This window comes from Pezoporus flaviventris, unplaced genomic scaffold (genome assembly GCF_033815535.1).
Source record: "Pezoporus flaviventris isolate CSIRO_AGI_PZ_B2104156 unplaced genomic scaffold, CSIRO_AGI_Pfla_v1 ptg000025l, whole genome shotgun sequence".
Lineage (NCBI taxonomy): Eukaryota > Metazoa > Chordata > Aves > Psittaciformes > Psittacidae > Pezoporus > Pezoporus flaviventris.
The window spans coordinates 17,320,353-17,576,624 of record NW_026892573.1 but is presented as its reverse complement, the minus strand read 5'-3'; the positions used below and the strand labels follow the sequence as shown (position 1 = coordinate 17,576,624).

The 256,272-nt window shown below is 40.1% G+C and overlaps 5 protein-coding genes and 3 long non-coding RNA genes across 13 annotated transcripts; 3 read left to right on the top strand and 5 right to left on the bottom strand.

Annotated features, from left to right (window-relative positions):
• Positions 1-16,501: 16,501 nt before the first annotated feature.
• LOC133271518 (uncharacterized) lies at positions 16,502-17,849 on the bottom strand. Of its 2 annotated transcripts, XR_009744174.1 has the most exons (3): positions 17,738-17,849; positions 17,498-17,573; positions 16,502-17,265 (listed from the first exon to the last, which is right to left on the bottom strand). It is a non-coding gene; the product is annotated as an uncharacterized LOC133271518 (long non-coding RNA). The 2 variants fall into 2 exon arrangements; XR_009744173.1 differs by having other exon boundaries at positions 16,502-17,573.
• An 8,008-nt stretch (positions 17,850-25,857) lies between these two features.
• Positions 25,858-29,130, top strand: SAP18 (Sin3A associated protein 18). Its single transcript, XM_061457692.1, has 4 exons — positions 25,858-26,008; positions 26,167-26,276; positions 27,812-27,934; positions 28,639-29,130. Exons 1-4 carry the CDS (start codon positions 25,937-25,939, stop codon positions 28,793-28,795), a joined length of 462 nt encoding a protein of 153 aa, XP_061313676.1. The 5' UTR covers positions 25,858-25,936; the 3' UTR covers positions 28,796-29,130.
• Positions 29,131-37,479: 8,349 nt separating this feature from the next.
• SKA3 (spindle and kinetochore associated complex subunit 3) lies at positions 37,480-49,471 on the bottom strand. The gene is made up of 10 exons (XM_061457645.1): positions 49,343-49,471; positions 48,956-49,020; positions 47,957-48,122; positions 45,901-46,330; positions 42,905-43,002; positions 41,806-42,008; positions 41,350-41,550; positions 41,048-41,163; positions 40,053-40,176; positions 37,480-37,585 (listed from the first exon to the last, which is right to left on the bottom strand). Exons 1-9 carry the CDS (start codon positions 49,443-49,445, stop codon positions 40,143-40,145), a joined length of 1,416 nt encoding a protein of 471 aa, XP_061313629.1. The 5' UTR covers positions 49,446-49,471; the 3' UTR covers positions 37,480-37,585; positions 40,053-40,142.
• Positions 38,291-39,637, top strand: LOC133271517 (uncharacterized). Its single transcript, XR_009744172.1, has 2 exons — positions 38,291-38,966; positions 38,999-39,637. It is a non-coding gene; the product is annotated as an uncharacterized LOC133271517 (long non-coding RNA).
• Positions 49,472-51,460: 1,989 nt separating the features above from the next.
• Positions 51,461-51,957, top strand: MRPL57 (mitochondrial ribosomal protein L57). The gene has a single exon (XM_061457689.1). The coding sequence runs from the start codon at positions 51,481-51,483 to the stop codon at positions 51,790-51,792; it is 312 nt and encodes a 103-aa protein (XP_061313673.1). The 5' UTR covers positions 51,461-51,480; the 3' UTR covers positions 51,793-51,957.
• A 7,182-nt stretch (positions 51,958-59,139) lies between these two features.
• On the bottom strand, positions 59,140-101,747 carry ZDHHC20 (zinc finger DHHC-type palmitoyltransferase 20). 4 transcript variants are annotated; one of them, XM_061457674.1, is made up of 13 exons: positions 101,465-101,746; positions 85,147-85,173; positions 80,501-80,595; positions 76,737-76,857; positions 75,292-75,361; positions 74,056-74,088; positions 73,102-73,222; positions 66,747-66,879; positions 64,626-64,752; positions 63,307-63,396; positions 62,165-62,280; positions 61,695-61,772; positions 59,140-59,546 (listed from the first exon to the last, which is right to left on the bottom strand). In XM_061457674.1, the coding sequence occupies exons 1-12, from the start codon at positions 101,574-101,576 to the stop codon at positions 61,735-61,737; spliced, it is 1,083 nt and encodes a 360-aa protein (XP_061313658.1). In that variant the 5' UTR covers positions 101,577-101,746; the 3' UTR covers positions 59,140-59,546; positions 61,695-61,734. The 4 variants fall into 4 exon arrangements, with proteins under 4 accessions (XP_061313658.1, XP_061313659.1, XP_061313660.1 ...); XM_061457675.1 differs by lacking the exon at positions 61,695-61,772 and having other exon boundaries at positions 101,465-101,747; XM_061457676.1 differs by lacking the exon at positions 62,165-62,280.
• Positions 101,748-108,804: 7,057 nt separating this feature from the next.
• On the bottom strand, positions 108,805-252,067 carry MICU2 (mitochondrial calcium uptake 2). Of its 2 annotated transcripts, none has more exons than XM_061457666.1 (12): positions 251,799-252,067; positions 171,706-171,853; positions 146,593-146,624; positions 146,405-146,480; positions 141,725-141,772; positions 137,526-137,608; positions 133,098-133,160; positions 124,448-124,545; positions 114,354-114,525; positions 113,962-114,070; positions 112,293-112,450; positions 108,805-112,013 (listed from the first exon to the last, which is right to left on the bottom strand). In XM_061457666.1, exons 1-12 carry the CDS (start codon positions 252,045-252,047, stop codon positions 111,909-111,911), a joined length of 1,341 nt encoding a protein of 446 aa, XP_061313650.1. In that variant the 5' UTR covers positions 252,048-252,067; the 3' UTR covers positions 108,805-111,908. The 2 variants fall into 2 exon arrangements, with proteins under 2 accessions (XP_061313650.1, XP_061313651.1); XM_061457667.1 differs by having other exon boundaries at positions 112,301-112,450.
• On the bottom strand, positions 188,232-191,741 carry LOC133271765 (uncharacterized). Its single transcript, XR_009744243.1, has 3 exons — positions 190,996-191,741; positions 190,410-190,541; positions 188,232-188,403 (listed from the first exon to the last, which is right to left on the bottom strand). It is a non-coding gene; the product is annotated as an uncharacterized LOC133271765 (long non-coding RNA).
• Positions 252,068-256,272: the final 4,205 nt, after the last annotated feature.

The window sequence follows — 256,272 nt, the reverse complement described above, 5'->3', positions numbered from 1 at the left end:
TTTCTCCTTTTATTTCATTTCATAGAACCAGTCTCTCATTAAAGGCCTAATTGAAGCTTTTAGTTTCTGTCTCAATATCTTACTGAAATGGTCCTTGCTTTTCTATCACCATGACTACAATTCTTCTCTATGCTCTGGCCACTACCTGCTTCAGCTACTGTAATCCACTGACAGCTGCTCTTCAGGCTCTTCTGCACACACTCTCTTTAGCCTGACCAAAGTGTTGTTAATCCACACTCCTCTGCCATGCTTGAGGGGACCATCTTGTTTCTTATTCTTGTCATTTTTCTTGCCTCCTCACTCTTCAGAGGTTTTATCTCATTTTTCCCTGTTCCCTTTCCTGTTTCCTTGTGTGCCTCCTGACACTCTGCTACCACAATAGCTCTCATCTCTTCCCAGCCTCTGTTCTGCAGCCTGCCTTTATTTTGGTACCTGCATGAGTTGAAGTAATACCAGTTTTACAGGGAGGAGAACTCGTGCACAGATTCCTTGATTCCTGAAGGTCATTTGTGAGGTCCATGGCAGATTGGGAAAGAAATTCCAATGTTTCCAGGCTTTCTGCAGTCATTCAGCCAGGAAATCCTCTCTCCAAATCTGTCCTTCAAACAACTTGCTCTGGTGATCCTTGCTCCCTGCAGGATCCATTTTTTCCCTCAAGCCAGTTGCCTCCTGTTTTTTCTCGACCATGTCTAACTCTGGATTCTTTGGGAATGAGACCAGTGGTTTTGTATTTGCAAAGCACCCAGTTCACCTGTTCACCTTTATAGAGATATATAAATGCTTACTCCATTATAATTATAGCAGCCAGTGGCTTAGACATGCTGTACTGTACTTGGGGAGGAAGCAAACAGATTTTTGTGCATCACACAGAAGAAAGTGACAGACTGTGTTTGCTCACTAATTAAAACTTCTCAGTGACTCCAGCTTGAGCAACATAAAACTGCCTTGGATAGCCTAAATGTGCCTCAATTAAGCTTTCAGATAGGATCTCCTGCCAGAACTGAGACGAAGCCCTGGTAACAATGACAGACAAGGCAAAATTGCTGGTTTGGAAGCATGGGAACAGAAAGCATGGCCCTACCTGTTACCTCACCTTCTGGAGCTCAAGGGACAAATATTCTCAGAAAACTCTTTGTGTCTTAAAGCGTGAAAAATCTCCATCATTTTTCTGGATTTACTGTTGTAACAGGTTCAGAAGCCCTTGGCCTTTCTTCCACTAAATGAGCACAGCATTAGCTGGGGTAATGGTCGCTTCTGTCCTGAACCAGGAGAATTCCCACAGAGCCACAGGGTCTTAATCCCGCATAGCACCCAACTGAATCTTTAACTTTGTCTAGTCTTTTTTTCATAATTGTGAAACTGGGTAAAGTATGGATCAGCCTTGGTCCACATCACAGAATCATAGAATAGCTAGGGTTGGAAAGGACCTTAAGATCATTTAGTTCCAATATGCCTGCCATGGGCAGGGACATCTCTAACTAAACCATGTCACCCAAGGCTCTGTCCAACCTGGCCTTGAACACTGCCAGGGATGGAGCATTCACAACCTCCCTGGGCAACCCATTCCAGTGCCTCACCACCCTCACAATAAAGAACTTCTTCCTTATATCCAATCTAAACTTCCCCTCTTTAAGTTTTAACCCGTTACCCCTTGTCCTGTCACTACAGTTCCTAATGAAGAGACCCTCCACAGCATCCCTATAGGCCCCCTTCAGATACTGGAAGGCTGCTATGAGGTCTCCACACAGCCTTCTCTTCTCCAGGCTGAACAGCCCCAACTTTCTCAACCTATCTTCATATGGGAGGTGCTCCAGTCCCTTGATCATCCTTGTGACCCTTTTCTGGACTTGTTCCAACAGTTCCATGTCCTTTTTATGTTGAGGACACCAGAACTGCACACAATACTCCAGGTGAGGTCTCAGAAGAGCAGAGTAAAGGGGCAGGATCACCTCCTTTGACCTGCTGGTCACACTCCTTTTGATACAGCCCAGGATACAGTTGGCTTTCTGGGCTGCAAGCGCACACTGCTGGCTCATGTTCATTTTCTCATCGACCAACACCCCCAAGTCCTTCTCCACATCATCATGCCCAGCCCACCAGAAACAGAGTCACTGAGTGAATATTAAGGACATTTATTCATAGAATCATGGACTCATAGTGGTTGGGTTGGAAGGGACCCTAAAGTCCATCTAGTTCCAACCCTCCTGCCATGTGCAAGGACACCTTCCACTAGAGCAGGTTTCTCAAAGCCCTGTCCAACCTGGCCTTGAACATTTCCAGGGATGAGGCAGCCACAGCTTCACTGGGCAACCTGTTCCTGTGTCTCACTAGCCTTATAGTGAAGAATTTCTTCCTAATGTCAAATCTAAATCTACCCTCTTTCAGTTTAAAGCCATCCTCCCCTGTCCTGTCATTACATGCGCTTGTAAAAAGTCCCTCTCCAGATTTCTTGCAGGTCCCCTTTAGGTACTGGAAGGCTGCTCTAAGGTCTCCCTGGAGCCTTCTCTTCTCCAAGCTGAATAAGCCCAACTCTCTCAGCCTGCCTTCACAGGAGAGACACTCCAGCCCTCTGATAATTTTTATAGCCCTTCTCTGGACTCACATGAGCAGGTCGATGTCCCTCTTATGTTGGCTGCCCAAAGCTGGATGCCATACTACAGGTGGGGTATTAAGTTTGTAAAAGTGCAAAAAAGAGTATTAAATAAATAAAAATAATAATAGTAAATAGTAAAAATAAAACAACTGTAATAAATAATAATAAATTAAATAGTAAGTAAAAATATAAGTATTTAATAATTTACCATGAAGGTTAAAAGTGCCAGAACTTTCTATTCTGATATTAGGTCTCTTTTGAAGGTTGCCCAGAAAAGCTGTGGAGTCTCCATCTCTGGAGACATGCAAAATCTGACTGGACATGGTCCTGAGCAACTTGCTTTGGCTGCCCCTGCTCAAGCAGGGGTTTGCACCAGATTATCATGAGGTCGCTTTCAATCTTGGGTTGTCTGTGATTCTGTGAGCTGGGTTCTACCAGGTTTGTATCACCTGCATCTGTATGTTCCTCCTAGGCAGCAAAGAGAGCTCTTACATAGGGTGCAAAGCCCTTTGTCTGAAATCAGAGCAGGGTGGGGGAGGAGGACCCCTATTCATCCTGTAATGAAAGTTCAGCTGCAGAATTGTTCTTTTCCTAACTTTAGTCTCCTATTCATGTTTTTGATGACTAACACAGGGTACAACAGGCTGAATTTATTCATAGTCGCAGCATTATGAAAGCACTCTCTGAGGCAGTTTCCTCTCACACTGCCTCACCACTGAAGGCAGCCCTGACCTTCGGGGACCACCCTCTTCAGGAATGGACGGTTATTCAGCCTGCATCCTGTTTGAGAACCACATGCCCCTCCTGAACCACCGACTCACTGCTGGAGCCGGGGCCTGACCATTTGTTTCAGAGTGTTTCCAGTGTGGACCTGAGCTCCTGAAGAGACCAGTTGTGATAGTGTGACCTGTTCTTCCTTGTGCTGGGTCAGAACTGAGCTCCCTCTGTGTGTATGCAGCTAAAGCAAGACCAGTCCCACAGACCTGCAGGCAGAGGTTTCAGCAACTTGGCTGGCATTAGAAGGAAAGCACACCCTTGGGGTATAGCTGTGCATATCATTCAATCTCATGAATACATGTCGGAAGCAATGATCTGGCTCCTTCCAATCCTTATTCAAGATAAGCCCTTTGAAGTCCATGTATGCTGCAGGCAGGGTCAGCTTGGCATTTTTGCCAAGTTGGTGAAACATTTTGACAGCAACTGCTTTCCTTTTCCCCAAAACAGCTGGCTCTTGTTCTGTTTAATCCTGAAAAACAGTCCTTCATCACATTTCAGTCTTGCTCTGCATTACTATGAGAGACCACCATGGCCACCACAATTTCTCTCATGCACGAATATACAAACTCATTGAACACATCTCCCTTTTCTCAGTGCTCTGCTCTGTTGGGTTGGGAGGAGTGTCCATCCTGTGTTAGTGCTGGTCCCAGCAAGAGATTGGATAGAGAGAGCAGGTTGCAGAGCAGAGAACAGACTGCATTTGCCATTCTTCATGCTGGGGAGTCAAACCAGTCCTTCCTTACAGGGAATCACAGGAATGTAAGGCTGGGAAGGAACTAGTTTAGGCTGTCCCTCTTGACTATTACATTTTTGTCTAGTCTTAAAAACCTCAGCGCAAAGATTCCACACATTTCCTCTTGGAAACTTGGTCCAATGTTTCGTGTCATGTCAGAAGCTCTGACTTGAGCCTACCCTGCATCCAGATTTTCTAGATGTTTTCTTTTTCTGCCCAGAAAACGTGCCTGCACAGATTTTTGAGGATTGTCTGTACCAGAGCTTGATTAGGAAGGCTACAGATGTGGAGAACCTGGACATATCCCTAGGACCTGTGCTGAGCTATTGTACAACCTGGGTGCAGGAAACCAGACGAAGAAGCACTGATCTTACTCAGTGATGGTTTGTGGTTCCTTTGTGAATACAGAGTAAATTCAGAGAGTCCCAAAAGTGTGGGATTTGCCACGTATAAGGAACATACTGCATGGGCACTGCAGAGCATGGCAGAAGCAGGCAACAAGCTGAAACTATGACCCTGAAGACACACAATAGCAATTGTGTGATGCCTGGGGTTTTAGGCACTGACACTGCTGCAGTATCTTGGGTCCTGCTTTGAGTTGCACTAATCCTCTGTGGCCTGGCTGAGCCCTCCTAGGCGTCTCCTTCTCATTCCTCCCTAGTTATTTTTATCCCCCCATATTAGGCTCACTAAGCGAGCGTATATTTTGGGTGACACCCTGGACAGAAGCACAGAGCCTTGTGCTGGTTGCAGAGTGTGACACACACTCATCTTAAGCACCCATCCCACAGGTGTGGGGTGGCAGAGCACTGGGGTGAAGGTTGGTGGGAAAACAAAAGGTACCACATGAGATACAGAGAAGAAACTCATAATTGTGGGGCGCAGTACTTCCCCTGCTCCTCACAGTCCTACAGAAGCACAACTGTTTGCATGACCACAGGGTGAGACAGAACCTGGCCTAGGAGAAGGGGAATTCCACATTAAGTAATGCTTCAGGTTTTGCTTGGGCTGTTTTTGCTTCAGCCAACAAACAGTTGTGCTGGTCTTACTGAAGCTGCCATTTGCCTGTCTCTGAGCAGAAGTGAGCAGCAGTGCCAAAGGTGCCTTAGCCTGGTGCTGTGCTGAAGATAACAGCCGAGGTGACACAACAGCAGTGACGCTTGTCCAGCTTTCATCCTTCTCCACCTACCATGTTCCCTTCTCCTTTTCTTCCTCTCCTCTGCTGCTTGGGTGTATTGCACAGTGTCATGGGTGGCTGTCTGCTGAACCAGCCCAGAGAACCAATCCAGCTGAAAAAAAATCCATTAGAATAAAACCAAAAGGGATGATTTTCAGTCCATCCCCTCCTCAGCAGAGTCCACTGCACAGCTGGAGAGCAGCAACCAGGGTATGCCTTGGTTCACCCCATGCTGCTGCCCCAGGACCCTCAGCCTTTGTCACATGAAACCACAGCCTGAACGTGGGCAGGTTCCTCATGCCTACGTTAGCTGTATTCTCCTATTTTGTTTCTCAACACTATCTTCCATTCTGAAGGAATGGGTGGTCATTTTTCTTGAAAATTCACATTGTTTTGTTAGCGAATAAACTCATGTTTGACACAACATCCGCCATGGCTGCCAGATCAGCAGTGATGTCTTTCTTTCTTCTGGCTCTTTTCCTCCTTAGGTGTTTTTTTTCCTTCCCCTCCAGTACTATCTTAATTTAGACTGGACCCTCCTGTAACAGCAAGTCAGTGTCTTGCTTTGGGCAAAACAATTTGTACACTAGATTATTGTCTTCCTGCTTCAATGTCCATCTTGTAATGCCTTCCGCATCCAAGCCCATCCAAGTTTCTTTCTCTCTTTTTTCCTTCTGTACTCTGAGCTTAGTGTTTTGAAGGAAGTTGATCAAACTGAGCATTCTTGTGAATTTGAGCTTGGTTGCCAAGAATGTAAGTGATTCATCTCCCTGTAAGGAAAAGTGCTTGCAATAAAACATTCCCCATTCCCTTTTTTTTTTACATGCAAAATACTGTTACTGCTAAAAACAAGCAAATCAGTTTACTCTGAACACAGTTAAGCTATTAACTGCACAACAACTAGAATTCTTAAAATACCTTTAAGCTCTATTCTTAGAAGAAGGAAATATTACCAGCAGAAGCCTTGAAAATGACGAGATGTAAATTACAAGCACTAGTAAAGCACAATGAAATGTTACCTTGCCTCATATCCTTCATATTGTTACCTTACCCTCAGCACAACCAAATTCCAGCAGTTTTTCCTTTGCACTTTGTGTCACAGATACTTTAAGAACTCTTCAGGGAAATGCAAAATAATTTCAGGGGAGAAATGTGCTATTTACTTGAATGGGGACAGTGCAAGAGCTGGGAGAGGGAGTTACCCTTCATGTTAGGGATAGGCTGGAGAGTATGGAACTCTGTCTGGGGACAGGTGAGCAGTTAACAAAGTTTGTGGGTCAGGGTTAAAGGGAATATAGCTATGGGCGACATTACTGTGGGGATCTGTTACAGACCACCTGATCAAGGAGAACCTGTGGATGAAGCACTCCATAGACAGATAGAAAAAGCCTCACGCTCACAGGCCCTTGTTCTCATGGGTGACTTCAACCACCCTGACATCTGTTGGAAGGACGGTACGGCCCAGCACAAACAATCCAGGAGGTTCCTCGATTGTGTGGAAGACAACTTCCTTCTGCAAGTAATAGAGGAGCCGACAAGGAGAGGTGCCATGCTTGACCTCATGCTCACCAACAGGAAAGGGCTCATTGGAAATGTGACGCTCCAGGGCAGCCTTGGATGCAGCGATCACGAGATGGTCAAATTTGAGATCCTCAGGACAGTGAGAAGAGAGTGCAGCAAGCTCAGTGCCCTGGACTTCAAAAGAGCAGACTTTGGCCTCTTCAGGAGCTTGCTTAGGAAGGTTCCATGGGATATAGCCCTAGAGGGCAGGGGGGGCCCAAGACTCTTGGTTGATATTCAAGGATCACCTGCTACAAGCTCAGGAGTGTTGCATCCCAACTAGAAGGAAATGCAGCAGGAGAGCCAGGAGACCTCCTTGGATGGATAAGGAACTACTGAGGAAAATTCAAATGAAAAAAGAGGCTGATAAAAAGTGGAAGCAAGGACAGGCGGCGTGGGAAGAGTACAGGGATGTTGACTGGGAAGCTAGGGACCAGGTTAGGAAAGCTAAGGCCCAGTTAGAATTAAACTTGGCTGGGGATGTTAAGGATAACAGGGAGGGATTCTATAGGTACGTAGTGAATACAAAACAGACTAGGGACAATGTAGGCCCCCTCCAGAAGCTATCGGGAGAAGTGGCTACCCTGGATTTGAAGAAGGCTGAGGTTCTGAATGACTTCTTTGCCTCTGTCTTCACTGTCAAAGGCTCTGACTGCACCACCCAAGTCTTGGAAGGCTGTCATGGTTTAAACCCAGTCAGGCAACTTGTTCACTCACTCCCAGTGAGTGGTGCCGGGCTGACAACAATCGAGGCGCAACCCCCCCCCCCCCCCCCCCGGGGCTCTCCCCTTCTCCGCTCCCAGAGGAACGGGGAGGAGAATCGAAAGAGTGCAACTGTGCAACTCCTACGGGTTGAGACAAGAACAGTCCAGCAACCAATGTACAACACAAATCACCACCGCTACTACCAACTACAACAATGATAAGGGAAAATAACAAGGGAAGAGAATACGATACCACCGGCCAAGAAAACGAGTCCCACCCAGAAGCCCGTGTCCTTCCGGGTAACTCCCAGTTACCCCCCACCCCGGGCATGACATGCTGTGGTATGGAATACCTCCCTGGCTAGCCCGGGTCAGGTGTCTCATCTCTGCTTCCTCACGGCTTCCCCTCCTCCCTGGCAGAGCATGAGCCTCACAAAGTCCTTGGTCAGGGTAAATATCACTTAGCAACAACCGAAAACATCGGCTTCACCAACACTGTTCCCAGGCTGGAAGTCAAAACACAGCACTGCACCAGCTACCACAAAGGAAAAACATGACTGCTACTGCTGAACCCAGGACATTATCCAGCCCTTATTCCATACCATTCACGTCGTGCTCAGATCCCACAGTTTCAATACACCATCGCTCTCCCACATATATACATCCATATACATACAGACCAAGAGGAAAAGATCATTTTCTTAGTGCATGGACCAATCCCTATAATGTTGCTGAATCCATTCGGTCCGTGATGTTCAAAGTTCATTCTCTGTTGGGATGATGGCTGGAGGGAAGTCAGGGCCAGTCGCTGGTGACCTGGAGACATCTAGTTGATGGGCTATAAAAGTATTACACAGCAGGCAACAGCATACAATTGAGTTCACTGGCTGTTTTCCCCTAAAATCAAATCCCCTTGAGATATACATCGGACTTCCCCATCTTCCCGCATTACCCACCAAGTATATCCAGGTCCCTGAGCAAAAGCAATCCCACGAGTGGGTTTGCCTTTACCTGAAGCAGGAATAACCCAGACTGTCTTCCCCAGCAAATTCTTCATATGCACCACGGGAACTTTGTCCCCCTCTACAATATGTAAAAGTTCTGACTGTGCTGGGCCAGCCCTGTTGGCAGATCCTCTGGTGTTGACCAACCAGCTGGCCTTTGGTAAGTGTGTATCCCAGTGCTTGAAAGTTCCCCCACCCATTGCTTTCAGTGTAGTTTTTAACAGCCCATTGTACCGTTCGATTTTCCCAGAGGCTGGTGCATGGTAGGGGATGCGATATACCCACTCAATGCCATGCTCTTTGGCCCAAATATCTATAAGGTTATTCCGGAAATGAGTCCCATTGTCTGACTCAATTCTCTCTGGGGTGCCGTGTCACCACAAAATCTGTTTCTCAAGGCCCAGGATGGTGTTCCGGGCAGTGGCATGGGGCACAGCGTATGTTTCCAGCCACCCGGTGGTTGCTTCCACCATGGTAAGCACATGGCGCTTGCCTTGGCAGGTTGTCGGCAGTGTGATATAGTCAATCTGCCAGGCCTCCTCATATTTGTACTTCAACCATCATCCTCCATACCAAAGAGGCTTTAACCGCTTGGCTTGTTTAATTGCAGCACATGTTTCACACTCATGAATAACCTGGGCAATAGTGTCCATTGTTAAGTCCACCCCTCGATCACGGGCCCATCTATATGTTGCATCTCTGCCCTGATGGCCTGAAGTGTCATGGGCCCACCGGGCCAAAAATAATTCACCTTTATGTTGCCAATCTAAGTCCATCTGAGCCACTTCAATCTTAGCCGCTTTTTCCACTTGTTGGTTGTTCTGGTGTTCCTCAGTGGCCTGACTCTTGGGTACATGGGCATCTACATGACGTACCTTCACCACCAGGTTCTGCACCCGGGCAGCAATATCTTTCCACAGTGCAGCAGCCCAGATGGGTTTACCTCTGCATTGCCAGTTGCTCTGCTTCCATTGCTTCAACCACCCCCACAGGGCATTTGCCACCATCCATGAGTCAGTACAGAGGTAAAGTACTGGCCACTTTTCTCATTCAGCAATGTCCAGGGCCAGCTGGATGGCTTTCACCTCAGCAAACTGACTCGATTCACCCTCTCCTTCAGCAGTTTCTGCAACTTGTCGTCCAGGACTCCATACAGCTGCCTTCCATCTCCGATGCTTTCCCACAATACGGCAAGAGCCATCAGTAAACAAGGCATACTGCTTTTCACTTTCTGACAGTTTATTATATGGTGGGGCCTCTTCAGCACGCACTGCCTCCTCCTTTGGTGACATTCCAAAATCTTTGCCCTCTGGCTAGTCCATGATGACTTCTAGAATGCCTGGACAACTGAGATTTCCTATTTGAGTTCGTTGTGTAATTAGTGCAGCCCATTTACTCCATGTAGCATCAGTTGCATGATGTGTAGAGGAGACCCTGCCTTTGAACATCCAGCCCAGCACAGGCAACCAGGGTGCCAGGAGGAGCTGTGCTTCAGTGCCAATCACTTCTGAAGCACCTCGAACCCCTTCATAGGCTGCCAGTATCTCTTTCTCAGTTGGGGTATAGCTGGCCTCAGATCCTTTATATCCCCGACTCCAAAAGCCGAGGGGTCGACCTCAAGTCTCCCCTGGAGCTTTCTGCCAAAGGCTCCAGGTAGGACCGTTCTCCCCAGCTGCAGTGTACAGTACATTTTTTTACATCTGGCCCGGTCCGGACTGGTCCAAGGGCTACTGCATGAACTATCTCGCGTTTAATTTGCTCAAAGGCTTGTTGCTGCTCAGGGCCCCATTTAAAATCATTCTTTTTCTGGGTCACATGATAGAGGGGGCTTACAATCGAACTGTAATTTGGGATGTGCATTCTCCAGAACCCCACTGCACCCAAGAAAGCTTGCGTTTCTTTCTTATTAGTTGGTGGAGACATTGCTGTTATCTTGTTGATCACATCTGTGGAGATCTGTCTATGTCCATCTTGCCATTTTGTTCCCAAAAATTGAATCTCCTGTGCAGGTCCCTTGACCTTACTCCATTTTATGGCAAAACCAGCTTTCAGCAGGATTTGGATTATTTTCCTCCCTTTCTCAAAGACTTCTTCTGCTGTATCGCCCCACACAATAATGTCATCAATGCATTGCAGGTGTTCTGGAACTTGCCCCTGTTCCAGTGCAGTCTGGATCAGTCCATGGCAAATGGTAGGGCTGTGTTTCCACCCCTAGGGCAGTCGGTTCCAAGTGAACTGGACACCCCTCCAAGTAAAAGCAAACTGTGGCCTGCACTTTGCTGCCAAAGGAATTGAGAAAAATGCATTGGCAATATCAATCATGGCATACCACTTGGCTGCGACTCTAGTTCATACTGAAGTTCTAGCATGTCCGGTATGGCAGCACTCAATGGTGGTGTGACTTCATTCAGGCCACGATAGTCTACTGTTAGTCTCCATTCTCCATTAGACTTTCGCACTGGCCATATGGGGCTATTAAAGGGTGAGCGGGTCCTGCTGGTCACCCCCTGACTCTCCAGTCTATGGATCAGCTGATGGATGGGAATCAGGGAGTCTCGGTTGGTGCGATATTGCCGCCGGTGCACTGTTGTGGTCGCGATTAGCACTTGTTGTTCTTCAACTTTCAGCAACCCCACAGCAGAGGGATCCTCTGAGAGACCAGGCAAGGTGGACAGCTGCTCAATTTCCTCAGTCTCCAAAGCAGCAATACCAAAAGCCCACCGGTACCCTTTTGGGTCTTTGAAGTACCCTCTCTTGAGGTAGTCTATGCCGAGGATGCATGGAGCCTCTGGACCAGTCACAATAGGGTGCTTTTGCCATTCCCTCCCAGTCAGGCTGATTTCAGCCTCCAGCACAGTCAACTATTGGGATCCTCCTGTTACTCCAGAAATATAGATGGGTTCCACCCCTTGACAGCTTGATGGCATCAGGGTACACTATGCACCGGTATCTACTAGAGCCTTATACTTCTGTGGGACTGATGTGCCAAGCCATCTGATCCACACAGTCCAGTAAATCCGATTGTCCCCTACCTCCACCTGGCTGGAGGCAGGGCCCCTCTAATGGTCATCACAGTATTGGACACTTAAGTCGTGGTAAAAGGGATTATTCTTCCTTATCACAGGAGCTGAAGTAAAATCAGCTCTTCCATTCCATCTGGGAAACTGCTCACCAGAGACTGAAGCCGTAGATCTCATGGGACGATCAGTCTTGGCCCTTGCTCCCCTCTTCAGTTCACTCACCCGTTCCTCCAAAGCTGAAGTAGGTTTTCCATCCCACTTTGTCATGTCTTCTCCGTGATCCAGCAGGTAAAACCATAGGCTACCACAAAGGAAAAACATGACTGCTACTGCTGAACCCAGGGCAAAGGCAGACACAGGGACTGTGAGAATGAAGACCTTGGGCCCACTGCAGGAGAGGATCTGGTTTGAGACCATCTTAAAAACCTGAACATGCACAAGTCCATGGGTCCGGATGAAATCCATCCACAGGAAGTTGCTAAGCCGCTGGCCACCATATTTGAAAAATCATGGCAGTCAGGTGAAGTTCCCGACGACTGGAAAAAGGGAAATATAACCCCCATTTTCAAGAAAGGGAAAATGGATGACCTGGGGAATTGCAGACCAGTCAGTCTCACCTCTGTGCCTGGCAAGATCTTGGAGCAGATTCTCCTGGAAGGCATGCTAAGGCACATGAAAAACAACAAGGTGCTTGGTGACAGCCAGCATGGCTTCACTAAGGGGAAATCCTGCCTGACCAATTTGGTGGCCTTCTATGATGGGGCTACAGAACTGATGGACAGGGGGAGAGCAGTTGATGCCATCTACCTGGACTTGTGCAAAGCGTCCAACACTGTCCCACATGACATCCTTGTCTCTAAATTGGAGAGACATCAATTTGATGGATGGATGACACAGTGGATAAAGAACTGGCTGGATGGCCACATGCGAAGAGTTGTGGTCAATGGCTCAGTCTCCAGCTGGAGACCAGTAACGAGTGGTGTCCATCAGGGATCTGTGCTGGGACCAGTCTTGCTCAACATCTTTGTCGGTGACATGGACAGTGGGATTGAGTGTGCCCTCAGCAAGTTTGCTGATGACACCAAGCTGTGTGGTTCGGTTGATACCCTGGAGGGAAGGAATGCCATCCAGAGGGACCTCGACACGCTTGTGAGGTGAGCTGATGTCAACCTCATGAAGTTTAACCATGCCAAGTGCAAGGTCCTACACCTGGGTCAGATCAATCCCAGGCACAGCTACAGGTTGAGCAAAGAAGAAATTCAGAGCAGCCCTGCAGAGAAGGACTTGGGGGTGTTAGTCGATGAGAAAATGAACATGAGCTGGCAGTGTGCGCTTGCAGCCCAGATAAGCCAACCGTATCCTGGGCTGCATCAAAAGGAGCGTGACCAGCAGGTCAAAGGAGGTGATCCTGCCCCTCTACTCTGCTCTTGTGAGACCTCACCTGGAGTATTGTGTGCAGTTCTGGTGTCCTCAACATAAAAAGGACATGGAACTGTTGGAACAAGTCCAGAGAAGGGTCACAAGGATGATCAGAGGACTGGAGTACCTCTCGTATGAAGACAGGCTGAGAAGGTAGGGCTGTTCAGCCTGGAGAAGAGAAGGCTGCATAGATACCTCATAGAAGCCTTCCAGTATCCGAAGGGGGCCTATAGGGATGCTGGGGAGGGACTCTTCATTAGGGACTGTAGTGACAGGACAAGGGGTAACGGGTTAAAACTTAAAGAGGGGAAGTTTAGATTGGATATAAGGAAGAAATTCTTTCCTGTTAGGGTGGTGAGGCACTGGAATGGGTTGCCCATGGAAGTTGTGAATGCTCCATCCCTGGCAGTGTTCAAGGCCAGGTTGGACGAGTCCTTAGGTGATATGGTTTAGTGGGAGGTGTCCCTGCCCATGGCAGGGCGGTTGGAACTAGATGATCTTAAGGTCCTTTCCAACCCTAACTATTCTATGATTCTATGATTCTGTCTATTCAGTGAGGGAAGTATAATGTCTCAGACTGTCACCTGTGGTGGTGCTGTTGTGGCAAGACAGGCACATGCCTCAGTGTCACTTAGCAGACTCCCTGGGGACCTACCATGGCCATGATTCCTGCGCACGGAATTCCTGTGCCCTGCTTTTCTCACCCTGTCTCTGCTACGGCACTCCAGAGAGCCAAGGTTTTTGCATGTCTATGAAGCAGAGAGCCTGGCATTCTGCACACTCCTCCCCAGGAAGTCAGAGGGCTTGTTTATAAAGGTAGTTTGGGGTTAAATATGCATAGTTATGGCCAGGAAAGCAGGATTCATCTTTTCTGGAAGTCATCTTTTTTTTTTTTTAAGCAATATTAGTAAAAGACTGCATTGCTGTTTGTTATAGTTTTGCTTTGCTCCTGGCTGGGCCAGGAAATAGTGTGCACAGAATGTAATTTCCCACATGTCAGCAGCATCCCTGCAGCCTTGCTCATACTCCACCAGTGATACACAAGTAGGACTAACAACACTTGAACCTGACATTTTTCAAACCTATCAAGGAGCGGCTGCTTTCAGATACCTCTTACCATCTATTACCTCTGACAGCTAGTCCCTGACAAAGGCACTCACACCCTGATCCTGATGGCTGGGATCATGCAATTGCTGTCCCAGCAAGAAGCCAGGACTCATTCAAGCAGCCTGAAGAAACCATGAAATGTCCCACAATTCAGCTGTCAGCATCCAGTGTATACAGAGCTAAGGGAGCTGTACAACTCACATTCCGGAGAGCAGGAGAAGATAAACTTCAGAGCCAAATCTTTGTGGTCTTTCACCACTGACACCACAAGAGATTAAGAAAAGATGTTCAAAGGATGTGGGATAAAAAAGTGTTCATCCAAATCCAGGCATCCCTGAGTGTAAATGGAGCAAGAACTTCTCCATGATAGAGCAAAAATTTTATTTGCCATTTAAACATAAAATAATGAAAAATGCATAATGCCTTCACCAAACCATTTGCATCCACTGGTCATAGTTCAAAGAAGAACCACAAGCTATGTTAATACAAATAAAAAAATCTCCCTTCATTTGCGGCCCAAGATGGATGAACATTCATGAATCATAGACTCATAGAATGGTTTGGGTTGGAATGGACCTTAAAGACCATCTAATTCCAGCCCCCTGCCATAGTCAGGTACACCTTCCATTAGACCAGGTTGCTCAAAGCCCTGTTCAGCCTGGCCTTGAACACTGCCAGGGACGGGGTGGCCACAAGTTCCCTGGGCAACCTGCTCCAGTGTCTCACATTCTGACTAGTCTTTATGGTTTCTTATCAGAAATCAATTAATAATTTGAAGGTGTAATTTCATCTTTTTTTTTGGCTAAAATCCTTTCTGAATCTCATCACATTACTGGTTGAAACATGTTTGAGCAGTAGCTCCATATTGTTTTGGGTGAAGACCTAGGCCTAGAGCAGGTGATTGGCAGCCAGACTGCTGTACTTTAATGTCATTTTAAGATATAGCACATACATTAGAATCTGTACATAAGTAACATAAGCAGTAACCGTGTGCCCTGTGTTCTTAGAATCCTCAAACCTTCATGCTTAGCTAATCATTCATCTCAAACAGGCAGGGAATCTACCTGATCCTCTAGTAAGAGATTTTCTGCAATTCTTGTATTTGAGAGTTTCACCTCCTTTCATATAATGGTGTCTCTTTTCCTAGTAGTTGTTTCATTGAAAATTCTGAGATCTCCTTTTTTAAGGTAACATAAAGTGATAATGGTTTAAAATTTAAAAATCTGAACACCTGCATAAATTGATGTATCAGCTGGTAGTTATTATGTCTTTGCATTCCTCAAGTACAAATAAAACAGTAGAGCATATTTTATCTTACTTCATATTGAACAAATCTATTCTAAGAGGTGCAGAAGAGCCATTTCTCCTGCTCTTCTATGCTATGAAGTTTTATAGAAATGAATCTAAATTATTCTTAGCTTTGTAACAGGGGTAAAAGATCATAAAGCTGACTGCAAAGTAGTGTCAGCCTAAGGTCTTTCTCCCCTTCCCCCCACTGCCTCAGTCCACTTCTTTTTAAATAGTGTCTTCCTTTTCTTCCTCTTTCTTCACTTGGAAGAATTTTCCCCCAGCAATTCTGGGAAACACTTACTTATCTTCTGGAGTGCTGCACTTTCTTAAATCGCTATTGAACACAAGGGGCACTGCTCACAGCAATCTGAAATGCAACAGTGTCATGCTATCACATAAAATGTCACCTTGCCCAGCTTGTCATGTATATGCACCACGTTTTGGACAGATATCATCTTGTGGCTCCAGCTGAAGCATTGCATGAGGATGCCCTCTATCTCCATCCCCTCTGGCCCACTCCTGTGCCAGCATGGCTACATGGGTGAACGCTTCCTCACCCACTCCAGGCAAGAGTAATGAGGTTATTGTCAACAATCTAAGCATGAATTCTTTGCTAACCTGTTCCATTATAGTAAGTCTGTGGAGAGCTCTTCATGACCAGCTCAGCCAAGAGAGCTGATGGGGAAGGAACAGCAAAGATAAGTGAAAGCAGTCTGTCTGCAGCATACACATCTGTTTGTGCCCTCATAGTTGCCTCCACTGCTCTGCAGCAAGACTCCATGGGTTTGCCACAAAATGTTCTTTAAATTTCCCCAGCATCTTTTGCTATGTGCAAAATGGAAAGGAATACAGCTGATAACGAGAGTCATCAGCACATACAAAAGTTGTTCTTTCTTGGTCAAAGGAATAGGCGTGCACAAATTTTCTATCAACTTTTCTTTCAAAGCTATTGTGACCTGGGGAGCTGAAGTGATTCTGCCTTACATTAGGCTTACAGCACATTCTGGTTTACTGGCACTATTCCCACCACTATCGTTAAGATTATGTCAGTGTTTCCACTAAGCACTGTGTCTCTGAGGAGCTTATGGTAACCAAGAATTAATTCTGGACTCAAACATCATATACTGTAAATTCCCAATGATGTACACTTAATTTCTTTAAAAAACATGGAGTTAATTGATATTGCAATACATACACATCAGGATTCAGAAAAGAATTTGGGCTTATACTGCACTATTCAAAATGTTGCAGGTAATATATAGCAGCCAGAATAGTTGGTCATAAGTTGCCACTCAGAAAACAAACAAACCAACCAACCAAAGAACAAAAAAGAAAAAGTTATGGAACTGTGTTTTCTGACCTGCATGTTGAGCCATGAAAGATATGTCAGTGACGTAACTGAGCTGCCTCGGAGTGCTGGCTTTGTGCTTGACAAGGCTCACCACCTGGAACTACTTATTTTGGAGAAAAGTTTCACTCAGTTCTTTATGATGATGCTTCTGGAGGCAGGACATGTAGCTTACACAACATCAACCTTTGTTATGAAGGATATGCACTGCTCTCCTAAACCCTCTCTGGGGCTCTATGATCCCCAGAACAATGCCAAACAAAACATGCCTCTTACTGCGGCTAACCAGAGAGGATTTATTTATCAACAGCTCTTGTCATTATTAAGAAATCAGTATGAAATGCCACAGACATGAGGAGATTCTTTGTGTTAAGATGCATCACTCCGGGGCAGAAAACAGAGAAGGAAATATCTGTTCTGGGTGTGCAGACTGCATCTTTATCCATCCATTGTTTTCAATAGGAACTGTGTATGCCACAGACTAGAAACTTTTAGAAGTGTATGGCAAGCTGAAGGGAAGCATAGCCAGGGAGCTGCGTATAAAGTACATGTAGTTTGGTATACTCAGTCAGATCTCTTGGAATTTTCTATTTCAGGAGAAAGACCTTGAGTCTTACAATATCATTCTTCTATGGGAAGGGAAAAGAACAGATATTTGGGGGAAGATATTAGAATAACCATCAACCTAATCTGTTAACACTTAGTCATGGAAATGTTCCCACAGAAGCATGAGAAGGACTGTGTCTTTCCAACAGAGACACTCACTCCTTTCAGAGAGTTTAGTGTTGTGTTCAAGAATGGGATCACATTAATCCAGGAAGCAGCCTGGGAAGGGATTTGTCTGCACAGGAAACATGGAAGACAATACTAAGGACATCTCTTCCAGACAATGATGCTGCGAGGGGACATGCTGGCTTTTCCACACAGGGTGTTTGGAGGATAGTGCTGTTGCCCTCAGGAGCTGGAGGTCAGGTAGCCTCCCTGTTCCCAGGGCACACTACTTACCTCAATAGGTGCCAGCAACACCTGCTGCCAGCAACACTGGGAAAAGCACCAGTGACGAAAGTAACCTTAATACTGGGTTTCCCACTGCTGTTTCCAGTAGTGAGCTGCCCCAGTGAAGGAAAACCAGGAACATAGATACAAGGACACAAAGACAGGGGCCCCTGCTGCTGACGTGACTGCAGTGAATCAGGCTGACCAACTTCTGATGTTGGTTGTCCTCTCCATAAAACACATCTCATACACAATTTTTAAGATTTCCACTTATTGAAATCATAACCCATTTATTCCTCCGTTACAGCACACAAACATTTCTGTACTGAGGTAATTTCATACAAACAGTAGGGGGGAAATCAAGAATCTATGGCAGAGTATTACCCAAGTTATAAAAGCAGTTTATTACTCTATTGTGTGTCTAAAATTTCTGGAATATTGTAGCAGATATATTTTACAGAGAAATGACCACACTTTTTAATGAAATCCAGGTTCAGATTCTGGCAACATTTCTTCCTTAATTTTATCTTTTGTAACTGAGTCTACTACCCCACCAGGAGAAATCAACAGAATATTTAGTACATCTCACCATCACACCTTCATGTGTATTTGCATAGAGAAGAAAATAACTCCACATGACAGACCAGGACTTACTTTTTCTTTACTTGAAACCAAATTCTGTTGTCTGCTGATGATTACATGTCCCAGTTTGTTCTTGTCTCTTCCAGGTGAAATTCAAGCAGTCATTACAATTTCTGCTGGACCTCTCTTGTGTAATGCATACTCCCTTGTTGATTTAGATTGGGAGCAGTGCTGCACTGGGTTCCTGCTCTCCAGCTGCCTCCTTACACTGCTTAGAGTCACATCCTGCACCCCTCACTGGTGCACACCACAAGGAACAGCACTCTAAGGAAAAAAAAAAAAAAAAGAGTCCCAGTTCCTGTGTCGAGGCCTGTTGCAGAGTACAGAAGCACTGTGGACATCTTTCTGAATCCCTTGCACACCCAGCTGCATCAGTTACAATTCAGCTGACCAGTATTAGTTTGCCTGTGCCAGCTATGGATAAATCACAGGTCTTTAAAAAGATTTTAGTTCAGTCAAATCTGTTTGCTTTATGAGACCCTTCTGACACAAAAGTAAGTATGTGGATGCTGCTGGTTTTCATACAAACCACTGTAGGTATTTAAAAGAAACAAAAAATAAGCCATTTGAGTGATTACGCTCATCTGCCGAATACATTACTCCTGGGAACATTTTTTCTGAAACTGAAAAAAAAGCATCCTAAGGATGCTCTTTCAGGAAACACCTGATGTGGAATTGTTCCATCTGAATGGCACAATTATAACACTTGGCAACATCACAAGTATCTTTAAACAAGGTCATACACTGGCAAGTATGAGGCAGCCTACTTACAAGGCACACCAGTGGCTCTGCCTTGCACACGCTGCCTGTGTCCCTGAAGCATGCCCAATGCTTCACAGACTGACCGGTGCTCCTGTCACATTAGCAGTTAAATAACTTTGCAGTACTGTATAACACTAAATCATCTTCAACGTGTTTTTATTAACTTGTTGTCCTTCTGGTGACTTTAAGAGAAGAAAGAATAAAACACAGAAGCAACCTATACACAAGTGTACATTACCTCCACGCATCTAAGTCTTGGTGTTCCTGAATTAGGGTGCTACTGTGGGGTCCCCACATGTTCTACACATACAGCAACAGAATCCTTCTGTACATCATAGATGAAGAGCCCTGCTAGTCTTTACCACACTGACTCATTTGCCTGCTGGTTCATGCAAGTTGAATAGGATCACAGAAGGCCAACGGTTACAATGCATTTTGTAAGCCCGAATCATCTGACTTCAAAACAGGACAGTGAACAAGAACTGCAGCTTCAATGAAAAGAGTGTAAGTTTCTGGCAGTGCTAAAGGCTTCTTGAAATCCACAGTAACATTGGTATGAAAAACAGGAAATTAAAACACTGTCATGAAATCTACTGCACAGACCAACCAGAACATGAAACATATCTGTGATGGGAGTATGACACAAAGTGTAGAAAATATCAGCAATTTTATTTGCAAAGAAAACATGACAGTGCTGTCCCATCACCAATTAAAGCCAGTTTGGAGTAGAAGCTCCATTGAATTTGAGACTTTGCTTACTCAGCTTTCACACATCTCACTGTAAAGATGTGTGAAAGATGATTGTGCTGTTGCCAGCACTGGGTAGTTTAATATTCCACAATCAAGATAAAGCCCAAATCCTCTCAAACAACATTTAGGGGATACATACACAAGCATGAAGAATTAAGGAGCAATATATAGCCCCCGTTAAGAAGAACTCACAAATGCACCTGATAAGCCAGAAGCTTTCTGGGCTGCAAGCGCACACTGCTGGCTCATGTTAAGTTTCTCATTGACCAACATCCCCAGGTCCTTCTCCACAGGGCTGCTCTGAATCCCTTCTCTGCCCAACCTGTAGCTGTGCCTGGGATTGCTCCTACCCACATGTAGGACCTTGCACTTGGCACGGTTAAACTTCATCAGGCTGGCATCAGCCCACCTCACAAGTGTGTCAAGGTCCCTCTGGATGGCATTCCTTCCCTCCAGCCTATCAACCGAATCACACAGCTTGGTGTCATCAGCAAACTTGCTGAGGGCGCACTCAATCCCACTGTCCATGTTACCAACAAAGATGTTGAACAAGATCGGTCCCAACACAGATCCCTGATGGACACCACTTGTTTCTGATCTCCAGCTGGACACTGAGCCACTGGCCACAACTCTTTTGTGTGCGGACATCCAGCCAGTTCTTTATCAACCAAGTGGTCCATCTATTAAATTTCTCTCTTTCCACTTTAGAGACAAGGATGTTGTGTGGGACAGCGTTGAATGCTTTGCACAAGTCAGGTCTTGTTTCACATCTTTGTTGGTGACATGGACAGTGGGATTGAGTGCGCCCTCAGCAAGTTTGCTGATGACACCAAGCTGTGTGGTTCGGTTGATACCCTGGAGGGAAGGAATGCCATCCAGAGGGACCTTGACACGCTTGTGAGGTGGGCTGATGCCAGCCTCGTGAAGTTTAACCATGCCAAGTGCAAGGTCCTACACCTGGGTCAGATCAATCCCAGGCGCAGCTACAGGTTGGGCAGAGAAGAGATTCAGAGCAGCCCTGTGGAGAAGGACTTGGGGATGTTGGTCAATGAGAAAATGAACATGAGCTGGCAGTGTGCGCTTGCAGCCCAGAAAGCCAACCGTATCCTGGGCTGCATCAAAAGGAGCATGACCAGGTCGAAGGAGGTGATCCTGCCCCTCTACTCTGCTCTTGTGAGACCTCACGTGGAGTATTGTGTGCAGTTCTGGTGTCCTCAACATAAAAAGGACATGGAACTGTTGGAACAAGTCCAGAGAAGGGCCACGAGGATAATCATAGGACTGGAGCACCTCCCGTATGAAGATAGGCTGAGAAAGTTGGGGCTGTTCAGCCTGGAGGAGAGAAGGCTGCATGGAGACTTCATAGCAGCCTTCCAGTATCTGAAGGGGGGCTATAGGGATGCTGGGGATGGACTCTTCATTAGGAACTGTAGTGATAGGACAAGGGGTAATGGGTTAAAACTTAAAGAGGGGAAGTTTAGCTTGGATATAAGGAAGAAGTTCTTTATTGTGAGGGTGGTGAGGCACTGGAATGGGCTGCCCATGGAAGTTGTGAATGCTCCATCCCTGTCAGTGTTCAAGGCCAGGTTGGACAGAGCCTTGGTTGACATGGTTTAGTGTGAGGTGTCCCTGCCCATGGCAGGGGTGGTTGAACTAGAAGATCTTAAGGTCTTTTCCAACCCTAACTATTCTATGATTCTATGACTTGGGCAGCGTGGTCAGAGCACTTGCCAGTGAAGACTGAGGCAAAGAAGTCATTCAGAACCTCAGCCTTCTTCAAATCCAGGGTAGCCAGTTCTCCCAATAGCTTCCAGAGAGGGCCCACATTATCCCTAGTCTGTCTTTTGCTAGTAACGTATCTACAGAAGCCCTCCTGTTATCTTTCACATCCCTTGCCAGATTCAATTCTAACTGGGCCTTAGCTTTCCTGACCTGGTCCCTAGCTTCCCGGACAACATCCCTGTATTCTTCCCAGGCCGCGTGTCCTCGTTTCCACTTTTTATAAGCTTCTTTGTTCCCTCTGTGTTTTCTCAGCAGCTCCTTATCCACCTATCAAGGCTTCCTGGCCCTCCTGCTGCATTTCCTTCTAGTCGGGATGCAACACTCCTGAGTCTGGAGCAGGTGATCCTTGAACATCAACCAGCAGTGTTGGGGCCCCCTTCCCTCCAGGGTTTTATCCCATGGAACCTTACTAAGCAGGTTCCTGAAGAGGCCAAAATCCGCTCTCATGACGTCCAGGGCAGTGAGCTTGCTGTGTGCCCTTCTCACTGTCCTAAGGATCTCAAACATCTCATGATTGCTACAGCCAAAGTTGCCCTGGAGCATCACATTTCCAACCAGCCCATCCGTTGGTGAGCACGAGGTCAAGCATGGCACCTCTCCTTGTCAGCTCCCCTATTACTTGCAAGAGGAAGTTGTCTTCCACACAATTGAGGAATCTCCTGGATTGCTTATGCAGGCTGTACCATCCCTCCAACAAATATCAGGATGGTTGATGTACCCCATGAGGGCAAGTGCCTGCGAGCATAAGGCTGCTCCTGCCCATACAGCACTTCATCCACAGAGTCCTCCTGATTGGGTGGCTTGTAACAGATCCCCACAGTAATGTCCCCCATCACTGTTCTCCCTTTGACCCTGACCCACCAATTCTGTTGACTCATCACCTGTCCCCAGACAGAGTTCCATACTCTCCAGCCTATCACTGACACAAATAGCTACTCTCCCTCCCTGTCTGCCTGGCTTGTATTTTCTAAAGAGCCTGTAACCTTCTATTCCAACACTCCAGTCATAGGAGCCATCCCACCATGTTTTTGTGATACCTATTACATCATAACCCTGTAGACGTGCACACATCTCTAATTCCTCTTGTTTATTCCCCATACTATGGGCATTTGTATAGAGGCATCTGAGCTGAGCTCCAAATGAAGCTGGCTCATTGGCTGGAGCAGCTGAAATAGCTCTGCATCACTCAAAGCATTTATTACAGGTGCTAGCAACTGACTGGGAGGGTTGGTATGGATCAATGCCTCCTCCCCACAACACATCTATTTTAAAGCTGCCTTGACCAGCCTGGCAAGCCTCCTACCAAAACAACAGCTTCACCACCTCCAGGAGACCTGGCCTCCCAAATTCAGTCCCATGTTGTAAATAACCAAACCTGACTATGGCACTACCGTTCTAACCATTTATTAACCTGGCAAAACTGCCTGGCCTTTTTCAAGTCTTCCCCTTTGCCCTGGAGGATCAATTAAAAAAACTATATGAGCCCCAGAGCCCTTAACCACCTTTCCCAGGTCTCTGTAGTTCTCCTTAACAATTCCCAAGCTACTGCTATCTGTATCACTAGCACCCACATAGACCACAAAAAGCAGGTAATAGCGGGACTTACTAGGCCAGGCAGCCTCTCAGCAACATCCCTGATCTGAGACCCTGATAGGCAACACACCTCCCTCAAGACTGGGTCAGGCTGACAGATAGGTGCCTCTGTGCCTTTCAAAGTAGGCCCTTACTACTATGACCAGCTGCTTCTTCCTGGAAGCACCCGTAGTGATCCCCTTTACTGGTGCATCAGCAGGATGTTCATTTGGTGCAGCATGCATCCTCGTTAGCCCCCTGCAGAACTCCGAAGAGGTTCTGAGTGGAGACGCCAGATTTTGGAGGAAACACCTTGCTTGTAACTGTCCTCTTCCTCCTTTTTTGTTTTGCTGTGTTTGTTACTAGCTCCCAGCTTCTTGGGTTAATGCCCTCCTTTTCTGTACATGCTATGGTGGACGCTTACGGCCCCTGCACAGTTTGGGCCTGGAGCAAGCATTCCTGCTTCCTCTCAGCTTCCCTGAAATCTCGCAGCCTATTGACAGCGTCCCGCAGCTCAGCCCCGGCTGCAGGAGGACCTCCACCAGAGAGCACCGAGTGCAGCCCTGCCCATTGCGCACCCTCCCCTCACCAGACCAGTGCAGGCACTCTCTGCACCCCGAGCTCTGCACTGCAGCCTCCCCTCTCATCGGCTCTGTCTGGTGCCGACGTTGCCACCGCCGGGGCAGCCAGAGCAGAGCGTCCGGACCGGGCCCTGGTCATGAGGCAAGGGCCCACCAGCCCGCTCGCGCTGCCGGCGCCAGCTGTCCCGCCACGCCCTAACTGACGTGACACGCCCCGTTTGCCCGCCCTGCTCGCCGCGATCCTGTTCCCTCGCTCCCTGGGGCGGGTTTTTACCCGCTCGGGGCGGGGCCGTCCCTCCTGGCACCGCCCCCTGCGAGTCCCCGCTCGCCTCAGCGGAGGTGCCGGCTCCTGGGCAAGGTCCAGCGAGAGCTTGAGGTTGCATCTGTGGCTCTCGCCGCTTTGAATTGAGGCTCCTGGATGCTGAGCTTCCCCCCGCTCCGGTCCGGCGTTGAAGGCGTCCTGAGCTATAAGGTGGGGATGCGGTGGGAGAGCTGAAAGCGTTCAGTTGTGAGAGACAGCCCAGGGGATTCTGTCAGTGTATCAACACCTGATGGGGGAGGAGTGGTGATCCCAAAGGAAGATTCTAACCACAGTGGTGCCCAGCGACGGAACCAAAGGCAATGTCAGGGCCAGACTAAAGGGGGCTTGGAACAACCTGGTGTAGTGGAAGGTGGTCCCTGCTTGTCGCAGGGGGTTGGAACTAGTTGAGCTTTAAGGTTCCTTCCAACCCAAACCATTCAAAGTCTGTGATCCTGTGAATGGGCACATACTGAGGTATGAGAAATTTAAAATATAATAAAAATAAACCTTTTTTTTTATTTTTTTTTTCTGTGATGGTGCCTGAGCAGGTGCAGCCTGGAGGTCTCAATCTTTGCACATACTCACAACCCACCCAGACCTGGCCCTGAGCAACCAGCACTTGCTAATCCTGCCATTAACAGGGGGTTGTGCTGGGCAGTTCTCTCCAGAGCTCCCTTTGCAATTCTGTGAGTCTCTGATATTTTGCTATTTTGCACCTGCAAACACATACATTTGTCTATTGTTGTACAGGGAAAAAAAAAAAATTCTTGAGAAATAAATTTACAGCATTTGAGGAAATAATACAAGTGTAAATTCTATGAAAACAAATTAACAACTCTCCTCCTCTTCTGAGTAACAGGCAACTCCCAACATTTAAAAGAAGTTGAAATACACATCCCCTTCCTACTTATTTTTTAAGACACAACTACCGGCTTGGATTTAACCTAATACAAAATTCTGTTACTGGAAAAACAAGACCATAAGTGGAAAGTATATACATTTGAATTTTCCTCAATGTAATATTAAAGGAAGCTAAATTCTAAATATGATTTACCCCTAATTTATTTTAATCTACTGCTAGTTATAGTGGTTGATTGCATTTACCTACATTAGGCATGTTTAATCTGCCTCCATACAGAAAGTGGTTTGTTTTTTTTTTTTCAAGAGGCAGCAATCAGTGGCTTATATTATTATTATAAATATAGTACTATAATATTACAGTATTATGACCCAGGGTGTAACACTGAGCAGAACGAGGAGAGAAGGCTCAGGCAGTACATCCTGACCCCTGCCAACTGCAGATGCAGAGTGCAAATCCCGCTCAGATAAGCGACTCTATCCCAGGTGTTCACAAGCTTCAGCAGCAGTACATGAAGCTGTGTCAGGCACCTGCTCCCCACTGTGCCGCGACAGCTGCAGACCCAGCACAGCCTCGGCTGGAACGGGGTCCCCGAGCCCGCCTGGGGCAGCCCGTGCCCGCACAGCACGGGCAGATCTTCCGTCTCACAGGCTGCGCTCAGTAGCGATGCGCTGCCTGCTGCAGGGCCGAGCACCAGTACCCTGAGAGCCACAACCGCTACGCGGCCAGGAAGGCGAGGGACACGCTGGACAGTTCCGACCACCTTCCCCTCAGACGCCGGGGAAGCCCACACAGCTACAACCCACAGCGCCGGCTCAAGTCCACGACCGTGCCCCGCTCCAGCCAAACCCTCACCAGCCACGCCCCTCGCGGCTCTCTCCGTCTTCCCTCTCGCGAGAGCTGAGGCGCGTAACAGGACAGCCGGGACCTTTCAGCGGGTGCTTGCGCGGCTGGGTAAGATGGCGGTGGAGTCTCGCGTCACGCAGGAGGAGATCAAGAAGGAGCCGGAGAAACCGATCGACCGGGAGAAGGTGTCGGGCGGCGGGTGCTGTGTGGCTTTGGGTCCGGGACGGGGCGCGGGGGACGGGGACCGGGAAGGGGGAAGGTGTGCGGCGGTGCTGTGATGCTTCGTGTGGGGAGCGGCGTTTGGTGCTGGCGAGCCGCTGCTCACCCGCGTCTCGCCCCGCAGACGTGCCCGCTGCTGCTTCGCGTCTTTACCACCAACAACGGGCGGCACCACCGCATGGACGAGTTCTCTCGCGGCAACGTGCCCTCTAGCGAGCTGCAGATCTACACCTGGTGAGTGTGCGGTGGGGCCTACTCCCGGCCTGGGAAGAGCGGAGCCCTGCTTGGGGGCGCGCTCCGGAGAGCTGCCCGGAGTGGGTGAGCACCTGGTCCGGCGCTCCGCTGCCGAGAGGTGATGAGTGGTGTTTGAAGCAGAAGGTGCGGGGGAGCTGTCGCAGGGGCCGTTGTACGAGGTGCTGGTTGCCCACACCGAAACTCGGTGCGGTAAGGTTGCCGGTTATCGAGGCATGTAACCAGAGGCTGATGCATGGTGTATCTTCTGTTATCACAAGGAATCTGTTCAATACCAGGGGTTCTCCTTTAGCTAATACTGACATTTTGTTCTAATAACGCCGTTTTTTCAGCAGTAGCTGTCCCAGGATGCTTGGCCTGTTGTGCAAATGGTGTGTAGGTTTAAGGCAGAGCCTCTTGAGAGTGGAAGAGTGTGGGGTTTTTTTGTGTGGTCAGGTAGGAGTGCTTTAACTGCTACCTGCTAAGAGAGCTGCTTTTTCTTATTTTCAGATTCAGTTTGGAGAGCTATTTTAGTCTGCGTTGCAAGCACATTAGTTTTTGTTTGTAGTAATATAAAAAAAGCTTTTGAAAGTGAATTATGCTACTTCTATCATCTTTTTCCTTCATGGTGTGTGCTAAAGTTATAGTTGTATATCTTATGGTTGAACAAATCCACTTTGGGGGCTAGCAAAGCATGCAGTTCTAGCTTTTTTGATGGGATTCGTGGACTGTTCAGGCTATTGATGATGTTTGAGCTGTTCACAGAAGTCAGAATGGGCATTGTCTGTCAACACAGTGTTCCTTGGTCACTTGAAGCTTGGCGTCAATGTACCGTCTGTATGATTAGTTGCAATGATTGAGCCCTTTTGTTCTTGGAAGTTTAGAAATGAGCTTCAGTCCTGCTCTGGTCGAAGGCTGGGGAAAGGAGTGCTGCCTCTTGGAGCAGAAATGGAAATCTTGATGAAATGGAAAACTTAATTTTTTTTTCCTTTCTTACATGTCCTTTAATATTTAAGAAAATATTTTAACATAGATGTCAGTTTAAGCGAGGAAACTTAGACTCTTCATTGTATAAATGCATTAAAAAAAATTGTAGGCCATTCACTGTTTGAATGGCAGCTCTTCTGAGAGACTTGGAAAAGCAGATGTTGAAATGTATATGAAGATTAAGAGATTTGTCTTGATCTTGTAGTAAATCGGAAGCTAATGAGAAGCTACATTTGCAGTGGACTGTGCTTCCAGTGCACAATAAGTGGTGAATTCTGCCAGGTGTTACAATCAATATCTAGAGCAGCTTCTTGGTACTTGTTGGTTAGATCACAAATGTGTTGTGTGCAGTGGAGCTGTGAAATCAACACCCCCCCGGTAGCCAGAATGTAAGATCTTGCTCACCTTTGTGTGCCAACAGAAAGTATGCAAAGAAATGTGTGGTTAAGTCATAGCCATATATTGATTCCATCCTGAATGGGTTTTGGGAATTTTTTTATTGCTCTTGCTTTTGAGAACATGAACCTCTTTCACTTGTTTGTTTAATGTAGGATGGATGCAACCCTCAAAGAGCTGACCAGCTTAGTGAAAGAAGTGTACCCAGAAGCACGGAAGAAGGGCACTCACTTCAATTTTGCAATTGTTTTTACGGATCTCAAGAGGCCTGGGTATAGGTAAATGGCATTTTTTTCTCGGGTTAATAGGAGACTTCAGGCACCAGAGCAGTATATTATTTTTCATTAACACAGATTTGAAAGTTCAGGGCCCACATATCAGATTTCTGAAGTTCCTGACAACAAACTGTGTGATGACTGCTGCTAACTCTGCATTTTAATTGGTGACCATTGTTGTTAATGTGCTCTCAAAGCAGTGTGTGCTTGAGGCTTTGTTTACTGTTGGCAACCACCAGAACACTGACCTCCACCTGGAGATGAAGCTGTTGCTGTTAATAGGAGACCTGGTGGGTCTGGCATCTGAGAATGCATTTCAGTTTCAGCAGTGATCTTGTTGCAGATACTGATCTTCCAAGATGGTATGAGCTAACCTTTGTCAGCTACCACTGGATAGATCCTGTTCTGTAATCTGTGGGGTCATCTTCTGTGTCTGGGTGGAAGGGGGTGTGGGGTTCTCTCTAGTATTTAACTTGGTAACAGTAGAAGGTACCCTCACCTCTCTGTTCCATCAAAAAGAGGACTTGGTGTAGCTCTTCCTGATCATCTTGGACTGGAGAGAAAAGCCCCAGCATTGAGTGTATGTCACTAAATACAGCGCAGAGAATGGCCTGGGGAGGTGATTGTGAGCCGATACAGTTCCTGTTTTGCATATCTGGAGAGATTTGCCTCTGCTCATTAACTTGCCTTTCCTCTCCTGCATGCAGGGTAAAGGAGATTGGCAGCACAATGTCGGGCAGGAAAGGCACAGATGATTCCATGACATTGCAGTCTCAGAAATTCCAGATAGGAGACTACCTGGATATAGCAATTACTCCTCCGAATCGTGCACCACCCCCATCAAGCCGCATGAGACCGTATTAAGCCACTGTTTCTCTGTATGGCCACATCTTCTGTCTATTCCTACTTGCTGTTCTAAAGCAGGCTTTTTTTTTTTTTCTGCTTTTGTTGCTAAGCAGGAACACCTGAAGACAAAGCAAAGCATCAGAAATGAAAGTTAACTTTTAAACCTTAACTTTTAGTTTGATCAGAAGAAACACTTCTCTTTAGCAGTGCCATCATCCTATCCCCAAGTGTTATAGTTTGAACATGAAGTTAGTGTGTCCAGTGTTTCAAGATTTCCATGAAATATGACCAGAAGAATTACAGGTGTTCTGTAGTTGTCTTTTTTTGAATAAAGATGGATGCTGTTGATCTTTGATGGTGTGGTGGTGTTTGGTTTTGTTTTTGTTAATGTGCAAGTCAGCTTTTAAGCAGAAGTTGAAAGGTGGGCTAGAGCCTTTATCTGGTAACTCCTGGGCTCGAGGAGTGGAGGGAGGTGGCCTAATGGGGATTCCGTGTAGAATATTTCTTAAACTACTTCTAGCTGGAGTTTGGAGGATGAGCATTTGAGCAGTGTGGTCAAAGGCAGTGCTGCTCTCCTTGCTGATGCAGCTATGCTGACAGAGGAAAGTCAGAGATGAGCTGTGTACAGCTTCGTGTCCTGCAGGAATGCAAGGGGAGCCAAGGCAGACCCCTGTGGCTTGCAGGGGTTGCTCCAGCTTGTGCCGAGATGATAGTCCATGGATCAGGAGTGATCTGGGTGACACCAGTGTATCCCAGGATGCTGAGGAGCTGGTGGCCTTAGCAGAGGAAGATATGGTTCAGCACACTTACTCATCAGCCTTGAGTACTGGGGAACTAGTGGTACCTTTAGAGCTGGAAAGTATAAAGGTGTTGTCCTGGGTTCAGCAGTAGCAGTCATGTTTTTCCTCCTTGGTAGCTGGTGCAGTGCAGTGTTTTGACTTTCGGCTCAGGAACAGAGCTGATAGAGATGTTTTGGTTTGGCCAAGGACTTTGTGAGCCTCATGCTCTGCCAGGGAGGAGGGGAAGCCGGGAGGAAGCAGAGACAGGACACCTGACCCAAACTGACCAAAGAGGTATTCCATACCACAGCACGTCATGCCCAGGATGTAACTGGGAGTTAGCCGGAAGGGCTGGGAGACGGCAGGGTTGGAGGAGGTATCGGTCAGAGCTTGGTCGGGCTTGGGGGGCGAGTTATTGGTCGGCTGGTGCTGAGGTGTTGTATTCTCTTCCCTTGTTATTTCCTTTATCATTATTATCATTGGTGGTAGCAGTAGTGATTTGTGTTATACCTTAGTTACTAAACTGTTCTTATCTCAACCCGTGGGAGTTGCATTCTTTTGATTCTCCTCTCCGTCCCTCCGAGAGCAGGGGGGAGGGCAAGAAAGGGGGGGGAAGTGAGCGAACGAATTACCTGACTGGGTTTAAACCACGACAGTTCTTTTTGGCGCCCAACGTGGGGCACGAAGGGTTGAGATAACGGCAGATCTGACCGGATTAATAGTCATTCATCACAATGCTGATTTATTGGGTATCAGAGTTGTTCTTGTTGATCTCACAGCTTCAGACCGTTGTAACTTACTTAGAGCCGGTATTTGCTGTGTTAGTGTTTATCAAGTGTGGGGCCTGGGCTAAGGTTCTTGTCTCACTGTGCTTTATGGCAATGGCTTGTAATACGGGTGGCCTCCAGCAGCAGGGAGGGACGGACGTGGCCGTGGACTTGTACCTGGCCGTCCGGCTGCTCTTCACCGTCCTGGCCCTCACCCTACTCTCCATCTTCGTGAGGCTGCGGGGAACTGAGGGGGAGCGGCCCCGGGAGCCGGCGGCTGCTGAAGCGGCCCGGGAGAGCGGCCCCGGGGACCAAGCGGCGGCGGGAGCGGGGCCGGAGGCCGCCAGGGGACGGCTGCCGGTGGAGGAGGCCGGGGCGGTCGAGGAGCAGAAGGAAGCGGCTGCCGAGCAGCAGGATAAGGCGGCGGAGGAGCCGAGCCCCGCGGCAGAGCCGAGCCCCGCGGCCGAGCCGAGCCCCGCGACGGCCGAGAGCATTCCCCGGCAGCCACCCGCCGAGCCCCAGGAGGATGCAGGAGACCACGCAGCATTTCCCAGCAAGGCAGAGGAGGAAGAGCTGGACTCAGGAAAAGAGAAGCCGGTGGTGGGAGAGCCGGCAAGCACAGCAGCTACACCAGCCCCAGTGACAAGCACAGCAGCGTCGTTTGAGAGTTCTGAAGGCTCTGAATGGCCTTTGGGTACCCTTGGGACCTGCCTGCTGATTGTGATGGGGATCAGCATGTTGGCACACACACAGGCTGTGTGCTACCCACCACCATTTTGTCTGATCTCAAAAGTTAAGCAGAGTCAGGTTTGGGTCTTGTCTGGGGTTAGACAACAATATAGGGGGACCAAGAGATTTTCCCCAAGGCTGGAGAGTCATGAGTGGCAGGGTGTGTGGGACAGTATGGGCAAGTATCTAGTCCACTGGGCCCCTCCAGTGCTTTGGAAGCATCGGAGATGGAAGGCAGCTGTATGGAGTCCCCAGCAACAAGCTGCAGAAACTGCTGAAGGGGACAGTGAATTATTTTAAGGCTGGTGGGCCCATGGCACTTCAGGCCATCAGAGCAGAGATGCAACACAGAGATGGACTCATGATCGAGGGGTGGACTTAACAATGGACACTATTGCCCTAGTTATTCACGAGTGTGAACACTGCACACAGTCTCTCCTGCTCTGGAAGACTGTTACAAGAGATGGAGCCTGCCATCATGGACCAGATGGACTCGGCAGCGTTATAGGGACTGGTCCATGCACTAAGATAAGAGTGATGGTATATTGAAAATGTGGGATCTGAGCATGACGTGAATGGTATGGAATAAGGGGTGGATAATGTCCTGGGTTCAGCAGTAGCAGTCATGTTTCTCCTCCTTGGTAGCTGGTGCAGTGCAGTGTTTTGACTTTCGGCTCAGGAACAGAGCTGATAGAGATGTTTTGGTTTGGCCAAGGACTTTGTGAGCCTCATGCTCTGCCAGGGAGGAGGGGAAGCCGGGAGGAAGCAGAGACAGGACACCTGACCCAAACTGACCAAAGAGGTATTCCATACCACAGCACGTCATGCCCAGGATGTAACTGGAAGTTAGCCGGAAGGGCTGGGAGACGGCAGGGTTGGAGGAGGTATCGGTCAGAGCTTGGTCGGGCTTGGGGGGCGAGTTATTGGTCGGCTGGTGCTGAGGTGTTGTATTCTCTTCCCTTGTTATTTCCTTTATCATTATTATCATTGGTGGTAGCAGCAGTGATTTGTGTTATACCTTAGTTACTAAACTGTTCTTATCTCAACCCGTGGGAGTTGCATTCTTTTGATTCTCCTCTCCGTCCCTCCGAGAGCAGGGGGGAGGGCAAGAAAGGGGGGGGAAGTGAGCGAACGAGTTACCTGACTGGGTTTAAACCACGACAGGTGTCTTTGAAGGTCTTGCTTTTCCTAGAATAGTGGTCTCCAAACTTTTTTTTTTTTTTAAATCACATACCCCTATTGGCATAAAATTTCTGAATGTGCACCCCCAAGCTTATTTATAAATTAATACTGTACTGATAAGTACATTAAAAACTACACCAAAATAGGCGTAGAAGGGTGAAATACTGCTTGTGTGTACCACTTCGTCTTGTCTTGCGCACCCCACTTTGGAGACATCTGTCTCAGAAGATGGGAATAGCTGCAGAGGCCTGGCCAGAAGATATCTGGTGATTTTGGGTGGAGGACTAAGGAACAGACAACTATTTCTTATTGAAGACACAGTGCCAAATGCTCTGCCCTGAGGTGCTCTTGCCTGCAGTTCAGATGAACTGTGAGGAGGTGAGGCAGGTCTGTGCTCTGGCAGTGCATGTAGGAGTTCTGACTTTGACCACCAGGTTGTTCCTTGCCAAGCAAACCCTTAGGGTGGAGGCAGCTGCTCGCATACCTGGATATCCTGGGCTGTTGACTACAAGCAGTATGTTGTCAGCATACACCAACCAAGAAAACAACACCCAGTTTTGACATCCAGAACTGCTTTCCAGCAAGTACTGTAGCCTTTTTCCGTTGGTTATCTTCTATGTATCTAATGAATACGTATAATTTTTAACCCTACACTGGCAGTCTGAGCTGGGTACATCTTGCTGCTTAGCCCTCAATGAGGTGGCTTTTCACAAACACTTTAAGCTTGTATTGAGCACCAGTTGCTCAATTTACGTAGGGACAAAGCCAAGGAGCTGTGAGGTGTCAAGGTTCAAGGCTGTTCTGTGATGAAAAGTACTGATGAAGCTGGATGGTGCTGGGAGAGTTCAGCAGCTTCTAGAATCTAAGACTGGACAAAGGGAAGGCCAAGGTGTCTTGCTTGTCCATGGGGAATCTGGAATGCCTGGTGCCTTCTTGAGGAGCAGGAGAAGGAAGGGATAACCCATCTCCCAGTAAATCAGTGCAACATGGGAAGGTAGGGCTGTGGCTTCCCATAGCTCGGTGCTTGTCAGTTTCTTCTGCTGCTGCAGGGGGACATCTTGGAGAGGTGCAGGTACCCCATGGTGCACAGCAGGCTTCAGCTGTACCTGGGTTGTGAGCCTAGTTGATCAATGGCATCTGGCCAGTCCAGAGAGAGCCAGGCACTTGGTTTCTGCAAGTTCTGCCCATGTGCTCAGGGAAAGGTGAGAGCAAGAGTAGAAGCCATAGCTGCTCCTTAGGGCTTTCACCTTCTTCACCTAAGGCCTTAGCAGAGCAGAGGCTGATTGAGGTTTCTTGTTTGCTGAGGACAAGGTATCTGTGCAGAGTAGCCTGAGGGATTTTAGGTTCAGTTCTGCCCGTGGTTCATCCTCTTCTGTCCCCCTTCTCTGGTTTCTCAGTTAATGAGTTGAGATTTCAGCCTTCATGAATGACCCTTAGTTGTAGAATTGCCTGCATCTGAGACACTTTCTCCCAAGATGGAAGAGGTTGAAAAATGCTCCCCACCCTTTCTGAAAGAGAGCTCAAGAAAAGACAATATAGATGCTGCTTTTTAAAGGACTGAGCAGTGGTGGAACTGGTCTAGTGTGGCCAGAAGTGGGATGGGTGGGATGTTTTGCCAGGGTTCAGGCAGACACCTCTGGTGTGAGGGGGCACTCTCCACAGCACTGCTGCTGTGAGGAGCCCACATGTTATATCAGCTCAGTGACTCCTGTGTCATCAGGAGCAGATGTGGTCAGGCCTGGGCCTCCTGCAACCTGCTGCATCATGACCGTTGGCTTCTGGCACCTTACAGACCTGGGCAGACACAATGAAGACCACTGCTGTGCGGCTTGGTCACCACAGGGTATCATCTGTGCTGCAAAATGAGGTGAGCCCTGCAGCAACCAGCACGTGATAACTGCACAGCCTCTCCCCAAAGGCAAGGAGGTACACAGGACTATGGGCATTTCCTCATTTTTGGGTCCTGGTTTTTGCTTTAATTGCATTTAAGGATAATTCTCAGAAATAAATGTAGTCAATACATAAAGCAACAGCAGCAAGGAAGCCTGTGTCTATGCTCAGCTGCTCTGAGAGGTGGCTTGGCTTTATTTTCTGCTGGATTGGGAGACATAGCCTAGTGAGGGCTTGTTCCTGCTCCAACTGGGCAGGTCTTTACACACTTCAGAGGAAAAGAGGAACAGCTACTGGTTTTGTATTCAGTAGCCCATGAAGGAAAATCACCAGGAAATGAACATGCAGAGCTGCTTTCAGTAGCAAATACTGGAGCCTGACTACTTACGTTTGGAACTCATGCTATGGAACCTCAGCTAACCTCTTCCGCAGCTGCTTTGGGATAAACATCTCTCAAAAAAAAAAGATTTGCCCTCAACCACATCTGTTAAATTTTCAATTTAATATCTTGAAAAAAAGGTGTATAAAAAAATGCCCTTTTTTTTCCTTTTTCTCACACAAAGAACACCTCCTAACCATTACCTTGTTACACCTTCCATAAATATTGCAGCTGCTCTTAATTGTTATCCAGGCTTTCATTTAACAGGAGGAAGGGGGTTAAGATTCCTCTTTGATATGCTCAGGCCTTAAACAAAGGACTCTGTTTTCACAGTCCTTACAGGAGCAGCCGCTCCATTGGCAGCAGGACCCTTTATGAGTTCTCCTGCAGTGCTTTTTAGAAGTGCTGCCTGTGTCTCTGCTGAAGGAACTGATACCCGCTTAATTCCCTCCCTAGTTCAGCATTGAGGACAACTGGGACACACATGTTGCAGCACAGGTTACTGACATCAGACACCCTCCTTGCTCAGGCACTGTGTTCACCGAGTGGAGCAGTTGCGAAGGGTTAAATTTTGCTTTACAGCGCTGGTCAAAAGCAGAAATGGGCATGATGCAAGATGCAACAGGAAAGCATTAGGTATTATCAGCAAGTTCTCACTCTTGCAGTGGAAAGTATGGAAAAATTAGAAGGTCTCTGAAACCCAGAGCAAACAGATGACAACAGCTATGGCCGTGGTCAAAGAACAGTGCTGTAAGTAATGCGACAGCTAAGATGATAGGACATGCTGAAACCAAAGCAATTACCTGCTGCTGCTGTCTCAGCCCTTGTGTCTAGACATTATTGCACATCAGCTGGGTTAAAAAAATAAAAGCAGCATCAGTTCCCCCAACACGACAGGACCCTGAGGAATGTGGAAGTGCTCAGGGAACAACAGTGTCAGGAAACCTTACCAAAGCAGCCCAACAGACAGGATACCATTCTCTGAGCAGCTTAAACTGCCAGTAAAGGAGATGTCCTTCCCTTCTCTTGCCTAAACACCCACCCCTGCCTTTGCAGGCAATCAGTGATTTAGGTCAGTACAGAGTCCCTGAACAATTTAACCTTGGAAGCCAGCCATTAGTTCCCAGCAGCTGGGCTACAGGAATGGCTTCTCCTGCAGCCAAAATTCTGTGATGCAACAGAGGGCAAGGCCTGGCAGCTGGGAAAGAGGAAAGGTGGGACTGTGCAGCAAGGCCTTAGACTGGTTCACAGCAATTGAATAAGCAAGCATTGGGCAGTGTAACCACAGGGCCTTAATTACAGGGCTGTAAGCCAGGAATACATTGTGTCAAAGATAAAGAAAGCTTTTGAAAACCACCTTGCTGGGTATTCTGCAAACTGCCCTTCACATGGCTTTTCCTCAGAAGTGCCTGGGTAGCACAGCCTCTTCTTCCATGGACCTACATGTGCACATTTGGGCTTTTTTAAAGCTCTTCAACTTGAATTAGACAAGATCAAAGAAATTCATGGACCTGGTCAGCTCCCTACCCTGATGCCAGCTGCCTCTTTGTGAAAGCAGGTATTAATGTAAGGACAGCACAGGAATCATGTTTAAATTGATAGATTACATAGCCAGCATTTACTGATGTTTTCCTGGAAGTTGCATCGTGTGGCCTAACCTGACATACGTGTGATTCCATAGTGTGACTACTGGATGTTGTCATTGCTCCTTATAAATGTTACAAGCTCTGTGTTATCATTGCATAGGAAAAAAAGGGACTCCCAGAATACAAGGCAGCTTCAACATCAGCTGCAGCTGTTGATGGAACACATGAAACCACCACACATACTGGATCATCTGATTAATGACAACAGGGAGCAAAGCAAATAGCACATCATACAGAAGATTTTAAGCATGCATGGAGCTTTAAATAACCAAGGAAGCCTTTTACTGTAAGGGTGGTGAGGCACCGGAATGGGTTGCCCAGGGAAGTTGTGAATGCTCCATCCCTGGCAGTGGTCAAGGCCAGGTTGGACAGAGCCTTAGGTGACATGGTTTGGTGTGAGATGTCCCTGCCCATGGATCTTAAGGTCCTTTCCACCCCTAACTATTCTATGATCCTATAAGCCTGGACTCCAGTTATTGCTCCAATGACTTATAAACACATCAATAAATGCACAATGGGAGGCACTAAAAGTGATGGTTGTCATTTATCCACTCAAAGACCATGAAGAAGTTTCATTTCACTGCGAGATCTTTATTTGTATTTAACCTCAGGCAAATATTTCCCAGAGAAGAAAGCACTGACAACCATTGTTCGACAGAACAACTGAGATGCTCCTTTGACGCCAAAGGGGATTGTGGAGAGAAGCTTCTGTTAGCTGACACACTTGATACACTTGAAAAAGTGAAAAAAAATAAATATTAAGAACTAGAGAAGGAGAACTAAAGGCATTCATTTTTTGGTTCCTTCCCAGATGTCCCTAAACACTGAAGTGCAATTTTGTGCTGGATTCAGTCTTTCCTGACTGCAGGTGATCTGTTCTCACCCTTCCCTTATATCTGGCAGAAGCCAAGTCTGAGACTACTGTTGGGGAGGACAAACTAGAAGAGAACACAAAATTAACTGTCCTCTCAGTGGCTCAGCAAATGGAAGGAATCCATCACAAAACTGCACAACCATCCTAGATTCTGTTCTGTTCAACAAACCAACCCCTAGATTCTGTGCAAGAGAACTGGTGAAACAGCCTCGAGTGGAAGCATCCAACAGTTAAACTAAATTAAGCACAACACAAAACCATACTCTGAGTCAATTTTGTCTGTTTTCAGGTGATAACTGTCCCTTACAGAACCACTGTGTTTGCTATTTATTTAGCTGGTTATCCAAACTGCACTGACAGGCCAGAGCTGTTATCAGACTCACCCCACAAGCCAATGTACAACTTCTAAGCTCTTTTGCATTATTTGCACTTTGATGTGTTATATTAGTGAGCAGTGCCTTTCCTCAGCGGTAGTGCTGGCTTAAGTGGAGTTTTATGCTCCTTCAGCCCCATAGCTACATCTTTAGTTGTTCCAGTATTTGAATTCACACCACACAGCCAGCTGTGGGAGAGAACTGATATGAGTAAGGAAAACAAAGACAAAGCAAAACACACAGCTTTCCCTCCCCAGCGTAGTTTGAACACAGATCAGTTTCCAACACTGCTTATGCTTTCACTTGTGCCAACTTTTCCCTCCCCCATCCCCAGTACTCAACCTACTGCTTAGGCCCTACTGAAATCTAAAAGATTTTCAAAGATAAAACCAGACAAACTAAAACTTATTTTTGTTTTGCTACTCTGATTATATCCACTTCAGAGCTGTGGCCCTGCTACAAAGAATAATACAAGTACAAACAGCAGTATTACATGTTTTAGGGTAATGCTGTAGGCAAGGAAAACAAAATTAACTAGTCAAACTTCTTATCTAATTCCAAAAAGTCTCATGCCAGCATCGTGGCATAATACCTTAAGTAAACCAGAAGATTAAGACTTCAATTGTCATCTTGAAGATAATTTGTATCTCAAAATATTAACTGAATCCCTTCCATATTAACAAAATAGCTATGAAATGTAGCAGAAAACATTGTGTAATAGGCAAGAAAAATTATGCCAGTGGTTTATGGTGAGAACTCCAGCACTGCTGGGTACAATTCCACAGCTCCCTAATGGAGAAAAGGAAAGTGAAGTCCAAAGCTGTTTAGGGAAGTTTAGGGGAAAAAAACCCCAAACAAACATTTAGAAGACCTTCTGGGAATTTCATTAGTTGAAAGTGGTGGGGGAGGGAAACACTGCAAGGTCCAGGACAGTAGTGCTGCTCATGTTCTGATTCATGCTAAATGGAGCCTTGTCAGATTATCTGCCTGGCTTCAGGGCAAGAAAGTAGCAATGAAGTACTTACCGGGAGAATGGAGGCTCTGAAACCCTCCTGCTTAGTACTGGTAAATCTGTCAGGCTCAAAGATTCTTGCTCAGTAGCAGAATGCTTTGTACAGTTTTCAGACCGTGAAATTCCATGACTAGCATCCAGCCCATTCAGTGGTTTTAGTCTGTGAAGATGCTGGAAGCAGGTCTGGCCTTCCCTCTCTTCAGGAGTTGGGTATAACAAGTAAGTGTTTTTATAGCAGCCATCAAATTTATTTAGTATTCAAAAATGTTGATCAAGCTCAAAGACTGACACATAATAATACATATTTTTTAAACAGAAGTTAGCACGGAAAAATGACAGTATGCTCAGGCCAGACCTAGTAGAAAATCATCTTCTCCAGTTGATTTTATATAGCAGGAAAAAGACACATTTGCTAGGTTTTAACCAGGATACCTCTAACCAACTGGAAAAAATAGTTTTGGGCATCTCTGGATGCCTGCATATCCCTAGGGCTTAAAAATGTGGAGCTGTATCCAGAAAGTTCAGAAAAGCATACTCTTCTCCTCATCTCCCTTATCGTGTTGCATGCCTGCCCTCATGCAAATGACAGCATTTTCACCATCAACAGGAAGACTACATACAGCTGATAAGAGCAGTCCTGGAGTCACTCAGAGGAATAGCTGACACTGGAAACAGCAAACCGGCTCCACAGAAGGATACATAGCTGGGATTTCTTGTGGACAAAAATAGAGATTTTTTTTCTACTAGAGATTTAAGTATTGACTACCAGATACCACAAAAGTGCCAACCAGCTCTGAGAACTTAAGCTTGGTCAGCTATTACAGGGACAGATGTAAGCAACACCACCACTTACAGAATGCATGTGGCAGCAGAAGATCACCTACATGCCTGCCAGCAAATAATCCCAGCAGTTGAAGATATATGCAACCAGTACAAATTGTGCGAGACATTTTCAAATCATTCATATTTGAACAAGAGTCACCTTGATCGAATATGAAGTCATGACCTTTTAGGGCTACAAAGGTTATACTGGCAAAAGGAAAACATGCATAGCACCTAATACAATACTGATGTAAGAAAGCTATATTAAGAAAGAAGCAGCAGCATAAGATAATGCCTGTCAAGTAACAGTAACTGATGCAGGAATATGTCTTAGTATTGCAGAAGTGACTAATAGCATAGAAGTACTTTAAACAATAAAGCAGGACTTAATTTTCCAATTAAAAAAGGCCTGTTTCTGTGGAAGATATCAAATACTGCTGAAGTATCACACACTTCAAACTCAGCCCTGAAGATGCTACTGGAGCAACCAGAGATATCCACTGTCTGGGACAATAAACTGGACTTTCCCTTTACTGGAACCTAATTATGCTTCTGTATACCCCACAGCAAGCAAATACACACAACAAACACAAGAATGAGGTGAGAAGAACTGAAACACTACCTCAAACATGACCCTAGTCCTCTTTGAAACATACTAAAGTACATATATGTAAAAACCTTCAATAAATTTTGCCAATAGTTTCAATAAAAAATGAAGCACAAGTTGTGAGCTCAAACAAGTGTATCCATATCATGGATAAAGATTTTCTCCATTAAAAAAAAAAAAAAATCTTTTCCTTTATATGGCTCTTTTCTCCCACCAGTATTTTCTTCCGCTTTTTGAGCTTGTTACAATCCAGTGATAAGATTCATCAATGTAAAATAGTCTCAGCATGGTCTTCAGCTTGATTTCAGATGTTTGGCTTGAGAAGTCCAGGATATCCTCTGCAAATATATCCAGAAAAGTTCATGAACTTCTCTCAATCATATTTTGAATTAGCCAAAAGACACAAACATTGAGAACTTCATTATCTTGATGAGGAAAAAAAAGAAGGGTCAAGCTTTCTTCTATTTGACTACTTGACTACTCCAAGCATATTAAGATACTTACTTTTATCTGTCTCATTGTGGGATGAGATTATTATTTGACACTATACATGTTCCCTGTACACCTTACCTAAATAATCTGTGCTGACCCCAAGTTTAACCAATAATCAACACGTGTAATATACATTATATTAAATCAGGAATAGCTACACTTGATCGAGTTGTCACAAATACTCAAATCAATAGAGTTATTTTAAAAGCTATTATTCCATTGTTCAAAGATTACTCATACTTATTGTAGACGAATTCATCTCGCATATTGTTCATAAGGCAGCTTTGTATTTCAAAGAACTTTGTCTTTGCCAAAATGACTATGAAATTGGTCATGTCACTTATAATAGTTTTCTCCTATTCCTCAGTTTTATTGCCTAAATTTACTCAGAAGAAAACATTCACTGGTGCTTTGATTGCCATGAAGCAAAATATGCCAAATGATGAAACAGTAAAACTCTACCTTAATTTTTTTGAGATGGGAGGATTCAAACACAATCAATTATAGTATTTGTCAATTACAACATTTGTTCTTTACAAAAAGGCAGTCAGATACCAGGCAAAGAATATTTAGTCATATCAGTAAGAGCTATTTTTGTAGCTGAAGAGCAAGCAGCTGCATGAATTTCTACATGCATTACAGCATCTTCATAGCTTCTCCAAATTAAGTTATACATAATTTAATATACATAAGCAAATTCATAAAATCTAATCATACCCGTTCTCTTTGTTGCAGTAACCTGTGACATCACTTTCATATTTTGTAGCATTTCCTGTCTTGGTCTCCATTTCTTTGGTGTTAGAGTCTACTTTACCACTATACTTGCACAGGATCTACAGGAAACATTAAAATGGAATAAAAATAATTATTTAAGAACTCAAAACAGGATTACAATTTATGAATTTTTAACATGTAGCAGAGAACTCTTTCTTTTTGAAGAACAAAATTTGATAAGTGCTTTAATTTTACTATTTTGATACTAAAGCTATTTAGGGGGAAAAAAAAGTACATCAGCTAACCTGTAGAACATCATCTGGTATCTTTGTTATTTCTGGAGGTGGAGGAGTATTGAGTAACTGGTCATAGTGTTTTATTTTGGGAGGAGATGGGTCTCTGAAATGTTTAAGATACTCATCAGAGTTCTCAGCAAAAGAAATGCTGTCTTCTTTGTGTTGTTTATCTGTTGCATCATTCTTTGTCACCGACTCAGTCTTCCCCCCCTGCTTCACCTCCTACAAAAGAGATATTAAATGCCTTCAGTTAATTTAATTAAATATAGTATTTATTAAGTGTTCTTACAAAGTTACCATTAGAAATATCTACAATGATGTAAGAAAAAGTAGTATTGGAAAGAAATCCTAACTGAAATTTGAAAAACCGTTTATGGTAAAGTGTGTGGTACACACTTTACATGTACAGAATTGTTACTTAAGAACTTACATGTACAGAATTGTTACTTAAGAACTTACATGTACAGAATTGTTATTTAAGAACTTAGCTTCTGCTTTTATCCATCTTGTTTCAAAATCTGGGCACTGTGGTGTTTCTGTATGACTGGGAAGAAGCTGTTCATTTGTCTCTGGTAACCCTGATAATACTGTACTGTGTGATCTGGAAGGGATTTTCACATCAGGAGTATAGAACACAGGCATCATAGGAGAAGCCATCCAGTTAGCTGCTGAAATTAAGGGGAGGATAATAAAAATAACATACACACAAATATATATAAACATTACCCGTTTCAGTTCCCCAAGTCTGCTAGCTTATCATATATTTGCATGTTCTAAAACACCCGAGTAATTTTAGTTAACTTTTAGTATGAGGAACCATCCAAGTTACAGAATTCCATAAAAGCTGAAAATGTAAAAAGCAGTACTAGATCTAGTGCCACTACAGCAGATAACTGAAAAAGCTCAACCTAAATCAACATTGCTTTAGCTTCTAGCATACTCAATTATTCCTGTTTGTCTGAAGTGTTCAAAGCCAGGCTGGACAGGGCTTTGAACAACCTGTCTAGTGGAAGGTGTCCCTGCCCACGGCTGGGGGTTGAAACTAGATGGTGTTTAAGGTCCCTTCCAACCCAAACCATTCCATGATTCTATTCTACGATTCTGTTTTCAAGAGAATATATTACATCTCCTCTCACAGAGGTTTTAGCACTACTCTTGAAAGATTTAAGTTACTGTCTTGTTAGCCTCTTTCCAAACAGTTTCTTTCCCATCTTTAAAGAGATCTAATAGGTATTCTAAAGGGGGGGGGGATAAGTTGGCAAACCAGTATTTTTATTTCAAACAAGGAAAAGTTGCAGTTACAAAATGATGGATCCCTCTTCATAATTCTAGATGAATGTGAGTAGAAGAATTAGGAAAGATTTATGCTGCAGTGAGACACTTTCCCATAGAAGCCAGCAACATTCCATTTTCTTGATTTTAGTGCTCATACAATGACTGCACCTGAACTAACTATAGTGAACAAAAACCAGTTTAAAAAGTCTACCATATGTTTACAATGCATTTACATATGCATTATATAAAAAATGCATATGTGTATTTATTTCACTTTTTTTTAACTTACCATTCTCAGTTGTCACTTTTGATTTTGACCCAGGAGTGACCATGATTTTCCTGGGTGTCATGTCTTGTACAGTCACTTCATTATCATCTTTAACCAACCTGAAAACCAAAACCCTTTATTAGCTCTCAAGTAATACAAAGAAATCACAAGTACAGCAATACTGCCAACCTGATACTTTTCTAGTATGTTTATCATCCTGCAAGTAAAAAATTTATTTCCTCAAAGATGATTTTTTCATAATTTTTCATCTGTGAGTCTACCAAACGATTTGTACCATGCAAATGTTTAGCCCAGTCACACATTTTCAAACACAGTAAGATTTCAATCCAAGGCAATAAAAACACCCCAAAATGAAATAATAAAAAAAACAAACCATCAAAAGGTGTCCAGTGTAGAACTAATTTTCTTTGATCCAGATAATCAATTCTGTGTTAGAGGTACAGTATTTTATATTAAATTCTCTGTTGCCTACAGAAGTCCAAACAACATGAGGAAATCTTTTTGGCTGTTAACCTAGCAACATTAGTGTGAACATTAGAAGGTTTTAAATTCAATTTTAAGTTGAAATAAGTTTACTTATGTTACTCACTAGCTGACTTGAGTGAAAGGCCAGTTAACAGTAATTCCACAAAAACTGGAAACTGAAATTTTTAAGGTTCTTTTTTCACAGCCAAGATATTCTAGTGGAAGAAGGGTGTACGCAATACCAGACAAAAAGGGAAGCTTACCTAAACTCTACATAAAAATGTGTCTATAAGAAAATGATTTAATGTGTAAAAAGTTATCTTAACTGCAAGAACTAGGTTTAGAGCTTCTCCACAAAAAGCCTAAGCTTAAAAACCTATAAAATATCCATTTGAGGCAGTATATTTTAGATTACCACATCTCAGATTTTGAGGGGAAAAAAAAAGTAGTAACTTTTCAAGTCAGTGTTGCGTTGGAATAATTTTGGGTACCTAAAATCATATGAGTTTTAATTTTTACAATGGAGAAAAACAAGTGTAACAATAAAACACTTTTGTTTGGGCACTTTCTGTTTTTCTTTCCTAACTACTTTGGGTTTCAGTTTTTTAGTGGGTGCATCAAAGTTCATTTTTCTTCTCACCCACTTCAAAACCAAAACCTGAAAAACAAAGTTGGAGGAGTTCACATCATCTAAATATTTTTTTGAGAACTTTGCTGCTGGACAGGTTTCAGCCAGGTACAACCCCTGCCTGCCACACCTTGGGTTTTGTGTTTATGTTTGCCGATTTAATATGCTAAGCCTTCTCACTGAGAGATGAGAGCTTTCTAAAGGTAACAAGTTGTTGAATTGTTTCAACCTCTATCAAACAGCAAGCTGACTAACATAATGTTGCAAAATAAACAAAACAAGCCAAAATACAGTTAAACAACATTTTAACTCTACTGACTTCATGTTATGACCTCTCAGGTAATTCTGAATACATCACAATCAGTGCATGTTCCGCTGTTTTGGTCTTAATGATAATGTGTTGAAGAGCCATCAAGCTATAACTAATTCGCTAGAGAATTTCAATATTATCATTAGGAGTATGGAAGGCTGCTAAGTGTGATTCTTTTTAAATTATACATAATCATTCTGGTGGATTAATTGTTTCACTAGAAGCTACAGAAATAGAATCTACATTTGTGGCTGTATGCATTTATAAATTACAGCCATGATTAAGGCTGATTATCACATTTAAAGCAGTTCTCATTAAATGGGGAAAGTGGTATAAAATTGCAAGAAGTTAGTTATCAAAAGAACTTCGTGTGATAAGCTGGACCTATTTTTTTAGGTATTATTTGAGAATTAAATTATTGAAAATCATTATATTATTTTTAATTCATATATTTTAGGATTCAGTAACAGTTTTCCTGCTATTCCAATTCAAATACTATAGAGCTTTATAGACATTATAGTATTTACACAGCAATTTAAAAGGATCCCCAAACTATTTTAAAAGGATCCCCAAACTATTTTAAAAGAGAATTTATCTTTTCACTTTCTCCTTCCCCCCAGTAATTTTAAATTAAAAAACCAAACAAAAAACCCAATCAACAAAAAAACAACCAAACAACAAAAAAAAAAACAAACAACCAAATCTCAAACCAACACAAAAACCCCAAATTCCCCCCCCAAAATGAAACCACTGCAGTAAACTGGATATTTGGCGGATAAAGTCACGTAAGTTGGCAAATACCAGGGATTAGAAAGTTGGATTAGTTCCACAATTTATTTTGAATATGGTTCTTATTGTTTGAACAGTTCCTCTAGATACAAAGGATTTAGCTACAGAACAATGAGTTTCTTCAAAATACTCCCAGCTTTTCTAGTTGAGCCTGTTGCCAGTACTAACTGTAAAAACACAATCTCACTACCTTTACAGTACCTCAGGAGTATAAAAAAATTCCTTTCACTGCTCAGGTGTTCTACACCTCACTGCTGCAAATTCTTTTTTTTTTAATTTTAATTAGAGAAGTGAAAATCTGGAGGTTGTCTTTTCATGTGCACACTGGAGCAAGGGGAATGTGGGACTGAATAACATAAGAGATAATACATCCTTTCCACAATAAGGAATTTCATTCAATGCTTTATATTTTTTTTCTGAGTCTATACTCCTAAAGCTTTTTAAAGCTTTAAATTGGCCATGTAATATCTACTGCAGACAAGACATCCTCAAATCCAAGGTTAAGGAAAGCAAAGATCACAGATATACTGTGCATTCCCTTTAGAAAGGGATTGTGTATGCAAGATTTTTATTATGGTGCAGTCAAGGGAAGGACTATATAGGAGTTGGGTTTTATCAGCATTTGGCACTTCAAACCAATAGACACATAGAGAGTTGAATAAAGACACAGGATTAACCAACTGGTAGACATATCACCTGCTTGAAGACAAAAAGAAGGGCAATAGCAGCAAGAAATTAATACAGCAAGAAGGCACTACAGAAAATTCAGTAGAGAAACAATCTGAAATAAAGCAGTTTACTTACTTCTTGCTTGTCTGAGCAGTTTTGTGCATAAGTGACATTGTATAATCTTCATTCATACACATGGTATGTTCACTAATGCCAAAGTGTTCCAGTTTCGGTGTTATACACTCATAATCATCCATCTTCAGCTTACATTTTGGTGTTTTGGGCAAAGTACAGGGCATCAGTGCTTTTAGTGGAGTCCTGTTTAAATTTGCTTGATGCACATTTGTTGTGTGTTGTCCTTCCACTGCACTCCAAGGCCTGTAGAAACTGTATTGTGAAAGACCAAAATCAGAAAGCCGGGGGTTACGCATCGGGTCTGCGGGCACCAGTGACTTCTCAGTACCAGCAGGCAGATCAGGTGCATCATCTGTTTTGTCTTCATCAGATTTATTCTGGACAGATGCTGTCAAATCACTTTTAACTTCTTCTTCCTCCTCTTCTTCTGCTTGGGAAAAGTAATTAAAAAATTATAATTATGTCAGAAGTTTGTCATAATAATTTATAAAATAAATTGGGACTCCCCTCCTTCCCCCAACCTCCCATATTAATTTTTTTTACTCACTATTGTAAAGAATGGATTCCTTCTTTCATTTTAAAGCAGTGAACCTGAAACTACAACAGATATCAAAAGCCCATATCAGGCTAAGCAATATTTATAATATAGGTCACACATTGACTTGATGTCACTCTATTGGTAAAATTATTTCTAAGAAAAATGGTAAGAATTTTACACAAGCATACTTTTAATAGAAATCCTCTCCCTGCATGGAGTGGGCAGCAAGTGCAAATCTTAAATATATTTATTTGGTTTTATTTCAGTGCAAGAGTGGAAATTAATAAAAATGTAGAACATAAATGACAATAACAAAATATGTCCAGAACTGAAAATGTTTTTATAGAACAAAGGCTGCACACAGTATTAGAATGCTCATTCTCCTGAAAAATCAAAACTGAAAAAGGGTTATGAAGCAGCAACTAAAAGCCTTATGAAAGACAGTAGCTTTTTAGATAACAGTGTCCACTGCAGATATAAGCAAAGTGTAATCTGTACATTTCTGTAGCTCACAAATAATAAACTGAAACATATTTGTGAACTTCTCGATGAAGCAGGAAGTGTGTGGGACAGAGGTATTTACCTTTTTATGTGTGTCAGTACTATGTATTCAGCTACACTTAGCTTAAAAATGCATCTTAAAAAGTAAATTATAGCTCTGTTTAGAGTCTTCTGTAAAGGCAGAGATAGGACAGGAAGGAAGGTGCTATAAAATCAGAGCATTCTGCCATATCTTTATAAAACACAGTTGAAGTTGCTTAGCTTAGAGGCGAATATGGTTCACAACCACAATTTTGTTCTGTGTATATGACTGGCCAACACTTGGGGGAAAGTTAGTTAAGGTGTGGCTTCTACAAGATTGATTGAGCCCTTGATACCAAAATGGGTAGCAGTGTGTAGTAAGGACAGCTCTAGTGTTTTAAACTCATCTAGCATATCTGGATTTTTCACAGAGATTCTGTGTACTGACTGGCTTAATGATCTCCCTCCCCTAAATGATCAAGCTACCACTGCTTGCCATGTGTCACCTGATCCTTCTATGTGCTTCTCTTGTCCCATTTGTGCTGTAGAGCACATTATTTCAAGATTTTCCCAATGATGACTTAGTTAACGGAATCATCACATATGAATATGAATTAGTTTAGATGCATCTACAACAGTTTCCCATGCATGAGAAGCTGAAGCAGCAGAATTCTTCAGTTTATAAAAACATGTTTGCTACCATGTTTTCTGAATATAACTACTACTGAAGGAAAAATACCCCAACAAAACAATAAAACCCAATCAAACCACAACACACACTAACTTAAAAGCATGCCAGGAGATCTAAATGTAAGTTTTTCTATTTGGTTTATTCCACTTGCATCAATCACAACAGAATCTTCCACTCTCTGGATATTATTATATAGCAAATAGCATAGATGCACTTGGATCTCTAATTAATAGAAATATACACAGAGCTAAAGAGAAATATTTCATACATTTGTCTTCATGTACTGTATTGCCAAGATACATTACCTGTAGAGCCTTTGACAGGTGTTTTATAGCCATTCATCTGGAACAGCTTTCTTATTTCTTCAAGATCTTCTTCATTTCTTTTCATCAATATTTCACTTGCCTTCATAAACTCATTAATTGCTTGTTTTCTAGAACAACTCTTATGAAGACTGGCATTAAAAGCTTCCTTTGGGGGCAAAACGAAACATAAAATATTGTTTTTTGAATAGCCACATGGTAGGTGTTTACACATGTTTTGGGAATAAGTATTCAACTTCAATTCAGATGAAGATAAGCAGCAAATTTAGACCTTATATATACCCAAAAATTAGGTTACAAAATATCAGGAATATATAGGGCATGAGTGTACAAAAACTTACAAAAGTTGAACTAAGATGTCAGTTCATAGTATGGTAACTATTTACTGGTAACCTTTCAAAAGAAAGTATATGCTTTTACTTCATAAAATATGAGATAACAGCAATTAGTTTGGACTCTTATTCCCCATATACAAAGAATTAGTGCATAGCACTCAAGTTTATGTCCTAGATTACTTCTACACTTGCTCATTTCTATAGCCCATCTTTCCTACTTTTATTAAAAAAATTCTTCACAAGTTTAACTGAATGGCTGAAAGTACTGAAACTTCTATTAAGACTTTCTTTATTCTAAGTGCTAGTCATTGAACACAGGCATACCTCTTCTGTAGCGAACTGCTGCTCCTAAATCCTTCTCCCCTATACACACGCCTTGGCACCCCATTATACCCTGTTACCTTTGTCCCCTGCTGATCCAAGTGACTGCAAACTAATAAACACTGCTAAATCTACTTTAAGTCATCCACAAATTCTTGGGCACTAACCTGACATCCACAGCCATTTTGAAAACTTAGAGGTAAATGTACAAAAATAAGGGTCAGAACTGCAGATTACAGAAATCTTAGGTCAATCAAAACACAACTGTAAGTTTACACAACACCACTCCCCAAGTTTTCGAGAAGGAAGCGAGTTAAGGTGTTACCTTCAGAGAACTCACTTCACAGCGGAGATCACCTAAGACTTTCATTGGAGGTACATCTTCGTATTCTTAGATATGTATGTTCACATAAAAGGGTTTAGAATGGAAAAAGGAATATTAGAATTTTAGCACGCAAGTACGTTCTACATCAGAATGTGACCGCCTATATTGAAGATGTTGGAGTTACGTGTTAGAGTGAGCCAAGATACCCATCAGCCCACCAAAGGTGAATCTTCACACGCTCAGAGGAGCACGGAGGTATAAGGACAGGGGGAACCCAAACCAAGGGCCCCCAAAGAACAACCCCGCACACTCAGGGCGATCCCGGCAGAACCATCACCCCTGCTCCCGTGTGTGCCACCGCGGAGAGAAGGCAAGGCCTGCGCTTACCCGTGTTCTCTCCATGTAGAGCCTGCTCCAATTGTTTCACCTCCTTCTCGAGCCTGACGGCCACGGTGCGCAGTTTACTGAAGAAGTTCCTTGACGAGTCCATCGTCTGCGGAAAAGAGGAGCGCTAAAGGGTCAGTGCCACAGCCTCCAACCGCGGGGACAGCCGCGAGCGGCTGCCGGAGAACTGCCCCTGGGACGCTCCTTCCTGAGGCGGGCGGTTACTGCCCGCCGCCAGGTTTAAATCGGCGGCGGTGGGCGTGCTCCATTGGCCCCGTCAGGCCACGAGCGAGCGAGTTCTCGCGAGATCAGCAGCCCGCCGTCTCCATCTTGCTTCCCGCCGCGGGGCTGGAGCCGTCCCCGCAGTGGGTGAGTGAAGCTGAAGGTGGAGGTGGAGGGGAGGCGAGAGGAGAGGAGAGAGACCTGTTAATCAGAGCGCCTCATTCGCCCCTGGCGCGGGGTGCTTCTTGGCGGGTTGGCTGTCATCTCTCTCAGCCTGGCCTGGCCCCGAACGGGCTCTGCCCCGGTGGGGAGTGTTTAGAGGATCCTTAGCTGCAGGCAGCCTTGCGCGCCGAGCCCCGCCTGGATCTAGTGGGTGCCCAGCTGCCCGGGCGGGCCCCGGCGGGCAGCCGTGCTGTGTCCTGTCGCGCTTCGGCCTGTGATCCCTGTAGAGGTTGTAGCGGCCGCAGGCCTGAGGGTGAGCAGCCGGCGCTGCTGTGGGGACGGGAAAGTCCACCCTGCGTTGCTGGGAGGGGGACTAGGGCCTGCGGCAGCAAAGTCCCCGTAAAGTTCCGCAGCTCCGCTGCTAAACCCGGGCAGAGAGCGGAACATCAGCGTGCGGTTGCATCATGGGAATGGGGTATGGCGGGGTGGCCGTTTCTGGCAGTAGTGCTGTTTTGTTCCGTGTTAAAGTGCTTGGCAAACTTACTAGTTGATAAAGATACTGTGTGATGAGGGACCCAGGAGTTAGGCATCGTCAGGACTAATAGGTTAATGAAGAGTGTGCGTGTGTCGCTGTTTAAACCCAGGCTGTAAGTCAGCCACGCAGCCCTCTCACTCCCCCTTCCCCCCCCCCCCCCCGTTCCCGGATGGACGGGGAGGAGAACCGGAAGAATGTAACTCCCACGGGTTGAGATAAGAACAGTCCAGTAACTAAGGTATAACACAGATCACTGCTGCTGCCACCAATAATAATAATGATAAGGGAAATAACAAGGGAAGAGAATACAGTATCCCTTGTCAATATGCAGCCTGACAGAGCAGTGAACTAGCCCGGGTAACTCCCAGTTTACATCTTGGGCCTGACATGCTGTGGTGTGGAATACCCCTTTGGCTAGTTTGGGTCAGGTGTCCTGTCTCTGCTTCCTCCCAGCTTCCCCTCCTCCCTGGCAGAGCATGAGACTCAGAAAGTCCTTGCTCAGACTAAACATTTGAGCAGCAACTAAAAACATCCGTGTTATCAGTGCTATTCCCAGGCTGAAAGTCAAAAACACAGCACTGCACCAGCTACTAAGGAGGAGAAGAAATGACTGCTACTGCTGAACCCAGGACAGTATGTCAAATCTGAATGTGTCTTAGCCTTTCCTCTTTGTTACATCTAGTTGGTCTAATAGAGTACTACTTAGTAGTAGTACTTTTTCTCTACAAACCCGAGTTCCCATAATTAAAATACAGGACTAGGTAATTGTTTACTAATAAGTTTATGGAGGGACTGTAGCTCAAAATTTAATGCTGAGGGAAGGACAGATCTGGATCTAGAAGATAGACTTGGAAATGCTCCCTATTTTGGCAGCACAGCTATTTGAAGAAAGAAGGAATGAAGTGAATCCTTTGTTTAATAGTATCTGGGACTGGGTTTTTCATAAATAATTTATAGAGGACAAGCTTTAATCTCTGTGATGTCAATGTAAGGATAACTGAGTGAACTCTTTAGCTAAATAAAAGATTTCCATTTCCCTTTTCTGGTCTTATGCAGTATGCATTTCCACCATTGTACTGCCTACATGGTTGTATCAGGTTCTGCACTTCACAACAGTTTAAAAGCAGTGGAGTGTGTGCAGGGTTTTAAATTTTTCTGGTTAAATTTTTAATGTTTGTCCCTAAGGTAGTATTTTATGGTTTTGTTTTTATTTTCAGGCATAATGTTTTTAACAATGGTCTTATTCCGAAAGAGAATTCCTGGAAAGCAATGGATTGGGAAGTACAGGCGACCAAGAGTGGTTACCCTTGCAATGAAGCAAGCAATGATCCAAAGGTTGGAAATTGAAGCAGAGAATGAATACTGGCTGAGTCGACCTTACCTGACGCAGGAACAGGAGTACAAACATAACACAGAAGAGAGACGTGCAAGATGGGAGGCTTTCAAAAGCCGGGTGAGAGCCAAGTTGCCTGAGCACAGATATATCAGCGATGACTTAAACCACTTAAATGTGACAAGAAAGTGGACAACTTGAATAATACAGCGTATTTGTGTTTGGCATGTACTATTTGCTACCGTGGCATCTGATGCTGTACCTATTATGGTAGCTTTGTAATTCAGTGTAATACGGGTGGCTGGCAAATGAGCCTCTGCTGCGGTGTACAAAATCTCAGATTAAAACAAGGCTTGTGGAACAGTGTATGTTTTCTTATTGCCTCTTCAGAAAAGACAGCTCTTCCCATGGCACTCTGCCATCTGCCTGCCTTCTGTTCTTCAGGGGCTTTGCATAAACCAGCATGAGTTACCAGGTGCAGTGAGCTAGATTTATAGCTTCATTAATTTCCTTTCGAAGGCTTGGAGAACGTACCTGCCCTGTTGAAAGGGATTATCTGCTGGTACTGACCAGGTCACTTACTGGTTGCTTCCCTTTCTGAAGGGGTACTTCTGTATACATCAATACATGTCTGAGGCAACTGATGATAGTTACATAGTGCTGCCTTCATCAGGCATGCAAGGACCAAGATGAACTAGAATTACAGAGGTGTATGAGGCTGGAGCTTCTGGAATACTGTAAAACATCTAGTTTTAAATTTTCTGGAAAGAATTGTTGAATTTAAATGCCAGTGTCATTGTCATGTCAGTGTCAATTTGGGTGTTAACTGCTCTCTTAAGAGATAATTTATGATCTAAAAGGAACACAGCTGATTTTTGTTTGAGTGGCAGTCTGACTTCTAGGTCATGTTTAGCATCCTGAAGGACATAGTAAGCCACAAGCCAGAGGTTTCTTAGTTCCCCTCTCAAGACCAAGTGACCTGAAGGAGTCAGGAGTGCGTAATCTTAGATTTGTTACAGCTGGAGTGTAAAAAACGGTATGGTTACAAAATGCTTCCACCAGGCAGGTTTTCTCACTGATCCAACACACACGTGCTACAGCTAAGCCATTTTCAGATTCTTTCACATACTTTTATTAAGTTGATGTTGCATTCACTGGTGAATTCAAGTGTCAAGTCCATTCAGTTTTATCACATTGGAAAAGAGGCCTAAAATGGTACAACTCTTTATTTCAACACAAACTGTAATTTGGAAAAATATGAACAGGTCTGAACACTGATGTACAAAATCTTGAATGCACTTTTAGTGGCTATAAATGGCTTAAGATGACATTTGTGGGAGAGTATACATATGGGGAAATTGCACAATATGATTAAAAAATAAAGGAACTTCCAGGCAAAGCAGTGTGATTTTGTATTTAATTAATTTATAAAAGCCCCTTTTAAAAAGTTATTTCAAGTAATAAATGGCAACATGTTTTCTCTGTGCATAGGACTAGTCCTATCTGTAACATATAAAAAAATAAAATGTGCTGTTATTACATAGATATTTTACACTTCACCTCAGATTTCAATACAGCTCATGACAAGTTTAGGCAGCACAATTAAAAACAAGCACATGGAAGTAGAACAGTTGGGACATTGTGAGTAGTGCAAATGTTAAAGACCCTTGTTGGCAAATACAACCATAACTGCAGAGAGAACCTAGTGACATTTCAGCTGTCCACGTTAAAGAGGGGGCAGGTGTCACAGCAGGGATGCTGCCTCTTTCCATGGTAGTTTGATGACTGTAAATTGATCAGAAAGGAACTTGCTAAGCACGAGAGTTGTCAGCTAAGCAACGTAAAGGGAAGGGAAATCTGCATATTGCTGTTAATGCTTTGGTGCCAACAAAGGTGATTCCAGCACTTCATTCCCCAACACATCTGCCTGACTGCTGAGCACATGCTGTTTCCTAGGACAGGGTATGGGAAACACCCAAACCAAAGAAAACAATCCTGTAAACAGTCAGACTTCACTACCTCATTTAAATAAGATTCAAGTAATTTCTGCAGAAAACAGCCAAACACTGGTTTGAATCTGCATTAAAAATGACTACAACTTGCAGCTTTGTTACATTTCATGAGTAATGGAATTAAGAAAAATACATACAAAAAGCTGTCTATATATACAAAATAAATTGATAGAAATTACTGTACTAAGCATGTTCAGTGTTAAATCACTTCATATGCAGCTGCCCTCTTTGGTGCCATTTAGGGCTAAAAGAGCCTCATGATGGTGGTCCACACCTAGCTATTTGGTTGGTACTGTGAAAGACTTTATCTGCACTGAGTGAAAGTAGCTGCTGCTTGGAGCCTCTGGAAATGCATACTTGGATCCCTCAGCTGTATACGGTGGCCTCATAGAACTTAATGAAGCTCAAAATTGTTTTTAATTTTTTTATTAAATATGGTCAGTCAGTGCTTCAGATCCAGGTGGGTCTGGTTAATCAGTGTCAGAATCTGTGACTTGGTAAATCTGCCAGACACTAATGCTGCTGTAAATGCTGGTCTTTAACTCTTCTTGGGGCTCTGGTAAGCTAGAAGTGGACCATACTTAGATCAATCAAGAACTTCTTTGAGTGCATACTGAATAGTACCGAACGTAACCAAAACCTCCAAATGCTGGAAGATTAGTTGCAGTAACAGAAGAGCCACAAGAGGTCAAATGAGGGAAGGAACAGTATATGAATAGTATAGCCATTTAGCACCCTGGAGAATAGGGATGGTTTCTAAGAACAGTACCAAAAGCAGTTTGGAACCCGCAAATTCCACATTCGAGTGACAGCTTTAACAAAGTTACTGTAATCTCAAATCACTAAAAATAGAAGTTCCCAAACTCTCTAAAATAACCCTCTGAATATTTAAAGTGGAAGTTTTTAATCAAAGGCTTGTGATGTACATAACCAGTGGGTGACACTGCAGGAAGCCTGTTACGACAGAAAACAACCCTTCTTCCTGCCCTGTCAAGTGCCTTTGGTAGAAGCAGCAATGGTGTGTGGTGTGCACTCTAAATAGATAATCCTAAGGGAAAAAAGTTTTAAGTATTTTCTATTAATGCATCTTCTGCCTCATGTTCACAGGTACAGGTTTATCATCACAAGACATTTCAGAAACCTAGAGGACAATTCACACTGAAATCTTGCCCTGCCTCAGGCTTCTTTTTTTTTACACCGGGAGTTCAGTAACATTCTGCATATGACTTGTGTGTGTATGGGGATTTTTTTAAAAGAAAAAAGCAGTGAGAATTACTAAAGCATAGTTTCTAATTGCAGCCAATGTCAGCTATCCTGCAGTAACTACTACTTATGGCTTGCAATAGTAATTTGATGGATCTAAAAGCTTAAGGGCTGTTACTTTTAGTGGCAATCTAGGTATTTTCAAGAATGCTGATGCACAGTATGTTAAAGCACAAACCCGGCATGTACAACATGACCTAGCACAATGAACAGTTGGTTTCTCAGGATCCATCTTCCCCCTGCTCTTCTTGCTGCATTCACTGCAAGTTTTCAGCGGATGGGGCAAAGGGCCCATTTCCTGGAGTACCCCTGATAGTCCCCAGCCACTGCCAGCAGCAGTACCAAAGTTTGCTTGAGCTCAATTGCCAAAGAGCTGCTTGCCCTCCCCAACTCAGCAGGTGGTGAGCAATTATACTGTGCAGCACTTGTGGTTCTTGGGCTTTATTCCTCTCTCCCTCCTTTTCATTAAAATTATTATTATGCTTTATTTTAATTATTAAATTGTTCTTAATCCAGGGCTTTTACCTTTGTCTGGTTCTCCTGATCCCACCAGGGATTGCTTTTTCCAAGCTCAAGATCGGAGCATCCCGACACGTAGGAAGTCAAGGAAGAGGGCCAGGAGACCTGCGTGGCTAAATAGGGAATTGCTGGGTATGCTCAAGTGGAAGAGGAGAGTTTACAGGTCATGGAAGGAGGGGCTGGCCACTTGGGAGAATATAAGGCTGCTGCTAGAGGATGTAGGAAGGCAGCTAGGATGACTAAGGCATCCTTAGAATTAAACCTCGCAAGAAGGGTCAAGGACAGCAAAAAGAGCTTTTTCAAATACATGGCAGATAAAACTAACACCAGAGGCAATGTAGGCCCACTGATGAATGGGATGGGTGCCCTGGTGACAGAAGATACAGAGATGGCAGAGTTACTGAATGCCTTGTCTCTGTCTACTCTGCTGCAGGCAGTCCTGAAGAGCCCTGTACCCCTGAGACCTTAGATGAAGTCAGGTCAATGGAGCGGTTTGCCTTAGTCGATGAGGAATGGGTTAGAGACCAGTTGAGCAATCTGGACATCCATAAATCCATGGGTCCAGATGGGATGCACACGCTGGTGCTGAGGGAACTGGCAGAAGTCATTGCTAGACCACTCTCCATCATCTTTACCAAGTCTTGGGAAACGGGAGAGGTGCCTGAGGACTGGAGGAAAGCAAATGTCACTCCAGTCTTCAAAAAGGGCAAGAAGGAGAACCTGGGTAACTATAGACCGGTCAGCCTCACCTCCATCCCTGGGAAAGTGATGGAACACCTTATCCTTGGTGCCATCTTAAGGCATATCAAGGATAAGAGGGTTATGAGGGGCAGTCAACATGGCTTCACCAAGGGGAAATCATGTTTGACCAATCTCTTAACCTTTTGAGGAAATAACATGGTGGATGGATAATGGCAGAGCAGTGGATGTGGTCTACCTTGACTTCAGCAAAGCATTTGACACAGTCTCTCACAGCATCCTCACAGCTAAATTGAGGAAGTGTGGTCTGGATGATCAGGTAGTGAGGTGGACTGCGAACTGGCTGAAGGAGAGAAGCCAGAGAGTTGTAGTCTATGGGGCGGAGTTTAGTTGGAGGCCTGTAACTAGTGGCGTGCCTCAAGGGTCAGTACTGGGACCGGTATTATTTAATATATTCATCAATGATTTAGATGAGGGAATTGAGTGTACTATCAGCAAGTTTGCTGATGACACTAAGCTGGGAGGAGTGGCTGACACACCAGAAGGCTGTGCTGCCATCCAGCGAGACCTGGACAGGCTGGAGAGTTGGGCAGGGAATAACTTGATGAAATGTAACAAGGGAAAGTGTAGAGTCCTGCATCTGGGCAGGAACAACCCCAGGTTCCAGTATAGGTTGGGGAACAACCTGTTAGAGAGCAGTGTAGGGGAGAGGGACCTGGGGGTCCTAGTGGACGACAGGATGACCATGAGCCAACACTGTGCCCTTGTGGCCAAGAAGGCCAATGGCATCCTGGGGTGTATTAGAAGGGGGGTGGTTAGTAGATCGAGAGAGGTCCTCCTTCCCCTCTACTCTGCCCTGGTGAGACCCCATCTGGAATATTGTGTCCAGTTCTGGGCCCCTCAGTTCAAGAAGGACAGGGAGCTGCTGGAGAGAGTCCAGCGCAGGGCAACGAAGATGATTAAGGGAATGGAGCATCTCCCTTATGAGGAAAGACTGAGGGAGCTGGGTCTCTAGAGGAGACTGAGGGGTGACCTTATTAGTGTATATAAATATATAAAGGGGGAGTGTCACGAGGATGGAGCCAGGCTCTACTCAGTGGCAAACAATGATAGGGCAAGGGGTAATGGGTACAAACTGGAACACAAGAGGTTCCACTTAAACTTGAGAAGAAACTTCTTCTCAGTGAGGGTGACGGAACACTGGAACAGGCTGCCCAGGGAGGTTGTGGAGTCTCCTTCCCTGGAGACATTCAAAACCCGCCTGGACACATTCCTGTGTAACATTATCTAGGTGTTCCTGCTCTGGCAGGGGGATTGGACTAGATGATCTTTCGAGGTCCCTTCCAATCTCTAGCATACTGTGATACTGTGACAAGGGAAGCAAACACGTGGCTGTGTGGTACCCAGGTGCTGTCCAGGGTTAAACAGTGACAGCATGTATGTATTACCTCAGCTGTAACACACTAATGTAGTAAAAGCCATATGATACCTTAGGTCCTCCATTAAAATTCCACCAGTGTTTGGGGCTGCAAATTTTGGTATTCAGAACAAGCCACTTAAACATGCAGCCTTCTATCTCTATCATCTCCTTCAAGAAATTTTGCTAGTGCATTACTGCTGCAAGCTGATGTTCAGATGAGCACTTCTCACTTGACACTTGAGAAAAAGCCAAACCTTCCAGCTTAATGTGTAGCAAATGTTTTTGTAAGTTTTAAAGTTAGCAAATGCAAAATTCCTTGTACAAAGTTTGAAAAAACATTCTGCAACTTTTATAAAACACGCAAGTTTGGACCATTACTTCTATCTCAAGAACATCCAACCGTGACCAAATCATGTTCATCAGTTCTCAAAGTGTTCTTGTTCTAGAAGATTAATATCCAAGAAAAAATTATTATTTCCAAAGAAAAAAAACCCAACTTGTTTTAAACCTTACAGTACTCGATACCTTATTAGATCCATCATAAACATATTACTGGACTACTACCTTCAGTTTGTATCAAAAGGGCTCACATCTGTTTATTATCAGCATCAGCTGAACATCAGAAAAGTTACACTCAGGGAAGTCGTACTTGTCATTTTTTCCAGGTGCAAAATTCTAACACCTTCCAAAGAGGAGACAGCAATCTTCTATAGAGGAGCAAGGGGAAAACCACCCCTGTTGTTTGCCGTTTGTCTTGAGCTTAGGATGGACTTTATTCCGCACACAGGAAATATTTTGCCTTTTGGAAACAGGTACATCTCTGCATGAAGCACTCAATCTTTAGCAATTTCAGCATCACAAACTGGACTTGAAGGTGGCAGACTAAAGGCTACAGATTTTCAGTGCGTTAATACTGATGTACAAGCAAACACTAATTTTCACATAAGTACTTGATGTGTGTTTATATGGTACTTTAGAGCAAATAAAAAATTGTGCCTTTATTAAAAAAGATAAAACAAATACATAACACAGTATTTCTAAACCATCAAGAGTCCCACAGAAAAAGCAGTACTCTTCCAGTTCCATTTTCTAACAACACACAACTGCAATAAAGTTTTCCTCAGGGGTACTTTACCATTTTGTTACTGCCTTATACAGAACGCTGCAAACATTATCAGAAAATGTAAGAACTCTTAATTCATTTTTGGATTGGCTTTTCTTTGTATGCTGATAGACAAGTGTTGGAAAATAATCATGTTTTTTCAACAAAAAACCAAGTTTGCTTCTTTAAGCTATGTTCTTGATATTGTTAAATAAATCAAGTTAAAATAAGGAGAGGTATCAATCCTATAGCAAGAAAGCAACACCCAAGTAAAAGGCTTTTACACTGTTGGCATTGCCTTGCTCCAAAGCATAGCCAGCAGAAGGAATCCTCAGTCCTGAAAGACTTGCAGAGCTATAATCATGGGGTAGACTGGTTAACAGAAGAGGGGAGAAGAAAGACTTCATCGAGTCCCTTCCCCATCCTCTGGTGTTTGAACTACAAATAGTCCCACTTCAGACTCACCGTCCATGCTCTATGTTGATTTTTTCTTTCCCTTTTTTTTTTTTCCTCCTTTTTTTTCTCCTTTGTCTTTTTTCTTTGTTGCTGAAGACCTGCTATGGACGTGACTTCTGCAGTGCCTAAGGTAAGAAGTTTGCCTGTGGGTGGGGTAGGAGTCTCTGCAATCAACCCCCACCACTGCAACGTAACAGAAATGCATAGTTCCCCACTCTGGACCTTGTGCATCCAAGCAGGGCACTTCAGGATTTGGCCCTTTGGTAGCAGTATATAATTCAGTGTTGCATAAATGCACATTAAGAATCTTAAGGCATCTGTCTTAACTTCCCTGCTCTGTAATAGTACTTACAAAAATCCACTGTACTGTGCAGAAACTTCCATTTCTTGTCTCTTCCCAAAATGTTTGTGTTCCATATTTTACAGATCAACTTCTTCCAAACAAAATTAAGTAATATTCAAGCACAAGATGCGTTGCAGAAACCTAGTGAAATAAAAAAGGTAATTAATTAAATTGTACCATTAGTTTTGAAAAACACATCAGTGTGTTACAAAAATGCAGGTAGGTAACTTCATTTACAGACTGCTCATGCAGGACAGCAGTGAAGGTAATATCAGCTTGAAATTGCTTTCTGGGAGGTGTAGAATTTTTTGCTTTGTTTTAGTCTTGTTTTAAACAGCTTGTATTTTAGAAAATTATCTGCACTGAGAACCTCAATCCATCACCACTGACCTGTGGCTGAAGTCTCTTGAATCTCTGATTGACAAGAATTGTGCATTCATTTTGAATCAAACTGACAGATACGGGGACACAAATGCCATTTGCCTTAGTGAGGCTGGGGGACTGGCCTTCCTTTGCCAATCACATTCTTTTTTCTAGAATAATCTGGGAATTTTATTTTTCAGCCATGACTCTGACTGCTTCTGGTGTGTTAAAAATTGAAAAATACAACTACTGTTCTGTTCCAGAGTATACAAAAGTGCATGGAACAGATGTTGGATCTCACTGCTATTGCACAGTTGCTTACGATTGCAAGAGGACAGGAATTAACCATTTTGGCCTTCAGAAACTGTGATCAAATCCAACTGAATTCAAAACAGCTGGATCACTGTGCTAACTGAGTTAATTGTTGTGTGAGGTAACACCAAAATGCTTTTGCTTTGGGTGAAATTATGCACATTTATTTATAGAACTTTTTAAAACTACAGCATTTTGGGCGAGAGTGACACAAAAAGTACTCAACCTTCCCTTATCAAACTTGGTCTGAGTTTAGGAAGAGAGGCAGGATAGGAAGGAAATTAATCCCAAACTATTATCAGTTAATTGTCTAGCTTAAGCCAGTCACACACCCTCTCTAGGTCAGTGGAAAGAAAGCTTAAGACTTTGCTCTAATTCTCTACCAAAGGCTGCTGGGGATGAACACTCTTAGAAGATACCTATCCCCTTCTGTGAAGAGTATAAAGCCTTAGGAACCTGTTTAAGATCAGATTAATTTTTATATAGCTAGAGGCTGAATGGAGTCCCTTGCTTGGGACATGCATTTGCACATTTATATCGTGTTTGTGAAGGGAAAACTCATCACTGGTGGGTTCTCATGGTTGAGTAGGTTTTTCAGAAGTACCACCCACTAATCTAATTTTGGCTTTGAATGAGTTTACACTGAGCAGGCTGACCAAGCATCACACCATCCCCCACAAAGACCTTTTAAGACAGATTTTTTTCTTGAAAACAAACCAAAACTGTTCCCAAAACAGTGATTCTAAGTCAGAAGTCTTATTAAAGAAAAAGCATGATCATAAAATTACTGAGTTCACAAAGCTCAAATACTGTGTTTTCTGTCCAAAGACAATGGCAGTTCTTTGCAAGTTCTGTCTCTCATCTGGAAAGGAGGGAAGGCAGGGGTGTGTGTGAACGACTCAGCCTTCAGCATCGACAGTTGCTAGTTATCCAAGTAAAATGTTTCTCCTCCAGAAAGGAAAATTTAAAGGGAGCTTATAAGCTCACCACAGTATGAACTCAATGTTTAGTCACTGGAAATACACCACAGAAGTTTTCATACATGCAGCAGCACTCACTGTATTTCCTAATTGCCAAGTGCCCACAGAGCTCTTACATAAAAGATCACTGTCAACTCCAAGTATGACGAAGCAGTCCCTACGCAGACACATTATTTATTTACCTATTGACCCACCTTCCTTGTGCGCACACAGCTTCTTAAAAGCGTAAGAGCAGAGCATACCTACCAATACATGATTAAAACCAGACAGTTCAGGAGCTGTTCCTTTAGAACAGTACTTCCCCAAGACACAGCTTCATCTTGAAACTGGCTATTTGTCAGATTAGATTCTTCTCCCTGGTCAGATAACAAATCCAGCACTATCCACTTAAATCTAAATTACAGGACTAGTACAACTCATCTCAGATCTAGCCAGGCCACGTTTCCTGCACCACAGCATTACTCCCATTCTTGCCTTCTTAACAGCCATTCTGAGTTTTATTTAGACCTTCCTATAACTCATCCAACTCAGAGGACTCCTCTGCGCTCAATGACTATTAACTTCTGACTTCAAGACGTCTATTTTAGTTTACTCATACACATACAGAAATGGCAAGCAATTATGTTGGTCTTACCTGTTTCTCACTGAGATGGTTGGTTAGTAATAAACTCAGATCAGCTTTCCAATGAAACTATAATATGCTTTTTTGCACCTAAAATGTGAGAGAATCTCAATTATGTGTTTTTGCAGAGTTGCACAACAAATAGCAAAGTCTTCAAACCAGAAAGCACATTTATCATGTTGTGCCTGTTTTAGAAAAGTATTTTCCTCCCCCTAATCCAATGGAAAATATCCAGTATTACAACACAAAGTGCAAAAGCAGGAATTACCTATCCATTACCTTAGCGTAATGACTCATTTTGGAGCAGACCATGGGACACAAGTTACCCTTAACTTCTAAACATGCTGATGCGATTCTATGGAACATATGTTCTTCTACTTGATTTCAACCAATTCCTAGGGACTACTTAGACCTAAAAAAAATTGAAAGACCCACCACAAGCAAAACCATAGAATCATCAGAAGTTTTACAGCACAAGCTACCTGATTTAACATTTTCCTCTTCAGGGCCACTTTCCACCCACTGACTGTCACTGGTTAGCAATCGATTTTGTGATTCACTGAGTGGTCGAGTAGGAAAGGACTGATTTGGTCCAGAGCTGAGAAGTAAGCAAAGTCAACAGGAATTCCATAATGGCAGGAACTGCTTATTTCAGACATTTCTAGTTACTCAGAGCAAGGCAAACAAAACCCTATACTGACAACTAAAAATGGCCTCCTGCTCCCAATCCTAATTCTCCTATATGCCTGCTCTGGTCATCAGTCGAAACCCTTACCTGACATAGGCTACTCACAGTTCTAATGGAGAAAACCACAGACTAATAGACAAGAAACGGCGTGAGAACAACAATGCTACTGCCACACAGTTGAAAAGAAAAACTAACTAGTACTATCTCAAAAGAACAACCTAATGCCATTTTATCCCACCAGCAAATGCTAGTGCCTTATGCTGAAAATCTTCCTAATGCAAAAGGACACTGCTGTTTGCACAAAGGTCCTGCTCTTGTGTAAATTCCACAGGTTATATTGCACTGGAAGCATATTCTTCACAGTATTGCCTTTGAACCCCTTAATGCTTGATAAATCAGGTGACTGCTGCTCACAACATCAGCTACTAACTCACAAAACTTACACAGAATGCTTCTAAAATGGCAAATGTGAACACCCCCAAGTAATGAGCTAAAACCCCTCCAGTGTTAAAAGCCAGCAAATAGCCACAATGATCAACCACTCTTGAAAACTGTGTCTCAACATCCCTTATTTAAACATGGTTTAAACCACGACAACATGCTAGAGGAGGTGAAATACAAATACCACCTAGCCTCTCATTCAAAAAAATATCTTAAGCATTTTTTTTTTCCCCAGGGACCATTTTTCAGCCTCCCCTAGGACTTTTTTGACTGTATTTTTCTGTATTAGTTTCCTCTGTTATAGGTCAAAATCAAGAAAACACTTTCTGCATCAAGCAATACTTCTTAGTCTTGATCCAGTCTGTCCTTCTCTGAAGACTTACAAAGTAACTCTGAAGATGACAAGAAGTATGAAACATTAAAAAATAAGTTTGAAACAAATTCTTCTCTAAGTATGGAGCAGTACAAAATCAGTATCTTAAATACAACAGTTACCTTTTGGCAGGTTCATTTTGGCTTGAGACAGCAAGTTGCTCTGGATCCATAATCACCAAACGAGTTGGGAAATTACACCCATCGCCCAAACTAAACCAGAAATAAAGATTCAAATTACTGTTTGTAGTTGACTTTAATGAACTGAACAAGTACCCATGCGATAAGCAAACACTACAGGCTTGAATCAATTACTTGAGTGCAGCACTGAACTCTGGACTTGAAAAAGGCAGTTCTAACCACTAAACTGGATGATCAGTTAATTAAATCTTGGAGCTCAAATGATTCCCACTCTACCATGCAGTATGGACTGCTGAGCACAGCACTAGCCTATCTATTTCAAAAACACTGTTTCTGTAGACTGTAGTCCTTGCCTTCCCATAAACCACCATACACATGTAGTCAGACTTACATAGTCATGTAGTATTTACAACCCCAGAAGCTGTAGCATAAATAATATTTTGGTGGCCGTGCTTTTCCCTCCGCCCATCATTCTGAGGTTAGCTAAGCCTTCTTTTAAAGCAAGTTTAATCAGGACAAACATGGTGGCAAAACAGCCTGATCCGTCTACAATATAGCCCAGTCAACTTAAGATCTTTTTATTACCTCTGCTGCTTGCAACCAGACCTCAGCTTCACAAATAGGTTCACCAACCTTTTAAACTGATATACAGTCCCCAAAAGCAATGTTGAAACACTGCTCCTACTTATTTCTGCTTTCAGGAGTGGTGGGAGTGGGCAGCAGGTCAGCCTTGTTTCAAGCTTCTGAGGCATGTTTGCAACTCCCTAACACCAGCTCAGCTGAAGTTTTAAACCAGCTTTACATAAGGGTTTTTTTTTCTTTTTTGCAGTGCTGCTTATTTACATGCACTTTTTCAGGCAGCTCTGATACTGAAACTGTCAGCTACAGCAAAAGGAAAGCTGTCAAATGTTCTTAGGGGTAAGAGGGGGTGTTTTTAAACTGATGTTGTTCCAGCTGAACAACATCAAGCAGTTGGAGTTCAAGCATTTGGATCTCGACTGAGTCGCTGATTTCTGCTTTACAATTAGACAGTAGTACTATAGCCAAAAGGTGTATAAATTTTGAAATACACTTCTCAAACCTTTCCAAATTTCTGTATCTAGAAGACCCTTGTCATTGAATGAAAACCCCACACAATTTGCTTAGTTTTCTCCTGCACATTTTCTCTACACCAATATTCATTGTGCAAGATTTACAACTTGGCATTTCAGCTGTCCCTTATTTTTTTTAGGAGAAGGGAAAGCAAGGTGAAAGCCATGGGATCAATTTATTCCCAATTCATTCCCATTCAGACTGAATACCTGGTAAAGATAGGGATTAGCCAATACTTCTTTTCATCTCCAAAAACTTCCCTCAGATTTTTGCTGCACCCAAGAGAAAAGCCATTTTTATCAGGGCCATTTCGAAATGTAGGTGCACGGAATGTTTCTGTAAAAGAAAAAACATGCAGGATCTCTAAAGTGATAAGGAGTCAGGGAAGATAAACAGACTCAGACTTATCTATTGTGAAAACAGTGCTGGGCAGGCTGAGACAATCTTGATGTATATTACGGGGGATGGGGGAAAGTAATCTCGAGTAATCAGAAAGCATTACAAAAACAATCACAGGGTTACTGACAAAAATAGAAAGGTAAGAAAGTCTCATAAGCAGAACAGTCATCTTTCTCTTTACTTTAATCCAAGGTCTGAGACAGAGCTAAGTACCATCAGCATGCCAAAGTGCCAAAGATACCACACCCCTTATCCATCAATGGCTAGTACTCTCTTTGGCCTGTGAAACCTTCTTTGAGCAGGTGGCTTCCTCTTTCAAAAGCAATTTACCATAAGCACCACTGGACCTGAACCCATACAGGACAGTATTTTGCCACTTCTGCCAAGGCCTGCAGTTGAATTAAGAGCATCCCATGGTATCAGGGAAAGATGATAGCTATTACATTAGAAACATAGACAACACATGCTGTAGTAAGCCACCACCAGTTTTCTAGTCAGTCCAGTTACACCCCTGGGAAGTACTGAGAGGACTCATTGCTCTCTCCATACCAACAGCTCTTCTTGAAAGTTGGGGCTGTTCAGCCTGAAGAAGAGAAGGCTGCGTGGAGATGTCATAGAAACCTTCCAGTATCTGAAGGGGGCCTATAGGGATGCTGGGGAGGGACTCTTCATTAGGGACTGTAGTGACAGGACAAGGGGTAATGGGTCAAAACTTAAACAGGGGAAGTTTAGACTGGATATAAGGAGGAAATTCTTTCCTGTTAGGGTGGTGAGGCACTGGAATAGGTTGCCCAGGGAGGTGGTGAATGCTCCATCCCTGGCAGTGTCCAAGACCAGGTTAAACGAGGCCTTGGGTGATATGGTTTAGTGTGAGGTGCCCCTGCCCATGGCAGGAGTGTTGGAACTAGATGATCTTAAGGTCCTTTCCAACCCTAACTATTCTATGATTCTATGATCCAGGCAGTAAATAAAAGTACTGGGTTACCAACTGTGACCAGTGACTTTTAGGCAAGGAATATGCTAAAATTTTGTTCAAAGCTGAAAAGGAGACTGAATATTCCCTAAATCTAGATATGTTAAAAGAGAAAGGACTCAAACAGCCTTCCTGTCAAGCAATCAAAACACTTCCTCCATCAAAAAATTCTAGCAAGCTGAAAATTATTTCAGCTTTTAACCAACCCACTTCCTTTTTGAGATTAGAAATTTGACTTCCATTGAAAGGTGTAAGATTTTGATTTAACTCAGTTGTGCAAATACCCACCAGTCCCTATCCCCTCTACCCCCCGAGAGAAACACTTAAAAATTGATTTAGCAAGAACTTTAGATATTTCAACTCATGCACATAACTTGCTTATGCTGGTCAAAGCCCTTAAAACATGTAGGCATAGAAAACATGTGAATCTTTCATTATTTAGGAAGTGTGCATCAGTGTTTCCATTTTTATAACACTGCTTTTACAAGCCACTTCCTAATAGGGTCCATTTTCTCTCACAGGATTAGAATACTCTTTTGGATCTAGTTTAAAACGTAGCATGCTAATATACAATAGAGCCTTTACCCTGGGTGGGGCCACCCAGCTACTCAAAGTATTAAAACAAGAGGGTTACTGACAAGTAACAATTAGGTAATACAGTTATTACTATAAAAAACGCACACACAAAAATGCACAGTGCCTCAGAGATCTCCAAAGTACAAACAGAAGAAATTAACATTCATCATGAATCTGAATGTTTGGCTCCAGCAGAGGACCCTTATACATGCTTCATTTCCCTGTATGTTTCTCCTTTAAATTACTTTTAGTGAATATGCTTTTTATTGCACAATACTTAACAAAACTGTTTATATGTGATGGCATATCCTGTAGACCTCACATTCCCACTGACTTGTTGGTTTTCTGGACAATGAATAGTTCCACATTCAAATTAACTGACCTATGGTTGATCTGTTTTTGCCAACTAGCCAGCAGTGGTAGCTGAAGAGTGACAGTATGCTGATGAAGAACATGGCTGCCACAAAGAAAAGGAAAAGGACGTGGAATTTTGCATGGGTAACTGGCAATTCATTCTGGGAAGAAAGAGAGAAAGAGATTAATACATTAACACTTCTTAGCAACTAATGCAGCATTGTCATTAAACATTTTTCTGCCATACCCATTCTTGTATAGGTCTTTCACCTCACTTTTCACAAAGTTAAAAAAGCACAAGCCCAGCTTGCATTTCATGTCATGCTAGGCTGGTATACAACAGCTTCAAAAGCTGATGGGTACCCCTCAACCTGAGTTTAGTAGCATGAGTACCTATGTTCATGTCTTAGTTTTTAAATGCATAGTAAGGAGCAAGGGGGAAAAAAAAAAATTCCTATACTAAAAAAAATGTTAACTGTCCACCCACAGCCAAAGAGACACAGAGAAAGCATGTCCAAAATCACTTTATTTGAAGGGAAGAAAATACAACAAAAATGTCCAAATCCTTTCCGAGCAAAGGACCTGCCTCTGAACTGCTGCAAGGAACGTAAAACGGGAAAGGCTGTCATACTGTCTTTCTAAGACTGAACAACTAGAGACAAGACATGGGACAGATCTTCAATTTTTTATGATCTCTGAGATTTCAACAATAACCAGCATGTGCCTACCAAAACCAATCTGCCATGTCTGACTAGGCAGAAATGAATCACCAGAAGATACATGTGAAAAACAATTTCAGTACAGCCACCAGATAAAAAAAAAAAAAATACAACCTCCCACCCATATCAGATAGTCAATTCCACCCCCTAGCCTAGGTATTTTTAGGCTTGCACTTTCAAGAGGCCAGTGGGATTTGTAACAATACTATTCTGCTTTTATATCCTCAAAATCACAGAACTTTTAAGTAGCTGACCTTTAACAGCACTATGAAAGCAGAGAGGCTATTTTAATTCAGCTGTTTAAATACCATTATTGCCATTACTTTTTCCACTAGCTCATTCAGTATACCCACTTATCTAATGCCGATTTTTTTCTTTTAGACTAAAAGACATTTCAATTAAGATCAAGTGCACATGGGCATTATCTTTATCCCTGTACACTGCCTATATTCACAGGAAACACATTACAAGTCTCCTTCTTTCTCTGATAGTGTAAATAACTACCATGGAAGACTGCATTAGAAAAATTACAGCAGGAACAGTATTTAAATAATTACAGCAATATTGAATTTTACCTTTGGACAATTCTCTGCAGCTTTCCTGTGGCAAAGCTTTGCGCAAACAAAGACAATTATTAAACACTAGTATTATGTTAAGACAAAGTGTTTGAAAACAGCACAGGCTATGCTAAGAACAAAATGGTTGGTGCTCTCAGCTGTGCCAATTTCTAACACCCAACAGCAGTCTGAGCCCTTGTTCTCCTAGAGAATGGAGGAGAAAGTACATAAGAGCACACTACTAACTTCCAAAGCATAAAATCTTGCTACTGAAATATAGTAGTACAGCTATTCTGGATCACTTCCAAGTGGTTCCTCATCTTGAGCAGCCTGACTACACCAGGTGCATTCTCTGAATCACAAGTAATGCTTATGTGAATATTCTGTATGACGAAACCATTCAGAAAGGTCTGAAAAGCTCAGAATACTCCAGAGGTATAAAGAATTGCTTATAAATTACAAAACCTTTCTAACTTCAGAACACATCTATTACCATTAGATGTAGTTTCAGTCAAAACCATAAAAAAAAAAATTGCCATTCTTTGCACAAAGAACCTATCAGTACATCAGTGCAGTTTTTCTTCTTTCCAAGTACTGAAATATCTTTGTGGGATGTATCTTCAGTGTAACATCTGAAATTGAACCAGTACATAAGAAAATAAACAGGAAAGCTTAAATTAGCTTTTAAATTCCAAGCTTTATACCTGAAGAGTAGTATTCATCATCTCAGCTCAGATGCTAGAGCTTAATGACTCTGTTGTAGGCAAGACGTATGGCTTTTAAGTTACACTAATCTGCACAGAATGTCTAGGGAAGAGCCCTGGGATTTACCGTGGAGTCAGGCAGATACACACAGCATTTATAAAATGCTGGCTAACATCAGATCATGCTACAGTAAGAAAATGATAACACAGTCCAGCTCTTTGAACTGCCAGCTAAATTCAGTTTCCTTATTTACTGCCTTTTCATTGATACAGTTTTGCTTTGACAGTCTGTGCAACAGTCCCTCTTCCCTCTGCTGTAGGGATGTGTTGTATTTCGTGATCCATTGAAATCAAAGCTATCAAAACACATATTCAAATTGCCACTTATTCCTAAGCTTCATGTTAAAGCTATGATAACTCCTCCTACCTCAGAGTACACTGCATTATTCCCCAGTTTCCCAATTCATTTTTGTAAGCTCTATTTCTGTGACTCTTTTGGAATTGCATATTTAAACAAAATGGTTCTCGATAAAGAATTCTCAGGCCAATTCTTCATTTTGAAACTCTAGTATCAGTACCAGCTTAGCCTTTGTGTTTCCTGTGGGCCAGAAAATACAGGTTTACTTCCAGCTGCATCTTCCTAAACAGTGGCTTTATAACCTGAGAGGGATTTTTTTTGATTACCCATTATTAATCTGCATGATCTCCAAGGAGCATTCACATCTTCTGACTACCCAGTTTCAGCCACTGGTTGTAAATTCTTGAATGACAGCTGCAGAACTGAAGCATCTTTCAAAAAAAGGCTAATTCCTTCCTGAAGAGAAGCATGCAGGCTTTGAGTGTATATAACAAGCTTATTCACTGTTGTGTTCTAGCAGCCATAGCACGTTAAAAAGAGAGTGAAACTTCAAACATTTGTTACATAAGAACATTATGCTCAGCAGTACAGAAGCAGAGTCTTGCAGGTGAGAGAGTTGTGGAGCTTAGAAAAGGAAGCAATTTGCACAACAAAATGTAGGCTACTTAGCAAACATAATAAACTGAAGCCAGTCACTATTATAAAGAGTCCCGTTACAAACTCCTTCAAAAGCATACAGTCATTTGAGCATGTATCAAGGTCACAAAAAACCTCAAACAAATTCCACAATAAAAAACATGCTGTCAAAGCATGACTGATTGCTCATTTTTTAGTCGCTAGATCTAACTTAGATCTCAAAAAATGTCAAAAGATCTGGTATTTGTCTTTATGGGTACATGCAAGAGGAATGAGCTCTCACTAAGGATCTGGAATCTCCTTTTTTGTTTGTTTTGTTAATACAACTGAAGTTTTGCAGAAGCATGCTCCATCTACCCAGAACACATTATCACATCCCTGAATTAGCTCTACTCAGGACTACCAAAATAATTTGGAGGACAATGAAAGACACTGAAAACAGCTGGAAAACATAGGGTTTTCAAGGGGGAGGGAATGCAGCAAGAATGAGAATAGACAGAAATATACACTGGGAAGTACCACTATGCAAACAAGGCATCAAGGACTGGGCATTCAGCCAGTGCTGGTGTTTATTTCAAATACATTTGGTTGAACTGAGGTTTTATCTGTTCATCTTTAACAACTTCCTAGGTAGAAATAAAAACATTATGTGTATAGGAAAAGTAGTTATCAGTGTGAAAAAAAGAGTAGTTCATATTCCCTTAATCTATAAAACAGATTTTAACATCCACATCAGTAAGCCTGTAGTAAACATTTACAGCCAGCGTAGTTGTTCCATCACTGTATGAACAGTATCAAGATCTTTCTTCAGCGCTTCTGTAGAGAGCATGAGTGTAGATGTCTTGCATGTATAAGTGGGAAACAAGAAGACTCTCTTCAACAGAAGAGTTGGGTAAGTGTGCATATCTCACAAGGTTTGCAAGTACCTGCATATGTGCTGTGTCTCCATGCAAGTATTATCCATAGCGCAAAAACTGGATTGCTAAAATGTGTTGTTAGCATGTACACCTTCACAACCTCACTATTACAAGGTCTGAAGCGCCCAAGGATACGCTCCCCCAAAAAAGCAATTCATCTTCCATCCCAACACTGGATATATACAGTAGTATATACGATGATTTGAGTAACATAAGTGAGGAAGCAAAAAAAAAAAAAAAGAAACACTGCCATTTGAAGCTGTTTGAACATTTGCCGTTTGAAGCCATACTGTAACATTTCTGTCAAGCTTTGAGGGGACAAAACCAACATCTAGAGAGCCTCAACAGAAAATGTCAAAACAGTAATCTGTCTGATGCTGTATCAGACAAAGCTGAGCATTTGCAATATGTTGAAGCAGTCTATAGACAGCACATGTCAGCAGTACTCCACTCCAGTCTGGATACAGATGTAGAGAGAAGCTTACAGGACTCTATTCTGCAGTCAAAAGAAATTGCCTAAAAGCTTACATATTAGAGACACAGTAAATTTTGCAAGCCTACACAATTATGGTGCTGCCACCTCTTTCTGGAAGTCTACTTCAATCAGGCTATTTTAAAAATCAGAGGAATATTAGCTTTGTGAATTAACTGATTTAATATGAGTACAGTGATTCAGAGATCTACTCTAATGGTAAGACCATGGCATCACCAAGTTCTGTCTGGGAAATACCCAAAAGCAAATGCAACAAGTGCAAGCACATGACTACATTGTTTATGGTCACATTTCAGAAGTAGCCCACTCTTGCAGGAATGCATTTTTAGCAACCAAATCATTACCAAAGAGAGAGAGAAAAAAAATCCCTCTTAAGTTTACACCCTCTGCTGAAGGGTCTACTTCAGTATTCAGTCTGATGGGCTTTGGAAAAGCCTTGCTACAAATGCCATTAAATGTTCATTGTGGTCAGATGTCCTGCAGACTTCTGTGGCACTAATACTTATGAAGTGAGATGAAAAAGTAAATTCCTTTTTTTTTTTTACCCTCAAGCACTGACCAGTAAATATGTAAGAGCACATCTACAGATTCATCAGACATTGCACACCATGTGCTGGAAAGCAGCCAGGCAGATTCGGGAATGGCACATTCACAAATTAAAAATTTATCTATTTACAGTCACATAAGACTGAACAGCAGAATCAGACCATTTCATTTGAAATATTTGTCAAGCCACAGCTAGGACTGATAAATACACTCATGGCTTTCATCTCACACAATACTGACAGCTCAATTACCAAATAGTTCCTTGCTGTCTAGTGACAGGCTGCTACACAGACTGACAGACTTAAAGAAACATAGTACTTTGGCAGGTAAGACCCATAGGCTTAGGTGAACATAAACATTCTTTTTGCACCATTTATCCTACCTGTCTAATGCAAACTGTCTCAAAATACAGCTATTCTGAGTACATGATCAAGCTTCTCTTACCCTGAACATGGCAACATCTTTTTGCTCCAATATTCCTTCTACAGCTATGGATAATGACTGCTTTTCCCAGTTACTGACAGGAACAACATCTAAGTGCTGTTATTTACTCATAAAGATGTGATGGAGAGCCTTTCACTTACAATGACTTTTCCCATGCTAGCTAGTGGAAACTGATTAAAGGAATTCCATCACCTGCTCTTCTGCCTAGAGACAGAAAGAATCACAAACTCTTGGAGATGAAAGAGACCACCACCAGAAGACACTCCATTTAGCCTGGAATGGGACTGGAACAAAATTGATAGGGGGAATACAACACAGACATACAAGAATGGTTGCTCTTCACACGGATGTTATTAAATCTGCTAAGATGTGTGTATGGTATCAATCATTTGACAACTGACTATAGCTGCAAGGGAGATGTATATCATTCACACTGTGTACGTATCTTACCATTCTACCCATATTAGACTGATAAAAACTACTAGTATGAAGTTCAGACATGCCTATACAGGGACTCCAAAACAGAGGTTGGTCAGTTCCCAAGAAATTAATCTGCCTTATCTGGTAGCAGATTATCCATAGACAAGTCTAGGAAGATACAAAACTTTTATTTATATTTCACATTTCTCACTATTTTTTATACACATGTGTGTGTATACAGAGACACACACGATTCTATATATTGTATTTAATGTAGCCAGTTCTTTCTATACCTACGTATCTGTATCTGATAGTCTCAAAATAACCTGAGCTGTGCTACTCGATTTTGATGGAGCAGAGAAATTGCAGTGTCCTCATCAGAACTTCTTCCTCCTATTACTCATCCTGGGCAGTGTAATACATTTAATTCATTAAGATTCAGAAGGTTCTCCTGCTTCTTTAAGTGATGCTGTTAACAGTAATGAACTATGGAACAGAGTAAATGGTGAGTGACAACATGCTGATACAGCTTCCAATAACACATCCAGAATTAAACAAATGAAGAACAAAAAAAAGCCTTAGAACTTACTGTCCAAAACTTTATGAAGTACTGCAAGACTGTAGCAGCAACAAACAGACAGTACAGTAAGGAATACATTAAAAACAGGAGGAAGAATTTGTAGTTAGAAAATCCCACACAATTATTCACCCTAGAAGGAGGGGAAAGAGAAAGAGGTTACTATGATATTAAAAAAAAACAACACCCAAAACAAAAAAAAAAACCCAAAACCCAATACATTCAGCTTTTAGAGAGCATAATGTGTATGACGTCAGTGGTATGTCCAAAACAGTCCGGCACTAGTGTTACAGAAGCATTTTAAGCCACCATTTTGAATAAAGTTCTTCCTCAGGCCAAATGATGTGGGCCCTTCACATAAATTTTGTCCCCCAAGAAGTTCTACAGGACATGACACGAGCTGGCAAAGCATATGATACATACAGTCTGTATAGGAAGCATCTCACACACTATGAACTAACTATAGCCAAAATGGAAGATGATATGAGCCTCTCCAATTTCAGTGGTTACAAAACCACCTAGAAGTCAACTACTGATAGAGTATTCTTACAGTGACAGCAAGTAATATTTTTACTGACTACCAAAGAATACAAACTGCAGAAGAGTAATTGTCTGAGTGGGTCTTATGTATCATCCAGAATTGAGAACTTATTTTCACAGAGTAGTGGGTGTCTCTTCTCCTGGTAACAATACCAAAGTAAACAAAAGGAAGAAATGCCACTTCTCTCAGGTCTCACTAACTAGGGTTTCTCTATATGAAGAGAAATTGCATGGTTTGGGGTACTGGGCCTGCAACAATATGTTTCAACAGATCAGGAGCAAGATTTATTTTCACATATTAAAGCCTCAAGAAGTTATGTGAAAAAAATCAAGTTTTACTTCAAAGTTGCATTTTTGAAGCAGCATCTAACTCATGCAGGATCTAATTCATTATTATTACTGATTTTTATTTTTTCTTAAACTTACCATGGACAGTGGTGGTCCATTTTTAGTACACATCTGAAAGAGAATTTCCAGCAAGTTAAAGCAAAAAATACATTTTCTTTCTAAGGCACATACTTCTTGCTTCTGCAGGCTGGGGGTTGAGGGGAGAGGAGTTGGGTTTCCTGTTTTCTTTTTCTTTTGTTTACTTGTTTGTTCTTTAAAGTACTCTGCCCCACTGTATCTTTTTCAAATCCTTCTCAATCATGCCAATTCTCTGTACTATAGCAGCCGTCCTTCCACACAAAAAGACCGAGTGAGATTCAGCGAAATTATGAACAGTCTCTTAAATTAACAGAGGAAGCATTGCTGAGCAACACTACATAATAATTCATTAAGCCACCCTAGTTTTATGTGTGCACTGAGACAAAACAAATCTGTAAGGACCCCTCAGTATTGTGTGGGTAAAGTATGTTAGCCTGGCATTCACTCCAACTAAGTCTACCTTAGGGTTATTTTTACTACCGTTTTTTGTTTTCTCCTTGCTTGTTTAAAGCTAATTGAGGAAAAGAGCAGCACAGTGGGTAATGTGAACAGTCACATGTCATTTCCATCCAGTTCTATTGTAAGGACAGACACTAGACATTTCAGACACACAGACACATTCACCGTATTTGCTAATAAATAAGATTTTAGCCAAAAGACATGTATTAGGTTCTTCAGTTAACTACGTTTCCTCAAGCTCAACCTACTGAAGTCTCACTCATAGCTTCCGTCTTCAGTGCCCTCAGACTTGTCTGATGATTCAGAATCAAGCTAGGGAATAGCAGGGATGTCTTTGAAATGGTTAAGGGATGCAATTCCACTGTCAATCTCTAAGATTTTTAGCATTATTAATAGCACACATCTGTTTCAACACTGAAAAAAATCAAGATATAATAGTTCTATAATAAGCATTTGCTGGTGCTGGTTATCTTGGACCTGCCTTTCCTCGTTTTCAATTGCTGATTTTTACTTTATTTATTTATTAATATAAGCACTATTTTACAAAGCCTCAAGCAGGTTTCCTAGAAAGTTCTGCCACTTTGGACAATGGGGCAGCAATAAGAATATTACACCAACAGGAGGAACTTTGCTCTTTCATGAAATCCAAGTAGTTAGGGTCTGAAAGAGGAACAATAGTAAAATCTGTTGTGCAGGGGCTGACACACCAAAGACATGAACACACTGAAACGATCACAGGAAAGACAAAACCCCATCATTTTAGATACAGTAACTTACATGTCACACGCGGAACAGTGGTGGCAGCGGTCAGGTTTGATTAGCTGGCATCGATCACAGTATCTGATTGCTGCATTTAAGTGGAAAGGGTCAAGTCATTAGAACTCATTTAATTTTACAAAGGTTTTCTCCCTTAACATGAACTGAATCTTAAAGAGCTCCCTGCCCTCCCCTACCACACCTGTTCTCACAGGCCTTCATGTGCCTACTCTCATATGTGTACTCCTGATTTTTTTTAAAGAAATGTAACATATGAAAGTATTTTAAACACTTCAATCTATTACTACTGTACTGAGTCCATTTCCATTTACTCTTTGGCTTCTCAGGCTTCCCATCCTTCATCCTCTGGCACTGATCCCCTATGGCTTGCTTGCTTTCACCTCTGGACAGGCTACTCCAACATCCTATTGTGACAACATGTTCTTTCAGCAAGCCAACTTTCTGCATTAGCTTTCTCTATCCTCTTCACCACAGAGTGATCTAGCAGACTGTTCAGTAAATCAGCTCTTCCTCATCTTTCCTGGGTATTTTTAAACAAGCCTTCAGGCTCTTCTCAATGGAAACAAGACACCAGCACAGGCAGTTTGAAAGGGGGAGGAAAGCCAACACCTACAACTACACAGAACTGCTAAGAGCTGGCAAGAGCTTTCCACACCACTTGAGGAACTTAGACTGGGATTCCCTTAAAGGGAGGCTTAAATTCAAAAAAGCCAGGTGTCCTTAGACTTTGGAAAGTCACAACTTTGGAACAGTTATTCTGAGGAGTTTATGTTTTTGGAAAACTATACAGGGTTCTTCGTTTCAAGAAAGCAAAACAGATTTATATACATAGATTAATTTTTTTTTAAAGAATATATATATGCATAAGACAGCAGTTTCACAGATCATTCATATACAAGTTGGAATCAAAATGCCTATACATATTAAAAGCAAATACAGAAATAGCCTATAACTAGCTTTGTACTGAATTACAGATGGAAATGGAATAACATTTATTCGTTCTTAAATTCTAGCCTTAGGTATGATGTTTCTCCTCTTGCTGAACTGCTGAACCACTCATAAAAAGAAGTTTAAAAGGGGGATATTAATGATTATAAAATTGAGTAAAAAGTTTAATTTTCTCTATTTCTAGCTGATTTAACTGTATTTCTTTGTTGTGTTTATTTTTATAGCTATAATTAGAGATAAATGTTATCATCTATCTGCTTGCTAGAAATGGATTTTTTTCAAACTTATAATTATTCTAAAGAGCAGCTCCATATTGAGATCCCCAGACAAAGGACTCCAGTTTCTCTTGGGGGAAAAAAAACCCAGTCCAAACAAATAACAAAACAAGGTCATGGCCTTTCAATATGTGCATAATAGATTGTTCATTCAGTGACATCAAATGAATTTCACTGAATTAAACTAGCAGCTTCAGGAGCACAGAATTATTTTAATCTCACCTTTCGATGCTGTTGTCGTGTAGATAGGCAAATCTTTAGCAGCTCTTCTCAAAATCTCCTGCTGGTATTCTGGTCTCTCTTCTTTTTCATATTGTTCTTTATCAGCTTTTGACAAGCAGAACTAGGAGGGAGGGAGAAAATGGATCAATGGGAAGAAATTATTTGTTACTTTGTCTTCCAGTCAAGCTCCAAGGAAAAGACCCTGTGTATCTTATTCCTAGGTCTTTGGACAACCCCCACCCACTGACCAAAAAACCCCACATACAAAAAAGAAGACTGCCACAGAAATTACAAGAGATCCTTAAAACTCCACAATAGCCCTGGGCAGATTTTAAAGAAAATAATCTTTATCTCTGTTCCATTATCTACAGCATTTTCCCTTCAACACAAACGAAGGTAGAGACTCATGGTGAGTTTCAAAAAGGCACAACCTTAATTCCTGATAAGCATAAATTAAGTGATCTGTGAACAAGAGAAAGATGCAATATTCCTTTGTTCCTACAGGGAACTAAAGTTCTCTTATCCCTCTTTCTCTTAGAGAGGGGTACAAGCCAGAGAGGGCAAGAACATGGTGGGGCAGAGGGCAGCCTCATGGCTTCAAGCACAGAAACTGAAAGTGTTTAACTGGGATTTTACTTGGGTGCTGTCAGCATTACAACTTCTACTTTTGTAGTCAGCAAAATCCAGGAGCTGTATTGAAAGCAACTTCTCCAAAGTCTGTACAGTTTGAAAAACTTCCAATTCTGAGTAAAGCATAGGAACATTCCTGTTAAAGCCTCACTGAAATGTAGAGCTTTATCAGAAGAAGCTGGAGAGCTTTTACTCACTTGTAAAACACTTTGGTATTCACTGAAATTGTGGGCTTTACCATTAAGCTCCACAAAACCCCATGCGCTGACAAGCCTCAGCAGAGTGGGGCCTGAACTCACTATCTCCTTTGTATTTTTCTCTTCTGAAGCACTTTTAAACTCTGAGCTTCCTGCATGGACTACAAGAACTCTTTTTATGAACACACAGACAAAGTATTCATGGAAGTGAGTGGAAAATCCTGTGTGTGCAGCTGGAACAAAGATTGTCTTAGTGTGATTTAATACAACTATATTTTCCTACCAAGAACATGTATATGGTTAGTTCACATGGATTTTCCTCTCATCTTGTACTTCTTCCTCTTCTGGATTACAGTCAGTTGGCAAGCAATAGCGAAGACTCCACTTACAGAAAGGAAGAAGCAGTAAGACATTGCTGAATTTCTCTATTATTTCATTACCCAGAATGCAAACAAGTTGCCTTATATTTTACAGAATCTCGTTAAGCCTCCTGTTCCATACAGCAGCATCCCAGTTATTGAGCCTTACCACCATTGAAAGGTGAAACATGAACCACAATCCCCTTATAAATGATCAGAAACTAGGACTGATCTACGTGAAGGGTGAAATTAAAATTTAACCAAGAGTCTGACCTAATTTTTTAACTGTAATATCCAAGACAGATGGTTACTCAAATATGAAAACTGAATATGCTTACATCAAAAGTTTAAGGCAGATATGAAGCAGCATGCCAGCAAACAGTGGTGCTATATTCCCTCCTCCCCACTCCCCTTGTGAGTCTGCTAGGTGACCCACTGCCTGTCTCCATGACCTGCAGTCAAGCCCAGGCTGTATTAAAGATGAAATACTGCTTCTAAACCACATTTCTATGGGAAACCTTTAAAGCACAGAAAAGGAATGAAATCACAATATTTAAAACTTTTTAATTTCTTCAAGTAACATCATAATCGTAATATTACTCCAAAAATCCTGGATAGGATTTTGGTTTTCTGAAGAACTATATTTCTGTTCTAATTTCAGAAATTCATAGGGCCATGAGACTACAGTCTCTTTGGACAATAGCAGGATATGTTCACAGACATCAAAAGCTGTCTGTTACCACAGACAGGATTTTCAATGAGGTTCCAGCAGCTCTTATTGAAAACAGAAAGAGTCCCTTTGTTTCCTTCCTCTTTCTACATCTTGTGAAATGTTGATTGTTCTTTATTATGACAAATGTACAGGGATTACACTAAAACAACAGCAGCTGCAGAATCTTTTTTTAGTTCAATAGTAAGATCACAGGATGCTGTTTGTTTTGCAAGAATGGCTAATTTGAATGACTAAAAATATATACATTTATGCTGTCATACAATAGGGAGATTCTGAAGTCAGGCTTTGTTTTTAAGTGTAACCAACATAAATTACTCACTGCTACAAGAACAGAAGGGTCTTGCCTCGAAAAAAGGGCCAGTAGTTTTTTTAGTTTGGTGTTTTTTTATGTTTTGTTTTTAATGTGTGTTTTTTTGCTTCTTGTTGTTTGGTTCCTCCTTCCTCACAGTTTTTTAAGCTAACTGTAGAAAATTGTATTCAATCTGATTTACCTCTACACTTGCTATAGGAAACATTCATTACATGCCACATGCCCAAACCATTCCTTTCACTCACTGAATACGAAAAGCATGCTACAACAATCATTGTAACTACAGAATAAGTACTATCAGAAGAAATCTTCTATTACTGAAGAATCCAAGCAGACAGTACAAGTTGCTAGGTATTAGCTTTATGATCAGTTCTAGTTCATACAGCTTTACAAAACCTAGAGTAACACAGTTCCAATCACATTTGGAACTCTCCCTGGTGCAATTTCAGAGCATTTCTTCTTGTCCTATTGCTTGTTTCTTGGGAGAACAGATGAACACCCACCTCACTACAACCTCCTTTCAGGTAGCTGTAAGAGAGTGATAAGGTTTCCCCTGAGCCTCCTTTTCTTTAAACAATCCCAGTTCCCTCAGCTGCTACTCATAGGACTTGTGTTCTAGATCCCTGACCAGGTTCATTCACTCTTTTTGCTTAGTTAAATAGCAGAACAGTCTTCAGGTCTTTTCACTTTGTATTCTGTAGCTTAAGAAGCAGATCTCTAAGCCATAATTAAACACTGTGGAGCAGTGTTTGCTTTTCCTTAGAAGCATGGTTTAAACTCTTTTCAAAAGCATTTAAGGTTGGCACTAGCACTGAAAGTCAGCCTTGCCAAAAATAGAATAAAAATTCAACCCCCATAGAGTAAACAAAGCCTCAAATAGTTTAGCCAATTTAAAAGCTTTGTAAGACCAAGGAAGGAAAAGGAAACATTGTAAATTTAGGGTGCCAATATTTAATCCTTACATACACACACCTCAGAGAAAACAGAAAACAAGGCAACCCATCTCAGGCTTATTGCAATTAACACTGTTTTTTCAAACCAAAACTTCTATGGTCTTCTGCCATTATATAAAGCTCCTTCATGTATTCACTTCTCAATTGTCCTTAAACCTTAACCCTTGACTTACTAAGTTGTTCAGTCCTCCAAGTTATGACTATACACTGCATACGTACTTTCTCTAATCAAAACAAAGGTCAAAACTGGCTAAAAGGGAAATATAAAAATGTTGTCATTTTATTTGGTTTTAAAAATTCCAAGTTTCAAGCAAACTACTTCAGAGCAAAGCACTGTACATGACTGTCAAACTTGTAATTAATTAAGTGCATGTTTTGTATGAGGAAATGTCATTACACAAAGTATATGGTATTTTAAGAGTCACTTGATCATTTTTATTCATGATACACCGTCATGCTGTTCTATTTCCGATAATGAGAAAGGAAAGGTGAATCATGCAGCACTGCAAACAAATTTCATCACTGAAAAGAGTTCAGCTATTTATAAAAAAGGCATTGACATTTTTCTGAGGTTATATTTACCTCTTTAGAGGGGGATGCAGGAGATGTGAAAATTGTCTTCCAGTAAGACCATACAAACATGAAAAATGACAGATGAAAAATCACAAGGTAGACAGCTGCAATAAAATACAAATAAAGAGTTTGGTAAGTAAAGCTGAAAAGAACAAGAACTAAAATCACTCATCTCTGATGAGGGCTAAACTATTACAGTATGAATCACCTGATAAAATTATATTAAACCCTTTCCCCTGAATAGATTTAGTGCTTTAGGAGTGCTCACTTAAAAAAACAAACAAAAAAAACCAAACAAACCCAAACGTGATGGCTGTTATTCCTCAAGGAAATAATATGTTCTTATGTATAATTCCAAAACAGACTTTGAAGGAAAAAAAGAACACCCCACCCCAAAAACAAAAAACTGAACACAGCTTCACTTGTGGCATGTGACTAACCTTCTTGGATAAAGAAGATGCTACAATTCTGTTCTAAATTATCTGATAACTGACCTATAGAATTCAATTTATTTTCTACTTCTAACAGAAACAGTGCAGCACTGTGCCATTTTAGAAGGCATTGATCATGACAATAAAAACCCCGAAGTACAGGTTTGGAGAGGACAGCACTCCAAGATGAGAGCTAGCTGTGAGTTAAAAACTGCCTGATTATCTTTCAAATCATCACAGGAATATAAGCTGGAAGAGTTCTGCTATTACAGTCATGTGGCAACAAAATGTAGGTAGCTCTAGTAGAGAGCTCAATCAATTTATGAATTGGTCTGTGTGATACGGTTGCCTTAAAGGCCAGAAGCAGACCTTAAGACCCAGGAAGTTTCTTCCAATCTTGTTTCCTCTAACAGTTTATTTTACCACTTGTAAAGAGGAAACAGATCAGTTGTGCCAGAACAGCAAGCCATAGAAAAGAAGTCATAGTAAATATTTACATTATCTTCACTTATATTATCTTCAGTTCCAGGAAGAAGGAAACTTGACCTACTTTCCTGTGCACATAAAAACACTCCTTTAAGCTGCATGATGTACTTCATGGATGGTAAAACAGGCTAGAATCTTTGAGAACTTCCAACAGCTCAGGAAATGTTTGTGCAGTCACAGAAGACATGGTCTTAACTTATCTTTCAGGGTTTTCATTGCTTGTTACACTGAAAACAAACTTAATTTCAGCTTTCTTCAGAGAATTATGCTTTTTACCTTTGCCTCCAACTCCTCCAACCTTACAGCCAGATCTGACAAATTTTCAACTTTGGAGCTGATCGAAAAAGCAAGAAGCAAAGCCTTTTTCAAAGGCTATCCTAAAACTGTCATCCTGATGGGAAAGAACTTGTGTATCACTATAGTAGGCACTGCATAATTAGAAACTGCCTTTTATTAAAAACATATGAACGTAATTTGCTCAAGCAATCAAAGAGTGAGAGAATGGTTTGGAAAGAGGAGAAAGACACAAAACTGGAGTGGCATCAGATGCACAGATAGGAGCTTTGGGGGATAAGAGGGTGAGAGGAGTTGAATAGAAGGAAAAAGGAAATGAGATGCAGGGCACAGCAAAACAAACTTGCAGAGTAAACAGTTCCATTCCATCCATAAAAATCACCCCACAATTCAGATTCTTTTGAAAGATTATTTTTAGAGCACACACAATCCTTCAAACTTCTTGGTGCAGGCTGTAAATGCCCCAACAATAGCATGAATAACAAGCACCAATGCTGGTTGCAAGCAAGGGTACAGAACTGTGCCAATGTTATCAATATTTACTAGAAAGAGGCAGCTGTTACAGTGCTTTTGCACTCTTGCAATAACTGAGAACTTGCTATCTGTCGCTGTCATTAAAAGCCACTAAAATGGCTCGTCCTCAGTAGCCAAACTGGAGCAACTTGAGGTGAGAATTTCATGGCTGTTTCAGTGATGGGCATCCCTCAGTCTGGAACAGAAGAGCCTGCAATTTGCAGTCCATACTGCCCCTCCACTGAATAAATTCTTGCTTTTTTTTCCCCACTCCTGTACTGCCATTCCTACTGTGATTACAAGTATCAGCACAGATACCTGATTACAGTGCTCCCCAAGAAAAGAGAGGGAGGGAAGACACCATTTTTGACAGCTTTAGTTTACTTTGGCAGTTCATCTACCCACCATTATGGGTAGCCCTATCTCCTCTGCAGCATCTCTGAAGCATCTTGGATCAATTTCCAGTACAAATATAAACCAGCCTCACTCCTATTCAGCTCATTTTCTTGTAAGTAGAAAGCTACACAGAAAACACGTCAAAACCCTCAAACCTCAGTACTGGCCAGTTTAGCCAGAGTCATGAGGAAATCCTGGCAAAGCTAAGGGGAATCCAGGATTCTTGGTGCCATTCTGTGACCAAATGAAGTCACTTCTCTTTAAAGCACTGATGCATATCAGACCATAATTTATGCCCTCAAGAGGACAATGTCTTAAGACATGCTCTTAGAATCCTCCTAAACTATGCTAACCCCTCCTAAGATATGCTATTAACATCCTTCTCTGAATCATTCTTAATACTACATCCAAGACAGTCAGATTGCAGAAAGATATGTAACAGAAGTATATTATATTGTTAAGAGAGATGCAGAGTTGCATTTATTCCTCTATCCTAATGAATGTAAACCTAGACAAGAATATGAAATTACAAACAAATAGCCTTAATGGTGTGAATAAATTGCCACTCATTTAATCAAAAGTTGCAATTAATTACTGGAAATAAAAGAATTTGAACACAGTACACTGAAATATGAAGCAAAATATATTTGCTAAGATGCACATTATTGATTTACACAGCAATGTTACTGGTAGCTTGGCCTTTTGACCCTTCTGATGTTATTTCCTGGCTATTATGATTTAGTTTATCAGAACTTCATAAAACTTACTACAGCTTTCATTTCAAATTAAAAAAAGGCTTTACAACTCATTTTAAGATCAACCTCAGTATTTCAATAAAGAAATTCATGCATACAGGATGCCTGTGACATGCTTTAGAATTGAAGGTGCAAGAAGCGTGCAGGTGACAGCTGTTAAAAGCCTCACAGTCAGGTTCCAGTGACCCTGTCAATCTCTTTAATTACTCAGGCATTTTTCTTCTCTGGTAGGTTTAAGAGCACCTGCTTCAGTCAGACATGCACCACAATGGTATTAAAGCCAGAGATCTGACTATGCAACACCAACATCACTGCTCTGTCACGTTTCCTTAACTGAGATTAACACAAGAGGTTCCACTTAAACTTGAGAAGAAACTTCTTCTCAGTGAGGGTGACAGAACACTGGAACAGGCTGCCCAGGGAGGTTGTGGAGTCTCCTTCTCTGGAGACATTCAAAACCCGCCTGGACACATTCCTGTGTAATATTATCTAGGTGTTCCTGTTCCGGCAGGGGGATTGGACTAGATGATCTTTCGAGGTCCCTTCCAATCTCTAACATACTGTGATACTGTGAGATGTGAAACTTGTCTTTCCAGAAGAAACTAGAAAGTAAAGCTTACTCATAATACAGGTCAACAGGAAAGCATAGCAGAATTTGCAGAATTTTTTAAGTAGGTAAAGCCCAGCTGTGTAATGGGATATAAAAATCCAGAGGAAGACACAGCTCCCATATTGAATAACTTGCAGTTTACTTTGGAGATTTTCCCTCTCATCTTCTAATGAAGAAGTAACAGGAACAGGACAGATTCCCACAAGGTTCCTTCCTTTCAGTGTTCTCCTGGATGTTCCCCACCAGGAAGAACACTGCTAGACTACCTTCAAATTCTGTGCTCTTCTGCTAAAACATTTAAGAGATGAGAGCCTCTTACAAGTCATCTGACACTCTGAAGACAACCCTCTGCAGACAGTTAAAATGCATATCTATGCCTAATTTACCACCCGTGTACCTCCCCCTCCCATAAGCTGAAATGAACTCCCAAACAAATACCTCATCAATAACTTGTATTTCTACAGGAAAATGAAAGTAAGTTTTATACAAAAAACAGACATATTTTGAACTTCTGGAATTGAATCACCCTTTATACTAGTTTTCAATTCACAGTTAAAAGAAGTGGCACAGAAAGAATGCTGGAATCTTTTTGGTCAGTTTGTATCCCTAAGTACTACACACTGTAGCACATACATGCCAAAGCCAATATGAAGACTTAAGTACAGTTTGTCAAAACAGGCCTTAACCATCAACAATTTAAAATTATAATGTGCAGCCACCTTTGAAATGGTTGTGTTCTGCACAGTTCCAACCAGTCCTAAAGAATGGGGCTCTTAGGAATCTGGTAAGCTGTTTGGAAAATAGCAAACTGCAGAACAACAATTCTTCCTCTTCCGTAAGTGTTTCAGGTCACAGGGTGTGTTCAGAAATAAACAGAAAATGGACTTGTGGATCTGCTGCAGTTCCTTCTCTCTTATCCTTTCTCTGTTCTTAGAAGGTACTCATTTAAAAGTATTTGCAAACCTAGATCACAGACTCACAGGGCTTGTCATTATCCCAAGCTTGTGGTACTAGAAGCTAACCAGACTCAACCTCAGAATATTTACCTTGATTCTTAGCAGTAACCTACTTGCTACAGAGCTTACATACAAAGGAGTATATTTAACTTCTATGTGCCTTAAGACTTGTGTGCAACAAAACTATTCACATCTTTAAAAATTAAAAATTTACCTTTTTCTGCAGTTGAAGGAATAGTAACTGGAAGAAAAAGAAAAAAGATACATGGTGAGTAAATGCATACTGAATCAAGTGTTTGGCTAGAAGCGAGATATGAGACAGCTGTTTTGTGCCAAAGTGTACTTCAGGTGTTAGTACAGCTTCCCTACCCCACACTGGGGGTAAAACAGGAATCAGTATTACTCTGGCCAGCCCTTGAAGCTTGATGAGTCAGTGGAAGAGCTGAGGGAATTCAGTTCCCTGCTTAACCAAGTGAGCACACTTCTTTTCACATTGATTAGATCCTAATTTATGCATGTTCCCCTTCATATATGCACCTAGCAAAGTTTTCCGACTCAACAACTAAGCCAACAGGGGTACCACTAGAAAGCAGAAAATGAAATAAAACAAGTTGCTACAGAAGTCCCCGTGGAATTGTGTTACATGTAACCTACTTCCCTCACAGTTTTTTGCCACCATATCCCTCTTCCCATCACATGCTACTTTTGACTTTTTTCCCTTGACCTGGATTCTTCAAGTATAGTTAAAATCTCTCCACTTCCTTATCTCCTACATCCTTATTTCCTTGTAACCCAACAGCAAATTCTGTTGCTCAAATCTACCTTGTATACTGCCTGACTAGTAGTACATCCTCCCGTCTTCAGGCTTCTCCAGAACCTTCACACTTCATTCATAAGTTCAGGCAAGATGCTGAACAGAGATCTGCTTTACTTATTGGGTTGCTTTATTCTTCCTTAGACATTGAATTCCTGAAATTCAACAAGGAAAGGATCTTTTCTTGACTCTTCATCTTATACAGCAAATTCTGGTCACCAGCACAAGCTAAAGGTTAACAGGGCATGTCTTGCCTACTGCAGTTCACATCACTCTATACTGTCTCTTCTCTCTCAGCTCTAACATTTCTACAGTCATTAGTCTGTGTGCCAGTTCAAGAGCTTTTTCCTGATGCACGCAAGAGTCTTCAATCTGCAGGGCTTGAGTGTGCATTGCAGAATTCCTTCTGAAGGGTTACTTTGGTCACAGAGGTGGCTTGTGTCTCACCTAACTGCAGATATCTATAGTAAAAGGGTCTGCAACTATGTCTCTTTTTCTAGTCAAAAAGAGACATAATGAGAAGACATTTCAATGCACAGATGACCCCTTTTTCTTCAGATGTGTGGGCGTGGTGTTGTGCGTTGTCTCCCATCTTATCCTTATCCTTTTGCCCCCTCCTTAAAACATCCACTTGGTACCCTCTATCTGCCCATGGAAGTCTCTGTGAAGTTAACGGAAAAGGTTCCGGTCCCTTCCACCCAAAGGAAGGAGAAATTACCATTTAGAATAGAACAAGGATAGCTTCAAGCTAAAGGAGGTCAATCCTAAAGAACATCTCAATTTCACATTAGGTATGCATACTTGCATATCCTCCTCCCCTGTCTCTGTCTGCAACAGGGACATGATCTACACAGGAAAACAGACCTGAAACACACAATTACCTACAAAGCATGCATGTAAATGTAAGACCAGGTCCTGTTGTGTCATGGTAGTCTCAGCAGTACTCCACTGCATGCTACAGAAGTCACATTATTTTTTAAAGCAAATCCCACGTTTGCTTGAAATTTTAATAATGTGTTATTTCTCCAGTTAACACATTTTTCAACTACACAAGGAGAAGATAAAATCATTAAAAAAGTGAAAATTAAAGTTGCTGAGGAGGGTTGTTTGCTTAGCTTCAAAAAAAGAAAAAAATCCTAAAAGTACTTCAAATGAAGCTTACTCTTTGGCTCCTCTTATATCTTAAGTAAACACCTTTGCACACAGCTGGACAAACACCTATATCCCTGGACAAGGAATATAAGAAAGTTCTTAATTATCCTCTAATGGGAGAACATCATTATCTATAAAATTACAGGAAATTTTTGTATGCAATTCTGATTAAAGCACTCCATAATCTGTAGCCTTACTTCTGCTCTCAGCACGAAACAAAATTGATCCAAATTTCATGTTTGAAGACTCAAAATAATAAACAGTCTTTACACACACAGGAAATAAAAAAAACCCTTAAGATGCTATCACCTGTGAGACTTCATCAAAAGGATCCCTAAATAAGCCTCATAAAAATTAATTAAAGATTCACAGCACCAGGAAGATGATTTTCTCTTTCCTACTTTGGTCCCATGTGTCAGAACACAGTTATTTGACTGTGCAGAACAATTTTAGTTTGGCAAACCCCTGTGTTTTGAGGTAAAAGCCAATACTGAAACACTTGTGATTTTCATGCCGTCTTATCATCCTCAAATGAAATAAAAATAAAAGATGACCAGTTCTACCGCCTCAGAAGTTCATGCGTTTCTCTATCCCTTTCACTGTTGTTATTCCCGTTGTCAGATAGATTAAATAAATAGGAATCCTACTACTTGAGTCCAAATTCACTCAGCAAATGGCAAACAAACAGTTTTACAGGATCTTCAGGCTACCAGGCAAAGCCTTCCATTAAGTGAGTTAATATTTAACCTTTACATAAAACAGGCCTTTATTTGCTAGGCTGGTAGCGTAACAAGCAGCTTTACACCATCAGGAAATCGATTCTAGCTTTTGAACTCTAGTACAGGAAAAAAAAGAGCCAAATGAAAACCAACAAATCAGAGCGAGCACATTGTCGCCCATCATCCCTGGCCTAGTAATTTAAGTTACCAGCTTAGCTCTCTATTGCTTGTAACTACTTGCCATCAACAACTGGTTACAAGCCATCAGCTTTCACAAAATTAGTACCACTTTCAGTTTAAACACTTCTAAAACACGGGTGGTGGTGGTATGCAGGGAAAAGGCAGCACTGCCTTTTTGCTTATTTTCTTTAAAAAAAAAATAAATAAAGCACTGCACATAATTTATATGTTAATCTAAGGATGCTACCCAGCAGCATCCCTGGCAAAGGTAATTTTCCTTCATAATCCCAGGTGTTCATTACACCTTTTTCTGGATACTCGTTTTTATACTGTTGTCTGTTATCTTTCATCTCACCTATGTCACAAGAATGAAAGAAGCAGAAGCCTACAGATTATCACAGGAAGCAATCCTGCAGCTATAGGGACATCATTAGTTTCATAACAAATGGGACTGGGGAGAAAACGGCATTTGTTGGAAGCATTCCTCTTGGAGTATAAACTGAGGGAGCTCCAAATTTCACAAAGCTTTGGAAATTTTTTAAGCTGCTTCAGGAAAACCTGCAAGAACATCTTGGAAGAACAAGTAAGTTTAGGGAGCTGGTTTGCCTTCAGTTTCAGGCTTATTTTCAGGATTGCTATGAAGTGTTCAGGCACCTTCCAAATCACTGCATAACAGGAAACCCCCCAGATCTCTCCAATCTGAGGTAAAGAGGTGCAATGATCTGCCAAGACCTTGCAAGAGGCATGCTGAAAAATGACACATTTGCCTTCAGCCTTCAACGGGAAGAACCCCACTGCTCTACAAAACCCACACATCACATCTCCTTACTCCCCTAAAAAGCATATTCCAATTAAAGTCAGATCTGCTCCTTGCAGAGCAAGAAATTCAATGGCAACTAATGCAGAAGAATATATAAGAACTGATCTCATTACTGATGTGCTGTGTTTATTTCTGCCTGTGCCCTCCCACAATGGCTCCTAGCAGGAGTCATACTCTGCGTGTTACAGCCTTTCCATGAATCTCAAGGGTAACATTCACATTTTGGCTGACATTCATCTCGGGTGGGAAGAGTGATAAATGTGCAATTGCATCCCTTCACCAGATGTACAGCCTTAACTTTTCTTAGTTTTTAAAGAAAAGGGTTAAAATACATTTATACATGCATAGACACACACTTCTAGAAGACTGGACAGAGCCTTGGGTGAGATGGTTTAGTGTGAGTTGTCCCTGCCCATGGCAAGGGGGGTCAGAACTAGATGATCTTAAGGTCCTTTCCAACCCTAACTATTCTATGATTCTAAGTCACCTGTACAGAAACACTACAGAAACTCCCCACAGGAGTTTTTGCAAAGCCAAGCACCATGGACATTATCCAAAGTATTTAATTTGTTCTGAGAATAGCATTTAGTTGAAAGTATAACAGATTTATGGTAACATAATTCCCATTTGCAAATGCAGATCTTAGTCACTCACAAGAATATGGTAGAAACATTACTTAGTGACACAAGTGGGGCAGACAATGAGTGAATTTCCTTGAACAAATACTAATTTGGCTTCTGTTACAGGACAGTGCCAGTACATGAAGACCTTAGCACCTCTCTACTGTTCTCTAGCAGCTGTAATTCTGTCACCTTTCCACACTGAGCAATTTCTTATTTCCTGACTGGCAGGCACCCACTGGGTGTTTTCCTCCCTGAGCAGCAGGGAGTTGTTTTTAGACAAATGAGTCAAGATGACAGAGTTGATAGCATCACGTAGCCAAAAGCCAATGCAGAAGGATGCTGCCAGATCCCTGCCAAAAGGCTATGGCGACTCAGGAATGGCACACATGATTTGCCACCAGCTGGAATCAATGTCCTCTGCAGAAATTTGAGCCATATGAACCTAGAATTGTTTTATCTTCGTATGGTGCTAGACTGCTGTATTTTTTTTACTCCAGATCTCCAAGAATATGATGCAGGCTTCCCACAGTGCACTGGTAGTTCAGAAAGTAATGCTGTATAGAACAGGGAGGCAGGAGAGGTGGCTCCTTCATAGAATCACAGAATCAACTAGGTTGAAAAAGACCTTTAAGATCATCAAGTCCAACCCCAGTACTGCCAAGACCACCACTAAACCATGTCACTAGGGGCCTCATTTGCATGCTTTTGAACACTTCCAGGGACGGTGATTCCACCAGTGCCGTGGGCAGCCTATTCCAGAGCCTGACCACCTTCTTGGTGAAGAAATTTTTCCTAACATCCAGTCTAACCCCTCTGGCACAACTTGAGGCCATTACCTCTTGTCCTATCACCTGTTACTTGGGAGAAGAGACCAGTCACCTTTTCACTCCATCCTTCTTTCACATAGCTGTTAAGGGTGTGGTAAAGTCCCCCCCGAGCCTTCTCTTCAGACTAAACTCCCCTGGTTCCCTCAGCCACTCCTGCTAAGACGTGTGCTCCAGACCCTTCACTGGCTACAAACATTTGGAAAAGGTGTCTTAGAGCAAGACACTACAAACTCTCCAGATGCTGTATGGCATGAAGAAACTCCCATTGCCACAGTGTGCTCCAGGGGTAGCAGTGCCTGGGGCTGCCGTGCAGCACGGGTACACCACTGCCCAGGTCTGACACAGTGCTTGTCTCAAAGGCACAACTGGTGGACAACTCTTGCTGCAGTGGTGCATGAAGATACACCTCCCACTCATGTGCCCACTCCCCTGTGGCAGACAAACACAGCAAAGCAAGCACTTGGCTTCCCAGACACTTCAGGTCAGGTTTCAGCTACCAATGAAGGCAAGTCTGTGTGACCACAAACAGCAGGGAATTACAGTGATGAAAGGTGAATGGCCTCTCGCTGTCCTGGGTTAGGGAAAAGAAACCCTGCTAGGGCTGTGGATGGCTTAAAGTAGTGCAGCTGTTTGCACAAGCGCACACATGCGGTGCACAGCAACATCACTGGTGAGCTACTTTGCGACTTCAAGGGATCACAAGATGATGCCTTCAAAGACACTGCAGGGAATGGTGGTGGGGAGAAATCTGGGTTGGAGGAAAAAGGAGGAAGAACATGCAGCTAGGGAAGAAAGACCTCACTGCACAGGGGATGCTCTATCGTTTATGGCCATCAGATTTTCTGTGTTCATGATTGCCACGCCCATTGCTACAAGGACCCAAAAAAGCATTATCACAGGGAAGGGCAAAATGAATTAATATTCCAAATAAGACAGTTCAAGCTGCACTGCAGACTTTTTTTTGTTATCAGCCATCATCACTATTTGTTGTACAGTTAAAACAAGTAATTTAGAGCGACCAGATGCTTTCTGCCCAAAAAACATGCTCTTATCACAATAATAAAGAATCTTTTCATTTAGCCAAGGTCTTTTCAACCTCAATGCAGACAGTACATAAATACAAACAGGGCTACAGCAGAAATTAGCATAATCAATGCAAGATACTCCTTGGGTACTGCATTACATCTAGCAATGAATTAAGCTATGACAATTTAAAAGATTTCTATCATATATTCTGGGAACAGTAAATTCTGTGCTACCACTTTCACAGTTCAAAACCGCAGCTATGAAGGCAACTGACTTCTGGAACCCACTAAATCCTACAGATGGCTCCTTACCACTGCATGTGCAAAATAATCTTGAAGGTTATACGAATGGTCTCCTAATGGTCTTCTCACTGAGGGTTACTGCAAGCTTTAAATGATTTCAAACCTGACAGTAACACTTGGATAGCATGCAGAAGGAAGTGTTGCTAGGTCTAAACTTCAATCTCACACTTGTGTTTGCACTAAGAACCCCAATGTATTAAGAGACGGATCAGCTCAAACAACTAAAGGCTTTTTCTACATGTGATGTTTGCTTTCTACTGCAGTAGTGTACCATGTTTGGTGCCCCTGAAAAGCCCTATTTATTCCCTGAGAAATACTATTCACTTTCAATTTACCATAATTGCTCAAAGAAACCTAATGTAACTTGATTTTCTTAAGCTACTTAAACACTATTGCCACTGCTCATCCTCTATTTGCATTTTGATGGATTTTAAACCCTAGCACTACTTCTACATGCTTTCCTTAGCTGCTTACTCAAATTATTGTACTTTCTTCATTCAGTTCTTTTCCCCCAAAATTCTACTTTATCATAACAGCTTTATCGCTCAGTAGTCTGGAAGTGCTGCACATAAATTGTTCCCAATATTGCCTTTAAGCTACGAGACACAGCAAAAAGAAAGCCTGGTTTCTTCTTGAAAGACAGAGCTCTTACTTGCATGAATCTGGCACACTGAGGAATAGGAAAAAACAGAAAGGGCAGAAAGGCATGGAAACTCTGAAGCATCTGAGTGGAGCTAGCTTATGTCCACATCAGTAATTAATTACATTTACATTTGAAGGAGGAGTATTTATACTCAGGCTGGCCAGATGAAGCTCATAGTAACACTCTATTCAAGTAGCTGGATATGTGAATGGATATGTGAAAAGTCTTTTTGTGTTAGGAGTAACTCCAGTGGTTCTGTAGTTGACACTGCTAGGACACTTGCAAGAGGTAGGAGAAACAAACAGGATAATCAGCTGGTGTTGACAGAGTGCTAGTGTCACATGTTGTATGAAATGTCTTATGCATACTGCACAAGATTAGGTGTTCTGCAGGTAATACTAGAAACCATGAATATATTTAAAATAAAACTAAAACAAACAACCCCCCCCAAACAAAAACCAACATACAACCATTCTCATAACAGATTTTCTCAGGTAATTTAGGACTTAGTATTTTTTTTTGAAAAAAACAAAACAAAACAAAACAAAAAAACAAAACAAAACAAAAAAGCCCAAACAAAAGAAAAACAAACCCCTCAAAAAAACACTCTTCACTAACATGCAGTTGTGACTACCAGCCAATACCTGCCTTGAATATTAAGGTCACTTAAAGGTGAGTGTCTTATGGCTCAGAATATTACTGGTAAATCCATTTACTTCTACTCCAGACAGATGACACTAGAGCAACAGTCCTTACTTGGCTATTCCACACAGCTCTGAGGTGTGATGGCAGGAGAGCAGAGGTGTCAGATCCTGGGGAACAGAAATTCCACATAGCTGCTGTGACCTGCAGACATGAACCATCCACAGTGGTGAGAACCATCAGCACAGGACCCAAAATGTTAACCAGACAGGAGGAAATTCTTTCCTGTTAGGGTGGTGAGGCACTGGAATAGGTTGCCCAGGGAGGCTGTGAATGCTCCATCCCTGGCAGTGTTCAAGACCAGGTTGGACAAAGCCTTGGGTGATATGATTTAGCGTAAGGTGTCCCTGCCCACTGCAGGGGGGTTGGAACTAGATGATCTTAAGGTCCTTTCCAACCCTAACGATTCTATGATTCTAAACATTTGTGATTACATGCAAGGTGACCCAAACCCTTAAACTTGCTGCCTCACAAGAAGCTACACAGAAACATAAACTGGGATGGAAACAGGAGCTGCAGCCACTTGCCTGAAGATTCCAGAGAAGGCATGCAGCAAGAGGAGAGCACTGTCTCACAGCTGGAAATGAGACTACCACATAACCAGGCAGCTGAGGCATGGCAGCACCTGATGCCCTGTGTGTAACCAACAGCCTTCCTAGACCATCATTTCTGCTCATAAACAGATCCTTGTCTCCAGTACTGATGGCTCCTTGGCAATAGTGTCTCCTAAGTGGCTCTTCAGGTGTGGGAAGCAATGAGAAACAGGATATTTACAAGTCTGAGAATGTTACACTGCACAAAATAGAAAATGTCTGAATCCGGTGCTCAATGGCCTTTAGGCTTTGCTTTGTCTAAATTCGTAATTTTTTTAAATTATAAAAAGTTGAACCCTAACCTTGGCACTAGTTGCTGCTTTAGCTTTATCTCAACAAGTATCTACCCTGCAACATAGCAAGTAATAACTCAGTATGTAATCATGAGGCTGAACTTAAGCTTTTAAAAAAATATAATTATTTTTTAAGACCAACAATATGAATCATAAGGAGCAGTAGATTAAACTGACAAAAATAAACACACACAAAACATCCCCACAAAAATCCTACGCACAATTTGCATCCTTGTCCGGATACTGTAAACAAAGACCTGCATGTTAGTGACACAGGAATTTTCAAAACACAACAGAAACCAAATTTTGCTCTGTTTTGAGCTCCTTTGCAATGGGCAGATAAATCTGCACGTCACAAACCCATAGACATGGAAACCTTCAGGTACCATTGATCCCAGCATTGCAAAAATACACTTCACCAGGGTTTTTTTAATCCAGGCATCACAAACCTAAAAGCAATGACTACTTGTCAAGAAGAATGGCACAATAACAGGTTTTCTGCTTTCACACTATGACAAGTCAATAGCTGAGGCACTTAACGTAAGTTTTAAGTCAATCACAAACAACTGCAAACCAATTTATAAAAACCTGTCTCTTGAAACAAATAATGCCTGTTCCTCATCAGGCTACTTAGATTTAGTGTAAGTTTTGTTTCATTCTCTCTGCAGACGTAGCTTGCTTAATTCCAGATGAATTATGACTTTCATCTCTCTTTTTTTTTTGGTCCCAAATAGGCTAAAAAAACCAAACCCCTACAAAACCAACTCCCCCCAACCCCACCCCCAAACACAGCTACCTCCCTGATCTCTTTGTAAGTCATATGATTAAAATGGTTCTGGTGCTTCACATTTAAGACAATGCTGCACCATATATAGCAGAGAGAGCCTCGCAGAAACTGCAAAAGCAAAACATGCTGCTCTTGTGATCTAGCTCTCTTTGACAGTCTTGTAAGACAGCGTTAATAGTCGACAGGGAACATGAATAAGGAACTGATGAGGCATTTGGTCTTTCAAAAAAAAGGAAAAGCAGAGGCTTGAAATGCTGCAGAGGAGGAACTTGATTTTTTGCACAAAGGTTATGTAGGAGGCACTCCAGTGAGGATGGTGGTGAGGAGCAGGAGGGAAAGTCTGGCATTTTTCTCTTGACCCAGGACAAGAGGGGTTAAGCATATCCCACCGAAAACAATTTAGTGACAGCAGGAGAGAATATTGAGGAAGTAGCTAAAAGAACAAATGCAATTGTTGCAGTCGAATTGCCCCTTTTATAACTGATTCACCTTGGTGGAGATTCAGTTTACACAGAAAAGTGGCCTGTGGTTACTTCTCAAATGTTTCTTAATTCTATTAAATTTCACCCATACTAATGACAGAAAAATGCATACTCCTGTCCTGTTACAGGAAGAACATGTACTGGGTGGGGAAGTGTTAACGACTGAGCTGAAAACTCCATAAAGGCTTTTTTCAGGAAACTCGGGCACCTATGATTTGCAACACTGGTAAGGGAAGTAAATGTTAAACCAGCATAAACTCTTACCAGTTGTAGGAAACTGTTGAACAAAAAGAGCAGTATAAAAACTGACATACTGAATGGGGGAAAAATGAACGCCATGAACCCTCAGCATTTACAGGCACAATTTTAGACGCACAACTACACAACTAGGATTTTTTCTACTCCTGTTTTTTTTTTTTTTCCCCCATCACAGGCAATCTCACATTCCAGAAGTAAAAACTTTTACAGTGCCATCCAAGGTGTTTCACAGGTGTATGAGAACTCAGCTCAGATACACATCTTTGCAACACCATGAAAACTTTGATTATGGAAAGCATGTCTACGTTAACTCATAGAAATATGAGCTGATGGACAACAAAGTTTAAATTTCAGTAGACAGCAGAACCTGAGGTTCACGGTATGCAGAGGGTCAAGGACCTCAAAGTAATGCCTACTGAAAACATACACTTGAAATTCTAGTCTCTTATCCATAGTGTCTTGAAGGAAAAACAGGAGATTAGTAAGTGGTGAACTTAAAAAAATCCCCGACTAAAAATGAAAGTCACTTTTTAGTTCTGTTCTAACTCTAGAGGCATACAGAGAGCTCCTACTGTTGTTAACAGAGAAGAAACTGAGATCAGTTATTTTTCATAACCTTAAATACTCATACTATCCAAGCCCTTTCAAACCAGGAACAAAAGCTTTACAGGCCACATCTAAAAGGTGATCAGAAAGTGCTGCAGCAACATGTGACCACAGCTACAACAGAAAAGAGTAATGCCACAAGGAGAGCTCCTGCTTCAGCTCAGATACTTGCTTAGCTCTGGGCTTCCCCTGAGCTCCTTCCCCTAACCCAAAGCCATCCTGCTCATGGACCAATTTCAGTCAAGTTTTGAAGCTTGGTGTAGATTTCACACTAAATACATATGAGTAAGTTTCACCAAAGCTGCTGGTTGGGTAGAAGAGACAAGCCCATACGCCCCGTTAGGAACGCTCTGAGCGCAGCACTAATTTTCTGCCTGGTCACCTGGCAAGCTGAGCAGCCCTACTGGCCACTGTACCACACTTCTTTTGACCAGATGGTAACTAGAGATTGAGGAAGGATACAACCACTGCAGAGCTGTCAGAAATGGTTTAGCAAATACAAGGGAAAACTGATGATGGAGGGCTAGGGCTGGGTGAGCACTCCATAGAGAGGGCTGGTAAGGAGAAGAGGGATGGATTCCTTCCACTGGCAGGAGAGCAGACACGAGACAACTCCCCGAGAAACCAGACTGACTAGTTCTGTGGCTCTTGGAACCATTCTTTCATTAGAGGGCTGCCAAGAGAGCAGATGTCATGCCATAGAAGGGGCACATGCCCACCCGTCCTTATAAATCAAGATGACCAATACAGCGCTGCAAGAGCATAGATAATCTTTCTACTCGAACCCAGCATCTGGCTTTCCAATACGTTTGTATTCAGTCTGAGCACTTTAACAGGAATTCTACTTATAATAACAGAAAGGTTCTTATTTAAGATGAGCTGAGACACTGCAGCAACAACTAAGCGCATCCAAAGCAGTTCCATTTCTTTATTTGGAAGTTCAGAAGAGGCATGTAGTTAACTGTTACTAACGATCTAACCTGTTTAATTTGCTCTTCCTTTTCTTGAAAGGTAACCTTTTCTTTTCCTATGGGAATGCTTTTAGCATGCTTAACATGCAAATGTTGTACTATAGTGCTGATACTTCAGCTTTTTCTGTAGTCTGAAATCAGAAGTTACTTGACACAGTGCTGTTAATATCACCTTGCCATTGCTTGATAGCTACTACATAAGAGTTTCCAGTAGAGATTTCCTAGGAAAGAAGCAGATGGAATTACCTTCTCTCTGTTTATGCAACACTCTTCAAATTGGAAGATTACAACAGATCACCATGTGCTTCTCATGTGGACTGTGCTTTGGGGAAATCACAGCTATCTCCCTACAGACAAGAGCTACTGCGGCCTCCTGGAACAGTAGTAACTCAGTCTGTACCAGTTAACATGAAGTTACATATTCTAAATGACATACTGCATCGTTTGCCAGGATTTTAGACACGTTAGACATGATTAAAAAAAGCAAACCTTTCTGCAAATAGATGCTATGAAAAGAACACAGAACTAGTTACTCCCTTAGCTTTCAAAACCATGTTTTTCCATACTTTGTGGAGTTTGGGACATGAAAACAGTCATACATTTACAAGACCAGCAAATCCATAAACCAAGTCATTCTTACAACTCTCGGCCCAGGATAAGAGCCATGATGGTGCTTTTCAGAACATACAGTTCTTCCTATAGAAGTAAAACCCTAACCTGAACTTTTTTTTTTTTTTAATAAAACCAGCCAATAGATCCTAGCTACAATCTGCAGACAACTCAGCCAAAATCAAATCTCTTTTTCTCAGTGCAGACTGCAGTACCAGTGTTTTAGTAAAAGGGTTGCCTGAAGGTAACAGGCTGGCTTTACCAGCCAACTCCTATCACTTGTGTCTGAACAGTGTCTTCTGACCAGCCTCTAGCCAGTCTGTATTACAGCCCATCACCTACAAGAATGTTTGGGATAAGCAACAAGACACAAGTCAGCCATAAGTGAAAACAAACCATGAGAGAAGAGCTCAACTCTTTCTGGGCTTCTGAGGGATGTGCTAAGCGGACACAATCAGTCCAATTCACTAACAGCATAATATAGCCATTGTTTACAAAGGCAATGTTAAAAGCAAAACATGTTTTGATAACAAGAAAGAACACATGAAATTGATTTAAACTAATGAAAAGCTATTTTATAACATCCTTCACGCATTTCTACGTGTGTTTTCTTGCAAACTGAGCTCTGGGCAAGTTATGTGTGAAAAGAAGAAAAAAAAACTAGGAAGAAGGTATTCATTCATGTTTTTCTACTTCAAAACATTTAAAATGAAATCTGAATGGGATGTTGCCTTCAGTCTTTTGCAGTTCCTTCAGTTAGACATGCTCAAAGATTTTTTCAACTCTGACATCCCCTCAACTTCCACACATTTGGTGACAAATGGTTGTTTTCACCTTTCCAATTAGCTTAATAGCCAATTTACCTGATAGATCAATTAGACAGCAACAGTGGCCTAAATAAGCCAGTGTTCACCAGCATACAACAGCTGGTTGTTGTGCTTCAGAGAGCTATAACCAAGCTGGCAGTTTCCATCGGAGGAAAACAATAGGCGAGTTTATGAATCTCCTTTCATCTTATCCACACCAGTCATCCCCTATGTTCACAGGCAGTATATAAGTAATATAATTTAGGGTTATAGAAGAAGCATAATCAAGTAAATACATACTAGTAGTGAGTGACAGAATAAGACAAAAAAAGTGAGACATTAAGCAACATGTAAACACTCCAGCAGAGGAGGGTGGGGCAAGCAGCAAAGAAGCAAAACTGAAAAAAAAGGGTGATGTGATGAAAGAATCAGCACAATTTTACTATCTTTTACTTTATTAGTAATATTTTATGATACTACATTGACTTGCTACTTGATTTACTAACTGAATATATATGTTTAACTTGTAACATATGAGTAGGGACTACAAGGAGAAAAAAAAAAAATCAGAAAAAATAGTTGAAAAAGCGGGCTTTTCTCTCTTCCTGTTTCCTTGTTAGCTTCATGCCTTAATAGTTACCTAATCTTTGAGAATAATCTTTGAAAAAAACCAAAAACACTGGTGTCTGGTCTGTGCAGTTTCAATTTCTCTTTTACTCTCAGTATTTACTCAAAATCTTCTATTGCGTCTGCTCTTTTCTAAAGCTTCGCTTCCTCTGTCTTTCCTTTACCCAGGCACACATCAGCTGCACACTGTGCCCTTTGCCAGAGCCACAGAAGCTCAACAGGCCGTAAGACTTGCTTTTGCACCCACTGTACGTGAACTTCTGCAGAGACAAGTGTCGCCACATTCATTAGCTGTGTGCTAAGGGCACATCCTTGCTCTTTGTCATAGTACATAGTGCACTAGTTCCCAAACAAAAATAAAACATAAGCCGCACTGGGAGATAGTAAATACACCTGTCAAGAACCAGAAAATGCTGCATTTTGCCATAAATCTTCTCCATACTGGTTTAAACTCAACAGCAGTGTAAAAGCACATAAAGTAAAAACACAAAAAAACCTAACCACCACCAAAAATACCCAACTACAAACCCGTTTCCTCTCTCGTGATGACCTTTTATGAGGTGTAAACAAAATTCAACAGGTTAAAAAACAAAAAACCCTACCCCAAAATCTTCAACAGAAAAAAATTCAAAGAAAAATAAAATCCTTGGTCATCAAGCATGATTTAGACAGGTAACAACAGTAAAATTCAGTGTCAGCAATAAAAGTCAGTGATTTTCTTACTGAACCACTTTTTTCCTTAATAGTCTGTATGTGCAGACATTAAGAAAGAAGCTGATTTGTGAGCAGAAAATTTCAGATGTCTAGAAACCTGATTTATAGATGTGAAAGTTCTTGCATAAACAGGAGCCAACCTGTGCAGTAATTTTCACACAAATGAAACCCTAATGAGCTCTGAAGGGTTCTTTGCAGCATCTCTATGCCTGGAAAGGAAAAATTATTAACCAGCATCCAGCCCTGACCCACTAGATGATCAAGAGACTCAGCTGGAACTTGGGAGGGCAAGGTTCTGTTCCCAATTCAGCCAGTGACCACCTGTGAGACTCTGGATGAGTCTCTTAATCTCCAAATTTTCATTCTTTTATTAAGAAATGCATAGTCTTAATCTGCCTTTGTCATACCAGTTAGCTTGTAATGGGTCCAGAAAACCTTCAGACATGTACAATGAGAGTCTATAACCTTACAAAGCCCCTCCCAGGACTACTCCAACCTCCCATGCCACAGACCTATTAAAACTCTGGTATCAGTATTAAAATATTGTCTAGAACTTGTTTTCAAATGTTTATAGTTGCAAGCATGATTTTCCCAGAAAACTGGTATTATTTACTTGCACAGACACCTAAACCACAATAATCTGCAAAGTTTTGGATACACTGACATATTTGCAACTCTCTCATTTCAACATTTTGCATAATACCTCAACAAGCGTTATTTTACAATTACATTTCTACTATTTTAAGTCCAAGTAACTGTGGTTTGAGTTCCAGTCTACATTAAGCTAACACAGAAGGCTGTGAAATATCATGGGCATTCTGAAAAGTTATCTAAAACCCCAAGTCCTGCATAAAAAAACCAAAAAAACCTAACTGATTATTTCTAATGGAAGGATATCTTTGCAAGGTTGCCCAGATAGAAAGCATATGCAAGCCTTTTACTTACAGCTAGGGCTATCAGAGCACATATTTTATACTAATAGCAAGAAGTATGAGGGCCTACAGACACTACATAGACATATGTAGCTCAAAATAGTTCTTTATACTTTCAAGGTTTTTTGTTCGTTTCAGCTTCCTTACTTAAACATGCCAAACAGTAACGGGTTCCTTGTTCAAACTTGAAAACAGTGTAGGAAAACTAAGTCTGACAAATAATGCGCATCGCTGTGCCACTCTGTTTACCCTGCCCGGAGAAAGCCAACATGCTCCTGAAGACAGAAAAGGGTAAATACCCTGACTGACACCTCCTGCAAGCCAGATTTACATAACGCTGAGCCCTCGTCCAGAAAGCCTTGACGCAGTCTCACAAAACCCCATAAGCCTTAAAGCCTTTCTCCTGCCCGCTGAAGTGGGATGGTTTCAGCCTCATTAAGCTTCAGTGACACTGGGCTTCTTAATTAGCAAGGGGGGGGGGGGATAAATACACTTACAAAGTCATCAGAGTTATTTGATACAACAGGAAGATGGAGTAATAACAAAAAAAAATAGGGGAAACTTCTCCCGGGGAGACATGAGGGGAAGAGACCCCACAGGGCTGAGGAGAGGACTGCCCGACCCTGCTGCGGTCCCTGCCCCTCACCACCTCCCTGAGCAGACTGTCTCCAAACTAAGCGACCAGGACTCCCTTCCTGAGCCTCCTCTTCCCCCGTCTCTCGCTTCTCCACAGGCGACCCCGGGCCGGGTCCCCGGCGCCATGAGGCGCCTGAAGGCGGGCTCCCAGCGCGCTCACCCGCGGCTCGGGGAGGGCGCCTGAGGAGAGTGGACAACAGGTAAACCCATCCCCGAAGGAAGCAGGCGCCTAAGGATGGGAAGGGGTGTCTTCTCTCGCCCGCCTGAGGGAAAGCCTGAAGCGGGCAAACAGAAAAAGAACCCGCCGGGTCGCAGGGAAGCGGCCCCGGCGCAGGCGAGTGGCGAGGTACCCTCCCCGCCCGGCTGGCAGCTCCCGGCGCCCGCGACCCTTGCCGTCCACTCACACACACACAGCTCCACCACGTAGGCGTAGTAGGACCAGGCCACGACCAGGGCGATGAAGGCCACGGGTACCCAGGCCAGCACTTTCTGGCAACACTTGAGGACGTGGGACGGCGCCATCTTCCCTGCCGGGCCACCGCAAGAGGCATCAGCGCCGGCGCTCCCACGGGCGTCGGCGGCTACAGCTACAGCCACTGCTGCAGAGCCGGCCCCGGGCGGGCGAGAAGGCCCTGGGCGGGCCGCAGTGGGCGGGAGAGGGGAGGCCCCAGCGTTCGCCACCGCCTCCTTACCGCGGGCGCCGAAAGGCCTCAGCGTGCAGTCCGTAGGGAGTGAGGAGAGCGGATACTGCGCTCGCAGAACGGGTCGGTCGTGGTGTTTGCACTGGCAGGGCTGTTTCTGGGCGGGATCCTCCTCGAGCCATAAAAACCCTGAGTGTCGCCCTTCTGCGGTTCCGTGTGAGTCGGTGTCTATCACGATGTGTTCGGGTGGGTGCAGGCACCCATACCTAGGGCCCTGCCAGGCTGTTACTTCTCCCTGCTCACTGAGCACTTACAGGGCTCAAACAGCTTGTTGGGTGGTGCAACGAGTATTTATTTATAAATAAATTGAGTGCTGTTTTCTGAACTTCAGTTAACGCCTGACAGCTGCGGGTAGCACCAACGACCATCCAGAAAGGCACCGCCGGGGCTCTGCTTTGCGGGGCTGGTCCCCTTGAAGGCGGACGTTCTTGAACGTTTTTAACGGTTGCTATTTTTAGCCTTACTACAGAATTGCTGTCGATAGGATCTCGGGGCTGGCACAGCCCGTGGCACGGCAAAAATTTCTCTCCAGAGCCGGAGGGGTCTGTGCTGGCGTTCTTGTCCCGGCGCCGGCTCGGCTTCCGCGGGGCTCCGGCGCCACCTGGTGGTAACAGGAGGGTCCAGCGGGGCCGCCCGAGGTGACGCGGATAGGCCTGGCGGGCCTGGAGCCCCTGGAAATACAAACCCCGCAGGGCGAAGGGTGAGGCTGAGCAGCACTGGAGAGCGGTGCCTCGGAAGGAGCGGGCCTGGAGAAACCAGCAAAGGAGGTGGCTGGTGTGGGTGGGCCGTTTCGGGATCGCATATTTGAGTGTGAAGAGGAGAAGGGGGTGGTAGGGTGAGAGCAGTGCCTTTGCAGGAGGCAGGGTCGATTGTTACGGCCTTGCCTTCTGATGAGATGATGGAAAAATACTGAGAGGAGTGATCAGGGGTTGAGAAGACTGTGAGCCTCTAACAGCTGATGGGAAAGGATGGCCCAGACAAATGCCCAAGTGTCAGCAGCTTGTGTGTGGTCAAGTGTGTGTGCGTTCATCTGGGTATTAGAGCCGGAAGAAGCAGTGACCACAGATTTTGACATATACAGAATAACTGTGGTGCATGGAGCTCTGCCCAGGGACCACAGAGGGATCACTTTGGGATCAGCTCCAAGTGTGTGCGGATGCTAGAATGTGGGAGCAGGATCGGGATGGTAAGGAATGGATTTGCAAAATCATATGTAGCAAGAACTGGTAAAGAAGGGGATTACAGGAAAGGGAGAGAACTGGTGGAACAGCTTGGCCTGGTCATTCTTGACAGAGACCTGGAGGAGCGACTGGTTACATGGACAGCATCTTGGTTATAAGGCCCAGTCACTCCAGAGAAGTATTGACAAGCACAAAGCCTTTTGGATTTAATGTGATCTAGGAAAATCTTGGGCTCATGTGCTGGTCAGCACATCAGGAATATTGTTAAAGTATTCCAGCTCCTCTGATCTTCATTCTATTTGTTAAAGCTGTAAAAACATGCAACAGCTGCTGGCATGTGCTTTCCCTCAAGATCTTGAGGGAATTTTAACATTCATCTTCAAGACAATGGGAACTGATTCAAATGCTTGGTGTCCAACTAATGAGTATGTGTTAACAGTACTTTTAAAAGTAACTGATTTTACTTTTAAAAGGGTGTGGAATAAGCAAAAAAGAAACAAGTACATTAGGGGTTTTGTATTTGAGCACAATATGGGGCAGGTTCAGAAGCTGCATGGATTCTGTGGGGTACCTTTGCAACCAAAGTAATTCTAGAGGGACACAATTACATCAGCCTGCATGTGCTGCAGGTTAGTTTGGGACACTGAGCATATTGATCCGGTAATGTATGGAATGAAATAGGGAATGTCAAAAATAGAGAATGCCAGAAATTAATTATTCTGGAAGACATTTGGACCGTGCTGCCTCTTCTGTACTGCCTGCCTGGCATACTGGCTGCTTGGCAAATGTCATGGAACAGTATAGAATCTATGGGCACCTTTGACATTTAACAATCTTAAATTATTTTGATACTGAAATCCTCTCAGCTAAACTCAGGAAGATGGGGATGGGGAATTGAATTTTGAAGCCTATAGAAAGTAATTTGGTAACAAGCTTGGGATGGTGGCACATGCCAAAAGGGGCTGCCAGACCAACAGAAAATACCTCTGAGGTGTTCAACTAAACAGTATGCCTGGCTATTTATTGTACCAAGCACAACTGCTGGCAACAGTGAAACAGTGGTTAGATGCCTGTAAGGAGTAAATTCCTTTCGCATGAGCAATACAGCAGAGTCCTGTGTCAGGAGGGCCATCCTCTGGACTCCTCATCAAAACTACTCCCTGCCCAAACTACCTGATGTGGGAGCATGGAGTGAGGAGGGGTAGGCTTGCACCCTGATCCTGGGCAGTGGGGAGATGACGAGGGATGACTGTAATGCAATATCATTGGGTGTAATCTGCAAGTTTTAAGAATTTTATTTAGCTTTGTAGTTGTGTTGTTGTTAATAATTGCTGTGTTAGTTTCTTAGTATTCAGTGACTGGACATTATACTCTCAAGCCTGCCTGCAACCTAAAGGAAAGGGAGCTGGACCTGGGAAGTAAAGCTAGAGTTTTTTACCAAGCGTGTGCTGTGTGGGGCTGGCTGTTACTGTGCACTGACCTCCTCTTGTCTCTGCTCCCACCAGCTTTCCTAACAAAATCCCATGACCCTTCGCAATAAGCACAATTCCTAACATGGAGATTAAGCAGCACAGCCATGAATAAAGATAGGCTTACCTATCAAGTGATTTACTGTGCTAGGGAAAATGTGAGGTGATCCAACATTACCCTCCTTATCCCAGTCTTAGAATAGAATCATAGGATCAACTAGGTTGAAAAAGACCTTTAAGATCATCAAGTCCAACCCCAGTACTGCCAAGACCACCACTAAACCATGTCACTAGGGGCCTCATTTGCATGCTTTTGAACACTTCCAGGGACGGTGATTCCACCGGTGCCGTGGGCAGCCTATTCCAGAGCCTGACCACCTTCTTTTCCTCACATCCAGTCTAACCCCTCCAGCACAACTTGAGGCCATTACCTCTTGTCCTATCACCTGTTACGTGGGAGAAGAGACCAGTCACCTCTTCACTCCATCCTTCTTTCACATAGCTGTTAAGGGTGTGGTAAGGTTCCCCCTGAGCCTTCTCCAGACTAAACTCCCCTGGTTCCCTCAGCCACTCCTGTTAAGACGTGTGCTCCAGACCCTTCACTGGCTACGAACATTTGGAAAAGGTGTTGTAGAGCAAGACACTACAAACTCTCCAGATTTTCTGTACTATTTAGATCTCATAATGTACAACAATTCAATCTCCACTTTGTTTCTGTATTTTTCTCCTCTCAGAGTAGCTCATCGTCAATTCCAGGAACATGCAATCCCCAGGCAGCAGCATAGAATCATAGAATAGTTAGGGTTGGAAAGGACTTTAAGATCATCTAGTTCCAACCCCCCTGCCATGGGCAGGGACACCTCACACTAAATCATGTCCCCTAAGACTCTGTCCAACCTGGCCTTGAACACCGCCAGGGATGGAGCATTCACAACTTCCCTGGGCAACCCATTCCAGTGCCTCACCACCCTCACAGTAAAGAACTTCTTCCTTACATCCAAGCTAAACTTCCCCTGTTTAAGTTTTAACCCGTTACCTCTTGTCCTGTCACTACAGTCCCTAATGAAGTGTCCCTCCCCAGCATCCTTACAGGCCTCCATCCCAACAGCCTCTTAAATGGAAACTGATCCAAAATGATAATTTGTCTCATTAGGAATCTTATTAATATCAGATCAGTTTTTTTGAGTTCTCATGTTTCTGATATACACATAAAACTAACTGCAATTGTGTAAGTATTTGCTCTTCACATTCCAGTACAGCTCATGTAATCTTGTACACACCGCCTGTGAGTGTTCAGTTGCCCTTGTTTGTGTTGGGTCAGATTTCTAAATCATGAAGACTCGCTACTGCTCAAACAGCATCTTGAAAAATTGAATTTGGATTTATTCCCTGCTTTCCTAGTGTCCTTTTGTTCAGCCACATTCATGTCTCCTCAATTATAATTTCTTCTAACAGCATTTTAAAGAGCTTTGTTTCTCTTTAGAACCTAGCATTTAGTCTTCTTTTCAAATCCCTTCTTTAGTGGCAAAGCATCTCATTTTGGTATCCTTCCTTTTCACCAGTGAATGTAATCCTCTGTCCTGTCACTCAGACACCATTGCTCTAGGATTTACCTTCTGTGCATTATTTAAGAGATGCACACCATGTTTTTAGTAAGGTTTGTTCATTTTAACTATCGGTTTTAAAGTAGATTAAAAAAAGTAAGGTGCCATATAATTACAAAAAAAATCTTTATCCTGAAAAAAGAGATTCTTGTATCAGTTTACTGACAAGTCTTAAAACGAACTGATTTTCTTGGGGGTGATTCAGAGCTACTAGTTTCTCTGTGGGACAATATTAAGACTGACATGTTTCCTCTAGAGCAGTGGACTTGAGGCATACACTGGTGCAGTACAACATCCCTGCAGTACTTCTTTTCTCCAGGAAATCGCTTGTTGAATGGTTGTCATTTCAGAACCTACTTCCTTCAAGTCAAAATTCATAAACTCTCATAAACTGAGAGTCTTAAGTAACAAAAAATGTCCAAATGCAAGTACCTGTACTCAGAGGCCATTAAAGACGATGAGGAAAGGTGGCATTCACAAAGTAAAAGTTTAGTCATCTTCCATGTGCTCTTTGCAGTTGATGGAAAAAGGCTAAGTCCTCCAAAGGATGTTTCAGAGCAGACAGCTGTTGCATGAAACCCCATGAGAACCCCTCCCTCCCACTTCTCTGCATTAACTCAGAATACCCCTCCTCCCAGCTTTTCAAATCTGTGTCTGAGCAGGGGTCAACATAAACCTCATGTTTTGCAGGGTGCAGGATCAGTGCTCCCACAGCTTGTTGCTGCCATGTTACTTCCAGACCTGGTCAGCATGAAAAGGCAGCCCGGGGCAGAAGAGGAAAAGACAATGTCGGGTACGCATGTGTAGAAAAACATGGCTTTTTGTTTTTCAGGGCATGAGGTGTTCTTTCCAAAGCCACATAGATGGGCGCGCTGTTAAGCAGCTTCCCTGTGGAGGCTGGCATGCAGGAGCAGCAGTGCCCGAGGATGGCGAACAGAACTCTGCACTGGGGCACTCTGGTTAATGAACTGAAAACATTATTAACTAAGCTAGTATCAGTCTAATGGGAAATCTGTCTCTGCATATGTTGCATAAGTTTTATATTATTGAACCAACCAGGAATTTAATCAACAAAGCAAACAGGAAACCTTCAAAGAGCAGGAGTGGAGAGACATGCACTTTTTTGCCCATTAACTTAGTGCATGCCCAAGCCTCTCAGGTTTCCTGTCCTGAACAGGGCTTTCCACTCACTGTGGAAGTTGACTGTGGTCAACCAGGGGCCAACAGTGTCTACATCCACCACTTTCATCTCTGTGTTCCCCTTGTGACCAGCTGCATTACAGGAGCTGTTGCTTGGTCAACCTGGATCTCACTAATAACCACAACATCATCTGGACAGGCATTTTCTATTCAGAGGAACTGAAGATTTTTTCGGCATTGGAGCAGTTTCATGACCCAGCTATGACGTTTTATCACAGAATGGTTTGGGCTTGAAGGAACCTTAAAGATCATCCAGTTCCAAATCCCCTGCCATGGGCAGGGACATCTTCCACTTGACCAGGTTGCTCAAAGCCCTGTCCAACCTGGCCATGAACACTGCCAGGGATGGGGCAGCCACAGCTTCTCTGGGCAACCTGTGCCAGTGCCTCAGCACCCTCACAGTAAACAACTCTTCCTAATATCTAAGTTCACCCTCTGTCACTTGAAAGCCATTCCCCCTTGTCCTGTCATTACATGCCCTTGTAAAAAGTCTCTCTCCAGATTTCTTGTAGGCCCCCTTTATATAGGAAAGATTAAATCTGAAGGCACAAGACATGTTTGCACTCTTCCATGAAAACTCCTGCGTGAGAAGAAAAGTACATTTTAAAATTCCAATATACATTTACTGATCCATTTCTATGCTTAACTATCAAGTACGGTCAGTATGCCTGACTTTAAATACCTGGGTTTTCTCCCTTTCTAGCCCTTTACTGGGCAGTGATCCTTTTTTATTATATGCATGGGACATGTGAAATGCCATGAAACTGCAATCCATGGCCTGGCTTGTTTATCTGTTTGACCTCTGCTCTCTAGTAACTCAAGTGTGATCTGTAAACTCTCTAGAGCCAAGACCTGACACCTATACCCAAATTTCCTTGAGCTCTGAGACACCCTGGAGCCTAGAGACAAAACATTTATAATTCCTAAAATTATAAAAATCTTATGTATTCCCCACTGAAAGCCTGAAATTAGGAATGAACGCATTGTTCGCACTTTTAATAATACCTGGTTCAGCAGCCAAGCCAGCACATCCTGGTGACATCTGAGTTCAGATCAGGTACTGGCATGTTTTGAGGCATCGTCAGAGGCAACCTGTCTGAACCCTGAGAGGAGATGATATACTGGAGGGAATGGGGGAAATCAGAGATTTGCTTTTGATGCAGCCATATAACACAGTGACAAAAATTTTCTTTTTCAGTTCTTCTATACAGAATATGTACTCCTCTTTTTGTTAAATAATGTTAAATATGACAAATGTCATATTTTGTTAAAACCTGCCAACACGGTTTCACTCCAGGAGGTTTTGCTTTTAGAAAGAGGCCTGCATAAATTGAGACACCAAAATCAGTCTCTAGAAACAACCAGTGAGTTTCATTTAGTTCTAGTATATCACACTGCATTTCTGCCTTTGCTTCTTTGAGAAATGAAAAATAGGTATTTGTAAACAATTACCTTGAACTAAACAAACTGAAAGAGTATGTCCAGTCTTGTTATGGGGGTACAACTAAAATTCTGTAAATGAGTTATATGTTGTAAGTGACTTGTACTTACCTTGTGTATCCTTTGAAAATGACAAATCAATTTTTGAGACTTGCGCAATGTGCACTGGATTCATCTTTATTCCACATAACATTCAGATGCAACATTGGAGATCAAAAAAAAGTATTTAGCTTTTCTATATATTTCTGTTCAGAGGAAGAGTTCCTAACAGTAAGAAAGTAATAATTGATGTTTAACTGATAGATTGGCAGCTGTATAAACCTTTAACTGAATTGTGCTGAATAATGCTGACAGACGTGTTGCAAATACCATACAGTTACTAAAAAGAACTAAACCATCAAACGCTAAAACTGTGATAGATTCCTCACAAGACAAGGTCCATCTGAACACATACATAAACAGCTCTTTAAATCTAAGTTACTAAATACGAGAAATTATTTTAAGACTGTTTTGTAAAGCCTTTGAGTTAAAACAAATAAAAATAGACTACAAATTCAACACAGGGTGTGATTCTTCAAGCCTGATGGACGAGTTCTCCCTGGCCTTCAAAGGAGCTCCTACCTGGCTGTACTTTCAGGATAACTTCTTCTGAAAATGATTTTTAACTATTCTAATTCCCAATCAATATTTTTTTTTTTTACTACCGACACAAAGTTCATTTAAGAATAAGCATATCTGCTTTATTTTCCCTCTGAACTTGACACCAAAGCTTTTGCTAAAAAATAAAATTTGCAAATCCCACTTCTAGTAACTTGCTGCTGAAAGCAGATACTGCTGATTGCACAAACCCAGATACAAATGAGCAATGAGGAATTAAACTTCTAGATACACAAAAGCTAAATGAATTGATTTTTCCAAAAGAAAACCAAAAAGCTTGTAGTAAGCAAGTAATTAGTAAACCAAATAAAGCACAAAAGCAATAAAGAATACCATAAACCTATTAACATTACATAGAATAAAATGTTAAAGAATAATCTCCATTCCAAAGTAAAAATTATTTGCCAAAACATCACTTATTATTTGGTGATGCAAAGCATCAATACTTTGATGCCAGTCCTGCTGCTCCACCCTTGCTCCCATCAGGTATCTCCCAGTCACAGCTCCCGTTACCAGAAGAAGCAAGCACCTTCCAAACACACAAAGTAAAACAGCTATTGAATTTCTTGTTGCTCACAGAGCATGAGTTAGTTCAGTTTGTGGGGGGAGGATGGGGTGTCTACTGCACTGTATTTAATTTGGATTGTTTCCTAGAGGGTGGTCAGTGGTGCCTGATCTTCTGGACAGTCTCAGGATGCCCACTAGGCATGCTCTCGTTCTGGTGGTTGACACTGACAGATGACAAGAATACAAGCATTTTTTTCTTTAACACAATTTAAATTAAAGCTCCAAGGGAAGGCTGTGAAGGGAAGAGCGGTTTTGCCAGCTTCTCACTCTATTTCCCTATGCGAGACCACCACACCAAAGTTTGGCAGTAGTACTCCTCCTTAGCACAAGCCTGCCTGCCAGTTACCAACATACCAAATACATTAAATGCATTCTCTGATCTCAGTACTCCTTAAATGGGATCTTTATGGCTTCCCTAACGCAGCTTCTCCTGTCCTTCCTCTGAGTGAGGGCTGCTCCCCTCTTCTCAAGACTTCCCCCACCAAAACACAAAGAAATTACAACAAAATACCTCCTGTTGAGCTTTGAGGATAACACAGCTAGTGTCATGCTTAAAAGGGATGGATACTTCTCACAGTGGTGAGATTTCCTGCTTGTTTTTCTTGAGACATTTCACTAGTCCATCTTTTGAGTCTGTTGTCACAAACCTGCCTTGAAAGGTTAAGCTTTCACCTCAGCCAAGACAAGTTAGACAGCTGAGAGAGGGAAAGAGAAAGAACCTTGACAGCTTTACATATACATCTATCTCCTGTATATAGTGGCCAGCTAGGAAGACTGATCTGGACTTGGGATTATTGGCTCCTAAGGTTGTAAGAAAGAAAAAAACATGTAACATGCATACCTGTGTATACATATATGCAACCAGCAATTGGAATAATCTCTCCAGGAAACGGTGGATTCCCCAACTTTGGACACTTTTAAAGTTCAATTGGACAGGGTGCTGACACATCCAGTCTAGGTCACGCTTTGCCAAGAAAGGTTGGACCAGAAGATTCCTGAAGTCTCTTCCAACCTGATATTCTATGATTCTATGCATAGAATGCATAGCTAAAAAAATGCTAATCTTTAATTACTACTACTAATTTTGATCTGTTCCTTGTTTTACTGTTTAAAATCCAATGTCTAACTTTGCATTTGGGAGTAATAAACGTTTGTATTTACTTTTTCATTGGACAACTTACTTCCCCAACACCTGCTTATTAGAACCTTGAACTCCTGAGATACTGCAGCATTCCCTGTCACAACCTTTAGTAAGATAAAGCAATTATTTGTTACACATTCACCCTCTGCAATACAATTACAGCAAAATAGTTATGACTCACATTGTAGCTGCTGCTGTTCATGGTAGAATGAGGATTTTTGCTTCTCATTTATGCTACTTCTTGAAGAGGTCTGAGAAACTCAATGCACATTCACAGATCAATGTACAACTTTTAAAGTCTGTATCAACAATCTTGTATTTCCAGTTTAATATTATCATCATGAAGGTAGACAAACCAGACAGGATCTGGTGGAATCATCTACTAGCACATGAGCAGTTCACAGTAATGAGGGCAGAAACCATGTGAATTTTATTTTTTGATTTAGGGTAATGTGATCTGCATGGATTGAGCAAGTGATTTTGCCCTCTGGACCTCTGTACTTGCCAGAGAAAGAGAACTGCTGTACTAGTTGCTAACTGAGCAACTAACTTCCAACAGGAAGAGTGCTGTGATGTTCCTGCCAGTGGCCACTGTTAAATCCTGCATATCCTGTATGCTACAGCGCAGGGTCAGACTCCACAGAAGAGTAAACAATGCTGTTTCCTAGAACAAGAGTGCTTCCGCATGGAGGTGAACAGTGATAAGAGTTCTGTAAACCAAACTGGTTGCACCAGAATGATATAAAATTACTGAATGATATTGCATTAGAATCTGGGCAAATTAAAGTTTAACTTTGGTAAATAAAAAAGAAAGTATTTTTGATTCAGCTGTTCTGTAAACAGGACAAACTCCTCTACATGACAACATTCATAGCAAAAGAACAACAGACTGCTTTAGAAAGGACTTTTCCCAGTTTGCTTCCACAATTCTTTGGCTCCTTTAATGCTTTCTCTTTTCACACACTTCCAGTAACCTTGAATGCCTTGCTGCTGTGGTACCTGTTAATAAATTTAAAGTATGTTTAGCATTTATACAGAAATGACTCTGATTCACAGACTCTGTAAATGTAATATGTCATGCGGTGCTGCTGCCTCCATAGTTCACATGCATAATAACAAATTCTTGGTGGCAGCACTCCTCCCAGAGTAAGCAGGAAGGAATATTCAGTTTAAAATATAAATTCCTTCTATTCACTATCTCTACTTGTGTTTCTACAAGCATTAAGATAGTTGTAGCAATCAGCTGTGGTATTTAAAACAGTGATGTCAGCTTGTTACCCTCAAACCTCGATGAATTCGGTTCCTCAGGACTCCAAGAAACTCGCTGTGGCTGAGGCAGTCATCTCCATCTAGATCAAAAATCTTGAAGATGGTATCCAACACATTATCTGAGAGCTCCTGTCCTGTTGCCACCTTCACTGCTCTCTTGAACTCAGCTAGTAAAGACATAATATTAAATCACAGGTGACTGTGAACTTGTAAAAGAATTGGAAAACACGTAAGTAGCAGAATTCTGCACAATTTACAATGTCTCATGGGTATCCTAACTGGAGAATTTGGGATGTGTGAACTAGTAAACTATTATGAGGCCTCAGTTCATGCATTCTTAAGCTTGCTTCATCTTTCAGAACACTTAATTATATGATAAACTTCTGAAATGCACTACTCAAGCAACAGAGTGATAATTTTTGCTAGAAAACTCAGCAAAAAAGCATTTGTGTGTCCATGAAACTTCAGTTGCATTGCTCCTGTATCTACTATATGGAAGGAAGCAACTTTCCTCCTCCAAATCTTTACTTTAAAACCCACTTTACTACTTCACTACACTGTTTGTTTTTCACAGCCATGATTGAATAACACTACATAAGCACACAGAGAAGGCAGTATGGAGAATTAAAAACAATACAGCAAGATGCTACAGACCCTGCAAAAGAAGAAAACTAGTGTCACTATGAGGAAAAAGCTTTGTTATCATGAACTGCTACTAAAGCACATATTGTCTCAATAAACCCTCCCTAATCTAGAATTTAGATTGGACTGAAGGCAGCTCTGTGGAGAATGACTTGGGAATACTGGTGGATGAAAAATTGGGTAAGAGCTGGCAGTGTGCATTTGCAGCCCAGAAAGTTGACTGTACCCTGGGCTGCCTCCAAAGGAGTGTGTGACCAACAGGTCAAGTGATTCTGCTCTCACGAGACTCTGTACTGCGTTCAGCTCTGGGGCCAACAACACAAAGAGGGACAAAGACCTGCTTGAGCGAGTTCAGAGGAGGCCACAAAGATAATCAGAGGGATGGAGCACCTCTCCTATGGAGACAGGCTGAGAGAGTTGGGCTTGTTCAGCCTGGAGAAGAGAAGGCTCTGGGGAGATCTTACAACAGCCTTTCAATGTATAAAGATTTATAACAAAGAGTCCTTTTTACCAATGACTGTAGTGACAGGACAAGGCAAAAGTGTTTTAAACTGAAAGAGAACAGATTTAAACTAGACATAAGGAAAGATGTTTTTTAATGAGGGTGGTGAGGCACTGGAATGGGTTGCCCAGGGAAGTTGTGGCTGCCCCATCCCTAGCAGTGTTCAAGGCCAGGCTGGACAGGGCTTTGAGCAACCTGGTCCAGTGGAAAGATGTCCCTGCCCATGGCAGAAGATCTGGAGTAGATAATCTTTAAAAGTCTCTTCCAACCCAAACCATTCTATGATTCTACGGTTTAGTCTGCTGAGAGGGGTCCAGCATATGATGGCACATTAGAACTTAAAAATCAAACCGTTTTGGGAACTTTATAATTTTATTCATTAAATAGAAATAATTCAGAATAAAGAGCAGCATAATAATTTTTGAATTCACCATGCTATTTTGGAATACTTTGGTATAACTTATTTATATTAATTCCACAATAAATATGCATTTTTCTTTTTAAGAAAACATACAAGAGGTGTGCAGCACTTACCCCGTTTAACAGGACGATTGGCTACAGTAAACATCTGCATAGCAATAGAAAAGTCTTCCAGGTTATTTGTAAACTTGCAAAAAGTCTTGAATTCTTCCAAACTGATATTCTAGAGTATCACAGAATTCAGATGACATATGATGAATAACACATTCAAAGCCCAGTAAATCTATTTCATTATATCTGTTGGGACCTAGTGTTTGGGTGTGATTACTCATTGTCAGGATTTGTATTTCTCAGTTGGCAAATTAACATTGTTGTTATCTACATAAAATTCAAGGGCTGCAGTAATTCTCTTTGAAACTAATTATACATTATTAGATACTCGTATTGAAATGAAAACCTGTACAAACAAAGGAGGAAGCAAAACACAGCATGCTTTATGTACCAACCTCTCCTGCCTCAATTCTTTCTTTCACATTCTGCCAGTAAATTTCATTGTTTTCTTCATCAGTGAAGTAGAGTAACCATTCTGCAAAGTCTTCTTTTCTCATGACGTTCAAACCCTTTGAAAACTGTATGAATTCCATTTCTTGAACTTCTGTTTGCAGATTTTCCATGAATCTAGGTGTAAACACATATTATTCAGCAGTTGACACTTGCACCACTACATCACTATTACTACCTTAGCTACTAAATGTGGTAGACACTAATTGTTAATCACAGATTCTATCAACATCATTGTTTAAAATGTCACTGGTTTAATTTTACCTGTGTAAGCAGATGTTTCCACGGGTGCATTTCTATAATGACACCAGTAGGGTGCTCTCTAAGTCTTGCATTGATGGCTGTTGCTAAAATAGTTTACAGATACACTTGGCATCTAGTTTTTACTAACGTTTAAAAATGTGCAGATAATGAGATAAAATAATTATTGTTTATAATAAATACATGAATAAAAAAGGACATGGTAACTAAAGACCTGACACATGATTTATGAAATTTCATATTAGTAAGAGCTGAATGACAAGGTTGGAAAGCGCCTAGAAAGATGAGGCCCTAATACAAAGGTGAAAGAAAACAGGAAACTCGAAATCATCACTGCAGGAAAAGATGACTAAAAGCCTCAAAGACTATGACTGCAAAGAGAGGTTTGGCAAATGAGTTCTGCGCTCACTAGAGGATGGATTAGAGAGGATTACAATTGACGTGCAAAGTTCAGAAGAGCACAGAAAATGATGTTGCAGGTGTTTGGAAAGGTAAGAAGAAAGCTGCCTGAAAAAGGAAGGGGTGAACATCAAGGTTTTTAGGAGACACCCATTCTTTTAGGAAGAAGGAAAAAAAAAGTAGCATGAACCAAGTAACAACCTGCAGGCACAACAAGAACTGTAAGAAAAGTTGTAGTTTTGAGTGTCCTCAGTTTAGTCTATGTGGTCTTCATCATTTTTTCTGAATAATATTAATTTTGAGAAAGTAAAAAACAATACTGTATGATCCATTTGGTAATTTCCACTTCAGAAATAAGGCAGTCCAAATATAAGTGATAATTTAGAACTATAAAGGCTAAAACTGCATTGATGCTTGCCAGAATTCCTTTAGCACTTTGAAAGAACCCTGCTTTATTGAGTTGCAAAAATTATTGACAGGAGAGAATGAAATACTCCTATACTGGGACAAAGCAATTAGTGGGGGAACAGTTAAGGGTCTTTGTAGCAAATATGCGCAGAGGCTCATTTGCTCAACAGTATTTGCACAGCCTCACTGGGTTTGAATTCTTTCCCCTGACATTACGGCAGTTTAGTCCACACAGCTATCTTTAGCTCTTTAATGAGATCACTTGGACAATTAATAGCTCAAAGCTCTGCAAAGTCTGTAAAGGGTTAGCTGAAGACTGCTGTTGCAGCATAACTTCTCTCTTGTGTATTTTCCTGTAATAATTAGAGCTGCACAAGCAAGTAAAGGGCCAACAAATGCTTTACACCTCAGGTCACCCAGGTAAGTGAAAGCCTGACAGTGGAGGTGATTTTAAGCTTCAGGCTACAGTTTTGTTAGGGCAATACTGAGGATGGTATGATATGCTCTCATGTATTATATGGGCATTCTTCCAGTGGTTACAAGGCTCCCACAGTTCAGTCAAACATTGAGGTATATTTCTCCACATGCTGCCTTAAGACCTGGCTCACTTTCGAGTCCCCCGACTTTCCCTCTCACATGGGATGAAACACGGAAGGACTTGTTTGTGCCACCAGTGTGAAGGGGAAGCCCCTCGTTTTACAGACCAGTGAGAGCTTGCTTATGCAGCTTGCAAACCGCGCTTCAGCTTTCAGACACAGCCTCTGTCCATGTAGCTCATGAGGTGACCACAGCCTCCAGCCAGCCCTGCAGTCAGCATGTGCTGGGGAGATGGGCCAGCATGGCCTGGCAGGAGCGATCCTGCCACACCACCCGCAAGAGTCTTCCTTGACCACAGAGTCACGGACTGGCTTGGGTTGGAGGGGACCTTAAAGCTCATCCAGTTCCAACCCCCTGCCATGGGCAGGGACACCTTTCACTAGACCAGATTGCTCAAGGTCCCATCCAACCTGGCCTTGAACAGTGCCAGGGATGGGGCAGCCATAGCTTCTCTGGGCAACCTGTGCCAGTGCCTCAGCACCCTCACAGGGAAGAACTTCCTAATACCTAATCTAAATCTACCCTCTTTAAAGCCATTTCCCCTTGTCCTATCACTACATGCCCTTGTAGAAATCTCTCTCCAGCTTTCTTGTAGACCTTCCTTAGGTACTGAAAGGTCTCTCTGGAGCCTTCTCTTCTCCAGGCTGAACAAGCCCAACTCTCTCAGCCTGTCTTCACAGAAGTTCTTCAGCCCTCTGATCATCCTGGCAAGGGAGGTTGAGCTGCAGGGGGAGAGTACAGCATGGATCATGCATGTGGACCAGGCATGGAGTCAGTAGAGCAGAGAGTGACTAGGGCCACTCGGCTGCATTTTGGGAGTGGCTGTTAAAGACAAGGAGTAGATGGTATCTGGGATGTGTGGCTTGTGCTTGGATGGAGGTCAGAGACCATGAAGAACAGTAACTGCATCTTTGACTGTTGTTTCCAACCCATGTAATGTCTGGTCTGGCAGAGAAGCTGATGACAATGAGGTCACTTACAGAAACATGCCGAACATGTGGATGTAGAGAAACGATACACCATGTGTTTTATTTTCTTGGCTTTTAATTTATGAAATGTGGACACTTAAGGTCTATTATTGAACGTATGAGTTAGCTATCCTGGGGAGCTTTAGTGGTCAGTAGCCACAGGTGATGCCAAAATACATATTTTTCCATCTTTTCTAAATATTGCATTTCCTTAAACAAAACCCCCTCAGTGACCTGCCCTCTAGCCATAGTCATTAAAGGCAAGACAGCTGAAAAACCAAGCATTTCTACATGCTGAGGAGGGGGCAGGTGGCCCACCTAAGTCACACACATCAGCCAGTGGCCAGGTGCAGCAAAGCCAAAGAGGAAAGTGAAGGGTTTGGCTGTGACATTTTTGATGTGTTCTTGCTTCTGCACCTTCTTCTACCTTGACAACGAATGAAGTCTTGTATTTCTCCAGCCCCACTGGGGGTTTTCCACTGCCTTTCCCCAGACTGGGCTCTTGACCTCTCCAGTTGCTCAGGGGCAATGATTCTGCACCGTTCCCGTGGCACAAGAGCATCTTGTAGCACTATACACATTAGGCAGGGGAGCAGAATTACTTGTTAGGTACCAAAAAATTAAGATATTTCACTTCAACTTGTAGGAAGTGGGAAGATTTCCTTCTGTACCAAATGCTATCTGGAGCAGCAGCTGAAATGTTCAATTTAAAACTTGTATGTGATTGTCTCCATATTACAAGAATTAAAAGAGTATGAATAATCACATCAGCATTCTAGGTCACTCTTATTCCCAGATCTGAGAGTTCAAAATCCTAATTAGTTCTTATTTTAAAGTTATTAAAAATAACTTTCTGGTTAGGAAGCAAAACTTGATACTTAAATGCCAAGACACCATTAGGAATCACAGAATCATAGAATAGTTCGGTTGGAAAGGACCTTAAGATCATCTAGTTCCAACTCCCCTGCCATGGGCAGGGACACCTCACACTAAACCATGTCACCCAAGGCTTCATCCAACCTGGCCCTGAACACCACCAGGGATGGAGCATTCATAACCTCCCTGGGCAACCCATTGCAGTGCCTCACCACCCTTACAGTAGAGAACTTCCTCCTTATATCCAAACTAAACTTCCCCTGCTTAAGTTTTAACCCGTTACCCCTTGTCCTGTCACTACAGTCCCTAATGAAGAGTCTCTCTCCAGCATCCCTATAGGCCCCCTTCAGATACTGGAAGGCTGCTATGAGGTGTGCACGCAGCCTTCTCTTCTCCAGGCTGAACAGCCCCAACTTCCTCAGCCTGTCTTCATACAGGAGGTGCTCCAGTCCCCCGATCATCCTCGTGGCCCTTCTCTGGACTTGTTCCAACAGTTCCATGTCCTTTTTTATGTTGAGGACACCAGAACTGCACACAATACTCCAGGTGAGGTCTCAGAAGAGCAGAGTAGAGGGGCAGGATCACCTCCTTTGGCCTGCTGGTCACACTCCTTTTGATGCAGCTCAGGATACTTGCTTTTGTACCTTCAGGATCATGGTGTGTTGAGTTTCAGATGGAAATTCCTTAAAAATTTATCCAGATATTAGGAAAAACCATACAGGAATGAAATTCCTGCTCTCTCAAAGTCAGTGGGAGCATGGCCGTGAACTTTTAAGGGAGCCAGAATTCTACTACAGGAACAGGATTCTGGTTGTAAATGTGCTCTGCAATTCAAAAATAATTATGCTGGGAATACTCTTATGCTATAGTAGCTTGAAAATAAAAGCAAGCCCTGAGTTTCCAAATAACAAAAAGGAAAGGTAAATCATAAATTTATAAGATGGGGAAGAGGCTGGGAACAGACAGTACTTTCTTCAAGATAGCTTATTTTATCCACACTCTTTAGAAAACACTCACTTTGAAGGCCAATGGCCAAATCTATTACCGTGTTTCAACAGCATCCAGAAACCTTATCAGGGTTTATCCCTCATTTTGTAATGTGCTCTACTATAGAAAGAGGGAGTCTCTCAAGATATTTTGGCAACTCAGCTTTAATAGAAGTGAAAATGCAGTAAAAGTGGGGACACCTCAGGAATGCAGCTATTCTCCCTCCAACCTTAGAAGTGCTAGCATTGTATTCCTTACAGCACAAGAAATACAGAATGAAACATAAAAGAAAAGGTTAGGGAAAGTTTTCCTTCTTATACCTCTTGACCTGAACTGAAAGTCTGTGCAGAGGTTTAACACTCTACTACACAACTGATCATTTCTTGTCGCACTGATTTATAGGAAGGAAATTTAACAACAAAGACAAGGGTGGATATACCACCCAGGCATTTGTACTCTGCTTTGTCTCCTCTTTGGACACTGAAGTCCTTTTAAAGACTTGATAACCTTCCCTGTATCAAAACGCTATTGCAAAACAGCTTCAAGGTTGCCTTTTTGCAATCTGACTTTCAAAACAGAATATAGACAATCTAATAAGGGCTTGACCATTAACCTTTAGAGAACATTTAGGTCTATGCTTGTAAATTCAGTTTTGCAAGCAGTAAGACAGTTAATCAATCTCACCATTTTCAGAATTACAGGCAACACCCTCTGATTCCCTATCTTCAATGTTTCCAAACCAAATCAAACAAAACTACTCGTTTTCATTTATAAGCACTCTGTAAAAAATAATCAAGGTAATTCTTTGCTAAGTATACTGGAAAGGAAGAAACAGATTCTTCTTAACAGCTTTACTAAATCTTTTGGGAAATATTCAGATTCATTTATGATAGGAATATACAGTCATGTATATTCCTACGTATACGTGGAATATACATGTATATACAGGATTTTATTCCCATCTCTGCTGCCTCACTGTCTGATCCTGGTTGCATGAGATGTAACCTCTAGGTGTATTAGGGCGTTCTCCCTATATATATACACACAGTTACAAATGTAGGTACAGAGACAAATAAGGAGGCAACCATACTTTATTTCTGCAAAGCACTTCCAAATACCTAGATGAAAATCACTGGAAATTTACAAGCTACCATCACAGCAAAACCACTGCTGGCTGACGATGTTATCTGAAAGAGTTCCTACAGTCTGCACTGGTGCAAACACAGAACAGCACCAGAAAAATGTCAGCACTATCACTGGGGTTCAGCTTGGATCATTCTGGTTTCTTAAATGAAAGGTTTCAAATGAAACATACCAAGCGATTCAAAATACTTAAGGAAAGAAGCAGGACAGGTAGGGAAAAGGCATGTTTTGTGTATGGTCATACAATCTGTGACCTTCACACTAAAGCAGAAAATAAAAATGAAACCACAATTAAAGAATATTTCTGGTGCAAAATTCTATTAACTAATGGGAAGTTTGGAAACAACAAATCAGGTAAGAAAATGCCATAAACTGGATTTGAAATGTTAATTTTCCTTACATAATTAAACAATGTCCATTGTTTAAGCATAGCAGGAAAGCCATCCCAGGAAAACAATGTAACAGTCAGAAAGGTTTTGAATATTCTTCACATATTCTCTGCACTTTATTTTTTTTTTTTCCCCTTCAAGGAGACTGTGAGAGATTTAAGCTTGCTTGGGGACAGATTACAGAAAAAAATCACAGCAGTTGTTAAACTGTTTAGTGAGTGAATTACTGTCTCCTCTTTTATTTGGGATTAGACACACTTAAACAAGATCAGTAAGGGACTTTTTTTCAGGGGGAAAAATACAGTGGCTGTCAAGAAGAAATATCTGCTATACCTAGAAAATGAAATAGTTTTCTACTCAGAATAAAATATAGTATATACAGTATAGCTGGAAATTAAAGCACAAGTAAAACACTTTTTGGAAGGAAAAGACCAAAAGTCATTTATGTCTCACAAAACAGGGGAAACCTATACAAAAGAATAAAAAGCCTGGAATCCCAGACAACTTCTGGCTTCATGTGTGAAATCTGACAAGATTTCTAAGATGGGTCCTGGTATTAAGATGACATTGGTGTTGAGGTGGTCATCTGAAACAGAAACTAGCTCAGATCTTCTGAGAATAAAATCTCACCTGGTTACAGCTTCTTCTATGAAATTTACACTTCTTTGTTACCTGATTTTATGCTTTCTGCATATTGTTTTATTTTTGCAAACTGTCACAGGAGAATAATGATTTCAGCTGCATTTGACTAGAAGGCAACATCTTTACTAGTGCAGTACATAAACATATCCCAGAATCATTTAGATTTAAATTTCCTAACTTCTGCCAGGAAAACAATCTGTCACTTTCAAAGTTGTGAATTATTATTAATAATTATCATTGTCCTTATGTTAAGGACAATACAACTGGCAAGAAATCATGTGGCAGTCTGACACTGAACATACGCTCTTTGAGTTCCACCTTAAGATCTCTGAAACTACCTTGTTACTATGGGAAAGACGTAAGGCATAGTTCTAAGTGGTTCCAGGAGAAGCTGCAGAACAAAGTGGGAGGGCCACCACTTCTGCTCAGCAGAGAATGAAAAGGAGCAGCTTTGGTTGCTGCTTTGACTATGTTGTAGAGAACAAAGACCTTGACTGGTGTCCCAAAATACTTACGCAAAAGTTACTTCTTTATTTGCATGTACTCAGCAGCCCAGGAATGGTTGAAAAGTGATCCGATACTCTGTTTTGCACTCTCATTCTTTGGTAAAAAACAGCTTGAGGATTGTCCTTGTGTGTATCGCCTCTCTATGCTTTCCCAAGAGCCATGCACCAGCTGGAGGCAGATGCCACACTGCATGCTTAACCATTTTCCGCCCCCTATAGCCATTGCGCCTCCTGTGTTCCGGGTAATAGGAAGGGAGGCACAAGAGCTGGCTTACACCAGCTCCACATTTCCTCAAGAGATGTAGACAGTTTCCATTTTTTTTTGTGCCATCTGAATGCAAAGAAAGGTAAATTAATTGCCCTAATGTATTGACTGTGGCTGACTGACATCTTTCAAATGTTTGGACTGTGGGCTAAAAGGGTTGGACATCACTGGTGTACATGCAGATACAGATGGTTGAACACTTCCAAAAGGAAATGTCAGCCAAACTGAAAAGGGGGAAGCACGAAGAAAACACATATAAGTAACGAGGTGAGAACACTAGTCTCAGCTTTCTGAATTCCCATGTAAGTACAGTGAAATGCCACAAAGAAAGCATTCCTTTTTCTTTTTTTCCAGTTTCGAGTTTGCTCCACAGCACAGGAGTATCTGTGTATTTAACTAATGTGACAAGTTTTAGTGTGTCCTAATCAAGCCTAATAACCCTTACTTTCTAGTAGGTACTACACTGATCAATGGAAAAGCTTTCTAGGCAAGAACTTGGAAAATGATAAAAGCATTTACCATCATTATTTTCTGCTTTTGACAATGATCTATGTCTGTACAGCTCATCAGTCATCTCTTGTAAAAACAGCATGGCACTTTGATCAAACAGCCAACAATAGCTTCCCACGTAAGGTAAAATGTTATGAGAGGCCATCAGATAGAAATCACATTTTCTCTGAACAATAGGAACCCAGAAAAGATGTGCTTGATTTACTTGCAAATAAAATCATGTGAAAGGTGATATCTTCACAGAGTTTAAAAAGACAGTGATCCTTTTATTCACCTTTCTGAATGTTAAACAAACTTCACTGTCATGTTGCAACTGAGATGGAGTGTCTATGCAGTGATAAAGAGGCACATTCCAGCTCCACGAAACCTAACTGCCAGTGTTGAAAAATTACCTGCATTAAACCTTACACTTACCCACAAATTTTAAGAGCAAGATGTGGGAGTTTGATTTTGATTACAGGCATCTATCTGTGTGGTAGGCAAAGGTCTTTAACCTATGTGTTCTGAACGTACTAGGTACATAGTTTCATCAATGTCATGCCTCATTGGGTCAATGTAGGATTTTATCTAAAACCCGAGGCTTTTCAGTTTACACTGTATATGCAAACACAACCTTTTACTGGTGCTCTCTGCCTTTTGTTTCATTGAGAGGATCTATGGTATTTATAGAAAAGGGAGCTGGAGACATCTTAAATTATTTTACTCAGATTCCTATTGAACCAAGGCCTTCAAAAGAGAAAGGTTGTTTATTTAAAGACTGGTGTGTGCCAGAGACAGTGGAGCCGAACACTTTTTAGTGTCAGAAAAATCGCTACTCTTCCTTTTCTACTCTAGCTTTCCCCAAACCTCTGCTTATTGCAACAACATTCTTTTTCAAGAGGGCTGACACAGATTTCTCTGCTTCTGAACATAAATTAAACCACATCATCCTAATTTATTTTTGCAGTCTGTAAATGCCTGATTATTTTTGTAGAAAAAGTTAATACTGATGTAGATAATATTCTCTTGATGTTGTGCTACAAGATGTGTGCCAAGACTCACACAGGTATTGAGGCACTTCCATTTATCTCAAAGAAAGACTGCATTTGGATTCTGGGCCCAAGTTCACATAGCAAGATGTATCTGTAGTTCATACTAAGAGGAGTAATTGATTTCCCAACAGAGAGTTTTTACTAGTTACGTTGTGATGCTGTGTAGATGGTGGTCATCATTACTGATAGAAATAAACATTGGAGGAAAGAATCTCATCTAATTAAAACACTAACACCTGATTATCTGGTTGGGTTTTCGAGTCAAAAGTAACCACAGCAGAACTTCATACTCTGATGTAGACAAGGAGTACAAGATCTTTCTGACGTGTATATGATATATAAACTGAATGACTCCCTACACCAGTCTTAGAATTTTCTATTAACTTCTGATTTTGAAAAGCTTACAGTGAAATAGAAAAACAGATCTACATTTCCAGGAGTGATGGCCAGTTGGTATTCCACTGCAGTTTCATTATAATGTGGTGTTTACCATCTGGCTCAGTTCTCAGTTCTGACATAAATGCCGTAAAGTGTCTGCATAGGCCCGCTGCAAAAGTATTTCAAAGGGTAAAGGAAAAAGCACAGATAAAGATTCAACATAAGCTGGAATCTGAAGCAAGCAGAGAAGTTGCCTGTAGCCTACCATGATATTTCTAATGAGGAGGGGGTATCTCACCTCAGAAAAGCTTTTTTAAATGATTAGTAGTCACTTTTTTGGTGATCCGATCAAGAAAAATACTCATGAATCATTTGTCTTTAAGGTATGTCATCACGCAGCTGCCAGGAATGGCAGTCTCAGCTCTCATGGCTTCCAGTCCTATTGCTGTTTTGGAGTTACTATGGTACTCAACTCCTGCAGACAGCAGATTCCAGGAGCCAAACTAGAAATTTAATAATGCAAAATCATGAATAATCTCCTGCTTCAACTTTCTAAATTACCTGCTTTAACTTTCTGAATCAGCTCAGTGTGAGGTCAGATTAATGCCAGTGTTGGTGCAAAGGAGACGGGGTAGGAACAGGACTGGTTGCTGTTAGGCTTGCCTAGCTAAAAAAATACCTGAAAAACTCAGAGTAGCGAAGTTTTTCCTTTCCTTCTTTTCCAAAGAAATGTACCAGCAACATGGTATTAACACCACAGCTTTCCACTTCTGCTCCCTATAAGACAAAAAAACTGTATGATTAATTATTATGTATTTTTAATATCTATTCATTAACAAATCTAGCAATATTTACTTGAACTAGAATTTCACAAGAGCTATTTGCAATTTAATTACTGTTCCCAAAGCTACCACACTGGATCTCAGAGCTGAATAATTCTTCCATATCAACTGGTAACCGTGTATTCTATGTTCTGCTTCAAAATGCTCTGTAGGAAAGATGAGTACAATTTACAGCCACCTTTGGTGAATTTTATCATTAGAACTGAGGAGGTTGCTAGCTAGATCTTTAAAAGCCTTTATGCTTAGGTGAATACAGGCTTGAAATAAAGTTAACATCTTTGTAAAAAAGTTTTTACTCAGATATTTCTAATTTGTTACACCCATTAAAAACATTCTAGGAAACACAACTAGAAAAATACATTCACAGTGCTCTGTTATGACATGGACTTAGAAGGCTTCTTGCACATTTTAAATGTTAGTGACTTTTTAATATATTTTTAAAATCTGATGAAGAGATTTCTGCAGAAACAGGATGCACATTATTTCAACTCAACAGCATCTTTAACAAGCCTAAACCCACACATAATGCTGGATTGCTGTTCTATTCTTCTTTCAGCACTAGCACTGGCATTTCTTTGAATGCAACAAAACACTAAGCAACATGAAGAGAGATTTTTTTTCCTCCTAAGTCCGGAGGGATTTCAACAAACTATTCTTATGACATCTAAATAGCTTCTGTGTCTTTTATCTGGTTGAAGAGCTAAGATGAAAGACAAGAGTCTATTCATAAGATTTAATACTAATGGTTATTTAGCTTTCAGCATCATCAACAACAAGTCCCATTAGCCCACTGTGTGTTTCATGCTTACTGCATATGTGACACAGTTATTTTATAGTTAAAGAGGTAACATGCCTCATTTCTACAGGAAGCTACAATTCACCAAATGCCAGTGATACGAGTTATGTATGAGTGGACATAGAAAAAAAAAACTTTTCAAGCCATATGCAAACTGTACTTATTGACCTTTTATCATTTAACTGCAGGCAAGGAATATTTAAATACCCACAAGATCCATCCTTCTAAAGTTTAAGCACTTCAGATTACCACGAAGAATGCTGCATAAACATCAGTATATGCTTTTTTGAAAGTCAAAAGTCAAACACTCATGTATGCTTATCTGAAACTCAAACCCAAACTATTTTTGTCAGAATGTAAAGTTTTCTAAGAAGAAACAGAGAAGAACCCATTTATTTCTCACTGCAGTGAGATTCTAATCTGCTTTCTGTGGTTTTTGCTTACACGTTTAAAGAAGACATGAAAAACGCAAGAAATTTATTTGCTGATGTAATGTTAAAAACTGAACTCATGATTATGCAATTTAATGCTTGTAATTTAATGACTCCATATTAAAATCAGTGTTGTACTGAAAACAAACTGCAAAATGAGTTTTAAAACAACCTCTTAAAAACTAAGTCTGTGACAGAAAAAGTTTTTTTCTTCTGTTCATGTTTCTTTAGTTATAGCTAGAAGAAGACATACAAACAATACCTATCTTATCTTATCTAAGATGACAAAGCCTATCCCTGGATTTATAACATATATGCACCTATTTGTTGGCTACCCTCTTCATCAGTTGAAATTCCAAAGTGGAATTGGCAGATGTCCAAACACCATGTTAGTGAGAGTTAAATGTACTTTAAAAATACAAAACAGTACATTTTTTTAAAATAGAATATGCAGTAGGAAATCACAGAGACTACAGCTTAAGGGTAAAATTTCGAAAAATTGCTTTTCCTAGAGTTAATGCTATTAAACTAAAGTACATGTTAGTACATAATTCCTTTTTGTCCACAGAATCATTAGGAGCTTTTGCTGCTGAACTGTATAAATTAGTACCGACATGACAAATCTTTGTTAGAAGATAATGAGAGCTCTATTAATATTTCCAACACCTCACCCTCCTGAGCTTAAGTAAAAGAATAACTTACATTTGGAATGTCTCTCTTGGCAATGAGAATGAAATGGTAAACTAATCCTGGAGCTGTAAAAAGCACCAGACTGGTAGCTCTGAGTTACAGAGCTACTAAGTAAATTCAGTGAAAGTCTGTATTCTGGTGTATCTGGTAGCTTCAACCCTGGGAAGGTACACTATAGCACCCTTCTGGGCTGAGTGCTTCACAAAAAGCTGAGGCACACAGAGAAGAAAGGATGGCGCTGTTGTAAATCTTACCTTGATACAAGCACAGGATGGGCAGGAAAGTGTAGCTCAACTGGGGAACACAGACATATACCAGGGTCCAGTGGTTCAGACAAAGAATCCCAAAGACCAAGCTCTGATGCCACACAAGTGGCCTGAACATGTGTGCACATATTACAAACACAGGCTTATTTTCCTACAGTAATGTTAACACGTCATACACTTTTCAAAAGCACCATGAACTATTCTATGATTCTATGAACTGCTGAATTATGCCATTATTCCCTTTTAAGCAATATCAGATAACACAACATTTATTTCCTTATTACATTACACAGACTGTTAACATAGGAGCCTGATGCCGCAAACACTGAGTCACAGGCACAGCTCTACCTAATCCTGTAGCTCCCCACTGAGCTTTTGACATCCAGGACCTGATACTGCAGCAAGTAGCAACACGTGCCACTAAGAAAAAACTTACCGTACAGTGAGACGGGATTTTTGGAATAATGTACCTAACTGATTTTTAAAACTCGTCTGAAATGTTAATAGACTTACTGTCTCTAGATTCTCACCATCCCTCCTTGCAGGATTTGCCTGCGGCATGACTGAAAACCATTCATCATGATTAAAATCTGTAATAAGTTCCTTGTTCTCTTACTTGCTTCCCGGGAGATGGTATTTGCTGTGCAATATCTTGTTTCAATAGAAATTGTAAAAATAATGCATTTTTTGGATTTTTTGTTGTTGTTAAGATAGAAGGGGAGTGAATAAATGAAGAACAGGGGCAGAAAACAGAGGAGGGTCAAGGAGACCAACACCTTAGTTTCTGTCTGCTAGTGATGTCCCAAATCTTTCCAAAGGTAAGACTAAATATTTGGAAATTTTTCTGAGTCCATTTCTCTGAAATGCACTTTGTTGTTTAGCTGCTAGGTCAGTCAGTGCATCATGCCAGGCTTCTATAATTGAAGGCAATACAGGCTTCAATCCAAGCAGTCTAGCCTCAAACAGTGAAAGAGCATCAAGCTTTCTGCCATTTTGAGAGCCTCCAAGATGTTGGGCTATTCCTACAGCGCATTTCTCGGATGAAGGTTTAAAAGATGTACCCATTATGACATTAATCCTACCAGGTATAGCCAGTCAAAAGAACTGTAAAAAGTCAAGCTAGTGGTATGAGGAGATCCAGATCTCAAAGGCAGTGTTTTTTGGCAAAGCCCAGACAGTCTTATGCAGGCCCCAGATCGAAACAATTTACCATTTTACAATGAATTGGCTTTAATCATGCAAGTGATTAAATTTGCACTAAAGTTTTTAATGTTTTGCAAGGCACTTTCTTACTAGGTAGGATTCAGGAATACATCAACTCTGATACAGAAGGGCTAATGTGCATAATATTTTTCTACAGAGGGTATAGCAGACACTATCCGAGAAGTCCCGTGGTGTATTTTCTAAACTAAACAGCCTATATTCAGCATTCAACAACATGCATAATTCCCATTACCAGGGATTAGTTGTTTTTTAATAACAACTAATGCCATGGAATTGCTATGCTGTTCCATTAGTGCCTTTAGCAATGAAGAAAATGTGACTTCCTGGACCTTCCCAGCTTTCAGTGCATCACCCACAGTTTTGCACCAATTCATAAGGAAGTACAGAATAACAAGTTTCCAGCCAAATGGGCTAAGGCTAATTTGGGAGCAGATGCTGCAGGAGATACTTTATGCCAAAAAGAGGAAGAGGCTGAAACTAGTCTTGTCGCCAGCAGGCTGACTGCATCATGCAGTCAGGGAATGGGCACTGTTGCACTGCGAAGCCTGAGACTGCCTGACCTATGCACCACTGGTGCTGGGTAAAGCAGCTTCCACACACAATTGGGGAGAGCTCCTCTCAAGAATTCAGGCCCTGCCTTCCTGTCATGTCATACTTTATAAATATTGATTTCCCCCCAAAATAGGGCATCTATAACAAGGACCCCCCTCAGGAGGTGCGTTCTTTGAAGGACACTCTTTTGGTTAAAGTGGACTTGGCCCCAAAGGCCACACACGCCCATCCTCAGCATGTGTAAACCTCCTTGCTCTGGGTACTAAAACTGACTTGTGGACTGTGACCAGTTCCCCCATGTGGCTGTCTGAACACAACTCCAGGCAGTCCACTTTCAGGCTGGCATCCCAAGTTTCAGTAATCCCAAAATGCCAAATGAGTAAGATTACATGCACCATTTCCAGTTTATTCCAATTCATTTTACAAGCCTTCAGAGATTAATGACCAGATTCTTTCTGTTTTGATTTAAAGAGTAAAGCTGTTAGTGCGAGGCCCAAATCACGTGTCTTCCCTGGCCTTTCAGGAGCCCACACTGTTATCTGGCTTCTCTATATGATTCAAAGTGCTTTAGACCAGGTTAAGTACCAGAGATTAAAGCAGTAGCCTTGCCGCACACATCTGTGCAACAGAAAGCAACTGTGACCAGAGTGGACTTCCAGATTAATTCCTTGTGGGAGAAACTTCTGATATCCAAGCCAAATTCAATGTACTTGCAGAATAGGTATCTAAAAAGATGTCAGAAAGCATGCTTGTCTCTCTTGAGGTTATAATATCATCAGATCACATAGAAAAATAATTTCCTTGTCTGTGAGGTAAACAGCGACCCTGCAGTTTTTTAATAGCCTAGTATTTTGATACCACAAGACTTGATTCTTTATGGGGTTCACATGGTTGGAGAACTTTGAGGCATGTAGGAATACTGCACTGCTCCTTGGTTTAACATAACTAGAAAGCTCTTCAATGAAATTCAATGTTAATCTGCTGATATGAAACACACATTTATGTCGTAGAAGACAGGTTAAGAAAAAAATGCGCATTCCATTTGAACTGAGAGGTGACAAGATTAATGACACACTCTTTTGGGGAGGGATATTAATTTTGGTCTTGGATCAGATTCTTGCAAAATCTGATGTGCTGCACCCTGACACAGAGCGCACTGGAAGAGTATAGCTCTCAACCACCATATTCCTCCATTCAGTTCAGGCAGTCTTTAGTTACTCTGAGCCCAGGGCTTTGCAGACTGTGAAGCTATAGGTAGAAAATTTTAAACTGTTTAGAAATTCTAGGGGTCAGTGGACAGCTTACAATGGCCTGCACAATCCCTGTGGCTGACAAGATGCATCACAATGCTGCACTGTCTGAAGGTCCAAGTGTAAAACCTTGTGCTGACCAGCTAAGTTGTGAGTCTAAAACTATACTGCTTATAGTCAGACAAAATCTGAGTTCAAAAGCTTTCAGTTTAAAAGAGATTAATAGCTGTGTCCCCAAGTACTAGTTAAATGATTAAAAAAACCCATGTAAATGAGATACTTCATATGAAAATGTGCTCATTCTGGAATCTAGAAGCATATGTTTACCCATTTGGAAATGAGACGATGCATGTATTATTTCCCAACATGAATTCCATTTCAAGAACAAATACAGAACATTTTGTATTGTCATTCCTTTCCTAACAATAGCTAAAATTAATTTCTAAAGTTTAGTCATTACACAAGGCATATTAAATTAGAGGTACTCACACTACTCGATAACTCATCACTCTAAATTTAAAGTCCCTGATCTGGACAGCTGGGCTGCGCAGTAGATACCTGCAACCATTACCATTATTTTCATTATCAGAATACTAATGCACTTAACATTATTAGAGTGCCCTTTCAAGGAACTCAGGTCAGTAACAAACGCAACTGGTGTTGTTCACTGGGCAACACCTTTTTCAGAATACACCCAACTTTTCTAGCTTGTTCACTTTCCTCTACACCACTTCCAGGCAAGGAATTTGCCTCTCCTCTTCCGAGAAGCATGGTCAAATGCTCAGCTGGGTGTCTCATATGAAGCAGAATAGTTCTGCTAGGAAGCCAGACGCTGCATTTACTTTGAGGAATGAGGAATGCATTTCCTTTCCTATGAGGAAAAGGGGTGAGGCGAGATAGTCATTGCATCTGTTGATTTCTGCACCATTTTCTCCAGTCTATCTAGAAAGAACCAAGTTGCCAGTCTTGCAATTCTGCCTGCATCTCTCCTTCACTGTCTGCATGCCTGTGCTATGAGTAAATCAGATTGCCTGCTCTGCAAAAGTCAGCAAGGAACTTTCCAAAAGACTGGGCCAGTTAAGGCAGGACAGATTTTTTCTGTTTTCTCTTCCAGCAACAATTATAATACTGGAAAAAGAAAATCCCTCAACTGAAATATACTTACTTGGATAACCAAGTCCACTGCAATCCAATGCAAGGGCCATTACTAGGTGGTGAAATTTTCAATTTTAGATGTGTCTCAGTAAAAGGGGCAGAAATACAAGCACCCTGGGAGCACATCTAACTGCTTTTTCTTTTCCTTGAGATATAATATCTCAATGAGTATTAAGTAAAAGAATGACTGGGACCTCCACCTACACACTGTACAGGGAACACACCTGGATATACCTGCCAGTTAAATGAAGTTGCAGACTACCATTTAAATCTTATTTTCATAAGTCAGTGACATTTCCCATCTGGTATCACAAACTGCGATCACTTTGAAAAACCAGCAAACTCATATGCACATTGTGAAAGTGCTGTGGAAATAAGGAGTTACCCCAAACATCAAACTTCTGTTGCTGTATCTCAGCTTTCAAAGAACATAGCCAATTTAAACCCTATGTTTTTATGCTTTATCTGCTTTGCTTGAAAGTAATACTATAGTTATTATAATGCCAAAATTACTAAAAATAACGGGTAAAACCATATGCACTGACTATATCCTATAGTCAGATTCACTGCTTATAATCGGCTTCTTTTGTGAGACACTGAGACAGTAAAGAAAATAAAATTTAGAAGAAAAGCAATAATTTGGATTTTGCAAAGTACAAATATGGAAACCCAAGAATTTCAAGACAGCTGTATTCCCTGAAGCTATTTAATTCTTCTTTTCAACATACTATAATTCCATTTATAATTTGCTAATAAATTGTATTTTATTTTTTTGCTTACAATAACTTCAGATTTTTCTCAATGGAGAATTCTGAAGGCAAAATTTAAAGCAAGGCAGAAAACAAAATAGAGACATTCTAACTCAGGTATTTAATTAGCTTCCGATAAGCTTATGTGTTTATAACTAAGTCTGTCAAACTGTATCAAAAGTTCCTCTGGAAATTTTATACTATAGCTGTGCATTCATGCAGAATAAAGATCCTTTTTCTTTCACTGTCATGGCAGTTAAGTCTCAATTGAAATAGGTTTTGAGGAGTAGACAACCCTATTAATCCTAGCGATTTTAATCTGGTGACTGATGAAAAGATTCAAGAAAGGGGATGGTTGTTAGTCAGTCAAACAATTTTTAACTGAACTCTGGACACATATTCAGGGAACAAAACCATTATGCATCAGGAGAAAGTTTTGTTAATGCCTAGTAAATATTAAAGGCATTAGAATAGTGCCACTTCCATTTTTTCTCCCCAGGCAGGTGAAAAAGCAAAGAACATGAACTGAACCAACTCTTCACAGACTGCTGATGCACCATAGGTTTATAAAGTAGAGTCCTATATAAATTCCTTACTGAACACTACCAACATGTGCAGTCACTGCCTCAATGCCTAATTTTTCAGAGTTCCTCATCTCTGTGCTGACTACAGACTGATGAAGAGATGGGAAATGGCAAAGACCCTATCTGTGAAGAAGGCAGGTTGCAGTGCCAGGATTCAGGGGAAAACAGCCAAAAGAGAGCAGGTAACCCTAACCCTGCCCCTTTCACTGATGAGATATATTTGCTATTGCTAATGGTCTTCAATTCAGTGAAACTTCTAACCTAGCTGGAAGATCATTCTCTAATATTGTTTCTTCTGGGCTGCATCTACAACATTTCCTTTCTGGAAGCAGACCTACCTAAAGTAATCCTTCCCTTTGTCACCTCAATGACATAATTACATTTCAGACCAACTCAGAATAAGCTGATATTACTGCAACAGCAGCACTTAGGTAAGTTTAAGGTATCAATTTCTATTTGGAAAATCATATTTTCTTATCTGGCAATACAGAGTTTTTTTCTCAGTTCTTCATAAACAGAAGAAAGCAGATACTTACAGAAACTAAATAATGGAGTGGAGGATTGCTACACAGTAATGAAATACATTAATTGCATACATTTCATCAGGAGATTCAGAAGTGACGAACGTTTTTTTTCCCAGTTAGAAAGCAGCTGACTAATCATGCACTTTCATTTAATTAAAGCACTAATCCTGATGCTTATATGCTTACCTAAAAACTGAAAAAAATAACAAAGTTCATGGGAAATACGACAATGCCTGTGTAAAGAAAAATGTATCTCTATTTCATACCTGAAATATTGTCTCATCTCCAGCTGTTTTCAAATCATCTTCCTTCCCAATGATTCTCTGTAGCTGTATTTGTTAAAACATGAAAAAAACCCAACCACAGGAAAATTACAAATTTGGTCTTATACATCTCTCCTTTATCAGAAATTTGCATTAATTTCACCTTTTCTTAATTACAAGGTCATTATGCAAGGTTCATGACAAAATATTTGCATAGTTAAGGATGTTTTCCTATTCAGACACACTTTCTCCTAGGTATGTCTGTGGTTAATAAAACCAAGCAGAGCATATGAACATAACTCTTGTAGCCCACCACTCACTCTTTTTAGAGGATACTTTCTTGCACTAAAAGCCCTTTGATCACTCCATAAGATTTTGAAACTCACGGGTGTAACATAAAGGGTCATTTCAGAAATAAAAATTATCCTGTGATTTTTATGCTGTCCTCCTAGACAGCTTTACATAGTCTTGCTACAGACATGATCTTCTGGACATGAAAAACATACCTGTTCAATTCAGGTACAACTAACAACAAAGAATAATTTAATTACATAAGAAATGTATTTTCAGAACTGTCATTATTCAGAATGTGGTTTGGGTTTTCCCTCCACCCCATAAATAAATGAATTTTGAATGCTGGCTAAGTACTGAAATGGCTCTGTCCCAAGTAGAGCTTAAAGGTAATATAAAAAGTGCATTAATTTGCAGAACCTCAAGTATAACCCAGCTGAAAGGCTTCTTCTAATGTATTTTAGCTTGAGAGGTCAACACTGCCCCAAGAATGAGTGATTCAAAACAGCACAAGGTACACCTACCTTTCACAGACCTTTTCATAAATCCTCAAAAGGACAGCAAAAATGAAAAAACAAGGGACTTACTACATTTCAGGTATAGATATGGACATATGACAATCACTCTGGATTTGGAGACTTTAGGAAAGATGCTTTTAAAGCTCAGGGTTTTCAAAGCTTCTGGTTTGCTTCTCAAACATTTCTGAGTGATTCCTCACTTTGCCAATTAAAACTGGGGAAAAATAATCCATGACCAAATTTGCATAGGCATCATTCTGTGGGGTTTTCAAATCTCTCCTTAGGGCCTCTTTTTTGTTTTAATGCTGTTTAGAGAAGCAAGATGGGCTTGTAAAGCAGTAAGCAGGACAAAACCCACCAACAGTTCATGTTGCTAAAGATCTTCCCTTGGCCTTCAAATTTTGACTACTTCACCTGTTCTGTTTTTTTCGTAAGCCTCAGATTTTGAGTTCCTCAGGACAGCTACTTTCTATTATTATTTTTGAATGTGCCTGGACCGTATTTATCAAATACTGTAAAAAAGACAAGTAAACAGTATTAGTTCTTCCAAGTTTCTCCAAATTTTTTTTATTTTTGATCACTCAGAGAAGAATGTACTAGTATATTAAAAGCATTATGATTTCCCTCACAGCAAAATATCAATATAGAACACTGGATAAAACCACAAGTGCTTTATAGAAATATTACATTTTTTCTTACCTGGAAAATCCATCTTTTACTCACACACAAGAAACGCAACTGCAAATACTTTCCCAACAAGAGAAAATATGCCTTTTTTTTTTTTTTCAGTTCTGGATTTTATTTTTAAAGGACTCTTAAAAAATCTGCAGAGACTACTAAAGAGCACAGACACATGGTATCATTCTTCTTCACAAGTGTTCTGGAAGATTTAGTTTATTGTTTTCTTACATAGTATATAAATCCTTATAGAACTTGATACTATTTCCAGTAGTTTGCAGGTTTTTGCCGGCACAGTGCAGCAACAGGGAGAATAATTCTGCCCTTGAGAAATGGACTTGTATACAACTGTTCTATGTAACATTTATCTGTATTTAATATTTATATCTGTTCATCACTCAAGATACTAATGGCTAATTTGGCTAATACAAAGATAATGAGACCTATTATGCATAACTGATGCCTCTTTGCTAATGACATATTAAGAAGCAATCTTTTCTGCAGAAGACAAGAGCTGTCAGAAAGGCTGTGTCATTCTTAAAAAAAAAAAAAAAGGTGATTTTACATCTTCCAGTTGTCTGAGGGGGATTAGTGCTTGCAAATGCTCTACGACCGCAAGAGCTATTCTGTACCAAACCACCACAGCTGCTGGCAGTGGCAGGTGCTGGTTCATTCAGCCCTAGATGAACCTCTGCAAGTTTTTTGTGGTAACTACTGCCCAGGACAAGTGTATAAAGAGTCTACAAAGTTTAAATCACACAGCTCTTATATGTGACAACAGCGTTACCCTAACTCCATACCCAATAGTTTTGAATATATATATATTTTATATATATATTAAAAAAATAGTTAAGATATATTTTCCTGAGATGCCAACTGGGATAAGATAAATGACAGATTATCCAAACAACCTATTAACTTGTTAGATATACAGCAGCATCCTATGATGCGTACATAACTAGCGTATAGAGAGGTTAACGCACATACATTTTTCCAAGTTAGAATCATAGAATAGTTAGAGCTGGAAAGGACCTTAAGATCATCTAGTCCCAACCCCCCTGCCATGGGCAGGGACACCACACAATAAACCATGTCACCCAAGTCTCCATTCAACCTGGCCGTTCTTATGTTCCAAAAATTCTGTTTTTAAACCTAACCTATAAAAATCAAGTTTTACTTTAAAATAGTCACTATTTATAAATGTTAAGTATACAGTCATGTAAGAAAACTCATCTTTTAACCAGCCTGCATCCTGTGGGACTTCTCTGATGATTCTTATAAGTTGACAAAGCAATTTATAAGTTTTTTTTACTGCCCTATATTAATCAATACAGCCCATAAAGGAAAAGCAAAGTAACAATCTATCTAACTAGAATAATCTTAATTTAATTTGATTGCCTCTATGGAAATGAAATTATTTTTAATGATTTGTATAATGTTTTCACCTCTAGCTTTGATGACTAAATGTTGTTCATACTGGCTTATTCAATTAGAGTTACATGAAATGGGTAATGTATATTAAATATATGACATACTGTACACCTCCCCAAGAGAGCTGTGCTGTATTTCTGCAAGAGTCTCCTTATTTACTTAACTGACACAGTACAGTTTAAAGGAAGTACTGCTAGCATGGCATTGTGGTGCAGAGGCACCACAGGCTGAATACATTCACTTGTGTTCATGAACTTACTTTCCCCGGTAATGTTTTGTATATGAACAATACATCCATAACAGTGATCAGGGCACAGCTACTCTGATAACAATTCACTAGGACTGTACCAGGTTTAGCAGGTTAAAAATAATGGCTTTGGCTAGAATTTGATTTCTTTCAATCATCAGAATAGTTAACATTTAAACAGAGAAAATTCTTCCAGCTGAAAAGATTTTGTGCAGCAACAAATGAGGGCAAGGTATCTGCAGGCTCAGTTAGCGGCTTCTGGGAACACTGTCTTGGGAAATAGTCTATTTTCAAGTAGTACTACTATGCCTGAAAGCATTTTTACAATATTTTAAAATATTGTAAAATCGATTGTAATCTTGCTAAAAGACAATTCACTAAAAAACGGCTAGCAGTGCAAAACATGCTAACAGCAACTGTATCATTTATTCACTGTTTAAGGTTATGAAAGTACACTTAAATTCTTGGTAATTTCTCTATCAGTTGGTGCATCTTTAGTTTAGATTCTATGGTTCTCCAGAGTTGTTGCATTAGTGATCATCTTTAACTTTATCCTAGTGAAAGAAAATAATTTGTTTTCTAGTAGCCATTTCAGCTTCTAATAAAATTGTCTCTCTAGTCACCCCCAACATGAATGGAGGATCTGAATTAAGCGGAGGGAGTCTATTAGAAATTACATTTGTTAATTTTGCATTTGACTTTTGACAAGAAGTATTTAATTAACGCTCTCCTGTTAAATACTTTAAAGTTGAATAAGCTATATCATTAACCCTATTCTTCTTTAACACATCAGAACAAGATTTTCATTTTTTTTTAAGCATCTGACTTTCTGCCCTATATTTTACACAAAATATGGTAAAAACTGCTGTTACTCTCCAAAGTATGAACGGGTAAAAAACCTGTTTAACAGCAAACAATAAGAACCAAGAGAGGATGGTAAATTAAAAAAAAAATATAAAATAATCAAAATAGTTAGAAAATAAAAGACTTTTCCAGTTGATTATTCATATTCCCATATTAATCATGGGATTAATTGGTGTACACCAACTGCTACTTCCCCAATAACAAAGTTTTAGATAAAAGTCAAAGGTAACATTTATAAAAGTGGATTCAAGTATGATAAGTACTTCAGCAATGCTTTAGCATGTGCTTCTATCCTATACAGTATTTTTGTAGGTATGTGATCATAGATTGAACTGAAAAATAGGCTTGAAGATTTCATTGAATCTTCATTTATAAAATTCATATGCATATGAACACACATACCTTAAAGAATTCTTTCTTTTCAACTTGTTCATTGCCATCTGTATCCAACATTTTAAAGGCAATCTGAAATCCAGTCTGGGGTTCTGCAATAAATTGCAAAAGAACTTTACTGTAAATACACACACACTCACTCTTACACTAGTACTTAAATATTTGATGCAAAAGGAATACGGCCTCCATTGCTTTGCATGTATATGAAATTTTTAGTAAACCGTATGTACCTCCTCTGAGATAACCAAACTTCTTTGAGCACCTTTTTGCTACCCTTTCAAGGGATAATTAATGCAATGGCAAAGCAAGAAATGCCAGCAGTGCCTAAGTGCAACCATAAATGTTCATCTGATCCCAACAACTGTAAAAATGTCGTATGTCCTATCCTGGTCTTAGATATCTCCTATAGATGTCTCCTTAATCCCACATCACTTCTGAAGTTGAGCTCTGCTTTGTTTATTGGAGCTCGTTTTCAGGTGAGAAGACTGGAAAGTGCTTTGAGAAACCAGTAATTATTCCCAAACTGCCTGAAAGAGCTAGTGTACCCCTCAGGTAGTTCTTGCATGCATTACTGTATGCCAGTATCTGCGGTCTTTCCTAGTCTTCCCCAGCAAACAGACCAATTCTGTAATCGTGGCCAGCTCTCTCAGCTCCTGCTCCTGCTGTGTTAGCCCCAGGCCTTTTTTTCCTTCCCTTCACCTTCCTCCCTAAATGTACTCAAATGTTACTGAGATGTAATAAACCACTCTTTCTGGCCTTTTTGGACAAAAGCATGTTTTGTATGACTCCCATCAAGCTGAATTTTTTCCAGGAATTTTATACAATTTTACCCTGCATTTCCTTCACCAAATGGATGTTTCTTTTCAACACAAAAATGCAATGAGTTTTGAGTCCTGAAGGCACTATAAAAACACAGTGTGTTTTGAGCTCCTTCCCACAATTTCCTGATCTTGCTTTGCTTACAGGAGGTGAACTCACTCATTAGCCAGCCCACACAGGAACAGCATGCTGCTGAAATATAGTTACAGTTCACTACAGTAGCAAGCACTTTAAACAGTAATTTCTGGTAGCAGGTGAATTAATTCCACAACCCAGTCAAGTCAAGCATTAATATGAAAGCCACAGACTTATTGTCGCTAGAATATATTCGTGTTTCCAAGAATAATGTTGGACTCATGAGGGCAGTGAAGCAGTATCTCTAAAAAGCTCTAATGCCTTTGCAGTTTTTCTTTTGGAAATATTTTCTTCCAGCTCCATCCTGTAAAGTTGTAAGTCTTGTTTTTTTTTTTTTTAAGGGAATCTTTCTGCAGAGGAAACAACTTAAAGAGATATCCCATTCCTTTTAAGTGATAACAAGTTGGTTAAAGTAAATAGTACTTTTTCATTTTAGATGTAACTACATCTTCATCAGACAACTAAAGCTCTCTGTGGAGCAACCCTGTGATGCAGGGATATTTTATAAATACCCTTGCAATCTGCAGAGCAGATCTCTTCCCTGACAACTGGGTTGTAATACTCAAAACTGGTTTCCTTTCCATGGAAATGCCACATGCTAAATTTGCATTACTAGTGCAAAAGCAAGACAAGCATATCCTATAGCATATTTAGAGAATAAAAGTAATTGATGTATTTAATAGTAATTCATACCATCTGTGTTGCAATTTTCAGATAAGAGAGCTGTTACTGAAAATACAGGACCTAAAGCTGCTTTTACTGTTCAGAGATGACATACTTATCTGACATGATGTAACCCCAAAGGTATGCACTTGAAAAATAAGTATAGTTTAAAGACCACCTCAGATATATTTGTATTTAATTAGAATCAGGCAAAATTCCAAAATCTGAACAGAAGAGCATCTTGACTGTGAGTGCAGGTTAGACTTGGGTGCTTCCCCTCCAACTATTCCTACATTGACCACTCTGTCAACTTGTGTGACCGGCTAATTGACATGAAGCTTTGAGTAAAAGAGACCAGTTCAGTTCCTGAGATCCTTCACCAGGCAGGTCTTTACCAGAAGCTCTATTAACTAATCACTGGAAATTAAATTCAGTACAGCACTGGAAGAAAAAATATAGCAGTAATACAAGGCACACAGAAAAAAGGGGATCACAGAGGGCAAAATATGACCTTTGCTGCAAAATTACATTTTCAAATTCAGAGTTACAGACAGTGCTTTTATATGACAGGCAGCACAGTCTGGAACCAGGACCCTGGAAACCTGGTGCCACTTCCCTTTTCCATATTGCTCTGTTGGTGACTTAGAAGTCACTTAAATATTAATGGCTGTTTAAAGAAATCTCAAATTAATTCTCACTAGTGAGAGAGACAGGTTGTGTAAATGGGGACTGACTGACATGGGATACTTGTTAGGCAAAGACAGAGGCACTAACACGTGTTGACATTTGCTTTCAAACTGATCTGGTATGATAACTCTCTGCATAACCAAAGCAGCAACACTGGCCACTGCATTTTTGTCCTGCATCAAAATGTGCCTTTGTTTTTGCAGTTCAATACATTCCTATGTAAATTCTGTGAAAAATAATGTTGCTTGATTGTCTGGAGAAGTGGAACAACTTGCTCTTATACTGCTTCAATTTTGTAATCGCTTCAGCCAGTAAATCAGCATGAATTTACTTTCAGCTGCCACTGATTTTTAAAGAAATAGAATCTTTGGCACCTATTACTGTAACTTTAATTAAGGTATTCTTCTGAAGTTACAATGTGGCTTCTGTGGTTGTCATTTAAAAAAAAAAAACACTTTTTTGAGTTGCAGCAAATATTTTAAAATTGACTTTCTAACTGGGCTAGGCCCAAATTATTTATGATTTAAAGAAACCACTTGAACACATGGTATAACTCATGTTTGCGTTGTGTGTAGGACTGGACAGTCACTACTGATGATAGAGTATATTTATATGTTAAATATGTTATCCTAATGCACATACCCTATTTAATATTGTGTACTGGTTGAAATACCCAAAGAAATCACCCTTCATGCCATGCAGTAGGAACTGATGCAGTTCTAAGAGATGACATAAATTGTAAAAGGGCTACCTAAACTGCACGAGAGGCGTGCACCAATGATCACCATCTGTGAAGGTTGGAAATAATCTCTCCACTCTCTGGCAACCTATGTTACTTGTTCATGTGAGAAGGTGGGTTAGTAGAATAAGGAAAATTTGTCCATTTGTGTAAGTTTTGGATCTCTCAGCCATGGAAGTGATGAGGCTCAAGCATCTACATTCTATTGCGGCAACAGCGACTTTTTCCTTCTCTCCTTTCCCCAGCCGCTGGATAGCATGAGTATGCCTGGCTTTGCCTCTTGCTTAAAATGTTCGACCTACGTAATTCAGTCAAAACAAGACTGCATGCGGACTATTACATGGACATGCATGAGAACTACTTCACTACTAGTCTATGGGTCTTACTGAGTAATGCTTATTGAACACATCTCAAACCTCAATATTTTCCAGTGTCACCTACATCTCATCAGAACAGCATTAGGAGGTGGCAAGACTGGCATAGAGTAAGTGTGGGTGAGGAAACCCAGATAATCCAAGATCACTTCTATGCACAATAAAAATGCCTGCTGTTTCTAGATAAAGCAAATACCAAACAAAAAAGTTTTTTAAAAAAGTGTCTGATAGAGAAAAAGGAAGGAGGCAAAGGAGGGGGAAGAAATACCTGCAAAATACTTGGAGAAATAGTCAAAAGGAGAAAATAAAAGGATTAAAAGCTAGAACAAAAAGACACTGCAGAATTCTGCTGTATGTATATTACCCAGTGCATTCTGAACACATGAATAGTATGCAAGAACCTTCCAGACACAATAGCTTTTTATACCACTGCATGAGCTATAATGTCCCACTGTCCAAAATGACTGAAACTACAGTGAAACAAATTATTTATCTTCCCCCACTGTTCTTCTTCCCCTTGTTATGTGGTTCTGTAACCAATGTCTCTCCTCTCTCAAAGTCACTTGGCAGACTTCCCTCATCCCATGGAGCAGGGATTAGCATGATTTTTGAAGTACTGCTAGGGACCAATGATGACACTATGCAATCAAAGTTATATCCACTTATATTAACACCTTATCATTCTACATATGATAGTTCTTTACATTTTCCTATAACACAGAAATTTAGAAAATATCAGAAAAAGTTACTGAAAAGCTGTTAGTAGCTGATAATTTACACGTAATACTTACTTGTAAGGATTGTCAGCAAAAATAGGTATTCTGCATAAGATATCAACCCTGAAATAAAAAGAGTTAAAAAATGACTTGCAAAGCCCCCAAAATACTTACAGCAAGACTTGAAAGATCATATCTTATAAAAAATATAGTTCAACATAATTTTAAATAGTTATTAAAGTAAGCCATGTTATTATTTAATAAAGTTTTTACTTGTTTTTAGTGCTCTGATGGTAAAATTCCCTATCCAGACATTCATCAATGTTCGTGTCTAACCAAGAAAGTAAGGTTTACTTGGTATTAATAAAAGGCCTACACTAAATCTTTGGATTCTCACTGAAAACATTCAATGTTATTATAAAAGGCGAATAAATTAAATGTGCTTTGTCACATTTAGTACCTGGGAGGAGAACTACTCTAACATTACCCTCAAGGATCAAAGTCCTCCATCCTTTGGCAGGCTCATGAAGGCGGAGAACAGCTTTCCTCTAATTCTCAAGGGGAACATGGCAACACGCAAAGCTGCCAAGCTGCTAGATTGTGCTGATAGTACTGCTGGGCCATGCGCCAAGAGGAGGCATCTTTTTTTTTTCCTTTTTTTCTTAAATAGGAACATGTCCTTTCTACAAAGTGAAAGTATTTTCCCCCCTTTTGAAGGAAAATTCCAGTGTTTTTGTTTGAAATACTGCCTTAAGTGAAAAGCCTGAACAAACACAAAGATGTGATAGCGTCAAAATAGAGCATACAAGCTAAAGATAGAGTGTGCATAATGAGGGTGGTTAAACAACAGAATCTGAACCATCTGCCCTGCAATAATGTTCAGAGAAAAAATGTAAAGGGCTTTTTTCTAAATCGTTTTTGAAAATAACTGAGCTACTTTTAACTTGTGAGCTAAACATTGTATAATGATGAAGCTGCTTAAAATAAGGAAGTTCAAACATGCCTATTTATGCAAAGATAAACTGTTTTTTATAATTTATATTTAGTTAATTTAAGATAAGGAATCCACTTAAGCTTCAGTGATAAACAATTTACTTCTGATGAATTACTATGCAGAACCAACAGCATTTATATTTGACCTCAGATAGTGACTTAATACTAAGTTTTAAGTACCAGAGTTTAGAAATATTAAATTACTGACTGCAAGAGTCTGAAAATCTGAGAACAACTTTTAGCTAAAGAGTAGTCTAATGCTGATCCTGTTGCCAACTCACTGTGGTTCCATATCTCAGCTTTCCTCTCCATTGAGATAGGGCTATTCAGCCTATCATCCAGCATGCATAATGTATAAATCAGCACAGTACTACAATCTTGTACAATCTTGTGGAAATAAAAAAGACTTTTTATCTCAAAGATTTAAGTTTTGCTTACAAGTTTTAGGGTTACTGCCATTGCAAGAATGTAAATCACTGTTCGCATTGCTGAAAAACTTGGAATCGTGTTCCTAGATGAAGTGTCCAGAATCTCTACAAAAAAGAAAGAACTTCTACAGTTTTGGTTGGGTGTGTTGTTTTTTTTTTTTCTGTGTGTGTGACACAGCAAAATAATGTTTAAAGGAATAATATAAATGAAGACAAGACAAGGCAGGAACTTTTCAAGTCTATATAGAAAACCTAACCCTAACCCAGTCGTGGACTGCAATAGTATCAGCACAAAGATCCCTGCCTGACACTTTTAAACAGCAAGTGCTGAAGGCCACCATCACTGTTCAAGGAGAAGTGGTAGTCTGCTTCTTGGCTGTCTTGAGATGCGCTGCACAGGGAGAGTCTAAGAAACACCTGGAAGGTGAAGACGAGCAGCTTATGTGAGATAAAACAGAACAAGGAGATCCCAGTGCTGGGATACAAAAGAAGAGATCATATACTCAAAGGAGTCATGTAAGAAAAACATATTTATCAAAGCATCTGAAAAGATATTAAGATATTAAGATGGCAGATCATGTTTGTTAAACTTGTAATAACTGAGACACAAAATGTCAGACACCTGGATAGTTTTAGCTATATGGGTACCCAAGAAACATTGTACCCTATAAATTTTGCAGAAAGACTGCAAAATTTATCTGGAGATGGTAGGATGCAAATAAAAGACCAATTTAAGGGCAACACTTACTGTCTCAAGTGAGAAGCATGATGGCTCTATTCACTCAAATTGCAGAGGGCTGGAAAGAACAGCCTTGCAAGAAATGGCTGGGTGAGTCACAGACTCTGTTTTCATCATCTTATTGTAAGCTGATTGAAAAGTTAATACAGTAAAATAGGTAAAAAAGGTAAACATAATAAAAATATGTAAAAAAAAAAAATCTTTATTGTCCTTTAAAACCCATTTCAGTGCCTTAAAGCAAATCCACAGCTTGCCTGACATTTTCTGGCAGACTGATTACACTAAAATACTTTGAGATAAGAATTTTTTAAACTTGTGTACTGATTCCCATTAAAAGTCTTATTTTGATTTTATTGTCCCTCTACTACCTGAGGTGAATAGCCAATTTACCTTATCTGTAAAGTAAATTAAATATTTTGGTAATTTTATTTTCATTCTACAGTAATCACTACAAAGTTACCCAAAAGATGCAATGCAACAAATTAAAAAACCCTCAAGTAACAAAACCAAACCGTGAAAATCATATTCATGTCCAAGTGAAATTTAAACAATTAAAGCTTCCCATACAATTGAATGACTCAGCATACTTGCAGCCAAGCATTTGCAGTTAGAATCGGCAAAATACTGTCATTTTCTAAAACTAAATGAACCCTCCCTATGCCTCCCTAGAAATCTCTACCCTCAAACTTGATAGCAAATGCTGATAGTACAATATTTTTATCACTGAATAAATCAAAAGCATACCCACAAAATATGACATGAATTTTAAAACTGCCCACTAGAAGGCAGAATTCCCTAGCATTACATTTTACGAACTGGACTGCTGAGAGTTTCCCTCTACTTGATATTTAAATAACAATTTAAAGGTAGTTAAAATAAACCCAGCTAAACAGCGGAACAAGTGTAGAGTCATTATTCTAGTACTTGTAAAAGCAGTATTAATACCTAAATAGTTACGTTTTAAAAATTTAATAATAATACATCTCAAAGTAAAAGCATCAAAGTCACTAAAGAGGCATCATGACCAAATGCTGTAAAAACTCCATGTGCTGTGGAGACATATGGATGACAGCAATGAATATTCCTGCATTGTCTCAAACTCATTCCTGACCTCTGAAGGACAGGGTATGCCAACCTAAGCAAGGGGAGATAAATGCCTTGTCCAGAATGCAAAAGACGTCAGTCTGAGCTTATCAGCAAGCCCACTTTTTGCCAAGCAGTCAGCTGGCAGAAGTACAATAAAAGGAAGCTGTGCTGATTTGCTATGTTTTCACTTTCTGTTGGCGGACTCCTGGTTTTCCCAGGCAGAATGCTTTGAGGATTTGCAGTGTCAGCCACAACAAAAAGAAAGACTCTACCAAATGAGGAATAGAGAAAAAAACACCTAAGAATTAATGACTGGGAATCCTTTATCAAAATCCTGGGAAAGCACATGATGGTTATTAATTTGAAAAGGCAGGAATAATTATTTAATATAAAATCCATCCTTCTCTAAGACAGGAAAAAAAGGTTCAACTTTGTGCAGATATGTTTCAGGGCTGCTGGGGTATGCTGGATCTTGCAAGGCACCTGGCTGAAGACCTGCCCACACTGGCAGAATGATGTAAGAAATTAACCATAAGGCCAAAGGGCAGGCAAAACACTGTAGGCTCAGTTCGAGGGCTGCTCTCTGGCACAAGATGCCAGCCATGGCCAGAGATCTGCTGTGCATGGAGAGAGCGTTGCTCATGTCTGCCAAGGAACTGCAGCAGTGCAAAGGCAGCTTTATTTTCCAGAACCATCCATGGGACAAGGGATTCAGGCTGAACTCTACCACAGAGTTTGTGAATAGACACTGTTGGTCTTTCTCATTAGTTTGGGGATTTCGGTCTTTGTTACGGTGAAATAGTTAATTACTCATTTATTTGGTTTCCTTGACCCTCGTTTGTTTTTTTTTCCCTGCAATTAATTTATGCTAATGAGGTGTTTATTTGGTGTTCTTTAGCTCCCTGTTGTTAAACAAACAACATCCCAGCTCTCAGAGTTTTCTCTTTATGTAGCCTGATATAAGGTGAAAAGGCTGGGTGAAAAGAAACAGAAGCACATCAGTGTTGTGAAGGGCAACAGAGCAGTTGAAGAATCACAGAATGGTTTGGGTGGAAAGGGACCTTAAAGATCACCTAGTTCTGACCCCCTGCCATGGGCAGGGACACCTTCCACTAGACCATGCTGCTTGAAATCAGGATACTACTTTACATAATTAGATACAAATTCCATTTTTAGTCTTAGTTTCCATGCATTTAAGTTACACAGCTAAACAGCAGCTTAGTAACACGTCTTCAAAGTCCATTTTATGCTGAAGTCATCCCTTTAGCTCTTTTCTCCAAGTGGGCTTTCTGATTTCTGTCACGACTTCCAGTATCTCAGAAGGCTTTCAATTCGCAGCCCTGTCTCTTTACTGTCTTGCATAACTGAGAGTTTTGCTAAGTAGGCAGCTACTGGCTAGATGGGAATGAAGTCTAAACCCTGAAAATGTCTTTAAAAATACATTCAATTCATACCATATAATGAGATAAAAAGCAAGATGTACTTTTCACTATGAAAAGTGCTCATTACCTTTATCACCAAGCTCTCTAAAAAAGGTCGGTCCTGGTTTAGCTTTGGTAACACATAGCAGTGCAGCATCCACCTCCTTTAAAGACACAAACAAGAAAATATAAAGCCAGTTTTCAAAGAGAAGTATTCAGCTGAGTAACAGAAAGAATGCAAGTTCTTTTGAAGAAGGAAAGGAACATTTTGCTTACCTTTTTTGTCAGTTTCTTGGCTGAGGCTTTACCTATAAAAAAAAATAATCATCATCATTCAATAACAAACTGACATTAAACTTTGATCAGGTTCTGTGGCATTTCTTCAGATTTTTATGGGAAAATGCTAAGTAATATGAAACAGAGTATTTTGCAACAGGCAGTTTGTTTCTAATTCCCACAATGATCAAGAAAGGACAACATTTAAAAACAATATGAGCAGTCTGTTTGAGTGTTCTTGCAACCTAGAAGAAACCACAGCCCACTAGTATCTATGACTGACTTTCTATTGGGATTTCACGTACTGTGATCTACAAATGTAGCACAGATTCCAAAGCAAGGTTATACTGTAGGAAACAACTGTAGCATTCAGAAAGGGACTTTCATGCTCACATAATAATCCTTCAAGTGTAGGCTGAGTATGCAAAAACTAAGAAATACTAAAAAAAGAGAAAAAAGAATGAAAATATTGATGTTTCTATTAAGCAGAAGTAAACTGAACAACTCCACCTCATGAAACAGCATGAGATGAAACCATGTAGACTCCTAAGTGCTTATCAGTAGGTTCAAGTTTACACACTCAAATAGGGGAGCCGCTGGCAGCAGGATTAAGTTATATTCCTCTCTAAATCACCCATTTGAGGAACTGCAATGTATTATCAGTGGAACGCTTCAGCTGGTTAGGAGGCCACCTCAGAAATCCTGCATTCATGGACTGGGAGGAGGCTCCATGCCTTTGCTGTTTGTCTACCCTATCATAGAATCACAGAATCATAGAATAGTTAGGGTTGGAAAGGACCTTAAGATCATCTAGTTCCAACCCCTCTGCCACGGGCAGGGACACCTCACACTAACCATGCCATGCAAGGCTCCGTCCAACCTGGCCTTGAACACCACCAGGGATGGAGCATTCACAACCTCCCTGAGCAACCCATTCCAGTGCCTCACCACCCTTAGAGTAAAGAACTTCCTCCTTATAGCGAATCTAAACTTCCCCTGTTTAAGTTTTAACCCATTACCCCTTGTCCTATCACTACAGTCCCTAATGAATAGTCCCTCTCCAGCATCCTTATAAGCCCCCTTCAGATACTGGAAGGCTGCTATGAGGTCTCCACACAGCCTTTTCTTCCTCCAGGCTGAACAGCCCCAACTTTCTCAGCCTATCTTCATATGGGAGGTGCTCCAATCCCCTGATCATCCTCGTGGCCCTCCTCTGGACTTGTTTCAACAGTTCCATGTCCTTTTTATGTTGAGGAAACCAGAACTGCACACACTGGTCTTTCTCCTCAGCACTTCCCCTCATACAGTTCTTAAAACCCTGTGTCCTTCACTCTCCCTTCCTTAATCACCAGTTCCTCTGGATTCCAGCCAACCATTCCCTTCTATTTAGTCACACTGTGCAAGCACAATCTGAGCTGCTTGCATTTGCTCTGAGGACTGGTGCCCTGCATGCAGCAGGCTCCTCTGCTCCACGCTCAGACTCCAAGGCTTACTCTGCCACATAATGGGCATCTTGCATCCGAAAGGTCACCGGTGCAGCACTGCTGTTTGGAAATAGACATGATGGAGCTGGTGGGCAGCTATCAACAAACTTTTACCAAGCATTTTCACAGGCCCGTAATTTAGCCAGCCAGAGGTGCTTTCTCAGTAAAACAGCGAATTTCCATAATGCTGGCAAAAGACAAGCCCAGCTGCAGGAGGTCTCCACTGGCAGTTTGGCTTCAGACGAGGGAAGCTGCTGAAACATCTCAACCAGCAATAGTTCCTTTTCCAGCACAGGCAAAACTGTGCCCTGGCTTCTGCTCCCCGAACTGGGAATAACAGTTTTGATGATAAATTCCTCTCCCCACCCCCAAATCAGCCTAAGGCAGACACCTGGCACATAACATTTCAATCCAAATGTTTGAGTTTGACAAAAGTTATAAGCAACTAAAATTAGGTTTTTAATACCGGAGTGTTGAGCGACCCCATCAACAGGTGTTACTAGCACCACCTGTTAACTGTGGATGAATACATTTTTGTGCAGTGCATGTATATGTATTTTCACCCATATATATATATATATATATATATATATATAAAGCTACATAGATAGATACCTTCTAGCTCAAAGGATGTATTAAATACTCTACTTTGTCTCAGTTGAGATAAAGGAAGTCAGACTAATAATGGTTTGGGAAAACAAGGAAAAATCATGACATCCAGTAAGGCTAAATCCTGAGCAGTGTGATGTAACACCAGTTTAACACTGCTCAGGACTGCAGAGCATTTTAATGAATGGCTATTTAGGTAATTAAGTGGTTCAGATCTCAGCTCTGAAATGTCGCTGTCTCTGTACAGGGTATTTCAATGTGGAATTAAGCTACAGCAGCTTTTTCAGCTCTGGGAGACCCACATAGCAGGAAGCCTTATAGGAGGAAATGAGTCAGGCTGTAAGCCTGATGAAAACATTATCTGAAATAAAAAAGGGAAAACCACTCTGTATTGAAGCCAGCCATACACTCGAATTCAGTTAACAGCAGCTCCAGTCATTCCACTCTCCTGTGGCCCCAAGAGCATCACATCTGGGACAGTACCCCCTACTGCAGCAGCATACCGGGCAGTAGCCTTTTGTCAGCATCCAGGAGGACAATGGAGACAAGCTGTACTTTGTGAGCTGGAACAGTAAAGGCATGCATAATGGATGTAAGGTAAGGAGAAAGCACTGGGAGCTACAGTTGAGACACTAGTTGGCCAAATTTGTGAGGCTCTACGGTTGAGTCCATATTTCTCTTCTTCATTTTATATTCAGCAAAGCAACTCTGAAAAACTTCAGGTACTCAGATGCAGACATATGGACTTTCTTTTCACAACTGCAACTGCCTAGAGCTCATACACAAGGTTGCGGAAGCCATCAGTATCTGCTCTCTCGCATTTAGCTGTGGCCATCCCTGAGATGACATTTAAGATATTGACATGCCAACTGACTTCTTTCAGAGCTGAAAAGACAGTAACAACAATACAGAGGTGCTCATGCTACCTTTGACTAGGGAATCTTGGCATGGGTGAAAAGACGAGTGGAGGAAAGGAAGCCTTTGCTGAGTGGCAGAAGAGGACAGTCACATCACCCCAGAATGTGGTGAGGGGCAGAACAAGGCGGGTGAGATCGGTCCCTGCTACAGCTGACTACATAAGGGGCTGCTACTACAATAAAAAAAGGAAAAAAGGCAGGAGGGAAAGAGACAAATTGAGAGATAAACAAAGGTACCTCTCTTTTCTAAGTAGTAAATACAGCAGAGTAATAAATATGGAGCCTTTTAATCATGTTCTTCTCAAATGGGCTTAAAAATCAAAATATTTTATAACCTAGTCAAATGAAAATGGCATACAGATGTCAGCATGTGCACCGGTAGACCAGGAATTTATTTTCAGAAGACTGACAACTGGAACACTAGTGTTATTTTTCATATTGCCATTTGTGTAAGGTATTGGAATAAAATCTTTTAATAATGTAATATTTCAAACTGGAGAATGAGTTGCCTCCAGTAATTATTTGACATTTTCTAAGAATTAAATCCAGTTATATTATACTGAAACTGTCAACATATAAAATCATCTGTGAAGACTTAAATCTCAGCTTTCACTTGGAAACATTAGCTACTTTTATTGTAGCACTTATGATATTCCCTGAATAATAATTTAGCTTTTGGTGCTTATTCTTTCCATTTCTTCCCAACTATTCACTTCCTAACAATGAGATCCCTTTAAACACCAACAAGGAAAGCCCTGCTAATATTGCATGCTACCACAGCAAATGTGCAGCCCTCTGAGGAACCAGGTCTTTCAAGGCCTTGTCTACAATAATTAGCAAAAGGAAGTTAACTCCTCTCACAGAAAATGTACTGCAAAGGTATGAGCAGTTTTCTTAGCCAGTTCAGACACTGAAAATGAAAAAAAGAAAAGCCTCTTCTTTCCTATCAATTAAATTTGATGCTGTCGCTACAAATATATCAGGATATAAGTCTCTCTTTGAGGAATACAGGCAATGCTTATAATTATTAGGAACTATTTCATCTAGTAAGTGAAAGATCTGTATGATGCACTTTTCTATAGTTTTATTCTTCTATCTTGATAGATTCTTACTAATAGGTAAAATTAATGTCATATTAGAGAACTCTGTAGTAGCAGCAGTCTTACTTTGGGATCAGAAAAGAAACTTGGAATTTTTATTGTTTTGAATTTGAATGAATGAGAAGAAAAACAACTTTTTTCTTTTCCTCCAGACCTGCCAAGACTGTGATGGAATTCTGGCTTGAAGGACAGTGAGTATTTTTAAGGGTCCCTATGTATTTTACAGATGCTGTCATCTAATTTTCACCACCTGTATCGGATCCATGAAACGACAATGAGGTACAGACACACCTTTCACGGACAAAAAGCCATCTTAGTTTTTTAAGTTGAATGAATACCAAGTCTACTTAGAAGTCCACAAATTCTGTGCTGTTAGCCAAGAAACTTAGCTGACAACTGTAATTATGAAAACACTGCCAAGAGCAGCTATGTTTGCCTTTATTTGCCTTTGACAAATCCAGGTATTTTGTCACATAAATTTCTTACAATAGAAGTGTTTCCATCATCTATCAGGTTTTTACATCAAGACGTAGAATGAACCTGACATCAATGTTAGGATTAACATTAGGAAGGCGCTGAATTAAACAAGTACCCACTTGCACTCAGTAACACCCATTTACATCTGTACAGCTAAGGAAAGGCTTAGATCTGACAAAGGATCTTAGAGCCAAAGAGTGAACAAAATCATTATGATCAACCATTACAAAACCAATGATCAAATACCAAAGCAAAAGTAGAGAAGTCACTACTATATGCAAGAAAACATAATTTTAAGTCTGCAAGTTGCTCTATTTTTGTAACATGAAAATTAAAATTAATTTCTGAATCAATCTTTTTCCGCAATCTTAACTTCTAATGAGAACAGTGTAAAATAGGTATCTTATCCTAGGAGGAGAACAAACCCCTAACCCTTTTATTAGCAAAGTCACTGAGATAGTTTGACCAGGACTTCTTTCTAGCTCCATTTCAGATAGACACAGTGATAAGTTAAGAAAAGAAAAAAAAAGGAAATTGTTTCCCATTTTTTTTAAAATTTTAGTGGCAATCATTGCTAACTTTGCTGTTTGAAGTCATAGTGAGGTATTAGGAAATCAATTTTTTTCATGAAAAATTAAGAATACCATTAAGTATGTCACAATTCAAACAAATTCTGATTCCACAAAATGATGAGTGAAATAAACCTTTCGTGCTGGATATGATCTCACCACACTCATAATCTGAGGATCAGGGCATTTTATAAACCCAAACCACTGTGTGCAGCTCACCCGTTCACAGCAGAGCCCGCCCTGCAGCTCTGCCTCCCATCGGAACAAGAATTTGCATTTCTCCATTTAGTTGGCTGCCAGCTTTTACACAAGCTGAACTCTCAGAATCCTGCCCTGAGTGCCAGCAAGCTGGGCTAGCTAAGAATCATGTATGGCGATATCCTTGGGGAGATCCTGTTAAAATTTTTGTTTAAATTAGCCTAAAACAGAAGATCATTGAAATTCAATAGCTTGTATTTCATTTCCATCTCTCTCTCAGATATTTTTAACCATACTGGACAAGTACCTTATCCGAACAAGGTGTCCTTTGTTTACCTGCCTTATTTACATTCTCAGCACTTTAAAGCTCTTCTATGCACTTATAAAGTACTTACTGCTAATGAAACCAATAATGTAAAGAGCAAAAATTCAAGCCAGTAACTAGTCCTTTAAGGACTCCTTTTAAAACATTGGTGATACTGGAGATAAATCAAGGATAGCAAAAAAAAAAAAAAAAAGAAAAAAAGAAAAAAAAAAAAGCATGACAAACCAGGTGGGGTCAGATTGCTATGATAGCTTCTGGCAAACTAAAATCTGAATAATAAATGAGGGTGCCATTTAAACGAATTAAAAATCCACTTCAGACAGAAAGCTTTTACTGAACTAATGCATTGCTCCACTGAAGGGTAATTGATAAAATTTCAATCACATGAATTAGTGAATTGAACCACCTGAATTAAAATCCAAGTATGCCCAGTGGAAAAGGCAGTTTGCAATAATAGGAGCTTCTGATATACTCTACAAAACAAGCTTTGCATCTGTCCTTCTTTATTTAGAACAACTGTTCATCTGAGGAAATGAGAAATATACACTTCTAGGCCGAGGCCAGCGCTGGCAGATCTCCATTTCAGAGGAGCAGTTGCACCAGAGCCAGTTAATACCAGAAGGTTTCTCTGTGAGTAAGGCAGCTCTAGGTAAAAAAGGTGGATGCTGAAGCAGGGAGAAAGCATCAAAGGATGACAGTCTTTTAGAAAACTGAAACAGACTGAAAAATAATGATAAGCTAGTTTCCAAAACTGTGTGAGACTGCAGCACCAAGTCACCAGTGCTGCCAGGAGTTCCAAAATAACCAAAGTCATCAACGTAAAAGCAGACATTGTGGTGCTCACTGCAGAGCACATGAGCAGCTCAGTCCTCACCAGGACTGGATTGTAGCTGGAGGCTGTGGGGGTGCAGGGATGGCAGGGGAACACCTTTTCCTTAAGTACCAACCAGGGAAGGTGACTTGCTCCCAGATTTGCTCTCTTTCTAATAACATACCAAAACTGCAGATAGCAAAAGCTGAGAATAAGTTCAAACTTACAAGCTTACCACATGAAATGCACTGCAATGACACATACCATACAGACAGTAATTTCTTTCAAAACATCACAAAAGTCTAACAGGCAGCAAGAAGCCAAGCAGAGTGCATTTGCAGATGAGCATCTCCGCAGCAGAAGAGGCTGCACAAACCCTGCATGGGTTCCGAGCTCAGGACTGGAGAGAGCATCCAGAGGAAAAATGTGTCATGTGAAATGCAAATCCTCAAACTTCCAAATAAGCAGCTCATGCTTGGTTCCTCTGGCTTCATTTAGACATCTAAAAATTAGATGCCTAAATCCAAGTTAGTGATCTCTACGGTGCATTGCTGTAACTATGATGGTGTAAGAACATACGCAGAAAAGGGTTTATAATTAACTTTGAAATCTGCTGCTCGTATTTCAGATCTGAAGAAGAGCTCATATGCCCAAAAGCTTGTCTAATTTTTTCCAACTTACAGCAGCTGGTCTAATAAAAGACATTAGCTCTGTTTACAAATCTCATCCTGACTAATGACCCCAGGCTCCCTTTATAATCAAGGGAGAGAAACAAACACAGCAAAAAAGCAATTTATTCCTGATTGAGATAGGTGTCTCATACAGGCCTTGGACTTACCTGTTTCTTTCCATTAACTATAAAGAGATGCTACAATCACTTGCCCTGACTTGACATTAATCTTTTATATATATAAATTAAGTACATGAATCCTTCTGCACACAGCCAGATAACTGACACCATGATAGCCTTTTCTATTTGTTATATCTGTAATCTTTTTTTTCCAACCTCCTATCTATCAGCCCAATGTTAGCAGAGCTGGGGGCATGTATTGCTGTTTTATCAAGAACTTTGTCAGATACACGGGCAAAGTGTACTACAGTTCAAGAGGCAGAGCGGCTACATAATTGGATCAATGAAGTATTATAAAGGATAATTAAGATTACCTGGAATAAGCTGTATCCATAATACATGTTCTGAGACCAGAAGGGTGGAGAATGACTCTTGCCAAGCTGGAGAGAACATTATGTAGTTCAGACTTTTGAGATGGATGGCATCTCCTGAATCTGTACAAAGGCGTGGACCTTCCATAGAGAGCAGGCAGGCAGAGTCCCAACTCAAGAAAAAAGTCTTAGTTTTAGACTTGAGATGGTAGTCAGTCTCAAAACTGACAGCGTGAGATAGACTAACCCTTCAAGAAGACTCAATTAATGAACTTTAATCCTACTCTGAAATGAAGAACAGATTATCTCCTTAGCATCGCTACGCTTTACGTTGTTACCTCCTGTTGCTAACACAGACTGATTTTTTAAATGCTATAGCGTTGGAGCACATGCTATGTTAAGGTACTAACAAAGAATGAAGATAAACTATTATGATAGCCTCGTAGCACTAAATGTTTAATTCTGTTCCTGTACTAGGCAGCATCAGAAGTCATGATCCCCATCCTAAGGGCTTGGTAATCTACTTTACAGCTAAAGAAGATAAGCATAAAAAAAAGTAGAACAACAAATAAAGTAGGATAAGAATAATAATGAAATGACACAGTTAAAATCTAACTTAATCCACAATTTGAGCAAATTGCATCTTAACTGTAGGCAAAGATTAATCTGGATTCAGAATGAACATGTGTGCAAATTAACTGTGCCACAATCAAAATGAAGGAAGAAAAGGTCAGCAGCATCTGAAATTGATTCTTACCTCACTGTGCAAGACTTTATTTAGGCTTATGTGCTCAATACAGCCACCATCACCACCGTAGCAACTATCCCTATAGCTTCATTTAGACACTTCCTTTATAATTTGTATTCTTCCACATATCTGAAATCTTCCCTACCATGACAAACTGTTACTTTTCACATGCATCTTAAAAAAAGAAAAATACTACTAACAGTTCAGTTAAAGACTAGGCACAAGAGTATTAAAGACTGTTAATTATTATAAATTGGATTCACTTGCTGACAAATAGCTGCGGTGCCAGGTGAAGAATTCATCCTTTTTGTGGGAATCTATCAGCATAAAGCTACCTTACTAACCCTGGAACACAGAAAGAGAGGGCATGTGTCAGAGAGGCTTGCCTTTTTCAACTTCTTGCTTTGATGCAATTTATCCCTTAAGCAGAAATTGCAAATCATATCAAACTGTGTCAAATTATATGAAGTAACTGTACAGTTTAGTTATTGAACTTAGATATGTAATGAACACTCTTAACATGCAAGAACTACGGATAACGAGGCCAGAAACGACCATGTGAGTCACCTACTTTGTCCTATTGCTCCCCACAGACTTTTGCTCATGCATCATCTCATCAGTTTATGTGCACACAAATACATGTTCACACGTTCAAAAAGATAGTATTAATACTTAACTGCAGTTTGGGAAATGGCCTTAAGTTGCACTAGGGGAGGCTTAGACTGGATATTAGGGTTATCAGCACTGGAACAAACTGCCCAGGAAAGTGGGCGAGTCACCATCCTTGGAGGTATTGAAAAGATGTATAGACATGGTGCTTAGGGATGTGGTTTAGTGGTGGACGTGGCAGCATTAGATTTATGGTTGAACTCGATGATCTTAAAAGGTCTTTTCCAACCTAAACAATTCTATGATTGAAGTTCAAAAGACAATAATGACATTAATTTATCTGCTTTGTTTACGGAATAGCTTGCTTTTTCTTAAACTTGCTCATCCACGTACAACCTTCAGGGTACTGTTATTGCTTATTCCTAGTGGAACTGGAAAAAATAAAATAACTTTTCAAAATTAAACCTGGAAATTAGTGAAGAAATTGAAGTTATTCATGGTATCAGCCTGAAAAATGCAGTCTGTTACCATAATTCTGTTCAGATGTAGGGCATTTATAGTGCTTGTGTCCAAGCAGTAAATAGCTGACTTATTAGCGAATCAAGCCAATTCAGTTTACTGCAGTGGGTAAGTAACTGGGAGCACTGACATTTCACATAAATTGAGTGGGTTCTCAAGACTCCTGTAAATATAAAAAGCTATTTAGTACCAGTTTATAGAGTAGCTCACTTTTTCTCTGTTTCATCCTATTACATACCAAATTTTTTTTACATCATCATTAATGCTTTCTCTTTTGCTAAAACAGTATTTTTCTTTAAAAGGTTCATTTACTTCACTACAGCAATGGGCAGTAAAAATTCATAGAAATATTGTAAAAAAAATCTTCCACGAGGTGACAGCTCATTGGAAATGTACAATGGAATTTTGCTAGAAATACCACTTCAGTAAACTTGAGTTCATCATATCCCAACAATCCCTAGTCAGACCTTTGGTAGGGAAAAAAAAGAAAAGAAAAAAACAAAATGGAGAGATTGATGCACTGAAGAAGGACATCTGTGAAATCTAGAAATTTCATCAGCAGGATGTCCAGTTTCTATTGGTGCACTGTTCTAATAATGGTGCTGACGTGACTGTCCTATTTCATTCTCTAGCCCTTCCATCAAATATGTAGGATTTGACTCCTTTAGGGTTGCCTTACATCCCCCAGAGACATCCTTTCCAACATCTTGTTCTTACTCATGTCCCGGTGGTAACAATTCTAGTGAATACTGCACAAACATCACCTTTTTAGTCACTGCGAGAGATGGTCTCATGATTTTCAGAGAAGCTTGTGGGAAGACCCATGAAGTGGGGCTCCCTGTGGTTATGGGGAATCACCTCATTCACAGAATAGCTGAAACTGGAAGGGAGCTCTGGAGATCATGGTGGTAATTCTCATGGTAACAACTGGAAAAAGTTCAAAGCAGTCTGGGAGGTCTCCCAAAATCATGACCAGTTGGGTGTTGAGTAATATGCTTGCAGACATTTGTTTCTAGAAGGACTGTGAATACAGAACATCTTTCTAATTTAATACAATCATCTGACCAACTTTGCAATGGGAAAATATCAGTTTAGGTGCTTTTGTAACTTATACTAAGACTAAATGTAAGGAAAAGTATTTTGGTAGGCTTTATGTGGAGTTTTGGATTTTCCCCCCTTGCTTATACCAGAGACAACTATGTTCTTATGCACTTGAAGACTATCCTGGCTTCAGTTCTCACTGACTACCTATGAAGGAAGATGTAATGTGTGGGGTTTGTCCATCAAGAAGTTTGGGGGGAGGGAGGTTCTCTGTGGCTGTCACGTTAAACAATACTCCTTTTGACTCTGTAACTGTTGTACTCTGTAAGTAATGGGGGGGAGGTCAGTTGTATTGTTGCACAGGATTGTGAGAGAGAAAAGAGGGCTGGGTGGCTCGAAGTGGTGTCTTGTTGCAACGCTTGAGGGGAGGGGAGGGGAGGGGGCTGCGACGGTGAGGAGGCTCCAGTGGATGCTTCTCGAAGCCTCTGGGAGCTTCTCGAAACTTCCCGAAACTTCTCGGTAATGAGACCCCTGCAACAAAGGGAACCAATGGGGAAGAGCCATGTCAACATCCGAGTGAGGAGGGGCGACAGGATTGGCTGGGACCTTGAACCGGAGAAGATAAAGGACCGCCTCCCAGGGACCACGTGTGCGCGTCTTGGGTGGAGCAGAGGACGCCCCAGCGCACCCAGCGCTGTTTTATCTGCTATCGCTTACTCTAGTTTAATAAAACTTATACTTTAAACCAAAATTGGCTACAATATTGATAATAGAAGACAAGACATTTTTGCCTTATTTGTCGAGACATGAGAGCACCAAGTGCTGATTTAAAAGCAAATTTTGAATTTGACTGAAAGGAAACAATTCTATGTTGGTAATTTCATTAATAAGAGCACTGTGTTCAAGGCCTGAGACATTTTGTCTTGCTGTCCAGAGCATGGTAAATGTCACAAAAATTCAGAACCTTATTACGCTTATTTCCAGAACATAAGCCCCAAACATCAATACGCAATTTACAGTGATTAGATGTCTGAGGGCATTGTTACTGAGTTTACAGAACAGTTAATTTGTAAATTATAACCAAGATAAATTCTGTCTAGGAATGAAAGGATGAACACCCAACAGATGATGTTCAGTTACTGCATGGGGTGTCTTGGGTGAGTTACAGCTGTAGCTCCTATTCACCTTTGCTTTGCAGCATTCTTTCTTTGAGGAAACAACAAATATATCTATGCAAGAGGACAAAAAGGGATTAAATCCCTCTCTTTACTAGAAATTTGGAAATGCTTTAGTAAATTAATTACCATCTGTGTTGAAGGTGGGTAAGTGGAACTTCTAAACCACATGATGAGTCTAAACAAAAGAAAGCACACAAGGTTGTTTCTGATTCACTTGCTAATATTCTACGATTTTAGTTAAGATCTTTGTATTTTTTGAAATTGGTGATATTATCCATCTATTCCTCATCCTTTCACACTCACCTGACATTATCCATTGAAAGAAAAGGGTAAATAAACACTCACCAAATAAACATAGCCATTTTGCAATTAGTTTTAGTAACAGGATGAACTGAATTACCAGGTGTCTACTCTAGCAGAACATAATGCATCACTTTTTTCCCCAGCAGAATTGTAATAATTGCAACTAATTGCCATTACTGATTAGTGAATCAGCATAAAAAAGAAAAAACATAATAAAAATGCTGGTTTAGGGGAAGAGACTTTTGGCACAGGTGCAGTACTGCAGCACTTAACTTCAAAGATTTCAGATTCCTGGAGATTACAGGATGACTAGTGATAAAGGGAACTGCTATTCAGAGCTGAATTAAGCTCATCCTGTCATGTCAGAATTTCTAGACGGAACCTTTTCCCTTTATAAGGCTCTGAAGTGCAATCTTACATGAAAATTTTAGGAAGGCCATTTTAATGCAGATGACCCCAGTGATGACATTACTTTTTCCAACTGCCACCCTGAGAAGATAAGCACATTCTAATGACCATGTTTGGGAATTTTCGTACAGAAGTCTGTCTATTGCTTTGGGCATTTACTGATCCTGCACAGCCCTACTTCATTATTTCCATAACTCTCCAGGTTCAAGCATTACTGCAATCTCTAGCTTTCCTTTCTTTCTTCCTTTCTTTCTTTCTTTCTCCTTCTCGCATTTAATCGAAGTTCCTTTCAGTGTCTGACTTGCTTTCCTTCAGCTGACAGCCCACGTCATTCTCGCTTTTACCTTTAAATTAGCCAGGAGTTTCTTTCTACTTCTAAGATTAGCTCATTCTGTTATTAGCACATACAGAAGCTCTGAGCAAACCAGTAACAGCCCCTGCTGAGTCTGACTTGTTTATACATCATTAACATCTGTCACATAGCAATTAACAGATGTTTGGGAAGCTTTCTTACAGCAGGGGCTTGTAGGGTATGTAAGTGATAACAGAATGCTCTTGTGTTTCAAGCTGAGAAAGTTTTATCCTATTTTTGCCACATGAAAAGATTAATGGAGAGTTCTAGCTTGGATTAGTTTCTCAGAATACCAGAATGTTACATAAAACTAATCTGAACCACTGTCTTTCTTCAAAGGATAAGGTGGTAATTGGAAGAGAAGTGGGATTGTGAAAAGTCTGAGAACTCCCCTAAAAGACTGGGAAGAACTAAAGTAATGAGGAATCACAGAACAGCTTAAAAACAGATGCGAATTGTACCTTTTAGCAGTAGCCAAAATGGTTTGGTTAATTTACAATTTAGAAAAAAAATAATGTTGCTAACAGCATGTTTAATAATAAATTACTGACAGGAGGTCCATCAGCCTTCCCTACTAGCAGAAAAGAAAGCTTCATGCACCACCTAGAAACCTTCTCCACTCTTAAGGGGTGAACTTTGGAGACCGAGTAACAGAAACAAAGATAAGTCATCCCTTGACCCTGTACTTCAAACTCTTCACAGAAAAAAAGTCTGGCAGAAAGAAAAAAAAAAAAAGACAAAAGATCAATAGTCTCTTTCAAAAAATTAAGTTATTCTTTTCTAGAATTGTCTTATTTCCTCAGGAATAAACCTTTCTCCTCCAAATTCAAATAATTTGATGAAACAAACCTCAGAAACACATTTGGCTTTCATTTTATATTCAGATTTTCAAAAGAATTCTGATCTTATTAAGCACCAGAGGAAACATCATAGTAAGTCTGTCAAAACAGAAATAGAAGAGATATTCTTTCAGTAAAGATAACGGAGGAGGCAAATCAAAATGCATAAATAGACTTTACATTAAAATTCCCACTAATATCTGATTTAACTTGCATCAGCCTTTACTGCATTGGGCTCCTGTGTCCACTGCCTCTAATTATCCTTGCACTGCCTCCTTCAGGCCATACTCAGCTTCTCTGAAAAAACTAATGGCTCCTCCAGAGGAATCTTGGACTGAAAAAATGAACAATTTTTCCCATTCTTGTTGAAGGTGTACATTAACTGGGGGCATCAAGCATGTGATTGTACATAACCTTCTAAAAGGATGTTCTTTAGCAGACTCTCCTTTCCTGTTTAATCACAATTCCATGATTACATTAAAAATTTCTCAACCTAAGAACACATGATAATTTACTCTACTCTACTACTATCAGCCTGGCAGACACATGGAGATACAAATGAGGACCAAAGCACCTATGGCGCTGGAAGCTGTTCCGCATGTAATGACTGCAAGTGAAGCACAGGCTAAAAGAGTTTGTTTGCTCTAGTGAGCATTGCTTTGTAGTATTTTTCTCCTTGAATGAAGCTGCAGTTTGACAATTCACATGTTTCAGCAACAGTATTAATTTAAGAAGTTCTTGACTTCAATCCTTGTTCCATCTCTTAGGCCATAGTGACGGCCAGTGGATTATGCTGTGAGCCAGGGAATGAAACTGACTTTACAGAAAGAAATCAGACTCACAGAAGCGTGGAACACAGCTACCTACATAAAGCTGTGGAATGGATGGCCTCACCCAGCCAGAGGAGATAGAAATAAACTTGGGTTTGCTTAACCTAAAAAGACTAGCACTGAGTGGTAATTTAATTATCTATAATGCATCATGGGGTTAAGGTTCAAAAGAAAAAAGAACCCCTATTTTAGGTAATGTGAAACATTGGCACAAGAGCAAGTACGTTTAAATAGATTAATTTTAGGCAGGGTATCAGAAGAGTTTTCAAGCAACAAAGGAGATACTGTGCCACCATTTTCCGATGTGAGCAGTGGTTAGAAATTATTTCAAACTGAGCAGGAAAAGTGTGTAACAGGTCTACATTTTAAGTCTGTATTTCCTGCTAAAATTGGAGCTTTTAGAACATATATGATCACACAGCCATGAAATGCTAAAGACAAGTGCTAAGCCATTAAGTATCACCTTAGTAGAGGATACATATCCTTAAAAATACATTACAAGACATTATTACACAAGACATTACAAACACACAAACTCGGGTGAGCTGTGGTAATAAATACAAGCATTTTTACAACAGTACAACTAAGCAGATACTCTTCTTCCTCCTTACAGCAGTACTGGATATAAAGTATAGGGACTGCCCTCCTGAAATGAACATTTATGTTAGCTGCAGAAAAAAGAGACTGAATTGAAATGTGAATCAAATTTTAAGTAGGCTTTTTACATTTCTCAAAGTTGGTGAAAATGAAAAGCAAACAATAGATGGCTTTCTTTTACAGAAAGAGTTAAGTCATTTATTGTGCCCATTGTTCTTTTAAATTGACCATACTGGTTTTAAAGCCCTTCTTACTTTTTCAGCAGCAGACTGCCTTTACCACCATACACACTGCAAAAAATGTTAGTCTTTTCTGCTTAACAGTTGCTCTCTTTTGCCAATTCCAACAAAGCCAGAGAAGCAGATGACATTTTTGAAGGTTAGGTTTTATATTTTTCCCGCCAGAAAGTGACAGTGAAACAGAAGTGAGCTCTTACATTCTCTACCACCAAAAAATCCACAGAGAAGAAATACCTATGTCAGGGTGTGGGTGACTGTTTAGTTGTCAGACACAGTAAATAAATACAGTCCCAATGGAAAAGTAGATGCCCATCCACATGAGACAAAATGACTAATTTTAGTATTCTCTATTATAAGAATCTGCTCTGTCAGGCTTGCAATGGTTTGGATCCAGTCCACAGTTAAGAACACACATATCTTGCTGTTCCCCAGGAAAAACAAAACCAAAAAAAACTTTGTAGAGGAACAAAAAAAAGACAAAAGTCATCTGTTTTCTGGAACTGACAGTTTCTCTGGTCGGATACGTGACTTACTAAGTGCTTGCCAATACCAATGCAGCAGCAAGACTCCATTGCCCAGTAGTTCCATAGGTACTGGCAGAAAGGACATACATTCAAGGCCTGAAAAGGTGGCTACCACCTGAGAAAAACAGCTGTATGATTCTGAAGACTTCAAACATCAGCTCTTCTGAAAGACAACTGAAATAGTTTGAACAAAGGCAAATGGCAGCTGTCTTGTCCATGTTTTATATTCAAATTCTATACAAGAAGCCCATTTTTTAATTTTTATTAAGCCAGGTAGGACTGCAGCTCTTGGTGAACAAAGTCCCAGGATACTCCAGTCAGAAATATACCTATATATATATATCTATAGATATATCTATAGATATATGTATATATACACTGATAACCAAGAACAGCCAATTAGGATGCATTTGGACCTAGTAATATTGTTGAACTACCTTACACATGGAAAGAAGCAAGGCAGGATTTGTTGGAAAACACTGTATCTTTTGTTATCGATGGCTGAAAAATCCTTATGCTTTCAGCCGCACAAGGCTTTTCCAGGTCTGAGAGGAAAGATATTTAACTAAAGATGTAGTCAGCAGAATGTCTAGGTGCTCACCAGCTTTATGGATGGTGGCGTGAGGACCAGAGCTCTCTGGTGGATGGGACAATGTTGGAAGATTGGTTTGATTATGGAGAGTTGGCTCTTGGCTATTCTCTGCAACAGTGATGCTGGTAAGCCCAAGAGAGGGCACTACCATGTAGGCAGGTGCCTCTAACAAGAGAAACTTGCATGTTTTCCACATGGAAAAGTCTTTGAGCTCAGGATTTACTTTTGTTTCATAGTAGACCAGCAAGGCTACTGAGTGTAATCTGTGCTATAACCCACTGCAGGTGCAGGGCTGAGGAGTGAAAAAAAGTGAGCATAAAATGGGTAATTTCTCCCTTAGGAAATCAATGCCAGTGTTTTCTAAACAGGGAGCAGCAGAACTTCTCGAAGATCTCCCCGGAGACCCCCAGCCATTTGCAAGTAAGGACAGCCCTTCTCATCTACCAATGCATGCACAGCTTGCCTGCTGCTACTGCCTAGAAGGAAAGTGATTGATCCTCAACAGTTCTACCTTAGATATTTTCTTAAAAAAAAACATAATGTAACATTTCTTAGAGAATATGCATGAGAAAAACAAAAAAAGCACAAAAAAGAATAAATTGTATGACTAACATAATAAAAATTCAGTGCTGGCCTAAGGCAAAGCACAGAACCATCAACTGAGTTACGAACAACAAAAAATGTGAGGCTAGAACACATATTAGATTTTGGCAGGAGCCTGACCTGCGCTCCTGGCACCTGCTGTCGTCCAGTGAGCGCCCGCCAGATCCCCATCAGTTCTAAATGTCTGAACATAACCCAAGGAATTTTGAAAACAGACTGTACTTCTTAGGTACAAACCAATACCTGCCTGTGGTTAAGGACATATGTTGCAAGAAATTAAAATACATTTAAGAGTGAAAAAAAATCAGAGTCTGATTTTCACGCTACATCTGTTAAGACTTAATTGTCAGTTAAGCAGGATGTTTCAGAACTGATTAAGCTCCACTGAATTTATTAAAAAAAATAATACTGAAGTAATCTGTCAAAAAAGTATTCAGAACCCATGGTGGAAAAAATCCCAGAGATGTTTTCTGTGGTACGCTGACAGTATGTTACAAATGTAGTTGAAATAGTGTGTGATGTTCTACAAAAAGAAAATATCTTTACAAATAGGAAAAATATTCGGAGAACAAGAATGATTGCACGAGTTCTTGAAATTTGATCATATGTATAAACGAAAGAAAAGTGACTTCTGTGTTAAGTATTTTAAATATCATGGTAGCCTGTCACAAAACTGGAATACTTGACTAAAGCAGAAACTGTTGCAAGACTTCTGAAATTCTAAGACAGCCGATGTTTATACAAGCAGACTCCCGCTATTAATAACCAGATCTTTCCATTACTTGTACTACAAATATTCTGTATGCGCACAATATATTTTCATTTGTTTCAAAGAATCTGTTTTCCATTCAGATGCCATTAAATAACCAATAACTTTCACACTTTAAGTAACTAAATCCTTCAAGATGTGTGTTGAGACCACTTGCCTCTTGCTCACCACTCTGCAGAAGCCTGACCAGCTTTATTAATGGTACTATTTTTGTGCTGAGTTTTAAAAATTTGCTTTCATTCATTGAGAAGCTGCGATATATCTTCTCATTAACAACTGTTTTTCAGAAAGCTAAATAGCTAGTATTGTATTTTCAAAACATAACATCATGTGAAAGTTTTTACCTAAACAGTAAGCACTGCAGTCAATCGAGATAAGAACTCTGATTCTGTGTCTCCAGTTAGTCAGCAACGCCACAAAGGGAAAAATAAGAATCACAACAAAGCCATAAGCTTATTACAACCTTAGTGTTGCCTCATGCAGACATAGCCACAAAAATATAAATGTAATGAATACAATGTCAGTATAATTTTAAGGATCAAAGGTATATTTTCCTGTTTGACCTTATAAGGAATATGTCCCAGGTACTTTCAGCAGTGGTTCAAGGCATGGAAATGAAACAGGAGTAAAAAAAGGACACCTTCTCCCTGTGCAATGATATGCTAAAACCTGCTTCTTCTTAAGTGACGGCTGTAAGCCAGCTCTTGCCTAACACATCTGCTCTAATTGCAGTACCTCATGCATCTACTTTTTGGACTCTCAAGTTTTTCTGAAAAATGAAAGCAAACAAGTGAGTCAGTGCAGTGGCCAGAGGTTAATGGACCAAAAAAGCAGCCTGGCCAACACACCAGATTTGATTGCTGCAGGGAGGAATACCCCATTTCCCCTAAAGAATCCCATCTCTGATTCTGTTATGTAGTACCTTGTGATGCAACCACTACAAAAATGTATTAGTCTTTGTTTTAATTTCACAACAAAGCTTATGCCCAAACATACATACACATTATCAAGATCACAGGAACTTAAGTATTTCTACTGTTTCTAGATAAAGAACTATTTTCCTTCAAATAAATTTTTAGATATACCAATCCCATGAAAATCGTTGGTGTTGCATTAGAGAGCCCATGTTAAGTTGTCAGTGTTAATGCATTATCGCAAAGGAGAAAAGAAGAAAAAAACCCACCCTTACTTATATTATTTACCAGCAATTGGCTGAGGTACAATATTTTATCCAAAATGATCTAGTATTTTACATAGAACACGAACTTTAATGTTGTATTTGAACACCTAAGGGAAAGTAAAAGGCAATATGTATACAATATATTACTTTGAAAACTTTCTCAGGGTTGTGGCAGGACTTCCTAATACTGCTCTGGTGACGAAGGACAGCTGAAGATGAAAATTTCACAGTATTGGCTAGTTACAGAAGCAGAAATTTTCAGCAATCTCCTTATCTTTGCTTATGCACAAATCTCTCATTACTTTCCTCCACCCACAACCCCACTTTAAGAAATGAGTAAACAACAATGACTAAGAAGCTTTGGCTAGAAATGGCTGATTTGTTTCATCTTTCTAGAACGCAGAAGAGATTTATATCATGACCTTAAATCACCACCTTGCTTCTTTGCCTTTGCTATACCTTCCATCTAGCCTTGGTCAAGGGTCACCTCTGTCCTGCATATCCCAGCTTGTGGAAATTACTGTGTCTGGAGGAGATGAGCAACACCACCGCATCAGTGTTAAAAAATACTAAATACAGAGATAAAGAGAAAATGATCTCTTTGTTAATGCATCAGAAATTCAGGAGAATTCAGCTCATGGCATTCAGTTCCCAGGTATGCCAATGGCTCTCCATACAGCATTTTAATCCTCACTTCCTGTATGGAGCTTCACCAGTTACACAAGCTTAAATCTTAGTTTTTGACTCTGAATCCTCATGCATGACTCCTATCAGTCTGATTAGTTATTGTATATGAAATTCAGGTCAAAATGAAGACACTGAATTTTAGGCATCTGAACTCCCACTAGAGGCAAAAACTCAAGATCCAGAAACAGAAAGACTGAACAGACTCAGCTTGTTCCGAAATGCTGATTTACTGGCTGGATCCTCTCAGCTCTCCAGACCCCACTGACTGCACCAGCACTTATCTTTACTAAGGATAATGGAGAACTCAATCTTCTAGCCACTGCAGCCTTGCACTCTATCCTTTCTGCAGATTCATTCAGTCATGATCACGCTGATACTACGACATGAAGCCACACATCATATCAAACCTGCAAACATACCACAAACTTGTTCCAACCATGTTTTCACAGAAAGCTTAACCAACTCAGTTTCTTCCCAGCAAACTTACAATACTCTAACTCTCACAGACAGGACTCTACTGTGGAAATACTGCCTCTGGCAGCTTAGTTCTATGGAACACGGGAAAATCTGTTTTACTGCAGATAAAGGAGTGGTTTGGGATGTGAAGGTGTTATGATACATTAAATCTGTACTGAGGATATACAGAAGGATCACGATCTTTATTTACCAGGTATTAACTGTTATCAGACAAGCTAACCTGAACATTTGTCTTCTACTTGAAACAGGAAGGTATTTCTGTAGTAGAATAATCTTTTCCGGTAGAATGAACATAAGCATACTCCAGATTTACTGTACTGCAAAATCTTCATTTTCTGACGGATTCCTGTAGTCCTTTTCAAAATTTAATGTAGGTTTTCTTATATGTTCTACAACAACAGCATACCAGCAACACTTCCATGGAGAAGCTCTAACACAGTATTAGTTACATAATCTGGAATATGAGCCTAAGCATGTGCAACTGTTTAAAACATAAGTTTTAAATGAAGCTGGAAGTGTCTTCTAAAAATACTCCTGCATTGAAATGAAAATTCAGTGTAAGTCAGCTGAGCTTTACCCTTACACCTATAATCACAGAATCATAGAATGGTTTAGGTTAGAAGGAACCTGAAAGATCATCTCGTTCCGACCCTTCACAGTATCACAGTATGCTAGAGATTGGAAGGGACCTCGAAAGATCATCTAGTCCAATCCCCCTGCCGGAGCAGGAACACCTAGATAATGTTACACAGGAATGTGTCCAGGGAAGGAGACTCCACAACCTCCCTGGGCAGCCTGTTCCAGTGTTCCGTCACCCTCACTGAGAAGAAGTTTCTTCTCAAGTTTAAGTGGAACCTCTTGTGTTCCAGTTTGTACCCATTACCCCTTGTCCTATCATTGTTTGCCACTGAGTACAGCCTGGCTCCATCCTCGTGACACTCCCCCTTTATATATTTATAGACACTTATAAGGTCACCCCTCAGTCTCCTCTTCTCCAAACTATAGAGACCCAGTTCCCTCAGTCTTTCCTCATAAGGGAGATGCTCCACTCCCTTAATCATCTTTGTTGCCCTGCGCTGGACTCTCTCCAGCAGCTCCCTGTCCTTCTTGAACTGAGGGGCCCAGAACTGGACACAATATTCCAGATGGGGTCTCACCAGGGCAGAGTAGAGGGGAAGGAGGACCTCTCTCGACCTACTAACCACCCCCCTTCTAATACACCCCAGGATGCCATTGGCCTTCTTAGCCACAAGGGCACAGTGTTGGCTCATGGTCATCCTGTCATCCACTAGGACCCCCAGGTCCCTCTCCCCTTCTGCCACGGGTAGGATGCTAGAACTTCCAATGCAACACAGCACGTTTGTATTATTCTTATTAGATATTACTAGACATTGTGAAGTTTTTACATCATGATAAGAACAGTAACAGAAAAGAGTTTTCCACTAACCTATTGTTGCATCAGACATGGCAGGGGGGTTGGAACTTGATGATCTTAAGGTCCTTTCCAACCCTAACTATTCTATGATTCTATGATGATTTACATGAATATCTCGCAGACTGTTTCAGGTGTTTCGTACAAGCACAAATCCTGTGCTATGCTACTACATCTCATTTATTGTCTGCCACTGTTTATAAAGAGGTGGTTACTTCCTTCCATGAAATAACTAACGGCAATAGAATTAGGCAAATACTTACAAAAGTAATCAAATGTGAAATACTGCATCTAAAAGCAAGCACTTTTTTTTTTTGATGGTGCTTTTCTGTCTTTATAAGAGCCCTTTGCTTTGTCAATATGCAGAACAAAGTAAGTCTGTCAGGAAACCCTGCATTTGTTATCAGCTCATTCTCCTTAGATGTCAGCACTGTAAATATTTTTCTTCATTATCATCCTGACAGTAAATAACTTTGCAGGTGTGATTTAATCAAGAGGAGTGCCAAGATTTCACAATTTTTGGCCTACCTTAAGTAAAAGGAGTAATAGAGAGACCCATGCACCAGGAAACAAATGAGCAAAACTAGTGAACTGAAGTCTATCAAGCAGGGTTCATGATCACTTGGGCTGGATGGCAGCTGATGTATTTGCACTACAGTTCAACTGTTTTCTTATCTGGGAAGTGTTCTATAATAAATCATAATTTATTACATGTTTTGCAACCTTGTCAAAGGGCACGCCTAAGATTTTTGCTTCTGTAATAAATTCCAACCAAGTGTGTACAGGAATTCACTTGACAATCTGGACATAGCTAAAATATTTTGGTATTTTCTAACGTCAGCATTTTTGATCCAGCACCAACAACTTATCTGGTTTACACAACACTGCATTTACTTTCTTCTACATTTAATTATGCTTAAGAACTAACAGGAGATTTCAAAGTAATTCTCCAATGACAAGCAATAGTAAGCAAAACAACCCCAAGGGGGCTGGACAAAGGCCTCAATTTCCAACCTGTAACTTCTTCTCAACCCCCCTTTTCACTTGGCTTTTTCCCCTTTGGAAGTGTTTATCTCTGAACAGGAACAAAGGAGCAGAATGTTGTGATCAACCTCAGCAATATTTCTTGGTGTACACAGCTAAATTGCTCCTGAGGCTGATCATATGTCCCTGCCTATTATCTGTAAAAAAAGCAGAAGCAAAACCTCAGAACAGCCCTAAGCCTTCCATATTATTATATACAACAACCACTGGCAAACTCCAAGCAAACAGCTATGAAGATGAATTATTATTGCCAAAGTGCTTCAAATTTTCCCAAGAGTTTTGCGTATTTTTTTTATTAGCGATTAATAAAAAATAGGTAGCAAATAACCAAATCATTGCAGATTTAACTTCAGCATTACAAGACTCACCATTTGTATGCAGTTACCACGTGTTAAAATTACATCTCAGTATGCCAGTATGCAAAGGGCTTTCTAGTATTAGTGTTGGCATGCCCGTTTTCATTTCTAAAACCACTGTTCAGGGTGAAAGGGAATTAATTTTACTATATAAGCAGGAAGTTTCCCAAAATAATTGATGCTTTGCTATGAAATTCACCACCTTCATCTACTCTAAATATACCTGGACAGACACTTGAGATAGGTCTGTTCATTTTCCTTGTATGAAACGCTTCTAAACAAAATGTTCAAACCACTGACTTTAAAATACCTAAACAATCTTATTCTCTGCTAACAAAAGCTTTGAGTGTTTGCAGTTACAAGAAAACCTAAAATCCCTAGAAATGTCACTTGAAGAGAATTGTTTACTGTTGGGTTTATGCTACTGCCTGAAGAATCCACATCAATGATGGTTAAGCAAATGTTTAGGAGCATTAGATTATATTTTTCTTATGAACTGTCTACGGTGCTATTGTTGTAAGCCTGATCTCAATTTGAAATTCTAAATAGGCATTAATGCAAAGATTTTTTTTTCTTCATGTGTTTTTTTTTTCATTTTTTTTTTATATTTAATGCTGTTTTCTGCTCATATTATCAAAGTACCTGAAATTAACTTGGCTGCATTACAAATAAACCTTACCTCCATACCACTTCATTAAAAATCTGCACTATTATATTTGGAGTAATCAATTAATATGTATGAACTGCTAAGACTGAAAAACACTTATTTCTCTAACCTTGCTTTCACAGACAACTGTCTGAAACCCACACCTTCAAAACTGAGAATTTCAGCATTCACTGTCTTTCACTGTTTCAGACTGGAAAACCTAAAAGAAAACCTCTTCTAGGTTTTTAACTTAATGACCTAAGATTTGAAGGAGAAATAACTCTTTTTGTTAGCCATATATTAAAAAAAAAAAGTTATTTTGAGAGTCTCCATGACTCTCAAGGTCATAAAGTCCTAAGGATTTACATTCAGCTTTGTATAATATTAGAAGTTGTGTGTCAGCAGTGAAGCCATGTATCCTTATCACCTACAGATTTTTGGCAGACACAAAAAAAACTTTTCTTGTTTCCTGTTCTTTGACCACTTGCAACTCAGTGAACTCTACTCTGCCCCAAGTTTCCCAGAGGCTTGAATCAAAGTGCATTAAGTCTCTTTCCTTCTCCCTGTCTCACTAGCCTTTCCACAGTACCTTGAATTCCTTTCTGTATTTCCTGTTCAGCACTCCCATATGACTTGGACATTTGCTGCTAGCTGGGCAGAACATCCCAGACTATGAATGGCTTTTGCTAGACAAAGTGCTGCCCTGGTCAGTATGTGCAGACTGCAGCATGTAATGATTAAAGTTGGGATTTATCCCTCTTTCCCACAGCAGAGGTACTAAGACATTATTTGTTCTCTGAACGACAACCCTCTTGGAAATCTGGAAAATTTAAATTTTGTAAAGCAAAAAATTCTTTGGAAAGCTATGAAAGCCAATTTTTTGGAGGAAAAGAGAACAACCACCTAGGGCACTTCTTATTTGTGTGCTGGTCTTCTCCTCATAAAGCATGCTTTTAGAAGTACTTTTTTAAGAACGTGCATACAATTTTGATTTGTTCTTAGTTAGGTTTTGCATAAACCAAAGGAAATTTGAAACCAGAAACCTAGAGCTGAGCTCAATGCTTCGTTACACTCATTCAAGTCACTGCCATCACTGCTTCTTCTAAGAAATAAGGTCACAGAGTATTTATTGGTGAAGTGGATAGACAGTTAATGGGGCCAGGAATGGTATGAACACTATTATATTACACTCCTACTATATTCTGTGGCATGTAAGTAATTGAGGAACTACATACTGATCAGACATGCAAATTATGCAGAGATGTAATTTCATTCATCAAGTCACCAGATTTCTAAATCATCAGCATAAATTCACTGGTGTAAAGGGTGGTGATGCCTGTAAGAATCCATACATACAACATTTATGAACTGGCTTCTGTTGATTTATGTCAAATAAAGGATCTTATCCCAGTGACTGGCAAATTACATCTTGAAGGGGACCTGCAAGTTTCTTTTCCTTCACAAACACAAAGATGAGAAAACCACTTACGTTCAACTTGATCAAACATTACCGACAACAAGAAATCTCTTGGTGTCATGTAATACTCTCCTTCATATTCCAATGATGCAAAACGCATGAAGCGATGCTTCCGAAGAGACAGTCTTTCATCCATTTCCACATGAATGGCATCTTCCTTCTGAAACAGAAAAAAACATCCATGCAGAAAGATGGCTGCATTTGTAGACCAACTCTGTAATTAGAAGGAATCCTATACCTGATCTTGATTAACTTCAGTATTTTGTGGGTAGCCACAAGAAGAGACTACCAAGAATTAAAGCTTTTACAGCACAATTTAATGAATGACGTTTAAATTTGGCTTCACTGAGAGCATGCCTTAACAACACAGCTGAGCTAAATTAACGGCTTGCTGTCACCAAAGGCTGCCCTTAGCTCTTATTCCCTCGCTCTTGGCCATATGGTCCTGCACCCTCTCCTTTGCCAGCTGTACTACTTGTCGCAGTCTAGCTAAATTCAATTAAAGCCAAATTCAGTTTGTTAACTCAACAGAAAACTGAACCGACCAAACAGCAAACAGTATTTTGCCAGATTAGCGACTGGTTCAGCAAAGGTTGAAAATGTGGTCTGCATGATAACTCCTGAAGTCATTTATCAAGATGTGGAGCAACTCCTAAGATGGGAGAATAACGAGTTTAAGTATAGGCCTACCTTCCAGAGAAGTCAGAAAAAACAGGAAAAGCAATGAAAACACCAACAAGTCACAGATTTCATCACCAAACCCAAAGTTGATTTCTCAAGCAAACAAAAATCTTCCAACTTCCATCCCCCCCTTTAAATATTGAGATTCATGATCAAAATTACACAAGTTGACAACATTCTGATGAGTAGTAACAGTTAGTGGCAGCAAGAGAGGACACAGACATGGTGAAATATTTTCTTAGGATTTCAGAGACGGTAAGTGAAAACAGGAAACCAAGACACTTTAAAATTCAGAACATCCTGTGCATATTTGAACAAGGAACAATTTTACCACCAGCAGCATCACTCAATTTTAGGACTGCTCAAAGATGTGAGAAAGTGAAGAAAAAGCAAGAAAATCCAAGACTATGAACCAAAATTCCAACTTGAACATACTTGAAACAAGTCAGTAAATACCAAGATGGATCTGTGGCTAGGTCAGTGCCTGTGACATTACTCGATGTGTGATGCAGGTGAGCAGGTATAGCCTAGGGCATGGCCTACTGAGGTGCTGCATCACATCTTCCAGCAAAAAATCACTGTTTATGCAATTTTCAGTTTCTGGATCATTCCTATGGACTGCCTGGCATTAGAGCAACCCAGCATAGTGCTGGTGTATGCTGCATTTTGCACACTGGCACACTCCTGAGACAGGCTCCTAGTTACACTCAGACCAGCTGCAGGCGCAGCTAGGGTCTCACTATGAGATGTTAAAACACAGGGCTTGCTGTGCTGTGTTTATGGGGTGAGTGGTGGTAGACAGACAGGCAGACAGTATATGGATGAACAAGGGGGGAGACCAGGGGGAACACCTCTCTTGGTTTTACTGCAGTCAGCACTGGTATAGCAACATGCAAGATAAGAGGCACCAGCTGCATGGGAGGTTGTTAGGAAAATTGGGGATGTGCACAGATACTTGTAAATATAGCAGGTAATGGTTTGTATGAACACATCCAGGAAGTGGGCAAGACAGAAGGGAATGAGACTGAACCGCTTAAAAGCTGTGACTGGATTTCTGACACCTGAGTTTTAAGTTGCTTTTCCTCCAGGATGGGGACTGCTAACTCTGCCTCCTCTGCTGAGTTTGAACAACTGCAAAATCAAGCATTAGCAGTTACATTTCCTCCACTCAGCCAACAACATGACAGGACTTTGGTATGAAGTGGCAAAGATAGAGGGGGAGCTAGCTGATACGATGAACATATAAGCTGTTTTGGGATGATAGCTTCTAGCTCTCAGACAGGGCTCTGAAGTTAAAATAGAAAACACCAGGTTTAGTGTCAGGCTGATGAGGCAGAGCAAAGGACTTGTACTGATATAGGCAGCCCCAGATAATGGCACCCGGTGTAGTCTAACAGTAACAACCAACTTTTTCAAAGTGAAGGACTCTTGGAACTTGAGAGTGGACCACAAGCTGCGCCCAATAACCAGTCCATTGAAGAAACAGGAAAAACAGTTCACCGGACAATGAGACATCAGAGAAGAGGATGAAGCATTTCAATTTTGTGTCATTAGGTTTCCTTTTTTTCTACTCACCGTGGTCCCTAACTGGATATGGGGACCATATGTTTGTACAGTTCGGGGATCTCAAGAAAAAGGGTACAACTGGAAGACCTACAGCCACAGCCTGGATACAATTATTACCATACTACTTTATACTATATTATACTTAATTATAGTTCTAAATAGAAGGCTGCAACTTGCCATTTAATCCTACACCTTGCACGTTTCTGCTAGCATCAGCCACTTACTAAAACAGTAATATTCTGATATGCAAGGAGAATAAGGGCTACTTACAAGCATCTGAAGCCAAGGTTTGCTTTGTTTTAGATATGACCACTTTGTATCAATAGCACTGCCTTAAGCTTCTTATACAGTATGGAGCTTCATCATGGCCTACACACAAGCTGCCCTGCTGCTGTTCTGTGATTCAGATCCGTATGTTCTGGAAAACACTGTTTAAAAATAAATGTAATGTAATGAGATCTTTAGCTTTATTCTTTTTAAAACTTTGGGGGACAAGTGATTCTGTAATTGCTTAGTTAACAAGATTCAACAAATGTTGCAGATATCATAGGAATAGTTCATAGTTGGTGGGTATTAACATGCAGTATTCTTATTAAAATCATCTCTTTCTCCTAACAACAGGAACAATTTTTGCCCTACAGTAAATTCAGAAGAAATGGAAAACTGCTTCACAGTTGTCCCTTAACTAAAATTAAGGAATGAAAAACAACCTTTCTGCACAAACACAAAATAAAATATTTAGACAAAAAGTAAAGAGCTAATCTTACAATGTCTTCAAACCAACTGGATTTTCAAGTTTCTTAAGTCTTGCAGAATTTGTCTGAATTCCGTCTAAAGCTAAACTTGTGACTGCGACTGATACCAAAGTACTGAATTCCAGCAATCCACAATTTTAACTGAAATAGATAGATACAAGTTCACATTTTAACTCTGAAGACTGCCCTGTGTTTGGAAAAGAATGTATTGCCACCAGAATTACAATAACGTGTGACTCATCAAGCTCCTTTCATTTCATGAAACTAGCATCCCTGATTTGCAGAACAGCCGCAGGAATATGGGTCACCTCTTACGAAAGGCAGCTTCAAATATTAGCACAAATGAGATAAGCAAACCTTATGGGATGAAATGCATCAGCTGTGCCATCTCCTACTTTGTTTTCAAAGCTTTTGCAAAATTTCCAATGTCCTGTCACTGTATATGAAAAAAGCTCAGTGTCCACTAAAAGCGCCCTGGTTCCTGCACACCAGCATGAGCTCAGCCAGGGCTGCGCTAGAGCTCAGCTGTTCACGAGTAACTGCTTACTACTTCTAAGCAATGTATGGCCTCAGACTGAAAATTCATGGCATTCCAATGGCTGTAAAACTACTTATACCAGCTACAAAACCATTTATACCAGCTACCTGCCATAAAGATGGCAGGTACCTTTATTTCTGTTTTCCCACCATGTTTTAGTGTGGTTACTGTGACAGTCTCTACAGCATACTCCAAGTATGTTAGTGATAAAGGAAAAAAATCAGAACCAAACAAAACCCACTGTGCAACAATCAGAAGTGCAGAAGTATAACACAAAAGCAATTACCCCATATCTCACATTTTACACTTTAATTTATGGAGGTCTGCATAAGGCAGACCCCAGTGAAGGACTGTGAAACATGTACAGGCAAAATAAAAAGCCTATCAAAATATTTTAAAAATGCTTAATAACTTTCACGCCTTGACAGTTATGAGAAAAAAGGCTGAAACTTCCCCAATTGGCTGTACATTCTGCCCAAAACCTATGACAAAAAATAACCTGAAAGTTTTCACAAAGATCCTTTCTACTAGAGAGCATCTGGAAGCTGAGCAAGCTGGGCTTTTGCAATCTGGAATAAAAAACCTTCACAGGGACCTAATAGCAACCCGCCAGTGCCTACGGGGAAGTTATGATAATGACTGAGCTGAGTTCTCCATTGGAGCTTCATACAGCTACCGAACAAGCACCTCCATTAAACACAGTTAATCCAGGCCCCCTTTGTAATGAGCGGTGAGAACAGCAGTTCAGGAATGTAATTACAGGGACTTTCTTTAGCTGTCTAGACAGACCATCCAGAAGATGCAGGGAGGGATAAAGCACCATGAAAAAAGGCTGATGTTCCTTCACACCAAAGACATCTGCACAATTCTATTGCATAAGAGAATGAAAATCTGGGCAAATATAACTGTAGAGTAGAAGGTGAAGGAAAAGAGGTGGTGGCAGAGGTATTATATGATTTGGCCAGACCAGAAAGTGTGTAAGGAATATGGAGATTCTACTGTCCAGAGTGGAGGCAGGTACCATCAGTGGTCACATACTCAAATAACACATCATGATGATGTCAGGCCTTTCAATTGACATATTTTTCACAACATTTTCCTAAACCAACAATAATACTGTTCAGTTTGGTTTAATATGAATTAAGGACTTCAACCTGCTACACTTGGCATCAGAGGCTAGAAGTTCACAATCAAGTTTATGACACCAAAAGTGATGACTTTTCAGGTGTAAGCCATATAATTCATAATTTGTCAAAAATATTCAATACAATTATTTGTGCGATTTTAATTAAATTGCATGTAGCTGGACATTTGGCCTTTAAATGCACTGATGATCTTATGCTTGCTTTTCATAATTTCTTCTTAAACATACTGCCAGCATTTAATAAAGCTCTGAGTGACATCTTTCTCATTTTCAGTCATCACACTTTCATTAGTCGCATTGCCAAATATGACCCTTATACAGCCTCTGTTCTTCTCTGTTTCACCTCACAAACCCACTCTCATAATCTAAATAAACAATATGAGCATAACACTTCGCTATGATTATTCTCCAATGCAAAAAATAATTTCAGAGGGTGTTCTGAAGCATAATTACCAGACTCTTTGCTTTCACTATATCACTTTTTTCCACCAAATTGTTTGTTGTTTCTAGACTGTTTGCCAGTGATCAAGTTATTCCTGAAACTATGGTTTAGAACAGTCCCTATTCCTGAGCAAAAGCAGATGTACTATCTCACAAAAGAGGACATGGGCATCCTGAAGCACGTATAGGCCACGTCATGTGGCTAAGTTTAAAATGTAGATGGGTCTACAACAGCAGCTTACGTGCTTGTTTAAAAGCTGTATCCCTTTCCTTCACTATTCTCTTCACTGATATGTATCTCTCCATGTCTTTAGCACTGAAAACAGCTGGTAAAGGATGGAAATATATAGGAAGACATAGAGAGCTATGAATTTCTGAAAGAAGATTAGAAACATAACTCTCATTTGTTCTGAGAAGGGATAAATGACTGAGTAACTATTCTAATCACATTCCAAATGCCTAACCAAAGACTGAATAAAAATTATGTTTTGAAGAAAAGGCTGATTCAATCACTTAAGATTGATCTTCTTTTAAAGTACAAACCTAAAGCATTCACTGGGGACCAAATTCTCTCCCAGCATTTCAGTATCATTCCCACTCAATTAAGTCCTGACTAATTTCCAAGTACTTTTTCCTGAGTCATCCAAGAAGTCCTTCAGATAAAAAAGATTTGACTTTCCTGATGTTTCTAAAAACACTGTCATAGCTCATTTTGCTCATAAAAACGCATGCACAGGACAAAAAGCAAAGTTTACCTCTTTTATTCTATTCCACAAAATGAGCATCAAGTAAAGACAGGTATACTGTAGGAAACAATTATGCACTTAAGGCTGGACTCCAGGTATTAAGGTATGTGTAATCTAACATCTCAGCAGTTTCCAACAGTGAAAACTCAAGCAGGATACAAAAATTCAAATTTACTGAGAGGTAACGTGTGAGAGGAATCTATTACTATGGCTTGCATGAGATTCTTAAAGCATAATTTCAAATTACTCTGAGATTCACTTGGGTTTATTGTTGTCTTTAACAGTGCCATGCAAGAAGAAATCAAACCACACAACAGAGCTATGCTGCATTAATGTTAAGGCTTGTGCTGAAATTCCATCCTTAACTTGTTGTATTGTGTGTGGGTACAGCTGGGGCTTCAAACGCTAGGTATTCCCACATGCTCCCCCACACAACCCGGTGAATTAAGAAGGAAGTTTCAGCATTAATTTGGAATTTAGTTGCCTTTGTAGTTTTATGTCAAGCCTCCAGTGCCAAATTGATAATATCCATGGTAAAGTTATCATAGTTGATGGCAAATTAGAATTGAATGACATGAAAACAGCTCTAGAAGGATGTTTTCCTCTGCAGTTGACATGGCAAGGGATCAGGGGATAAGCAACCGCTGGCGTCTCTAAGCATTACTGAAGACTATTGTTTCCTTTTTGGCTTCCTGCACTGAGAGATGCATAAGGGCAACAACATTATGTCTTACAATTAATTTTCAGCTTGATGTAATGAATCTGTTTATCAGTCTCGAAATTTAGGATGCTAATAACGAATTCATGGTGTTCAGTATTTGGCTTTGATCTTTTGGGCATGAAAAATAGCAAGCTAAAGCCAAGTAAAATCTTTATATTCAGTGTAACTCTTTTTTTTTTTTTTTAATTAATAAAAACTAAGGGTTGCATAAACAAAGTCTTGATAACCCTTACCTGAGATTTCTCTGACACTGCTGATCCCTGTGATCTGATCTTGGTGACACTGCTAAGCAAATTTTGCATCCAGTCAAAATGTAAGTACTTGTATACAAACTCAAATATTTGCAGTTAATTATGAATCAGAAATGACTTAAAATACACATACACACTTTACCATTCCGTTAAAATTTTGTCTTCCACTTTTGTTCATTTTACTTTTTATGCCTTTGCACAGAATCTGGTGTTTTGATCTTAATTTTTTTTCTGCTTATAGTCTACATTTTCCAGTTATTTTTTCCCCCGATATAATTTTTCTTTCTCCACTCTACTCCTTTCCAAATAATCTGCTTACTTTGCCTCTTTGTACCCGTTCATTGCCTTTCTTCCCTCCATCATTTATACACCTTCTTTCACTTTCCCTTGGGAAAAAAATTAAGCTATAAAACTTTTTCTTCCCCCTCCTCTGAAAAGAGGATCAATGCTCTTTTTTTCTTTTCTGATCTTGAAGAGTTAGCTTGCACCACTCATTTTACCTGCCATAAGGATAACTAAACCAATGCATGGGATGTAATTAAAATCCAGTTGGTGCCAGCAGGCTCTCTGGGAGCCTTAAGTCTGGATCCATTAATTTACACTAGATCTACAGATGGATTTAGCAACTCCATATCAAATTTCTGTAAGGCTGATGAAAACTTTGCAGTTAACTTGTGTCATTATTGTATCTCAATTTCAACTCAATCCAATTGGAAATGATCAAAATAACAGAAAATGTAACTTGACCTCAAACCCTGCTGCACATGTTAACCTACCCAGCACATACCCTGAATACACAGAGGATAATGCTTGGAACTCAAGGTCTGAAAGTTTCATATGATGCAGTAATTGACAGATGAAAAGGGTTTTGACAAGAAATCCATTTGACAGAAATACATGACTTACAGACAGCTCAAGATTGTAATATTTAAGAAAGCTTGTGTAAGTATGTGCAGAAGTAGTTTGTGCTTTCACAATAAAGAATGTGAGCTGTGTATTAATGCACCAGTTACCAAAACCAACATCAAGTTATAAGATCAGAAACAAAATGTTCTTATGTAGTGAATTGATGTGTATGACTTTTTTCAATGCTATATTTTCTGACCTTCCAGATCAAACTGCAAACCTGGACATTAAAGTAAGCTAGAAAAGAAGCAAACAAAAAAAAGCAGCACTGATTTCTGTTTGGAAATAAGTTCTAAGTATTTGAATGACTGTTTAGCAATGTGAAACTATATAAAAAAGCTGTAACAGCCCTAAAATCACCAACTACGAAATGGACAAAAGATTAAAATACCTTCTCAGGAGCTACTTCTGAGATGCAAAACAGACTGCTAAAAGAAGGACAAGAGAAGAATGAAAAAGCAATAGCCTTATATTTGGCTACTGTTAATGCTGCTGAATATAGGTACTCCAAAATTAGATGAAGCCCTTTTTATGTACTAACAGGTGCCCCTCCCCTTCTTTCTTTCAAATGGCTGGTCAGACAACTCTGCTGTGCTAGTACTAGTTTGTGATGGTTACGTCTGAAGCAGCAGCTGAACAGTTTATTTGCATCTAAACCCCTGACATTTTTGATTTTAATTTTTTTCTCCCACCCCTTGCATTTCACTGAGTTTGGACTAAACTGGTTTACACAGAGCACATCTTCCATTGTCACTAGAACCCATGCTGAAAGGAAAATTAACCCAGATGTAAGAATAATATAGAAAAGTCTTGGTTTAGAAGGTTGTTTTTTTTTTTAATTACACTATTCAATTCTACAAATTTCAGCCTTAGCAGAGCTTGCTTTTAAACATAAACTTAAAAAGAAGTCAGAAACTAACACATTTGCCCTAACAATGTAACAAAGGCAAATAAGGTGTCCAAGCTCTAACAAGCTAGAGAACCAGTTTAGTTAACAAACCATACATTTACACCTTAACTTGCAAGTTATCACACCGCCCTACTTACACATTCTCCTGCTGAGGCTGACACGCCACTTGAACACACTGGTGCAGAGGTACTAAATACATACGTAGCAGTGGGGGGACCGCACAGACAACTCAAACGCAACATTCCCAGGAAATGGGTTCATACAGCTCTCTAGGAAAGCTCATCACACTGTTATTGTATTTGACAGGCAACAGACTTAATTGAAAAATGCGTTGGACCTGCTTCTCACTGATCTTTTTCAGTCCATCACTAAGATGCGAAGACATGAACACATCTATCTTTAGAGTTAAAACCTAGATATTTTTGAAAGATGCTATGTGCAAGTATGTAAACAATACATGGTGCTTAATTAATTGCCTTTAAAATCATAGAATGGTTTATCTTAGAACAGTTTACCCTTTGTCCTATCACTACACTCCCTGACAGAGTTCTTCCCCATCTTTTCTGTAGGCTCCCTTTTTAGGTACTGAAAGGCTGCTCTAAGGTTTCCCCTGAGCCTTCTCTTCCCCAGACTGAATAAGCTCAACTCTCTCAGCCTGTCTTCATAGAAGTGTTGCTCCAGCCCTTTGATCATCTTTGTGGTCCTCCTCTGGACTTGCTCAAGCAGATCCATGTCCCTCTTGTGTTGGGGGCCTCAGAGCTGAACACAGTACTGCAGGGGGGATCCCATGAGAACTGAACAGATGGGGAGAATCACCTCCCTTGACCTGCTGGCCACACTCCTGAAATGCTGTATTATCTTTATTTTTCCTCCTGTTTTTCAATTCAAATGATGTACGGAGTGTCTGTCAGCACATCTTCTCAGGAGGAACTTGGAGAGGCTCTAGCCATCTGAACTTTTTGCTTACCCTGGACTTGCAGATCTTTTAGGCTTTTCAAGTTAATAGGAGTTTACCTCTCATGTGGGCTTGTGTTGTAGAAGGAAATTATATGCTCTTTTCAAATCGCTTCTTACTTTGTTTGGGTAACTTAGATAGTAGCTCTACTTGATCTGTTCTGAACTATCAAGAGATAATCCATTTATTACATGGCAGTTCAGTTTAACTGCATGCCTTTCAAAACAGGACTATGTATGTCAGAGTCTGAGAAGTGCAACTCCAAACCAGAATTTCTGCAGCCCAACTCATGCCGGCTGCATGGTGCTATATATTTACCTGATGATTTACAGCTCTGAAAGCTTTTACTGTCATAGTACTTGATCCTGTAACAATTGTAAAGGCAGGAGAAAAAGCATTTAATGGTTGCACACTTTGAGATATATCCATGTCCATATATAAATGCGACCAGAAAGAAGATGGCTACTATAATCTGTATAAGGCCTAAACAAGAGGCAGTAAATGCAGTGGAATGGGAATTAAGATAGTAGGGAGTTCAGTGATAATAGGAGGAGAAAACTTAAACAAAACACTAACTAATCAAGCAAAAAATCCAAACAAAAAAAATCTCCTCAGAATGTACCAGAATTGGTCTTACAAGCTTTTTAAAACCACTTCAAAGTGCCTCTGCCAATGGTTACACAGACTTCCAACAGGTCTGTATAACCTATGTTTGCAACAATGTGCCAAAAGCATTACTGAAAAAGCATTACATGGTATTTTACACACGGTATTTTACAATGTATACACTTCAAGGGAAACACTGAAAGAAACTGCTTCTCTGTCACCAGAGAAGACTGCCACTCGCATGTTTTTGAAACACATTTCAGAGTACCAATCTTGTTTAAGCACTATTGTTAACATGTTTGCGCATCCAAAATGTTTTAAACAGTGTCTGGAATGCAAGGTGCCTTCCACAGAAGTGAAGATAAAACAGCCTCAGATTTCCGTAGCACTCACAGAAACACACAGTGTGCCAAAAGATACATTAAAACGTGAATCCTGTTAATTTTTAACCTAGGTACTTTGGACTTGCCCTACCAGGGAATTTTCATCACAACACCGGGAGTCCGTTACAAAGAAAGAAACCCTGCACTGCAGCTGTTGAGCTGGCTAACACAGCACTGATCAAAACTAACCATGCAGCGGCAAAACCTATGAATCTATAACTACTTGTGTGCACCCCTAAAACAGAAATACCCTGTGATTTCATCTTCCTGGACTAAGAACTGTGTTACTGTACAGAAAAGTAAATACAACTCAAACCAAGCCAAACAGGATGCCTATGTAAGGCTTAGAAATGCTTATACTACATTATCAGAGAAAAGAAAAAAAAAAGATTACAATTTTAAATATGCAAGCATCATATATGCTAGCTGTCACCTGTCTCTCTAAATGTCTCTCTTTTACTTAGTCAGTCTGCAAATACTTTAAAAGAAACTTGTAGCTGTTACGAATTTATCCACATTTCAATAATCTCCTTTTCGAAGCCTTCGATATAAAGAAGCAGCTAAAAAATGCAGTGACTCTTTGAAGAATGTTCTGTTGGCTGGTACTCAGCTGAGACAGGAGCCCTGAATTTATTATTCCTTGGTCACTTGCTCTACAAAGTGGTGCTTTAAAGAACTTCTTTTAATCCACTCATGTATTTAACAGTATCAAAGGTCACTGTACATCATACCAGTGTACATACCAGTTGTACACTGGTAGCAGTGCTTTACACAGCAAAGTTACATAAAAACATTTACTGATAAAGGAATTAGGAATTTTAGAGTCTGCAGTAACACATCAAAGTAGAAGAGGGCATGCAACTACACAAGTACTTGCTATAACACTCAGAAAGTAAAAAAAAAAAACCAACAAAAAACAACAACAAAAACCCCAAAACCCCTGTTTAAAATAAAGGAGAGCCCAAATAGTAGGCAACAGTCAAAAAATATTATTCCCTTAAGAATGAATATATAAGAATCCTAGATGTGACAGACTGCTGGAAAGACAGGAAAAATGTGTTCAGAAAGAATCAGAATTCCCTTCTGTGATAATGTGAACAATGCAGAGCTAATCACATTACTGCTCCCCCAGAAGATTTAAATTTTCAGGGGTTGGTGATTGGAGGAGAAAGTTTTCTTTTCTCCAGCCTTTATAACAAAAATTTCCAAGTTAGACATGCATAAATGACATAAGCATGAAATACTTACCTGAATATGCCACAATATGTTCTGTACTGTACAAAAAGTCTATCAGATTTTAAACCTCATTATTACCTATGTTACAACAACACGTTTTCTCAGTTCTCAGAGAGCTTGGTACTTAAAAAGGTGCCATAAGTGATGGGGAGTGAACTGATTAGGTTGCCATAGAAAAGCCTACCACCACCAACCCTCCCAAAGATTCAACAGCATCTGGGAAGTGTGAAATTCTTCACTTTTAAATACAGTGAACTAACACTATGAGATAAAACTTCCACAGTGATAAATTAATCAGAGAATAACATGTAAAAGAAAGAAAACAGAATCTCTTTAAAGCCTTCATTTCTTTTTCTGGTTTTAAAATTTATTTATTAAAGGTTTAGTCACAAAGATGAAAAATGGCTAAAAAGTTTGGCTCTTTACAACAGCGGCCAGAGTTATGCTCAGAGGATTTAGCAGGTCCCAGGAGATACTGAAACAAACATCCATATGTCCTGTAAGATTAATACAACAATAACAACAAAGTATTTGCTACCACAAGAAATGTTTATACTGTAATTAAGTTGTAAAATTATATTTATTTCTCCATAAAGCTGCTGACTTTGTCTAAACACATGATTTGTTTTCTGTAGGAGTCACTGATCTTGTGACAATGTTATGTGTTTAAACCTGAATGTCCTAAACACACTATATTTATTTTCCAATGACCAGGCATATTTTTCAGACTTGCTTATTTTTTTAAACTTTCTACCTACACAGAATTTTTCTTCTAAAGCACTTTCATTTGACACAAAGATTACACATGGAAAGACTGGATAAAGAGAGTTAGTTCTGCCGTGCCACTTGTTCAGAAAAACATAAATCATACTGAAAGTTTAATCTAAATTCCGGTATTCCCATTGACTAATTAAACATTGCAATCAACATTTTTTTCCTAGAACATATTTATTATTAAAACCATATTTATTATTAAATATTGACATATTTGCTTTGAACTAAGCACCGTTATTTAATCAGATTTCCGTAATACTTTAAGTTCACAATATTGGCAAGATTGATCTTAAAAGTTCCAGCACATCGCTGTGTAGATTATAACTTCTAAGATCAGTTTCTGACAGCCTCTAACAGAAAAAAAAACCCCAGAAAACTAAACAGATGAGACAAAGTAAAGGACACCAGCAGAAAGTAACAGAAGCCAGAATTCATTAAATTAATTTATACACACACTTTCTTTGCAATGGGATAATGTCTTACTACCTCTAAAGTGGATGTCAAGAAGGTAACTGTCCAGGATATTAGATTTACTCCACAGAAGTTCAAAAGATCCCTTTTACATTCAGTAGTTTCAGTAACAGTTATGCTGAAAGTTGAAATTAATTCAGTATGAAATGCTGAATAAGGTAACACTGACATTTATTTTAATTGGAGCCATTACTGAGTGTAAAACCAGTGTATTCCTGATTACAGCAGAGTTGTAATGACCCTTCATTTTTTATTGTGTTTATAAATTCCATTCTCTAATTTTGAACTTTCCTTCTATAATGAAAGTTCAAGTATGTTTTCTCAATCCTCCCTTTGAAGCCCATCACTGCTGCACCTTCAGCACAACTGCAAGGTCACAATGCAGCACTAGATTTTCTTCTCTGCAGCATCTCAATCTAGCAGAAACCCGTACCTGGTAGGTCATCCATTTTTCTGTGCTACATTTCTCTGTGCTACATTCCTCTGTACCACAGATAAAGTTGTTTTCAGTAATCCTGGCTGCACCTTAAACAGCTTTTGTAGAGGTTGTACCATTTAAGCAGGTCATCAAGCATCTGGTGATTTTCTGTTTCAAGACCTCAGTGGTTATCAGTGTTGCTTCATTTATCAAAGCTGCCATATTCTTGGAAGCAGACTGTGCTATTAGCACAAAAATTACATTTCTTTGGGAGGTCCAGAACTCTATCTGATGCAATTCTCTCTTCTCCTCCTCTTCAAAGTTTTTAAGATTATCTTTATCTCAGACTTCTTTTGTGAAATAGTTTGACTACAGCATTTAATTCAAGACGGATGACATTGTGTAAAAACCAGACTGAGTCAAATTAATGCTGTATTTGTCCAACCTCTTTTCTCTTAATGAAATAAAAGTTCTCAGACATCCTAAGACCTCAAGCATGCCTACATTTTTCAAAGATAGTCTGCTGATTTGTAAATGTTTACAGTAGTACCTAAAATTACGCAAGTAAATTTTCCCCTATCTGCTGGAGAAGATTCATTAGCCACCACTATAATGTAACAACTTGAAAGCACAAACTGGTGAGTTGATGTTTAGCTAGCACTAACCATCATCCATAAAAACCAGATTCATTCTGGATTTGTAGCACTGAAGCCAGTAATGAGATGGGTAGATACTATTTACAGGGTTGTCCTCACTGTGCTTAGGAAACACCTTACTCATTTTGAAAGACAACGGAAGAGAAATGCACATTTCTTTGGTCTCCACTGCATCTAGGGCATGTGCTCAGCCAAGCTCAAACTCTCCTTGCCATTACCTCCACTTAGACAGGTGATCTCTGGGGAACATCTGCAGTGAAGAATGGGGTCCCAGGGTACCCCCTATTGCAAAGACGCCTACAGGGGTGCATAAACTCCATACTTACCTTGAATGTCATCATGTCTTAATATTTTTATTGCTCATGCAGAATAGACTTAAAAGAAGTCAGCCCACATAAGTGTCAGTTGGTAAACTCAGTAATATTTAGATTATTCTAAATAGAGAAATCTTTGGATTATATATATGACATTATATGATATTAAAGCTTATTATTATAAAATATTCATTTAAAGTAGTTATACCCTGCTTCTAACTGCAGAAAAAGTGCCAAGACATCCCTGTGTCCAAGGCTCTGTAGTGCTCCAAAGCTTTGACCTTCCACTTGGAATATTTCAATTCTGTGACCTCTTAGCAGATATACAGACTCCAAAAGCATTTCTATTCAGAAAAACAAAAATATGCACACATACACTGTAAGACTTACACATACACTGTAAGCTCACGCTCAGAGCGGAACCCACAGATATGTCTAGCCCTCCCTTGAAAGTATTTAGAAAACATTTAAGTATCTTCCCAAATTTGGTCAGAGATGGTCTCAGAAGAATGGATGAATGACTGCACTGGGTCAGACCAAAGGTCCACCTCATCCAATATCCCTTCTCCTTCATTATGGTTCTGTGGCTGCAACGTTAGAGCATCTGAATGAGTCAGACATTATACTAAAAGTGCAATAGCAGTGTGTCTGCATCAATTCAAGAACTGGCCATAAGCAAATGCTTAGGAAGGAATAAAAATATTCTCTCAGTATTACTCTATTTTGAGCTGAGGGACATCCTGAGCTGGATGTGGTTTCTATGTATTTGAGAATTCTTGGTTGTATCACTTTCTGGCACTTGCCCAGCATCTCCTTGAGTCCATGCAAACTTGTAGTGGCTTCAATGACTTTTGGCATGGAGCTTCACACATCTATTGCCTATTGTGAAGAACTGCACAATGGACAATAGACCCTGGGAATGTCAAGTTCATGTCAAATTATATGGTAGTTTTGTGACTGAGGCAAACTTAGATATAGTTGGTCATTTCTCTCTTTGGGATAAATGTTTTACAAGCTTAAGGTTTTCAGCCTTACAGTAGAGGTGAAAAAAAACTCTGTAAGTTTCCATACCACTTCACAAACTGTACTAAATAATAAGATGATATCACCACAATTTTCTTCATTAATGACCTATAAAGGACATAAAAGAAAGGGACATAAAACTTCTAGAAGAAAATGCTATTTCTTTATTCTACTAACCAGTCCTTTAAAAAACCTCTCTTACAGGCCACCTCTCAAATCCTTTCTTATCCATTTTAATAAACATTACTTAATAGCTCTGCACTCTGCCAAAATCCATTATCTTAAGCTGTAAATTGATAGCTGGAAAAAATGCTTTCACTTCAAGCTGAATAAAAGCATTGTGCTTTTTATATTTTGTTTTCTGCAAAACTGCAGCTGCACATTTCAAATTAAACTATACATGGGTTTACTCAAAACTGATCTACTTTCTCATGCTTCATTGATCTTGTGGATCCAGTTAGAGCAGTTTTATGATTGCCAAACAGTCTTTAAGGTAACATCTGAAGCTTTTCTGACCTGAGTCTAACAATTATGTATGCCACCCTTCTCTAATTCTTGGAAACAATCTGAAGTGACATTATCAAAAGTGGGTCAAAAGCAGTATGACTGAAGAACAGGTCTTCTTTTATTTAATTATCAAAGAATTATATCTTTGATTTGTTCCACAATTCAAACACAAATTGGGAGGGGTGTTAATAACAATAAATTTTTGGTATCAAACTGCAGAGAGAAGGAGAAGCTGAAGACTGCTCCCTCCCACTTATGCCAGAGTGACTTAAAGACCAACTTCCTCAGTTAGGTATCTAAAGGTATGGAAATCACAGAATTGTCTGGGTTGGAAGGGACCCCTGGAGATCATTGGGTACAACTCCTCTGCCAAGGCACCTAGAGCAGGTTACACAGGAACACATCCAGGCGGGTTTTGAATGTTTCCAGAGAAAGAGACTCCTGGGCAGCCTGTTCCAGGGCTCTGCCAGCCTTAACATAGAGAAGTTCTTCCTCACGTTGAGACAAAACTTCTTGTGTCTTCGGTTATGGCCACTGCTCCTCGTCTTGTCACTGGGCATCATTGGAAAAGAGTCTGGCACCATCCTCCTGGCACTCAGCTTTGAGATACTTGTATGTATTAATGAAATCCCCTCTCAGTCTTCTCTAAACAGGCCCAGCTCCCACAGTCTCTCCTCTAAAAGATGCTCCAGTCTCATGAGTATCAACCTAGAATCACAGTATCAAATACTGAGTGCTGGGCTCTGTTGTATGCCTCCACAGAAGACTTGAGAAATGGCCCCAGCGCACTGAACACAGACTACAGCAGAACTGTTCTCATTGCCATGGCCATGTGACAACAGAGAAACAGCTGGGACTAAACCACTTCAAAATTTTCAAAGTAGGGTATCAAAACTGAAAAGGTTCCCAGGAGAAGTTAACAAGTTACACTGAATTTGACAAGCTGCTTTCTCAGACATTAATCCCCTAACCTGCTGCATCTGGTTTAGATCCAAAGATGCAGATAGCTAAATTCAAATCTGCAGAGCAATTTTCTCCACTGAACTGAAGTGCATGGGGTTATCTATTATTCACATGCTCTCTTACTGCTCCTGCAACAGCTAGCTAGGAATTAAGGAAAAAAGAAAAAAAACAACAAACAAACCAACCACCCCACCCCCCCCCCCCCAAAAAAAAAAAGAGCTAAGCATCCCACCCAGCCAAGTGCTCAATCCATAAAAAACAAGTTTTATTACTTAAAATAGTTTAATTGCTTTAGCATATTTTCTCATCTTAACTATAATTTTACCACTTACATAAACTCTGAATGCCATATTCTTTAATATGCTTGGCTTTCTCTCCCCCAATTTTTTTTTAAATGGGAGAACTAAGTTTGATGACGCAGCAAACACTCTAAAACACTTTTCCAACCCTGTGGCATGCTGTGTAAGCGCATCATTATCCTGTAATGGCATTACAGAGACACTAGAAAGTCAGCCTTGTAATTGCAGGACTTTGAAATACAGAAAAGCACAGGCAGAATGAACATGTTATTCCTAATACACAGTGTGAACAATTTGGGTACTCCTCAATGTACTTAGAAGCATTCTTAGCAGACACAGAAGCATAATTCTTAGCTACAAACTGTGTGCCCCCCTCCCAGTTACAAGCTGTAGTAAATATGAAAACTATGGTCATCCTAGCTGCAAACCTCTAAGAGGGGAGGGAAGGGAAACAGCTTAGTGTGCCTGCCTTCAAATTTAAAACTCAATCACAGATTTAACATGGATTGTCATTCCCTTTAATTCTCGTCACGAAATCTACAGAATTTATGTATGCTATATATACCAAGAGACTTTCTGAAATAATTTATTCCAGATCCTTATCAGTCCTTCCATGCAGTTCTAAGTTGCCCGTTTCTATTTCTCCATTTCTACAATCACTCCTAATTTTTAATCTTGTACAAAGTAAAGGATATATGTGTCTGTTTTACTAGATCATCTTCCCACATCTTCACACATAAAATATTTACCTTTGTTACTGCTTTTGTGCTCTTTTCCAGACAATATCTTCCTTGTGCAGCATGGTGACCAATGCTACATACAGTATTCCAGATGGAGCCTAACACTCCTGTAACTCTATCGCCTCTGATTTTGTATTTTATCCTTCTGATACAACCTAGTAACTTACTTTCTTGCAGCTGTGCACAAACCTCACGGTTTCAATGATTTTTCCACAATAACCTTCAAATCCTTTTCCTCATCAGTGTGCTGAATGATTGTTCCATTGCAGCATACACTGTGTTTCCTTCAATTTCTTGCTCCCAGACTAATTATTTTACATTTTTCCACAGTGAACTGTGTTTGCCAGCTGTTGGCCCAGCCACCTAAACAGTTCTAAATCCTTTTATATCTGATTGTAGCGTTCCTACTTCACTGCTCTGAATTTTGCTACAAAAAAGGTGGTGTGGAGGATAAATCTCTGCACACAAATAAACGTTACTTATATTGAGGCCATATGCATGTGATCAGTATAACTTACAGTATGGTTTTGCAATCTGTCAGGCAGCTTTGCCCACCTCACTTGCATTTTTCCAATAATACGTATCTGCTGGGACTACTTTGAACACTTCACACTTCTGATCAGCTTCATGCAGCTGCCATGAAAAAAGCTGCCCCCCCCCCCCCCCCCCCCCCCATCCCAAATGTAATCCTGCCACTTCAAATCACACTTACCTGAAGTTCAGTACTCAGTCGTGAACAATCAGCGATATTCTGTCTGGGATCTGTGACAGGTTCATGACTTTTTCGTGTGAACCCATCGAGGTCAGGTGGGATCTAAGTTCACCAAACATCCACAAACTCTACCTATTTAAGCATACAGCAAACAGCTGTTTCCAGATTCTAGTTGCAAGAAAACTATCAGAATTTAAAATAACAACACTATCTGTTGTAAGACAATTTTTTTGGTTTTAAAAGACTTTAATTTTCCTTCCTAATTATAGTATTGATGTAACGTTACATCTCACTACAGCGACTCAGGACAATGACCATCTCAGTATGCATATATGAGGAGGGCAGATAAATCATAAAAACTGCTAGCACTTGTACAGCCTCGTTTTTCTGTACATTTGTTCCTCCTCTAAAGAAAGTTCTAAATTGTCACTTCCTCATGAATTTTAAAAGTCTGGAATCTTGATGTAGAACTCCGCACTGCATCGGTGCAACGAATACTTCTATTTCAAAACTCGTGGAGTTACACTCATAGTTTAAATGATGCTCTACCACCTTTTACTTCAATGAGCAAGTCTACTGAACTCACCTAGTAGCTGACAGCCTCCAGCACCACATATGATCACCCTTTTCTTCTAGCATGAAAGAATGAAGTTGAAGCATCTGCTGATTTTCAGGCTATCAAGTCAGAGACCGTTTTACCAGTGCCACAGCACCTGTTACTCTCCACGCTATCAGATCTGAGAAAGCTCTACCAGAACTTGCAGGTTTCCCTGATTTCTTCCACCCAATCCCCATTCCTGCCATTAATTCCTCTTTCAAAAAACAGTATTCCTGTTGTAGTTTTACACTTGAGACTATCAAAGACATGTTCTACAGAAACACAAAGACAGCAGTGCCATTCCTATGGCATTACAAGAAATGATTTTAAAAGAACAAATACTAGTTAAATCTAAAAACTGATATAAATATGTACTGATTTGCTGACAAAAAGAGTGTGGGATATGAATTAGCTTTGAAGACTGCATGCAGTGGAGCATACTGCAGAACAATAATCCTCAACTCCCAAATTAAATGTGCTCTGCTTTCTGCTTTTTTTATTTACAGACATTTGAAATAGCAGTCTGTGTTTAAACAGACTGGAAAAAAAAAATTACTTTAAGGTTTTTACTTTAATTATTACTCTTGGCTTCTGCCAGAAATCCATTAAGGCTACAGAATCTGAGCTGTCTGACTACAGGTTTGTCATTTGCGTGATATCTGATAAAGCCATTTTCTCCTGCCCTTTTCTTATTTTTTTAATTTCATTTCAAGCAGGTTTTGGTTAGGTTGGGGTAGGGGTTTAAGTACAGGCTCATTAGATACCAATAATTATAAGTTAGCTCCAAACAGAAGTTCAATCCCCCCCCCCTTTGAAATACAGGTCACCAATGAACAGAGAAGTTGACTGGCCAACTTCTTTTCATCCCCTCTCAGTTTGCAAACTGCAACAACCACTTCCTCTGGCAGAGGTTCTGAAGTATTATGTTAGCCACTTTTAAAATTACTTCTCATGTTAAAAAAAAAAAAAAAAAAGGTGCAAGGATTCCCAAAAAGGAGTGGAAAGCCATACTGAGGAAGAAGCCTCTCCAGAGATAGATGGATAGATGTGAATTCATTGTCTCAGAAAATGAAGTATAAGGAAAGGAGCTGGAACCATTATTTCTGGCCATTGCATCAAACAAGTTACTCTGAGATAAGATTAATTTTTTTTTTTCCTTGAATCAACAGTAGGTGTATCTGGGATGATAGACAGGTCATTATCAAAAAAGCTATTCACAGATCACTTTTTAGATGCTTGTGACAAATTCCCAGATCCAGCCTAAAAAGTGAGAACTTGGTTACCTTAGACTCCTCCTAGATTTGGTAAAGAAAGATGAGTGTCTCTCTCCTTGTAGTATTTGGACACCTAAAATTTCATTTATCTCTGATAAATCTATGTCTGACTTAACTCTTCCCTAACCAGGTGTAGTAAGAAATTGGATAGAGTGTGAAAGTTGGCAATAATATGCAGCCTACAGCTCACATGAATAACTCCAACTGCCTGAGAAAGGCAGGAAAAATTCATGAAGGAAAAATAAAACCCAAGTACTATCACTTACTTTCCATAACTCATGAAAAAGACTAGGCAACAGCCATTACCCAGGTCACAGCAATCACAGCAGTTGTAGCTCTGCAGGCAGGGAAGAAAATGGAAATGCCTATTCCAAACTGCTCCCGCATTAAAACTAGTTTTGTTTTTCTTTATGGAAGGATTAATTGAGGATACATGCTAGAAGCAAGCATAGATCAATTTGGTCAAAAACTAAAGGAATCGTATCAGGAATTAATGCTGTCCTTTATTCTCTAATCCCAAAGTTATAAAACCCATCAGAATATCCTGGCTTAATTTCTACACTCATTGTCCAGAAAAAAAAAACACACAGAGTTCTGATTTTTCTGAAATTGTGTTGTGTTGTTTTGATTGTTTTTGGTTTGTTTGTGTTTTTTTACTATTATATTTAAGATCATAGACATGCTGTATTTTCTAGAAGTCTAAAATAAATACATGAAAAATTATATGCTGACCACTATGATTATTTTGCTTAAAATGAAATAGTAGGCAATTTGCTCCTTTGTAATTCAGATATTTGATAGTAAATATACTCTATGGCTCTGACTAAAAAGCTGGCTTCATTCTTTTACACTGTTCATCTGGAACTCAGAGTAAATGCAACTCTGCCATGGCCATCAGCTGCAACTCCAAGCAATGTGCTAGACAACTATATGTTTAATTTTTGATTGCATAGCTGGAAGTGTGAACATGACCCATTGCATCACAATAAAAAACACATCTCAGCAGAATATGCAGATGATGATTGTCCTTCCAAACTTGAAGCTGTCAGTGGACTGACACAATTACAACTTGCCACAGCACACCAAATCACTGTACCCTGGTGAGCACTACCACCCCAGGAACCTGGGCAATGAAAAGAGACCCATGGGCAGGCATGCGGTACCACAGCTCACTATCCAACAGGATTTTTCCCTATGTTAGCTGTAGTAGAAACCATGAAAAACCACACATGCTAGGTTGCAGTTGCTTTCTCACACCCTGAGTTTGTAACTATGAACCAAGTAGATGTACAGATTTCAAGCTTCGCATATGACTGACTTAAGGGATTTTTCAGGTCCAGCTATTGAGCAAGTACACTCCAATAGTATTTGGAAATGCAGTGACAGCATTTTGGTGTTACATGTATGTAACTATCAAAATAGATGCACTTACAGCTCATCTGGTAAGGAATCAACTGCTTTAAATAGGATATTGTTAAAAACAACAACCTGGCTTTGAAACACTTTAGCAGGACACTGGCTTCTACAACACCTCTAAAAGTATATCCAACTTCATCAAAGCATACCTACTACAGAAATGTGCTTTCATTGGAGAATATGTGTTAGGATACACCATAATGATTATTATGAATAGCATACTTTGCTTGTTTTTTATCTCATCTTTGATAATGACAATACTTTTTCAGATTTTAAAATCTGACAAGCTGTGCATAGTACAGAAAGCATGCTTTCTTCCAGAGTCCCAGGGGACAAAGCTAAGACTGACATGCTCACTGTATCTAAATTTCTCTCTGTAGCCAATGTTCTATAATGGGTGCAAAACTGGAGAGGAGCACCTTCTTTGTTTAGCGTAATAGTCACAAACAAATCTTCTGTCTTAAAAGCAAAAAACCTACAAAGAACCAAAAGAGCACAGTTAGGTAAGACTGGGGTGTGTGTAACCTCCAGTCCCCCTTCTAAAGTGAAGAGAAAAAGGAGAAAAATTTCTCAGGGGAAAGAAACAGAAAAATGAGGAACATACAGGATTGGAAAAGACCTTTACAATCATGAAGTCTAGACCTTCACTTATCTTTTTAATGAACTACTAGGTGCATGTGAAGAAAAGGTAAAAATGGACAACACAGGGTTAGTTTACATGTGTTCAAAGCACAATTATCTTGTATGATTAAGTCCAAGGCTCCTGGGGACTTTATAACAAAAAATGATCTGAGTCATTACCGAACTTGCACTCTCTCTAGTTGCTTTGATCAGTAACCACATAGTTATCACCCACACTTACATTTTCAGCATTCATCACTTCATTTAAATGACTAAAGGAGACCAGCCATTTCTGCAGATTTATACTTTCGGAACAATCTAGAAAAAATGAAAGATAAGCAGAGCATTGCTTATGTTTGTATTTGGTGACTTTTTTCACAGTCATAGGAGAGAGAAATGAATGCTATAGAGTTTCTGCATTATCTGTGGAAAAGGTGCTTTGATTCCTCAGCTGAAAAGATAGAGATGGTGTTATATCACTTCTTTCTCAACAAATTGCTACTTAAAATGTAATAAACAGTTGAATACATTAACAGGCCATGACACTAGATTTCAAACTTAATTTCAAATAACTTTATCTGGAGGAGTAAACAATCCTTTACAAAATCCAGTGGTATTGGTAGTTGAAAATAAATCTCAGATGACCCTCACAACATATGATGGAAGAAGTGACTAGGGTAAAGAAACATGCTGAGGAGAAAAAAAAACCAAAACAGATCAGCTACCAGAAGTGGTATCAAGGGACATCTTCAGAAAGAGGTGTACTCCAATAAACCTCTCTGCATACACATACAACTTCTGGTAATCCTAGGGATATTCAGAATTCATTGGCATCAAGGCAGAATGTTTAAACATTGAATTAACTCAACATAGTACTGAAGGGCTCAATTTGACAGATACACAGCACAAGCAGTAGCAAGACCACTTGAAGTGCGCACCCAAAACTTTTTTCACACTGGCAGCTACCACCCATCAACAAATTGCGGTAAGCACAGGTGCGTGAGTTTGTAGTTCTGAATTTGAAGGGTAAGATGCTGATGAGATGGAGTATCAACTCCATGGATGCCCACAGAGCAGTACAAAGCCCAAAACTTTTCCTAAGGCCACTAGTACCTGAGTTTCCATTGGTAAGAATTTTGGAAAGCCTTCTTGTAGTGGAATATAATTTATACGAGTGGCAGGTCATTACTTGAGTATTTAAATGCAGCAAAAAGGAAAGCAAACATTTCTCATACATTGGAATAAATGAAAACTCACTCTGTGATACAAAAGGTAACAGCAGACCGTTTGTGACAGATACAACCTTGAGCATAAGTGCTGAGAATGTGAAAATCAATTTTGCTGAGTTTTGCATACAGTACACTGACAGCAGACATAAAATGTGTCAGACAGATATTTCAGCTCTTGTATACAGGAGAGATTCTGCTACATCATCAGTCATATATTATGTTTCTCTCAGTCATATGTTTCTCTAACAATGGTTTCTTCATAAAATTGTTGTGCAGCCAAAGCAGAAAACTATACATTTTATTTTAGCAAAGAGTTAGGTCTTCAATTACAAAACTGCCAACACAGTTATAATGCGTTGAAATAAGAAAGTCTGAAATCAGAAAGCACAATCTGGAAATGAATTTGAAGCTAATCCCTTCTCTAAACATTTGTTAGCTAGAACTGAGATCCTGCCTCAAAAGGTGGTCCACTCTGGAAAGACAAGAAGATCAAAGTCCCTTTTGTCCCAATTACATCTGATAGCTATCATGATGCTATACTGTGTGTGAGGAAGACTTCAAAGCAGTCCTAAGGACTCTTACTCTTTTTTTCCCTAATAAATTTAACAAAACTCATTGTGTTAACAGTTTTGATTACCTCTGGATTTCTCAGAGAATACAAATGAAACAGTTTCATGTTACACATTATCTGCACCATGCTTTACAATGCCCAGACCCCGCACTATGCTGATTTTTTTTCTCTATCCATCTTCCTGCTTAGGAACAAAGGGACCTATCCTGTCATCTGACTTCTCCAAGCACGTTTACTCTGTGGTCTTTTCTAAAGCTTTATCTTACTTTTTGTATTACAGTACACAGTATCCGTGTAATATTTTGAAATCTCAGAATTCAATAGCTGTGTTTTTAAACAGAGCATATATTGCGGAAGTGCCTCAATTTTCCTTTTTAGTTGCAAATGTTCAAACCAATAGAAACTCAATAGTTATTTCCTGGATTGCAAAGTACACAAGGTGAAATGCAAAGAATCGAATCTTAAATTACTTTTTTTTATAATAAGAAAGGAGACATCAATTTGATGGATGGACCACTCGGTGGATAAAGAACTGGCTGGATGGCCACACACAAAGAGTTGTGGTCAATGGCTCAATGCCCAGCTGGAGACCAGTAACGAGTGGTGTCCCTCAGGGATCGGTGTTGGGACCGGTCTTGTTCAACATCTTCATCGCTGACATGGACAGTGGGATTGAGTGCCCCCTCAGCAAGTTTGCCGATGACACCAAGCTGTGTGGTTCGGTTGATACACTGGAGGGAAGGAATGCCATCCAGAGGGACCTTGACACGCTTGTGAGGTGGGCTGATGCCAACCTCATGAAGTTTAATCATGACAACTGCAAGGTCCTACACTTGGGTCAGAGCAATCCCAGGCACAGCTACAGGTTGGGCAGAGAAGAGATTCAGAGCAGCCCTGCAGAGAAGGACTTGGGGGTGTTGGTTGATGAGAAAATGAATATGAGCCGGCAGTGTGTGTTTGCAACCCAGAAAGCCAACTGTATCCTGGGCTGCATCAAAAGGAGCGTGACCAGCAGGTCGAAGGAGGTGATCCTGCCCCTTTACTCTGCTCTTGTGAGACCTCACCTGGAGTATTGTGTGCAGTTCTGGTGTCCTCAAGATAAAAAGGACATGGAACTGTTGAAACAAGTCCAGAGAAGGGCCATGAGGATGATCAGGGGACTGGAGCACCTCCTGCATGAAGACAGGCTGAGAAAGTTGGGGCTGTTCAGCCTGGAGAAGAGAAGGCTGCATGCACAGCCTTCCAGTATCTGAAAGAGGCTTATAAGGATGCTGGAGAGGGACTATTCATTAGGGACTGTAGTGATAGGACAAGGGGTAACGGGTTAAAACTTAAACAAAGGAAGTTTAGATTGGCTATAAGGAGGAAGTTCTTTACTGTAAGGGTGGTGAGGCACTAGAATGGGTTGCCCAGGGAAGCTGTGAATGCTCCATCCCTGGTGGTGTTCAAGGCCAGGTTGGACAGAGCCTTGGGTGACATGGTTTAGTGTGAGGTGTCCCTGACCACGGCAGGGGGGTTGGAATTAGATGATCTTAAGGTCCTTTCCAACTCTATTCTATGATTCTATGTTTTACCAGCTTCTAAGTAACTCACCAACTCTGAATTACTCTCTAAATGACTGTATAGTTTGGCTAATTAAAATTTGAATCATAGAATAGTTTGGGTTGGAAGACACCTTAAAAATTATCTAGTTCCAACCTGTCCTGCCATTGGCAGAGACATCTTCCACTAAACCAGGTTGCTCCAAGCCTCATCCAACCTGTCCTTGAACACTCCCAATGATGGGGCAGCCACAACTTCCTTGGGCAGCCTGTTTTAGTGTCTCACTACCCTCATAGTGAAGTATCTGATCTAAATCTCCCCTCTGTCACCTTAAATCCATTTTCAGAATCCTATTAAAAGAGCATAATATCCCACCAGGAAGATAGATATTTTTAAAATTAAGAGTAAGAACTCCAAGTGATTCACATTCTTTCCTCCCTTCTCTGCAAATAATTTTGTACCTGGGAATTGTTAGGACTCTTTTCACACACTACTACTACTTACAAGCATAATACACTGGGCTCTAGCAGAATAAAAACTTACTAAACTAAAAAACAGGGCAATTAATCACACTGCATATGTGATGTATTCTTTTGTAAAACAGCAGAAAAACCATTCTGCTTGTCATCAACAGTAAAGTGAGTTCCGGCACTGATGAATCAGTTCCCACCTTCAATATTGAGAGTTGGCTTTCTGAATGTTTGACAGGAAGTATTTAATTTAAATATTCAGGTATCAACTTGACACTGTATTAGTCTGAAAAAGAAAGCGTGTCTACTCCAGTGATGAGGTACACTTCCAGAAATTCAAAATCTCTAAGAACTGGGACAAAATAAACCCTATGACAGCAGAAGGTATTTCATAATTTGACACGTCAGAATAACAGTTTATGAGAACTGGATGCAAACTTCCTATCAATGTAGCACCTCACTTAAAATGAACCAAGAAAAAGGACACTGTTTACAGTCAGTTTCTTAAGTAGATTTGTGATTTATTTCATCTTAGCAGGAGTTGTCTAAATACCAGAAGACAACTGCATAAGGCACACAACTGTCCCTCTAAAGACAAATTTCAGTACAGAAAAAAGCCATTGAGGTGACTATAATTTGTTCAAATTACTAATGGGATATTGTAGCTTCCATTATTTTCAGTACCCTACAGCAACACAGTTAATTTCAAAGGAAGTTTACTTAATTACTCTGAAGTTGCATGGCAAGTTAAAAACATACAAGATCCCTACACTAAGAGTTGGTTTTTTTTTTAAGATATCAAACCACATTTTCAAACATACACACTATTCTTGCACAGAGGGAAGAAGCTGCATATCACAGATCCTTTCCCTTCTCTCAGCAGTATTTTTCTCCAGCACAGACCTATCAACTGGTGAAGTGAAACATTTGCTTTAGGATAGTGGAAGTGTGTGAGATTTCTTTCTGTGGCTGAGACAAGGAGCACTGGTTTTGATCTACAATATGAAATATCCAAAATGCATGCTACAAAAGCATTCTACTCAGACTAACATTTATGTCTGTATCATGTTTTATTTTAAAATAAAATTGTCAGTGAGGTCCTTTGATCCTTCTGTTATTAAGAGTTAAACTGTTGAGCTGATGCCTTGCATAGATTCCAAGCCTGTTATGACTACTGTGTTGTTTAACTACACAGGGATTATATGGGAATTATTACAGGAAGTTTGATCTTTAAAGAGAAAGCAAAAACTCAATCACCTTTGTAGGACTGATTTGTAAAGTTCTGGTGGATTTCTTTTCTTTAGACAATTTTCAACATACTGATTTTGGCTTGGATTCATAGAAATGATTTAGCAAAACAAACTTTAACATAAGTTAGTCAAGATTGAGGTATGGTGAAAACTGCAGTGTAGTCTTTTGTACCAAACCAAACACTTATGAAACACAACTAAAGGGAATGTCAATGTACAAATCTGTAATATTAGTTATTTTACATTTGAGTTTATAATCACAATTACATTAGAAAATAAGCCTTTGTTTTGTTTTGGTTGTTTTTTGATGAAATATCAGATGCAATACATATTTTAGAAGTATGTATTTTAATTTTACAGCCTGTAGATGGTTCAGTTTACACTACCAGGTTGTAAAAATTAGTGGAAGGAACATGAATGCTATATAATATATTTCACCTTTAAGACGATGTTAGCCTCACTGTCATCTGTTAATATTAATAATAACAACTGCAATTAAATTCACCAATAACAAGGCTCCTCAAAATCTTCTTGTATACCACAGTCCCAAATTATGAGTGATTGGTTTATTGCAAGTTTTTTTTTGCAACCATTGGTCTGTTACTCCTTCCACTGCATTAACAGATTGTAAGAATAATGGGATTATGTAAAAAGAACCCTTGGCCCCAGCTAGAGATTAAGTAGTCATGTCACACTCTTTCTATTCTGCCATGTTGAAAACTGTTTCAAAGCCGTTCTAAATCCATGCTAGGGTTTGAGATGCAGAGTGCTTTCAAAAGCCATCTGCAAAAGAAAGCATGCTAGAAATAAGCCAGCTAGCTATTTTAACAATTTCTGTGATTATTAATCTTTAGACACTCACAAAAGGCTTCAGAAAGAACTCAACTCTAACAGCTATTTGTAAAATAATTAAAAAAAAATCAGTACTTAAACCAAAGCCATAAGCATGAATCCAATTTTATATCTGAAAAAAAGTAAAATATCAGCTAACAATGTTCACCTGTTCTGATCTTAACAGTTATCAGAATTTAAATATCTATTAGAGATTACTTTGTGCCTGAAACTACACAATAGCAGAATCAGTGCCTGTAATCTGGTTCAGTACTCATTAACTGGAAAGAAGTTCTGAAAGAGAAGCCTTGCAACTTAACCTAACCTTCTCTGAGTAGACAGGAAACAAAAGGTAGATCTTCAGAGTCAGCAAGAAAGGAATTATGCTAAAGACATTTCAAACACGAACAGAGTATGTGATCAATGGGAAATACATTGCATCTTCTGAATAATTTTTACTTTGTAATTTCAGATTTTAATGAAACGAACTGCTACACAGCTTATCTCCAGCAGGGCTCAGAAAATCAGTTACTTTATGGTTTCCACTGCACTGTACATGAGTGCAACCCATGGGTGTGAGGCACATAAAACTTACCACCTCTTCTATTACCACATCTGCAAAAGCCATTTGTCACACACTCTAAGGTGCAGAAATCAGTAGTCCAATCAAAGAGTAACAACTGTCCTTTTTTCCCCAAATCATAGACCCCAGAACAAACCTGCAATACGCCATTTCTCAAGAATATGCTACCTCGAGAATTACTTTCTAGGTAACCGAATTAGCAAAATTACACTATAACCGCAACGTACAGGATTACTTTCTCCAGCACCTGAATCAAACCCACAAACTTCCACGCTTCTACTGCAAAGATATTAAAATCCTCCCTTCACTAAATGACCCTCTCATACAGTCCTGCTCTAAGGTCAGCTTCCTAGGCACCACAACCAACATGCAATATACAACACCTTGTTTACAGCTGTAAAAGTTATTTTTCTTTCTAGTAGCTGGTGCAGTGCTGTGTTTTGACTTTACGCTGGAAATAATGTTGATAACACACAAATGTTTTAGTTGTTGCTCAGTAGCACTTACCCTGATTAAGGACTTTTCAGTCTTTCATGCTCTGCCAGTGAGGAGTGGCACAAGAAGCTGGGAGCAATCAGAGACAGGACACTTGACCCAAACTAGCCAAAGGAGTATTCTATACCACAGCATGTCATGCCCATATAGAAACTGGGGGGAGTCACTCAGAAGACCCAGATTGCTGCTCGGGTTGGGCTGGGTATCGGTCAGTGGGTGATGAGCAATTGTACTGTGCATCACTTGTGTTTTCTGAGCTTTCATTTCTTCTCTTGTGTTCCCCCCCCCCCCCCCCCCCCCCCCACTATTATCATTCTTGCTATGGTTGGTATTCTTTCTATTATCACTGTAATTTACTTTCTTTTAGTTATTAAGCTGTTCTTATCTCAAACAGTGAGGTTTATATTCTTTAGATTCTCCTCCCCATCCCTGCTGGGGGATGGGGAAGGAGCGGAGGGAGCGGTCCTGAGGGAGGGAGCAGGGCTGCGTGGTTTTGAGTTACTGGCTGGGTTTAAGCCATGACACTACCACAAGTAAAAAGCCCACAGCCAAACCCACTTGCCTACATAAAACCCGCAACTTTATCACTTCTGCTTTCAGCAGAGCCATGACAAGCCACAACCTAACCAGCCTAAGGATAATCTTTGCCCAACAAAAATACTCCCAGCAGGGAAATATACAAAGGATATATACAGTAACCTCCTGCAGAGCAAGATTTCTGTGTCATGTCCTTCTGGCAAACGTGCCCCTACCTGTCAAACTGCCCCCTGCTGGAAAGCATACAGGGCAAAAAGCATCAGAGAACAACCAATACATACTCAAAATAGAGTGTATAATGGAAGGTATGTTTTCCAAACCATGTTCTTATGACTTCTTCAGGACTTACCTAGCTCATTATTGGTAGCCAGTCTACAGTGGTTTATTGAATGGAACAAGATCTTGCAAGAATTAACCATCCTTGTCACAATCTTCTCAACAATTGCTACAAATACCACCCAATACAGACTCATAGTTCACATTTCCTAAATGAATACATACTAAATGCAAAAATGATTTCCTGGATACCATAAAATAAAACCATTAATCAACGCAGAGCAGAATAAAACCACACAAATGAAAACAGAAACAGCCAGTTACCAGCAAACCATTTCTCAGTACTGCTCTTATGACTATTACAGTCCACCACACACCCACAGTCATGTTAACCATAGGTATAACTCACTGCTTGCTTCTCTGTTCAAAGCTGGACAATAACACTTTCCCTGTCAACATGCCCCTCTGCCCTGCAGGTACCAACCACCCTTTTATCTTAATCTAACTGACATCTTAGCATTACATTCAGAGCAACTGCCTTTCAGTCATTCTTCATTCGCATCAGAGCTAAGGAACTCCATGTGTGATCAAGATGCCACATGAAAAAGTGGACAAAACACAGCTATATGATCAGCTAATGCACCTGTAAGTACCTACTATCACAATCAAAATAATATTTGGGAAGAAAAATGGTAAAATCCTCTCACCTTTCCATATTTGTCAACAGAAAAACTGATTGTCAATTGTGTTAATCATGTAAGATGTAAACACCACTGTAACGAAGAATCTATATATCCCTGGCACAGAATGTGCTCTTCTGCACATGAGATTAAAGTAATCCTAAAGACAATTAAATCAATCTACAATCAGGATGAAAAAGCAAGAAATGAGGCTCCCAAAAACTTTCTTTCAGTGTAGCAGGCCTAACCTACAACTTGTGCTTTAGGAACAAGGTGAATCAAGAATCTAATGGAGCTCGTTACAGGTCTTTAACTGGAAAGACAAAATGAAAGAGTAGGGACCAAACAGTTTAAAACAGAACAAAGGATGTGTAAGTACAGTATTTAAGAAGTGGAGTCCCTCTTCTCATTTGATTTGAACATTTAGATTCGATTACGCAAGGATCTGATCATAACCTGAAATTGTCTTTTGTATAAAACAGTGTACTAACACTTGAAAAACACAGGTTTGTAGCGTGATGCTTTAATAAAAAGCATTATGCTGACAAAACGAGAAACAGAATGTAATTATCATAACAAAGTATGCTTGAAAGAGAAATGTGGGTTTTAATAGACTGGATACTCTTTAGAGATATAAATCATATCCCAAAAGATAGCAAAGATTCATAATCAACTAAAAGGTATTCATAATATTCTCTTAATGTGAAGTGGCCTTTGTTTCTAAACATTGTATTTACCACACAATTATTTTCATATCAATGATGTATTAACATTTTTGACAAAGGTGTACAAGGTACAAAGTGATAAAAAGCTACATATTATAATGGCTGTTCTGTAAGTAAAGGTCAGGCTGGGGAGCCTGGAAAAGAATCAAAGAGTTTTAGACACCTTGGTCAGTACTATCTGCAATGTTAGTTAGCCTCAGTGAGCAGGCTGCTGCCTGCAGCCCACCTGGTGTGGTCTCTCCAATATAGGGAAGGTGGACACTTCTCTGTAACTATCGAATTACCATGTCCCACCACTTTTAGTTAAATGCTTGAGGTACTCTTTGTCTATTATGCCTTCACATACCATGGTATACTGATGATGCATGAATTACCTTTCTACCACTAACCCTAACTACTTCCATCCACAGCTCAGTCCCAATCTCTGATAGCCACCCTGGGATGCCTACCCATCTTCTCATCTGAGGCAAAATCACGCAGACTCAGTTCCTCTTTTTGTATGAATTCTACTCCTTACTTCATTCTTTGCACTGCTGCTTTCAGTCTCACAGTTCACATTTTCAGTCAAGGACTCATTCTCTAGATCTACCTTTCAATTAAGGTGTTACCTTATTTTTTTTCTTTCTACATAGCTACACTTTAGATTACTTTAACATTTAGAGCTGTTCAGCTTCCCTCCAGGAAATGACAGCTAATTGTGGTGAATCACGAATTGTGGTGAACATTTAGTTTAGCGTCATCTTCTCCTCAACTCTGCAGTGTTTTTGGTTTGTTTGTTTAGAGTTTTGTTTAATTGTTTTTAAAACACCACAACTGATTCAAGCTTTGCTCTCAAAAAATTTCTAGTGTCTTGACTACTTCACTTTTCTACTCACTACATTTTATACTGTAACTGTTTTTTATCCTTCCACTGGCATCCTTTTCAGTTTACTTTACTGAACATTAAAGCAACAAAATCAAAGACTCAGAACATATCCTTTCATCTTATGTATATAGTGTTATGACTCCAAAAGTACTTTCAATTGTTTCAGCAATTGAAACACACCCCCTCCCCACCTCCATGGTCTGTTATATATAGCACCATCTTTACAGCGTAACTACACTTCTCACTACAGCATGTGCCAACATGGTTTGAGCTGAGGGAGTAACTGGTAGATTCAACATGGTTTTGATTGACTGAGGGGAATAAAACCCCCACACATCCTACTTTAGAGACAGCAAAAGAATGTAACCAAAACCAGACTACCCAGGACTCAGAGTGGCAGAAACTGCCCTGCCCCAGTTACTGCCCCATCCCTGCTGCCCACTCCCTCAGTTGTTCAGTGTCTCCTTTGCTGATCCCTTCATCAACCCAGCAGCCACCACCTCAGTAGCTGGTTTTATTCGCCCATCTCCTCATCCAAGTCTGCCCTATTCCTACCTCCTGCACCTACGACACTTCCCAGAAAGTGCCTGTGCGTTCCATGTCACCTTCACAAAAATGATTCTGGAAAATTTAGCCTAAGGCTGACTCCTGGCACAGAGAATTTCAGAGCAAGCAGTTATGTTTTGACACATGTGAACCACTGAAAACAGGCTTGTAAAGAAAATGTTTGAGTAACCTTCTCTGTCGGCAAAACCACAGGAGCTACCTGGAAGCCGTAAAAACTGTGACTTCAGAAGCCCATTCAATTTTATGTTGCCCCATGGAAGTGTTGGGGAACAACTGTCGTCCCAGCTCCTAAAAGCATACATATATGTGTATATATGTAACTATGTGGATATAGACAAATTTTGTAAATAAAATTTCACACTTCATCTGTCCTCTGTCCAAAATAAATATTTATTGCAAAAAATACCAAGTATTTTACTACGCTGGATCAGAACACTAGGGTTTAACCCTGGAGGCACTAAAAGCATATCCCACTCCCATTTCTGTTGGGTGTGATATAAAGCAAAATCATTACATCACCAGTAGGTAGCTATCAGCAGATAAAGACATAACACTTCCACACAGTAACTTGCTTCAGCTAAACACGGTTTTGTGGGGTAATGCTTTTTTATAGTGGAGAGGTGCAAACATCATGGTGAATATTTCAAGATGTGATAAGAATTGTCTTCACAGACCCACCCTCTAGTGTCTGCCAAAACACGACCAAACTGGTGGCTGCAGCATCTTTCATGAATCCTCAAAGAGCACTGTAAGTATTATGGTTTAAAAGTCCATACAACACTATCTTTGCTACCTTGTTTGATTAGCTGATAATACAACTATTGCTAACAGATGCTTTACAAAATAATTTTAAAGGTTTATGACAAAACAAAACCACAGTTCAGTGAAGACTGCACCTCTCAGAAGTATTTGCTTGCCTTTGCTGTTTCCTGGGCACACAGTCAGAAAACTGTTTCAGAAACACCAGAGATAAAGAGGCAGCTTCAAAATAAGACAGGCGAAACACAATGTGTTGGCTTGGTCCTGCAAATAAGTTTATTTGTAAATGCAGGATGCTGAAAAGAAGCATGACTTCTACTCTTGCCTCTGAGGGAAGCATCTTTTTGGGAGGCCAAAAGTAGTCTGTAGACACTTTAGTTCTGAAAAGTGAAGGCTCTACCACAAAAGTGTGTCCAAAATGCAATTCTGCAGCAATACATAACATGCAATGGCTCACTATTGCCACAGGGTGTCATAAGCTTAATAACGTTTAACAGAATTCAGTCTGCTGCAAGTGAAGATGACAGGGAGAATCCAATTACAGCTTAACACAGGCTATTACCTTAGTTAACTCAACAGCAGCTGTGAAACTTGTTATAAATTTTAATGATCAACAGCAGCTACAAGCAGGACTGGGAGGCAGTGAAATTACCACATTTCACAATATGTATCAACTTTAATCAGTTACTTCTACTAAAATATATTAAAGGTCTTGCTCCTAACTGAGCTTTTGTTCCTTCTGATTCTGGGAAATGCTACCATTAAAAAGATGTGCTTCTACAGAATAAGCACCATTTCTTACTTCCAAAGGTCAAAAGCAAATAACTGATGCACTCCACAAATTACTAATATTTTTGACAGTTATGTGACTTCTGCAAAGCAGTCATCATTGGTTTCACACTTGCCCTTTCTTGGACTAGATACATTTCATTTGCTAATACTAAAGCATGACAACACTTGGGGTGGTGGCACGGAGGAGATGAAATGGACTCAGAAGGGTGAATTTTAATTATTCAAGAAAAAGTCCCACATATTCAGTTTAAGATTTTTGTGTATATGAGTGTACCTACACACACACACCCCTACATGTGTACTGTATTTTACATAAGTATATAATATAGAGGAAAACATTCAATAGAAGGTACTGATTTATCAGTTTAATGTTTGATAGAATAATATGATTCACCTTAGCACCAAATTATTACAGTTTTTCAAGTTTCTTGTGAATGTGCTCCCAACTTCATGCCAACCTTTCATCCCATTTCTCCAAGCAATTCAGTGGGACCTTCTGCCCACATCAGGCTTCACCAACAACTCTTCATCTGCATGCAATCATAGCTCCCTAAATTTTCTTCTGGAGAACAATTTAAGTGCCAAAGAGGCTGGAAACAGGTGGTAAGTTCTTCTATTTTCACTCAATAACTTGTTTTGTACTTAGCCCTATTTGCTCAAATACTGATGTTTGATTTTGATACTTTAGTTGAGAAGCGTTGAGGGCAGCAGTGTATAGGCATACCACACACTGCCAGGTTTCCATTTCTGTTTTTCAGTACTACAAAGGCAGCCCTACTGCTATAGTTTGTGAAGAGAACACAACATATTAAAGCCAAACATTTTTGACTCTACATCTTTAACCTAACAGACCATGTTTTTATTAGATTCAAGAATATAAGGAAGAGTACTCAGTAGATCATGGCAGATCAGAACATTTAAACACAAGCAAAGCTTGTTTAAATCTCTTTCTGTTTGACAAAACACTTAAATCTGTGCTCACCGTTATGGACATATTTATGCTTAGTTAATGTAACCAGAACTTAAGCAAACAGCAATTAAGTATAATTTGAAAACCTCTTTTTTCAGAAAAGTATTTCAGCCTGCTTTTTTAGCTAAGTTGTTTTACTACACTTGAAGTATAAAATGATGCACTGTATACACACACGGACTGGTCTCTCAAAATGACATACCCCAGAGAAATTCCTAGGCCATTTCTGCATTTTCCCCATATTCTGCATTCCAAAGTTAGGTCAGGGAGCATGATTTCCTGACTTGACTTTCAGCCTTTTTTATATTCGATCTTCAAAGTGACTGCAGGACATTTTCATTTTGCCCTATCTGCCTTCTCCTACTTTTTGCTAGCTACCCTTGCTCAATTCTTCTCTTTAAGTAAACCAAGTGAAGATAGTATGAATCAGAAAACTCAGATTAAGTCAGTGGATTTATCCTGATTACAGACCAGAGCATCTACTTAATTTTTATTAATATATAAAAAATTGCAAGCCTGACTGATTTTTAAACAGTACTGTGGGACTACTGAGCACCAGCCTTAGCTACAACACGGATATTTGGGCAAGCAGTGATGCTTTTATTTTAAATACACCCCCCCGGCCAGATACACACTATTAAGGGAAGAGTGAAAAATAACCCTATTAGTCTTTAGAAATGAACTCATGGCAAATTAATTGTAGATTTTTAAATAAATATTCTAAGCCACTGCTTGAATTAATAAGGGTTGTTTTGTTTTGTTTTCTTATGTATTCCACAATTACACTATTCAATGACCTCTGAATTATAAACCTGTTTCTTCATTAATGCCAAAAATACAAAAGTAAGAAATGGTAAGATTTCTCATAGCTGTCTGCCATGAGTTTTTGTGTCTCTATGAGAGCTTTCTGCTGATGTGCTGAGCTATCTCACTGTGAAGCTGCAACTAAATTCTCTTCCCTTGGTGCAGTTTTGAACAAGCCAGTGATGTCACCAGACTTCTGTCACTAAGCTTTTCTTATAAACGCATGAGAGTTACCCTTTCCTGTTTAAAGCAGACTTAGGACAATTATTGCACATTCATGGAACAAGAAAAATGCTTGTTACCATGCAGTAAGAAGCTCTTCTACCCTTCACCATTAGTACTAAGAAAAGTAACACAATGAGAAGCTCCCTGAAAGCTAAGCATACATACCAAAGCTATGTGAAACACACAAACTTCATGTCTCTAATGTCAGAGATGCTGGATCTCCATCTTTTTTGCTTTAGTTCTCCAGGGGAGGTTGGAAAATCATGACAGAAAAATGCTGTAACAAAACCTGTTTGCAGCATGGTCAGAAGAGAATAGATTCTCTCTTCCCTAATCCTCTCTTCCCCCAAATCATAACCCTAATCAAAATATTGGACTGACAGCTTTCACAAAGAAGGCAGAACAGATGCACAATAACGAATTTCAAATCTCCTAGGAAGCACAACACAAATGAAGGAGACCAAAAATAGAAAGTCAGGCCATAAAGGTATCAGGAGAGATGGCTATTGTTCACATTTATAGCAATATTTCCCCAGATTCTGTAAAGGAACTGAAGTTACTGGAACACAAGCAATGGCCTATTAAATTAAAATTAACTAAGCGAGAACAGGTTTAGTGATTTTCATGGCCAATATGAAAGCATAATTTTGGGAAACTTACTTTTCTCTCAAATTCAGACTTCCTGGACAGAGTTTATTTTCTTTAATGTTTTTAAATGTCTCTCAACTTTGAGACTTATTTTTTACACTCATCGAAAAGCTTCTATAATATGAACCACCTCCAGACAGATACAGGAAGGCATATACTGGCTTTTTATTTCTTCCTTCTCTGAGAACTGCCACTTTTCCACAAAGATGAAAATGCAATTACACCATTGTAATTTTCTAATTAACATTATGGCATCTAAAGCTTTTAATAACCAAGCTGACACAAGAATGCTCAGAGAAAGGGAATAATTGCAACCTCTACAGAGCATGATAAACAGTAATATGATCATAAGTTCTTACTTCAAATCAGCAGAAAAGCTTTGGCATTCGCTTAAAACCAAAGTATAATAAACTGAAAAACCGTCTCACTCCATTAGTTCATCTAAACAAAATATGTTAAATTAAGATTCTGCATTAACTGTTCTTCTGAATTCAACATTTATTTCTAACTGGAACAACATCCATGAACCAGCACAAATAATGCAATCATTGTTTACATGATATTTTAATACAGAAAGCCTAGGTATTAACAGCCTTTTGTGACTGTAAGGATTTAATGCAATTCCTTTTAAGAACTATTTTTTCTTCCAGTGTAACATAAGCATAAATAAGAAATCTCTCACGAATAAACCACTGAAGAGATTTCAGCTCCCCACCCCAAAGCATTCTTGCTCTCGAGTCTGACAGCATTTTACAGGGAAGATACAGAGCTTCTCTTTGAGTGAAAAGGAAAGAATGCCAATAATTAGCCACCCAGGAGGCATTTGTTTCACAATATTTTTGTTACTCCATGCCTTCCATTGTGATAGGATTTGTGAAGACTTACAAGCAGGCTTGGAATATAGCTTCTAATTCAACAATTCTGGCTTGCCATAAGTAACCCTCATTTGTTTGTCAGAAATCATCAAGGTTATGTTTTCCTCGTCACTTTCAATGGGCACAGGAAAGGTAGGATTTTATTTGTGGTGTACTCCAGAAATTTGAGCTAAAAACAACAGCCATTACATAATGCTGTTCTCACTTCCATTTAAAGGGACAAAATTTGTTTTGCTGGTTTTAAAAGCAGAATAGAATACTCCTGGCCTACTTAATACTGGCAGACACCAATAACTCAGTAAAACAGTAATTCTGAAAGTTGATTTTTAAAAGACCTAAATATCATAACCTCAGATGCAAAAATCTCTGGAAAATATAAATTACAGAACTACAGGAATACGTGAAATAACAGTGGTGAATAGAAGTGCTTTCTTTCTGGAACACTTAAAAAAATTCTCAGAACCAAAACAGATAAAAGGTTCTCTGCAAAGATTATTATCATGCTTTTACCATATTCAGGTCACAGTCTGGAAACAGAAAACACTGACATCAAGGCATGAAAAAGCCAAGCTATAGCCTACTAGAAAAAAAACATGGTACAATTTTCACACAAAAGTTTATGTTTCTAAACCAGGACAGGATTTTTACTTAAAGAAAACCTAGCCCTTTTGTTAACTTTCTCAACAGGAAAGGCAGAGATGGCGCAGGTAAGACAACACCAACCTATCCTGAATTAGGTAGGCGCTTCCTTCATTGCCACCATATTAATGTGACAATGCAAAAACGCCACAGGAAAGTTTCTTGCCGTTTTTCTTAGCAGCTTTTTGATGTGGAAGCATCAGCAGATATATACATAGACATTCATGTGTGTGTGTGCATATACATTTAAGTTTATTGATTTGGCTGAATTGCCTACATAGTACTACAAACATTTTAGTATATGAATACTCTGAAACAAACCCCTTCTTGGTTTTGTACAATTTGATTTGGAACAAGTGCTTTGAAGAACACAAATCTGTCTTCTATCATTATCAGATAGCGTCCCCATACTTTCTCAAATAAAGATGATACTACACTATAAACAAAGGCAAAGCTTTGACATCTATCAAATTAATGGCTTAAAAACCCAGACCACCAAAAAGAAACAAAGAATGCAGAACTGATATAGACTCCAGAGAACAAGTAGAAAAAATATTCCACCTATAAATCAAATGTAATTACACTTAAGTATTTGGAAAAGGATAATTTATCCATTATTTCAGTTTTAATTGACATATACTACTTCTAATCATTATCAAAAAATCTCTGCAACCACACATCTAAATTAACGTTTTTGTTTTGTTTTGTTTTTTTTTAAACCACACATTAACATAAGTCTGTATGCAATGCTACAACTACACACAGGAAGTCCAATCCTCTATTCACACTAAGGCATCTTTCCAGTTCTCAACAAGCAGCAGCACCTCATCAGAGTAAAAGGATAATGGAAAGATCATTTTTAATAAGAGTACATTGCTATCATACTGTGCATATACCAATTTAGGAGGAAACCACATGAAAATTTCACATCTGCCAAGCACCAACACTTCAGAGGTATACAATAGCATTTTTTTCCAAACAGTGGAAGATATACTGAAGTATGTCTAAATTCCTACTCCACACCCTCATGTTTGAAAGAAAACCATTCTTAATTAAAAATAATACATTAATTTGAAATGACTCCACTCAAGAACAAGCAAAAAAAGTCCTTTTTTATATACTGGAGTTAGAGAGAATTCTCACAAAATCATTCACCTCAAACAGACCAAAACGCAAAAAGAAAAAATGTTCAGACTTTTTTTCCTACCACATAATGAAGCTGGCCGATTGATAGGCAAATCAGATTCTCTAAAACAAGATTATCTGGAAGTCACAGACAATTTATTAGTCATTTCTTTGCAGTCACACAGACTTGCTGGATTTGACCTGAGGAGTTGTGGTCAATGGTGGCTGGCTAGGAAACTCCGTAATGATCAGAACACATTTAAAAGAGTGGTTTCACAGGTAAAGCAGAAAAATGTACATCTTTAGCACTTACTGACCATACACAGCATACAGGGTTTTCTGAATTTTTTCTTCAAATTTTAAGGCTGCAGAAGTACTATGGTGATGTGGAAAACTAGTTTAAAACCTCTCTACAGGCATCTACTTTTGTAACTACCAAATCACATGAGCATTACTGAACTTCTGTTCAACGTTCTGCTCTCGTCACATCCCACGGAGGTTTGGAGTTCTACTGAATCCCACACAATCTCAACAGAAGAGCTGAAGTTACTACAGAAGCATCCTATTCGTATACTATGACTATTCCCTTAAATCTTCTGAAGATATTTTAAAATACTGACAGCATGGGCAGAAGTTGAAATAACACTGTTTGAGGATTTGCTTTTTTAAATTTTATTTAAATAATATCCCACATAGGCTTTCAGAAATTTTAGCCCAACATTTCAGCTTACAGAAATGTGACCTCTGAAATGAAATACTTACATAACTGTTTTATAACAAGAAGATTATTTCTTTAACAGCAGAAGAAGCAATAGACTTGCCAAATCGTTTTCCCCAATATAGCCATAGGAGTTCTGGAATGAGGTACAACACCAGGAGCAAGAGAGACACGTAACAGTGTCGGGAATGACACTGTGGTAGGAGGAGGGAATCCCTCACCCTTGAACGAGCACAGATCCCCAGAAGGGAAAATGCAGCCTCCCTGGCCCAAACAGAAGGGAAACGTCTTAATCATCAGAGCACCCTTTTTCCCTACCAGGGAGATTGCCCTTCAAGATAGAATTCATGAAAACAGCTTCATGAACTGGAAAGACAACTAGAAACAAAGAGGTAGTTTTATGCACTGCAGGACAAGCAAACACCCTTCCAAGGAGGTACCAGAAGACAGGATATCCACAGGATGCAGGGGGGCCATCTCATGCCACCAGCAACACTGACATGCAATCACGCTGCAGCATTCATAGAAATAATTTGAAAACTTCTGAACATGTCAGACTTGAATTTCAAATGAAAAAGGAGACATTGAAAACAAATCAAAAAAATATATTTAGGTCAATATAAAAAGCAATCACACTAATTTTTCATGTGTAAGAGAAATATAAGCTTTGGCAAGTACCTTTGCATTACTGGAGCAGCCAATTCTTGTATTGCATATCATGCATTTACAGCCTTATAGGTGTGATGTAGCTAACCAAAAGATGCTGATAGGCTGAGAAAGTTGGGGCTGTTCAGCCTGGAGAAGAGAAGGCTGTGTGGAGACCTCATAGCAGCCTTTCAGCATCTGAAGGGGGCCTATAAGGTTGCTGGGGCAAGACTTTTCAATTAGGGACTGTAGTGATAGGACATGGGGTAACGGGTTAAAACTTAAACAGGGGAAGTTTAGATTGGATGTAAGGGGGGAGCTCTTTACTGTAAGGGTGGAGAGGCACTGGAATGGGTTGCCCAGGGAGGTTGGGAATGCTCCATCCCTGGCGGTGTTCAAGGCCAGGCTGGACAGAGCCTTGGGTGTCATGGTTTAGTGTGAGGTGTCCCTGCCCATGGCAGGGGGGTTGGAACTAGATGATCTTAAGGTCCATTCCAACCCTAACTATTCTATGATTCTATGCTCTCCACGGGTATTTCACATCCAATCAAACGAGAGCTGTGAACTTCACATAAGAGATTAAAACCACACTTTAGTACCAAGTCTTGTGGTAATTTCATAAAGACACAAAGAATTTAGTATGTCTAAAAATACAGTAATTATTCCTAAAGAGGAAAGTTTAAAAATGATACATTTACAGTTAAGTAGACATCAGTAAAATCTGAAGTTTTCCCATAATCAAAAAACTTTTTCAGTTTCTTTGCAACACAGAAAGTAAATATTTATTTTAAACTTTTACAGTGCATGGCAGTAATAGATGGTTGTAAAATAGGTTTCAGCATCGAAAATTTCATGTCTCATACAGAGGTACCATAAAGACAGGAATCAAATTATTTAATTAACAGCAATTTGTTCTACAACAGTTTAAAATATAGATGAGACAGACAATTATGCAGCTGCTAAACAGAACTCATTGAATAATTTAATTGGATTATTAATTCTCTATTTTTGATGTAATTTACTTGTATGACATAAGTTTGTGATTTATACTCAAGGTAGAAAAAAATGTGATTTGGTTGCATTTTTCTAAAATTAGTACTTTGCTTCTAGCTGGAAATGTTTTATAAACACTCAGTTTATGACTATTTTCAAGCACTAGGAAGGGCGAATCAACCATAGCACGTAAGTGGGGATTGATACTCATGCTGCTTTCAAACACTTCTTGGAAAAAACCTAGGGAGGTTTTAAGTGGGATGTGCCCATACTGCACTTCTATTATACAAGGACAAGAAAACATAAGACAACCTCTCATTCACGCAGGACAAATAGCTGTGCCAAAAGCACAAATTATGCCTAATTACAGGGTATAACTCTGTCATCTTTCTTTTTATAACCTAGCCATTTACACACTTTGATTTTTGACTTCCATTTGGGTTTATTAACATCAAAGCTTTGTCATCACTTATGTGTTTCTACAGACTTTTTTACCTGAGGCAATAAATAAAAACTTCTTTGCATTTCAGCTTTTCGGATGCAAGGAAGGTTTAGTCTACATTGTTCTTATGATGCTTCATGCTTATTAAAATTTTGTATGTCGTTGTAAAGTTTATTGCCCTTGGCATACTAATCTTAAGTGTACTATAATTAAACGTACTCTCATTGCATATAAATGCATTAGCACTATCCTATGATAAATTTTATTCTTACTGTTAAGGCTATTTTTCATGTAATTACACTGTCTTGCATAAAAAGTGTAATGGACAATTTAGTCTAATGCATTGTTTAGCTTTTTGTCAAACATAAATTGGCAATGAATTTTTAATTAAGCTATACAGGGCTTCTTCTATATACATATAGATTACAGCAAAAAAACCCACATAGATGACCATCCTTGAAGAAATGGAGAAAGTAGTGTTGAAGAGATCCCTCTCAAATTTAAATCAGATAAAAGTGAGGGAAAGACTTTTGCCTGAAAGCTATGATTACACAAACACAAATATATTGTCTAAAACTAATCTGAAGATATCAACTGCCAGAATTCAAATTTCTGTGAAAGCATTAAAAGGGTATTTAAAAATAAGATGTCTCTTGAGTCAAATAAATTATGGTTGAAACAAGAGACAAATTTCTTAGTTTGACTGGCCAATATGAGTAAGAATCCTCCTGAAAGAAAGACGATTTCTACAGTTTGGAGCAATTTTTTTTGAACCCCTCCCCCAGAGAAGAAAAGGTTTCCTTTCCTTCTCAAAGAAGGTGAATTCAAGCAGAGGGCTATGTAAATGCAACTGCTGGCGTTATCTTGCCCAAACTTGAATACATCTGTTCCAGGCAGCCATTCAGTCAGAAACATTTAGAAAAATACAGATTAAGGAAACAATTTCAAAAAAAAGGCATTTCCACCTTCCTCTCAAACATGACTTTAACAAGCTCTTCAAAGTCCGCCTTTGGAAGCAAGGACTCTTTCAAGGAGCAGTTTATTTGCCTCCATACCCCCAGTAAAACCACTGTTAAAATAGTGAATTAGTCTGAAGTCACCTAAACACAGTAAGTTTCTTGGGGTTTGTCATGTGTCTCACCTGCACCTATATTTTTAACGACCTTTTTTTCCACTTAAGCATCTTCTGAAAATCATAAAGTGCTGAGATAAACGCAACAGGATTGTAACCACCTGCACCATTTTTCCCACTGAAGTTCCAGCACTAGGAGCATACAGTCAAGCAGCAGGGGCATTCAGATACAGACAACTATGGTAGCAGCATATCGAGATCTGAACTTTGAAGGTGCTAACACATATAGAGCCCTTCTGCTTTTTCTATCACATCTTACTGTATTTTTCTAGCTAAAATTGAGACAAATTTTCACTTCAGTTTTAGCCACGTGTTTCAACATTATAAATATCTAACACCAGCATTTTCATCGTCTTTACACAGAAGGATACTTAAATACTTTAAATCCATAAAGCTTAATTCGCTTGAATTCTAGCATGGCTATCTCGTCTGACATTCTGCTTATCAAGCTCCTGTTCTAGACTTTTGTTTCTTAAGGTGCTTATATTTTCCCTTAAATTTGGAGTCCTTTCATGGAAGTTTCTCTTTCTTGTTTTGTATTAAAGTTCCAGTTATTATCTGTGCTTCCTCCATAACTGAGCTCCCATGCTCTTAAAGCACTGTTTTGTTTAAGTTCTCAAAGTTTGTGTTTTAATTTGAAACGAAACCAAACAAAAACTCTTATATATTTTTTTATTTTCCATTCAAACTTGGTTTTACATCTATATCCTACTAGTCAAGATTCTACAGTGTCCTCAGTGAACAAGATCTAGTCTACAATTAGCACGTTCCATTGCAGGCACACAGCTATGCTGTGAAAATACATGGCAGCTGTTAACAGCTAGGAACACCCAGGCTTTGCCATTATTATTAGCATTTGTTTGCCAGTTTATAATTGGAGAAAATGATTCTATTGCAATTTCTGTTAGTATCTCTTTCTCAAAGAGATATTTCCATTAAAATCCAAATCAAATTCTTAAGCTCCTTCTAACGCTGTCAGAGATGAGATGAGCTATTATGGTGATCAGGAGAACAAAGAATGTATTGAGAGAAAAATACAGTCAACTGTGACTTTCTTAGCCTAGCAAAATGAAAGCTAAAAGAGAAAAAAATATTCTATATAAAAATATGAAGTAGTGAAGGAAAGGTATAAATTATTTAGAAAAATTATAATAATTTTTTTAAAAAGATAATACGAGGACAAAAAGCTGACCTCAAATAAAGGTAGCTTAAAAAGAATAGTCCTGAACAACATGAAAATCTGGAACAGCCTTCCAATTAAAAGACTAAGAAAACAAAAGCTACAAGCCATAATGAGTTACAGTCAAGGCTGAGCAATATGTGACTCGAGTTACATAAGATATGCTTACCTACTAGTGAAGGGGTTTAGATTTGAGGTCCCAAAGGACCCTACCCAGCTTACAGGTTCCTAACGATCTACTGATCTTTCAAAATCATTTTGCTTTTTCTGCCATTCCCTTTCCCCAGTTTGTGCCCCATACACAAGACAGAAATTACCATGTACCATTAGCATCTCTTACTTTACCTGATGCAGGAATTCTATTTTCTTGAGTCTGCTTTGACCAATGGATATAGAAGGTCCCTCTTCTGAAATGGATACAATGCCCTTTCATTAAAATCACAGACATCCTCTCTGCAGACATTTTCTGCCAACAGGAATTAAACAAGAACAATCCTGACTAAGAGAATAGATATCCATGTAGCCTTCACACACGAGCTCATGAAACCACAAACACTTGAGTTTCATTTTGGAACTCATTAAAAAAAAAAACACCAAAAACAACCAAAACCAGATAAGTTTCAAAGATGAGCTACAAGAATGATTCAATCTTGTAAAACACATCTAGAGCTAAATCTGTTTCTCCCATCTAAAAAGATCAGAGAGCAATTTATTTTAGTGTTGTTTCCTACGTAGGAAAATATTAAAGCTTCTTTGTTTTTATATGTTCAATCTACAGGCATAACAAGACTAAACAAGAAGATGCAGGTTTCAGACTGGGGAGGGAGAATAAGCAACAACAGTAAACAGGTGAACCAATGATCATAGAATGGTTAGGGTTGGAAGGGATCTTAAAGATCATCTTATCTAAGAGCAACAAAGATGGCTTTCTCAGGTTCTACAACAAGCAAGTAAAACCCAAGGTGTTTACAATGGCAACATAGACCTTGCTTTGCTCTTTCATGCCTTGCAGAAAAAAAAAAAATAAGCCAGGTAACACTGGAAAAGATCACCACTGGAACTGGTTTAAGTGCTAAAATTCATGTAAATCTAGAAGGCTAAGGCATGCTAGCTGCCCAGGACCAAGAGCTTGAAACATCAGGCTCCATGCACATGAGCTGATTGCTGTACCCAACGCTGACGTTAGATGTATGGTGTCACAGAGAGCTGGAAGGCTGAACACAAAGCTGGAACTACACCAGCCAGCTGCCTTAAGCTGTAAACTACCTTAAGTGGGAGGATGCCCCTCTCCCTCTCACAAACAGTGCATGAGGCGTTTTTTTCTTTTTTGTGATAAAAATCACTGCTATCTTATTTGCAAGGACTTAAATACAGCCAGACACTCTACGTCCTTGTGTGTATGTACACACACAAACACAAGCATACTTACACAGACAGCTATATATAAACAGCTGTACACATAACTCTGATAACTGGAAAATAATGGCACTGGTATAAACAAGCAGCTTACAAACTACATAGTGTTAAGTACTGGTTTTGTGCATGTGGGGTTTTTTCTTCATATGATGGAAAATTAAAAACCCTAAAATATCTACCTGCCTTCTAATTACCCCTTGAGACAGAGCAGTAAAATTTTATTAGAAATAAAAATTGTAGAATAAAATACGGAATGAGAGAGGTTATATTGATACTGTTTCTTTATAACTGACATTTGGCAAAACATCACTTGAATTTTAAATGGACTGTATATTGCTCTGGCATACGCAGACAAGCAAACTGCATTCCCTTTTGTTCAAGGGAAACAGGAATTTTGTACTCCCAGACAATCTGTGTTTGAGCATATTTCAAGCTTAGAATCAACCACCAGCAAACACACAATCCCACATAAACCACTAACCTGGAGATGTCCCTGTATAGCTTCCTTGTATCATCTCTTCACTGTAGTACCAGGTAATTTATAATTTTAACTGCTACAAAACTGCCGTAACATAACATCCCAAACTGTAGACTTACATATCATTTTCTCCAAAGAAACATACACTAAAAATAACAAACAGGCGAGGCAATATATTTGAATTGTTACTTTTGTTGAGTCATCTGTTCACAACAGATGAGAGTCTGGAAAACAACCACAGTAACAATGACAGACAATATATTTAAGGACCATAAAATATTACATGATATTGCATAGAAAATACTAAACTGTAGTTTCTTTCTTTTGACTTACAACAATTGGAGTGCATCTGTTAATATTATTAATTCGAATTTGATTAAACCATTGCCATTGCTGAGAGGGAACACTTTTTTTTTGTTGTCACTGCAATAAAACACTGTATAGCACAAGAGGGGTAACAGAAAAAAAGAATCTGCAGGTGGCATTCATGGTTAAAGAATGTGACTAGAGATGTAAATGTCTGAAATTTCACGTTATAACCCTTCCAACAGCACTGTAAATTCAGTTAGGTTCATCCACACAGATAATTCTGGCAAAAAATAAGCTCCACGTTAGACTGCAATAAGGTCAACGGAGTTTAAGAGATATGAATTTTCTATTGCCTCTCCTTGCCCCCAAGCTAGGGCTAACTGTATACCAAGCAAAAAAAAAGATTTCTAAGAGCTGAAAACCAAAGTAAATAAGCTCAATGTAAATTAACCTTGGAGGATGGAAGGAAGTCATGCATAAAACCAGACAGCAGTAAAAAAGAGGAAAGAAGAGGAAATCTTAAGTGATCTGAAAGGACAAAGACAACGTTTGCTAGTGGCCACCAATAATACAAACTGCTAAACAATGCACCCAAGGACCAATTTTAACAACAAAAAAAACAAAAAAAGCAAAAAAAGCCCACAACAAAAAACCCACAAGTAGGAAATGCAATTCTTTTGTTTACTCCTTTATTTAAATGGAATAGACAAGTAATGCACTATGAAGGTTGTACACTGCCAACTAGCCAGGATCCACTGAGGTACGCTACTCTCAGCAGCACAGCTAAGGAGACCTCAAGAGCAGACTGCTTCACAGTGAGCTGTGTTTCCTTTCCCCACTACTGATCAAATGACCCCCTAGTTGAAACCAAATAGTTATTACAAGACATATTTGAAGAGCTTCAGGATTTATTCACCAATAAACTACAGCACAGCAGCAGCAGCTTCACAGCTTTGGCATTCAACAAAATGGTGCAAGCAACAGCCTGCCTTTAAATACCACTGACAAAAGAAAAGAAAAAAAATCCAGGCAAATTAAGAAGAAATTGTACAGTATCATGTGCAGTCCTAGAGAGGTAAGATTGAGTATTTCCTTTCTTTCCCAAGTTATGCCTTGGAAAGTGACTGATAATCATCAAATGCCAGACCAAGGAGTGCCACTGAAAGGCATAATGAGAGCAATGCAAAAACCATGCTTCAGGACACAGAAAAGACACTTTACAAGATAAAAAAAAGAGAATGTATGTGATAAAAAAAAGCCCCAAAATCTGCAAAAGTACTAAGACTACTGTGTACTGAAGTAATGCCAGGTAAGTCTACAGATGGGTCTACATACAATGATAAATTCTTTCAATAGAAAAGCTGTTTGAAGGCATTCATTTATATAATAATTTTCTAGCATATTGGTGGCTCTAATCCCTATGAGGCTGTGGGTTTGTTTTAAATATAGATGGTGACAAACTAGGGAAAAGACGAAATCTTAGCCACAGGATATCACTTTCAACATTATAGTAGTTTCCTAAGAAAATGAGAAAAATGCTCACAGAAATTTATGGAGGAAGACTATTCATTAGACATGAAACAATTGCTGACATGAACGTTATACTCTACAGAGAAAGCTCAAATTCTAAGACACCCGTAAGACTATATTACTTGAGGCCCAGCACAGCCTGACAAACTAAATCAGTACCCTCAGTGTAATATGCTCACTGCTATCCCTTTTCCTAGGAATCCCTTGGATGCAGGAAGGCAGGAGATCATGGGCCACATACATTTTCAAATAGGATTAGAATTTATAATATATCCTTGCTCACCTGACAACACAGAAATGATCATTTTTGCTTCCCTTACAAATGCTTGCATACTAGCAAGGCTACAGCTTAGCTGAGAAAGCTTTCTGCTTAGGTTGGATTAACATGACGTTAACAAAGGACAACGTGAACTATGGTGTACTACAGTTAACTGCAATACTTCTCGACTTTGAAATCTTTATCAAATTTAAGACTTATTTGAGCATTTCTGTTGAAATTACCACAGAAAGTAAGAATAATACTTATGCTCTTGGGAACTAGCAAAATCCTGGCAGTGTAGAGCCTAACTGATACCTATCACCTGCCTTTAAAGAGAACATGTTGTCTATTGTGCTTTCAAAATTCATGACTGGAGCCAAAATTGGCAACTGCTGCCTACAGCTTACAAATGAACAAAAGATCCTTTAACCCATATAAACAAAGAGAAAAGAGTTTTTCAGCACAGCATACAGTACTCCCCAACTACAATGCAGCTGTTTCTTAATTTGTTAAAAGCAATTAAAGGTAATTTAAACTTCCCCCGAGTGTATCTTTTGCTGAAGGTTCTCAGCAGGACTAAACAGTCATGCTGTGGTGATAAACATGCCACTGGTCCTGCGTCACCAGTGAGCCAGTTTAAACTTTGCTTCTGCATCTCTTGATTGGTTTGCAATTTTGGGATCACAACCACAAACTCAAGAAATCCATCATTTTCTCTACTTTATGTAGAGAACACAAGAAGTGACCCTGTCTTGCAATGACAATCTGCATTACTTCTTGATCTAAGAAAACTGCTGAAGACAGGATGAGATGACTAAGCATGTCATTATGTTCAACCAACCTGTATGGGACAAGTATATTCACAAACAGAAACGAATGCTGCATAAATATCTGCTGTTGCATATTTCTACAATCAGTTGTGCTAGATTTTTGAAAGATTTCTACCTTCACAACTCCATTAATTGTTACAAACAGGATTCATTATGAAAAATAACACTTCTGTTACAAAGCAGCTTTTTATTTAACTTTGTGCTTGTAATTATTCACTTCAGGTACTTTGCACTGTGTTCAACTGCAAATACAGAATTTGGATAAAACATTCAAGTATGTTTCTAGCTTCTATTTTGACTTGTACCTGAAGCATTTAAAAGAGATCTTAATAAATGTTTTGGATACCAAATGCTCAAAACCAATAGGAGATGGTTCATGACATAATCAGCTGCTAAATGCTGACACTTTATGCTGTAGAAACTAAACATTTTTGCATTCAGGTGAAATCTGGAGATGCTCACTGAAAAGGAAAAACAAACAAATAACCTTCATTAGGGACTGTACAGACTCTGCATTAAGGACTGTAGCGATAGGACAATAGGTAACAGGTTAAACAGGGGAAGTTTAGATTGGATATAAGGAGGAAGTTTTTTACTGTAAGGGTGGTGAGGCACTGGAATGGGTTGCCCAAGGAAGCTGTGAATGCTCCATCCCTGGTGGTGTTCAAGACCAGGTTGGACAGAGCTTTGCGCGACATGATTTTGTGTGAGGTGTCCCTGCCCATAGCAAGGAGGTTGGAACTAGATGATCTTAAGGTCCATTCCAACCCTAACTATTCTATGATTTTATGAACCGGAAACCCAGTAAATTCTGAGTTCAAGACAGCTTCTCCTCAGGCTGCCAAATCTCAAGTGGCCAGCATACTATAAAAAGTTACATAAATGCTGGCCCAATTTCTCAATTCTTCTTTGGCTGAACCTGTATCTGTTTCCATGAGAAAAGGATCACTTCTCAACTGTGAAATCAGAAAGGTGAGGGAGTTGAGGCAGCAGAGCACAAATCAGAAAAGCTTTGATACACTTTAGTCATATGAGTTACTTTCTTAGAATGATCAATAATCAAACTGTCTTACAGAGCATTTCAGGTGATCGAATTCTGTTAAGGCAAACAAAAACAGCAGTGAAACCCATCTTGCTTTTTAATTCCTAGTTCAAAAAAAAGAGGGCTACAATCTAGTGCAACTGTCATCAAAGGTTAAGGGAGCTTCCTCAGGAGGCTTTATCATACAGTACCAAATTCCAGTTGAAAAATATGTTTGAGGAAATAAAAGAAATAATACTGCCTCTACAAGTTAAGAACAGTTCAGACAACAGCAAGTTTTCACTAATAGTCTGGAAGTTTCTATATTAAAAGAAAGATTAAATATTACGTAATTTTCCACAACAAATAAAGGTAGGACTCCTGTGTATTTGATGTCTCCAAGTTACTTACTGAGATCTAATGATATTTTTTCATCTCTCCATTTATGCTTACACTTTTGCAAGTCTGGAAGTGCCTGAAATGAATTGTTTTTTACCAACATGTATTTTCTGTTAAGATTTTGTTTTCACATCTGTATTCACAGCGCTCTTTCTAAATCTGTTTTCTGAATAGCTGGAACATTAACACTGAAATAATGACTACCTATGGATTTCACAGTTCTACATGTTACTAATCTGCATCAAGATAGGTAAGTTGCAAAAAACCAAACCCCAAAACCACACAATCAGATACAGTCCAACAACACCATTAGACTCTACATCTTGAACAGCATTCCAACCCAAGTACCATGGAATGGGAACACCATGTAATTGCAACAGCAGCAGCTGAGAACATTCCTGTATTTTTCCAGTACCTGTTCCTTTTCTTTTAGTTAATACAATGTTAAAAGAATGTTAGAATTACCATATCAAACAGTTCAAAGTTAAAGGGGCCAAAAATGCAACAGTAATGCCAAGAGGCACAAAATCCCCCTGTGTACCTCCACTATACTCGTTAGTTTTTAAAAAATATCTGGCAAGATCCTCGCTATTTCAATTTATGCCCACTGTGTCTTGTCCTCTCCACTATTCACCATTGCCAAGAACCCAGTTCTATCTTAGAATCATAGAATCATTAGTGTTGGAAAGGACCTTAAGATCATCTAGTTCCAACCCCCCCTGCCATGGGCAGGGACACCTTATGCTAAATCATATCATCCAAGGCCTTGTCCAACCTGGTCTTGAACACTGCCAGGGACTGAGCATTCCCAACCTCCCTGGGCAACCCATTCCAGGGCCTCACCACCCTAACAGGAAAGAATTTCCTTCTTCTATCCAACCTAAACTTCCCCTGTTTAAGTTTTAACCCATTACCCCTTGTCCTGTCACTACAGTCTCAAATGAAGAGTCCCTCTCCAGCATCCCTATAGGCCCCCTTCAGATACTGGAAGGCTGCTAAGAGGTATCTACGCAGCCTTCTCTTCTCCAGGCTGAACAGCTCCAACTTCCTCAGCCTGTCTTCATATGGGAGGTGCTCCAGTCCCCTGATCATCCTCGTGGCCCTCCTCTGGACTTGTTCCAACAGTTCCATGTCCTTTTTATGTTGGGGACACCAGAACTGCACACAATACTTGAACTGAGGTCTCACAAGAGCAGAGTAGAGGGGCAGGATCACCTCCTTTGACCTGCTGGTCACGCTCCTTTTGATGCAGCCCAGGATACGGTTGGCTTTCTGGGCTGCAAACACACACTGAAACCAGTTCATGTTCATTTTCTCATCAACCAACACCCCAAGTCCTTTTCCGCAGGGCTGCTTTGAATCTCTTCCCTGCCCAACCTGTAGCTGTGCCTGGGATTGCTCCAACCCAAGTGTAGGACCTTGCACTTGGCATGGTTCATCTTCATGAGGTTGGCATCAGTCCACCTCACAAGTGTGTCAAGGTCCCTCTGGATGGCATTCCTTCCCTCCATCAACTGAACCACACAGCTTGGTGTCATCGGCAAACTTGCTGAGGGTGCACTCAATCTCACTGTCCATGTCAGCAACAAAGATGTTAAACAAGACCGGTCCCAACACCAATCCCTGAGGGACACCACTCGTTACTGGTCTCCAGCCGGACATTGAGCCATTGACCACAACTCTTTGCGTGTGGCCATCCAGCCAGTTCTTTATCCACCGAGTGGTCCATCCATCAAATTGATGTCGCTCCAATTTAGAGACAAGGATGTCATGCGGGACAGTGTCAAATGCTTTACACAAGTCCAGGTAGATGACATCAACTGCTCTACCCCTGTCCATCAGTTCTGTAGCCTCATCATAGAAGGCCACCAAATTGGTCAGGCAGGATTTCCCCTTAGTGAAGTCATGCTGGCTTTCACCAAGCACCTTGTTGATTTTCATGTACCTTAGCATGCCATCCAGGAGAATCTGCTCCAAGATTTTGCTAGGCACAGAGGTGAGACTGACTGGTCTGTAATTCCCCGGGTCATCTTCTTGATAACTTCCTCCGAGGCACCGGAAGGATGCTATTAGGCCGTCTTGAAAGTTCTTCTCCAGGTTTAACAAGCCCAGATACCTCAGTCTCTTTTCACACAGCAAGCATTCAAGCCCCCAGCCGTCTTGGTGGCTCTGTACTGAACTCACTCCAGCTCGTTGACACCTTTCTGTACTGGAGAGTTCAAAACTGGGAGTGGTATTCTAGACATGGTCTGAAGAATGCCAAGTTAAGGGAATACTGTTTATTCTTCCCTCAATCTACTGTTAATATAGCCCAGGATACTTCACCCTCTTTGCAGCTGGGGCACACTGATAACTTAGGTTCAGGCTGCTGCCCACCAAAACCCTAACCCTTTCCACAGACGGGCTCCTCAGACAGTACTGCTGCAAAGAATTCTTCCTTTGCAGGTGTAGAACTTTGCATCTGTTTTTAGAATTTCATGAGGTTCCTGCTGTCCCATTCCTACCTATTATTACCTATTACTATTATCTATAATATGAATTATTATATTTGATTATAATATTAATATTGCAATATTAATACTATATTTATTATATCTATAATAAATATACACACATAAAATACATATTATACAATATTATATTGAATATAGTATATGTAGTATATTTACTTATAAAATATTAAATTTAGTTATATCAATATAATTAATATAATATATATTGCTATATATCTGTTGTTATTCATTGTTGTTCATATCATTATCTATTATTATTCATTATGCTACATTATTATTCATATCTATCTATGCTGTCCTATTCCCATGTAGTCTCTCCAAATAGCAGCTCTGTGTATCAACTGGTTCCCTTCAATTTGGCGTTTTTCAGTTTCATTGGGCCTCAAGTATGACTCAATTAACCATTACCCTCTGAGGCTGATCATTCAACCATTTTTTCACCGATCTTTTCCACCCATCCAGACTGTAGTGTCTTACCTTGGAGACAGGAATATTATGAGAGACAGTGCTAAAGGCCTCACAAAAAAGGCCTCACAAAAATTTAAAGTAAATGGCTTCCATTGTTCTTCCCTTACCCCTTTCTGTGGGAAAGCCAACAGGTCTGTAAGCACAGCATCCACCAAGCATATAAAATATATCCACTCTTATAAAGTTAAATTTCACGGAAGTAAATGTAAAAAGTAAGAATTAGGAGGCTATTTAAAACAAGCACCTTGAAGCATAAATACCTGCACATGTAAATACTTGCACGTGACAGGGATTATCTGCAAAATGCTTAGAAGTTCACAGTAAACACACATCACTTATTAAAAACAAGCAAGCAAAGATAAAAAAGCCACAGAAAAGCCAGCTTGATTTAAAAACCACATTGGAGAAGGCTGTTTTAGGTAGAAGAATAATATTTTTAGAAGTGGATGTGGCTCCTAAACAGTGACGAAAAAAAAAAAATGTGGTAGAGAACTCCCCATAAACTTTTGCTATTTAACAAGAAAGCGTAAAAAAGCAGAGCAAAAATAAATTTTTAAAATCAAGTTTTTAATAACTCTCTCAATTCACAATTAAAACCTGTTCCAAGGACAAGCATGAAGATGAGAGAGAATGAGTAGGCTGAATATGTGATTGAGACATGAAGGAAGAGCTCAAACAAAAGTACCAGAAAAGCTACATTGATTTTTTCATTCCCCTGCTGCTCACCATAGAAGAGCTGATGGAAGTTGCTGGAGTTTTTCTCCAGATAGAGATAGAACAGAGAAAGCATTTTAAGCAATCATCATCAGAATATAATCTAGACAAGTCATCAGGATCAGACACTATTTACCCAAAATTCCCAAAGTAAAATATGAAAAAAATGACCTAACAACTGTGGTGTGAAATTTATTCATATAAGACAGCAATGACAGAATCAAATATTACATCATTTAAACAAAAAACTAGCTTTCTGCGAGCTGTCAGTGAATTTTGATAAGTCAGGACTGTATCAAAACAGTTTATAACAGAAAAAGCAAGACTAAGCATATGGATAAATACATGGGAAGAGTCAACAACTTTTGTAGAGGGAAGTCATCACTACTAGTAGTAGCTGAAGGACTGATAAGCAGCTGCATAAGTGTGCTTTTAATGACAGAGCAGATGTGAGTTTTCAGTAAGTTTGGACAAGCTAACTGACAAAAGGTAAGAAATCTCCTAAACAAACTGTGCTAATACAGGAGAAAAGGGAAAGTCCTTATGGAATTAAGTAACTCATTAAAACAAAACAAAGCAAGAGCAGAAATAAACAGTTTTTCGTATGAAAGATTTTGCCAGCAGAGTTACAAAAGGGTCACTGTGATCCAGCACATCTAAGATCTAGAAAGCTAGTTTGAAAAAAAGTCAAATGGCTTACTAATTATTTGGTGTAATCAAAAATAAAGCTGATCAAAAGGTATAAATGACTGAAGGATAAAATTCCATGTAAACATAAAAGAAAGGACATAGAAAAAGAAATTACACATGATGAATGATACGAGCTCTGTTACTAGTCTGGGAGAAAAAACTGAATCATCATACATTGTTCTCCAAATACATTAGCTAAAATCCCAAGAGTGATCAAAATGGAAAATCTAAGGCTAGGATCATCAGGAAATGACGAAAGAATAAAAAGAAGAAAATCACTGTGCCACTCATGTAACCACAGTTTTGAATGCTGTACAGAATTATCATCATTCTTCTGCAACATTTAAAGAAAGTGAATGCAGAGCCTGACAAGATACGGGGAAAACAAAGACTATTACAGGTATGGGTTAGCCTCCAGCTACTGAACAAATAAACCAAACAGAGCAACACAACAGAGACATATTAACTAGGTTTACTGTGCCTAGCTCTGAACCTACAATCCAAAGAATCAGTAAACTTTTAAATGCTGCATCCTCAAAATGAGAACTTCTCGTAATTAAGAAAACCAATTCAACTGGAAATGCCAAAAAAGAAGTCATTAGATTGGACATGTCTCCCAGTTCATTGATAAGCAAAACAGACTGGACTAATGTGCTCAGAAGAGAATGGAGCACAAAACCAAAGAAAACGACCCAGTTATCAACATACTCTCAAAGTATGTGTGTGGCAGAAGGCAAGAAAAGCACAGCTTTCTCATAATGGTTACATTACAACTTTCAGAAGTTTATAAACAAGTATTTTCATCTATTTAATGCCAACTCAATAGTTTTACTAATGCGTTTTACAAAATGGCATTGTCCAGTATCCAGTATTCTTCCTTCTATCTAACCTGAACTTCCCTGGTTTAAATCTAATCCCATTACCCCATGTCCTATCGCTATAATCCCTGATGAAGAGTGCCTCTCCAACATCCTTGTAGGCCATTACTAACAGGAGAGTTTAATACACAAATCTCAAACTCTAAAGACAGCTTGGGATTTGTTAGGCGGGACCATTTTTTTTTAAATACAGGTAACTTGAAAAAGTAATTTGAATATTGATATTTCATAAACAAAATAATGCACAATTCTAATGAAAACAGCATAATCAGGCAGCCATGCAACTAATATGAGAAGTTTTTATTTGCACACTTCTGCTTAAATTCTTTCCCGTTTTCTAATATTTACATATTAATACAGCTGAAAAATAATTCTTGCAGCTGATATGTTGATATCTTTATTCCTACACAGGAGGGTTCTAGTCTCTTGCAAAGGTAGATTTTTAGTAAATAGCTGTCAACAAGTCTATGCATGACTGAAGTCAAATTACAAATAATAAAGGAACAGCTTTTTGAACATAATGCCAGCAAAATATCATGTATCTAATCCATGAAAGAATTACAGACCTCTCAAGACTGCTATTATTTTACTATCCATACCATTTGCTTTTTGGTCTGCTCCACAGCTTTGTTTGAACTTAATTATCAATGGTACTTACCATTGGTACTTTACCAATAATAAGTCTCTACTTATATATGATAGCCAACATTTTTACTTTTAAATTATCTATTACCTCTGCAAAAAAGTATAAATATGTAGAAATATTACTAGCAAAGTTAAACATGCAAGCAACTTGGTTAAGTCCTTGAAAATCTCTGAAACTAATTTTTACAGCTGTTCATCAAGTGTAGGTCTTTTTTGTCCATGAGAAAAGATATGACTGGATCTGCTTCCTAAGAGTAGAACTAGGAGTAAAAGCCCCTGCATGGAAAAAAAAAAAAGAAAAAAATTAAAACATCCCCTCAAAAAAAAAAAACAAAAAACCCCAACCCATAACACTCCCCAACAAAACAACCAACCACACAGTAAAAGAAATCCAACCCACACATCACACAAACTCACTTCTCCCCCCACCAACTCCACAAGTATACAACCCCTATTTCATATTCTGTGCTCTGCATAAAAAAGATCCTGGTCACTCCAAAGCACACACAACATGAGAGCATCACGGTTTCTGCCTGTCCTATGGAATGACATGCAGCACCAATTTTGGTCGTCTTTCTTCCACACCAGTTTAAAGTGCTGCATTTTTAATCATAATTAAAATGAAACCACCCATGTATTAATCTTATTTAAATTACTTAAACTGCTAACAGCTTAAGAAAACAATTTATGCAATTATTTAGATACTTAAAAAAAACAGAATTTTCATAGAAGCACTATTACACAGAAAACAATTTACTGTCTTCTAGCACAGCAAGAGGTATTTGATCAAAGAACACCTGAGAATCACAGTATCATAGAATCACAGAATCTTAGAATGGTTTGGGTTGGAAAAGGACCTTAAGACCACCTAGTTCCAACCCCCTGCCATGGGCAGAGACACCTCACGGTAAACCATGTTGCCCAACGACCCATCCAACCTGGCCTTGGAGACTGCCAGGGATGGAGCATTCACAGCTTCTTTGGGCAACCTATTCCAGTGCCTTCACCACCCTAACAGTATCAATTGTATCAATGATACAATGCAGATATTGTTATAATATGTATTAATTCTTCCAAATTTAGCTATAGACAATTTTTTTTCCCCCATTCCTAGCGGTTTTCCATTAATGAGGAACAAGCTTAGAAAAATGACAAATCACAGATTCCAAGTAAATCCATTAACTGTTGTTACTAGGAAAGTGAAGCAGAAAAAGAGATCATAAAAACAACGCAGGTTTCTTTTGGTGTTTGTTTTTTTTTTAATACATAAAAACCTGATAACAATCACTGTACTTTCATAAGTAAGTTTCTAGGTGAAACCTGGAAAGCCTTTAATTATGTGTGACTACGTGAAAAGCTAGGAAATAGAATTTGACTGTCTGGACTGAAAGAAAAGAATCACATGATTAAGACAAAAACCCAGATCAAGTGGAACCAAGAGTGCTGCATTAATCTTCCCTGGGCACCTGTCGTGGTTTAAACTCAGTCAGCCATGCAGTCTCTCACTCCTCATCCTTCCTCCCCCGGAGGGATGGGGAGGAGAATCGAAAGAATGTAACTCCCACGGGTTGAGATAAGAACAGTCCAGTAACTAAAGTATAACACAGACCACTGCTGCTACCACCAATAATAATAATGATAAGGGAAATAACAAGGGAAGAGAACACAACCGCTCACCACCCACTGACCGATACCCAGACTTACCAAGCAGTGATCTTGCCCCTCTGGGTAACTGCCCCAGTTTATATAGTGGGCATGACATGCTGTGGTATGGAATACCTCTTTGGTTAGTTTGGGTCAGGTGTCCTGTCTCTGCTTCTTCCCGGCTTCCCCTCCTCCCTGGCACAGCATGAGACTCAAAGTCCTTGGTCAGACTAAACATTACTGAGCAGCAACTAAAAACATCGGTGTTATCAGCGTTGCTCCCAGGCTGAAAGTCAAAACCACAGCACTGCACCAGCTACTAAGAAGGAGAAAAATGACTGCTACTGCTGAACCCAGGACAGCATCACATTACTCAGAAATTTCATGTTTCGTATATTTAAATATAGACTCCAAGTAAGGAATGATCACAGGCAAAAGATTTGAAGGAAGTATGCCATGGAAGATTAATAATAATAATGAAGACTATGTGAATGGTCTGTAAATGGCCCAATAGAACATGGGATTAATGTGTCAGAGAACAGTATCTTCTCTCCCAACTGCTACATGCCATCACATCACATAACAATGGTAATAAAATGCTAGTAATCATCAAGCCTTATCCTTTTTAAGACACAGGACTCAAGTACAGACACATATTGTCAGGGTAATTCAAGAAAAGCAAGAACTTTTACTTTATCCCTGAAGTAAAAACATGACTGACATGGTAAAAACTCACCAATTTTATTTTATTTTTTTTTTTAATGACAACACTTAAAAGAGTGAAAAAAACCCGCAAAACAACAACAATAAAAAAAGCAACCCTGGTAATTTGCTTCATTTTTACATAGAAATTAATAGCATTCTACAAACAAAGCAACTTTAAATGGCTGATACATCACTAGGGATGGGAAAGAGATATCCCCAGCCCTGCCATACTCAGCACTATTCATGGGTGCTTTGGTTATAAGGCAGTTATGCCTCTTTGAGAGTATGTCCCTTCAGACAGGTAGCACAAAACTAACTTCGCTGGTGAAACACCAGTGAGTGTGACAGATCCTGCTACACAATGTTGGCCACTACACTAAGCTGTTTTTTTTTTTCCTCTTTGATTAGAAGTAAGTATAGAAAGGAAAGCAATTAGCTGCGCTTAGGAGTAGTCTGAGGAATTTACTGATAATTATAAAGTACCAATTCTTATAGTCTCTACCAGGGCTTTAGATAAAATAGTCACTTTGATTACAATCTGTATATGTAATAGCATCTGAAAGCATTATTTAAATAGAGTTTATCCCAGCTCTTTCACTGTAGTTTCGCTGTCTGGCATCTCTAACCCTACAGGTCACATGTCAATTAAGCAGCCACTTATTAAATCCATTTTTCTTGAAGTAATCTTCGATCAAGTTTTTCTAAGCTATTATTTTTTTCTACTTCAAAAGATTCAAGACCAGAGATCAAAAGCTTTGGGATGCCACTCCTACATCAGTTAGCGATGTCCATTTTTTATAATGAGTTGGAAGACCAGAAAGGAATTTCCTAAATACAATTATGAATTTAGAATACCAGACTACACGAAGTTAGATACAGTGTGCACACTTATAATACCCACTGTACTCCTCAAGTATGAATATTATAAACTTAGTTCAATTCAAACATTAATGGAGTGTGTCAACTGTGATGCAAGCACCTGGTGTCCCAGTTAAAGGGCTTTTTTCTAGCCTGGTGAGGAAGAACTCAAAACCTCATCTCTCAATCCTTCCCCTTCTTCCCATCAATGCACACTAAAAGGTGAAATACTTTCTCAAAAAAACAAGCAAATCCAATCACAAAATAAAATGAAATTTCAGAGGCTTCAAAATAAGCAATACCAACTGAGGAGTTTTGAACCTCTAGTGTATCTGCTTTGAGAAAAGAGTGAATTTTTAATCCAGGCTTGAATTCAGTGAGGTGTCAAGTCAAATGGAGCCTACAAAGAAATTACCCATATTTTTCTGTATTCTGTTCATGAAATAAAACCAATTTAGTGTGTTAATTAGCAAAAACCTTTCAAGAAAGCTTTAAAAGTTTATATTAGGCAATGTAAATTAGAGCTGTTACAATTTTATTCATTAATCATTTTAACCCTGTTAATTTCCCCTACAGTTAATGTTATATCTAAACATTAATTCCTTAAAATCACTTTGAGCTAGGCATTAAAACTTCTACTGAGGGAAGCCCAAGCTATCTTTAATATGGTAGCTAAAAAACCCTAACATGTTACAGAATGCAACTGAACAGACCATATATAATTACTTTCAATGTCAACACAAAATAACTCTTAAAAACCAGCATTCCTTTCCAATTAATACTTTGCACACAAGTGCTCATTATTCATTTTATCATAAAAGAAGTTTGAATATTATGATGCTGTATATCCTCTGCCCTGTAAATCACATAATGCTACACTGCTGTTGGTACAGCAATGTCTATACAACTTACCTGCAAATTCCATTGTCTCTAACTCCCTTGTCATAGTTATTTTTTAGTTTTATTCTTCCCCAAATAAATGTTTTAAAATCAAAATGCACAAAGACAAACTGGAAGTTCAAAGCCAGAAGGTGGCTGAGGACATTCTTTAGAGGTAAGACAAAGGCAACATAAAAGTGAACTAGAATAAAGAATTAGAAAATTCTTACCTAAGAAGAAAAACAGGTCAGAAGTTCCAGCGGGCCATTTTCCCATGCTACACTATGCTAGAGCACCAACATAAGATTCAGATATTTATTATCTTTATTTTGATAGGATTATGGAATGAATAGATAACAGCGTTGAGAAAGAGATGACAAGCTATTTCTCAGTGTTCCTTTTATTGTCTCTCAATGCAAACAAAACTGCCTTTGCTTGAGCTTCGTATTAATTTCTCTTTAGATACCCAACGCTCTAAATGCTTGGGAAAGCTCAGTAAAAGCTACCAGAAAAGTACAGTCAAACTACTGGCACTGAGTAGTTCAACTACAATAACAAAAATTGCCTTGTATCAGAACCAGAGGAACTTGCCAAAAATGAAGCACAACTCTCACATTTGAACAATAGACTACTTAGTATAAGGCATATTGCTGAATTACATCTATTTGTTCTTCAGAACTGTTTGTCTTCTCAAGTGCTTTTGGTTTCCCCATATTTAACAGAGATGAGCTTAATGCCAGCTCTCCTAAACATGAAACACGAACAGGGTTAGACAAGGGCTCTAACCACAAAACACAGTGTTCATCAAAATACTATATTTAAAAGAAGTCTCTCCAGTGTTAGGGTGAGGAGCTATAACCATCACCAGCGCATAAACTGGCAGCAGCTGTGAACAGCTATTTAGGTCCCACACGTAAATAGCTTTGTTCCAGAAGCATAGAGAATGTTAAATGACAGCATCAAATTAAACACAACTTTTTTGGACCTCGACTTCTTTTTGAGAAAGGCTGTGGGAATGGAGGACAGATGTCAGTGCACTACATTCCCAAAGGCACAGGAGGAAAATGCCATCTCTTCCTATATGCTTTCCAGTTATTCTAGTTCTTTGCATCCACAATTAGAAATATTACATAGCATTTAAAGTAGGAAGATTTTCTAAGAAGGCAGGAGAAATGAAAGGTAAACCAAACAGTTTAACAACCTTAGCTTGTAATAATACATCTTTGAATCAGGATTAATTGCTATCAGCATGTCAGAAAAACAAGCTACTTTAAAAATAGATTTTGACCATTAGGCTCTTTAACAGTGAGTATGGAAACTCATGCTAAAAATGCAGGTAATTCTATGTTTTCAAGGCACAGCATCTCAATGAAGTGCAGGTCACAGTTACCTTGGGCATATTAATATCTTTTGATTAATCTCATCCCAGTTTGACATTAAATATTTATCTGTAACTTCTTGTTACAAAAGAGCTTTTCAGTAACAATGAAAAGTAATTATAGCTGTTAGCATAAAAGTTTGTATTAAAAGCTATTATAAACATTTATATTTTATTAAATGCTCTCATATTTCTTTTTTCATAATTGGGTTGCGCACAATCAAACATGCAAAGCTAGAGCCTCTACGTTCAGGCTCACACTGGTCATTCTGCCCAAACAAGTGGCCAAATAATCCTTCTAAGGCAACCTTGGAAGAACTATTTTCACAAAATGGTGTATGCTTCTCATTGGGAGATCTGAGGTAACCCATCCCTCTGAGCATAGGAAGGAACAGGAGGCCAACCCTGCAAGCATTTCTGAAGGTCTTTAAAGTTTTTACTCTAGGAGACATAACAGAGTTGTATGCACAATTCATCTGGCTTTTAAATGGCCAAGAAAATGGGAAAAGATGGAAAATTAGGCTGATGGGGAAAATGGCAATGATGCTTCCCACAGGTTGTAGGATGTAAACTTTGATCTTGCATACCTTCAGGGAGTGAGGTTTACTGCAGCGCATGATTACTTGTTGAAATATACAGTGAAAGGCAACTTTCATTGATGAATAATAACTTTTTCCTTTCGTTCTTCCTCTTTCTGCTCACAAATTTTTTTTTTCCCCTCCAGTGTAGCTATAAGATAGCAAACAGCTGTAGTAGCAGATTAAGTTGATAACATGACAGAGGTTAAAACGAAATATCACCACTTAATTTTGCATGCCAACACCAACGGCGCTTATGCATTAAGGAAAAAAAAAGTAGGTTAAAAAGCCATCTTCTTAAGATGATTTGCTTACAACCAGAAATTTAGAACAGAAACAAGATTCTAATACCCTATTCAAAGAAACAGCAAGCTGCAAGATAGTGCCTGTACAGGAGATTCAAACAAAGCTACTCATGTCTGAGTGTTCAGAAGTCAAATACTGCCCTCGTTGAAAAACTACCTACTGAGAAGTTGCAGTGGTAATGAAACTACCCAAGCTGTATGCCCAGACCCTGGCAGAGTGTACTGCAAGGAAGATGAATTACGCAAAAGGCTCAGTAAGCTCAGGGAAGGGATTGCACTTAATGCCCCGGAATGTGCCTCGGCAGAATGCCCACGTCCGGCACCGCTGGCTGGAATCCAAGCAGATCCATTACCTTCCCTTTATACATCAGCTTACCACATGCCTCGCTGACACCACAGATATGCCTTTCCTCCTCCCCTTTATTTTTAACTTCAGTATCTTTAACACAACTGAGATACACACTTCAGGCTATACCATTAAGAAGGATTTTAAACCCAGTTTAACACTTGGTAAACTACCGCGTTATCTTTCCAACTCTAATCTAATACTGTTTTTAAAACAAGCCAATTAAACTAATGATACAGTTCACACACAAGTTACACTAAACCAACTGTACTTGAATACCAAGTTATCCATATGTGAACCTTTTAAACACTCCATAAAAACAGTTATTTTGACTCATAAAATCAACTATTTTGACTCCAAGTCTCAGGAAAAAAAAAAACAACAAAACCAAACTCAAAACATAGTCCTTTAGGAAGTTCTTTGTAAACTGAGAGAATAGAGAAAAACTGATGATACGTTTCCTTTCAAAAGTGATTTGGTTTTGCTTCAGTTGTAAGTACTTGCTATACCTAGTTATATCCCAATCAAGTTGAGGAACAGTATACCTTCTAAATTCTGTGCCTCTCTTTCGCTCTGGCCCTAAAAGGTTCATATTTTTATCACAGATAAACAATACCATAACAATTTAAATACTTTTACTAATTAAACACACTCTATTACTGACTTAAGCAGTAGAAATCTACATAATACTGTCAAAACAGACATATTCTTAACATTGCAGACTACAACCACCTTCTTTGTTTTCAGTGGGAAAAAAAAAAACACAACCTAATTGAAAAAAAACTTCTGCCAACTCTCCAGCAAATTTGCTACTACAGGAAAATCTGAGGCTTTCTGTACACAAATGCAGATGCCCAGGACTTCCTAGCATAGTTGTTATGCTCAAGTGTGGCCTTGTGACTTTTAACAGAAGGCTGCTAAAATTCCATACCAAACCTGGCACAATGAACACAGCTATTCCCATGCTGATAACGAGAAGCAAAAACTAAATTGCAACACTACCTGCCAACACACCCACAAAAAAAGGGGGAAGCTTTTACTCCCCCAGCAAAACCCAGTCCAGGCTTCATGGCTCACGTATCTGCTTGCTGCAGTGCATGAGACCCTGTCATTAACAACAATCTCAGCATACAAGGCGCTGTATAAGAAACAACTGACACAAAGATAATCCAAGTTTATAATAGCTAGGTAAATTATTTCCATGTAATGAAAACTTCCCTACCACTTTATCCCCCCTTTCTTCTTTAAATTTACAATTTTCTCTAGCTTTTAAAATGTGGGAAGTGATCCATTCCCCATTTCAGTCTGGAGAAATCTCAAAGGTCACTAGCCCTCAACTCCGCAAACCAAGAAAATAAGCTATACAGAGCAAACACACTGTAAGGAAAGAAGAAATTTAAATATGAATTCCACAAGATGAAATAAGTCATCAGGTTTTTACAGCCCTTTTTCTAATATTACAGGTTCGTTTTTCACTGTGGTAAGTAGTGCAACTTGGCATTTCAATAAAATTTCTTACCACGAGATTCATCATGAATCTTTACTGTAAGGGTGGTGAGGCACTGGAATGGGTTGCCCAGGGAGGTTGGGAATACTCCATCACTGGCAGTGTTCAAGGCCAGGTTGGACAGAGCCTTGGGTGACATGGTTTAGTGTGAGGTGTCCCCGCCCATGGCAGTGGGGGTTGGAACTAGATGATCTTAAGGTCCTTTCCAACCCTAACTATTCTATGATTCTATGAATATTAGCAAATCATTCAATATCATTAAAGTCACATTACTGCTCATAATACTGAGAAAGTATCTCAGCTTTCACTGAAAAACTTCTAGCACATTCAGTTCAGAAGTTTCTAACCCGGACATTCAAAACTGGTAAAAAGAATCCACATGATCTTAAACAAAATCCTTACATTTTCAGCCAGTTCAATTTTAAGGCTTGATTTATGATTTCTGAACACTTATGACCACTGCATCACTCTACTATGAAGTGCAACTTAGTCTCTTGTCAAAACATTGTTTTACCATTAACAGGTTGGTTATATATTTATAAGCTATTTACCTACAATATAAAACAGAAATTTAATGTCTTTGAATGTCAGACATTTCATGGACACTTATTTTATGAATAATGAGAAATTAATTATGCTATTGCATATATTACATAAACTAACATTTCTTGAGACAACTACAATAACACAGGGTGCTTTCCAAAGTGCCTTATGCATATAATCAGTTCCAAAAATACAGTAGAGCAAATTCTAAGGGGAGAGCAGATCCACTTCCTCTCCCCTCCTTACCCTACTATAAAAGTATTATATTAAGTAGAAATATTTCAGGACCAAAACTGAATTAAGGACATTTTTATTGCAAAAGCAGAAGAACTGCTTTTATGAACTGCCTATGGTATAAGTTTCTCATATTCAGCAAAATATCCCAGTATGAAAAATTATTCAGCTGATATACAGGCACAAGCTTTGCCAGCATGCTAACTTCAAATTCTGTTCTCTGCTTTTTTGCAAAGTATGGCCTCCAGGATACTATCCACATATACTGGATACTATCCACTACCCTATCCACAACCAAAAGCACATCACTGTTGTCTCATGGTTACCTCATCATAACCTGGTCATCATCAGTTGCTCATTAACTGTCTATTCAAAATGTACTGACAGAGAAGATACAGTCTACAGCATGGTGTAGTGACCGAAAGCTTATGCAATTTTCCCAGTTACAGCAGCTGGTCTAATAAAGACTATCGGCACTATCAACTTTGTTTTGCCAAACACATTCACAGGGACACTAAATGGGTTAGAAGCATCCCTCAGGCATGCAGTGATGGGAAACTTGACCATCTCTATGTCTGAAATAACAAAATAACAGTCAGATATGACCTCCAGGATGACAAGGAACACTGTATGCATGAAGTGCAACACACTTCAAAGAACTACTAGCAATTTCTAAATCCATTTGTGGTGCTCTAGTCAGATCAACTGGGTATTTCTGATGGTCAGAAGCAGATGTACATAACAGGAATTTATAGAGGTGATATGTGATCACACATGCTCTACTGAACCATATGGAAGGGTCTGATTCCATCATATTAACACCACATCCAGAATTTAATCTCTACAAAGCCTGGCCCAGAGCCACTCTGTCTACTTCCCATTAACTGCCAACTTCTAACTCTGTATTCAAAGCCAAGCCCAGTCCAGCCTTTCTGCTTCAGCAATGGAGGAAGCAGAAGCAAGCATTGCTTCCTGCTGGCAAGTGGCAGTGCAGAGCAGTCCCTCACATGGAGTCTGCTGGTCCTGGAAGTGATGAATAGAGAGTGATGTAACTTGCAGGTTATGCAAAAGAGAGAACACCCAGGACAGTCTGCACAACTTCATGCAGCAGTGTTTGCTGTAAGGAAGAGTTTCCGCAGTGAAGGCTCCCAGACCCGCCAAAGATCTAATTAACAAGTAGAGGATGAAGGAACAAGAAAGATGCCCTATTACTCCCACAACTACAGTCTCACAAATGCTTCCCTCAAAGGATTCATCCATGTGATGACTCTCGGGATAATCACTCCCTGTTTGCTGTCTGTATGAGTACTCTGCAATACTAGAAGTGGTACTTCCTGCCACTGCCACAGAGAATGAGTGTGCACTGCATAGAAAAAGCTATCTGCAGTGAGACATTATATACTGCTTTGAGAGTTTTACACCAAGGAATCTGACTATGAATTGCAATTTTTTTTTTTTCAATGCATCTTGATTACATTGCTGTCATTTCAGAAGCCATACTGTGGGGAAACCTCTTCAGTCCAAATTAGAAAATGAGGTACCCATGATAAACATACACTAAGCAGATGGCACATTAACAGTGAAAGTGCATTAGTTTTTACAGACGTGTTCACATAAAGAATCTGGTATTCATTCAAAGTCTGCTCAATTAACACATGCAGTACTTCTGGTGCACCTGAATCTTTCCATTTTTCTTTATATTTTTCACACTTGAGGCTGAAGAGAAGTAAGAAAATAAAACTGAAGAATAACAATCAAATACCATTTGGAAATATGACATTGTCAGTTTTCCAAATCTAACAGCAGCTGGGAAAAAAGTATGTCAGCAATTTCCTACAATGTTTTTCTGGGAGACTAAGTAAGAACATTCCATACAACGGGCATATTCAGAAAAAAAGAAACACTGTGTTCTAGGAAAAGTAATTTTATACACTTTATGCTGTTTATTGCCCATGATGGTTCTTCAGCTAAGTTGAAAATACAAAGTTTGAATAGATTTAAAAAATATCCAGAAACATAAGATTTTCATTAGCTTTTACTCATTTTGTTTTCCATGTTGAGTCCTTCCCAAGGTCACAGTCTAAATTCTGTTACTTATAATTTTTAGGTCTTCAGTATTCTTTGTCAAGAAAGTTGAGAGAGCTCAAGAAAGGCAAGCACAAATTTCTTTACGGAAGTGCTTAACCACAGCCCTATGTGAAAAAATGAACAACCATCCTTTCCTAGAAGGAGAAATACTGCACTAGTAACACACACACATGCAACAACCACCAAGCTATATAAAAAAAATATCCAGCTCTGATATAATACAGAAAATTACTTTGGTAAATTATAATACACATTTTAACTGTATATCACAAAATAAAGCATGGTTAGCTATTATAAATTAATCCCAACATATTTTAAGATTTTACTGAGAACTTTCCATATGGGAAGGTCTGGCTACACGCAAATGAAAAGAGTTCGCAGAGCTTAAAAAAACCACTTAAGTAAAGAATAAATAGCAGCATGCACTGCTAGATAATCTGCTCGAGGGTTAGAAGAAAATAATTTCAGACAAAATAAGTCACAGCACAAGAAAAGCATCTGCATATTGTAGAGCTCATCCAACTGGGCATCAATGGAATCTGCATATTGTTTAAGTAGCTCTATTTCCATCGCTCAGTTGTTCCTCATGTGCTGACAAACATCCCTCACCTAGCCACAGGATTTCTGTAGAATCAGAATATGAAAGGTTACATTTCTCTGACTGTAAATTTACTAGAACATGTGACCATGTCCACGTTTTCTATATGGCTACTCTACACCAAAACAAAGTAACTGTTACGCAGGATGGAGCCCTGCTTTCCAGGAGATTGAGGAACTGATAGGAAAGGAATGAATGAATTCCCTGTTTTGCTTTGCTTGTGTGTGGCTTTTTGCTTTGTCTATTAAACTGTTGTTATCTCAACCCACAAATCTTCTCACGTCTTGCTCACTTCTACACTCTTCCAATTCTCTCACAAGTCCCACTGGGTGGGAGTGAGCAAGCAGCTGTATGGTGCTTAGCTGCTGGCTTAGGTTAAACCATGACAGCTCACTGCAAAAAGCAGAAAAGCTACTCTTCAGTTGAGATGCATCTCACAAAGAACAGTTATGCATTAAGAACCAGAAGTCCATCTAATGTGAACAACTAAACCAAGTACCAGTTCTCCTCATTCATCTCCCTACTGGAAAGTACAAATTTCGTATTACTGCTTTACATTAGGTAAAAGCAATCTAAATTGCTCCGGGATACACTGGTTTCAAATTGATGCACGTTTTGTGGTGTTGTTTTTTGTCTTTTGGAGATTACAATGTTTATTCCTGCTATTTCACATCTTCAGCAGAAGCCTGTCATTTCTTATTATTATTCCCAATTACATCAGTGATACTGCTGTATTCCCTTATGCCTAGGACCATCAAGCATATTTTTCAGTACAAAAGGGTGCCAGATGTTTTATCAATCAACTTTACTGCATTCCTAAGAACCATATTCTAATGTGTTCCCCTCACAAAAATGAGCAAGGGAAAACATTTCATTTTGTGACAATTCCAGACTACTGAGACCACTAGATCACTTTGCATTCAGACTATTTAAGGTTACAAAGTAAAGGTAAAAAGCATTATATTAGTCTCCAAGCTAAGTATCATTTTGATTTTGCACTTCCTTAAAAACATCAAACTACCAAAGAAGTCCACAGTTGCTTCAAAAACAAACCTAGTGAGAACTAGTACAAAAGCTGTACTGTAGCCCCAAACTAATTCTTCTGTTAGTTATGGCATTAAGATCTGGTGCCTTATAATTTTCAAAGTTTTAGAAAAGGAGAAGCAGGTGGTCAAATAACATGGTCAATATGTAACCATGAAGACTTCTGCACTGAAAAACAAAGTTCACTTTGACAATTTTGAGAGAATATAATACAATTACCAAATCCATTTCACCACAGTGAGCAATATGACAGTACAGAACTTTCCACTTTTCTCTTTGGCAAGATTTCACACTGGCATGTGCACAAAGTCAAGTTCAGAGCCCAGCCTGACTTGGCAGCCCACAGCCCTCTGCCTCTCACAGGGCCACCAGAAGGAGCCTTTGATGGAACTTCAGGCAGAATTCATCCTTTAAATTCCTGGCACATCTGACAATTTAGATAGATTAGAGATGTTTAAAATAAATGCCATAACTTTATTATTAACACAGTATTTATTTTTTTTTTAACTGCATTCACACAGTCTGCATGTGTAGTTTATATATATGCATACTACTATATACTTACTAATATATAAAGTATAAATTCACATTATAGATATGTATATGTATGTAAAGCTATAACTTGACATGCAGTTCAATGTATTTTAATATTGCATTATAATTTAGTAATAGATTATCAATATAATGTGGCAGCATCTCAAGTAATACACCTTATAAAATAAAATGCTTACTTTAAAAAAAGAAAGGCAAGATTAAAGAAAAGGTATTTCTGTCAACACTGATTTCCTTCATTTCATATAAATTTTTTATATATGCTAGATTTAGTCTCTGCAGGTTTTGCAGGCAAAGGAGTTTCTCCACTCGTTTAGCAAAAGAGCAGGGAAGGTATCAGGGCTGATAAGATAATATTTACTAGCTACATCTGCTGTAACTGCTTTTTATAGACTCCAACAGCGCAGGACAGTCACTCTTGAAATTTCTCCTATCCTGAAAGGGACACAAACACCTTGAGGAACTACTTTAAATGATGTTTGGTGTTTAAAGCTGACAAGACTCCCCCCTCTTGTCTTTCAGTTCAGTCTAGTAAAAACCTTCAGGAGTAGCAGTAAGGAAATATAGCCTGCTACATGTATTCTGAATGAGCATTTCACAGTTTCATCTGTCATTTAGACAACATTACAATGTATCAAAATTTAGTGACCTAAAAGTACCCAATGCAGAAAACAGGAGACGGAATAAACAGACCTAGTGCTATTGTTACAGCTATCACCAGTGAAGTGGGTATTAAATTTTCTTCACAGCACAAATTAAAGTAGATTCGAAGTTATTTCTTTTTCTGGTTACCTTATATTTCCAAGATGCTGACCGGCTTGTTATGAATAGCCACATTCAGCCAGCCACAGTCTTTACACAAATGTCTGCAAGGACATGTAATACAGAGCAATTGTGCTAGTCCAGCAAACACATTTGAAAAACAGTACAAAACAGCAGCAATGGGAGAATAGATGTTACTGCTTGTACACAACATATTATTTCTCATTAAAAAAGACTAATTACTGTTCTGTTCAAAGTTTTTGTTTTGTTTGGTTGTTTTTGTTTTTTGTTTATAAAACAAAACAACCCAGAACTTCCATCTAAGCAACCAGATAAAAAAAGATACATTATGATATCTGTTTGAAACCACCTAGATTATTTACTGGAGAAAAAGTCTCATATCCCCAGTAAATAAATAACAGATCTTCTCTGGGATCTTTGTGGATCTTTTTCAAAAATCAGAATATTATTTTGGGCAATTATTTCTACTCAAAAGAGTATTCTTTTGATTTTCAGGCAAATTATTATCTGTCTATGTTTGTCCACTAACATAAACAGCCAAAGACTCTTAAACACCAACCATTTATTACACTGCAATTAAAACAATAACTAAAACCACAACAAAACCATGCAGCTTCACTCACCCCATCTGTCCACATGTATCAAAATGCCTACAAAGAATGTTAATTAGATTTTATTTAATCACTGAAGTCATATAAGAAGAGTGAATTCAAGCAAAAGGTGACAGGTCAGATGAAAGATAGGGGTCAAGGTTAAAATTTAACTAAGACTACATTTGACATCATGTTGGTTTAGTATCAATGAAGACACCTGCACGAAGAATCTCCATGCACATAGAGAAGGGAATAAACGTAAATATTTTCAAAGCCAAAAATTTCAGGATATAAATATCTCAATTCAAAAAGCTGACAGGGATAGTGTATATTTAAAGTTTAGAAACAAATGCACATCCATAAGTAATATTTAAGTCTATAATTAATTATAACATCATGGTCCTACAGATTCCATACTCTCAATACCACATTCTATTTTAGGCATATAACATGACAATGTCCGTATGTCACCAATGCTGAGAATGATGTTTGTGATATATTTAATATCTCAGTTATTGATTTAGACTGCTTGCTGGATACCTGATACATACAGTATTTCCATAACACAGTGAAATACAGAATTAAACAAGAGGTAGCTAAGGTTACCCTGGTTGGCTGCACAAGAGGAATAGTTTCAGAAATACTGAAGTATATTTAGGAAAAAGAAAAAAAAAAGATCAGGGTAGGTTGACCTGGCAATCTAATTCCAAAGGGCTCTTCTTGCAGGGGAGATTCATGTTTATTGATGCCTAAGAAGTGGACAAATGTTTAAAAACGCATTTTTGAATTTTCATAATATTTTGGGACTGTTAATTGAAACCCATTAATTTTAGATGAATCAGGAGGCAACAATATTATGAAGGCATTTAAATGCACAGAACCAAACCAATTATATTGTCATACTTCAATTTGCTTCTAAGAAGGATGGTAATGAAAAAACTTAACAGGAATGTATTCATATGATATACCAGAGTTAGAAGATATATGCATGAACTGTGTTTAACTGTCTCTTTTGTAGCCATAGACTATCAATATCTCAGTCATGTAATCAAAAATTGACTACCCATTTCCCGCTCAAAACCAGGCAGCATGTAATGCATCTACCTACAGAGCTGACTGCCTTGTCGTGACCTAAGATAACACTTTTTGTAATATTTATTGAGACAGTAAAAATAGCAGTGAAGAAACAGCAGGATGTAAACCATGGAGTTGGCCGAGGGATGCCACCACATGGCTACTGCTCACTGCACCTCAGTAAAAAAACATCATGGGTTCAAGGCACCTTGAATCAAACTGCATCCCCCAAAGGCTGCCAGTTTTGCAGATTCTTCAGTGGGAAGAAGATTTGAAGGCATCATCTGGCAGATGGTTCAAGGTCCCAACCTGAAGATGCAGTGAGGAATCTCTAACACCTTTCCATGTGTGTCTACAATCAGGACAGAAATCCAAGGCTGTGCAGGGGATCACTGCCTGGCTCCATGCACTGCACCCTGGTCTGCTCCATACAGCATAATGTGTTCTGCCACACAGACAGAACAACCGTCAGCAGCAAAACAAGATGCAAGAAAATTTAAAGACAACATTTTAAGGATGAGACAAGGTAAAGCAGGGGATAGGTTTAAAAAAAACCACCCAAAAATATAGCCCTTAAAGATTCTCCAACCTACAACAGCAAAGTAATTTTAATGATTTTTACATAGTCTTGTTTTAATACACAGATTTTAAGCATTAATGATGTGACCATGTGGGCAGGTTTGCACCAGCTGAACTCAAATATAAGGCTTCTCTGAGGTCTGCAAGCTATCACCGAGTCGCATGTTTGATGTGGATTAAAAACATTTGCATTAAGTTTCAAAAGCCTGTTAAAGCATTACGCTGTAGACTTTTATTTTATACATGCTTAATTTTACTTTGTGAGCATCCTAGTATCTGCTGCATGCGCTGCTACAGCTGCATTCTCAATTAATTTCTAATAGAATAAAGACTTAGACATAAACACTTTTAAATATTACTTAAGATACAAAATCTATTTTAGGATTTTTGATCCAACAAAAGTGGACAATTTTTTTTCTTTTTATGACAGAGTAAGAACAAGAATCTTCCTGTATATTTCTCAGATTAGACTGCATGTATTTTTTCTGGTTTTATTTTAGAACCATAGTCCTCCCTCAAGGCGATTCCATATATGATTACAAATCCTTATGCAATTTCACTCCAGGTTCTATATTTATCAAAACAATCTTAATAGCAATGTTCTTTCCTCAGCATGAACCAGGCTTTTAAAACAAGATTGCAAAGAGACCCCCACAAAAAGTCCTATTCTAACAAGATTTTCTAATGTCTTCACAACTTCAAATGCTTACACATAACTCATAGATTCAATAGTTCCTACAAAGACATACACTATTTTTTTTTATATTTGGTGACCAAACTCAAATTCCACATATATACTTTCTATCTGTCAAGACGAAAAATCTTTCACATGCAGTTATTATGCACAGCTTGCCTTCCTAAGTATTATCTATTACAAAATATATTCAGAAATATACAGAGTCAGAAAGTGTGGGCTAAAAGTAGTGCAAGCATAATCAAAGTCATTAAGTGGTCCCGCATACAGAAGATGTGTAAAAACCCACCAAAATCCCACAGCTACACACTTCTTCCTTCCACTGTTCTGAAGTTGCCGCTTCAAATGATCTAAACAAAATGTTGGTTTTGACATGCACTCATTACATCTGTTTTAGAAGCATATGTATTTTACATGTTTATGCCAGAAGCTACTAATAACTAACACGTGACACGCTTATATTAGACACTATTTCGCAAATCATCTACTGATTTAGGCTGGAAATTTCCCCTGAGTGAAAACCATGCACAATACACCACAACTTGTCTAAAACAATTATATCTCAGTACTCATCTCTTTGGAGACACAGTGCACATTTCAAAGTGTCACCAAGAAACACAGACAGAACTTCAGAACTTTATAAACCAGTTTTATCAACTTCCAAGTCTGAGAGTCCAGAGACATCTTCCAAACTCCTGATAAACTTAAGTTATATTTAATTTAAGCACTCTCCCTAGATTATCCTATGAACTGTGGCACTGAGTTCTACAGAGCCCTAGGAATTGTAAAGAGGTCCTCCAAGTATATTATTTTCCCTTTTCCACAGTGGCAGAACCAAGCAGGTCTTCCCTGACCAAACAGGTGTTCAGGGAATTCTTTACAGTACTTTGGTTTCTTTAAATAGGTTAAGGCAGTAGTTACAAAATATTTTTTTCCTGGTGGTTACACATGTAGCCCTGGAAAACTGATCTAAGCTCTAGTTTCAATCATTAAGTATTTTAGTTGCTTGGAATAAGTTTCCTTATCATTATAACACACAGTTACCACTATGTGTGTTTTACCTTTGCTTAAGAATCATTAACATTGGAAAATGGTGAAACATACAATATTTGTTTAAGACCTCCAGGACAGGAATCAAGAATTCTCTTATCTGTAAGAACTGTAGCACATTGCTGATGCAACACCGCAGTAGTATAAAAGGTAAGATAGAGAACCAAGTCACTGCAATCATGTAACAGAATGTACCAACAAGGACAAAAAATGCTGTTAATAAACGGTGTTTTCCTCTTTACCTCAGGCAAACCATATCAAATTTTAAGTACCAACAAATGCTCCCATAACCACAGAAAAAGAATGCTGAAAAAAAATCGTATTTATCAGCAAACAGAAAAGACTTTGCACACGAATAACTTCATATAAGTGCTAGCGACAACTGCAGTCAGTCTCATTTCGAAAACAGTGACTTAGACTGAGAGCAAAATGTGACACTGCAGGGATGGCAACTTTTCAGTGGTGAATCAAATCATGTTTTCTTTCTGAAGATAGTGACTAAACATATCCATAAAAAACTCAGCAGGGGCAGGAGACGATGACTTTGGCAGCCTGCTGCTTCTCAGTTTCCTTATCATTTGCAGTTTGTGGACATACAAGATCGATGTTATGATCCCAGGTTACAAATTCCTTTGGAGTGGGAAGGCAGGAATCATTTACTCTCATAAAATGAGACAGCCTCCCAATGTGTGCCATTCCAAATTCACTTGCATGCTCTTTGACAATCAGGCACTTGATTCTTGAGCTTGATAAAAGGAACCTAACTGACTGCAAAGCTGACTGGTGATAAACAGCATACTTTAACCAAATAATTCCATCAGCTTTAGCCCATATAGTGCCACATTAGTATTGCAACTTGCAAACTCCAAGATAATAAAGACACAGTAGACAACACTGTAAGTCTGATCAAGGTTAAAAACCATATGCCACTGTGGCATTTAAATTACACTACTAATGAAGAAAAGCAGCCTGTATAGTATAACTGCAGTGTGCAGTGCAGTTTGTAAATTTTTAACCTGTCTGTGTTGGTTTGAGTAACAATAAAAACATTTTAAGTGAAATTCAACATAAATCTTCATTCTAAAGTATTGGTAGAACAAAAGCTTTTACACACTGCCAACCCCTTTATACAAGCTGACCAGTTCATTTCATGTAAAAAAAAAAAAAAAAAATCCCACCCCTCCCCTCCCCCCCCCCCCCCCCCCCCAAAAAAAAGTTAGGTTTTCCCAGCACAGGCTGACGTAGTCTAGGATATCATCAGGGTAGCTTCACTGGTACATAACAAGTGCAGGTAGAGCTAAAACATTGTATCAATAAACAAACAAACAAACAAACAAAAAATACAAACAAAAAAACCAAAACAAACACAAAGGATTATGTTAACTGTGCTATAAAATCTTTGTAGAGATTTATAATCAGCACTAAGGAATTATTCCAATACATATTAGTTGTACATTTCTAAACAGTAGATCAGCAAATACAGAATGAAATAAGTTCATAAAGCACTTACTGAAACTCAGTATGAAAGATTACATCTGAGGTAATCTTACACTAAATTTAGAAAGTTTTATTATTAATATGCTACTTGCTTAATGCAAGTTCTCAGAACACACAGTGGCAGTGAAAATGTTGATAAACAACTGGGCCAGAAAAAGTTTAGAAGACCTCCCAAACCCAAAAATTTATTGCCAGAATAAACAACAATTATATTAGAAAACAGTAACCAAACATAAACCACTACAAATTAAAACAGATACTACCCATACAACTCACAAGAAGAAAACAGATTAACTGAACCTGCAAGACCTTTGGTTCTGCAATGACTGTAGGCAGGCTGGACTTCATTCACTCTGAGCAGAAGTCAGAAGTGCCAACAACCAGTATGAGTGGGATTAAACCAACTGCAGCAGTACATGAGGACTGGGATTAAATAAAGATATAAGATCCTAGGTGCCAAAGGTATCTGTTGTTGATTTTAAAATAATTAAAAGCTTTAGAAGAAGACCAAATACTGAATTTACAGAACTTTAGCTTCACAGTGTTGTTTGCCAGTTTCAATAGCGAATCATAGCTCTAAAGTTGTCTAAGAAGGAATAGCTGAAAAAAATCTATTTTGATAGAAACTAGTTTTATTGAGACTAATAGAAAATCTAAATAGAGTTATCAATTTCAACTACTTAAACTAAACAAGCAGCAAGTATTTACAAGGAAGACTTTGCTGAAAAATATCAGATAACATAATATTCTGTTGGCTCTTTACAGCACTGAGGTACATTGCCACTTTGTCAGCTTCACTTTGTCAAGTATTTTAAGTAATCACAACCTATTCTGCAGTAATGAATTCCCATAGATTTAGATGGGAAACCAGGAAGCACTGTAGCATAATCTCATTGCATTCTCAAGAGCAAATACTAGGCCTGGTTAATGAGATATAAGCATAAATAGTTCCACTACATATTCCTTTATTCCACAATGATAATGAAAATTATGTTGCTTAATTTCAAATACTTGCTTTAACCTATATTACATATCTATGATGCAAACATTTCCCCTACATAACATACTGCAACACAACCAACCAGTTCAGAACTGGTTGCCAGTAAAATCAAAAGCAAGGATGTTTAAGACTGGTTATAACAAAAAGGACTTAACAATAGAATGTAAAGTTATCCACTGTTAGAATGTGCAAAGCATCTCCATTTAACTGCACAAGCTCTGAACTGAACAAATATCACTTCAAAACATGAGATGAATGCGATGTGCCTGTTTCAGCACTCTGTTTTGCTTTTGAGTATTTCCTATTTCTGCCAATAAAAAACTACAAGGAACATCTAAACTTAAATGACTCACAGCCTGCTACTTTAGCTCTGTTACTCTATCCCTGACAGCTTTTACAATCCATTTCCTTCCACTTTCACTTTATTTGCCTTAGTGTTACTCTGCACAGCCAGTTCTTAGGTGGTTTAAAAAAATTCAATACATTAATTGCAGCAATATGGAGTACAAGACATATGGAGAACTTCTGTGTGCAACTATGGCAGCATCTCCAACAGTCATTTTACTGGACAAGAAAGAAGTTTAAATTGAATAAACTACTTAACACTGTCAGAATCCAGCAATTTATTAACTCAAAAAATTAATTAAATAAGCTGTAGACTTTTGGACTTCCCCAGAGCATTCAAAAGTGTATCTTTAGGACTACCCATGCATTTCATGGAAGCTACTCCATGAACACAGTAGCAGCAGTATTAGATCACTTCACTCACTACCCTTTAAAAAGTGATTACTTCCTGCATTGAACACTTTTTATGTATACCTACACATACACCTACTTATGCAAGAGTTCCATACATATGTGAAATTGCTCTCAACAAGAGGACTTCTTAAACATAGCACAATGCTTCCAAAAAAATCATGTAACTGAATATAAAATCATATTCTGTTGGCTCTTTAAAACAAAGATATGCTTCCAGTAGGATTACTAGTGAAATAGTAGATGCCTTCCCTCACTATGACCTGTATACAGAAAACCAGCTTTAACATGCTATCCAAGAAATTAGAAGTAATAGTTAACCTATTTAGAAACATGCTTATTTTTTAAAAAATGGAGTTTCCTAAGAAGATGCAGCTTAGAAATTCCACAACTGAGACTGCAATATAAAAAAATACAATTATTCTTGCTCTTGACTGAAGAATAAAGATTGATATCTATGCCTGTAGTTCAGCCTATTCAGTATGTTGAGACATGACACTGAAGCACATAAACTGTTGAACACTTCCAGAATTTCACAAACATAAATAGATTAATGGTACTGCAAGCATATGCTGACCTCTTCCCCCATACCACCAAAACTCTCTGGCCTAAAAACATTTGGTTCTTCCAGTCTTGAAATACCTGACCAACTTTAATTGGCAGTAACAACTCTTCTGAAGGAAGAACGGAAAAATGTTCACGACCTCCATAAAAACAATACAGTTGGGAAGCATAACTGTATTTTGATCTTGGGAAGATTATTTTGTAAATAATGTGCATCTGCCCTTGAACATAACCTTCTAAGTGTGTACTGATGCTCCAAGGCAAACTACATGCAAACATCCACAGCACAGCATTTTGGATGTACTAGGAGAAAATCATCCCGTTATGTGTGAAGCATTTCAAACAAAGTGCGAGATATAAAAGCACTATTCTTGCAAAATACTCCTTTTTTAATGGGAAAAAGGTGCACAACTGACTAACAACATCTGACGCGCAGACCAGATATTATGGAAGTATCAACCTCTGAAAGTTACCAGCAAAGCATGGAGCTCTGAACAGGCCGTGTGCTTGTGCAAACCACACAGGTTCATCAGGTTGCACGACTAGGGCTGTAAAGGGAGCAGAGGAAACGCTGGGTGCTAAGGCAAACCCTGCCTTCTCTCGCGGAAGAAAACAGCAAACCTCTTGTCAATAGGGGAAGCAGGACTAGCGTGACTGACACATTGCTGAGCCCGGCTGCTGCAAGGGGCCAAGGACGCGCAGTATCTGCTGGGCTACCTGAGCGACGAGAGCTCCCACAGCCAGGTCCTGCCTCACAAAGCTCAGACAGGCGAGGTCTGACCACTGCGAACCCCTGCCCGCCCACAGCCCACTCCTCCGCACCCGGCCCCGGCTCCCCGCCGCGGCCCACTCGGCCCTGCCCGTCGGCGAGAGACGAGGCTGCTGGAGAGGGGATGCTGCTGCCACTTTTTACCTGAGCCAGGACCACGGGGAACACGCCCGTCCGCCCGCTGTAACACGTCGCCAGGGTGCCTCCCCAGACCGCGGCTGCGGCGGCGACCCTCCAGCTGGGTAGGCGCCGCTGGTTCCGAGGGAGCCGCAGCCCGGCGAGCCGCCCCCTCAGCGGAGCGCGAGCAGACGCCACCAGCACCGCTCTCCACGTCGCCATCTTCCCGGAAGCCGCGGTGGCGCCACCGACATCGATCCGGCCCTTCGGCCGCATGCGCAAAGCCGGGTCCGAGGCCGCGGGATCGGTCGCTGGCCGCGCCGGGGGGGCGGTGGCGGCGGCGGGTCACTCTGCTGTTGGGAACGTGCTGGCCTAACTCCGCTGGCGAGAGAGAGGCTGCCTGCATAGTCGGAGGGGATGGAGCTGGCAGAGAGGTAATGCACGCACAGGTGTGCAGGGTCTCACATCAGTGACCGGCGCCGCAGGGCTGCCTTCTTGTCTTGGAAACGCGCTGGGCTCCCGGTCTCTCCACCCCGGGCCTAGCAGGTCTCTCAGTGGTGAGGGGTGGCAGCCGGGCCCCCGTTTCAAGCGTTTCGTTGAAAACAGCTCAAGTGGAGGGGCAGGTCGGCGGGCAAAGGCCCTGCGCGGCCGACCCGGGCCCTCCTCCGGGAAGAGAAGCGGAGGGCCTGACCACTGCCGGGCTCGCCTAGCAGGTACCTGGCGGAGCGAGAAGGAGATGTCTGGAGTCTCGCGTTTCGCTTGTATAAGGGAGGACAGTAACCAAGGCCTCGCCTGTGTAGCGGAGAGTGAAAAGTGGCGATGCTTGTAACGGTCCTCCCCCTGTGTCTCTCACAGCTTCATGTTACTCACTGAAGTGATTCTTCTTCCAGAGCTTTAATCACTGCTGAGTACATGAAGAGCAGTGGGTCACGAACTGGGTTTGAAATTCTGCAGGAAGCCCAGTATGCAGAGTATGGCAGGTCTGGTGAACTTGCACTAGCTGGGCTGACCTGACACCGAGTGCTGTGCAGTTGGGGTTTTTCCAAGTGTCAGAGATGTCAGGTATGGATGCGGTGCTATGCTTATGTTCCAGACAAGAAACAACAAAAGCAGTAATACGTTTAGAACATCTTTTTCAAGGGCAGAGTAGGGTTTCTCATTAAATCCAGGTGACAGAAGGTATGCTTACAGAAACTGTTATGGTAGAGGTGATAACTGAGAACATTACAGATTGACTTGACCAGGACTGATTACTTATGTCAAAGAAAACTATTCACTGTGAATGCTTCAAAATGCTTTTTTTTTGTCCACTACCATAGTTTTAACAAAGCTCTCTATGCCTTGATAAGATTGAATTGGTTGATCACACTGTAATGTTAGTTGATCACTTTCAGACATCGGGCCATCTGGGAATCAGTGAAGAAGTGGAGAGGAAAGCTGAATGTCATTTGTACATTGGCAGTGCCAGTATCCATATTTTTGGAGTTGTTGACCTAATGGCTCCATGTGAATGTGGGAATAGACTGGGGAAAAAACTGCTGTATGCAGTTTTCCATTACTTCAGTCTTTGGTTAAAGGCCTTCAGAAAGTACTCCGTCCATTTTAGCAAAATATAACTTTCACCTCTTTTTGATACAACATCCAGTACTATGCTGTCAGCATTACAAATGCTGTGGTATAGGCTCTGAAATACGGAAATGCCTTTTTGCCCTCTATCCACTAACAAACAGGGATCATCCATGAGTGCCATGGAAGGAATGTTAGTTCACTGTCCTTCCCTGACCTGAATTCAGAGTCATGAATTCAGTTTCATAGATGGTAATTTCAGTCATCTAACTAATGGAATCTCAAAATTTGTCCAGTCTTCCATTAGCATGTGTTGTTCACTGAGTGTCATTCTGTGAAGTGTTTGAGACATCCTCAGGAATGTGCCACCTGAGTCCCTAGTAGGATACAAACCCTTCAAAAACACCTTCTCTGGGGAACACAGATGACTGCTCATTGCAAAATCACCCAGGAGTGCAACATGCAGGATGAATGGTTTCCATCTCTGCAGACTAATGTACATTGCATAATCTTTTTCCTATCCCCAGAGACCTAAAAGTAACTCACACAGGAAAATACTTTCTAATCCCCAGATCCTGTAAAACAGCAGCAAAATCTCTCTATTGTCATACACAAACACACACTGCAGAATTCCATTTCTGCTGCAGAGATGTAAAACTTGGAGCAAATTCTTTTTTCCCTATTTCTACTCCCCTCTAGACAGACAACATATTTTCCATCCCAGTCTTATAGTTTGACACTGAATATTTGCACAAACAGATTAAGAATATTTCCCTTTCTGTGTCAGCCAATAACAAGCATTTCATGAATGCTGGCAACACCCTGAAATCTTGTAAAGGATGCCTGAGAGATCTGAATTCTGAATGCAGATCCCTTGACATTGAACACACAACTACAGCACAGGTAAGCAGGTTTAGTTCAGCACCCTGCCAGCCTTTTTCAGTTTTCCTTTGAGAAAGAGCAAAAAAGTAGGTCATTTGTCTTCCCTCAAATGACATTCCTGACTGGAACAGATACAACTGCAGTGTGGATGGAGAACTGCTCTCCTATGACTGCAAGCATGCAATGCTGATTGGGAAACTAAGTGTCCTTAGCCACCCCTTCTCTCCATGCAGTAAATTCTCCCCATGTGTGCAGTGTCCAGGAGTGCAAAGCTACCACTGCGTTAATGTATTGCTGTAACCAGGCTGGTGTATTTGTGGGTGCTAGAACATATGCCTAAGTAGCTTGGAAACTCTTTGCTATTAAGACATAGTTCTGTTTCACCTCATGCAGAGCTACTGCAGAGTAGTTTATGATAGAAAGGAAAGATTGCTGTAGTCTGTAGGAATGACGCTGAGAATCTGCTAAATATAACAGGAGTTTCATCCAAAAAATAGAGCTGCATGGTGACAAATGTCATCAACTGCTGTGCCCTGTGGCACTGATTCAGAGACTCCCATTCACATACTGTTCAGTTTGCTCTTGCTTGGCTCTTGTAAGCAGAAATCATTACATTTAGCAAGCTGACAAACCTGCTTTTTTGACAACTGCTTTCTACATGTTTACTTCAGACTTTGTACTAGTGATGTTTACATTGCTGAAAAATTTGCAAAAGCAAATGAAAAGTCTAATAAAATATTTTCTTAAATGTTTAAGAATGTAATTTTCCTGTAAGTTTCAATGTTCCACTGAGTTGTTGTATAGCAATATTTAAATGCAGTCATTTCTTGTTAGACATAATAAACATAATGTGAAGTTGCATCAAAAACCAAAAACATACTACCATGAAACAAAACCCCTGTGACTCCTGCAATTCTTAGGAAATCACATTTGGCATAAACTTCATTTCTTCCAAGTTTTGTTAAAAATTCAATAGCAAAAATTAAAAATACAAAGTATACCTACAGCTCCAGGCCTGTAGGTCCACTTCCATGTCTCAGTGTCTTGTAAAAGTGTTAGGCCAAGTTCCAACAGGGGTTCACTCTCTGCTAGAACTCCCATCCCCTTGAGAGCATTAGGCTTAGTGCCAGCATTCATTTACTCTTGTAACAGCTTAAATTAACTCCTGTTACATTCAATCTAAACCCTGTCTTACCATTTTAGATAGAATAAGAGTTGAGAGATGGATTCAGTCATCCAGTCAGAGGGCCACCCATCATGCTCGTCTGTCTTTCAGGACTTCAAATGCTGCATAAACTGGATTGGGGATGGTGACCACCAGCCATTTGTGAATAGAGGGAGGGGCCGGCAAGCCACCTTTTATATACATGACCCCATTTCACAAGAAGTAACATGGAGGTGGTCTGGCTTACTTAGCCATATGTAGATTTCACAGTAAGCTCCAACCAAAAATAGGATTTTAATAGACAAGGCAGTGTGCTAAAATATTTTGGATACTTTCCTAGAGGAGCTGAACAGACAAGGTAATTTAAAGACAGGAAATATCACTGCTTGGGTTTGGAGGTGAAAAACTGGACCATAGATTGAATTTTGCCCAAAGTCAGACAGGAGACTGAAATGGAAGTGCTCACAATGCCAGTCCTTCTTTAGCCCCCTCAAAATTAAGAATATCACTTGTATTCTACCTTAGACATGAGTGCAATCTGTCTGTGATTACAAGGAAAATACTTTGAAGCAGAAAAGTGGTATAAACACAAGGAAGACAAGTTTTGTTAAAAGTGAGAATCTGAAATAATCCTTGCACACTTTTGAAAACTACAGGGTGACTGGATAAAACTAGACAGTTGTTAAAGTTGATCAGCTGATACCTTGATCTCTCCCCAGAGTTTCAAAAGTCCTGTACCAAGGTCTGTATGGTGGAGGTTGGGAGCTGACCAGAGATTTCCAAAGCTGCTTCCTATGCTAGAGAGACAATTATTCATAGACTTGTAGAATAGTTTGGGTGGGAAGGGACCTTTAAATGCCATCTAGTCCAAATCCCCTGCCATAAGTA

Bases quoted from the DNA above. Each gene is read 5' to 3' on its own strand.
- ZDHHC20 (XM_061457674.1), bottom strand. From the start codon at position 101,576: ATGGCGCCGTCCCACGTCCTCAAGTGTTGCCAGAAAGTGCTGGCCTGG. The intron at 74,089-75,291 runs GTAAGTTACTGT...ATTCTCTTTCAG, and splicing joins CACTGTTCCGCGTGTGACAT to ATGTGTACTAAAAATGGACC. The intron at 62,281-63,306 runs GTAACTGTTGTA...CTTACTTCTCAG, and splicing joins CAAAATGAACCTGCCAAAAG to CTCTGGACCAAATCAGTCCT.
- MRPL57 (XM_061457689.1), top strand. From the start codon at position 51,481: ATGTTTTTAACAATGGTCTTATTCCGAAAGAGAATTCCTGGAAAGCAA.
- SAP18 (XM_061457692.1), top strand. From the start codon at position 25,937: ATGGCGGTGGAGTCTCGCGTCACGCAGGAGGAGATCAAGAAGGAGCCG. The intron at 26,277-27,811 runs GTGAGTGTGCGG...TGTTTAATGTAG, and splicing joins GAGCTGCAGATCTACACCTG to GATGGATGCAACCCTCAAAG. The intron at 27,935-28,638 runs GTAAATGGCATT...TCCTGCATGCAG, and splicing joins CTCAAGAGGCCTGGGTATAG to GGTAAAGGAGATTGGCAGCA.
- MICU2 (XM_061457666.1), bottom strand. From the start codon at position 252,047: ATGCGGCCGAAGGGCCGGATCGATGTCGGTGGCGCCACCGCGGCTTCC. The intron at 146,625-171,705 runs GTAAGTGGTTTT...TTTTTTTTATAG, and splicing joins AATGTTTGATCAAGTTGAAC to GTAAAGCCTCAGCCAAGAAA. The intron at 114,071-114,353 runs GTTGGTACATAA...GTGATACTCTAG, and splicing joins AAAGAATTGAGGCAGGAGAG to AATATCAGTTTGGAAGAATT.
- SKA3 (XM_061457645.1), bottom strand. From the start codon at position 49,445: ATGGACTCGTCAAGGAACTTCTTCAGTAAACTGCGCACCGTGGCCGTC. The intron at 49,021-49,342 runs GTAAGCGCAGGC...TACATATCTAAG, and splicing joins TCTACATGGAGAGAACACGG to AATACGAAGATGTACCTCCA. The intron at 43,003-45,900 runs GTAAGTAAACTG...TTTGGTTTTCAG, and splicing joins ACTGCTCAGACAAGCAAGAA to GTTGGTTAAAGATGATAATG.